This window comes from Pantherophis guttatus, chromosome 1, assembly GCF_059756535.1.
Source record: "Pantherophis guttatus breed Tessera chromosome 1, ASM5975653v1, whole genome shotgun sequence".
NCBI lineage: Eukaryota > Metazoa > Chordata > Lepidosauria > Squamata > Colubridae > Pantherophis > Pantherophis guttatus.
In genome coordinates, this window is record NC_142063.1 from 280,698,345 (window position 1) to 280,986,702 (window position 288,358).

The window sequence follows — 288,358 nt, forward strand, 5'->3', positions numbered from 1 at the left end:
TTCCTCCTGCTGAGTGATTCTGTGTGGGAAAAGTGCAGTTCATCTGGAATACAAGGGGACTCCTGGGATTATCCTTGCTAGCTTTCCTCTATTTCCTGGAACCTTTCCATAGAATCATTAATCCTTGATTGAAGATAGAAAGAAGTTGGACTGACATTCTTTTTTGTAGCTTTTTTTGACAGGGCAGTTGGAAGTGATCACATAAATGAAGTGAGCATCAATAGGCATTATTGTAGCCTTAAATATGGAGTAAAATTCCTTCTCTGTATTTGTACTGTATTCTTAAGCATGCAGGGAAGAAGACGAAAATCGAGAGAAAACAAATATAGTGCATAACAGAAAAATACATGCTGAGAAAACCCCCAAGGGAAAATATGTATTTCGCCATTGCTTGTATATGAGTGGGTAAAGCAGCTTTGTTGAAATTAATGGAGGTGGGATGCTTGCTCATCTAATAATGAGCCATGAGGATTTTGGTATTGGTCCTGCTCCTTATTACAACTGTTTTTGGCAATACAGATTTCTTTTCTTCCGGCATCTCCCAATATGAAAAATATTATGGTTATAATAAGTAAGAAACAGGATAGAACACATTAATTTGGCTGAAAAAAGGCAAGGAAGCATAGCACAGCAGGATCAAAAAAGCAGAATTAGAAGCTATTTTCACATCTCCTTTATGTGTGAACTGCTCAAAATAAATATAAAAAATCTAAAAACTGCATGCAAAAAACTAAATGATGCCATCAGTTTGAAATCTGGTCTAATATTGATTATTGAGAAATGAAATTTCTAAATTTTAAAAAATCTTTTTTGAACTTTGAAGATAGAAAATACTACTTACCTCTTATTTGCTGAGATGAGGAGACAAAAAGATTGGACCCCATGATACAGGTAGTCCTCGACTTATGTCCACAATTGACCCCTAAGTTTAGGTTGCTATGTGAGAAATTTGTTAAGTGAGTTTTGCCCCAATTTACAACTTTTCTTGTCACATTTGTTAACTGAATCACTGCAGTTATTAAATTAGGAACACAGTTGTTAAGTGAATCTGGTTTCCCCTTTGACTTTGCTTGTCAGGTCACAAACGGTGATCACATAACCCCAGGACATTGCAACCGTCATAAATGTAAGTCAGTTGTCAAGTATCTGAATGCAAATGCACTTAACCATGGAGATGCTGCAATGGTCATAAGTATGAAAAATGGTCATAAGTCACCTTTTTCAGTGCCACTGTAACTTTGAACTGTCACTAAATGAACTGTTGTAAGTCAAGGACTACCTGTACACACTTGGCATCTAGGTCTACCATTTTGTCTGAGAGCATAAAACTTCGTAGCAGCCCATCTGTAAGTTGCTGTCCGGTTTGTAGCTCCTCTCACATGGTGATTTATTGATTTTGTTCTTCATGAAGCAAACAAGTCAAAGCAGTACAGAGGATGGGGGCTAAAGTGCTGGCTAAATAAACAAATTTTGAATATTCAGTCACAGGGACTTGGCCTCACCTGTGATGAATGTTCAACGAAAAACAGGATTTATGACGTTTTCCCCACAGTATAAGGAAGTGGTTTTATGTGCATGTGCGCTATAGTTCTTGACTCCTGATAACTGACTGGATAAGTCCCTGCAGATTTTTTGACAAGATTTTGGAAGTGGTTTGTCCTTGCCTTTTTCCTAGGGCTGAGAGAGTGACTGGCCAAAGTCCCTCAGTGCCTAAGGTGGAACCAGGACTCACAGTCTCTCAGTTTCTAGCCTGGTACCTTAACCATTACACCAAACTTCCTCTCTAAGGGAGTGGTAGCCACCTGTTTAGGCTATGGCTCATTTGACATTTTAAGAGCATGTGGCAAGTCCACAAACAAAATCCTAAGGGCAAAGCAGGGCCCTAGGATCTTCTCTGCCATTCCAGGGAGTATCTGTGGGGTTCACTGGCATTATTAGAATTAAATATGATTATAGAAATCAAGGCTTTGCAACATGCCAGCTTCCAATGAATGTTTTTACTAAAATATTTTTTAAAAAATCAGGTAGGACGTACACAGACCCTGGCAAGAATTAAAGTTATTGCCTTATTTATCTACTGCCCTTATATCTCATTGTTCTTCCTCAAATCAAAGCTAGAGTATTAAGCTCTCCTCCAATTTTTATTCCCACTGGTCCAAGTTAGATTGTATTATAGCAGAATGAAACTTTAATTCTTTCCCTTAATAAGGGGATTTTTTAATATACTGACAATATCCTATGCAGGAAGACTCCTCAGCGTTCTTTTATTTGTACAGGTTGTTATGTAGATTTGGCTTTTCTTAGGCTCTGGGGAAAAATAGTAAGTCCAGAGTATCTACCTTTAGAGCTCTAACATAATCTTGGAGACTAGAGACAAGTTTAACTTCAGGTATATCTGTGGATGAAGAAGAAAACATTGCACCCTATAGACCCTGAGGACACAGATAAACATCCAAGTGCTTCAAGGACGCACTAAAAGGATGCAAATGACCAGCTGTCTGCAAGGAATATAAATCCTTCCATTCCCCACCATCCAGTCAGAGCTGAAGAAACTTCTTGGACGAGAAGAAAAATGTCTTCAAAGAAAAAACAAGAAAGTCCAGTTGCCTCCTGAAAAAGCACCTTTGGGACAACCATGACTTGGATGGCTGAGAGACTATACAGACTATTGGACCCTACAGTGCAAGAATTGGCATTTATGTGTACCATTTTGCCTGAAACCAGTAAGGCTTCTCGGCATCTCATCTGTAAGTTGTTGTCTAGTTTATAGCACATGGCTGTAATTGCTACTTTCTGAAAAACAGCCAGCCTGAGCACCACTGGGTGAGGGAATAACAGTATCCTATTTGAAGGCATTGTAGTTTGATCAAAAGCTGGATTCCTTAAAACTCTAAATCCAAATCAGCCCTAATACAGGGCCTTTTCTATTGGAGAACCCATACTGTACATAAAATCCTAACTGAAACCAGTGATCCAAGAAGATTCCTGCTCCTAAACCACCAATTATATGAAGGCTATGGCAGTAAAGCACCTGGTGACACCCTCCATTTTTGCTTTTCCAAAAGCAAAGTCTTGAACACAAATCATCTGGGCAGAGAGAAAAGAGGCAGAGATTGCAAAATAAAGCAGCTAATAGTGTTGATCTCAGTTTAGGGGAATAACAAAAGAAGGGATGCACAGTGACAATTGCTTTAGCCTGCAGGCAGGCAGAAAGCTAATATAATTCACCCATCTATGAATCCACATAATCCAGATGTATATGTAATTTAGTAAATATTTCATTTCCATTCGAGCATTTCTTTTTTTCTGAACATAAGGTGCTTTCTTGCCTAGGCTATTTTCTCATATCTCATTCCTGAGCATGAGCTAATGCATGGCTCATAGATAACATTACTATTTCAGGCCATTTTCCAATGAAGCTTGTAGTGGTTTATTATAATATTATAAATATATATTTCAACTTCTCTTTGAATGTTGAATGATTTAATTTCTTAAACATGTAGAACAGGAGTGTGGGAGATTTGCATTTAGTAGGAGCTCACATGAGAGGATATGGTTCCTAAGCATAAGGAGTGTGCTTAAAAGAAGAACAGAATTAAACAGAAATTGCATTAAAAAGAAAAATGCTCACAATATAACTCTTGAAGACTTGGCCAAATGAAGATATTCATCTCAATGCTAACAAATATTTCTTATATTTGAAGAAATTTATGGGACATCTTAAAAAGAGGCAGGCAAGCAAGAGTCAGAGAAAGAAAAGTTATCTTTTGTTAAGCACAGACTCCTTTAACCAAAATAGGCCAGATAAAAAATAGCCAAAGGGACAGTGTATGACAGGCCTGCCTTATCTCTTCCTCACCAGCTGCCCTGGGGGGGTGGGGGTGGGGGCAAAACAGCTCATAAATGCAAAGAGATTATGCCACAAGGAGGTGGCATGTTGTGTTTTTGTTTTTCCATTTCAACAAGATTTCATTACATCTCTGCTTTTGAATGTGGGATCATTCAAAAAAATATTTTGACATTAAAATATAAGGTTAAATCCATAGAAAGAAAAAGAATTATCAACTCTCTGTGTAATCTATTTCCTGAATAATTTGAATCCTTGTTTTTCTAGATAACAAGCTTAAATGCTCCCAAACAGGTTTATAAAATCATTCTATGGTATTGAGAAGGGAGTAAGCTATTAGCTTTTAAACTTAAACTAATCAGCCAATGTATCACTAGGATATATATGGAAAAAGTTTCCAGAACCATAAGCCATCAAGCCTTTAAAGAAAAATGGAGTCTAAAATAAATTGAGATAATGAGATTCATGCTTCCACAGAATGTGAGTTACCACAGATTAAGGGAAATATTTTAACCTTACATTTTTCTTTCAAAAATAATGGAGGCAATTATGAAACTATGAAATTTCAATTCTATGAAACTGAGAAAGGTTCTTGGCTCTAATAGTCGGGAATAAAATATATCTTTTATGATAGAGTTGGTTTTCCCTGAAAGTTTTATAATCTGTTTATATGTAGCTTATTTAGCCCTTGATATAGGGACTAGTCTAGGCAATCATCAGGTGTCACCAGGAGTCAACCCATGAAGGCACACACAAAATCACCAGTGATTATCAATGGCATGTCCTCTCCTTTTAAGTATTTATGACATATGGGGGCATTCTGTTCATTTTGTTAAAACTTCCTGCTCATTATTGCTTTTAGAAATTTTGAAAGTACTCAAAGTACTTCAGTAAGATAGCCTTACATGCTGTATGCATACTGTATGCAATTTATGCCTTACTTATCACAGGAATGCCTACCACCCATAATGATATTTCCTTGTTTAAAAGTTCTATAAATCATGAATGGTGAGGTGGAAAGATAAAGCGATAAACATTTTATTACAAGTAGTCTTCAACTTACTACAATTGAGCCCAAAATTTCCATTGCCAAGCAACACAATTAAGCAAGTTTTGCCCCATTTTATGACCTTTCTTGCCACAGTTGAGTAAATCACTGCAGTTGTTAAGTTGTCAAGCAAATCTTGTTTTCTCATTGACTTTACTTGTCAGAAGGTTGCAAAGGGTTATCACATGACCTGGGAACACTGCAATAGTCATGATGATTTCTTTTCAGGGTTGTTTTATTTTTGGAAGTTTTTTGTCATTTTTTAGCCAGATACTTCTCTTACCTCAGCATATGATGTCAGCATTTCATCTCTGATCCACAAATAAGCAGATACTAACCTCTGTTTTCTAACCAACCAACCACAACCATCCATAGAAGGAGGACTAGATTCTCTTCAGAACAGAGCCTCCAATCCCAGGCAGTCCAATGAAATACCATGGTAGATGATACTAAAGGCTGATGAAATGTGTAGCAGAATCAAAAGGAGTGTACTTCCCTTTGGGATGGCTATGTTCTATCTATCAGATTCCAGAGAGGGTCGAAAAGGTATTAGAGAAAGAGGTAGAGTGTAGTAAATGGAAGTGATTGAACTCTCTTGACAGTGAATGGCGTACCTCTATTGTTGCACCAAAATCAAACTCTGAAATGCAGTTCTGTGCAAACATACAACAAAATCAAAAATGTTATCGAAATGTGATGGATGTGAATGTGCCATACAATAAACAAATAAATACAACAAAATCAAGTTAACTGCTAAATGGGATAGCTATTCAATTCCTCCTATATTTATTTATTTATTCTTTGTATAGCCTATTTCCTATTTATTAAAATATTATAATTAATATATATTTTATATAATTAATATTATATTTCTAATTATTTTTGTAGTAACAAAAGAATGTTTGAAAAAGTGAATGCAGACTCTGGTCACACCTGCATCCACCATTCATTCCTGTGTGTATAAGTATTGGGTGCATTTTGTGCACTGTGATTAGGGTTAGTTGGGAGCCCATTTTAAAAAAAAAGTTAAGAGGTTTCTGTTGCTTGTGATCTGTTATTTGTTCTTCATTGTCTGAAGCTATTTGTCTTAGCTTTACCCATGCTCAAACCCTTGCTCCTTCAGATTCCACAACAGAGTTTCCCAACGTTTGCATCTTTAACAAAGGTGGTCTTCAACCCCCAGAATTCCCCAGACAGCCATGAATCCTCCTGCTTCCACTTCCAGGACTTTTGCAATACTTTTACATACTGTGCTTATACACTGTGCTATTTTCTTCTAAACTGTGTGGTGCTCCTGGTGCATATAGAACAGAACAGAACAGAACAGAACAGAACAGAACAGAACAGAACAGAACAACAGAGTTGGAAGGGACCTTGGAGGTCTTCTAGTCCAACCCCCTGCTTAGGCAAGAAACCCTACACCACTTCAGACAAATGGTTATCCAACATCTTCTTAAAAACTTCCAGTGTTGGAGCATTCAAAACTTTTGGAGGCAAGTTCTCCCACTGATTAATTGTTCTGTCAGGAAATTTCTCCTTAGTTCTAAATTGCTTCTCTCCTTGATTAGTTTCCACCCATTGCTTCTTGTCCTACCCTCAGGTGCTTTGGAGAATAGCTTGACTCCCTCTTTTTTGTAGCAGCCCCTGAGATATTGGAACACAGCTATCATGTCTCCCCTAGTCCTTCTTTTCATTAAACTAGACATACCCAGTTCCTGCAACCGTTCTTCATATGCTTTAGCCCAGTGGTGGGATTCAATTTTTTTAACAACCGGTTCTGTGGGCATGGCTTAGTTGGGGGTGTGGGTTGGTGGTCATGTGACCAAGTGGGCATGGCTAGCTGGTCATGTGACTGGGTGGGCGTGGCTATGTGCATAGGGACTACTCAGAGGGCTGAAAAAAGTAATTTCTGATTGGTCCTCGCACTTATGACCATCCTCACATTTATGCCCATTGCGGCATTCTTAACAACCCTGTCAGTCATTTCACCACTACTTCTCTTCACCACGGTGACAAGATAGGGCGTAAAACGTAAAATGTGAGGATAGTCGTAAGTTCGAGGACTGGTCAAAAGTGCGAGGACCAGTCAAAAATAACTTTTTCAGCCCTCTGAGTACTCTATACGCACAAAAGGACCACCCAGAGGGTTGAAAAAAGTGATTTCTGACAGGTCTTTGCACTTTTGACCAGTCCTCACCCTTATGACTGGTCATCATTTATGCCCATTGTAGCATTCTTAACAACCGTGTGATTCATTTCACAACTGCTTCTCTTCACCATGGTGACAAGATAGGGCGAAAAACATAAAATGTGAGGACAGTCGTAAGTTCGAGGAGTGGTCAAAAGTGCGAGGACCAGTCAAAAATAACTTTTTCAGCCCTCTGAGTAATCCATATGCACAAAAGGATACAGCAATAGGGACGGGTGAAGGAAGGGGAAGAGAGATGGAAGAAAGAAGGAGAGAGAGGGAAGAAAGAGAAGAGAGGAAGAAAGGGAAGGGAAATTAGAGTAGGAGTGAGGGTAAGAGAGGAAGGAAGAGAGGAGGAGAAGGAGAAAGGAAGAGGAAGTAGGGAAGAGAAGAAGCGGGGGGGGGAAGAAAGTAAGAAGGAAAGAAAAGAGAGAGGTGGTAGGTTTGAGGAGAAAGATTGCTGTACAGTAAAAAAGATGAAAGGGAAGAAAGGCAACCCCAAACAAATATAAAGATATTAAGATAAAGAATGAATTGTTAAACTTTAAAGAATAAAAGAGAACAAATATGAATAAATAGCAATAATTAGAAACACGCATACAAACATACAATTTATTTTCTTTGAACAGAGTATTTGGCCGGTTCACAAATTTATACAGTGTTTAGTCATTTCAATTAAATTTACAATTTCTATATTTCCTTTTTGCCATATTTATTCCTTATCTATTTTTTAAAAAAACCAATATTACCCTTCATCCTCATCTCTAATCTTAATCCAATTCAATTTTTCCCTTCTATTCTATATTATACCCCTTCCCATTGTCATCTATTTTTATATCCATCCTCACATTGGTTAATTATGTAATATTACAGTTGTTTAATATAAATTCAACAGTTTAATATAAATCAATTAGTTATACAACTATCTTTTTTGTATATTAATCAATATGAACATGAATATTCCAATTATTTCCATGCAATCCAATTTCTTACAAATCAATTAATTGTATTTACCAATAATAATAAACCAAATAATTTCCCCCATATATTCCTCCAAACCACAACTTAACCGTTTCTGCTTTCAACACAATATGCAATTAATAGTATCTCAATTATTACAATTCCCTAGTTAAATAAACTTTTTTTCTTTTTTGTTTTATTCTTGAACTCTCCTCTTTTTCCCTAAATTTCTCATTGTTTGCACCTACCTTTTTGGTGGTGAAAAAGAAAACAAATCTGCCTGCCTAATTTTCTAATGTTGCAGCAACAGCAAAGTCAACAGCCTGCTTTACTTTCAGTTTCATTTTTCAGCATAGCTAGGGGAAAAAAAATCAGCTCAGCACTCTTTGCAAGCAAGCAGCAGAGCTCTCCACAAAACAGCTGAGAGCAAATCAGCTGAGAGTCGGGAGGCCGATCTAATCAATGGGCTAATTAGCCTATGCTGAAGCTCCGCGGGCCAATAAAATTACAAAAAAACACCGAACCGTTTGTTAAATTGCTGGCTCGCCTGCCCCTCGCCCACCATTATTTATTGGCAATAAATAGTGGTGCGAAGGGGCGGGGCGAGCCAGCAATTTAACAAACGGTTCGGCCGAACCACCTAGAACCGGCAGAATCCCACCACTGCTTTAGCCTCCAGTCCCCTAATCATCTTTGGTCCCCTAATCATTTCAAAGGCTTATCCAGAATATAGTCTGGCAAAGCAAAATGGTATGAGGTCTACTTATTCTAAATTGTGATTGTAGCCCAAAATAGGAAGAACACACAAGACATTTAGGCAATATATGCAGCAAAACGTATAAACTCAGAATCATAAACCTATAATGCATAAAACTCAGAATCAACCTAACTAAAAGTCATCTGTAGTACTGAAAATTAAACTACCTAGAAACTGTAACAAGAAATTGAAGATTAAATCTGAATCAGAGAAGCTGAATGCCATCCAGCATTCCTCTCTCCCAAAGTAAGCTATTTTCTAGATGAATTGCATATTTCAGCCAGTTTGTACTGCATTATTCCACTTGGGCTCAGATCCTGATTTGAAAACAGAAGCCAAACAAACAGGAACAGATTTTTTTTCCCTCATGCCATCTCTCTGCTGAACACCTAATCCTCAAGTGCTGTCTAATGTCTATGTGTATTTACCATGTAGTATGGGTTTAGTATTTTATTTATCATCTTTTTTACCTCCCCCTTTATTGGTATTATTATGATAGCAATAGCAATTATACTTAGATTTATATACCACTTCACAGTGCTTTACAGCCCTCTGTAAGTGGTTTACAGAGTCAGGCAGTCCACATATTGCCCCCAGCAATGTGGGTCCTCATTTTACCAACCTCTGAAGGATGGAAGGCTGAGTCAACCTTGAGCCGGTGAGAATCAAACTGCCAAACTATAATTATGATAACTATCCTTACTCTGCTGTTTTGCATGTATACTGAGAACTTCAGCACCAGAGACAAATTCCTTGTGTGTCTAATCACTCTTGACCAAATAAAGAATTTGATTCAATAAAGGGCATTCCAAGACTGTAAAGACACCCTTGTTTCAGCAGCAATAGCTACCACTGCTGTAAGATGACAAGGGTTATCAGGATGTACGGAGCTTCCCCAAAGGACAAGCAAAAGCAGGCTTGCTTAAAAACTTGCACTGAGCTTAGCTTGGAGCTCAGCAAGAACTCTGCTTGAAGATAATCACTAACCAAGTAACCTGGCAACAGTTGGGCCTCACATTAATATTTAAAAAGCCAGCAATGATAACTGTAAGTAAACCAAAGGTCAAGGGTGTGGTTACCTGATCTAGCTGGCTAATTGTGATTGAGATGGTAACATTAGCCCTATCCAGAATAAACTGTACTAATACAGGATAATGGGAGGGAAAGGGCTTAAAGACCTGCATTGGGGAAATCCTGAAACCTATATATAATCTGAAAAACTTTTCACTTACAACATTTGTATGATTCCAGACGTTCTCAGACTGGCTTCATCCGCAGACACAAAGGAGACTGGGGTTTATGAATTTGTATTGCACTTCAGTGGGAGAATGCCTGATGGTTGCTACAAAGGCAAAATCTCAACCCCCTTGTTCCCGATCATCACACTTTTGACACCAAATGGTAGAGAAAAAAATAGTTCATTTAGATTGGAGACCAATGCATAATTCCATTGAAGCACAAATTGGTTTATTTCAGTTCAGTACAGAAGCGAAAGATAAACCCAGTGTGGAAGCAATCTTCCCATTATATACATATATGTGGGACTGGAGACAGGAGCAAGGCTATTGATTAGAATTTCAGTGTTTCTCAACCCTGTCAAATTTAAGATGGGTGGACTTCAACTCCCAGAATTTCCCAGCTAGCATGCATTCACACTTCTTAAAGAGCTTGAGAAACACTGAAATAAATGCAGCACACCTTGTGTTTAGTGAGGTCAGTGAAGTAGTTAGGGTAGAATTATGAAGTAAAAGGGACGTGTTACTAAGACAATGGAACTTCTGACAAAACAAAAGGGCAATGTTCTAGGAACGTAACTTTCTTTCTAAAGTGTTAATTTTATCTTATCCTATCCTTGTTTCCCAGAGCCTAGGTTCATCTCCCAGTATATGTTCTCAGCTTATCAGCGTTTCTGGACCTACTAAATGTTACATGCATGGTAGTTTAAAAGACCAAAGTGGCAGAACATCATGAAATTATGAGGAGGACACACTATGGAGAAAGTGAAGGAAGAATCACATGAATCACCCCTATTCCCTATTTGCACCTAACCATGGTATATACATGCTCTGGTAAAATCTGCCATATTTGCCTGCCATTGTCTTAATCTCATCTAAACCAGTGTTCCCCTTTTAAATGTTAACATGCAACAATTGTAGGACGTTCAAAATTTTTTGGGTTGCCAGGTTGAAACAGAAGCTTTTACTGATCTTTCCAGGCTGATGAAGACTTCTTTACCCCAGTCAGCCTCATTTCATGATGTTCTGCTGCTGTCCCATTAAGGAGATGGGGAGAGGGGCACGTGAAACATACTATACAAGGAAACTGCTTGCTAGGAGTTGAAATAGTGCAACAGATCGAACACTGCAGTTCAATCTGCAGTTTTAAAAGAAAGAGAGGAAAGAAGCAAGTTGCTCTCCTTACTCCAGTATATTTTTATTTTATTTAACTCTGACCATGACAAGAGTAGAAAGAGGAGCACAGGAAAACACCTGGAGATCTGCCACATTCCTTTTACACCACAGCAACTGGCAAATGTGTCCAGTGAGGGGCGGTAAAGCTAGAATAACTGCTTTCACCCATTTATTACAGCCCCCACCGCTGCAAAATCAGCGTAGCCCCATTTGGCAGGCGGGTTACAGAAAAAGTAAGAGGCAAAATAGGGATAATCTACGAGGACAGCATGCTTAATGCCAGGAGTGCTTCCCAGCGAGTGAGATGCTGCTCGCATTGGAATTCCTCAGTGGAGAAAGCCCCATAAATCAACCGGTTGCTGCTTAGAAGTACAGTAGAGGCGAGACCAGATTAATAAGTGTACCTACACAAAGCGTTCCAATTAGTATAGAAAATTATGGGCGGGAAAGTCCCCGCGCTTTAATTATTCCTCCTCCACCCACTTTCTGCACTTGCCGCAGAAAGAGTCAAGGTGACCCCATCCCGGCCGGTGAAGGCGCCTTCTTCCCCGCCCTTTTCACGCAGGGCTAACTCCATTGCCGCATCTCATCCCTGCTCTGCCCGCCGCCTATTGGTCATCCTTCGATAGCCCCGCGTGAGCCGATGTGAAGACTTGCCTCCTCATCTTGCATAGCCCGAACAACGTGCCGCTTCGAGCTCCTCCACAGAAGGGACTACACTTCCCGGGATTCAAATCGGCGAAGTACGCCGCGGTTTAAGGCCGCGGGGCATCCCGGGAAACGTAGTTGCTGTTAGTCTCTTCCGAACGCTACTGAATTGTGGCGTTCCCTGAGCCGCGAGGGGGAGAGCGCGCGGTGGCCGTTGTTGGTAGCGGTCTGGGATGTTTCTTGCGCAGCTCTGATGGCCGGCTTTTTGATCCTGTCCTTGCTGCTGAATTGCCTGTGGTGGAGCGGTTGCGGGGCAGTGTGGAGGTGGGGCATGGGGGAGATTCAGGGGGAAGGTGAGAAAAGGGTGTCATAAGGGAAAACAAGGCAAGCATCAACTTTCCATAACCGACGTTGCGTTCCAAGACATGCTCTACAACAGAAAAAATAGGGAACACAGGGCCGGATTTTCCTATAGGCTAGGACCTCAAGATCAAGAGGGGCCTACATTCAAATTGTTAGCAAAATTAAAATTACACTTTCACTATAGGTGAAAGGGCCTCATAAGTGGAATAGCCTAGGGCCTCTTTTCATCTAAATCCGGCCCTGACGGAACATGTTAAAAAGTATTTTTTTAGTCAAAATTCCAATGTGCAATGAAAGACTTGATACTCGGTTCGGATTAATTCCTCTTCTCCCATTTTTTTCTTTTTAAAATAAAGACTGCTTTCACTGCAACTAGAAAATTATTTCGTCCCAGTATGGCGAATAAAAAGTCTGGAGAATTTATATTTTTTTCTTATCACAGGACGAAAAGGCTCCCCTCATGGGTGACTCGTCACTTTTTCTGCCTTTAGGTCTATAGAATAGAATAGATTTTTTTATTGGCCAAGTGTGATTGGACACACAAGGAATTTGTCTTGGTGCATATGCTTTCAGTGTATATAAAAGAAAAGATACGTTCATCAAGAATCATAAGGTACAACACTTAATATAGTCATAGGGTACAAATCAGCAATCACTAAACTATCTATAAATCTTAAGGATACAAGCAACAAAATTAGTCATACAGTCATAAATGGAAGGAGATGGGTGATGGGAACGATGAGAAGATTAATAGTAGTGCAGACTTAGTAAATAGTTTGACAGTGTTGAGAGAATTATTTGTTTAGCAGAGTGATGGCATTCGGGGAAAAACTGTTCTTGTGTCTAGTTGTTCTGGTGTGCAGTACTCTATAGCGTGGTTTTGAGGGTAGGAGTTGAAACAGTTTATATCCAGGATGTGAGGAGTCTATATATTTTCACAGCCCTCTTTTTGACTCGTGCAGTATACAGGTCCTCAATGGGAGGCAGGTTGGTAGCCATTGTTTTTTCTGATTATCTTCTGAAGTCGGTGTCTGTCTTGTTGGGTTGCAGAGCCAAACCAGACAGTTATAGAGATGCAGATGACAGACTCAGTCATTTCTCTGTAGAACTGGATCAGCAGCTCCTTGGGCAGGTTGAGCTTTCCGAGTTGGCGCAGAAAGAACATTCTTTGTTGTGCTTTTTTGATGACGTTTTTGATGTTAGCTGTCCATTTTAGATCTTGGGATATGGTAGAACCTAGAAATTTGAAGGTCTCTACTGTTGATACTGGGCTGTCTAGTATAGTGATAGGTGGAAGTATGGAAGGGTTTCTCCTAAAGTCTACCATCATTTCTACGGTTTTGAGTGTGTTCAGTTCCAGATTGTTCTGATCACACCACGAGGCTAGTTGTTCAACCTTCCATCTGTATGTGGATTCATCATTGTCTTGAATGAGACCGATCACTGTTGTGTCATCTGCGAATTTCAGTAGTTTAACAGATGGATCGTTAGAGATGCAGTCATTGGTATACAGAGAGAAGTGGGGAGAGAACACAGCCTTGGGGGCACCTGTGCTAATTGTACAGGTATCTGATGCGATTCTGCTTAGTTTCACCTGCCGCTTCCTATTTGTTAGGAAGCTTATGATCCACTTGCAAGTGTGTTCAGATACTTGTAGCTGCTTTAGCTTAGTTAGAAGTGTGTCTGGAATGATGCTATTGAATGCTGAACTAAAGTCTACAAAGAGGACCCTTGCATAGGTCTTTAGAGATTCAAGATGTTGTAGGATGTAGTGCAGAGCCATATTAACAGCATCATCTGTCCATCTATTTGCTCGGTATCAATAGTGGGTTGCCTCCAGTTTGCACCGGTTCTGTAGAACCGGTAGTAAAACCGGCGGGAGGCTCCGCTCACTGACCCTGTCATCAAAATGCTTCTGCACATGCGCAGAAGCTTCTGCGCTTGTGCAGAAGAGTGTGTGTGCGCCCATTGCAAACCGGTAGTAAAGGTAAGTAGAGCCCACCCCTGCTCAGTATGCAAATTGCAAGAGGTCTAAGTGGATCTGTGATGGTTTTCAAGTGGGACAGCACTAGCTTTTCAAAGGTTTTCATGACTACAGATGTTAGAGCAATTGGTCTGTAGTTGTTCAGTTCCTTGATGGTGGGCTTCTTCGGCACTGGGATGATAGTAGAGCGTTTGAAGCAAGAAGGAACATAGCACATCTCTAGTGATTTATTGAAGATATGGGTGAAGATGGGAGCCAATTGGTCAGCACAGACTTTTAAACAAGGAGGAGTTATCTTGTCTGGGCCTGGAGCTTTTCCTGGCTTTTGTCTGCACTTCCTTTTCTATGATCACTAGGGGTTGTGAACCCAATGGGATGGGATCAGTTGTAGGAGGCTTGGCTGTTGTTGGTGTATCTGAGATGGGGATTGTGGAGATAGGAGGCGGTAGTTACCTTTCAAACCTACAGTAAAACATGTTTAGGTCATCTGCCAGTTGCTGATTTCCATCAGCCTGGGAAGGAGGTTTGCTATAGCTGGTGATATTTTTAAGAGTTTTGCACATGTTTGCTGGTTCATTTGTTGAGAACTGATTCCTTAGCTTTTCAGAATAGCTTCTTTTTGCTACTCTGATCTCCCTTGTTAATACATTTCTGGCCTGATTGTACAGCATTTCATCACCTTTTCTGTAGGCTTCCTCTTTGGAACGACGTAGCGGCTTAAGTTTAACTGTGAACCAAGGTTTGTTGTTACTGTATATTCGCAAGTTCCTGGTGGATACACATAGGTCTTCACAGAAGCTGACATGATGTTACAGTCTCTGTGTGTTCATCTAAGTCTGCAGAGGTACTTTCAAAAACATTCCAATTAGTGCAGTCAAGACAGGCCTGTAGCTTTAACTTTGCCTCCTCTGTCCAGGTCCTCACTGATTTAATTGTTGGTTTTGTGGTTTTAAGTCTTTGCCTGTAAGCAGGTACAAGGTGAATCATGCAATGATCAGAGTGTCCCACAGCTGCTCGTGGTAAGGACCAATAAGCATCTTTTAGTGTTGTGTAGCAATGGTCTAAAGTATTCTTGCCTCTAGTGGGACAATTGACATGCTGAAAGTATTTTGGTAGCTCTTTCCTTAAGTTTGCCTTGTTTAGATCTCCCAAAATAATGGCCAGTGAATCAGAGTATTTGGCTTCAACCTCCATAATTTGGTCAGCTAGAGTTTGTAATGCCTTGTTTACACAGGCTTGTGGTGGGCCATAAACAGCAATTAGAAGAAATGAGGAAAATTCATGAGGTGAATAGTATGGTTTGCAGATGATAATTAATGTCTCTAGGTTTTCGTCACAGAATTTATATATTATAGTTGTATCCTGAGACCAGCTGTTGATATATAAGCATAAGCCTCCTCCCTTCTTTTTACCAGATGTTTCTGCAATTCTGTCTGATCTGAAACCCTGGGATATGCAGGCTGCTATCTTCAATTGATTCATTTAACCAGGTTTCAGAGAAGCATAGGGCTTCTGAATTGTAAAAGTCAGAATTGTATCTGTTTAAAAGGACCATACATCCTTTATTCTGAAGGACAGTCCTTTATATTTCATTTTTATTTTTTACATATATATCCTTTTATATTTATGCAATTTAATTATGTTCTTTGGTTTTGCTCTTGAATTTTCCTTTGTACAACAAAGTTATAAATGTTGTTATCCTTTTGAATTTCTTTCAGGTTTGTCCTTTGTTTTTATTTTTCCAATAAAATATGCTCGCTGTGGCTTTTATGTAAAATTTTAGACTATTCTTAGCATTTTAATAAATGTGATAATAGTATTTAAACATGGCATCCATGCTTTCTTTTAAAGTTTGGGAAACCATGTTTTCCTTTGAACCAAAGCCACTTCTTTTGATGTGCAAAAAATAGCCTTTCAGGGACTTCAATCAAACAAAATCAAACCCCCAGTGGGAAACGAGGAGATGTAACATATTGTAAGAGTGTCTGGTTGTATCTTTTGTTGCTTTATGACATATGACATGTATAATTTGTTTCTGTGCCCTATTTAAAAACTTGGCAGCCCCTTAATAAAGGCTTTCTGTCTTGCCTAAAGTACTTCCCACCTACAATCAACACCCAGATATGTAGAGATTAACACAAAGATTAAGATTAGACCAACAATCAAGAAGTTAACCATACCCAAACAAGGTACTGCCAAACAAGCTAACAGTAAACAACCCAACCAAAAAAACCACCAAATCCATTCCCACCAATTGACAAGGCAGCCACTAGACTAGAATATAAAATGAGAGCAAACCTCATTCCATACTAGCACCAATGATGTTACCTAGTTTGGGTAATGAAATGTCTGCAAAAAAACAACCAAGCTCAGAGAGCATCAAGGACCCCTCATTTCAATCCTGAGCTACATATATTCTCCTATCAATATTTGTATCCCACTCCTTTTCCCTAGAGTGGCATTATTCTCCCTGATTGATTGATTGAAGACATGAGGTACTGTAGTTATTTTAGTTGTCATTGTGTGACTTTTTTGGCTCCCTGTTTTATTTCTGCATGAGATACATTTTTCTGAAGTGGAGTGATTGCTCCCTATTTTTAATAGCAGCAAAAATAAATGAATAATATTAGAGGGGAATGTGATGAATGCAGCCTTTTATCCTTGATATGCTATATCAAGGCCCAATTATTCATTTTATAAAAGCTCATGAGTTGAATATTTTGACTTCTTTAAAATTTAAATTTTTCTACTGGAGAAAGGCAAAATTGAATTGAAGATGTGACTCTGGGTGGGACCACTCAACTACTTTTTGAGGTGATTTTTCATGGCACTTGTAGATCTGGAGCAGAAAAAGACCACTACTACAAATTAGTGTTTTCCAAAGTGTAAAAAGCAGAATCCAAAATTAATTTGATCAAAGAACTGGCTTAGAAAGAATGGAATACCAGTTTCTTCAATATTATTAATCTAATAATTTGTCAGCCAAATATTAGACAGCCAAATATTGAATAATCAGAATAATTCATAACTAACCATTATATGAATGATGGTGGAATGCAAGTATTAGCAGTTATTGGAAAACTTTTATTATTTTACTTCCAGGTATAGAACAAGCACCGGAAGGTATTTTATATTTTCTACAAGAACTACTGTAAGTGCTTATTGTCAAAATCCATATAAAATATATATCATAAGCAATTTCTACCTGAGTTGCCTCATTGAAACATATATTTTTGAGTGATGGGTTCAAAATAAATTGTATTGCATTATGTATTGAGGTAGTATTTGAAATTTTCTAAACAATTTTGAGGGACGTAGTGGCTCAGTGACTAAGACACTGAGCTTGTGGATCAAAAGCTCAGCAGTTCAGCAATTCAAATCCCTAGTGCCACGTAATGGGGTGAGCTCCCATTACTTGTCTCAGCTTCTGCCAACCTAGCAGTTCGAAAACATGTAAAAAATACAAGTAGAAAAATAGGGACCACCTTTGGTGGGAAGGTAACAGCATTCCGTGCGACTTTGGTGTTGAGTCATGCTGGCCACATGACCACGGAGACGTCTTCGGACAGCATTGGCTCTTTGGCTTTGAAACAGAGATGAGCACTGCCCCCTAGAGTCGGGAGCGACTAGCACATATGCGCAAGGGGAACCTTTACCTTTAAACTATTTTGCCATCTTTAGTTAAAGTTTTGAAATTTCATTGAACTATATTTACAGTGTAATACAACATATACATAATTTGGATTAAGACTCCATTTTTACATTTGCACAAACTGGCTGTTTGGGGGATAATTGCTATAGTATCAATTACAGCATACCAAACTTATTCATTTGCAGCTTACTGTACTAGTATATGAGAGTATATTAATAATTTTATATACTTATAAATATTTTTTCTGGAATATATCCATCAAGTCAGTTTAATAGAATTTTTGGCTAAACCTTCATTTCACAATTTAGAGACCAGAGTATAAATAAAAATTGTGACTTGTTTTAATGTTACATCATTACAATACTGTGGATAGTGAATGCTTTCATGATGTCAGATATTATACTGTAGAATGAATTAGTTATTTTCCAATATGTGTGTTTAATCTTGTATACCATTTTATAATAATATTTAATATGTCAAATGCACCCACTGTTGGTATATTAGTGGACAGGATCTTAGAAAACTACACAAATCAGCCACTTTTTATTAATGTGCAATTAAGCAACTACCTTCCTTTGATTTCAGTGAAACTTCAAATATGCAGAAAATGTTTATAAACACAACCCATCATTCTTCTGCAATGATCTTTCAGATAATACTGGAAATCTTACATCTTTGCCACATTGGTAAAGAAGAAAAGAATGGGGTAGTGCACCCATTCTCACCTCCTTGACCTCTCAGCAGCTTTCAGTACCATCAACCATTGTTTCCTTTTGAACTGGCTGCAAGGTTTGGAACAGCAGCACAGCGTTTGGTTTTCTTTCTAGTTGGTTAATAGGGAGCGAGAAGTCCAGTTCACAGTCACTCCTTTGTGGGATGCCATGTGGCTTGGTACTCTTATCTACTTCTTTTTAACATCTACATGAAGCCGCTAAGTGAGATCATCTGACACTATTGGATAAGATATCATCACTATGCTGATGATACTCAGCTTTACAGCTCTATCTCTTGTGATCCAAGTGATGCTGCGACTGCCCAGTCACAGTGCCTAAAGGTTGTAGGGGCCCAGATGGGGGACAGAGGGCTTCAACTGAACCCTAGTAATATGGAGTGGGCTGTAGATTCACGAAGCCTCAGAATTTGGAGCTTTACCATTTTTAGTTCTGGATGGGGTGGCACTATCCCAGACAGACCTGGTGCACAACTTGAGGGTTCTCCTAGACTTGTGACTCCTGCTCAATAAGCAGGTGGCAATTGTGGCTAGGAGAACCTTTGGGTAACCTAGTGTTGTGTATGATTTGCACCTGTTCCTGAACCATGGGGCCCTGCACACAATGGCTCAAGCCCTGGTCATCTCTCAGTTGGAATACTGCAATACGCTCTACATGGGGCTACTCTTGAAAAATATTTGAAGCTAAAGTGGTACAGAGTGCAAAAGCATGGATAGTTCTGGCGGTCTCTTGAGTGGCATATGTGACACTGCTGCACTTGCTCCTGATTTACTTCTGGGCTCAATTCAAGGTGTTAGTCATTATCTTTAAAGCCTATATGCCATAGGTTCAGGATAACTGAGGAGTTGTCTTGGCCCAATGAAATTGACCTGCCCAATTGTGCCGGCAGAAAAGGCCAACTGGGACCCCATCAGCCAAGGAATTGCAGCAGGTGGGGTTCAGGGGAAGAGCCTTTTCTGCCATGGCTCCTATCCTTTGGAGCATCTTGCCACAGGAGGTAAGATCTGCCCCCACCCATCTGGTTTTCAGGAAATGCCTTAAAACTTGACTATACCAGTTAGATGGCTAATGTAGTAACAGAGATGCCGCCACCACCTCTCCACTCTAAAACCATCATTTTTAAAAGTTTTAATCTCCTATAATTTTCATCTATTTTAATATTTTATCATTGCTTTTGCTTCCATATGTTATTATGTTGTAAGCTGTAAGATGAGCAGTATATAGATTTTATAAACCTCATACTGCAAGATGAGAACCATATAGATTTGATAAACAACCAAATAAATAAATTTAAAACTGGAAGTTTTGCTATATGTTTGAACACCAACCAAAGTCTGGAGAATTGGAACTTGCAACTCTTTCTGTGCAGAATTCACATGTGGAAGAGTACAGAGTCCTTTTGGATTTAAAGGAGTGTGTAAATAGAAATGCATAAATCTGCATTATTGATCAGATCTTTATATTTTTTATTATTTATTTATTTAATTGGACTTATATGCCGCCCTATCTCCACAGGACTCAGGGCGGCTCACAACAATAAACAAAAACAAACAGACCGTTAAAAACAAAATCCATGATAAAATTGACAAAGAAATTCAATAAAACGCCATTAAATTCTGTTAAAAACCCCATCAGTAGGGCGGCTAGGTGAAATAGCCATGTTTTCAGCCCACGGCGGAAGGAGCAAGGTCGGGGGCCACCTGGAGCTCCAGAGGGAGTTGATTCCAAAGGGTGGGTGCGCCTACAGAGAAAGCTCTCTCCCAGCCGACATTGGGTCGCCAGCCGACATTGTCTGGCCGACGGAACTCTGAGTAGGCCCTCCCTGTCAGAGCGCACTGGGCGATGGGAAGCTGTTGCTGGCTGCAGATGGTCCACCAAATATCCCGGGCCTAAACCATGTAGGGCATTATAGGTGATCATCAGCACCTTGAATCTCACCCGGAGGGCAACCGGCAACCAATGCAGGTCTCGCAGGAGAGGTGTAACATGCGAGTCTCGGGATACTCCCATCACTACCCATGCAGCCGCATTCTGCACCAGCTGAAGCCTCCGAGTGGTCTTCAAGGGCAGCCCCATGTAGAGAGCATTGCAGTAGTCAATACGGGAGGTGACAAGCACATGAGTGACCGTGCATAGGGCATCTCGGTCCAAATAAGGGTACAACTGGTGTACCAGGCGAACCTGAGCAAATGCCCCCCTGGTCACGGTCATAACATCATCTTCCAAATTTAACCGTGAATCCAGGAGGACGTCCAGGTTACGCGCCCTATCTACAGGAGGTAACACTTCACCCCCTATAGCCAGAGATGGAATATCTTTCGAGCCGAGATGCTGGTACCCACAGCTACTCGGTCTTGGCAGGTTGAGCCGCAGCCTGTTTCTCCCCATCCAGGTCCGTACCGCTTCCAGGCACCGGGACATCACATCGAGGGCATCACTGGGCTGGTTCGGAGTGGATATAAAAAGTTGGGTATCATCAGCATACTGATGATACCTCACCCCGAAACCACGGATGACCTCCCCCAGCGGCTTCATATAGATGTTGAACAGAAGATGAGAAAGCACCGACCCCTGGGGCACCCCACAAGTGAGGGGCCTTGGGGCCGACCTCTGTCCCCCCGCCAACACCGCCCCGAGAGGTAGGAGGAGAACCACTGTAGAACAGTGCCCCCCATCCACAACCCCTTGAGGCGTCGCAGCAGGATACTATGGTCGATGGTATCGAAAGCCGCCGAGAGATCTAATAGGACCAAGACAGAGGAATATCCCTTGTCCCGGGTCCTCCAGAGATCATCCACCACCGCGACCAATGCTGTCTCCGTGCTGTATCCGGGCCTGAAACCCGACTGGTACGGATCAAGGTATTGTGTTTCCTCCAGAGCCAACAGGAACTGCCGTGCCACCACGCTCTCAACAACCTTTGCAATAAAGCAAAGGTTGGAGACAGGACGAAAGTTGTTCAAAATGGCTGAATCCAAGGCAGGTTTCTTGAGGAGGGCCTCACCACTGCCTCCTTCAAGGCGGCGGGGAAGCTACCCTCACCCAAGGATGTAGGAATCACTGGCCGGATCCAGTCACGCGTAACCTCCCGGGCTGCATAAACAAGCCAGGAGGGACACGGGTCCAGCAAACATGTAGCATTCAGCTTCCCCATGATCCTGTCCACTTCCTCAGGGGTCACAGGATCGAACTCCTCCCAAATGACAAGACCCGTCATCTCCCCCCCCCTTCCGACCCTGCCCAGTCAGAGACCAGACCGTCCCGAATCTGAGCGATCTTGTCCACCAGATGCTGACTATACTCCTCGGCCCGCCCCTGCAAAGGGTCATCCCCCTCTCCCCGATTCAGAAGGGAGCGTGACACCCTAAACAGGGCGGCCGGGTGATTATGTGCGGATGCGATGTGGGCAGAGAAGAGTGCTTTGCCGCCTCCATCTCCACTAGATAAGACCTTGTAAAGAATCTTAACTGTGCACCATCAGATTTGGAACGGCTGGACTTCCAACAACCCTCTAGGCCTCTCCTCCGCCGCTTCATCTCCCGGAGCTCCTCAGTAAACCAAGGGGCCAACCAGGATCTGCGTCGGGTCAGAGGCCGCAAAGGCACGACACGGTCAAGGGCCCCGGAGGCCACCCGTTCCCAGGCATCCACCAGAGCCTCGACGGGCGTGGGAAAGAGATAGGTATCGGCCCAAGCTCCATCTGGAACCGCTCGGTCCATCAGGCGCCTGGGGCGGAACCAGGTGGTCGGTCCCACATCCCAGCGGCGGGGGTTGGCATAGTGGAAGCCCAGCTGGAGGAGATAGTGATCAGTCCATGACAGGGGGTAAATGACTGGCATTCCCTCACTGAGCTCTGCACGCCATATCAACTGTATGTTTTATTGGGTATTTCTATGTTCTCTTTTCTTTATTAGATATATCTAGAATATGAAGGAACTGCATTTTCAAGATGGGATATTTCAACATTTTGTACAATTCATGACGCAACGTAAGTATTACAGAATATGTAAATACTTGTGTACAAAGAAATAGGCTGTAGAAAGAAGAATATCTACTGTTTTTTCTTTGAAAATGTAATTGTCGGAGTCTGAATCTGAGATGAAAGACGGACAGAGAGCGGGAGATTAGCTCCCTTTTTTTATAGTGTGGTGACCAAAACTGGATGCAGTACTTACTAGGGCTTTATAGAGTGGTCTGATCTTGATGGTGATGATCTTGATGGTATCCCTATGTTAATGCAATTTAGAATTGCATTGGCGTTTTTTGGCTGCCACTGCACACTGCTGGCTCATATTTAGCTGGTTGTCCACTAAGACTCCAAGATCCCTCTCACAGTCACTGCTATTAAGCCTAGTTTCATCCAGTTTATATGTGTGCTTTTGGTTTTTCTTACCTAAGTGTAGGACTTTACTTTTCTCTACATTGAATTTCATTTTGTTAGATAGGGCCCAGTGTTCAAGTCTGTCAAGATCCATCTGGATCTTGAGCCTATCTTCTAGAATGTTAGCTATTCCTGCCAGTTTAGTATCATCTGCAAATTTGGTGAGTTCCCCTTCTATTCCCTCATCTAAGTTGTTTATGAAGATATTGAAGAGTACTGGGCCTAAGATGGAACCTTGTGGCACCCCACTGCTTACTTCTCTCCATGTAGACTTAGACCCATTAAGGACTACTCGTTGAGTACAGTTTGTCAGCCAGTTGCGAATCCATCTGGTAGTGAAGCTATCCCACTTTTTTCCAGCTTACGAAGAAGTAGGTTGTAGTCTACTTTGTCGAATGCCTTGGTGAAGTCTATTATGTCCACAGTATTTCTCTGGTCTACTAATTTAGTCATTATGTTGAAGAATAAAATAAGATTGGTTTGGCATGATCTGTTTTTAATAAAGACATGATGGCTGCTAGTTATTACTTTACTCATTTCTAGGTGTTTGCAGATCTGTTTTTTTATTATCTTTTCCAGTATTAATGTTAGACTGATTAGTCTATAGTTTCCTGGGTCTGTTTTTTTTTCTTTTTTGAAGATGGGAATCCCATCAGCTCTTTTCCAGTCCTCTGATAGTTCCCCAGTGTTCCAGGATTTTTGAAAGATGTGGTGCAGTGGTTCTGAGATGACATCTGCCAGCTCCTTTAGGACTCTGAGATGTAATCCATCAGGTCCTAGTGATTTGTATTCATCAAGATCAGACAGGTGTTCTCTTACTATTTTTGTTGTTGTTGCTTATTTTAACTTTTATTTCCAGTCTGTTTTTTACAGTTATGTTTCTGGTAGGTTGAGCTATAGTTTCTTCTTGCCTGAAGACCGATGCAAAGAATGAATTAAGCAGCTCTGCTTTCTCTCTGTTGCCTGTTACTTCCTTGCCATCTTCTCCCTTTAGTGAACCAACTGTTTCCTTGATTTTTTTCTTGTTATTTATATGTTGGAAGAAACTTTTTTTGTTACCTTTGACTTGAAGTCTTTGTTCATTCTGAACCTTTGCTTTCCTGACTTCGTCTTTGCAGATTCTGGCTATCTGCTGATATCCTGCCTTAGTTATGTGTCCCTCTTTCCATTTATTGTACTTGTCCTTTTTGTCTTTCAATTTGTCAGGGAGATCTTTGTGCAGCCATGCTGATTTCTTCTTGGATTTCTTGTTTTTCTTTGTCAGCGGTATTGCGCTGAGCTTTTGAGCTGAGCTTTTATGTTCGTATTTTTCAGAGTTTCCCAAGATTCTTGAGTTAGTTTCCCCTTTAGGATTTTCATCCAAGGAATCTTTCCCAAGTTCTACCTGAGTTTATTAAAATCAGCTCTTTTAAAATCTAAGACTCTGGTATCATTATGTTGTATTGCTTGTGTTTGCGTTATGTTGAATGTTAGTATGACATGGTCACTCTCACCCAAGGTTCCTGCAGTTTCAATTCCCTCTATCACTTCTTCTCTGTTTGTAAGTATTAAGTATGGCTGTCCCTCTAGTTCCCTTCTCTACCTTTTGGACAACAAAGTTGTCAGCTAGGTTGGTTAGGAACCTATTTGATTTTTCACTTGGTGCAGAATTAGTTTTCCAATTGATATCAGGGTAACTGAAGTCCCTTGTTACTATTGTAGTGTGTTTCCTACATATGTTTATTAGTTGGTTGGCAAAAGGATATCTATTTTTTCTGCTTGATTGGATGGCCTATAGTATACACCTATGGCTATGTCATTCTTTTTTTTCTTTTATGTTGACCCATATGCATTCTAGGAGGTTTTCATCTTTGGTTTCATGCAATTCTGTAGCAATATAGTGGTCCTTTACATGCAGTGCAACTCCACCTCCTCTTTTATGGGGTCTGGGTTTTTTTGAAGAGTTTGTATCCTAACGGTATGTTCCAGTCGTGGGTTTCGTCCCACCAAGTTTCTGTTATTCCAACTATGTCATATCTACCTTAGCTGAACTTAATAGTTCAATTTCACCCTGTTTGTTCCCCAGACTTTGTACATTTGTATATAGGCACTTGAGATCTTTATCCCTGACTCTGGGTATGGGTCCCATGTGTCCTATTTGTATTTGAGTTTGTCTTCCTTCCTATCCCTCCTTACTTTGTTATTTGTCTTGCTTTTTAGGGGTTTTTGCTTGGAATTTGGTCCTGGAGATCCTAAAGACTGGTCACCCTCCCCACTCAATTTTAGTTTAAAGCCCTCCTGATGAGTTGAGCCAGTCATTTTCTGAAAACATTCTTCCCAGTCTTTGTGAGGTGCAACCCATCCCTTGCCAAAAGCCCATCTTGGAGGTAGTACAGACCATGGTCCAGGAATCCAAAGTTTTTTGGGCAACACCAATCATTTAGCCAGTGGTTCACTTCTAGAATTCTTTGTTCTCTTACCAGATGTTGTCCTTTCATTGGCAGTACAGATGAAAAAACTACTTGTGCACCTAAATCCTTGACTTTCTTGCCTAGCTTCTCATAATCATTCAATATTGTTTTCAAGTCCTTTTTTGTGTTATTCGTCCCTACATGTAGTAGTAGAAAGGGGTAGTAGTAGTCTGTTGGTTTTATTATTTTGGCTAGGTTTCAGCCACATCTTTGATTTTAGCTCCAGGGAGACACCATACTTCTCTAGATTGACTGTCTGGTCTACACATGGCAGTTCTGTTCACTTGAGAATTGAATCTCCTATCACCAACACTTGCCTTTTTTTTCCTAGGGAGGTTTGGGGTGTTTTTCTATCTATCACAGTAGCATTTGATGGTGCTACCTTTTTTAGGGACATTTGATGGAGCTTCTTTTCTATGTGTCTGCATGTTTTCTTCTAGTGAGAATCCATGATATCGATTGCTTAGCACACATGGGGCTGCATCAGAGTGGGTTGGTTTGGAAAGAGGTTTGTGTTTTTTTTCTATGAGTGACATGTTTCCATCTGTCTTTTTCCTCTAAGGGGTCAACTCTTTTAGAAGTTGTTTGGTCATTATTATGTTCAATTTGGGCATATTCTTTTTACAAGGTTTGGGGGTTCTCATTTTGTAGGTCGAGTTTCAGAGTGGTTAGAGTTTCCGCTAGACCCTTTACTTTTTCTTCTAGTAACTTGATTAATTTACATTTGGTACATATGTAGTTTGAGTATTCTATGGGCATAAATATATACATGGAACATGTTCTCCAGATCAATTTCTTCTTCCATGAGTGGATTTACAAAAAATTGAGAGTGAAAGTGTAGAGGGTTTTACCACAGATTTTTAAAAGGGGGAAATGTCCAATTTTGAATACAGATGTTCTAACGGATCATTTAAAATTTGGGGGACTCAAGTCTAGCTAAAGTTTAAGATTCTAACATTTAAAGAATGCCCAGTTTAAGGATTTAAAGTACTGTAGTTCAAATTGTCCAATTTAAAATTGTAAGGTTCTAGCAGATCATTTAGATTGTCCAATTTAAATTTTTTTAGTGTTGAGTTGGCTTAAGTGCGAGGTTCGTTCTTAGCCTGTACTGGAATGTTCTTTGATTGTCCCTTCCTTCTTGCGATCCTTTCCTTCCCTGCTTTCTTGTGGGCTTGATTTATCTCTTACTTCTCTGCCTTTCTATGTTCCGTAATTGCTATTGTCTACTTGCTTTTGATTTTCTTTTGCCTTGTGTCCTGTGACTTGTGTCCTTGTCCCTTCCTACTTGCTTTTCTCTTGCCTCTAATGGGTATTCAGCTCTCCCTGCTTTTCTCAGTTCATGGCTCCCACCCCTTGCCTGTTGGTCTGCCACACTGCTCTGTTGCTGTTCTCAGTCACCGGTTCGCTGATCCGCTGTGCTGAAATGCTCCACCAAGACTGACAGCGTCCAGTTGCATCAATGCTTCCCTGTTGCTTTCCACACTTCTCTCAGCTGCCTCTCACTGTCAGCTCTCCACTCTGCTACGCTGCCACTGCTCCTGGCTCCTCAACCACATGGCTCACGTTTGTGCTGCTTCTCCCAGCAACAGGACCCCCCCGGATGGCCCATGGCAAGCTCGCATCTTGTCTCCTCTCCACAGCCAGTTCTCCTCCTTCTCCTCCCTGCTCCTCTCTGTCTCTCACTGGCTCACCTTTTCCTTCTCTGCCAGTCATTGCTTTGCCCTCAGTTGGCTCACCTCTCTGCCCCACGGATGGTTTTCCTCCCTGCTCCACAGCTGGGCCCGACTCGCTCACCAGATCGCTTCATTGTTCTCCACCGGTGTGTTTTGCCTCTCCGCTCACCTCACTTCAATGGGCCTCCATGCTCTCGGGTGCAGCTGGGCTTCTCGCAAGTTCACTGTGGATCATTTTCCTCCTATTTCTCCAGTCTTTCCTCTCCTTTTCCTTTCCCCACTTATTTTTCTTTCTCTATGATTTATTCTATGATTTGTCTTTCCCTCTCCACCTCTCCCCCTATCACTTACCTTACTTTAATAGCAACTTTTCTATTCTTTTATCTCCCTGCGATGTAACTATGCTTCCTCCGTTGCCGCCATCTTAAAAACCTTTTGTGTGGTTTGAGTGTGGCCTGCCATTCCTGGCATTCCTCCTGACGGTTTGAATTAGTGTAGTGCTACTGTATGCTTATCTTGTCTTGCTGGAATTATTCTTCCCATCTGGGACTCATTATCCTGCCCTGTCGGAGTGATTGATTGCAGTCATTCTGTTTGCAGCGTTTGGAGTGAAGTATCTTCAGGTTTGTGAGAGAGCTTTTCTCCAGGCCGGAGAGTTAGTGCCAATAAAGGGACTCATGCCGGTTTTCTGGCTGTGTTGCCTTCGTGCCACGCCCCGGGTCATCACAGTAATAAAATGTTATAACTAATGTACCTGTTATTTGTTGAGGCAGAAAGAGGATGACATAGTGATCCTTTAACAGTAGTAAGAAATCTCAGAGCTAATAAGAATAATTTATTTATAGAATGGCGAGATATTTTGTAGTTCTTTTTACATTTTTATCAATCCCATTTTATAATTTACTAACTACAGTATAATAAAGATTATAAAAGTGGTATGACAGCTACCATTTCTTTTTTAAACATCTAATTCTAAACAAAGCAGCTCTAAGAAAAAGATATGAGATAGATATGAGTTACCCTACTTTTTGTAATAAACAAATTAGATGATTGTGTGCTTAAACTAATAATATGAATTTTAAGTGGGTGTATGTGTGTTTTAATTTGAGGGCCAAATTGTATATATTTGTTTTAATTGGTTTAAAATTTTATAAATTCATGTGTTTTAATGTGGCTGTACACTGCCCTGAGTCCCCTGGGAAAAGGGCGGTATAGAAATCCAATAAACTCTAAACTCTAAACTAATTGTGTAAATCAGCATGCAAATCAGGGCATTGGAGCCTTTCTTTCCTAAAGAAGCACATTTTTCTTTGTTTTTGAGATAAGTGAGCGCATTCCCCAATATTTTCAATTAATTTTCCCACTATTTGCAGACAATACAGCTAATAGTAAATATACTCAGAGATATTTAAAACAGTGGGTAATTATATTAGGAAAAAGTGCTCTAATCTAATATGTTTTTTGCAGTTATACCGGGCAGATGATTTTTTAAAATATGGTTTATTGAATAAACACAACATAATCCATTTAAATCTAGTGTAAAAGAAACAATAATTAGTTCGCACAACATATTAAACTGAAGAACCAGGTATTATATTAACATAATGAGTGAAGTTCTTTATGTGTGTTTTGTACTGTACTGCCACAAAATTGCAGAATGCTATAAAACAGTCTTACTTCCAGCATTCTGTAATTACATTAGTTACAATATTGTAATTTAGCAAACTATCAGGACAATCTTATAAGTAATTATGTATTATTCACTTAATTATGATTCTCTCTCCCCCCTTGTTTTAGGTCAAAAACAACAAAACTGTTTTGTCCAGTTCCTGGTTCTCATAGGATTCAACCAGTAGTTACAGTTCCAGTAAGTTTTCAATTATTTCAAAATATTATGAACACATATATGATTATATAACTGAGTTATGTTTTTATGATGAAACCAAAGGCTCTGAAATGAAAGAAATCAGAAGCACAGATAGAGTTATATTCATTTATTATTATGGCTGACAAAGTTCTGCTCTCCTCAAATATAAATGGCTATTGTTTGGTGACAGAGATTTTTTTGAATGTCTTTTTAAAAATCTCTGCTTTATTGAAAGAAAGCAGGTAGCAGTAGGTTATGAATGTCACCATTTCAGTGCTACAGAATTGGCAGATTCATGCTGCAAAAGAAGGGGAGGAAAACTTCACAGCTTTATTATTTGAGGTTGAAATTCTTTTTACTGATCCAGTAGAACTAGTGATGGAGGCTAGGCAACTTTTTTGGAAACAATGACAATAGTTCTACCTGAGGAGTGAACTACAGCATTTCCACTGTTGGCACAGGGAAACAGAAGTAGAAATATCCAAAATTCATTGCACAGAAACCATTGTCCTTAATAAAGAAAAAAACAGTAGCAAAGAAGATAGCATCCTGAACTAAGAAAACCTCAAACAAATTAAAATTGTTTTTGTTTAAAGTGGTTCAGTTTTTGTTTCATGATGTAATTATTGGATTGCCATTTTAACCTATCAGGCTATTTTGTCTATGATCTGTCTACTGACCATTCTGTGACTGGGTTAAAGTAGAACTATGTGTTGTGTAAACAGTTAAATTCAATCAGCACTGACAATAAAAGAGAGTCGCTTTTGATCAAAAAAAATCCTGGAATTTAGGGTTAGGTTAGCTGTACTACTAACCAGAGACAGTGCAACATTCTCTAGAAACTACCCACTCTCGTTTTATTTTTCACCAGTTATGACCATACATAAAATTTTCTCCACTCTCCCAAAATTCACAGCTGGAATCAGTAGTATTAGCTTTTGACTAAACTTTGTGGAAGGTTCCCAGATATGACCCAAGTAAAGTGGAATCTTTATTGTAGACAAAAATTAAGAATAATTCTGCTTCTTATCGTGTACTTTGCACTTCTGTACTCCAGAATTTTCTCCAATAACTAGCTGCCTGCCTGCCTGCCTGCCTGCCTGCCTGCCTGCCTGCCTGCCTGCCTGCCTGTCTATCTATCTATCTATCCATCCATCCATCCATCCATCCATCCATCCATCTATCCATCTATCCATCTATCTCAAATTTCTACACCGCCCAACTTACCTAAGTGATTCTGGATGGTTTACAAACAAGATAATAATATAAAAACATGTCTAAAAGCACTATTAACAGCAAAATTAAAAATAATGTTAAAATTTACAAGTTAAAAGTAAGAATCAAAATTTAAAATTAACAAGGCTAAAAGATTAGCAAGGTGGAGGGAGTTCCCTCAAGGTAACAGCCATCCCTCTGATTATGACCATATTAATAAAATAAGAAGCAGAATTATTCTTTCTCCAGTGTGACTAAATATTGTACTAGCAACTGCTGATTCCTAACCAACGTGTTATGCTTTAAGACATGTAGAATATTTTCAGATGTTTTTCTCCCAAGGCAACTCTTCCCCATATTTATTATAAACCTTATATTGTTTTCTGGTATGTTTTGATTTTATATTCTAGCTTGTCAAGTCTTTTTGAATTTTCCTTATGATTGGTCACGTCTTCAGGTTTTGCATCATATGCAAGTATTGTTTTGTAATTTATACCTTCATCCATCCATCCAAATATGTAAAACTATATCCATAGCTATGCATAAGAAACTTCTTGGATAACTCTGATACTATGAAAAAAAGAAATAATTTGTATTTTTCCTTTTATAGTCATCTGATGATGAGGAGCGCTACTTATCTATCAGAGCAGATATGAACTGTTTCTCATGGTATATTTATCAAGAAGAACACAGGTAAAATACCTACACATTTGCACTTCTTTCTATTTATATATCTTCAACTATGGCTGCTGCTTTGAATCTAGAGTTCTGCAACTGTATTTCTTTTCTTTTTTTCCGTTTTTAAATGTTTTATTGTTAAGAAATTGTAATAATTCAGTTTTTTGTCCATCCGGTTACATGGTATAGGAAAAGGAAATAATTAAAAATACAAATGTATGTACATATAGATAATCTTTGCTACTCAATTACATGGTATATAAATGTATACTTATATCATTCTTAATGTATATATATATATATAATGGGTCTTTAAAGGTAAATTAATAAATACATAAGTCATATCTTTTGCTTACCTATGTAACCTTTCCTTACCTCGTTATACTTTCTACCATCTACGGTACATCTTCTCTTTCTATTTCATTTAACTATTTCTTGTACTCACTCTAGTCTCTTTCATTTTTTTTATTTCATTTTCCTCTTCTCTAACCACCCGTACCACTTGTCCCACACGCTATAATAATCAGAATCTTCTCTGTCACTGATTTCTAGCTTTAATTTATTCATCTCGGCACATTCCATTATTTTACCGATTACTTGTTCCTTAGTTGGTATTTTTTTCTCTTTCCATTGTTGAGCAAAAGAGATTCTTGCTGCTGTTGTTATATGCACTGCTAGGTATTTCTTCTTTTTTGCCATTTCCGTCTTGAGAATTCCCAGGAGGAATATTTTAGGATCTAATTCAAAAGTTTCACCTATTATTTCTGAAAGCCAATTGCCAATCATCTTCCAATATTTTTTTGCTTGAGAACAGGTCCACCAGCAATGGTAAAAAGTGCCTTGCTGATGTCCGCACTTCCAACACTTTGGATTTAGGTTGGGATAAATCTTGGCAATCCTAGCTGGTGCTAGGTGCCACCTGTAGATCATCTTATACTGGTTCTCCTTGTAGGTGGTTGCCTTAGTGAGTCTTATATTGTTATTCCATATTTGATCCCATTCTTCCAAATTTATATTTTTCCCAATATTTTTGGCCCATGCTAACATTGGGTCTTTAACCACCACCTCCATCAGGTCATATTCTACCAAATAATTGTACAATTAGCTAGTAATTTATTGTCCGTACTCATCCAAATCTTATCAAAATCTTTGCTACCCATTTCTATACCATATTGTTCTTTATCTTTTTTGTATCTTGATTTTATCTGTGCGTATGTCCACCATTCTATATGAGTGCCTTGTTCTTTTAACTGTTCTATTGTTTTGAGGTTCCCTGCCTCGTCTAATATTTCTTTATATTTCACCGTTTTACCATGTTCCAGAACGTTTGGGTATATTATCGCCTCCATAGTTGAGAGCCAACTGGGAATTTTAGTATAGTGTTTTCGTCTTATTTCTTTCCAGGTTGACTTCAATATATCCCTCAATTTATGTTTATTAAAGTGTGTTTTTGTTTTTTTCCCTGTTTCCCATAGGTAGGCATGCCAGCCTTTCTGAAGATCATGCCCTTCTAACGTTAGAATTCTTTTGTTCGCCAAGGTCGCCCAATCTTTTAGCCAAACAAGAATTGCTGCTTTATGATAAGTTTCCCAAATAGGTAGTCCAAGCCCTCCTCTATTTTTTTTTATCTTGTAAACTCCTAATTGCTATTCTTGGCTTTTTTCCTCTCCAAATAAATTTCCTAATGGTGGCATTGAATTCTCTGAAAAAATTTTTATCTAATTTAATTGGCGCCGTTTGAAACAGATACAACAATTTGGGTATGACACTCATTTTAATTGTCGCTATCCTCCCTAAGAAGGAAATCTGGAGCTTCCCCCACTTCTCTAAGTCTTGTTTTATGCTTTTTACCAAAGGGACATAATTGTCCTCTTTGAGGGCCAAATATTTTGTTGAGATCCACACTCCCAGATATTTAACTTTCTTCACAATTTGTATTCCCATGGATTCCTCCAGGGCTTCTTTCTGATTTTTCGTCATATTTTTGGTGAACATTTTGGTTTTAGATTTGTTTAATTTGAGCCCCCCTACTTCTCCATACTTGTCAAGTACTTCCAATATTTGTATGCCTGTTTCCGCCAGTTCTTCCATAATTAAAACGACATCATCCGCGAACGCTTGGACTTTATATGTTTCCTTCCTGATTTTGAGCCCTTTAATTTGATCACTCTCTCTAATCTTCTTTAATAGCACTTCTAGTGCCAATATATACAGAAGTGGTGACATTGGGCATTCCTGTCTTACTCCTTTACTGATCTGAAATGTTTTAGTAAGTTCGCCGTTTACTAGGATGTTAGCCCTTTGCTTCTCATAAATCGTGTTTATTGTGTTTGCAAAATTTTGTCCAAATCCCATTATATTAATTTGTTGCTTTATAAACTCCCAATTCAGATTGTCGAAGGCCTTCTGGGCGTCTAAAAAAACTAATGCCACCTCTTTGTCCGGGTGTTCCTCATAATATTCTATCACATCCAAAATCATCCTTGTGTTATTCCTAATTTGCCTCCCTGGGAGGAATCCATTCTGGTCACTATGTATTATCTTATTGAGGATTCTTTTTAGTCTTTCCGCTAATATGCTCATGTATATTTTATAATCAATATTGAGAAGAGAAATTGGCCTATAATTCTGTATCAGTTTGGTGTCCGATCCTTCTTTTGGTAAGAGTGTAATATAGGCCTCTCTCCAAGATTCTGGTATTTTATTTTTCATTAAGGCCTCATTAAAAATTTCAAGCATTCTTGGAAGCAGAATGTCTTCTAATTCTAAATTTTTATATAATTCCCCTGGGAATCCGTCCGGGCCCGGAGATTTGTTCTTTTTCAATTTGGCAATTGCTGTCTTTAACTCTGTTAATGTAATCTCTTTATTCAACATCTCTTTTTCCTCCTCTCCGATCTGTGGCATTCCCTCCTCCAATAGATATTGTTTTACTTTCTCTTTGGGAATATCTTCTTCTTTATATAAAGACGCATAGTATTCGCGTGCTATTTCCAGTTTTTCTTCCTCCTTGGTTACAATGTGGCCTTCCGGGTCCTCTAATTGGAAAATAATTCCTTTCTCTCTCTCTTTTTTAATTCTGTAGGATAGCCACCTGCCTGGCTTATTGGCGTTCTCAAAATAATATTGTTTTGTTCTCTTAATTTCATATGCTAATTTTTCTTGATCCATTATATTTAATTTATGACGGATGGTCATCCAATTTTCTTTTATTGTTTCGTTGTCAGGGTTTTGTTGTGCCTCTTTCTCTGCCTTTGCCAGTTCTTCTAGCGATGTTCTTTGAGCTTCTCTCCTCTCTTTATTTCTGTATGCTACATATGCTATCATTAGGCCTCTTAAATAGGCCTTCATTGTATCCCAGATTATTCCCCGGTCCATTGGTTCTTTTTCATTTTCTTCGAAAAAAATTGTTAGCTCCCCCCTAACTTTGTCAATATTTTTTTTGTCTCGTAGGAATTGTGTATTCATTCTCCATCTCGTATTCTTTCTCTTGTATCTACTCTTCCATCTAATTTCCAGTGGATTATGGTCTGCCCAGGTGTTGGGTAAGATCTCTGCTGATACAATGTCCATTCCCATATTCCTGCTCACCCACATCATATCTATTCTAGACCATGATTTATTAGGATTAGAATAGAAAGTGTACTGTCTTTTATTGGGGTGTAATGTTCGCCAGATGTCTACGAGATTTAGTTCATCCACTAAGTCGAAGAAGGTTTTTGGTAGATTTTTCCTTTTTTTCTTTTGGCCTCTGGGTCTTTTATGATCTTTATTTGCGTCAACCACTCCATTAAAGTCCCCAATGATGCAAATATTATTATTATCCATTCTCCTTATTATTTCTCGCGTTTTATTATAAAACTCTTTCAAATTTTTATTTGGGGCATAGATCGCTGCTATTAATATTGAAGAGTTGCCTCTCTCGATTTCAACAATTAGTAGTCTACCTTTTGGGTCTGCATATTTCAATTCTGTCTTTATCTCTTTTTTGATATATAGTGCCACCCCTCTCTTTTTCTTCATGGCTAAGGAGGTATAAAGATTCTCCAATTTTTTATATTCCAAATATTTTTTGTCTTCTTGTTTAATGTGTACCTTCTGGAGACAGACTATGTCTACATTTTGTGTGACTAATTTGTTAAAGAAAGTTTTTCTTTTTTTATAATCGTTAAGTCCATTTACATTGATCGATAGGATTTTCCAATCGTCCATCCTTTTTGCCTTGTGTTGATTTACTTGAATTTAAGGTTGGTGTTTGCTCGAACTGCTCTTTGTGGTCTTTGTTTCTTCCCTGCTTCTCTGCTTTCTTTCTCTTCCTTCTCTTTCTCCTCTAAACTCTCTTTCCCCTCCGGGGTCCCTTCTTTGGATCTTCTTTGGGTGAGTTCCTCTTCTGTGGTAACAGCTTCCAATTCCTCTTTGCTACTCTGTTCATCTTCTGACCCTCTCAGTTGTTCAAGGAATTCTTGAGCCTCCACCAGACTGTTTATTTTAATTTTCCTCCCTTGCCATGTAATCAGCATACCCTCTGGCAAGGTCCATCTGAAGAGTATATTCCTTTTATTCAGCTGTATGGCGAGGAATCTATAGTCTCTTTGTTGTTCTCTCACCCTCCTCGGCACTTGCTTCAGGACGACCACCTCCCTTTCCTTATAGTTGATTGGTTCTTCCTTTACCATTTTATAAAAGATGTCTTTAACTTTCTTCCATGCGAACCTTATGTGTACCTCTCTGGGTAGTTTGTTCCATCTAGCGTAGTTCGTCTGTACCCTGTACACCTCATCCACTTCTTTTATTATGTCGTCTGTATCCTGTTGAAGAACCTCTGCTATTAATTCTGCCATTACTTGGCCCAGATTTTCGTCCTTATCTTCTGTAATGTTTTGGAAACGCAGATAGAAAGAAGCTCTATCCATTTCCAGCTGCGTAATCGAATCTTCCAGATCCCTATTCTGGGCCATTAATTTTTGATCTACTGTCTCTAGGTTCTTCTCTTGTTGTTCAATCTTAGATTCCATTTTTTGTATTCTCTGTTCGTTCTTTTGTATAGCTTGTTGTATGTCACTCATTTTCTAGTCAATGCCTTGAATGTCTGTTTTCAATTCTTGGTGATTGCTAGACATTTTCTCTTGCATTAAGAGCATTGTCTCTTGAATCGTTGCTAATGACGACTGCATCGCTTGCATTGTTGGAATCACTGATGATTTCTCGATTTTTGATAGCCCTTCTATCGACTTTTGGGTTGCAGGGGACGACATTGTAATTGTGGGGCTTGATAGGCTGGAGGTTACTTTCTTTCCTGTTTTTGCCACAGTGGATGCAAGACTTGTCATCTCCCTCAACACTTTCGCCTGTTCTCTGACTATCTTTTCTATGTTCCTCCAAATAATCATCCACTAATTGTCTTTCCCTTGCTTAAATTAACAGGACTAAGAATTATTTTAAAATATTCCCAATTTGCAGGACAAATATTAAATGGCACACTCAAACAGTTTCTCCACTGTGCTACCAACTAATTAGCTTTGGTAGCTAATCAATATTTAAAAACAATATTTCTTATTTAGCTTAAGTCCTAATTATCAATTAATTAAATTCTCAATTCATAAAAAAAAGCTCTCAGTACATATATATCTAGTCAGCAGGAGACCAGTAAATTAATGCTCAATAACCAATCGGTAAACAATTAATTAATTAATACTATAAGATAAATCACTGTTTAAAAAATTAATCTTAATTTTTATCTTAATCTTAAAAGAGCCTTGGTACTACAGTGGTTTAAAGCACCCTGTTATTAACACAGCTGCCTGCAATTTACTGCTGGTTCGAATCTCTCCAAGGCTCAAGGTTGACTCAGCCTTCCATCCTTTCTAAGGTAGGTTAAATGAGGACCCAGTTTGTGGGGGCAATAAGCTGACTTTGTATAAATATACAAAAGTATGAAGGCTATTGCTTAACGCACTGTAAGCCGCCCTGAGTCTTCGGAGAAGGGCGGCATATAAATCAAATTAAAAAAAAAAAAAATCTTTAATAATATTAAGCAATATAGTCAATCTATGCACATAACAAAAAAAAGATGGAAAACAAGAAAAGAGAATAGATCCTAATATGTCTATACAGGTATTTAACCTTATAATATACTAGTTATTTGATGCAATAAGGGTTGTATTCAACTTTATAAATATATTAATTAGCTATGTTATATTAATACTTTAATACTTTAAATATATAAATACTTTGAATGCTTATATAAATACTTTAAATACTTTAAATGTATGAAAAAGAGAAAATAGATATAAATATATTGTAAATTTAAACTAATTTTAAACTAATGGCAATCTATGTAGGTACAAATTTTTATTCAGTTCTTCTTAGTCCCTTCAGAAACCACACTTATTAGAGTCTGTGCAGGAAAGTATATTAATTTAATATCACCCATTTTATTTCTCGCTTCTTCAGAGTCTTGTGAAAATAAGTTTAATTATTCCGTTTGTCTCTTCCTGGTGCTCCTTCTTTCCTCTCTGGCTCTTCGTTATTCTTCTCGTTGGTATCAAGTATGGTTGCACTTCCGGTCCTAATTTCCGGTTGTTCTCCTTTCCAATCAGCACAATCGCTTTCCTACGTCTTCAGAGCTCGATCGTTACAGCAAGTTACATCCAAATCAGGTAGCGCCGCTGTTCCGCTTGCCAATCTCTCCTTCTTGTTTCTTGCTGGCCTGTCTGCGATCCTTTCAGCTGTCAAATCCTCCTCTTTCTTTCAGTCGCCGCTTTCTCCTCCTATGAGACCTTTCAATCCGACCCAGCCAGCGAAACTCTTGCCGATCTCAAGCGTGCTCTAAAGAAAGTGGTTGCGAGTGCACTCCGCCTCTCTTTCCCGGAATTCTTGCTTCCCGTCTTGTTAGCTATCGTGGCTTCGGGTCTGCCATTAACAGGCAGACGCGCCCCGTTGGTTTGACAGTGGATATTGGTCCCGCCGGGTGGGTTTGCGCTCCACCACTCGACTCACCGAAGCCCCACTATTGTCCGCGAAGTCCTCCAGGCTTCCACGCCTCGAAGGGTCCCCAAAACGTAGCGTTAAGTGGCAGTGGGAAGGAGCGATCGCTCTTACCATGCCATGTCGCCACGAGTCACCAACCGGAAGTCTGCAACTGTATTTCTTACCCAACAGCAATTATGCTAACTTCAACAGACTGCTTAAGAATTAGTCATTTCAAGATAACATACTTAATACTTTTTCTTTGCAGCCTAAATCAGATTTATGTTTATAGATATTATATAGTAGTACTTATGAGTAGGAATATAAATTTGGTATTTAGGACTAACTGAAAACACTGAAAGAAATATTTTCACAATGGTCCATGGCATTAGGCTAGAAACCAGGAATTGGGTTTCCGCCTTGGGCACAAGGCCAGCTGGGTGATTGGGCCAGTCTCTTTCTCCCATCCCCAGGAAGGAGACAATGGCAAACCATTTCTGAAAAATCTTGCCAAGAAAATTGCAGTGACCTCTACTAGCAGTCTCCAAGAATCAGACAAGACTGAACAGGAAAAAAAAACATAAGTGGATGAGTGAGAATATAAATTTGATATTTAGGACTAATTTCATGTATTTGTTTCAAATATATAGAAGTGTTTAACACAAAGTGTGATGAAGAAAAGATTTTGCCTTCTTTCACGCTCATTTTTTTTCTAGCTAGATCTCCAGTTTTCAGTTTTAGCCTCTGGACATCATTCAACACAGCACTTGGCATTGTTTAACCAGGTGGTTTGACCTTGGATGTCTCCCCAGAACCTTTCTGTGAGAAGCAGAAACTTCTCTAACTCTCCCTCCATCAGAGGCCATTTTTCTGTAGAGAGTTGACAAGAGGGTCAAAAGAGCCTGATAGTACAGTGGACTAAAGCACTGTTATTAACATCTGCTGCTTGCAATTACTGCAAGTTCAAATCTCACCAGGCTCAATGTTGACTCAGCCTTCCATCCTTTCTAAGGTAGGTTAAATGAGGACCCAGTTTGTGGGGGCAATAAGCTGACTTTGTATAAATATACAAAAGTATGAAGGCTATTGCTTAACACATTGTAAGCTGCCCTGAGTCTCCAGAGAAGGGCGGCATATAAATTAAAGCAAAAATAAATAAATAAATAAATAAATAACAAAAATAAAAATGAGAATTTCTGTCTTTTTTTTTCTTTACAGAAAGCTAAATGGGTTGCAGGTTTGCCCCTCTTCTGGGTCACCTTACTATTGGGATATACTAATTAGCTTTCCTCTTCCTTCCTTCCTTCCTTCCTTCCTTCCTTCCTTCCTTCCTTCCTTCCTTCCTTCCTTTCTTTCTTTCTCATCTCCTCTTGCAATGAACACTACTAACAGGCTGCTGGTGTATAGGGATACATGCAGAGACACCAATAGAAGGCTTCTCTCTATCTTCTCCTTATTGCCACTTAGTTACTCATAGCTCTGACTGGCTTAGTTACTATTGCAATGTCTCAACAGGTGGGCTCCCTTGTTTGGAGTTTACTGCCAAACAGGATCGCTATTTGGTTTCTCTCTGCTTGCTATAGTTTCTCTGCTGTTGGTAAGAGAGTTGGTTCCTATGTTGGTAGTTCCATTTCTCATTGGTTAAACAAGCCAGTCATTGTCACTTGATATCTTGTCCCCCTGTTGCTTGGCATGGCTGTTGCCTCAATCACTCTGACATGGTTGAAGCTATTGCTTCAATACTTAGCCACAGTTCCTCTTCATGGATCCTTCAGTTGCTTCACCTCCTGGAACCCACCAATTTTCTACAGGGTCTTTAGTTTCTTTCTTTCCAAAGTCTTGATGCTTCGGTAGTCCCCTTCAATTAATTCTGCAATCATCTTTTTGTTCTTTTCTATAATAAATTTTCAGCTACCAATTTCAAAGCTTTAACTGCTTCATGGATCCCCTTTCCAAATAAGCGTGCATGCGCTTATTATTGTAGAACACTTCTGAAAATACTACAAACAATTTTAATAGTAGCAAATTCAACAAACATTTAAATACATTTTCAAAATATGGGCTTTAAACACTTCTTAGATATTTGCATTAGATATTTATTAAATAAAATTCATATGGACACACATAAACACACAAACACACACACAGATGCACAATTAGAATCTTCGTACCACTTAGGAAACACTTTAATAATGTATAATTTCTTAAATATTTAATTATGTTTGCTTTTAGAAAGAAATTCAACAATGTCTTGTTTGTATGCTTTACATTATTCATAAAATTCTGTTGGATAGTAAAAAGCATTTGCAGATTAAAAAAACACACACTTTTATATACACTTCAATATATGGATTTCTCTTGCCTCCCTTGCAGGCTAAGTCAGTTGGCATTCATTTATTAGTCTATGCTGTCAAATTTTCAGCAGATGGCAAAAGCATCAAAATATTTACAATTGTTTTCAGTCCAATTTTTTATTTATTTTCCGAATATTGCAGTATGTTTATTTTCAATTCTTTTGAGTTTTTAAAATACAATTTATTAAGAATTTTAATTATAGTAATAAAATTTGATACATGCTAAACTTAGAAAAAGAGCAAAGAATAGAAAGAACTGCAGGAAAAGAGGAAAAAAGGAAAAGAAAGAACATAAAGAAAAAGAAAAGAAATACATAAAGAAATAACTTCCAACTTTCATTGCAACAAATACAAATACATTTAATAACTGTCCACCCTATAAGATTAAACAGGTATATCTTCATCCCATATCTGTAAGCAAATTTATAAAACATCACATTTTCAATCCTGGTATCAGCAAAAAGTCCAAAAAGTGTTGCCAGAACATTGCAAAAAAAGTTTTATTTTAACATTGATCAAATACATCAGTTTTATATTCCTTCCTTTTATGTCTAACAGAATTACTCTTTAGTTCATTAAAAAAAATTGTCAGCAAGACTTTGAAACTAAAACTGGATCCAGAGAAGACTATGGTTTATTATTACGTGACTTCATTCTTCACCTTCATTCCAACAACTAAAGCTGTCACAATAGTGAAAAAATAATTATGTTCCCTATTATGGCCGATCTCTACTTGAAGAGGTAGGAATCAAAGTCCTAAACAACTTCATAGGAATTCCACTCATTCACAAGAATGAGGTACAATAGGTATGTCAACAATACTTGGGTCAAGATTAAAATCCAGGAAGTGGAAGCCTTCATCCAACACGTCAATTCTGTGGACAGATACATTAAATTCACTCAGAAAGATGTTAAGGAAAATAGTATGGTCTTCCTGGACTGTGCAGTACACATTAAGAAAGACAGAAGCCTTAACATTGAAGTTTACAGAAAACTCCCCCACACAGATCAATATTTACATTTGATTGTCACTACCCACTAGAACATAAAATGGGAGTGATCAGAACCCTACAGCACCAGGCTGAAGGTTTGCCTACTAGCAAAGATGGAAAAGAAAAAGAATTAAAACAGATCAAGGAAGCCCTCAGAATTTGTATTATCTCAACTTTGGATTTCATCAAATCCAAAAAAAGATCCAGCAGGAGCATAACAGACAAGAAGAGAAAACAAATGAAACAACGTTGCCATTCCATACGCTGCAGGAATATATGAAAAGCTCTGGAAGATTTTCAACCAACACAACATATACACACACTTTAAGCCCCAAAATACACTAAGGCAGAAGCTTGTCCAACCCAAGGATAAACACCCAAACACAAATTGAGCAATGTGATATATGCAATACAACAAAGTGAGATATGTGCAGATCTGCATATTGGAGAAACAAAACAACCACTTCACAAATGCATGCACAGCATAGGAGAACAAACCCATCAGGATAAGAGACAGCAGTCCATCAGCATTTGAAAGACAAGGATAACTCTTTTGAACATAGCAAAGTACACATTCTGGACAGAGAAGACCTCTGGTTTGAAAGAGGGGTCAAAGAGGTAATCTACATTAAAATTGAACAACCTCCTCAACCGAGAGGGAGGGATACAATGCCACTTACCTCCTGTTTACAACACAGTCCTTTCAACAGTTCCAAGAAGGTTCCACATGCATTTGCACTGTTCAGGTGACCCTGAGGGTACAAATAAGCCTCCAAGTGGCCTCAATGCCTCCCAGAGAGAGTGCTAATGTCCAGGTGACTGCAAGGAATATAAATCCTTCAATTTTCCTCCATTCAATCAGAACTGAAGAAGCTTCTTGGATGAGAAGTGAAATGTCTTCAAGAAAAACCAAGGAAAGTCCAGTTCAGATGTGGGTTTCAGAGGTGGATTGGGGAGAGAATGGAGATTTTATAGTATCCTTCCCCTGGAGTTGGGTGGGACTGGAGATTTTGCAGTATCCTTCTCCTGCCACACCCACCATGCCATGCCCACCAAGCCATGCCATACCCACAGAACCGGTAATAAAAAAATTTGAAACCTACCACTGATCCAGTTGTCTTTTGAAAAAGTACTTTTGGGATGACCTCCAGGGTGGTATGGTGAATGGAATATGGCTCTGTGAAAACAGAGCCAACTACTACAGGAAAGACCAAGGAACTGGTGAGTAGACTGGTTACTTGGAATCTCTCTGGATAAGGTGAGAATGGAAGATCACCATAGTCACCATGTGCTCTTGATGACTGCTCCTTATCAGTCAATTGATAAAATCTTCCTTCTGTATTGTGGCATTATCATTATCGCTTGTCACATGACCAGCCAGATATTTAGACTGGATTTGCCATTTTTATCCATGTATCGATTACTTCCCAAGGACCTGAGATAGGCACATGTTGATTTCTATGAGTGAGTGCTGGGAATCAACAGGATCAGTTATCTTGCCCATATAACTGTGGTGGACCCTTTTAAAGCACAATAAATTTGCAAACCTCACTTTCTAATCCCCTTTGTTGGTTGACTAGTAAAATGTTTTCAAAGAAAAACAAGGAAGTCCAGTTGTCTTTTGAAAAAGTACCTTTGGGACAACCATGACCTGGATGACTGAGCATCTCCATAGAAATTCCCCTGGAAGTCCTGATTTTGAAGAGAAGTTTGCATAACTGCCATACATTCATTCATTCATTCATTCATTCATTCATTCATTCATTCATTCATTTATTTATTTATTTATTTATTTATTTATTTATTTATTTATTAGTTTGATTTATATGCCGCCGTTCTCCGGAGACTCAGGGTGGCTTACAATGCTTTTAAGCAATAGCCTTCATACTTTTGTATATACCTGCTTAGTAGGGCTTTTAGCCCCCCCTAAGCGATGTTCTATTTTATACAAAATCAGCTTATTGCCCCCACAAACCGGGTCCTCATTTTACCTACCTTGGAAGGATGGAAGGCTGAGTCAACCTTGAGCCTGGTGAGAATTGAACTCGCAGTAATTGCAGGCAGCTGGCAGCTAAATACTATTTTAACAGTAGTTTAGTCCATTGCACCACCAGGCTCCTCATGATAAATCTTCCTTCTTTATTGTGGCATTATCATTATGGTTTGTCACATAACCCCCCCAGATGTTTAGACTGGATTTGGAATTTCTGTCCATGTGTCAAGTACTTGCTAAGGACCTGGGATAGGCAGATGTTATTCTTTAATAATATTTAAGGTATCATTGTAGGATGTAAGCTATTCCAAGTAAAGCTGTCTTTTGCAATTGACTGAGATTTTGTCAGTACTGACGGTATTCAACTGGTACTCCAGAAGTTTTGAGATTGCACCTACCGTATGCATCTTAGCAGTACTGGTACTATCTTTGCTTTCTTTGCCACAGTTCTACTTTTATTTGTAGGTCTTTGAATTTGTATTTATTTTCTTTGCTCCTTTCTCTTTTGTTGTGCTGTTCCTCTATCCAGACTTTGTTGTCTTTCTTATCAACAATGGTTAAATCTGGGGTGCTATGTGGCAGGTTCTTGTCTGTTTGAATTCTAAAGTCCCAGAGCACTTTAATTTCTTTGTATTCTACTACTTTGTCTATTTTGTGGTCCCATTAGTTCTTAGTTACTGGCAAATAGTATTTCTTGCAGATCTTCCAGCACCATTTTTGCTATTTTATCATGCTGTTATTTGTAGTCAACAACAAGATCTGTGTGATATTCTTGCAACAGTTAATTAGATGATCCACTGTTTCTTTAGTTTCCTTGCAGAGGGAGTATTTACTATCTGTTGCTGTCTTTTTAATTCTGGCTTTGTCTGCTATTGTTCTTAAGGCTTGATTTGTACAGCCCTCTGTCTCTTTCTTAAATATTCCTGCTCTTAGCCATTGTCAGGTCTTGATATTATCTGCTTTACCTGTTTTTTTTAAATGTACTGGCCATGTAATACCTTATCTTCCCATCCCATGGCACTTTTCCGTTCTTCATTTGATTTTTCTTGTAAACCATACTGGTATTCAGTAAGCCTTCCTAGTATACCAGCTTCAGTGCATCTCCATATATTCTTCCAAAGCCCATTTTTCTTCTCCAATCATCTAATATATTTGCAACATTCCACACTACTTATTTTCCTTGGAAAGTACAGTCTGTCAACATTGCTGCATTGTTATTATTTACTGAATTATTGTTATATATTTTTTCTATCTTTTTAATATCCATTTGGTTCACTCAAGATGGTGAATATGCCTAATACTCCTGCCTCCTATTTTCACTACAACAATAACTCTATGAAGCAGGGAGAGCTGGAAGAGAGTACTTGGCCCAAATCCTCAGCCAGTTTTCAGGCTTTAAGAAGGTTCACCAGCTCTTGGTTTCTAGGCCAGCACCTAGAATGCCCAACATTTATTTTGATGTAATTTGCCCATCTTATAACTCCGTGATGGCGCAGAGTGCCCAAGGTGGCACGCAAAGCCATGTCACCCAGCATGCACAGCCTTGCCTGTTTGACTTCTGGGTTTCTGGTGCACATGCGCACGTGATGATCATCTGTCCTTTGCGCGCGGGGCAGTGCTGAAAACCAGCCTGCACGTGCGCACCGGCCAGCTGATTGTTGGGCACGCATGCGTGCTAGAACCCGGAAGTTCAGCTTTTTCAAACCATTTCCCCGATGAGCATGCGCACAGCATTTCTGCACAACCTTTTCGGCACTCGGTGCTGAAAAGGTTCACCATCACTGTTATAACTCATTGACAGAATTATTTATTATCTATAATAAAATGTATACCAATTTTCCTTTTGTGATTATAGCTTGAAGTGAACATTTCCAATGTTTAATATCAAATATTAAAAAGCAATATTGAAATATAGGTAATGCTCAACAAACAAACATAATGGAGCCTGCACATTACAGTTGTATATCGTGACTGTTGTAAAACAGGTCACTCATGTGACTGACAGGATTTTGCAACTTTTTTGCAGTGGTTGTAACTGCATATGGGTTTGTTAAGGAAACACAGCAATTGTAAGTGTGAAGCCTTTGTTTGCTTTGTGCGACATTTTACCGAAAATTGAAAGTGCTGCTTTTTGGCAAAACTCATAAAATAATCACATGAATTTAGGATGCCACAATGAGACATAAATGCAACTGTGTTGCCATGAGCCTGAAGTGCAGTCACATGATGGTGGGGGGGGGGCAACAATAAGAATTTATAATCTGGGTCATGTCACCTTTTTCAGCTAAGTCATAACTTTGAACAATCGCTAGGTGACTGATTGTAAGTCAAGGACTACCTGTAATGGTTAATAGAAAGAAATGTTTTTATTTATGTTCTATTTTTCATTCTGCCTTTTGTATCTTTCTCACTTTTTTGCACTCTTAAGTTTACTCAATAAAGATAATGGTAATATATATTACTTTGCCTGACATATACATGCTTCCAGAGCAGACTTTTTTGTATGCATTTTTCCAGTGCAGCTATCAGATGCTAGGATATTTTTTGAAGTAAATATTTATTCGTGATATGATTGTCTCTCTGGTAAGAGATTATATCATTTTCATTGTTTAGAAGTAGAGGCAGAATAGTGTGATATCCCATGCTAACAATATCTCTGTCCAGATTTCCAAATGATTTCTCCCAAGGATTTTAGATATTGTAGATATTGAATTGCATGGAGGCAAGTACCCCAAATACTATGGACAAGGAGTAGAAGAAAAATCTCAATTTCATTTCTGAAAATTCCTTTCATAAATGACTAAAATAATTGTAACACTCTTGAGAAACATACAGAGTGATATTATCACTGTTACGATTACTTACTGAGAATATCAGGAAAATATCAGGCTTGCATTCACCAGCCATTCTTTTGGGGAGGTTATCCAGCAGGATATCTTCAGACTATATAAATGTAAAAAGATACCCATAATAATCCAACAAATCATCCTTGTTGCATACAGCCAAGAATATCCTAATGAATACATCCACATCTGAGAAGATAGAAGCATCTTTATTTGTAAAACATAAAATAAATCAGTCACAGTAGATTCCTGAGTTGGAATACATCATTTTATTAATAGAATTAAGTTGGGAAACTTGAAGAAACTAGAAAGATGTATTTGCAAATAATTTGTTTTGAGCTTCAAATCTATGAATACATGCGGTCAGAACCAGGGCTTTGTTATCCACTGTCCTGAATTGAAAACGATACTGTCTATTTTCACAAGGATTTTTTCAATGTTTTTGTAAACTAAGTATTTTTTTTCAAGGTTATGGGAAACTGGTCCAACTCAGGTAAATATGGTCATTATAAATCTATATATATAAAAGTGAAAACTACTCATGCATTAATCACGAAATCTCCAGAACCGTAAAGCCTACAAACTTGAAATTTGCCACATATGTTCCTCTTGGCTTCTAGGTGCTCACTAAAAAAGGGTTTTTCAAAATGACCATCAGAGCATTAGTATTTCCTATATTATTATAACACGCTCTGATGCTAATTATTTAGATGTTCTACTCCCCCTCCCAACGTGAAAATAACGGGGGAGAATGGGATAGCATAGGACAGGCTTCTGTGGGGCAAGCCTCATGGAGAGAAGGAGCTAGAAAGCCTGAGGGAGAGAAGGGGATAGGATAGGAGACGTTTCTGTGGGGAGAGAAGGGGAGAGGCTTCTATGGACAAGCCTGAGGGAGAAAAAGGGGTAGAAGAGGATCTATAGGGCCAAGCCTGAGGGAGAGAAGGGGAGAGGAGAGGATCTATGGGGCCAGCCTAAGGGAGAGAAGGGGGTAGGATAAGAGAGGCTTCTGTGGAGCCAGCCTGAGGGAGAAGATAGGAGAGGCTTCTGAGGGGCAAGCCTGAGGGAGAGAAGGGGAGTCTTCTGTGGGGCTGACCTGAGGGAGAGAAGGGGAGAGGAGAGGCCGATCATAACTACTCATTAATTTTCAAACTGTCGATTTATCAAGCCCGATCACATAGTTTTGTAGCGGAGCACAGGTATTCAGCTAGTTAGTCAATAAATGTAAAGAGAATATTAACCATTCTCTGTTTCTGGACAATATTAGCACGTGTTTTAGCAAAAGCCATTACTTCCTTATTAATTCTCATCCCCTATCATCATTTATAGTCTCAGACTACATGCATATATCTGATAAATCTTTTACTAAAGTAAAAGACTTCTCCCATTCCAGTTTAAGGCCCTGTATAAATTATTTAAATGTGTGGTTGATAGTGTTAAGGTTGTGTAATCCTTGATGCTTTCTGAGCTTGGTTGTTTTCTTGAGACATTTTATTGCCTGGCTAGGTAACATCATCAGTGGTAGAAGGGTGTGAGATTTATTCTCTGTTTATATACTATGGTTTGCCTGTCAGTATTGGTGGGAGTGGTCTTGGTGGTTCCTTGTTTAGGCTGTTGTTTACTATTTGGTTGTTTGACTGAGTTGATAGTTCCTTGGTTGGGATATTGTTTTCTTCTTGATTATAGGTCTAGTATTAATCTTGATATTAATCTTTGTTTATCTGGGTGCTAATTGTTAGTGGTGAGGTGTTCGTGTTGTGAAATCCATGAAATCATGAACACCAGTATATAAGCAGAGCAATCCCATTTCCTTTCTCATTAACTCTGTTTGGGAAAATTAATCTATTTTCTAATAATAAAACTCTTTCAACTTGTTAACTAAACAAATACAATTACTTGTTTTAATAATTAAATAACATTTATAGAAATTTTAAAAAGCATTCATAAAAACAAAAAGCCTTCTTCTGTAATACTAATCTTTATTTTTGTCAGATTATAAAGGTATGGTCATTTGATCCAGAAAACGCAGACATGGAAGAAAAGCTAAACACTGCCAGTTCACCACCAATAGTAGGTATTTTATTTTGTTCCAAAAGAGTGTCCTTATAATTTACATGGTGTACATATAATGCTATTACATTTTCAGAAGCAAAGTGAAATTGATTCTTTTATATGTTTCATTAATCTGGCACTATCTGACAGTTAGACACATTTGAAAAAATCTTGTTTCGCTGCACAAGAATATTTTCAAGGAATGGCAGCTGAAGAGAAAACAGATAGCTTCAATCCCATTGAATGGTAATTCAACTGATTTTTTGAAAAATGTGTTCTGATTCAGATTTTATAAATTTAATGGCTGCATATGGGAGATTGTGGATCAAAAGAGAGAAACAACAACAAAGGGAGAATTCAAGTAGAAGAGAAGAGAAAAAGATAAGAGACGTTTTCAATGAAAGAGGGTTTTGTTGATGTATTCTTGTTTTTTCCATCATAGCACCAAGGTGTGTCAGGGTGGCAATTAATCCCATTCCGCTTCGGGTAATTGCACCTTGATTAGAAATGGGACCGTGGCTTTTCCTTGGAATATATTTTTTTAAAAAAAATAAAACCTGAGATACATTCTAATAAAACACATTTTATTATAAAGAAAGTAAAAACAGTATTACTAGGTAATGATTACATCTTGGCAGCGTTCCTGCCGTACCTCTTGGCAGGCGAACAAAAAAAGGTAGAAGAAAGTGAAAGAATGTGGACATGCGCAGTGGCTTCAGTGATAAGAGTCAGACAGTCTACTGTAAGTCTCAGAATGGGAGCCCAGCTGACAAAATACAAAAACGCAGTGACAATCCCCTTCTTTTGTCAGTTGAGCGGACATTAGGTATATCATCAATTAAGGCACATCTTCTTACGCAGATACTCCTGTTGAACTGCTGGAAGTGGTTTGTTGAGCATATCAGCAATTTGATCATGTGTAGATACATACTGCAATTAACAAAACCTTGTTTCACTAATTGTTTTATGTTTTGATAACGGATGTCAATGTGTCTGGACCTAGAACCTGTGAAATGTGATTCAGAAATATAAACCACCGATTTATTGTCTTCCATCACGGTGATCGGTCTGATCGGACGTGTCCAGATATCTGTGACCAAAGCATCAAACCATGTTAGAGAATTACATGCATCTGAAACACAAGCATATTCAGCTTCGGTAGATGAACAAGAAATAAGATTCTGTTTACGCACTTGCCAATAAACAGGACATCCATTTAAGAACATCATATAACCTGAAGTACTTTTACGTGATTTCTTATCACTCGCCCAATCAGAATCTGCATAACAACGTAATTCTGCATAATCAGTATGTGTTGGTTCTAACAATAACTTCATATATGTTTAGTGTGTTTTAGGTATTTCAATAATTTCTTAGCACATGTCCAATGAAACTGTTTTGCCTTACCTACGTGTCAAGATAAGAGATTAACATTAAATGCAATGTCGGGTCTGGTCCAACTACTAATGTACAACAGTGATCCAATAACTGAATGATAAAGTGTTTGATCCTCGAACTCAGGACTTGATTCATGTGTCAAGTTGTGAAAATCTGTTTGCATGGGTGTTGTGCTCCATCTAAAAGGACACCAGCACCACCTGGGGGTGCTGAAGATTGGGCCTGTGGAGACACTTGTGGCATTGCGATCTGAATATCTGAGTGGATTAGGGACATGTTTGATAAAGTCCGATGCAATACTTGAAATTGGTCTTGCAAACTGCGATGCATTTCAGCTTTCTCTAGTAAATTACTTTTGCCAGCAGATGGTGCTGCAACTTTAGTTTCGGGCAGCTCAGATAATTTTTCCGCCTTCGTGGCATGGTGTGTAATTTGATCAGAGAGAACGTCATGTGACAATTGTGACGTGTATACAGCTCTCTGTTCTGATTGGCCTGACACAAGACCCTCTTGGGGGTGTGGCTTTGGCTGCGAAGAAGAAGCCAAGATGGCATTTTCAGGAATTTTAAAAACACGAGACTCTCTCTTATCTTGCTCGAGCATAGATAAAGCTATTTTTGTCTGGGATAGCTCATGTTCAAAAAAATTTATATGATCATGATAGTTTTTTTATAGCTTGTTGATCCAGGGTGAGCTTGGAGCTTCGAGGAGAACAATAAATTATTTCTCTCTCTGTGTGGGAAGAAAAATGCTCATCGGTTTGTGAAAACTTTGGCCTTGCACCAAGCGTTTCAAATTCAAAAGGTTCTGGGAGGACTGTTTGAGAGCATGCATATTCAGAAGGAGACATCACTGACCTCAATTGCAACACGTTGCCTTCAAAAGCAGCTTTTCTGTCATCTTCTTCCTGAAGCCTCTGTAAGAGCATTTCATCCGTTTCTTCTACTCCTCCCATGGCTCCCTCTAGCCGGGTGGCTAGGCGAACGGCCAGAAATTTGAAAACCTCCTTTCTGCCTCTTCTTTATAGGAGAAGGTGGATGCCTGTTGATGGGCTCACCTAGTTGTGTATAGTGTACAGAGGTGTTTGGTTGTCCCAGTCAGATCAATGGGTGGCCAGCAATGATAGTGTCAATTCTTTGGGCTGGTGGGACGAACAGGAATAGCTGCAGTGCAGTTAACCAGTGAGGTGACAGTGGACCAAATGGCTGGAAAGGGCCAGTGGAACCTCCATCAACATCCCCCTGGCAGGAGCTAAGTAGAACTATGTTGGATGGTAGCCTTCCATTGTAGGGATTCCATAGAGCAGGCCAGATGCATTCCGGGCAGGCCTTTATTTCAACTGATGCGCGACATGGAATGGGCTCCAGAGGGTGCAGTGGAGCAAGTGGAAATGGACTAGTGGCTTAGACTCCTATCCTCCATCTTGACTCTGCTGCTGCAGAGAAAACAGACACTGGGCTGGCATAGAACAAGGAACTGGTGGGGGTTACAGGGTCTTAGCCATAGTCTTTAGTGATCAGGCTGTCTGCTGTACTGGGTGCAGGAAAGGCAGCATATCTGGGGAAGGGGAGAGGATGTGTTTTATGGCTGCTGCTCAAGCAGCCATAAGATATAGCAGCAGGGGTGAAATGCTACCGGTTTGGGCCAGTTCGCCTGAACCGGTAGTAAAAAATGTAAAAAAAAAATTCCGAGAGTGATGCGCAATCGTCGGAACTTTGGTTTTTTTTTTACATTTTAGGCATTTTTTTACTACCGGTTCAGGCAAATAGGTAGTAAAAAATCTTTAAAAAAGTAAAATAAAAAAAAAAGGTTCCAACAATCATAGCTTTCCGGTGATCGCGTGGCGCAGCTGTGATTGTCGGAACCTTTTTTTTACTTTTTTAAAGCATTTTTTTTACTACCGATTCACCCAAGCTGGTAGTAAAAAAATGCTTTAAAAAGGTAAAAAAAAGATTCCGATGATTGTGCAGCACAGCTTTGATTGTCGGAGCCTTTTATTTACCTTTTAAAAGCATCTTTTTACTACCAGTTCCAGCGAATAGGTAATAAAAAAATGCTTTAAAAAAGTAAAAAAAAAGGTTCCAACGATCACAACTGTGTAGCGCGATCACCGGAACCTTTTTTCTTTTACTTTTTAAAAGCATTCTTTACTACCTATTCACCTAAGCCGGTAGTAAAAAATGCTTTTAAAAAGTTTTTAAAAAGGTTCCCACGCACGCCACAGCTGATCACACACACCCCACGCACTGTTCTACTTACCTTCCCAAGCCTCCTTTTGGTATGCACTTAATGTGTGTGCGCACAGCTCGCGTTTGGTGCGCACTGCATATGCACATGTATAGCGCGCATTTGACACATGCGCAGCCAGCGAACCGGTAGTAAACCGGTTCAGATTTTACCACTGCATAGCAGCCATTTTGATGGGTTCTTGCATATAACAGAACAGAATAACACAAGAGTTAGAAGGGACCTTGGAGGTCCCCTACTCCAACCTCCTGCTCATGCAGGAAGTCCTATACCCATGATGGTGAACCTATGGCACGTGTGCCACACTTGGCATGCATAGCCATATCAGTGAGCACGCCAGCTCAGCTCTGGGGCGCATGTGCACACCGCCCAGCTGATTTCCGGGCCTTCTGGGCCCACCAGAAGTAGGGAAACAGGCTGTTTCCTGCCTCTGGAGGGCCTGGGGGCGGGGGAAGGCCCGTTTTTCTTTTTTATCTGGCTCCAGATCCTCTCTATTTATCTGGGGCGGGCGAAAACAGCCTTTCCCACTCCCTTGGAGGCTCTCCAAAGGCCTGAAACAGCCCATTTCCCAACTCCCGGTGGGACAGGAAGTGACGTTTTTTGTTGTCCTCAGCCTCCAGAGACTCCTAGAGAGGCTCCTAGAGATTCCTAGAGGGGCTCTGGAGACTGGGGACAACAAAAAACGTCACTTCCTATCCCACCGGGAGTTGGGAAATGGGCCGTTTCAGGCCTTTGGAGGGCCTCCAAGGGAGTGGGAAAGGCTGTTTTCATCCTTCCCAGATAAATAGAGAGGGTCTGGAACCAGGTAAGAAAGAAAAATGGGTCTACCAGGCCATCACATGCCAGGAGCAGGAGGGGGGGGTTGTGCGCGTATGCGCAGGGCAGGGCGCATAGAATTATCAGTGTGGGCACACACACACGCGACCCTCCCCCGCCCCACACTCTCCTGGCACACGATGGCAAAAAGGTTAGCCATCACTGTCCTATACCATTTCAGATAAATGGTTGTCTAATCTCTTGTTAAAAACTTTCAATGTTGGAGCATCCACAACTTCTCGAGGCAAATCGTTCCACTGATTAATTGTTCTGTCAGGAAATTTCTCCTTAGTTCTAGGTTGCTTCTCTCCTTGATTAATTTCCATCCATTGCTTCTTGTCCTGCCTTCAGGTGCTTTGGAGAATAGCTTGACTACCTCTTATTTATGACAACTCCTAAGATATTGGAACACTGTTATCATGTCACCCCTAGTCCTTCTTTCATTAAACTAGACATACCCAATTCCTATCATGGACAACTGTGGACTGAAACTTCCTGTGATCAATATGGTAGTGGAGATCCCAAGGCAGAGATGCAGGATGGTTATGTTGGTGGCTGGCAAACACCTGGATTAAGGACACTTGCACGATCTGGGCTCCTTTACATATTCTGGTAGTTGGAGTTAGGGCTGGGTGTAGCTGGTTTTTTTCTGCTTCCCTCATATGAGAGATAGGAGTGGACCTGGAGTGCTGCCACCCAGCCATTTGAAATATGTAGCTTCTCCTAGGGGAGAGCTGGGGCATGGGGAGAGCCTTTGTATGGATTTATCTTGCTCATCAATTGCAACTTTTTCTGGATAGGGAGCTTTGCTCACAGTCACTCATGCCTTGTCATTTCAGCTTTGGGTACTGCAATACACTTTACATTGGGCTGCTCTTGAAGATCATTCAGAAGCGGTCCAGAATACACTTCTATTGTACAATCGCAGTGTTTCCCAGTTTCTTACTTCGAGATTATCATCTTTAAATCCCTACACGGCACGGGACCAAGTTATTAGCTGATAACATCTGTGTTGATATACATCTAATCAGAGTTTTCCAGAAAATCTTCCATACATGTTTGCTTGCAGTTTATTGATATGTTAAATCTTATATCATTAAATGAGTTTCATATCTTTTGAGGCAATGCATAATCTCTTGCATTTTGGAGTTTTTGTGACATACCACTCTAGTTGGAATATTTGTTATATATTGCACAGAATCACTTTCTGTGAGATGGGGGGCCATATAAATTTCATTAATAAATAACATAAACTCACTTTTTTTCCTCTCCAAGTAATAGCCTTTTTATCTTTTTCACATCATTCAATTAAACTACTTTTGAAAGACCTCCAAAACCCTTTTTCTACTTATATTTGGCTTGTTCTTGAGCTTGTAATTTGTTCTTTTCCTATAGCCTTCAGTTTCATCAATTTAAATATTGTAGAAAAAATTACTTTATTAAGAAATAATCTTTAAAAAATTGTCTTCCATAAAAGATCACCCTCTAGTTATCCTGAACCATTATATTAGAATTCTTTGTCACTTTCGAGTCTGTGACACTGCATTGTTTTATGGTTTTATAATAAATCTTATGGTTGGTCAACTCACAGTAAAAATATATACATTTCATACTAATCATTATTATTTTTGTATTGTTAACTTATCTCTGCTAAGAAGTAGAACTTCATGCAAATGTAGTTATATTTATATTTAACAAAAAGATTTTTAAAAATTCTCTTAAAAATAATAACTGTTTTTATCTCACAGTATTCTAGGACCCTTAGTAAGCAGTTCTGGAATTTGGGACAGGCACCTAGCATTCAAACATTTACAGAAATTGAATATTCTAGCAAATCATTTAATAACGGGTACTGTTATTTTAATTACATTTTATAAAGTAATGCAATGCTTTTGAAATGACAAATGAAGGGGTAGCAAACTTGTAGCCCTCCAGATAATGCTAACTGACAATCGTTAGTAGCCCTAATAACAATATTAGAATTAAATAGTATCTGAAAATTTATGTTTCCTCCCCATATAGCAAGATTCATGATTAATGGTTAGATGAATTGTGATACAACAATGCTGTCTGCAAAAATAAGTTATATTTTCTTTGCCTTCTAATAAATATGCCTTTTTTTCCAATTAGCCAGCTATGTCTTTGTCAAACATATCATTATTTCCATCAGTAATATATCTTTTTTCCCCCCATGTGACCATTAGTTTTTCAGGGTGCTGGCCTTACTTAATCCTTGCTATGATGTATTTTTTAATTCATTCTATTTCTGCAAAAATTGAATAATTCTAGATATTTAAAAATGTTGTTTCTCAGTAGTATGTAATTCCATTTCTCTTGGAATATAATTCCATTTCTCTTGAAACTCACCATCTAACTTTTTAAAATCAATATTAGATGTATCAATAAATAAAGTGCCTTGTACTTAATAAGTTGGAAAGGGAAGAGAAATGCAAGGCATATGAAGAAAGAATTTGTATGAAATTTTTCTGAGGCAAAATAGCGAGATACAGATTGAAAGCATTAGGAGACAAGCATCACAATCCATTTGACAAAAATTTTCAAATACTGCAATACCACCACTGATAAATTAATTGTATGAAACTCCCTCACCAACTAAATGAAAAAATAATTGCCAAATTATTGGGATGAGCAGATGTAGATGCTATTGTTTTAAAATTTCCAAGGTACAAGTGGGCTTTTTAGCAATGTACCCCTCTGTTATGTAAATAGGTTTTGTTGATTGGCTGACCACCACAGCTGCAAGATATATAAAGGGAGCTGTTTCCCTAGGTCAGTTGCTGGGTTCTCACCCTATAATAAAGAGCTGTTGTCACTCACTGCCTGGCTTGCTGCGCCCTCATTCACCCAACTTAACACCCTCAAAGCAGCATTGTACTGGAATGGAACAACTCACCATGGTCAATTTGCCATGGCCAATTCACTGCATCAGCTTCCCACAGGACAACTCCTCACAACCAACACGCCACGGGACATCTTGCCACAGGACAATTCAACAAATACAAAAGATAAATTAATTTTGATGGAACCAGGGCCAATAATAATAAAATAAAGAAAGTCAATCCAGAAATACAAGATTACAATGATTTTGACAAAAACATGGTCATCAATAATAAAAGTGCCTGAATGAAATGATTAATGCAATGTTGAATTGTTCTGTGGTATTGTGGTCTGCCGGCAGCCTGCGGAGCTGGCAGCAGAGTCGGACAATGAGGAGGCTGGGGAGGAACATGGGCCAGTCCTGGAGTCAGGGGAAGGCTCGGATGAGGGCTCTGCATCAGAGGCAGAGATGGGGTCAGGACCATCTGGGACTTATGTGCTGACTCCAGAGCCTCCAGAGTCTGATGTCAGTGAGGCAGAGGAATAAGGGGAGCCTGTTCCTAGTGCACGCATGCGCAGACCTGCCAGAAGGCAAGAACCTTCTGGCAATAGCCACCAATAGCCTCCCACCAGCCGGTACGCTCTCATAGAGAGGGGCTCCTCCGGGTGCCATCGGCCAAACAATGTCGACTGGCGGCCCCCAGGGGGAGAGCCTTCTCTGTGAGGGCACCTACTATCTGGAACAAGCTCCCCCCGGAGATACGGAGGATCCCGGATCTGCGCACCTTCCGCCACGCTCTAAAGACCTTTTTATTTCACCAGGCGGGCCTGGCCTAACTTTCTCCCTCTTTTTAAACAATTTTTAATATTTTTTAATATTTTTAATATTCAAAGTTTAAATTTGTTTTAAATTGATTGGGGTTTTAATCTGTCTGGGCCAAACTATTTAATTCGATTTTATTTCTGCTTTTTAAATTTTGTATGTATGTATTTTATTGTTGGCTGTTCACCGCCCTGAGTCCTTCAGGAGTAGGGCGGTATATAAATTAAATAAAAGTAAAGTAAAGTAAAAGAACAGTTCAGACAAAGGGGGCAACTCGGGAATAAGACTTGGAGATGATTTTACCCCTCCCATAAGACATAAAGGAGGAGCAAAGGCACGTGAGCTTTTGCAGGAAGCAACTTTGTTAGTTCTGGTCAGTTTAAATTCTGAAGCTCCGTTTTGACTCTGTGCTCCGTGTAGCCTTGCAAAGCTAATTGCCAATTAGGTCTTTGGCACAGCACAAATACCTATAAGCCCGAGCGTCGAGGCAGAGGGTGGGAAGAAGACAGGTGATCCGGATGTGCTGCATGGCTGCTTGACTCATTGGAGGCTTACATGAGGCTTGCGTGGCAGCACTGGCAGCAAGTGGAGGAAGAAACGTGGGGGATTGGGGAGGCAGGCAATCCCAATGCCCTGCATGGGTGCCTGCTCGGCGCATCCACAGGCAAGCCAAGAGATGGTGGAACGGAATGGGTGGCGCATTTGGATCACGTCTGCCTCCGCCTGGCTCTGCTGTGTATTTTTTCACCCAGAGGGAGACAAAGCTTTGTCTGCTTGCAAAGGAAGCTATTCGCTCCATTTCAAACTGTCCCCTTTGCAAGGAAATGAAGCTTTGTCTCCCTCTGGGCGAAAAGTGTTTGGGCAGTTACCATTGGCCCTACCCTCTCCATCCCACTGTCTGCTTGCCCACGGCTTCAATGAGGGCCAAGTTTTCAGCATGCCCCTGCCTCCACCTGCCCTTCCAGGAAGGCAAAGAGCCCGAGTGAGGCCAGCAGCAGCATGGGCAGCCACTTGGTGGCCAGCATGGTGCCTGCTGTGGTTGAGAAGTGTCCCAGCAGCAGTTGGGCCAGCAGGCAGGGTGGGTGGAGGCCAGGGCATGCTGAAAGGTTGGCCCATTGCAGCCACGGGCAAGCAGACCAGCAAGACAGAGAGGGCGTGGTCAGTGGTAGCTGTGCTCCCACTCCCGTCAATCCCATGCTTGCCACCTCCCACACTTAAAAAAAATAAGATCTCCCTGAAAATAAGCCCAAAAGCTTATTTTCAAGCCCAAAAGAAAATAAGACCGGGTCTTATTTTGGGGGGGAAATGGTAATGAAACATTTGCAAGCAAACAACCAAACTAAGAAAGCAGCAAGAACTCCACAGTTCAGTCCTAAGATGCAGATTCTCTTAGTTCTAGCTTAACTACTGCACTGTTTAACAACAGTTTTAAGACACTGGAAAAACAATTTTACAATAAGTCCTAGCACTTATGCCCATCGCAAGCATCCCTGCAGTTATCAGAATTCAAAACCTTTGCAACCACTGGGCGTTTATGACTGTTGCAGCATCCTACAGTCATATGATTGCAATTTGCATGCTTCACAATAAGCTTCTGAAAAAATCAATAAAGAAGCTGTTAGTAAAATTGCAAGTCAGTCACATGATGTTTCACTTAATAAATGCAAATGATGCACTGCATTTATTTTCCTCAAATATATACATTTGTTGATAATTTGGACAAGAGCTCCTCTGAAATCTGTTTGTACATGTGAGGCATTAGATTGGTGATCATTCTAAAATGAATTAGTACTCAGTAGCCATCTGATAAGCACAAGAACTGTGCTACTGAGAATATAAATACAATATACTTCATAGCTACAGCTTTAACATTGATAGAATATGTTTGTATAGATCTGCTTGTGGATATTGAAATACTGTATAAATATACATTGAAATGTTAAATTGCAATGCTATTTAACCAATTTATTATTTTCATTGAATTCTTCAGCAAAATTTGCTTTTTAGGACAAGTTCAGCATTTAATTGGAAAGTAATTGAAGCTTATAGGTAAACATTATTAAAAAGAATTAGGGAATAAATCGTATTGATGAAAAACATATTCAAATATTTTGTTTATAAAAATATAATAGCTAATTGTATTACTTGTTTGTTTGTTTTCAGAATATGGATGTTTGAAGTACCTAGCCAAACAAATGACAACGTGGCAACCATCGTTGGCAAAGTAGTTACTTTTCAGGATTGTTTTGTTATAGATGTTCCTTTTATTATTGCCCAGCCTATATATATATTAGGCTCAAAAACAGGAATTTCTGTCACTCTTCCAGCTGGTAGTGAAGCCATAATAGAATGGTCTTCTTGTTATCCAAGAACAGCTATCGTAGTGACAGTTGATGGTATCTTCCACACTAGCAATAGATTTTTAAATGTAGAAGAAATAAAATTTCCTTCAGGCCTCGTACCATCTACCATGATTCACAAAGTCAAAGCAGTAGGAGCTGTTTTTCCAAATGTCTTCATTCTGATTGAAAACATGCTTTATCAAGCAAGACTAGGCCAAGTTATCAACATTGGAGACGATTATTTTCCACATGTAAAATTTACTGGAATACGAACCCAAACTTGGTGTTTTGGAGAATATCCTTTGTCTGTGAGTATTTATAAAATGTTATTTTATATTTTATTATAAAGGAAGCTGTACTCATCCTTAAAATAAATACACCAGTGCTTTACATAACATGCAACTAATCTATGACATCAGATCAGGTGAAATGTTTGACAGCTCTTATAGACTACATGAATTATATGAAGTGATAGATTGTGTCAGGATAAGTAAATCGGAGTTTAGTCTATATGACATAGTTATGGCAGGGCTGCTTTCTTTCTTAAAGAAATACTTTCCTTTAAGGATCACAATGGCAGTTTGGGGATTTTTCTCAATGTCTAAATACTAGTGGCCTAGTGTACTTTGTTATAATTTCACCTGCCTTATCTGATACTGCGGGGAAAAAACACATGGCTGCTGATGTTTATGCTACAATAATGCTTATGTTAGAATATTCCAGGTGCTCTCTATGATTCTGACATTGAAGACAATCCAGAAATTCTGGCATTTAAAATGGTCAGTCATGTGAAAGCCATTGTAATCATATATATTTTTGAAACATCTTTATTGCTGTCCTCGTTTCGCCATTGAAGGTGCTGGTTTGATCTTGAGAGCCCTAAATGTTTGGTGCTGGTATTAAAATTTGATTATCCTGAGGAGGTACTTTTCCCATTTGAACTCTGTCAGTAGCAACTAGAACTTCACAACGAAGCCCTACCTTAAGTTGTATCAACTGAGGGTGCTCCTTAGAACATAAAATAACAGTGTTGGAAGATACCATGGAGGTCATCTAGTCAGTGGTGGGCTTCAAATAATGTAACAACGGGTTCGCCTAAGGTCAGGTTGGCTGTCATGGAAGGTGTGGCCCATCCCCGTCCTCCAGCTCTGCTGCTCATGCGGGACGAACCTCCCATAATGGCCAACCTAAACCTAGGCGAACCAGTTGTTAAATTACCCCCTGCCGTCAAAGTGGATCCTGGGTGCTGCACTGCAATGGAGAAATAGGAAACAGAGCAGCTGGCAGGGAAACAAACGTTTGTGGGACTAAAAAGAAAAAGTTCAATCAATCAATTCCAACTCCTCATGAGATCTTTTTTTTCATGAGAAGTTGGAATTGATTGAACTTTTTTTTAGTCCCACAAAATTTTGATTTCTGCACCCGATGATGAGAAATGCGATAGAAAAATGCGATGGAGCTGGAAATCAGGTTAGCAAAGAAATGCTTGGGGGAAGCAAGGAAACAGGCCCGTCTTTCTCCAGCAGCCACCTAGGCCCACGGGAGGGAAGGCCAGCATCTACCAGCACTTAAACATGGCGGCATTCCAGCTCTGGCAGAAAGGGGCAGCTGGCATGGATGCTGCAAGACGCACCTTTTTACCCCCCAAAAGGGGGTGAAAATTTAGGTGCGTCTTATACACCAAATGTAGCCCTGCCCACCCACTGGCCCCCACCCTTTGGCCTCTGCATCCCAGCTGTTACCTCCTTGCAAGCAAACAGCAAGAAAAAACAGCCCCATTCAGCTTCAGCATAGGCTAATTAGCACAATTTGATTAGATCGGCCTCCCGACTCTCAGCTGATTTGCTCTCAGCTGTTTTGCGCAGGCTCTTTTGCAAGATCTTTGCTTGCTGCAAAGAGTGCTGGAGCAGATTTTTTTTTTCCCTAGCTAAAACGAAACTGAAAGTAAAGCAGGCTCTTCTTCAAGGTGACAAAATGAGGCAGGGAGAGAGATTTCTTTTTCTTTTTGCTCACCAAAAAAGATAGGTGCAAACAATGGGAAATTTAGGGCAAAAGAGGAAAGTTCAAGATCTTAAAACACAAAAGAAAAAAGGTCTATTTAACTAGGGAATTGTAATAATTGAGATGCTATTAATTGTATATTGTGTTGAAAGCAGAAATGGTTAAGTTATGGTTTGGAGGAATATATGGGGGAAATTATTTGGTTTATTATTATTGGTAAATATAATTAATTGATTTGTAAGAAATTGGATTGCATGGAAATAATTGGAATATTCATGTTCATATTGATTAATATACAAAAAAGATAGTTATAACTAATTGATTTATATAAAAATGTTGAATTTGTATTAAACAATTATAATATTAAATAATTAGCCAATGTGAGGATGGATATAAAAATAGATGACAATGGGACAGGGTATAATATAGATTAGAAGGGAAAAATTGAATTTGATTAAGATTAGAAATGAGAATGAAGGGTAATATTGGTTTTTTAAAAAAAATAGATGAGGAATAAATATGGCAAAAAGCAAATATAGAAATTGTAAATTTAATTGAAATGACTAAACACTGTTTAAATTTGTGAACCAGCCAAACACTCTGTTCAAAGAAAATACATTGTATGTTTGTATGTGTGCTTGTCTAAAAAATAAAAAAAAACTTAAAAAAAACAACAACCAAAAAAGGTAGGTGCATCTTATACTCCGGTGCGTCTTATACTCCAAAAAATACGGTATAAAGTACATCCACCAAATTGGTTGCTGAACAATTTTGATAGATATTCATGTCTACACACATGCACAAATGTGGCAAAAAGCAAATCAGTTTGAATTCTTCAGGCTTAATAGACCTTTAGCCCTGTAATCCCAAATAATTCAAAAAAAGTAGTCTGGTCTCCTATCCCTTCTCTGGCCGCCTCCCCTGCTGGCAGGCACTCACAGGTCCTGCTGCTGCTGCTTGCAAAGAGCCCCGAAGCCTTTGGTTGGAACCAAAGGTGAAGGAACCATGTGAGCCCATAGAGAGGAGAAAGGAGGGGAGGGGCATTCACTGACAGCTTCTCTCAGCCTGTCATTACTTCTGTGCTATAGTGATCCCTATTTTTTGTAGCTCTGTATTTATTGGTATCTTACTAATAGCAATTTTGAATCCCTAGGAAACATGTCAAAGAAAAGAAAAATTGACCCTTGAGGGCTTCCAATGTCTCTCAATGCCCATCTTGGGGGTTTTAGTTGCAGTCTTAATCGGTGCAGTTCTCAGTCTGGTTTATTGTGTGGTCATCTGAATCATATGATCAGGAGTTATTTTGAAGGAAATCCGGTTTGTTTTATTCTTTTTTTTAATGACCTATTTTAAGGAGCCTGAAGGTGCTGTTGTAATGAAGCTAGGCAAGTGGCAAGAAAGTTTGTGCTCTTTTTTCCTTTGGGGGAGGGGTCTTAAGTAAATAGATTTCTTGGGTTGAGCAAGTACAGCAAGAACAAAGGCAAAATGGACTGCTAAATTGGCCATGCCCACCCAGTCACGTGACCACATAGCCATGCCCACCCAGTCATATGACCACATAGCCATGCCCACCCAGCCGGTCCGGCCCCCAACAGTCTGAGGGACCATGAATCGGCCCCCTGTTCAAAAAGTTTTTTTTTTTATTAAAGAGTTTTACAAAAAATTTTTACAGATATTTCCCCATCCCCCCTCCCTTCCTTACCCTCCCCCCCACCCTTCACACTTTAACTCCCCTTTTACTTAACTAAATACTCTTAATTTTTCTATTTTCTATTAATTCATAAGCTATTTGATACTTTTTAGTCCGATATTTGTTTTGAATATAATCAATCCATCTTCTCCATTCCGATATATATCTTTCTTGTGAATAGTCTTTCAAATATGCTGAAATTTTTGCCATTTCTGCTAAATTCGCTACTTTTAATGTCCATTCTTCGATAGTAGGCAAATCTTCCTTCTTCCAATATTGCGCCACCAAAAGTCTAGCTGTAGTTATTAAATTCAAAATGAATTTAGTCTCTATAACCATACAATCTGTAATTTATACCCAACAAAAACAACTGTGGAGTAAACTTTATCTTCTTTTTAAGAATATTTTGGATAATCCACCATATTTTTATCCAAAATGCTTTAACTTTTTTACAAGTCCACCTTATATGATAATAGGTGGCATCATCACAATCACATCTCCAACACTTAGGTTGCAAATTCGGATACATACAGGCTAGCTTTTTAGAGTCTAAATGCCATCTGTAAAACATTTTATAAAAATTTTCTCTTAAATTTTGCGCTTGCGTAAATTTCACATTTCTAACCCATATTTTTTCCCAAGTTTCCAACATTATTGGTTCCTGAATATTTTGTGCCCATTTTATCATACAATCCTTAACTAATTCCATTTCTGAATCTATTTCTAACAATATATTATATAATCTTTTTATATGCATTTGGCTTTGATCTCTAATTTGTTTTACCAAATTTTCCTCGTTCCACATGATACCAATTCTCTGATCTTCTTTCCATCTAGCTTGTAGCTGTCCATACTGAAACCAAGTTTGAATTATCCTTTCTTTTTTTAATACATTTAAGGACTTTAACTACAATCTACCCCCTTTCATTTCAAGAAGCTCTTTATAGGTAATCATCTCTTGCTTTTGTTCTACACTTATATTCTCTATCGCATGTCTGAGTATTGCCCATATAGGTATCTTATAATTTAACTTATATTGATACTTTTTCCAAACTCGTAACAAGGCATTCCTTAGTATATGGCTTTTAAAGGTCTTATCCACCTTCTTATCATATAATAAATAAGCATGCCAACCATATAACAAATCATATCCTTCAATATTCAATATTCTTTCTTCTGTTGAATTAATCCAGTCACTGATTATTGATAGGACAGCTGCTTCATAGTATAATCTTAAATTAGGCATTTTAAGACCTCCTCTTTCATGTATATCTTGCATTATTTTTAACTTTATTCTCGGTCTTCTCCCTGCCCAAACAAAATTATTCATACCCTTCTGCCATTCCCTCAAATTTACATCTTTCTTGAGTATTGGTATCATTTGGAACAAAAATAAAAACCTGGGTAAAACATTCATTTTTATTGCTGCTATTCTTCCCAACAAAGATAATTGTAATTTTCCCCAATTTTCTTTCTGTATTTTTTGCCATAACAATTCATAATTATTTTTATATAATTTCACATTTGAAGCTGTAATATATACCCCTAAATATTTAACCTTTTTTACTATTTCAAATCCCGTTAATCTTTCTAGTTCTTCTTTTTGCTTTACCGTCATATTTTTAGTTATTATCTTTGTTTTTTGATTGTTTATTTTGAATCCAGACACTTGTCCATATTGGCTAATTATGTCCACTAAACCTATAACTGATTGTACTGGTTGAGTTAAAGTAACAACCAAGTCATCTGCGAATGCTCTTAATCTATAATCATGATGTCTAATTTTAATTCCTTTTATTTTATTTGACCCTCGTATTTTATTCAATAAAAGTTCCAGAGTTAAAATAAACAATAATGGTGACAAAGGACATCCCTGTCTTGTTCCTTTTTCAATTTTAAAAGTTTCTGTTAAACCACCATTAATTATTATTTGTGTCTCTGGTATATTGCCCTAATAGATTGTGTAAAATACTCTCCAAACTGCATCGTTTCTATTATTTTCAATAAAAATTGCCAATTCAATCGATCAAATGCCTTCTCCGCATCCAAAAAAATAAGCGCTGCAGGGACTTGGTTGTTTCTTTCCAAATATTCCAATAAGTTTACAATTTGTCTTACATTACATTTCATTTGTCTTCCACTTATAAATCCAGATTGATCATTATGAATCATTTGTTGCATAATTATCATTAGCCTATTTGCTAATATTTTAGCAAAAATCTTATAATCAGTATTTAAAAGCGATATTGGCCTATAATTTTTGGGTTGCCTATGATCTTGATCCTCCTTTGGGATCAATGAAATAAAAACTGTTCTCCAGGATGGCGGTACATCTCCTCCAGCTTGAATTTTGCTAAATAGTTCCGTAAGCAGTTCCACCATTTCTAACTGCAAATTTTTATAATAAACAGCTGTCAGTCCATCTGTGCCTGGAGCTTTACCCCCTTTTAATTGTTTAATTGCTAAAATAATTTCCTCCAAAGTTATTGGTTGGTTCAATCCTTCCCTTTGCTCTGGTGTAACTACAGGCATATTCTTCTCCTGTAAATATCTATCTATATCTTTACCTTGAATTGTGTCACTAGCATATAACTTTGTATAAAATTCTAAAGAAGCTTTTTTAATCATATTTTGTTGATATACCCCTTTACCTTTGTATTCTATTTTTTCTATAGTACGTAGCTTTTGTTTTTTCCTTAACAAATAAGCTAACCATCTACCTGGTTTATTCGCATTACAGAAAGTATTATGTTTAGCATATTGTAAATTAGTTGCCACTTGGTCTGTCATCAGCATATTAAACTGCCCTCGCAACAAATTTATTGTTTCCTTTATTTTCTTATCTGTTGGATTCAATATAAGTGCCTGCTCTTTCTTTTTTATTTCCTCTTCTAAATCCCTCCGTTTCTTTTCTTGTCTACGTCTATATTTATTATTCAAATGTATTAAAATTTCTCTCATATATGCTTTACTTGCATCCCAAACCATTTCCATAGGTGTACCCTTGTGCATATTCATAACAAAAAATTCTTTCATTTGTTTTTTACATTCTTTCACATTTTCCTCATATGTAAACAAATTTTCATTTATCCTCCAAGACCTTCTAGCTTCCTTTTCCTGCTCCAATTCCATCCACACCGGGCTATGATCAGTTAAAGTTCTTGAACATATCTTCCTCTTATACACCCTAGAAAAAAATTCATTAGTGATTGATATAAAATCAATCCTGAAAAAAGATTGATGTCTATCAGAAAAAAAAGTAAAGTCCTTTTCTTCAACATTTTGTTCTCGCCAGATATCTCTCAGCTCCATATCATCCATCATATCAAAAAAAGATTTAGGCAGTATTTTGGGTATTTAGCACGATTTTGGGTATTTTGAAATCATCTTTTTTTGTCCTTTTGAGTATCCAATACTCTATTCCAATCACCCATTAATATACACGATTTGTAATCCCATTGTATTATTTTGGTGTGCAAAAGTTTATAAAATTTTTCTTGCTGTTGATTGGGTACATATACTCCAATTAAGAGTGTTTTCTTTCCTTCTATTAAAAGTTGAATTGTGATGTATCTTCCTTGAACATCTGCTTCAATTAGTTTGGCTGTCAAATCTGTCTTTAGGTATATAACTATACCGTTTTTCTTCTCTGGAGCAGATGCAACAAAATGTGTTCCCAATCTTGAATTTATCAAATATTTTTGATCTGTCACTCTAATATGTGTTTCTTGTAGACAAATTACATCATTTTTAAACCGTTTCAAATAGTGAAATATTTTCTGCCTCTTTTGTGGTGAATTTAATTCCAGGTCAAAAATTTAATTGCCATTCTTGGCACCTTGAAGCTTCTGGAGCACCAGCTGGAAATCCTCCTGCACCTTTCTCTTCAGCCTTGCTCCTCCCACTGCTTCTATTTTTGTAGTTTCTTGAACTTTCATTTGGGTTTGCTGTATCTTTAGATCTTGTTCTCTTCGTTTGGCTGCAGCTCGGGTCTGTCTTTGATCTTTTGGTTCTTCTCTTTTTTCTACTAATTCCAAAGGTTGAAGAGTACCAAAAAGTTGCAATAAATCTTCTTCAATAAGCGAAATCTCTCCTTCAGCTTGTGGCTGTTTACCTTCCTTCTGTCCCTGTATTGCCAGCTCTTCTTTTCTTCTCCTCATTTCCGGAGATGATGGGCATCCAGTCTTTAATACATTAGTATAAAAATCTTTTGCCTTCCAAATTGTGTTAAGACGATACTTTTCTCCCAAGTAATTCACCACTAGTCCAGCTGGAACATCCCATCTAAACTGGATCTGTCGATTTCTAAGTTCATCCACCAAAAAAGCAAACTCTTTTCTGCTTCTCAACATTTTTGGAGGAATTTCTTTCAGTACTAAAACCTCTTGTCCTGCCAGTTGGAGTTTATTTTTATAGAAGGCTTGTAAAATTTCATTTCGGATCCTCCTTGTTGTAAAATAAATCACAATATCTCTTGGCAATTGTTTCTGTCTGGCAAACCAGGAATTAACGTGATATATTTTGTCAATTTGCAATGAAAGATCTGCTTCTTGCTCTCCAGTTATCTTTGCAAAAGCCTCTGCAAAGATCTCTCTCAAATTCTCTTGATTGTGCTCTCTCAAATCTCTTACTTTCAGGGCAAACTCCATCGCTCTATATTGTAACATCACCACTTCATCGTCTACCCTATCCATCTTGATCTGAACTTCATCCATTTTATTTTCCAAGTTCATATTAGACTGATTAATTTCTTCTACCCTTTCATCCAACAATTCAATGTGTTTTGCCAGACCCTGAAATGCCATTACCATATCTTCTCTTATTTTCTTATTCCAAGTTTGGATAACCTCCTTAATTTCAGCCATCTCATCAGACACTCCCTTAATTTTTCCCTCTAAAACAGAGGTTTGCTGCTTAAAGGCCTCCTGTAAAGACTCTTGTAGAGCTTCCAAAGTCAATATTTGTGGATTTGGAGTAGACAAAGATTGTAGTTTAGATGGTTGTGCTGGTGATCCTCCAGCACTTTTAAAAGAGCCGGGTTTTGTTTGCTTAGAAGCCATTTTTAACTTTCAATTTATACTTCTTGCAGCAACCAAATCAATAAGTCCAATTGTTTTTAAATCTTTTGTAAATATTGTAATTTATTTAAAGTCCATACTGCAATCTTTCCACTTTAAATCTTTCTTTCTTTAATATAGAATCCAATAATCTTGAACAGCCTTAAGAGTGCTAACGATGTTAACAATCACTTTCACTATAACTTTCACTTTTCCACGCCCTGTTACAGTTCAGGCGCCATTTTTCCTTTCCTTTTTTTAAAAATGATCTTAGAAGGAAGAAATATGGATACAGAGTTAAAGTTCAGTACTTGCAGTTACTAGGACTCCTGTTTTTGTTCTGCCTGCTTTGGGATTAATTTAAAACTGAATGTTGATTGCAGGGGTGGTCGCGGCGTCTTGTTCTGCTTGGAAGCAGAAAAGTCCCGGATCCGGAGCTCTGTCGGGCTACCAGAGAGCTCTCACCCTTCAAGCCCCAGAATTATTCCTAGGGCTTTTAGGGAGCTCTACCTTCGTCCAGCTGCTTGCCTTCCCCTCTTCTCCCTAGGGGAAGGTTTCCAAACTGCTAGACAGCTGATTTGCGCTATCTTGGCGGATTTTACGAGATCGCAGGGCTGACAATCCGAAAGGATTGTCTGCCAGCACCTGTGGTGCCACCAGAAGTCCCCCCTGTTCAAAAAGTTTGAGGACCCCTGCCCTATACCATTTGAGACAAATGACTTTCCAGTCTCTTTTTAAAAGCCTCCAGTAATCGGGCACTCACAACTTCTGAAGGCAAGCCATTCCACTGGTTGATTGTTCTTACTAATCTTTACTTCTAGGTTGCTTCTCTTCTTGATTAGTTTCCATCCATTTTTCTTGCCTTGCCTTTAGGTGCTTTGGAAAATAGTTTGATACCCTTATCTTTGTGACAGCCCTTCAAATATTGGAACGCTGCTATCATGTCTCCCCCTAGTCTTTTTTTTTTTTACTAGACTAGACATACCCAATTCCTGCAACCATCCTTTATATGTTTTAGCCTCCAGCCTCCTAATCATCCTTGTTGCTCTTCTCTGCACTCTTTATTGCTGTCCTCTGTCTAGATTTGCCTTTTTCAGATTTTAAACATGCTTTGAAATATATAAGGCTATCCCTAGGAACCATTGTTTGAAGTTGATTTCCTGCTTCAGGTGCCCTCCTTTCCCTGTCTCACCTACTGTCTCACTTAGCTGCCTGCTGTGGCAATAAAACCCACCCTTTTTTAGCTGTAAATAGTTTATTCTTGCAAAGTGAATTATTGGGCCAAGAAATGAATATAGAAGAAGTGATGCAGTGGTGGGTTGCTACCGGTTCTCCCCGGTTCTTGCGAACCAGTAGTGGAAATTTTGAATAGTCGGAGAACCGGTAAATATCACCTCTGCCTGGCCCCGGCCCCAATCTACTCGCTGCCTCCCGAGTCCCAGCTGATCGGCTAGAAGGAAAAAATCAGGGCTCACTTCACAAAGAAGAGGAAAAAAAACCAAGACACCTTAGCTTTAAATTGAGAAGCCAAGAAGCCTCCCAACTGATTGGCTAGAACTAATCCGCTCCTTGTAAATCGCTCAGTGGTGGTAGATTGGCAATTGAGGCCAAGCTGCCTGAAAGTGGTTTTCGATGTGCTCGGTGGTGGCAGAGCGGCAAAAAACTGTTTAAACTCTTGCCGCGGTGCTTCAGAGGGCCGTCCTACAGCTGATCAGTGGTAAAAGGCAGTGTGGTGGTAGACCAGTGCTCTCCAAAAACAAATGGGTAGACTGGTACTACTCTGCAAGCAGTTAAAAGTCTGGTAGACCAGTACCTCTACTAAATCCTAAAGAATTGTTTGTCACATGACCATCAAACCATGCCCACAAAATAAGCCATGCCCACAGAACTGGCAGTAAAAAAATTTAGAGCCCACCCCTGAAGTGATGCTTATGTGACAGCCGGCAAGCAAGCTAGGTAGAAAGACAGTCAGGTGTAAATTACCTAGCTCTATAAACTTTAAAATGTATTACTTTAAGTGTGAACTTTAAATACTGTAAAGATCTGGAGAAGACTTAGATATATTTAAGCAAAAGAGAAACTTCTGTGTTTTGAGACATTTCTCTCTGCAGGATACCAGAAATTAAGAGCATAATATTGATATTCTTATTATATCTTTCTTTTGAGCTTTATGTGATATCTAATTGACATTTTAAATTAAGAAGCATATTGAGCTACAGTAGAATTATGTGATTATACAGTAACTGTACTATATAATGCAGCGGTCGCCAAACTTTCTGGCATCGTGGAACAGTTTTGTGGAAGACAATTTTTCCATGGACCAGGGACAGAGGGGTTGCATGCAACCTAGATTGTGTGCATGTGCAGATGAAGCTTTACTCACCCATTGCATGTGCGGCCCGGACCCTAACAGGCCATGGTCAGGTATTGGTCATTGGCCTGGGGATTGGGGAACCCTGCTACAGTAGTGTGTTAGACCAGGACTGAGAGACTCAGGTTCAAATGTCTACCAGATCAAATAATTCATTGGTTGAGTTTGAGTCAGTTATTTTATTTCAGCCCATTTTACCTCATAGGCTTGTTGTTTGTATAAGATTAGATGATTCTATGTTTGCTATCTTTAGCAGAAAGGTGGGAAATAGATACAACTAAATACATATGACTGCTAAATACAGTAGTCTGGCTCAGTGGTGAAATTTAAATTTCTTTCCTACCGGTTCTGTGGGCGTGGCTTGGGGGTCATGTGACTGGGTGGGCGTGGCTATGTAACCATGTGACTGTGGGATCAAAAGACAGAAACTCACTAAGATTGTCCTGCTGAAGCAGGTTGGACTAGATGACTTCTAGGTCCCTTCCAAACCTGGATTACCCTCTGAAGCTGCGTCTAGTGCTTCAGGGAAGCCTGCTGGGAGAAAAAATGGACCCCCCATCCCACCCCCCATAAAAAAAAGATTCCAATGATCATGCGCCACAGCTGTGATCCTCGGAGTCTTTTTTTTACCTTTTAAAAGCATTTTTTTACTACCAGCTCAGGCGAATAGGTAGTAAAAAATGCTTTAAAAAAAGAAAAAAAAGGCTCTGATGATCATGCGGCACAGCTGTGTGATGTCGGAACATTTTTTTTTTTACTTTTTAAAGCATTTTTAACTACCGGTTCTGGCATGTACCCATGCATGTGAAGAGGGTACAAAACACATTACTTCCTGATTAAAACCAGGAAATAATGACAACTGGGCGGGTGGGCAGAGCCTTGCGCCACAATCGCTACCAGATCAGGTGATCCGGTGTGAACCAAGGGCATTTCACCCCTGGTCTGTCATTTTGGGAGCAACTATACGTAATTTCTTTTTGTTCATCTGATAGCAGCAACATCTAGAAACTGATGCTTTAGCAGAGGGGGGGGGGGAACCTGTAACTGTATGTGTGATGAATAGGTCTGTGTGAAGCAGCTTTGCTTTGTTTCAGTGAAATCTTACATGTTGTGAAGACATTATATGAGTTCATTCTCTATGGAAAGGAATTAGAAGCTGCAACAAGACATCGTCTCAACAGACCATAGATTGTTAAGGAGTTATCTCTGCTCTTGGATTAACATGCTATTCACGTTAAACATGTTTCTCATATGAATCTTAACATGCATAGGCAGTAAAATAAAATGTCTACGATTTATGTAATCTCTGTAGTAATGGTATATCCAGATAATTAGCATATGAGATCTACTTTAACCAGTTTATGTTAGGTTGGCATTATGCAGACAATTCTAAATAAGCAGGAAAATCCTAATTACAATATGCTGTATTTTATACTCCATAAGACGCTCCTGACCAGAAGACGCACCTAGGTTTTAGCATAGTCAATGAAGCAGAAGTAGATGTTTTTCTGGAACTCCCTAGCTTTCTCCATGATCCAGTGTATATTGGCAATTTGATCTCTAGTTCCTCTGCCTCTTTGAAATCCTGCCTGTACTTCTGGTAGTTCTCGATCCACATACTGCTGGAGCCTAGCTTGTAGGATTTTGAGCATAACTTTACTAGCATATAATATGAGTGCAATGGTGCAATAGTTTGAACATTCTTTGGCATTGCCTTTCTTTGGAATTGGAATGTAAACTGACCTTTTCCAGTCCTGTGGCCACTGTTGAGTTTTCTAAATTTGCTGGCAAATTGAGTGTAGCACTTTTACTGCATTGTCTGTTAAGATTTTGAATAGCTCAGCTGGAATACTGTCACCTCCACTAGCTTTGTTGTTGCTTAGATTTCCTAAGGCCCATTTGACTTCACATTCTAGGATGTCTGGCTCGAAGTCAGTGACCACCCCATCATGGTTATCAGGGACATTAAGCTCGTTCTTGTATAGTTTTTCTGTGTAATTTTGCCACCTCTTCTTAATCTCTTCTGCCTCTGTTAAGTCCCTGCCATTTTGGTCCTTTATCATGCCCATGTTTGCATGAAACGTTCCCTTCATATCTCCAAGTTTCTTGAAGAGATCTCTGGTCCTCCCTATTCTATTGTTTTCTTCTGTTTCTTTGCACTGTTCATTTAAGAAGGTATTTTTATCTCTTCTAGCTATTCTCTGGAATTCTACATTCAATTGGGTGTATCTTTCTCTTTCTCCCTTGCCTTTCACTTCCCTTCTTTCCTCATCTATTTGCAAAGCTTCCTCAGACAATAATTTTGCTTTCTTGCATTTCTATTTCTTTGGGTTGGTTTTTAGTTGCTACCTCTTGTACAATGTTACGAACCTCCGTCCATAGTTCTTCAGGCATTCTGTCTATCAGATCTAATTCCTTAAATCTATTTGTCACCTCTACTGTATATTAATCAGGGATATGATTTAGTTCATACCTGAGCAGCCTAGTGCTTTTCCCTACTTTCTTCAATTTAAGTCTAAATTTTGCTACGAGAAGCTCATGATCTGAGCCACAATCAGTTCCTGGTCTTGTTTTTACTGACTGTATATAGCTTCTCCATCTTTGGCTGCAGAGCACATAGTGAATCTGATTTCTGTGTTGACCATCTGATGATGTCCATGTATAGAGTCGTCTCTTGGGTTGTTGGAAAAGAGTGTTTGCTATGACTATTGTATTATCTTAACAGAATTCTATCAGCCTGTGCCCTGCTTCATTTAGTACTCCAAGGCCAAACTTGCCTGTTATCTTTTGTCTTCCTGCTTTAGCATTCCAATCCCCCATGCTGATAAGGATATCATTTTTTGGTGTTAATTCTATAAGGTGCTGTAGGGTTTCATAGAATTGGTTAATTTCATCCTCTTCAGCACCAGTGGTTGGTGCATAGACTTGGATTACTGTGATATTGAATGGTTTGCCTTGGATTTGAACTGAGATCATTCTGTCATTTTGGAGATTGTATCCCAGTATTGCTTTTCTTATTCTTTTATTGATTATGAAGGCTGCTCCATTTCTTCTGAGGGATTCTTGCCAGCAGTAGTATATCTGATGGTCATCTGAATTAAATTTACCCATTCCTGTCCATTTTAATTCACTGATTCCTAAGATGTCGATGCTCAGTCTTGTCATCTCTTGTTTGACCACATCCAGCTTGCCTTGATTTATGGATTTTACATTCCAGGTTCCAATGGAGAAAAAATCTTTACCGCATCGGACTTTCCTTTCACCACCAGATGCATCCACAGCTGAGTGTCCTTTTGGCTTTGGCCCACTCGCTTCACTCTTTCTAGCGCTACTAGTACTAGCCCTCTGCTCTTCCCCAGTAGCATATTGGACACTTTCTGACCTGAGGGGCTTATCTTCCGGCATCATATCTTTTTTTCCTTTTGGTACTGTCCATGGGGTTTTCATGGCAAAGATACTGGAGTGGGTTGCCATTTCCTTCTCCAGTGGATCACATTTTTTGTCAGAGCTCTCTGCTATGACCTGTCCGTGTTGGGTGGCCCTTCATGGCATAGCTCATAGCTTCATTGAGTTACACAAGCCTCTTCATCACGACAAGGCAGTAATCCATGAAGGGGGAGAGACATTTAGAGAAAAATATATAAGGAATATAGATATTTAAGTCCCAAGAATGTTATAAACAATGTTATATTAAGAGAGTTGGAAGATATGTTTGAAATGGAGGCCGTGGCCTGGATAGAAATTTTAGAACTAGGCAGTGGAAGAGGGTGGAAGTGGGGGGAACACCTAGATTGGACATCCAAAAAATAGACATAGATGGAGATTTAAGAGAGGAATTTGGGAGGCAAGTCAAAAAAAAAAAGCATAGCAGTTAAAGTATTAAAGCAGGCAAGAGATGATGGATGGATGATTCTTTTTTGTTGTTGTTGTGAGTTGCTTCTATACGCCCCTCATTCTTCCCCCCCCTTTTTTTTTTCTTTAGGCAGGTGACATGATTAGAAGTTAGACAGGAAAGAAAGAAAAATTTCATTTGTATTGGACAAGTGACAAATTCCCTGACAAGCTGTGATGCAATTGAGGAGATGAAGGTGCAAAGAAGTTTGGATTGTTCAAAAAGTGGATAGGTGTCTGGAGTACAGCAGTGAAGTAATATTGTCTGGCTTGATGCCCATAGTCCAAGTCTTTTATCTTTTCAAAGTCCAATCTCATTTGCTCCAAGCAGGCTTATACTCTCATACTCTTATACACTAGTCTGGCAATTCTCTGATTTCTGACATGGGATCTAGCATTGGCTTCTTTGAGCCTCTTGCATTCCCTCCAGCATCTTTTCACATAAGAACTTCAAGAATGTTACATCAACCCTTTATGATATAGGCCAACTGTCTTATGCCAGCCTTCAGCCTTATCTCTCATGAATATCTTAATTTTCAGGTCTTCAAGGGAAAGGTCTCCATATCAAGCATACTCCCGTATAGAACCTCAGAAAAGATTTAATGGAAGAGAAATGCAAGAGAGTTACTATGTATTCTAGTGAATAGAGTAAATGAGATTAGGCTGAATGTGCAGCACTCCTACATTTATTACACCATAATGTACTAAATTGGAACAAATGTACAGGATATTAAATAGATGGCAAGGGCAACCTGTAATGTTTTCATTATGCAAGTTATAATTTACTGATCAGGAATTGTAGATTTAGTTTTCTACTTGTTTAGACACTTAACCTAGCTTTGGTCAATGGCTAGAATACAGTAAGACATTTCAGTATTTAGTCCTTCTTGAGAATTATTGTTATTTAGTGTATGACTTAAGAATTACTTTTGGTCCCTAGTGAAAATGCTTACTGTAGGTATACTGCCCAGAGTGTAATGGCATAGATTTGGGTGGTCTGATAACTACTGTGAATAATAATAAAATAATATATTGAAATCTTGACAAATATTGAGATTGTGTGTGCCAAGGAATCTGTTTTAGTACCTGTATTCAATGCACAATATATATACAATTTACTATAAGATGGCCATGGTTCCTCCATGAGAAGCTGGAATTCAAATTTACTAATATTAAAAGTTATTAACTGAAGCTATTGAAAATTAGTTACAAAATAATTCATATTTGTAAAAATGACGTTCTACTAAAATCTCAGTTTGATTAACTTCTGAATATGCAGCTGGCCAGACTTGTGAATGTACATTTTTAAAAAAGCAGAATTACAATTATGCTAATATAAAATTGTTTTTCTTCTCTTGGTCTGTTTGGTTGACATTTGTGGTTCTCATTTTATGTAAGAGTTTATATGCTATTACACATGGATTTCTTTTTATTAATCTTTTCTTGTTGCTTGATGTACCTGTTCTAGTATGAAATAATTAATCTATATAGCAATACAGAGCTGCACATTGAAGATAAAAGAGAAGATACATAGAACCAAAATGCAGATATATAGAACCAAAAATACATAGAACAAAAATCTAAACAAACATCTGTTATAATTAAGATAATGTGACTACATTTTCTCAATTAGGGAAATACCTTTTCTTATTAGAATAGCAATTCATTGTCATGAATGTTTGAGTTAAGTGAGGTTGAACTCTAGTCTTATCAGTTCCAAATATCAATATACTATATCATGTTTGTCAAATTACAATTACGTTATGGCTGTTAGAAGTATAGCAATTATAAGTAAGCACAAACTATTTTTCTCTGGTTTTGACTGTCCTTTTATAAGTTGCAAATATACTAATCATGATACTAACTGTTAATTTTAATGAATATTTTATAAACATTGTAATCTTCATATTGTTATTTGTAGAATTTGGAACATTATTTTCATAATTTTGTTTTCCTTCAGGAGAGAAAATTAAGTGAAATAATTTTATGGTCACAAACAGAAATTTTCCTTGGATATCCTGAGAATGAATTTCATCCATTGATAGATGTACGACTATTAAGAGAAAAACTAAAATTACAAAGTACCGTTAGTCTATTAATAGTATCTGCTTGCTATGACTCACTTGTTGCTTCAATTGCAATACTGATAGAATGTACTGGCTGTATAAGCAAAAATATATTATACCTGGTTATCTATAAAGAAGATACAGCTGAATGGATCTTGAAAGACTTTATCCTAGATTTACCCACTGTTGGTACCATACATATGGAAGTCATACTTTCAGCACTAACATCCATGGTGTTGTGGGATGATGATACCATTTTCTATACTTACAAAGATCATAAACAGTTTGGTTATCTTCAGGAAGCTGATACAAAAAGCAAATTTTCAGCGGTATCTAAAGGATCTGTAATTCATCAAGTTATTATTGGTTAAGTATTCTATGTTTTAATAGAAATATAAAATGGAACTGATCACCCTTCAAACAGCAACATCTCAAACTTTGTAGAGATGTAATGATTAATAACAAAATTTTAAGTTGTGTAAAAAGTGAAGTCCAGTTGTCACAAAAGATTGTTTGAAGTACTTAGTCAATAAGAGAGTTGTATGGCCCTAATGAGAAGATGATTGTGAGTGAGTAGGGACTGCTGCAGCTGTATGGTGGTGGTCCAAGAAGGGAACCATTGGTTGTTCCTGACTTGTTCCTGAAAGAGTAAAGAGAACTGGATTGAAATCTGGCTGGGTGACAAAGAATGTAAGGCCCTATTTAACATTTGGCTTCCAGAATTCCAGATGTTTTGGCAACTGTGATAGAAGGGAAGGAGAATGGGCATGATCTTTTGTGAGACTTTAATCTCCTAGAATTCACTGGGGATGCTAAATCTGGTCTTTTAATTAGCAAAGTGATGTAGGCAGAATAATTAAATGAGACAGGATAAAGACAGAAATTTATTCCAGAATGGCATCAGACTTTGGTCAGAGTAGAGGGACACTATGAGTTTGGCTTCAGATAGCAATCTTTTTGTGGCTATCTGGCATTCAAGTGAGAACTATATTCTGATAGTATCACCTAATAAAATAATTATCTTTATATTAAAAATAAATATGTGAATGACCCTATCGTCAGCTGAGAAAATTATTGTGTATAAAGTGGCCAATGGGACTTTAGTCAACTTGGTATGCCTCCAAGATTTATCAAAAGAATTAAATATGTCACCATGAGTTTTTTTAAAAAAGAAAGTGGGAACTGAAATAAGTAAGAATAGTGAGATTTATTTGGAGTAAAAGCTGTAGATAGACTAAAAGACATTATATGTTTGCCAAAATCATGAATGTTTACTGAACAGTAAATTCCCATATATTCAGTAATGCTTATTCTATTTTGAATATATTTGAAATTACAATATTAAGACATTAATATTTTATATGAAATAATTTTATTTCTCTAGAAATGTACTTAATATGGTAATCAAATCAATTTGAATATGGTATTCTTTTTCTTTTCCAGATTACATTGGAAATGCCATAGTAAAGCTGGAAAATAATGCTATGTTTTTCTTCAAATTTGAAGTGACAGATATTGTAAAGCTTACTGCTTGGGAAAACAGTCTTAAAAAGTTTATATTTTATTGTAATCCTTCTGGAGATCTGTTTTTGCTGACAATCAATGGCACAAATATAACCCGCCAAGTATATCCATTGAAATTAGAAGTGCTTAGTGCTGCATCAAAATTGAACGACGTTTGCCCATATATATCATTTGAAAACAATTTGAGTCTCAATATTCATTATGTAGATATGGGAGACAAAGTGACATTTTGGGGTCAGATAGTATTTTTAGAAAATAAGGGTTTATCAGTAGATGTTGAAATTTACAGGCCAGAACTGTTGAAGACTAAAGACTTTATCAATTATGAAATAGCTCGTGGAATCTGCACTAAAAATAAGGTGAGTGCTTTCTATACACAGTGTCATTATTTTCTACTTTTTGTTCCTGTTCTTACTGTATATGAGCCAGACTGAATAATGGGGCCTATGTGTTTCCTATATCTTTTTCTGAAATTCCCATCTTCCATTCTTCTGTTTATCTTTATTAGAAAATTTTGTGCAGATCACAGTATGCAATCAGAAATACAGTAAACCAAAAAGAGAGCCAGACATTAGAATTTAGAAAAAAATATAAACAAATTAAGGAACGCTGTAAAGGTCATTTATTAAACAGCATATAATAATGTGGTATGTAACATCACAGAAAACCTAAATACCGTATACTTTTTCCATAAAATATTTTCCATCTATAACTAAACATACTTCAACACAAAAGTCTGTGGTCAATAGTCCACAGATTAAAACAATAAAATATTTTAAGAATATTTGTGGATCACTCTGTAAGGACAATAATGTACTTTTAAAAATTAAAAACTCAACTGCAGCCTTTGAAACCTGTACTTAGTGATGCATTCAGACAATACCTGTTACATGAGGCCACTTGCACACTTGCACACAGGGGTGGGTTCTACTTACCTTTACTATTGGTTCACAATGCTTCTGCGCATGCACAGATCACCAAATGTGATGACACGGCGGGTGGGCAGAGCCTCCCGCCATTTTTACTACTGGTTCTCAAGAACCGGACAGAATAGGGAGCAACCCACCACTGCTTGCACAAAAATCTTTCCTAACCTTTTCAAGATCAACCAAGATCAGAAAGGTCTGTTCTGCTATGACTTGCCTCAAATGCAATATTTAATTTTAAAATAATATTCAGATAAGATACAATTCTATATCTGTTGGAGAAGACATACTGAATTGAAGCACATATAAATTATATATTTGATCTAGCTCATTTAACTTGTTTTTTATATTTTATTTATTAATCAAATTATATATTTTGCTTAAACCAACAAAAATCCAAAGAATTACTTTGGAAAGTGAGATGGGTGGCATATAAATTAAATAAGTAAATAAATAAATAAATAAAATAAAGAGTTCATATATGCTTTATGCAATTTTCTCCTAATATATGTTTATTAGAAATTCAGAGGAAGGTATTATAATTCACTGATGCATTTATCCATTGTTCCTCACAGACTGTAACATTTTATCATGAAAGGGATTATTCCGAACTGCCTGATTATCGAACTCAGGTGTAAGTTAAAATTTATTAATCTAAAAACAATAATTCAGAATTAATGCATTATTTGCATTCAAGGATGTCAATGCAGGTTGTTTTTAACATATCCCAGTATTGTAGTGTTATATTCTAGGTTCATAGGATCCAGGCCAGGGTTTAGCTTACTCTTGTTGATTATAGAACAAATATCAGGTAGTCCTTGAGTTACGAATATAATGGAGTCTACCAATTACATTCGTAACCTGAGGATTTCTTAGGAGTAAATTGCGTAACTTGACTGTGATCACTCCCTTCTTTCGCCCATGCATTTGCTAATCGAATGCATGGGTTGTTAAGTGCACAGGAGGTATCTTAGGGTGAGGAAGGCCATGGAGGGCCTAGTGATGGAACAGACCATCTGCTTCAGATCACCCAGCAAGAGAAGAGGGAGAGCAGGATGAGTGCACCCTGCTCAGCTTCTCTGACTCACCAAGGCTGCCTGCCACTTCTGGAGCGCAGGGCAGCCTTGGTGGAGACACCTCCAAAGTCTTCCAGGCTTGGCACAGAAAAGTGTTTGCACGCTGAAGTGAGGGTTTGGGGCAGTGAACTCATATTGCTTCAAGCCTCTCATTGGCAAGCAAACACTTTCCCTCCATACTCCATTTCCAACCGCCCCAGGGATGCTCAAACACTTTTTGCCCAGATGAAGATTGGAAACGTCGGGGGTCCATGGTCTTGCGCGAATTCAGGCACCTATCTGTTTTTGCAGAGAATGGGTGCATGAAATCCTGTGAGATCAGGGCATCCAAAAGGTTCCAGTCTCTGGGGGAAAAGTGTTTTCACACCAAAGAGAGGCTTGAAGTGATGCAAGTACACTGCCCAAAAGCCTGACTTTGGCATGCAAACACTTTTCCTCTGCTCTCTCTCCGGGAGCAGGCAAAGAAACAGGCTGCAGAGGAGACAGCTCACTAGATCTTCAAAAGGTAAATGAGTCTCCACAGGCCTGCTTGTGGAGGTCCGGCAGGGGGAGGAGGGAAAGGAATAGGCAGGACGAATGTTGCAATGGCCTCTGTGGCCATTCTTAAGGGTCAACGACCACCTAAATGCTGCAACATTTGTAATTTCAGGACTGGGTCGTAAATACTTGGGGGAGGCTATGTTGTAATTTCAAATTGTCACTAAGTGAACTGTCATAACTCAGGGATTACCTGTATATTGACATTCCAAAAGGAGGAACAGAAAAAAGTGAGAAAGTTAAAAATTTTACAGGCAGCTTGTGGAGAATTCCATTAATGATTTAATAAACATGATGGACTTTTGATTATTGCTGATACTAAAATATTCTGTAGTTGATAAAAAGTGCAGATGGTCCCAGTTTCCTGCAAAAATTGCATACCTACATATTAAGTATTTTATTTTATATTACATTTTTCTCTTTTTTGTGCAAGAAACAGATCTATGTATCACAAAAAAGTTAGAGGAACTACTCGTGTACAGATTTCAATGAGCCAACTCATTCTGAATTCAGAGTTTTATGACTCATATTCAGCTACCAGAGCATGTGGTAGATACTGGATATAAAGGCTGTCAAATTTATAATGATGGGAGAAGATAATTTTATGAAGAAGCAAATTGGCTTGTCTTATTTTGAGGGAAAGAAGATTTTAAAAACTTTGCCAAACAATTTGCTAAGTAAATAAATTATACACTGTAAATTTGCTAAATAAATAAATGAATTCTAAGTACAACAAAGTGAAGTACAACAATCTAACAAATATTTCAAGCCACTTCAGCATACAGATTTTGAGTAACATGTTTCCCCAAGTCCACCAACAGGACATGTTCCCCCTCATCCTCATGGATATATTTTATTCCCAAGTGTAAACAGAGCCTTATCTTCAACCAGAGATATTCCCAGACAAAATAAGAATAAGAGGTTTGCCATGAGCTGTTCGATTTTAATCCCAAATTTTGTAGGTCTCATTTCACATTAGTTACTAATCATAAACTTTAAGAACCCATTTTAATTTTGGCTCCAGCTTGCATTGAGTTGCACACTGATGTACATAAAGTAGATATGCATTTGTAGTTCATTACATAGAGGTATTGTTTCTGACTTTGTAGTGATTATTGTTCAACACTGCTTTATACGTTAGAGAGAATATTTGGAAGGAAAATGGCAATCTTAATATTGCATATATATTTTCTATAGATTTTAGTTATGTTACTTTTTGTTTGTTAAGGCAGCAAGAAGAATGAAATAAATATCAAATTTAGGTGCTTAAGTTAACAACCACATATTGGATCCCAGCAGAAGACCCAGAATTTATAAACTGGACAATTTGGCATTATTGGAAGTAAGAGAAAAAGAAAATGCAAATGCACTAGGGTGGGGCTGAGCCTGTTGAAGGTCCTGGGTCTCTACTTCACTCCCAGCATTGCCGCCACTGAGGACTGCCATTGTGTAGGGTGCCGAGAAGGGCAGATATGGTGGGAGAGATAACCGGTGGGGAGGAAATTAAAGAGGAGGCAGAGGAGACAGTTCCTTACCTTACTGAAGCCCGGGACTGGGAGTAAAAAAAACTGGGATTGGCATAGGTAGGGTGTATCCTCACCTGATGACCAGTGAGATTCACTTAATTATAGCAACAGAGATTGCCAGAATTACCATCACAAAGTGATACAGTTGTGTGATGTCAAGCTTTATGACTACATCATTTAGTGACACAAATTTTGGTCCCAATTACTACCATATTGTTAATTTGAAAACTACCTGTAATGTAATATGCAAGTTTTATAACAATATAATAAGATAATAATAACAATAACAATAATAATAATAATTTTTAAAAAGAAAGAGAGAGAGAGAGGAAAAGTATGTAGAAATTAAAGAAAATATATTTAGAATCAATATCACTATTTCAAAATAGTGTCATCACATAGGAGCTAGGGCAATGGTCATGTTTAATCTTGCTGAAAAAAACAAATGTTTTATGATATATTAAGGACTAACAAGCACATTGTTACTTAAGCTTTTCTGAATAATTCTGAATAATAATTCTGATTGGCTGGAGGGAAAAGGAGGGAACAGTAACATGAAAAGTGAAAGTTAGCTAAAATTATAAATGTTCAACAAGTAGCTGTTAGGTATGGTACAGTCATTCTTATCTAAGTAACCAAAACACAGAGAGAAAGGCATTATAGTCTGTTTAATCCGTAAGAAATTAGGTTAAATTTCTAATGATTTCTAGTCCTCTATTTTACCATGACATTTATTTATATCATTTTTTATGATATAAAAAGCTCAGAGAAATAACTGAACTGTTTCTCTCCTGGTTGTTTTGCAATCATCAGTATTATGTATCAACAGAATATTTTCTCTCACATATTGGTTATCAAACACATACAGATAGAATAATTTTATAGACACATATGTTGAATACTCAGCATATGGAAGAAAAGGAACATTTTCAATTTTATTTAAATTTTCAATGAAAGTCAAATTCGTAATAAATTAGTAGATAGGTTAGTTTAATAATATGAAGGCAGAAAAATACATGTAGATTGTGTGTCTGTTTATACATACACGTACTAAATATATCTTCTAATACAGTGAATTATAATATCTGATTTTTTTTTCATATGTGTTGTTCTACATGTAGAGCATTATCTCAGGGTGTCATGACATTTGAATTTCAGCCTTCAGAATCTGGAAAAACATGCTTAACAAAAAGCAAGGTATGTTAACTAAATAATAAATTATAATAAATAATAAATTACAGTTGAAATTAAAATCCCAAGTAACGTAAGGAGGAAACAGCTGGAGGAATTCAATACTATTGATTACTGATTATAAAAAAGGAAAGATTCTGCATTTTATAAAGAAAAATATTTTTATTATTATCTTTCACTATAATTGGAGTGAGACCTGGGATTGGTCAGTACAATTTTCATAATGACATTTACTAAAGAAATCTGTTGCATTTAGAGCCTGTAAACTTTAATCAGTAATATGAAATGCATCGTCTACTTCTGAAATGATCTGAGTTTCTTTAAGTAGCTATTCCTCCTTTCTGAAGAAAACTTACAGTATTTTACTGACTTTCTGATTTATTATTTTTATTATTTTTGTGCAAAAATTTTGCATAAATAATTATCTTTATGTATAAAGTTGCAGTTAATAAACTTTTACAGTTGGGCTAAAGTTTTCAAAAAGAGAAAAAAAGCATCATGGGTTCAATAATTAGGACTTTCACATTCTTGCTTCCAATTAATAGATACCTACGTTTAAGCTAGAAGGAAAGCGAAATAAATGGCATATGACTTTGGTAAATAAATAAAAATAAAGTATGTGCACAACTCTCATAATTTTTCCCCATTCATTCTTTTCCCCCCTCTGTTTTTGAAAACTTTGTGTTAACAGTTTTTGTTTTCAAAAAAATGTTACTATTGTAGAAAATGATGCTTTGTGATGGCTGTCTTTTATCTTTTTCTCAGGGGTTATTATTTTCCAGAATATATGTGGTAGAAAATGTTTATAGTTTTCCATTGAGGATAATCTATTTATTTGACAAGGGTAACACTACAGCATTATTCAGATGCAGCTAATGAAACAGTGACTTTTATCTTAATTTTTTTCTTATGGAAGGTGACCTTCAGGTAGTGTAATGTTGTGGAAACTCCATGCAAAGTCATCTATCAACATGCTGTCTCCAGAGTGTCACTTTCTGTAGGACGAGCTAATTAAACTAGTTAGACTTGGCTGATCTTTTAAATTAAAGGGGAATGTGCAGGTGTTCTTTAGTAACTGACATGTTTTTAAGACTCTGCTATGCTAAGCAATAGTATTTAGACTTGTATACCACTCCATAGTCCTTTACAGCCCTCTTTAAGTGGTTTACAATGTTAGCATATTGCCCCCAACAATCTGGGTCCTCATTTTACTGACCTCGGAAGGATGGAAGGCTGAGTCAACTGTGAGCTGGTGAGGATCGAACTGCTAGTATGAGCAGTGAATTAGCCTGTAATACTGCATTCTAACCACTGCACAGCTCTAATGGCTTTGATAACAAATAATGCCTAATAGCGCCTCCAGTCCTAGATTTCAAAATGAATGGTTAAATCAGCATCAGAAAAACAAAAGGACTATATTACCACAATAAAATCAACAAATACTTGATCATTGTTAATTTACTGAGAGAACATATAGTATCAGAACATTTTTATCTTTTTATAAAAAAAGATAAAAGGTCCTAAAAAAATTAAAGTCTTATCTCTAATTTTATTGCTTGGATTTGACCAGTCTGTTGACAAATATGTCAGTACTAGAGTGGGAAAACATTGAACCTCCACTAGAAAACTCATATTCTCTTTTTTCATATCAAAATCTATTTTAGGCTGAATATTGTTGTCCACATAACTTTTGATGTTCTCCCAATTCATTTGTTTGTCTTCAATAAACTTGAGCTACTCTTAAAAGTCAGCATCCACCATCAATCACTCACTTGACAACAGTCCTTATCTAGATAAAAAGTGTTCTTCTCTCCATCTCAGTGTTCTAAGCATTATGTATCAGTACTATAATCAACTAAACAGACATTCTTTGTGGCTATTTCTAGATCATCGGAAGCCATCACATTATACCCTCAATGTTAAACAATAATCCAAGAGCTGATTATTTCTACCTTTAGATATCTCTTCAAAGATATTTATTTCAAGGAGATTTTTATACCCTCTTGTTGATGTTTATTTTCAGTTAGATTGTGGGTTTGTGTGTGGCCAGGCTATTTTGTACAAATACTGGCTCCTACTTCAGCAGGGTGGCACAATAAACTTGCATTTGTGATGATCATTGAGAATGATGAAGATAACATTTCATTCTTCTCAGTTTTACATATTTTATTTCCCTTAAAATAAGAATTATTAATATCTGCAATAAAAATTAGTAGTAGTTTCAGGTAGAAATTATGATGGCCACTTGTGCAGTCACACTCTCCATTTTCCTTCTCCTCTACAGGTATTGAAGTACTTGCATTTCTGCTTCATGTTTAGTTTTTATTATTATTTGAAAGATTGCACAAGAAGGTGGGCATCAGTACCTTTGGTGGTGTGTTTGAAGAATAGACTCTTACAAAAACTTTTCCTTAGCTATAAAAGTAGTCTGAATGAAACTTCGGGCACATGCACATCTCACACACAGATAGTGCCCTAAATGTTAATAGCTATATCCTCATTATTTCATAACAATAATGAAATGTGCAAGTGGCTTCATATCTCACAAAAACAGAGAAACAGTGAAATATGATAATTAAAATATTGATTATATTAGCATATGATCAAGAAACTCAATATTGGGCTGTCATTCTTTACCAACCCAACTTAATTCATAATATTGTGGGGATAAAATATGGAGAGATTCTCTCTGAACACCATCTTTTGCTCTCCAATTACTGCTTACACATACTAAACTCCATAGTTATAAAGAATAGATTGGACACTTTTCAAAATCAAAGCAAGACATGGCATGACTTAAAAAGGAAATAGACAACATTTGGGCATATGGCAACTTTGAGAAAGCTTTTGTAAATGTTTTAACTGTGGTTTTTGGTTTTTTTTTAGCTTTCTCACATACGTGTTGGCTGTCCTCCATGGAAAAAAATAATTGTAAACATGTAAGTTGTTTCTTTTTCTACTTTTGTGTTATCTACTTATATTTCCTTGTAACAAAGTTAAATATTAAAACAATAATTTTTTAGTATAAGTGTCTGTGCGTGTAACAAATACAAATAATTTTTTGTATTTTGATTGTGTATTATACTGTTACAAGAAGAAAATAGAATCCATAATTCTTTATTCCTGTGTTTTGATTTACGTGTATGGATTTGTGCCCAATAAATTCTTCATTTCATAATATTTCCAGATTTAAACTTTTCATATAAACATATTTCCTTTATAAAATTTATCTCTAAGGCATGATTTTTACAATTTCTGTAAGAACAATTTTCAGGCTCTGTAAAGAAAGCTCTTTATATAAAAGATGTTGAAACTCTGGAAAGAGTGCAAAGAGCAATAAGAATGATTAGGAGACTGGAAGCTAAAACATGCAAAGAATGATTACAGAAATTGGGTAGTCTAATGAAAAGAAGGACTAGGGAGAGACATAATAGCAGTGTTCCAATATTTGAGGAGCTCCTACAAATATGAGGGGGTCAAACTATTTTCCAAAGCACCAAAAGGCAAGACAAGAAGCAATGGATGGAAATTAACCAAGGAGAGAAGCAACCTAGAACTAAGGAGAAAAGTCCTAACGGTGACAACAATCAATCAATGGAATAGCTTGCTTCAGATTTATCGGGTGCTCCATCACTAGAGGCTTTCAAAAAGAGACCAGACAAATCACAACTTTGTCTGAAATAGTATAGTGTCTCCTTGAGCAGGGGGTTGGATTTCCAACTCTATTGTTCTATGTTCTATTTTACCTTTAGCTTTGTATCTAAATATCTTTTATTCTGGAGATAATTATTTTAAGAAAAATGTTGTTATGGGCATAAATATGTGCATCCCGACTCTAGAAATAGACTAAACACACAAATATAGCAAGGATTATTTGTATTTACATATTTCTAGAAAAATAAAAGGCAAGCTGAAGAAAAAATATTTTTTGAGATAAATGACAAAATTTGAAAAATGTACAGCATACAGAACCAAGACTATTAATTAGGACATAATACATGAATGTCTATTAAGATATGACACAGGCAAAACAAGTAAATGACTTATGATAAAGTAGATGCAAACTTTTATAAAAACAAATTATAACAATGGAAGGGTTTCTGAAAAAAGAACCACTAAAATTTATTCCAAGCGAAACTTTAAGAGAAAATTGGTACAGGATGATTTAGAGATGGTTCATAACTCTTGAGTTTTCCTTTTTGTGTGACATGTAATATACAAGGAAGCCATTCTTGCTTCAATTTAGTCAAAGATCATTAACAAGCACGACCAATGCCATTTCCTTCCCATAATAAGACCTGAATCCTTATTGAAAAGGGTCAGATAATCTGTTTCATCCAGGACCTCTGAAGGTGCCAGACCACTACCTTTTCCACAATCTTCTCCCAAAAGGGGAGGTTAGAAACTGGATGAAAGTTGTCTAGGCAAGTGGGATCCAATGATGTTTTTTTAAAAGAGGGGTCAAATTAGGACTTCCTTAAAAGTCTCCAGAAATGTCTCCTCTTCTAGTAACATATTAATCACTGCCTGGACCCACATGCTAGTTACCATCCTGGAGGCTTTCACCATCCAGAAGGGACAAAGATCTAACTGATAGGTGGTAGCACTGACAGCATCAAGGACCCTGTCCACTTCATCAAGGCCAACAGGGTTAAACCGTTCCCAGATAATAGAGCATGGCCTCTCTCCAGGCATTTTACATGGACTATCTCCACACATGGGATCCAATTGGGAATGAAACGGCGTTACTTTGTCCATCAGGTGCTAAACAAACAGCCCTGCAGATGATCACCCGAGCCTTCCTGAACCAGGACAACACTCTCAGGATCCAATAAGAATGATCCTGTCCAAAGCTGCCCTTAGATTCCAGGCCACCACCAAGGCTTCAGCAGGACCATGTAGCAACACCTATGATATCCCCCAGTTCCCTATGGAACCCATCAGGGTCCATCAGTCACCAAATGGTTCCACACTCCCTGTGGAGGGGGCAGCATATGAGAGTCTTAAGGACACCAGGGTGTGATTGGACCATGAAAAGGGGGATAACCTAAAATCCCCCACCAGGTCACGTTGCCATTGCTCAGACAAGAAAATCAAATCTGGTGTGTAATCACTGTCCTGAGTCGGACCTATAATAATCTGGGATAGGCCCATGGCTGTCAAGGTGGTCATGAATTCCTGGGCTGCTTCTGAGGCCACATCCAGGCCACATTCTGGGGACTGCAGATTGCAGTCCCCAGAACCATGAGTCTGGGAAACTTCACCGCCAACCCTGAGATTGTCTCAGCAGCTCAGGCAGGGAGGCCGGTATACTAGTGACAATCCCAACTGATTCTGTGAGTCCAGCTTCAGAAAAACGGTCTTGCAATCACAAACTTGCAGAGCAAGATCCATGAAAGCCAAAAGATACTTTCTGATAACCACTCCTATCCGGCCCTGGGGTCTTGGCTATGCCAAATCTAAAATCTGGCTGGACATATTTCCGAGAGAGACACACACCCTTCCAGACTCAGCCAGGTCTCGGTGTTGCATGAATAAAATAGAGCTGGAAGGGACTTTGGAGGTCTTCTAGTCCAGCCCCTGCTCAAGCAGGAGAACCTATACCATTTCAGATAAGTGACTGTCTAGTCTCTTCTTAAAAGTCTCCAGTGATGGAGCACCCACGATTTCTGAACGCTGTTCCACTAGTTAATTGTCCTCACTGTTAGGAAGTTTCTTCTTAATTCCAGGTTGCTTCTCTCTTTGATTAGTTTCCAAACATTGTTTCTTGTCCTTCCCTCTGATGCTTTGAAAAATAATTTGACTCCCTCTTCTTTGTGGCAGCCCCTCAAATACTGGAATATTGCTATCAGGTCAGCTCATTCCTCCTTAATGAGATCTTGAATAAGGGTAGCCTTGTTATTAACTAACCTGGCATTTAGCAGCCACAGCTGAACCTCAGGGCCTCCAAGGGTATGCTGTCCGGGAACTGAAGATGAGTTCATATTGGCCGAAATACACCACCAATATTATACATCGGGGGCATCTTCCCCTGTAATGGCCAGCCATCTGGCTCCTGTATCCCATGCCTGTCCCCACTGAGATACATTGTCCTGCCCTACATCCAGGGGTGAAATGCTCCCGGTTCGGACCGGCTCAGGCGAGTAGGTAGCGATGGCGGCGGGCAGTTTGGAGAACCAGTAGCAAAAATCCCTGCCCCCGCCCCCCATGCCCAGCTGAGCCGCGCGATCATCAGAGCCTTTTTTTCCTTTTAAATGGCTCTGACCAGCCAAGCTCTGACGATCCAAGGTCTGACGATCCCAGCTGAGTTGCCTGCTAATCAGGCAACTCAGCTTGGATTGCCAGAGCCATTTAAAAGAAAAAAAGTTCCTTTTTTCTCTCCCCCCGCCAGCCTCCAGCTTGCTTACCTTAGCTGCTGTTAATTCGCTTGCTGTAATACCTGCAATTCATTGCATTAGCAAGCAACTGAATCTCCCTGCCTACAATCAAGCTCATTGGTGAGCAGCTCTATCTGCAACTTTAAGACTTGTGGACTTCAACTCCCAGCAAAGCTGGCTGAGGAATTCTGGGAGTTGAAGTCCACAAGTCTTAAAGTTGCCAAGGTTGGAGACCCCTGTTCTATTAGGTAAGTTTTTTCCCCCTTTGGGAGCTTTTAAAAAAATAGTTAATTGGGGTTTTTTTAGTTCTTTTTTTAGATCTACCCATTTAAACTTTAGAAAGTTTTAAATTTAGCTGCTTTTATATAAAAATAAAAATAAATTAAAATAAAATAATATTTGTGCAGCTTTCTGAGATTGAGTGTGTTTCTGTAGTGTTTCACTCTTAACTACACAAACACACAAAATCTCACAAAGCTGTATGTGGAATTTTGTGTGTGTAAAGTGTGAAAGTTGGTTTTTTGGGCTTTTTGTGGCTGTGTGAGGTTCCTGCTAGTTGCAGGGGGCATTTTGGGTCTAGCACAGCTGCTTTTACATTGTGGGTGAGCCAGTTGTGTTGTGTTGTGTTTTGTAGGTTAAAAAAGGGTAAAGAAGTGACATTGATTTGGCCACGCCTACCCAGTCACCTTACCACCAAGCCCACCCACTAATTAAGCCACGCCCACAGAACCGGTAGCAAAAAAATTTAAGATTTCACCCCTGCCTACATCCCCTAAGATGATCATTTCCTCTTCTCACCAATCCCCTTCCTGAAAGAGCCAAGGGCTCTGCCATCCTCCCCCAGTCACCGACAGTCATACTCCCAAGCATTTGGACTGGAATGTCCTTGCAATAGCGATCCCTTCACCCTATGGCTAAACTGTTACAATATACTTTATTTGGTGTGCCCTTAAAAGTAGGGACGCTGAGAATGTCGATCAAAAGGTCAGCAGTTCAGCGGTTCGAATCCCTAGTGCCACGTAACAGGGTGAGCTCCCGTTATTTGTCCCAGCTTCTGCCAACCTAGCAGTTCGAAAGCACGTAAAAAAAATGCAAGTAGAAAAAGTAACAGCGGGAAGGTAACAGCGTTCCTTGCATCTTTGGCATTTAGTCATGCTGGCCCCATGACCATGGAGACGTCTTCAGACAGCGGTAGTTCTTCGGCTTTGAAACGGAGATGAGCACCGCCTCCTAGAGTCGGGAACGACTAGCACATATGTGCGAGGGGAATCTTTACCTTTACCTTTTACCTTAAAAGAAGACTCTGAAACCTCAACTGATTCAAAATGTAGTGGTTTGATTGCTGATAGGAGGTGCTTGAAGCATTGTGATGTCTATGCCTAGATTGCTACGTTGATTACCAATAGGTCTCTGGGCCCATTTCAAGATCTTGTTTTTTAACTTTTAAATCTCTACATTCCTTAGTGCCAGGTACTAGTAGGATCATTTCTTTTGACCAGAATTACGTTGTCTCAATGTTCATATATTCATCCTAAGGGAAGCAGGTCCAAATGAAGAGGGAAGAAGGCTGGAGTTGTGACTTCTTGATGGCAGTCTCTCACACTGTAGAAACTTTTGTTTGTTTATTATTTTTTATTTATTAAATTTCTATATTATCCATCTCACCTAAGCAACTATTTACAACAACATAATAAAACAATATAAACACTTGATTAAAGCCATAGTTTAAAAACAGAATTAAGAACAAAGTTCTTGTAAAAGTTACACGTTAAAAGTGAAAATCAGAGTTTAAAAATTCAGAATTCTTCCATCAGTAAGGGGAGCTCCTACTTGCTTGCCCTCTGTAAGTGTAAAACATCATATTCTTACATGATTTTAAAGTAAACAGTGCACCTAGGTTACCTGTGTAATTTATATTGTATTTTATTTCATTTTTGCATATAAACTGCCTTCTGTTTATTAGAAGTTGGGGTGCATTGTATTCTTTGTTCTTTTCTATTTATTTCTTGTTCACTTTTTATTACTTTTCTATATTCTTCTTACCTTCAATTCAAAATTTGTATAACTTTATTCTGTTGAAAACTTGTTTAATAAAAATTACATAGAAAAAGTGAGAATATTTTCAAGGAAAATCTACCCAGGTACCCTTCTCATAGCCTTTTAAAATACTGTAAACAGAGTTTTAGCAGAGTTTACATTTGTAGGGAATTGTGTAAAATGTTTTGTTAGGTACTTTAATTTTGTATCATCCCTCCCCCCCGTCTCTCTCTCCTTCCCTCCCTCCCTCCCTCCCTCCCTCCCTCCCTCCAGGGGTGAAATCCAGCAGGTTCTGGAGAACCGGTAGTGGAAAGTTTGAGCAGTTTGGCGAACCGGCAAATATCACCTCTGACTGGCTCCAGTGTGGGGTGGGAATGGAGATTTTGCAGTATTCTTCCCCTGGAGTGGGGTGGGAATGGAGATTTTGCAGTATCTTTCCCTTGCCACGTCCACCAAACCACACCCACCAAGCCACTCCACACCCACCAAGCCACGCCCACACAACCGGTAGTAAAAAAAAATTGGATTTCACCACTGTATTTGTCTGTCTGTCTGTCTATCTGTCTGTCATCTGTCTGTCTAGCTAAGTAGCTATCATTAGAAAGAATTTGATCTATAATCAAAAGTTTATCTATAATATACTTTTATAGTTTTTAACCAACTAGCCTCAAGATGTGATTTGGGAACAGAAGATTAAAAGTCATATTCAGGCAATGCTGTTTTTTGTTTTTAAATTATATAAACACCTTTTTTTATTTTGTCATAGGAAACCTTCAGAGTGTGAGAATTTTACCTTCACTATACCTTGGTAAGAAGTATAAGAATTACATATATGCTAAACATTTAAAATGGTTAAAATTGTGTCTAATTCTGAGTATTGACTATAGAAATGGTCCATAAAAGTTTCTTTATTTATTATACTCTTCCTGCAAACAAAGTAGCAACAATTTATTTAAAAAAAAAAGACAGACAATGCATCATCAAAATGGAAACTCAGATTGGAAAATAAGATCAGCAAGTTGCGATCAGATGCAAGCAACCTAGAGCAGATGAAAAATAAGAAGCTGAAGAACAAGATCAAAGAATGCCTGATCAAGAAATGCCATCTAGAAACAAGAAAGATTAAGGAAGTCCTAGAAATAATAAAGCAACAGCTTTATTAGCAACTATAAGCATGAAGATCAGCAGATATGAAGCTCAAAATGCACACTATAGGCAGCATCGGCTATTTCAATTGAATAAGAGATGTTTCTACAAATCCACCACAGGAGAGGCTGCAGTGAACTAGTCGACACCTAACAAAGAAGAAACAGCACAGTTCTGGTTGCATACAACAAGAATGCAACTTGAATAAAAGAGATGGATAAGAATAAAAAACCATCTGAAAAAATTGTAATAACAACAAAACTGGTGGATAAAAGGTTAAGGAAGATCAAGAATTGATCAGCATTGGATAAAGATGAATTGCATGGTTTTTGGTTGAAACATCTGACTAGTCTACACCACTCATTGCTAAGCAATTTAATAGCAAAAGGTAACTGCAAAAGATAAAATTGACAAGTGGTTAATAACTGGCAAAACCTACCTGATAATGAAAGATTGAAGAAAAGGGCCAGCACCAGGCAATTATCCACTTATCAACAGCTTTCAAATTGTAACTGGTAATAGTAGCAGTCCAGTGGCATCTAGCTGAAAACAAACTCTTTCCACCAGAGCAGAAAGAAAATTGCCCAAACATTAGAGGGTCACCTCCTAATCAACAAGATGATTTTGGAAAACTACAAAAGAAGGAAGATCAACTTGAATGTAGCATGGATTAATTACAAGAAAGCATTCAACTCTCTGCCATATGAGTCAGTACAAACATCAGAAGCTTTCTGCAAAGATCAAGGATACAATGAAAGACACAGTTGCTGGTGAATGGTAATAGACTAGAAAAGGTTAATATCAAGTTGACTTAGCTTCCATTCTTTTGAGGTCAGTAAAATGAGGATCCAAATTGTTGGAGGCAGTAGGCTGACATTGTAAACTGCCCAGAGAGTGCTGTAAACCTCTATGGGGTGGTTTATAAGTGTAAGTGCTATTGCTATTGCTATCAGGAGAGAATATTTTCAAGAAGACTCACTATCACCATTAGTGTTCATTTGTTGTTCCACAGATTCCTCTATCAAGTTAAACCATGGCTATCATACAACAAAAACACCTGCCAGACTACCCCACATCATTTACATGAGCATACATTTAAAACATGGAAAAACATTATTTAAAATTGCTGCTCAGTACCGCCTGTACATACAGCCAAAACATTGCAATGGAATGTGGACTGCACAAATGTGCCACCCTCACCATCAACAGGGAAAAAATAGTAAAAACTAAAGAAATCCAGATGTTCTATGGAGATAACATAAAGACTCTGGATGAAAACAATTATTACAAATACCTGAGCATCCTTCAAACTGACAACATCAAATACACTGAAATCAAGAAGAAGATTAGAAGCAAACACATAAGTATGAGGAAGATCTTAAAGTCCAAAACTTGATAATATACTATCAAGACAATTAATACCTGGGCAAATCTAGTCATTAGAAACACAGTTGGAATAGTGGACCAGACTCAAATGGAACTAAAAGCTTTAGATAGAATAACTGTTGCAAAAGAAAATAAAGATAGTAATAGGACAGTGAAATGCCAAACCAACTGGAATACCATTAGCATTGACAAAAATCACAATCAGTCCATTGCAAAAGGAAGCTTTATTAGGAACAATTTGCAATCTGTGACAATATCTTAAATACCATCAAACATCTGTCTATACCAGGTCCTTTGGAAAGACTCAATAGGTGGATAAAAATTCCAAATCCAGTCTAAACATGACTGACTATGCATGCAACTGACTACAATAATAATAGACATCCTGGCACACATCCTGGAAATATCTTTAATTATTGGTAATAGTAATTATGATTGGTTGTTTCATAACCATCCTCTATATTAATTCTCATACAGTATGTATCAGAAGTATATTGTGTTATGACTGGCCACCCATCAAAAACTTAGGGACCCTATAGTCCTTATGAAGTGGTGAAAGGCTGAATCATTTATCTAGTGCAGATGGCATAGATAATATTGAATGTGATGTTTAATACTGGAATATTACAATTACAGTTCAGAACCTCTTTCTCTCACATTAGGAAGTATCTCAGAGACAAAAGCCGTAAAAGAAACAAAGTAAGAATTCCTATTTTATTTTAGTGAACTAACTGATGCAATTTGTTTTGTTTTTTCTTTTGTTTTTTTAACCGTACTAAACTGTCTTTTCCATAGGTAGTAATATTTGATATAAAAAAATATGGATGCCCATTACAGAGCCATTATACTCAGGACTTTCTTCCTCATGTTGAGATGTAAGTAAAACTAAAACAGTGTGAAGAATGAGAAAAAGATGCATTAGGAAGTATGTATTATAGACCCTTTCCCAAACTCTTCATGACAAGAATTGAAGGTGTCAAAAGAAATCAAGATGGTGGCCACAACTGTGCTATTGTAGACCTACACCTTTTTATATGTGCACAAAGGAACAGCATTCCAATCACACAGTCACAACTGTTATCTTGACTTTTTTGACCCTCATCCTGCAAATGTCCCTGAAAATTATCTAGATCCGTTCCAGTCGGGATTCAGCCCCGGGTACAGCACAGAGACAGCATTGGTCGCATTGGTTGATGATCTCTGGAGGGCTCGGGACAGGGGTTGCTCCTCTGTCCTGATCCTACTAGACCTCTCAGCGGCTTTTGATACCATCGATCATGATATCATGCTGCACCGGTTGGAAGGGTTGGGGGTGGGGGGCACTGTTCTACAGTGGTTCTCCTCCTTTCTCTCTGACCGGTCGCAGTCTGTGTTGACAGGAGGGCAGAGGTCGACCCCGAGGCCCCTTATATGTGGGGTGCCACAAGGATCGGTCCTCTCGCCCCTTCTATTCAACATTTATGTGAAGCCGCTGGGTGAGATCATCCGTGGTTTTGGGGTGAAGTACCATCAGTACGCTGATGACACCCAGCTGTACATCTCCACCCCAGACCACCCCAATGATGCCCTCGAGGTGATGTCCCGGTGCCTGGAGGCCATACGGATCTGGATGGGGAGGAACAAACTCAGACTCAACCCATCCAAGACCGAGTGGCTGTGGTTTCCGTCGTCCCGATATAGTCAGTTGGCGCCATCTCTGACTATTGGGGGCGAGTCGTTGGCCCCCACAGATGGGGTTCGCAACTTGGGCATCCTCCTGGACTCACGGCTGTCTTTTGAAGAGCATATGACGGCCGTAGCCAGGAGGACTTTTTATCAGGTTCGCCTGATTCGCCAGTTGCATCCCTTTCTGGATCGGGACTCGTTACGCACGGTCACTCACGCCCTTGTCACCTCATGCCTGGATTATTGTAATGCTCTCTACATGGGGCTCCCCTTGAGAAGCACCCGAATGCGGCCGCGCGGGTGGTGATGGGAGCAATGTGGTGCTCTCATGTAATCCCCCTCCTGCACGAGCTGCACTGGCTCCCAGTGGTCTTCCGGGTGCGCTTCAAGGTTTTGGTTACTATCTTTAGAGCGCTCCATGGCTCAGGACCAGGGTACTTACGAGACCGCCTCCTGCCACCAATAGCCTCTCACCGACCAGTTCGCTCCCATAGAGAGGGACTCCTCAGGGTGCCGTCGGCCAAACAATGTCGACTGACGGCCCCCAGGGAGAGAGCCTTTTCTGTGGGGGCACCTACCATCTGGAACGGGCTTCCCCCGGAGTTACAAAACATCCAAGACTTACGCATATTCCGCCGTGCCCTGAAAACATTTCTATTCCAACAAGCTGGTCTGGCCTAACTCTCCCTTTTTAATTGGCTTTTAAACTGGCTTTTAAATTGGGTTTTAAACCTCTTTAGATAAATTTGGATGTTTTTAATCTTTGAGCCTAAATTACTTAATCTGTTTCTTAATAGTTTTTAACTTCTATATGTATTTGTATTTATTATGGCTGTTCACCGCCCTGAGTCCTTCGGGAGTAGGGCGGTATACAAATATGAAAAATAAATAAATAAATAAATAAATGGGTGGAGGGCTCTCTCTAGTCTGTGCAAAACTCTTCCAGTTTTATTTGACAAAGGACAAATGCTAGCAAAATTGGAAGATTTATTGAAAAGGAGGTAGAGAGAAGTTAGCAAATGATACAGTAAATACACTTGAATCCTTACTATGGCTTTACACTCTTAGAAAAGATACTGTACTGTGCTTCTGTTGTATACAGATATGACGACCAACTCATACCAGTTGAGGTAAATTATATATTGTGGGAGATGAATGGGAGGATTGACTTTGTCTACAGGGCAACTATGGAAAAGGTAAATTGATTTATGATTTTTGTACTTTATGTATTATTATTATTATTTTGAATCTGTTTGTATAATAGAGTTTGATAAATTGAAATAAGGTATTTGGATCAGGTTTCGTTCTTAGAAAGAAAAGCAGAGAAAATACTAACACTTGTTCCATATCTAAAGCTCCAGTCACCTGGCTGGTTTAGAAAACAATGAATGGAAAAGTAGAGACTGGGACTGGCTTTTGCCTTTTTCTGTGCTATGCAAAGGAATTTAGAGATACCTTTGGGGAAGATGGGAAAGAAAAGTCAGGGAGGATCTTGCAAAAAAACATTACTCAGTCCAGATATTGAAGCAAGTGTAAAAAAGAATTCAAAATAATCCCCTCTTGGTTCTTTATTATAAGATAAGATAAAGAGAAACTTGGATAGGCTTTCAAGGTTCTGTTATTCTACCCTACAATTATAAACTGGCATTTCTGTTATTCTTTATTGTCTGTTTCTTACCCTGGCCTCCTCGTAGACAGTTATCTTCCCTAGGGCTGAGAAGATGCTGAGGAAAGAAAGTTGAGTAGAGTTGTTTCTTCTACATATTGAAACCATTCATTTCTTAATTAACAATCATTTTTAGAGATAGAAACATAAACCAGTGGTTTTAGATTCTTTTGAGTTATTTAAATTTTTTATAATCAATTTTCCCAACTATTATTCTTTCTCAATTGTATGTTTATCACTAAGAGTTGATTGTTTTCTGATTAATTTTGTGTATTTCGATATGTAATAGATTTTTACATTGAAGTCTTCTGCCAGAATTAAAATCTGGATATTATAGGAGGTTTTCTTGTGGTGGTGGTCTTGATCTAAGTCACAATGCAGACCATTGAGATTCACTATTCAGCTTCAAGGCCAGTCTCTCTCCTTCCTAGACAGATGAAACATTTCCAATTTAAGAGAAAGCTTGAATTAAAGTTAATATATGGGGTGAATTCAGTGGTAAAATCTAAAATTTGTTACTACCGGTTCTGTGGGCGTGGCTTGGGGGGGTAATGTGACTGGGTGGGCGTAGCCATTTTTTTTTCTTTTAAAACCATTTTTTCTACAACCTCTTCAGCGAAGAGGTTGTAAAAAAATGCTTTCAAAAGGCTCTGATGATCCCAGCTGAGTTGCCTGATGGTAGACTTTTTTTCTTTTAAATGCCTCTGACGATCAGGCAGCTTGGATCGTCAGAGGCATTTAAAAGAAAAAAACCTTTTTTGATCTCCCATTTCTGATACTCCCATTTCTTTAAGAATTTGCCACAGTTTGTTGTGATCTACACAATCAAAGGCTGTATCAATCAAAGTCAATAAAGCAGAAGTAGATGTTTCTGTGGAATTCCTGTCATGGTCCCGTTGGAGCATGGGTCTGAGGAGGAGGAGATGGCGCTGGGCCTGGTGGAGGTGGATGGTACAGTCCCTATGGCCCAGGAGGAATGACCTGGGGAGGAGGATGAGGCAGTCCCAGGTCCCTCGGGCCTTGGAAGAGTAGGGAGGGAGGAAGAAAGGGCAAGGATGACTGAGCAAGAGAGGAGGAGAGGAAAAGGGCAGGTAGCAAAGCAGAGGAGCAACAGAGCTCTGAAGATGAGCAACTGCTTCCCTTGCCTGATCCCCAGGTGCAGAGAATGGAGAGGAGGAGCAATCAGCACAGGGCAGCCATACTCGGGAAGAGGGCGCCCCAGGGAATAGTATTTAGGGACATGCAATGAGAAGGGGCTTTTGCCAGAAACAAGTGTTTGTTTTCCGATTACACTCCCGTCTGTGACTCAGACCTTTTGCCTTGCTTTGAGGACTGTCCTTGTCCTAGCCTTGAAGACTTTGCTATCGAAACTTCCCTTGTCATATGCCTGAACTTTTTCCTAGTGGCCTGGCTGGGTGATCAATGAATTGTTGTTTAGGGGGCTGAGGGTGGAGCCTTACTGGTCAGTGGAGGGTCATTTGTTTAATCATTCCCAAGAGAAATAAAGACTCTCTGGAGGCTTGCTTAACTGTGACCCCCTGGGTCATAACAATTCCCTTGCTTTTTCCATATTCCAGTGAATGTTAGCAATTTGATCTTTAGTTTCTATGCCTCTTCAGAATCCAGCTAGTACTTCTGATAGTTCTCGGTTCACATATTGCTGAAGCCTGAGTTGTAGGTTTTGAGCATGACTTTGTTTGCATGTGAAATGAGAGCAGTTGTATGTAATTTGAACATTCTTTGGCATTGTTCTTTTTTGAGATTGGAATGTAAACTGTCCTTTTTCAATCCTGTACACATTGTTGAGTTTTCCAAATTTAGTGGCATATTGAGTGCATTTTGCAGCATCCTCTTTTAAGTTTTTAAATAATTCAACTGGAATATTGTCACCTCTGTTAACTCTGTTGTCGGTAATGCTTTCTACCTGTGTTTCCCTGAAAATAAGACCCAGTCTGATTTTTTTTTTTTTGGCCCCCAAATAAGCATCAGGTCTTATTTTCGGGGGATGTCTTATCCACTTATCTTAGGATCACCGCAGCCATGCCTCTCATGCCCCGACAACTGTTCTGCCACTGTCCGACTTCTTCTGCAGGTGCTTTTAGTCATTTGTGGCAGGACGCCACATGGCTTGTTGTGCCAGTGGCACCGCTTGTGGCAGGACACCACAAGGCTGGTTGCACCAGTGCCACCGCTCAAGGCAGGAGGCTGCGTGGTGTGTTGTGCCATTGCGTGCATGAGCGGCAGCACGGCGCAACAAGGCACATGGCATCCTGCTGCAAGTGGTGGCACCAGCGCACTGTGCCAGGTGGCATCCAACCATGAGAGGCCACAAGTGGCTGCAGAAAAAGTTGGGAAGCAGCGCGATAGGTGTCAGGGCGTGAAGTGCCTGGCTACAATGGTCCTTAGGTAAGTGATGCGAGGCATGTAGGACAGCTCCACCCCCCCACCCCTGCCCTAACTTGATTTTTATGCCTGCGCCTCATCTCACTTTGAACAACCAGATGGTGGGCGAGGCTTAACTAGGGCTTATTTTGGGAGTAGGGCTTATATTAGGCACAAGCGTGAAAATTGGGCTAGGGTCATATTTTGGGGAAAACATGGTAAGAGTCCCACTTGACTTTGCACTCCAAGAGGTCTGGCTCAAGGTCAGTGATCACACCATTGTGGTTATCACAGACATTAAGATTTTTCTTATATTTTATGTAAGAAAATATATTTCCTATAGTTTAATCTCTTTTTGAATTTCAAACTTGTCATTCTTTTATTCACAATTTTTATTATTTTTATATGTTTACTTTTTTCTGTTAACTATTATACAATAATAATATTGTATTATTAATATAGTTGTTGAACAAATGGTTAAGTGAGGACTACCTGAAACAAAAATTCAAATAATCCTTAGAGAATAGAGTAATATTCTAAACATATGTGGTTACCCAAAACTTCATAGAGTTTATCTATTCTTAGAATTCTTTTCTTGGCTGAGTTTTGGGTGCTTATGTTTTTAACAGGTCCGTTGCTTAAATACTGCACAGACTTGGAATGAGATGATTAAATTATATAATAAATCAATCAAAACAATTGAAGATGTAGATGAAATATGGGGACCTCATGTAAGCAGCAACATATAAAAATATAAGTAAAATCAGTCTTTAAATATATATATATAATACTATTTAGTTATTAATCTTTATTTAAAATAAAACAAGCATCCAACTGTTATAGGTTACTTCTAACTTTGTTATTGATTTCTGAATTGTTTTTGTTACTATAAGTGTTTTTCTAGATAACAGCCAAGTGATGTAACGTAGAGTGCAAACATATTGGAAGAGATTTTGTTGTTAATCTGTCTGTTTTATGCTTTTGGAGCAATCCGGAAAATTGCAGTGATTATACTCCTGAGTGAGAGGCAAAAGTGAAGGGGAACCCCCCCTGATATGAGAATATGGAAGTATGGGAGAGATGAGTAAATATATTGGCTCTGACAATATATCATAGAGTAGGAATGCAGAAGTGATTTTCTAGTTGGTTTACTATTCCTATTGTAGAGAAGGAATGTAGATTTGATATACCTAGTTGGTTTACAATGCTTGGACCATTGTTTTTCAGAAATTTTAATAGGTCAGTTAAAGTGGCTTGTCAGGTGTTGGCTTCCTTAGGCGAGGTGTGGGTCTTCTTGTAAATGTTGATTGTGGTTATGATAGGAGTGATGTTATAGGGAAGTCATGACTGCAGGAAACTCTTGTGATTGATAGTTAGATACCAGTTGTTGCCTCTTTAAGTTCAGTGGGTGGAGATGCAAATTATGACTATCATAGAAAGAAAAGATATGGTGGGAAAGGTTGGGCAAGGACATAGCATCAGCCTCAGTATTAAAGAAAAAGAAGGGGATGACAATAATTTTCTGAGACAGGTTACTTGTGTCCAGGAGTCTTATTTTGGAGCTGACCAGATGTTAATGTCTAAATGTTAAACTAGGTTGTACAGACAGGATGGGGATCCTGCTTAAGAATCATCTGCTCTTCTTCCTGGCAGGACTACTTCCTGTGCTGATAGACCTGGTTACTAGTCTTATTTAGGTAAAGATACATTGGAATTATCTTTGTTTTGGAGCCATTGGTGGGTGATCTGGATATGGAGAACATGACAGTGCATACTTTGCCATAGTCAAATCACTTCCTTATTCAGATTAGGGTTATTGCCCTCTAGCTCAATGATGTAGGATAGTCACCATAGAGACATCATGGATCTAGATGGGTTCCAGATTTTCCCTGTATTGTTGCATGTAGCCATTGCATTCAGGAAGATTATGGAGAAGAGTTGTGGAGTCTCTTAAGGCCTTTATAATTAAAATAAGTAATTCTGAAGATGTATTTATTTTCTGTATGTTTATTTGTATCATAAAGTAGAATGGACATAACCTAAATACTTATATTTCATAATCTAAAGTTATGTTATTAAATAAATGAACACATCCATTTTTCTTTTCAGAATTACAAGTCCTGTTTTAAAAAAAGATCAGAACAATTAAGGAAACTGGATAAAAAATATGAGATCTTAAATAGTTCTGGTTTGAACTTTTTAAATTGGCCTCAGTATGGCAGTACTTATATGTTCAAGCTGATAATACTGGATCCAAATTTCAGGTTAACTTTTCAAATTTGATTTGACTCTGATATTCATTATTTGTAACCTCAAATGAATGTTATTATGCATATTACACAGAATTCTTTCACAATGTTTAATGTGAAATTACTTAATTTTATTAATTCACTTTTTATAGAGTATCTACAAGTTGTCATCAAATGGTGATAAAATTTGCTTTCCTTATACTTTTTCCACCTTTTCTCAAACTGTACCTAAACTGTCTTCATCTAGTCCCTGGAATTTAAACTCATTCACGGTACAAAACTATTCTCTATTTATCTATCAAGCTTTATTCCTACTTTTCATCCTGCTCTTTATGACTTTTGGAATATAACCATTTTTTGTTTTAGAAAGCTTAAACATTTTTAATACCGGTTAGCATTTTATTTTTTTCACAGAGATACTTATTATACTTATACTTATTTTGTTCTTTTTTGTTCATTTTGAACATATTTACAGAAATCCACTGTAATTCTTAGAATCGGGACATTTGAGATGTCACTTTTCTGACACTAATTATGCAAGACCAGGCTGCCTATCCATATCTCTTCCTTTGCGACCTGGCACACTTCTATTTTTTTGCTATCAGATCTTCCGTTAAATGTTTTTGTGTCTCTTGACTTGGGATTCTATTTACTGTTACTCTGAATATATAAAAATTCAGTTTTTGAAGCCCAATGTGTGTTGCATGATGTTCAGTTTTAATTTCTCTAAAATCAAGAACTGCAGCATCCGAGTGTGCTAGAGAACAGCAATTAGTGGAATAACAATGAAAATAGCACAAAGCCACTGTGACACAAGCTCTATCCCTTTTGCAGGTGTGTCATGACATCATCAACAGGAACCAAAGGATGGAGCTTGTGGCACAACAATGCTTTTGTAATTTTTATGACAATCCTCAATCCTATGGGCATCTCTGCCACTTTCTCACTAGGTGTTCTTTGTTGATTAATATACATCAAAGATAGATTATCCTTTTTTGTTTTTCTCTGCTACTCTCTGAACAGAAAGAGTGTCAGCAAAAACAGGAAGTTTCAGAAAAGATCATGTTTGGCAGAGTTTGTCTCCCAATAGGTGCTGGGGTAATTCAATCTCCCATCACTGTAACTTAATGTTTTTTTTAAGCATTTACCAATTGTTTTTGAAACAATTCAAAATTGTTTCATTCAAATCTTCTCCATTCCAGGGAGAACAATAGCAGACAGCCACAACAACATTGCTTTCATTTGTTTTCCCATTAACTCCAATTCAGATGATCTAACATTGCCAAGCTCATTTATTTGAATGTCTGATCAGCAATGGATTTTTAATATACAGGGAACTCTCTATTGCTTCTATTAAAAAAAAAATAAGTGGCATCATTCAACTGATATATTCTAGTCATAAGAAGTTGGCCAACCAGGTCTCTATTATGTTTATGGAATCATATTTACCTTTCTGTCAAGATCATCTTTATTTCCAATAGTCTGAACATTAATGTACTGTACCATTAACACTTACATTAACCAGTTACATGTTTATTAACCAGCATGTGCCTCTTACTATCATTTTAACCTCATGCTTATTTTCTTCAGATCTGGGGATTTGTTTACTTTCCAACATTTAAAAATATTTACAGAAACTCTAGAAGTAATTATTCTGAAATAACATTCAGTAATTATAATGAAAAAATAATAATTTAAAGAAAAAGATTATCTATGAATTATAATTTCCACATGCATGTTAACCTCAGCACAGTACTGGAATGAACATAATATACTCCAGTATACTAACTAGTATACTCCAATAGTCTGGAGTATACCAATATTTTATGTATATCGCTATAGTACTGTATATCTAATCTATATATCTATAACTCCATATTTATTCAAATGGTGACCTGTTCCCCTCTTCCCAACAAACACTACAATTTCACTTAAATCTAACACTGAAAGACCAGAAGATGGGTAGTTATAATGAATGGAGGTTTAAATCTATAATTCAAACCTATATCACCAGTCTTTCCTCTATAGCCTAGTGCAGTAGTGGCGAACCTTTTACTCACCAAGTGCCAAACAGGTATTCGCTTCGCCCACGTGCATCCTTCCCATGCTAATGTGCGGCTCCTCCCCATGCGCTGTGTGCGCAACCACACCATTTGCACATGCATGCGGCTTTCGTGCAGCTCCCCCATGTGCTGCATGCACAATCGCACCATCTGTGAATGCCATCTATGCATGTGCAAGTTGTGCGCAAATACTCTTGCACGGATGTGCAAATGCACGCTTATGCGCAAGAGAGCTATGAAAACCAGCTGGGTCCCCTGAATTGTGCGCATGTGCACCGGAGGCCTGAACACCAGCTGGGGGCATGTACATGCACAGCTGCAGGTGAGTTGGGTGACATGGCATGCCCATGGCATGCCCAGAAAGATGGCTATGTGTGCCACCTCAGGCACGCATGCCATAGGTTTGCCATTACGGTCCTAGTGAGTAAGGGGATGGGAAGTCTGTCCCGTAAGGGACTAAGGAAAAATTCTTTGCAAGGCAACCTTTAAGCGATTTATTTTTTCCTTATTTTCACCTTTTTCCTGTGAAGAGGTGTGATTTTTTCCCCTGTAGTCACTAAAGTCAAAGAAAAATACCTTACAATAGATTAAGGGAGAAAAATCCTCTGTCATTTACAGAATTAAAGAAAAAAAATCTCTATTCCTCAATTTCTTCTCCTAGTCTTAATCCTGCAAAATCCACTTACATTCTCACAGAACACTGTTGGAAAAACTCCATTCTACATAACAGCTATTTGGGTATTTGGAGAAAGCAACAGTGTCTCTTTGTTATCTTGTCTTCTCCAACATACCCAACGTCTCCAATTTTTTCTTGTGGGTTATTCCTTCCTGTTCCTTCAGCATCTTGCTTGCTTTGCTCTGCCTGTATCTTTGCTAAAACATGTTGCTGAGATTTGAACACAGCTTGTTGAACAAAACACATTATTTTGTGTTATTCACATTTATATCAGATACTGCAAAGGTATTCACTGAATTTCTAGATGAGAATTTTCATACTGCGTGCAAGACACTCTTATATTTGTATGCACTGCTTCCCACTATGACCTTCCTTGTTCTATAGTCATACCTTTGATTTTCCCTACCCAGGCTATTTAGTTAATATTCAACTTGTTGGTTTCTACTCATTATTTAAGTTTGTTAAAATACTCCTGAATTTTGATATGTCTTTTAACTGAACCTGCAATTTAGTTCCTATTTTTCAATTGTACTTTTATCTTGCCTGAATTTGATTTCAGCTTGTTTTCCCATCTCCAGACCATTATCAAACTTGGGCAACATTCAACATTATTAATATATACTAGTGAATAGTATATTAATAATCATCCATATTTAGAGCTTTTTTGTCTGCCCTCTATTTTTTCTGCATTTTAAACATAAATCTTCCTGGTATATTATGATAACTGTTCTTATATTTTGCATACAATTTATTTTATTCTACAAGACTTAACAATGTTTTAACTATATTTTATGGTCCAACCATACTTGGTTGTGCATGGGAAGTGTCTAGATCAGTGTTTCTCAACCTTCTGAACTTTAGGATATATGGGCTTCAACTACCAGAATTACCCAGCCTATATGGGGAAATATTTAAATTCATTTTTAAGTCAGCATTTAATTATGGCCGCTCTATCCAATTTCTGCATTAATTTGCAGAGAAAACATTGCAAATTACTGCATGAACACTAGTTCTGAAATAGCTACATATTTGTGTACAGATAGTCCTTGACTTACAATCACAATTGAGCCCAAAATTTCTGTTGTTGAATGAGACGTTAAGTGAATTGTGCTTTATTTTACAACCTTTCTTACCACAGTTGTTAAGTAAGTCACTGAAGTTGTTAAGTTAGTAATAGTTGTTAAGTGAATCTGGCTTCCCCATTGACTTTGCTTGTCAGAAAGTCGCAAAAGGTGATCATACATGATCCCAGGACACTGCAATCATCGTAAATGTGAATCAGTTGCCAAGCGTCTGAATTTTGATCAGGTGTCCATGGGGATGCTGCAACAGACGTAAGTGTGAAAAATGGTCAGTGCTTTTTTCAGAACCTTTGTAACTTTAAACAGTCCCTAAACTGTTGTAAGTCGGAGACTATCTATTTAGATATATAATTTGAACTGAAAATTGGTCCATAATTTAGGAAGTGCAGGAGTTAGCAAATAAATAAGATACAAGGTGAATCTCTATGAGAACTGACAAGAATTAATTCCTTACTTATGTTAATTTTATAGAACCTTATTTTAACGCCGTCTATCATCTGGGTTATATATTGTTTAGAAATGTTACAGTTCCATTTATTTTAATTTTTACTATAACTTAACACAAGGACATTATCAAAATATTAATACATTTATTTTCTGTGTTTCAGTTTTTGTAATTTGTCTACATATTTTGCTGTCCAGACCTATGGTATCATTGAAAGGTAATTGCCAATGGGCTTTAGCTAATTTTATTACCAATGAAATGCATATCTTTGTGGGGGAGGGGGTAGAAAATGAAATAGCTTTGGTCTCTTGTCACTGAACCGGCACAGATAGAGGGAAACTGTGATCCTGCAATAAATTTTCTGTACATTCAAGAGCTGGAACTTTTGGGGTAGAACCTACCTCCACAATTTCAACATGCATGCTTATAGAGGCCTCAGTGGAAAACGTGAGAGGAAATAAGACTTCTTTGTATGTAAGCATAAAACAACTTAAATAACCTTTTTGATACATTGACTAATGAATACGTCTTCCTAGGTGTCTTGTAAAAGCTTACATAGTTCCTAAGAACGATACCTTCAGATTGTAACTATCACCATTTTACAAACATAAATCACTAGTATTATGTTAAGTTTTGTAAGTTTAATTCACTTCGATATGCTGTAGGTTGAAAAATTATATAATACACAGGATAGGACAGCTGAGTTAGTATCTAATGATTCAATACATAATAAACACATCTATGATACCAGTATATACTTTTTCTAACAGGTGTGGTGGAAAAATGTATTTCAGATAATGACTTTTAGCTTTCTCCTTTTATAGCAATAGCATTTAGACTTATATACTGCTTTACAGTGCTTTACAGTCCTTTCTAGGCGGTTTTACAGAGTCAGCATATTGCCCCCAACAATCTTGGTCCTCATTTTACCGACCTCGGAAGGATGGAAGGCTTGAGCCTGGTGAGATTTGAATTGCCAAACTGCAGGCAGCTGGCAGTCAGCGGAAGTAGCCTGCAGTACTGCACTCTAACCACTGCGCTACCATGGCTCATACCTTATTTATTTATTTATTTATTTATTTATTTATTTATTTATTTATTTATTTATTTATTGCGATTTATATGCCGCCTTTCTCCCTAGGGACTCAAGGCGGCTTACAAAATGACAACTTCAATACAAATCACAATACAATACCAAATTAAAATCAGTAACCCAATTAAAAAACGATTTAAAATTATACCAGTGTATCCCCAAACAGATCAGTGTAATTGGCGGAAGAGCCACGTCTTCAGCTCGCGACGGAAGAATTATACCATATTACAGGTCCTAGGAATAAATTTCATTCTTCAGTTTTCAGTTAAATGAGAGAAAAATTGGAAACAAGATCAGATAGAAATAAACTGCTAGAACATAGGCTATCACAACTATATTAAACTTAAGTGCAAGAAAAATGAGCAGTGGTGTTCTGACCATTCCCTGCCACTTTGATAACAGAAACAACTTGCTTTGGTCATTCAATATATGTAATATTTAAGCATAGTACATGTTTAAAGGTTTTTTTAAAATCCAAATTTAAGCTCCAAGAGATAAAATTGAACTTCCTGATATGCGGTCCTGTATGGCAAATATAAAAGGATACCATTCATGGAAAGACTCTGTCCCTGCGGCTCAGGAGAAGTGGAGACTGTGGGTCACATGCTCCTTAGATGTTCCTTTTATACGGAGATTAGGAAAAAGCATATTCTGCCAATAACTGCTAGGTATCCTGGCCGTTCCGACACTACCTACCTTCAGTGGCTGCTTAAGGATGAACAGTCAATTACTACAGTGCAGGTGGCTAGATTCTGCACAGCAGCAATGGGGATTCATTGCAAACACGTGTCTTCTCACCATAGCAATGTTATATGACAATTGTGACAAACCCTTTGCGCTGCTTAGTCATTTCCCTTTTAGTGTTGAACCTAAACGGGCCACACAGTTTTGGGATTGCAACTATCATATAGTCAGACCATGTATAATTGACACTGGGTTTTATTATACACTAGCTGGATACCCGTGCTTTGCTACGAAACTATGTGATGGGGCTTGATAAATCGACACTTATAGCTTCAAAATTAATGAGTAGTTACGATCGGCTTCTCCTCTCGCTCAGCCTTGCCTCACAGAAGCCTTCCCTATCCTATCCCCTTCTCTCCCTCAGCCTTGCCCCACAGAATCCTATCCTATTCTATCCCCCTTCTCTCCCTCAGGCTTGTCTCACAGAAGCATCCCGTATCCTATCCCCTGGTTGCTGCTGTGAAAGTAAAACTGAAACTCCTCTCCTCAGTTTTGCATTTGGAATTTTTAAGTATATATATATACTGAGTGCTTTTATTTGTTCTGGTCTCTGGTATAATAAAAAAATATATAAAACTTCCTTATAAATTATAATTCATTTTCCTTTTGAAGTCTTATTTTGAAGACAGGCACAAAATGGCTGAAAAGGCTGAACTGTTCTCATTGATTTCTTAACACTGGCCTTTCAGATGTCAGGTTAATGACCATTTATTATTTTATGCAGAGAACAGCTTTTTGCTTTTTGCAGAATTCAGGAGGCAGTGCAGGAAGATGGTTGCCTATTTAATACTGAAAGATCGATAAGTCAAGGAATGTTTAATGTTATACTTAATTCTGTTCAATCCTATAGTAGTATCTCCTGATCTGGTATAGTATGATGGCAGAGTTAACAGTAGGGAATATGCAGGGTTTATGCTGCGCCCTTTGGGGTGGTGAGAAGGTGTTTTAGATCTGAATATTTCTAGAAAGGATTGTAATCCAGAGCTTTTAAAAGGGACATGGAATTATGCTGGGATGGTATAAACTGGAAACGATAAGTGAAATTCTGCAATGTCTGTAAACCACAAATCTGGCCTTTGTTATCTTGACATTATAGCCTGGAAATACAGGTGAAACTCGAAAAATTAGAATATCATGCAAAAGTTCATTTATTTCAGTAATGCAACTTAAAAGGTGAAACTAATATATGAGATAGACTTATGGAGGGTGTCAATGATGGTTTTCTGCACAGCTGTCAGGTCAGCAGTCTTTCCCATGATTGTGAACCAGACTGAGAGACCATTTAAAAGCTCAGGAACCCTTTGCAGGTGTTATGGCTTAATTAGCTGATTAGTGTGGGACACTTTGAGCCTAGAATATTGAACCTTTTCACAATATTCTAATTTTCTGAGATTGTGAATTTGGAGTTTTCATGAGCTGTAAGCCATAATCATCAAAATTATGACAAATCAAGGCTTGAACTATCTTGCTTTGCATGTAATGAGTCTATCTCATATATTAGTTTCACCTTTTAAGTTGCATTACTGAAATAACTTTTAAGAATGTTCAGAAAAAATTACTATCTCCTTTAATATTTTAATTGCTCTGATTATATTAATAAATAAACTATGTGCTTTATATGCTAGTTTTGTTACACTTAATTAGTTTTTTAAAAGTACAAATTATATTGTTTTTCAGACCAAATTGGATTCATGTTGCCGGTTGGAACATCTTGCTAATGACATTATTTTGGGGAGTCCTCATCTTCAGCTACTTCAGATATGTGAAAATATTCCGGGCATTCCCTTTTGTTGATCCCCTGATGTCACTTAGGCCAGCTGTCACTGCAGAAAAAGCAAATGATCAGCAGAAGAAAAATTGATTTATCACATTGGATGAAGTAATATTTTCAGTGAATTTCTATGTTTAATTTATAAGAAAAATGTTATTCAACTTTTTACTTCTCCAGGAGTTAATACAATCTTAAAAATACCTTTTATTATTATTATTGTGGATTTTAAACTTTGAGATATTTTGCCTGCCATAGATCATCTTTTACCATGCACAGCACCTTTCAAAAATTTAAATTTAAACTTCCAGATTGTCAGCTATGCATTTGGAGAATACTTAGTTTGGACAAGGCAACCATAGTTTGTTTTTCTATCTTTTGTTAATATAACTTCCCATTCTTAAACAGAAGTACGACCATAGAAGATTACTAGTATAAATGGAAAGGTTACATTACTATATGCAGTAAATAATTGTCATTAGGTGGAAACATCGATGCACCTTGTTGCCAAAAGGAACTGCTCTAAGTCAATTTAAAAGAAGAGTAGTCCAATTTAATGTAATAAGGAATATTTAACCTCATTTTAATATATGTCAAATTGTCTGCCACTTACAATATGTAAGTATTAATAAAAAGGTCAAAATAAATTCAGTTGACTAAGTGATTGAATGTTTTCAGCGTTTTAAATAAAATATAAGTCCATAGCATTTATTGCTTTACTGAAATATTTTACTATCTGTGTAATATATCTAAGCCAAAATGTATGCTATTTGAATGGGAGGTCAGGAAAACCCAGAGATATATGGTAGATTGGGAAGTTCAAAAAGTTTCCCTACAAAGGCAATGAAAACTATTTCCCTGCTACCAAGGAAATGCCATGAACATGTCTGTATAGTTATCACTGTGCTAAGTTAAAAGAAGCATATGTATTTAGAATATTATACACACAGTGGTGGGCTGCTGCCAGTTGTAACAACTGTTTCTCCCAGCACCGAAAATGTGAGCGCACGCAAGCCCACCCGTTGGTTGCAACTACTGGTTCGCCTGAACCAGTCCAAACCGGCAGCAGCCCACCTCTGTATATACACCAGATCTGTTCTTCAAAAGATTCTAGAAGACCTGGCTCTTTGCCGAAACCCTGGCCTAGGATGGGGTTTATACCCCCTAGAGATGGTGAACATGGTATAAGTGCTAAATTCACCCTCCTGAAAAATGCATTATTTTTTAGTTGTTAATCTCTGTAAACCATAGAGAATTGACAATTGGGCAATCCTAGATATTTTAATTATAAATCAATGTGCCAATGGGCATTTACTTATTTGAGACATATATACCGTTTTTCAGGAGTTTAAGATAACACAGAATAGTATTGCCTCCTTCTAGTCCCCATAACAAGCTTGTGATGTAGGTTGACATAGGTTGAGCTAGGAGAGAATGGGCTGGGAGAGAATGACTGGCTTAGTGGCATTTTAGGAGTTTTCAAAATTGATGGTGGACATAGGTCCCTTTGTGCCTCTCTCAACATTTTAACTATTATACTATAGAGAGCATAGCTTATTATATGACCTGGTCTCAATCTACAAATACTAAAGGGAAATTCTACATTTTGTACCAAAGAGAACTGTACAACCTGCAGAGCACATTATTAGCCACGGTAGCGCAGTGGTTAGAATGCAGTACTGCAAGCTACTTCTGCTGACTGCCAGTTGCCTCAAACTGGGAAGTTAAAATCTCACCAGGCTCAAGGTTGACTCAGCCTTCCATCCTTCCGAGGTGGTAAAATGAGGACCCAAATTGTTGGGGGCAATATGCTGACTCTGTAAACCCACTTAGAGAGGGCCGTAAAGCAGTGGTGGTATTCAATTTTTTTTCTTACTGGTTTTGTGGGCGTGGCTTGGGGGGTCATGTGACTGAGTGGGTGTGTCCAACTTGCCATCATCCAGGCCTACTCAGTCACATGACACCCCCAAGCCATGCCCACAGAACCCAGTAGGGGGAAAAATTGAATTTCTACCTACCTACCTATTTTCTGCCCAGGCCTGGCCTAATCTGTCAAAGGCCTGGCCTAATCCTGCATGCCACCCACTCTCTCTTCACCAATCACACACATCACCCCGTTTCCCCTCCTTCAGAGGCCCTGGTCTTTAATCTCCCCGCTCCCTCCCCCACAACCGCTTCTTTTATCATCCTGTGGCCGTGACCTTACCTTCCTCCCCTAGCTGGCTACCAGGAAAGGCAAGACAGGATTGAGCCGTTGTTGCCGCTGGGCTCCCTGCCAGCCCGCATCTCGCCCCTTGTTGCGAGATGCTTGCAGCTGACGTGGCTGCAGGCTTCTTGCAGCGAAAATTACCGATCTCCGCCTCCACTCCGCTTCCCCAATGTGCTGCTGCCCTGTCCTATGTGCTGGCAGTGCAGGTGCGCGCGAGCAAAGTGAGTGCGCCCACATTTGCAAACCAGTAGGGAAGGTAAGTGAATTTCACCCCTGGCATGAGGAGTCTGTGAATGAATGACAGCTGTTTACTGGATAGGTATTAATAGATTTCAGAATGATTTGTAGATTGGCAAAGGCTTTTTACCTGAAATTAATAATAGTTACTGCATCAGTGGCTCCTCTCTCTTATATTGTACTGCTGAAAGAAAAAATAGCTTTCGGTATTTAGGACTTTTTGCACAAGTATTGTGAATTCACTTCAGGGTTTTGGACTCAGTGTCCTTTATAATTCTAAACCATTGTACCTAATTAGCTCCTTGGAAGACTCAGCTAATGAAACATATGAAATCTGCTCTGGCAAAATATTCTGCTTCTCAAGAGCTGGCAACTCTAGTTATCTAATCTCATGAGTAAACACCACTTCACCTTACCTAGTTATCGACATAACAAGTGGCGGTAAGGTTGAAATCTTGAGCTAGTCATCAATCGTGACCCTTACATATCTTTGCAATATGGGATTAAAGAACAGCATTATATTGTATTTCATTGAGAGCAGTTCAAGTTGCAGGCGAACCCTCAAAAGATTCCAAGCCTTTTCCTCTGACAAAGTGGAATGCGGATAATAGTAGAATTCGTATTTCACCGAGCGATGTGCGCGCCATACTGAGGCCTGGGGGGTTCCTGCTGTAGTGTATGCTGGGAATTGTAGTTTGGCGTCCATTCGCCCCCAAGTGGAAGGTGCGGCTGGCTTGAGAGCTTCTCTTTGCAAAGCTGGGACGGAGGTGGAAGGGGACCACGCAGCTAATCCTCGAGGAAGGGTTACTGCCGCGATCTCTCGCCTGAAGACAGGCCGGTCGGGTCGGACCAGCCAGGTCCCAGAAGCAAGAGGAGAGAGGCGGAGTCGTGCCGGTCAGGCCCAGCTCGGGGCTCGCTTCTCTCTCTCTCCCTCTCTCGCTGCCTAGCTTGGCGCGAGTGCGATTCCTGGGGGTGCTGCCCCGGCTTCCCCTTCCCCGCACTGAGGCGGCTCCATGCGGCTGGCGGCCTCTTCCACCTCCTCACACTCCTCCTCCGCAAGAGGCAGGGCGAAAAGGCGGCATCCGCCCGCGAGCGGCCTGAGGCCGCCGCCGCCGCCGTTGCCGCCGTCCTCGGCCTGAGTGAGACCCGCGTTTGAAAGGAGAAAGGATGGCGAACCAGCTGGTAGTCCTCAACGTCTACGATATGGTGAGTGACCGGGCAGGCGAGGGCTCCTCTGCCCGAGCAACGGGTAAGCAGACGCTTCCCCACCCTAAGCTCTTAACCCGGGCGCGTCTTCCGGGCGTTATTTTTTTCTCTTTTTACCCTCCTCCGAGGATACCTGGCTTTCTCTCAGCGGTCCGAAACAGCGAGTCATGTTTCCTTCCTTCCCACCCTTCATTCAAGCCGTGGCGAATTTCGCCGTAGTTTCATCGCTGTTCAAGTTAAGGACGGGCGGCTTGTTCCGCTTTCAGAAGTTCTTGCCACTGCAGTAACCGATATCCTCCCTGATTGTCTCCCCGCCCGCCGATCCACCTCAATTTTCCAATAGTTTAACCTGACTGAAAGATGCTATAATAGTTTGGAAACAAAGAATGGGCTCGGTGGGATTAGCAGGAGCTGGAAAGTCCTAGCAACAGGTGTGTCTGATTTCACTTTTCTCCTGCCCGGTGCTGGATTCACTCAGATGCTCAACTAATAGGTGTAGTTTACTAAATTAATTTCTGTTAAAAAAAACCCTCTCCCCATATACCTAAAGAATAATTGTTTTTATAATGAGTTAGCTGGGAAACAGTCCTTAAATTGTTAACAGTGGGAAAGCCTTAAAAGTTCACACCATTACAGGCTTGGTTTCCACCACTACCTTTTTTTTCTTTTTTTTTTTTTTGTCCTTGGAAAGAATCAAAAGATGGAGAGTAACAAAAAAGATCAAAATATATTTCGTGGTGGAAAATATCTTTTCGAGCAGGTCAGCTCTTGTCTTGTTTCTAAATTATAATGTTTCTAAATTGTAGCCCTAGCTTCGTGTATATGCAGGGAACATTTGTGAGATATTTTCCTTTTGTCTAATAAGAGTAAGACTTAAGGCTAAAGTTTTGCAATTTAGCCTTAACTTAAGGCTAAAGTTTTGCAATTTAGCCTTAACTTAAGGCTAAAGTTTTGCAATTTATTTGGTGGACCATAAGTAAGTCAGAGGTTTCTTATCTCAATCTCATTTATTTTTGTCTTAGTGTTGCACATTGTTTTCCAACAGGAAAAACCAATATAGTGCAATAAAGTGTGGAATGAACATAGATTTTGAGCTGTGATAAATCTAGCTGCAATTGTGTGTTAAAGGGCTTGGGAATTTGCTTCTATAACCATGTATCCTGTTCCCTTGCATAATATATCTTTATCATATCCTTAATGCATGTCTGCTCACCTGATTTGTTTAGTTGTATTTTGCTCTGGTTGGTGGTTCTAGGGTTTAGAAAAAACCCAAGGTTTTAGCAAATATTGAAACCAATCTTACAAGCATGAAGCCATTAGAAATAGGTCAGAATGTTGAGCTAGGAATAGAAAATCTGCCTTTGTTAAAATTGTCATGGGTATAATATAGGATGGGAATAAAACATCACTTGAATTATTTGGAAAATAGGGAGTAATATAACTGTACAAAATATAGGAACATTAAAGAAATAGTTCTAAATAAATCATGAAGAACAAAAACATAAACATCCATTTATTTTGGTACATAAAATTTTAAAATGTTTGGTACTTTGATGCTTCTAAGGTACTTATAATAAAAGTTAACGTCATCTTTTAAGTTACTAATGCGTACTAATACAGAATTTATAGGTTTTGAATGAATGTATATAGGTAGTCCTCAACTTACTACCACAATTGAGCCCAACATTTCCATTGCTAAGCAAGACGGTTGTTAAGTGAGTTTTGCCCCATTTTTCAACCATTCTTGCCATAGTTGTTAAGTGAATCACTGCAGTTATGTTGGTAACACGGTTGTTAAGTGAATCTGACTTCCTCATTGACTTTGCTTGTCAGAAGGTTGCAAAAGGTGATCATATGACCCCAGCACACTGCAACTCATAAATACATGCCACTTACCAAGTGTTTTAATTTTGATGACGTGATCATGGGGATTCTGCCACTGTTGTAAGTGTGAAAAACAGTAGTAAGTCAAGGGCATTATTTTTTTGCTGCAAGTGTTTATAAAAACACTTATAGTTTACAGAAGTGTTTCTCAACCTTGACAGTTTGAAGTAGGTGGGACTTCAATTCCCAGACTTCCTTAGGCAGCATGGCAGTTGAAGTCCACACATCTGCAAGTTGCCAAGGTTAATAAATAGTGGTCTACAATAGCATGAATTATTAAAAGAGGGTGGAAAATAATAGCTACATATTTTCTTGACAAGGATGTACATCTGGTCTTCTATTCTATGTTTTTGGCAATAGTCAAGCAGCGTTATCAAGAGGTTGCAACATTGTGAGCTTGGGAACAGTTCGTATCTTATCTTTTAACTGCTTCACATAGCAAGTTAGTAATGAACAGCTGTAAATCCTAGACTTGTAGTACAGCATTTCAGCAAAAACAAATCCTGTTTGTTTACTTGAGTTGGTTAACTTGCAAATTAATCCAATCTGATAAACCAGAAGGAAACCAGACTTAACTGGACAAAAATATCAATGTTTGTCTGTGATGGGTTGTAATAAAATTAGGCTATATTCCAGTTCCCTGTTGTCAAATCAAATTAGCATTTTTTTAAAAAAGCCTAAGTATCAGTATGGTGAAGAAGAGTGGTTTTTTTCCCCTTTCCAACCCCCTTCATGATTTGAACATTGCCTGGGGTCTCTGTGGACTGTTTCAAGATTTTCTTTGTTCTGTAAATTAAAGCAGCTATATTAGCTGATATGGACATGGCTTTCTAATATAAAGGGTGTTTTGTGTGTGAGAGAGAGAGTAAAGCCAAATGTAATGTTATAATTGCAGATCAGGTTCAACAGTCATCTTTCTGTATTTGATTGTCACAGTGGTGATTGTCAACCATCTGCAAGATACCTTTGATATAGAAAATAAAATATTGCAATTTAACCAGAAAGATCCAGGAATTAGATTCCCATTACTAAGATGCTAACTATGGATATGGATTCTCATCTTCCTCTTCTTAATTATAATTGTGGACATGGTTTCAATATTTTATGTCAGAAACTGTTGTGACATAAATTACATGATTTTAAGAGACGAGCAGAAAGGGTTCCTGTATACTAGTTAAAAGCATAAATGCATTAGGGTGAAGCATAATGATGACTACATATTTTCTTCCCATCATTTTCTGTTTTTCACAACAGAAAATTCACAACATTTGAATACCTGTTTGATGAAACAGCCTTGTTGCTACAACTATATAACCATGTACTTGTAAGGAATATCAATCTTATGATCTACATACATTTTTGGAGTGAATGTGACACAAATGTAGTGACAGCTTGAATCTTACAGAAGCTCTTTCCCATACCATATCTCTTGCAGAAGCACAACCATATGGTTTGTACTAGGAATGTGCATGGTGGTATGCAATGTTTATCTTTAGCTATGCATCTAAAAGGAATTTAATTCCTCAAGGGTCTGTTGGAAGGAAGGCAATAACTTTAATAGTTTACCAAAATGATTTAGCACCTAAGATTACATATTTGGTCATTCAAAACTCATGGGAATTTGCACATAGGCGTAAGAATGCTACTCTCCAAAATATAATCTAATAATTCCTGGAGGATTCTTTATATATAATTATAAAGTTATATTATTACTCATTTTTGTAATTACTATCCACAATAGTGTAGAATGATTTAGAGCTGAAACAGTACATTCTTTAAAGTCCATAATATAATATGTAGTATGTAGTATAGCGTAGCGTAGCGTAGCGTAGCATAGCATAGCATAGCATAGCATAGCATAGTATAGTTGCTTGTGCGATTATTCTGGCCTGATAATTCTATGATCTTGAATCTGAGATATGGATATAATTATTATACAATAACTGACAACCCAAGAACATGTTTGCATTGCTTATTATTTATTTATAACATCGTACTTTGAGAGTAATAAAAACAAGTCTCTTTCTGAGGAGAAGGTAGTCTCCCTTGAGTCAAGCTCAACTCCCAGTTATTATACAGGCACATCCATGTTGTTTTGTTAACAACAGTATAGAAGGGTTTGCCCTTATATTCTTCAAGAATGTTTTTTTACTTCTTACTCTAGCCAAAATCATTGGAAGTATCCGAGAGGCCGTCATCCAAATACTAACCATTTGTGTTCCTGCTTCAGTTTTTTGGCATCAGGCACAAAAAAGGTAGAATAGAGAATGGGGGAGAGCATGAGAAAGAAAAAAGATTTTTTTTCCTGCACTATAAGTATTTTTTATGGATAGTTCCATAAAATATATTTTACATGACATATAGTTTGCTATGTCAATCAGCATGAAGTATTTGAGGAACAAAGGCAATACAATACTATTTACAACAAAATGTATTATTTACAAATAATAACTTATAAATATATTAATTAAAAAATCATACATCATTTTCATAAAATTCATGTATTTAAAATGATATGTAAAAATATCCAAATCTTACGTATTTCATAGTTGTCAATATACATAAACATTATTCCCTGGTAAATGACCTTTGATTAGAAGTGAAGCATAGCTAGTATGTTAGTATGTCAGTATACACCATAAGGTTTTATACTTTAAACAAATTATTGAATAGATAGCGTTTCTCAACCTCAGCAACTTTAAGATGTCTGGACTTAAATTCCCAGTGGGAAATCCTGGGGATTGAAGTCTACATGTCTTAAAAGTTAAAGAGGTTGAGAAATAATGGAATAGATTGTGCCAGGATGAAGTAGTCATATCTGCCATCATTGGGAAGAGAGAAATTCCTCAAGGCAAGCAGCTGACTCAGTGGCTTGATTAATGAGGGGAAACAAGCTGAATTCACTCATAATGAGGAGCTATAAACTATAGGTTACACATGACAGCGTTGGGTTCCCATAAACTCACTGAACTAAAATTGAAAAAAATAATTTAGCATGATGTGGAAACTAGTAGTCAGATAGAACTAATTATAGGAACACAGATGTTTTTTGTTTGTTTATAGCTTCTTTCTCAGGTAGTTCCAGGTGGAAAAAGCCATTGTGCCTTGTACAATGAGATGGTAAACTATATTTACCAACAAGTGACAGCTCATTAGTTCGCTCTGGCACACAGGAAGATCCAAGGATCTGACTAAGCCATTAGTCTGGCTTGCTATCTGAATAGATGCAGTTATTGGGTAAGTTGTTTTGTGGCCAAAAGGCGTGAAACTCAAGACAAATATGACTTCCCCTTTGAGACATCTTGCTGGAAAAAGATCTGGAACTGATTGCTGGCTGAACTGGCAGCTTGTGATGATGAAGGTGAAGAATCAAAGAAAAATGTTCAGGAGCATATTTCTGAAAAAGGACCGTCCAGAGGGGAGGGCAAAGAATTAAATGGAAATTGAGTGTAAACAGAACCACTTCGCAATCAAAACAACCAAAAATACTGAAAGCAGAGGAAAACTGTTGGATAACATCTCTTCTAGTTATGTTGGATTTGGCTATGGTAATAAGGAAATACGATATGAGAGAAAAGCCAGTGAGAAGTTATTTTCTCACATAGAAGTAAGAGGATAATCAAAACTTCATGAATTGCCAGCCAGTACAAATGTATCTATCAAGGTTGAAGATTACAAAGATGTCACTGCAGTTTGTGCCTTAAAGGTTTCCAAATTGAAACAGCACAAATTATTCTAGAATGGGCTTGACAGTATTTCCCCTTCGAATAAAATTTTGAAAAAGGAAATTTAAAGAACTCTCTGGCTGTTTAGAGAAAGCCAATCAAATAACAGATCACTAGGAGGTATGATAACCTTATATTGTCCTACTAAAGGAAATAACTTTACATATTCTAAAACAATATGGATTTCAAATTCAAGGAACAAAAGGCCCAGTTCGTTTTAAGATTTAAGTCCTAGTACCTAAAACAAAACAGCTTCAACTGATCATATCATGAAGAATTCTGGGATCCCTTAAAAATTGACATTTTCATTCAAAATCATGATTAAATTGGAAGGTAGATTTTTCCCTGCCTATCATTCCAGCTATGCAAAAGAGATCCTGAAGAAACTTTGGCTAAAATTGCCTAGTTTCTGAAGAATCAGGAGCAAAAAGTATAAAAGGGAATCAAGCCAAGGCTTTAATTAAAGCTCAATATTATATTTGAGATTATTTATTTTTATTTGTGCTAGCTGTAGTCAAAACTCTCTTAGTGGAAATATCAAGAGCTCAAAAAGGAACTCCAAAGATGTAACAAATTTTATAGTTAAAATGGTATGAGTGGGGTTGTTTTTCTATAGTCTATTATCCTGGAGTGCTTTAGTTACTGTGATCCTTGTCATTTTTGATACTATAACATGATAATTACTGCAGTCTTCCTCCACACCTCCAAAAAACAAAAAACACAATTAGTCCTCGACCACAATTGAGCCCAGAATTTTAGTTGTAAGTCGTCATTGTAACTGGTTGCTTTGCTCAGTGGCCACAATCCCAACTCTCCCCACTGCAGTTGTTAAAGCTACCTCACGGGTCATTAAGTGATTGCAGAGGTACCTCAGGATAGAGAATGCCTTGGAAGGCTCAGCACCCACTGGAATGTGGAAAACTGCCATGGGCCAGATGGCCTCAACCAGATAAGCCCAGCAGCACACACGTCTCCTTCCTCCCCCCATCCCAAGAAACCTGACCTTTTCCCTCCTACACCACCACTGGCCGTGCCTGAGTTTACTTTGCTTTCCCTTTCTCTGCAGCTGCCGAAAGGCATGCCTTTCGGCAGCTGCAGTAAAGCTGTAGTAAAGTAAAGCTCCGCTAGAAACCTAGTGAAGACAATTTTCCTCAAACCCAGAGAGGCAATCTTTCTCAAAGCTGGACAGGAAAATGAAGTCCGCCAGCAAAGTGGTGGATGGAGAGAGAAAAGACATGTGCGCCACTGGACCTAACTGACTGAGACCTTGCGGCATATAGTAAATCTCTGGGTGTCAGTGGGTCTACCCAGTCAAGGCCTCCTGGCTCACAGTAGTGGCGGTGATGAGTCAGCCAACTCACAGTGATAGGGGTGGGCACACTGCAAAGCACCCAAATTTTGATTGCATGACTACCAGGGTACTGCAACGAACAAACTTCAACCAGGTATCATAAGTGCATCCATTCAGCACTGTCATAATTTTGAACTATACAGTAAAAGAAAGGTCATTTAAATGTTTCCAATGATGTTCTATATTTATTCCCCCATTCAAAATTTATAGGAATAAAAAATAGGTACAGTTTTCTAGCATACTTTGCATTAATTAATTAATTTTAATCGTGTGACAAACTATGTTTCCATTTATTGTTGAATATACTCTCCATCTTATATCTTTAATGTTCCCTTCTCCTTTTAAAATGGTTCCTGAACACTAAAACGGCAATGTGCTAAGAAGCAGTTTATTTCTCTTTCCCTGACAGGTGTAGAATTAAAGTTTGTAGACTGTGCATGAAGAGAGCTGGTAAGCTGAACATTTAATTAAATTGCTTTTGCAATTTCTTTTATATTTAGGAAGATAGAATGCCTCCAGTTTAAGAAGCAGGCTCTTCCTTCTACTACAGCACAGCCACCATCTCAGCTTTGGCTTCTGGGGAGATTGTAATTGCACTACGTTATGGAGTAAGGCTTCAAGCCAGAAACTATTTATTCTCTCCCACTTTGTGGCAACTCTTGCTGACACCCAATTCAGTTGGGAAATTCACAGGTAGCTTTGAAATTTCATCTGATATTATTCCTTAGAAAGTAATCTGTTTTAGGATTCTTATCACATTAAAGTATTTTTCTCAAAATTTGCTCATAAGGTTGATAAAATCAAGAGGAAATAAAGCAAGATCAAGTAGCAGTTAAAAGAACAAAAAACTTAAGTTTGAAGCAGACAAGAAATTAATTGCAACTTTAACTGCTTGAGATATAACAACGGACTTAGTATCATATTTCAGATACCCTAGGCAGAATCTATTCAAACAGCTTCTTGTTGATTCAAGATACGGGTTTCAAAATCTTCTGATATTGCTGTCATTCTTTGGAGATCTGAGATAAAGCAGTATAAGCAGCTAGAATGAAAACAAATATGGACTATGTGGAAAAGAAGCAAATGTTGCTACCAGATCTATCTTTTAGAAATACCAAGAATTTCATCAAGCTTGTCTCATTATCAGACAAGGAATAAGGACTTTATTTCTGTATCATGCAGTATTTGGCATATTCTTAGAAATTGGTATGAAGTAATTGTGTTATCCTGAAAGTAATGTTAATTGTCTCAAACAAGCCTTTAACCATCTAGAGGTAATAGTTCTACAACACTCTACTCAGAATTGATGTATTAATTTGGAGGGTCACTCATGGGTTACATAAATTTCTTTTTGACTTCTTCACAGCTTCAGAGGCAGAAAGAAAGAGAGGTATAGATCATTGACAGGTGCCCACTAGAAATCCTGATATGAGGGTTTTGATTTTATTTTTATTGTTATTTAGAAAATGTATATGGCTGCCCATCTTACGTATGAAGTCTGGGTGGCTAAAAGCAATTCAAAATAAAAATAAAAAAGCTCTGCCCTGCCCGTCCCATTTTTACGAAAAATAGGCCTGTTTTGGGAGGCCTGCAGAGTGCTCCTTTGGGCTGGGGAGGGCAAAAATGCCATTTTTGTGAAATATTGTGTTGTTCATGTGACTGGCTTACTTTACGACTGTCACAAGTTACAACCATAATAGGCAGGCTCTATTACTGTCCTAACTTGAGAACTACAGGTACCTGAAGAAAGACAGATGTTTTATAGATTGAAATGATGTCATTTCCTTGCTTATGCACTTCAGTCTTCCAAATGAGAAAAATTTTAGCAAGAAAATGGGATGAACAGATAAGTAGAGATTCAAAATCTGCCAGAATGAAAATTATATTGAAAACACTTTCTAGTTTTATTATTTATTATTGAACAAAAGATTTTAGAGGTCATTATATAATTTTACTTTATTAGGAAGCCAAATGTGGAATTTATATAATTTTAGTTTATTAGGGAGCCAAATTGGAAATTTTCAGATAGTATGGATAAATGTTAATGGTTAATTGGTTCAGACAAAAATAAAACTGATATACAGTATTATATAGTTGTTTTGCTAATCTCTTTACAGGTAAAGCAGATGATAGTTGCCACATAGACTTTTAAATTAGTTTTGCACCAGAATAAAATTTCACAAGAGAAAATGAGTCCCCCAAATCATGATGTTCTCCGTACATTCATCCAGAAATTTAATTTAATGGACATATGAATATCTAATTCCAACAGGCTACACTTGCCTGTTTTTTAATCACTCCTCCTAGATATGTTAAAGAGTAAATAATGTTTTAATATTTTTGATGGTTAATATAGTTGAAATATGCAACGTTGATTCAGTTTGAATTTCTAATCACATATCCCTAATAATGTTATGGACTTTGGATAAACTTATCCCAGTTAGTGGCATATGGTACTGGTAGTCCTTGCTTACTGACCAGTCATTCAGCATTCATTTGCAGTGTCCTTACAATCATATAATCACAATTCAAGTATTTGGTAACCAGCATGCATTTACAATGGTCCCAGCATCCCACAATCACATAATTGCCATTTGTAACCTTTACAGCTGGCCTGTGACAAGCAAACCAATGGGGAAGCCTGCTGGAATTTGCAAGTGTCAGTCATGTGACATAATGCTTAACAATCATGAGTGATTTGCTGCACGATTGAAAACAGAACTGATGTTGTAAGTTGGGCATGGTCACGTTTCACTTTATGACCACATCGCTTTGGGATAGAGTTACCAGTGCCAGTTGTGGTTGGTAAAGGAGGACTACTTGTATTTTAATACTAATACATCAAGATCACAGGAAATAGTAATATCATTCTATACTGCACTAGTGAAGCAACCTTTGGAACACAGTTCTGGTCACCACTATATAGAAAAGATGCTGGGGTAGAGCAGCACAGAAGAGCAGCAAAGATGATAAGAGGTCTAGAAGTTAAATCATACAATGAACGGTTAAGACAACTAGGTATGTTTAACCTAATGAAGAAAAGTCTCAGGGGAGACAAGGTAGCAATTTTTCAATACTAAAAGTGCTATCATAGGGAAGAAGGCATCAATCTAGTTTCCATAGCACCTGAAGGCAGTACAAGAAGCAATGGGTGCAAACTCATCAAAGGGACATTCAGCCTGAAAATAAGGAGGAATTTCCTGATAGTGAGAACGATTAATCAGTGAAACAGCTTGCGTCCTGCAGTTGAGGTGCTCTATCTTGGAGGTTTTCAAGAAAAGATTGGACAACCATTTTTCCGGTATTGTATAAACAACTCCTGCCTTGGGCAGGAGCTTGGACTAGAAGACCTCCAAGGTCTCTTCCAGCCCTATGATTCTATGAATTCTTTGTCAGAAGAATTGTAGTTTATAGAACAAGAGAATTTTTTTTTTTTCCAAATCAATTGCCATTCAAATAATATGGCGATAGTTTGAGATACCTTTACAGCATTTAATTGTAGTAAGATAATAACGTATGTTTCTGGATAAAAACTGTTTTGAATCACAAAATAGAAAACTTGAATTATATGATCTGGATACAGAATATGGTTTAAAACAAACAAATATTGGAGATAAGAAGGAAATCCAGAGAATGTTAGATTCTCATTTGAAATACAAGGTAAAATAACAGTTTAGTAAGGGATTTTTCAGGAACATATTACACCAGCTATAATTTATTTATTTATTTATTGGTTCGATTTATATGCCGCCCTTTTCTGGAGACTCAGGGCAGCTTACAATGCGTTAAGCAATAGCCTTCATACTTTTTTATATACCTGCTTAGTAGGGCTTTTTGGCCCACCCTAAGCGGTGTTCTATTTTATACAAAGTCAGTATATTGCCCCCACAATCCGGGTCCTCATTTTACCTACCTCGAAAGGATGGAAGGCTGAGTCAACCTTGAGCCTGATGAGATTTGAACTTGCAGTAATTGCAGGCAGTTGGTGCTACTTAATAATGAGACTAATGTTATAGAATTCTGCTTTGAATTCTATAAAACTATATATTCTATACATATCAGAGAGATAGTTATTTAGATATAATAAATCTTTCAGAAGTTTTAGATATAGGGCCAGAAGAGCTGGCTATATGCTCAACATTACAGCATGTCTATGATGCTGTTGATAAAATATAAAATAAAATCTGGAAAGGTCTCTGGATGAAAGGTATAAAAAATAGAACAAGAAAGTAGCTCTTATACTTCTGAAATTATTTCAGGCATTTTATGAAAGTATAGCTCTGCCAGCTTCCTATTATAAATATTTTTATCGCTATAATTTTGAGGGCTGATAAGGATCTCACCTAATGTCCAAGTTATTACCCCATATCTCTGTTAAACGTTGATGCTAAGATTTCAGTAGCTATATTGACAAGATATTGACTGCAATAATTCTGGGAATAAGATGAAATGTATGAATACCAAGCCAGAAAGTGTTTTGGGGGTGAAGGGGGGAAATGCAATACCAAAAAAACCAGGCTGTCAGCTCATTAAAATAAGATGTTCTTGCTAATGTCAGTGACTTCAAATCTTTGTACAATAATTGAACATTCTGAGTGTGTTCTATGAATTTATAAGAGATATAATAAAATTACTAGAATTTATTTTATGTTAGTACTCACTTTGTGTTGAAATTGCAAACAGCTTATTTAAACATGTCCATGTCTACAACCTGCAAGACATTGAATAGTAGATGTCTAATTTTATAGTCTCTCTACTGGTCTTAAATACGCCTAAGGCTTCTTACCTTCATTGCAAAGTCAAAATGTGAGTTGCTTATGCAGCTGCATTCTGATTTGTGCCAATTATATTCCACCTAAGAATTCAGAAGGGAGGTCTGTTTCTGATGGAAATGGCTTAGGAAAAGCCATTGGATTGCACTCTCGGCAGCCTATTGTGATTTCAATCACCATGAATTAGTAACACAGGGAAGGCCTTTGCTTTTCTCCAGTTTTTGACAAATGAATTTAGTTCCCCTGCCTTCTCCTCGTTTTCATTTGCAGCAGTAATTGAACAGCTCATCGCCTTCCTTGCTGAGGGATGCTAACACACAAGCAGAGCTTCACTGTGCTTTCTGTGGAAATGCAAACTGGGCAAAGAAAACAAGTATTAACAAGTATTTCCAATCTGTTTTTGAGAAATAAAAGATATTCGAGAAAACTAAATTTAAACTTTTCTGCAGTTTTTGGAAAGTTTGGAATAAATGTTTGGAACCAAATGAATTCTGGAGGAAGCTCTTTGCTGAAAACTTAAGAAATTTCCAGAGATAGATCATCATATTGTAATACAGCGAGTCCTTGATTTACATCACTTGCTCAATGAATGTTCAATAGTGCTTAACAAGAGGGACTTACAACCAGTCCTCAGAATTCCAGCTGGTGCAGTGTCTTCTCAGTCAAGCAAAGTCAATGGGGAAACCAGCAGGTATTCACAAATGGTGACAATATGATGGTCTTGCTTATTAACAACCTGTGGGGATTTTCTTAACAATGAAAATTTGGGATTGCCAGAATTGCCAGTCGTGATCTAGCGCCTTATGACTGTTGCTGAGCGAAGGAAATTCTGGTCTCAGTTGCTGTTGTAAACCAAGATTAAAATGTTTTCGTTTTGTTATCACTGTTGGAATAACCACTTTGTAACAACTGTTGGAATATACTTTATTTTGATAGACTTTTTTGGGTAGTCAAAGTTAGAAAGAATTGATATGTTTTCACATTCATTTTATATTTCTTTTATAAAGCACTTAATCTTAAATCTTGTTATACTTGATTTTCACATCAGATAGATTTTACATTTTTAATAGATTTCTGAGTGGCCATTACTGTTTTTTGTAAATTCATCGATAATGGTCCTAGAATTATTCCCAATTATTCTTACTGGATATCCCAAAATCTAGTTGTATGTATGTACTTCATCATATCTCGTATCATTATGTGACCTAGTTGCCTAAACAAAGTTTTAGGTGCTTAGAGCTCTCGAACACCTAGATGCTCCAAGCCTAAGCATAGGACTTAAGGATAGTTGGGAGGAGAAAGGAAAAATGTTTATCTGAATATGGTTAAATAATTAGTTATTTTGGTGACATTGAGTGGTTATTTGGATAGTATTTCTTTTGAAAATGTCTAATGAGGTAGTAGATTAATTTTTGATATCTAAATAAGGCATTGTTTAATAGTTTTTAAATTTCTTTTTTTGTAATGCCTAATTGTTAAGACATTTCAGGAATATGAGGGATTAAAAAAATGTAGGCTACTGGAAAAAGAGGTTATATGTGTATTAAGTATTTTTGTTAAAAGAGTATAGAAAATGGGGTGAGGTATGAATGAAAAAAATATTATTGTAATATAAGAGACAGCAATGAGTTGTTAATGAAGTTAACATTTGGTCTTTGCAACAAACTAAGAGAAATGTAATTCTGATTTTGGGATTTGATTTGATTATGTCTGTTAAGAGCTACCAGAAACAGCAACATATTTTAATCTTGATCAAATAAATTCACTTTATATTCTTTCTGTTTACTTTTTAAAAACTTGATCTTTAATCATTTCAAATTATTCCCACAAGTTGATTTCTTATCATTTTCTCTGTCTTCTCTCAGAAACTCCTTCACTAGTTTAACATGTCTATTTTGTACAGCCAAGATAAGAAAGCTAGTCCAAGTCATTCTTCTGATTTATTATTTGTATGTCACCTTTCATTATTAAAACTATAGCCTTCATTCATGAGTGTCATTTGTATTTCCAATATGGCATCTTTTTCCATATTACTTTTTTAGTCTGCATTTTTAAATCCACTTTCAGATCCATGTTCAAATCAGTTTCAGTCTGTTTTGTCCAGTAAAAGCTGTTCCTCTTCTGTAGCTGTAAAAGGTATTTTTAATGGGTGAGAAAAGTTGCTTGAATTTAGTTGTCTGATTGTTCTTTGATATAGCAAATAAACAAGCATTGGATTGTTAAGCTTCCTGGGGCCTAATTAAATTAGACTGTGCTCTATCTATGACTGTCTTAATGGTTAACAAACAATGTTTTGAACATTTCAGGAAAAAATAATTAAAACGGTCTTTCGTCTCAGAGTTAATTGCCTTGGCATGTGGGATGTAAATAAAAATTATTTACATTTAGCTACATCTCCCATGTTCTTTTCTAGTACTGGATGAATGAATACACTTCCTCCCTTGGAATTGGAGTATTTCACTCAGGAATTGAGATATATGGTAGAGGTATGTACCTAACTTTAGCCTTATATTTTTTTATTACAAGGAATAATTAAAATGGAACTTTTTGTGTGCATAGGAAGACATTGGAAGGAGCAGCACATCAGTTTTTAAATTTGAATTTATCACAATCCAGTTCTCCCATTTGGATTTGTTATGCGAAATGCCAGGAGAAGACTTAGGCCTCCTGGGCATGGTGGGGCAGGGAGAGAACCCAGGTTTCCCACCATAGCCAAGAGATCTGGGCCTTTTCCCCACCCCACCACATCTGGGAGACTTGGATTCATTCCATGCCCCACCATGCCCAGGTCAACTTATCTTTCTGTGTAAGAGGGGGGGAAAAAGCCATGGTGGCACAGTGGTTAGACTTCAGTATTACAGGCTAGCTCTGCCCACGGCAAGGCATTTGATTGTGACTGGTTCAAGGTTGACTCAGCCTTCCATCCTTCCAAGGTTGGTAAAATGAGGAGCCAGATTGTTGTAAACCATTTACAGCGTGGTGTAAAGCACAATGAAGTAGTATATAAGTCTAATTACTATTGCTATTGCTTTCCATTGTTCTGCAGCTGCTGCCTACTAAGGCTACTTCATTTCATCTGTAAACAGGCCCCATTCCCGTCATTTTTAGGACAATTTGGAGAAGGGGCCTTCTGAATGATCATGAAAACTGGTGTTCAGAGGGGAAATTCCTTGGCATATTAGAAGAGTGGATCTCAAATCTGGTGAAAACTGGAAGGCTCAGAATGCTGGTATTTGCTAGCATTCACCATTTCAGTGGGACAGAAATGATAGCAAAACAGACAAATCCAATGTCCTTATTTGCTTCCTTGTTGATTTTCTGGAGAGACTAGCAGAGAAGATTGTAAATGGCAATCAGATGATCACAGGGTACTTCAGCAACTGGTCATAAATGTGAACAGGTGGCCAAGCATCTGAAATATGTTCATCTGACCAGGGAAGTGTGGCACATTTTACCACAGCCAAAACTGCAATAATTCTGGGGTTGTTGTTTTTCATGGTTTATACATAAAGATACTTCGTTTGTTTGTTTATAGTTCATCTTTCTTAACCACCTATCTCCCTCAGAGGAGGGAGATTTACTTGGCATAAATAGCATTTGCCTTACTATCTTTCAACCTAATACTCCCAACTAAAATATAAATCTTGCATATTATAAGTACCAAATCTTAAGGTTTGTCTAGATTTTGTAGCAGTATTTTCTATATGATAGTATATCGGTTTTAAGCATGCCCTGAAAATTATACGGAAATCAAGCATTACTAACAACTGACTAAGGATAATATCGTGAATTTGTCTTTCAGAATTTGCTTATGGTGGTCATCCATATCCTTTTTCTGGAATATTTGAAATTTTACCAGGCAATGCATCTGAATTAGGGGAAACATTTAAATTCAAGTAAGCAATTTTCATTAGTGTGTTCTGAAATTATTTAAACAGTTTCCATACATCTATTAACTGCAACTTGTAAATTCTAAACTTTATGACCAAACACAAAAGTAGCTGCCCATCTTCTATTAATAAAAGGAGCCAATTTTAATCCTTGTTTAGATAGTAAGATATTATTTATTGTGCTGTCATATAAAAAGTTCTTCCCATAAAAGCTCTTCCCATAAAAAGTAAGCCTACACAAGTAAGTTGATGTTCCTATATATAAAACAGCGTAACTGTAAAAAAGCAATATTGTGAAATATTCATTGAACATGAAGTTCAAAAAGTTAGTATGTTTTAAATGAAGGCTGGTTTCCAGAAGTGCATCTGTGTTCTCAAAAGAGAATGGAAATCAAAAAACTCTTGTCTGAATTGCAAGAATCCTTTAATTTTCAGTCTTTTATTTCAGAGAAGCTGTTGTTCTTGGAAGTACTGACTTCATGGAGGAAGATGTAGAAAAGATTATAGAAGAACTTGGAAAAGAATTTAAAGGAAATGCTTATCACTTAATGCACAAAAACTGCAATCACTTTTCTTCAGCTTTATCAGAGGCAAGTTTAATTTGTATTATTTTTAAAAATAACCTTTTTATATCTTATAAATAGACTCCTTAAATTACCTCTGTGTTTCCAGTTTGTACTTGGCAATGAAAGAATATTCAATTTACATCTCTAGAGGAGAGGTCAGTTAAACTATCAAAGAATTATTTCATGAACACATAATCTGTGTGTTTTCTCAGATACAACTGAGAAGTGTGGGACTTGTTCTGTTTATTGAAAATAATACATAAGAAGAAAATAATAGTGGAAACAGCATTGGTGACCTCCTATATAATTTTTATTGTACTATTTTTTATTAGTATTACTGCAACTTTTATTAATGGACCTCCATTTCCCAGATTTTTGGATGCAGTAGACCAAATTTCCATATAGGCATCACTTTAAAATAACGGGCAAGTCTGGCACATCTAATGTAATCCAGATATGGCTAAAGTGGTGTCAATACATACTTGTCAATATTTGTGGTATTTGGGATATTATTATGACATGACCCACATTACCCTCAATACATACAAGTGAAGTTTCATTGTCCTTATGTTCTAATTAGTCTTTGTTGGAAAAAATGGATGCACAGTACATGCAACTTCAGAATTGTCAAAGTTACTTCTGTCTGAAAATTAGATTTATAACTTATATTATCAGTCTGGCAGGCATTAGTAGAAATTTACCTTGTACTATAACTGCATATTTGAATATTTCAATTGAGAGAGAGAAATTACTGATTTCAGATAGGAGCCCACATATACTTTAAAAACGATTAACTTGTTAATTCCATTTAGATTCTCTGTGGAAGAGAGATTCCTCGTTGGGTGAATCGTCTTGCCTATTTCAGTTCCTGTATTCCTTTTCTCCAGAGTTGTCTACCAAAAGAATGGCTTACACCTGCTGCCCTTCAGTCTAGCGTAAGCCAAGAGCTTCAGGAAGTCCTAGAAGAAGCAGAAGATGCTGCAACATCAGCTTCTCTACCAAGTTCAGCATCAGCGGCAAGAACTGGCCATCATACTAAAATATAGGTTTAGTCCAAAGTACTGTTATTTTGGCAGCTTTGTCAATAACTGACTTCCCTTATACAATAGTAAATAGACATTTTATGGTGTCTTTGGTTTGCAATTAGAGAACTAATTCAAACCCATGGTGTTCTGCTCAGGATTTTATATGTAGTGAAAAAAGTGTCTTGATGAAATGAAAAGAACTTGAGAAGAACTCAAATGCAATCTTCATTTTAATCTAATCAAATGACTTGGACTAATTGAGCAGAAGTTAAACTGTTTACAGTATTGTGTGCTGCTGTTTACAAATCCCCGAGGGATATCAGCCATTAAAAGAAAATGAATAAATTCAGTACAGCCTGCATAACTTCACCAACATCAGTGGAAGTAAAGTAATGGTCAGTGTTCCTTGCTACTGCCTTGGAATAGAATAGGTTAGACTAGAGTATGCCTCTTCCAACTCTTGTTGGTATACATGGAACTAGTAAATACTATGTGTAAACAGGGTACAGAATTATCAATACAAAGAATTTTGCCTAAGAAAGAAAGGAAGTAGTCTTACTATTTAGCAGAAATGTTCCTAAAATGTGACTTCTATGTCAATTTTTTTCAATTTACAATGAGCAAATTTATATTTTATTACAAATACAAGTGCATTCTTTTGTGTGATAAATTGCAGTCATTTTATTTCAATTGCCTCATTCTTTTATCTGATTTGTAGATATGAAAAATCATTCTGAGATTTTCAGATAATAGTGCCTGTTTCACATATTTAAAATCTGAACTTATAAGATCAATGCAGATAAAACAGATAAATTAGATTCATATAAACTTGTGGATGAGTTTAGAACATGGTAAATAATAGGTCATTTGGAAACTAAAAATGTGGATCATCCAACAGATGTAAAGTGTTGTTAAACATAATTCTAATTCAGAAACTCCAAAAGAAGTGACAGTTGTAATTGCCTTTCTCAGCAGCCAGATTCAAACAAAGAAACCAAATGCTTTACCCAGCTCACTGTGTTTTTTGCTGAATCAATGAGTGTTTTAGATGAATAAGTTATAGACATTTTTGTGCCATTAAATAGCAATATGTACTGTGTGAACTACAAAATATCAATTGCAAAAATATTAGAGGAATATCTTCTATTTAACGTGTACTATTGCTTACATGATTTCATTGGGGTAGAGATTAACAATAGTACTGGCATCTGATTGAAATTGAGTTGATTTTTATATATGCAGTTCTAAGACTCTTCCAAATATATGGAAAAGAATGACCTGGAAACTGTGTTTAAACCAAGGCTTTTCAAGGCTTGCATTAGTGAAGAATATAAATTCTTCATTTTATGCTCCTTTGTGGATATGTTTACTATTGCAAACAATACTCAGGTATGTAACATCATCCTGCTGAAAATTTAAAAAAAAATCTAAAATGGGTATTAAAAATATTGCATATTTTAGCCAGTACTGTTAATAAGCAAATAAATTGTCTTACTAGTCATAGTTATGATTTAACCAGAGTAACTTTTACTGGTTAATTACATCCCATGCTTTATGTTTTTTAACCAATCATCTAAATTGGGTTTCTGACAACACACTTTTAAAATCATAGTGTTCCTTTGTAAACTGACAATGGGATAATTTGGTTTTTCAACTGATATGGAAAAGAGATTTCCTACCTATAGTATGGATCTCCATCTATTAAGGAAGTTGACATGTTAACAAAGAAAACTCTGTTCCTAATTATTCATACATTGATGGATAGAAATTTCTCCATTCCTTTCAAGGAAGGACGATGCACATATTTTTTGACATTACTTACCAGTGCCATGAAATTTTACCCATCCAGAGCTGCTGGAATCTCCATCAAATTCTATAAAATAACTGGCTTTATTATTAATTACAGAATAATTTGACATTTTATGTCTTTATAGTCATCCAGAACGACAGCATGTAAGGAATGCAAGGAAATACATGGCAGTTCTTTAATAACATGATTGTTTATTCTGATTTTATTGGACTTTTCTATTATACATATTGTGGCATTTTATAGTTGACTCTATGTCCACAAAGAGCTGAACTCTGAAGCTACTACGATATCTTAGGGAATGATGGGAGTTCTATAACTTATCACGTGTGCTATATCAATTCTATACTTGATTCCTTGAACAAATCAACCTGCCAAAATCTGTTTTCCTAACTAGCAACAGTTGAAGGTGTTTCACCAGCATTACTACTCAGCAGGGAATGCACTTCTCCAGTAGCCATAGTGTGCATTAAAGCTAAAAACCCTTTCTACGTATAATACTGGATATCTCAACCTTAAAAGAAAAACGGGTAGAAGAAATACATTTTGGGTTCTCTGATCTGCCCAATTTCTATTTTGTTTCTTATCAAAGAGAATAGTGTAGTTATTTGGTGTTTTGTCTTATTAAAGCCATTTTTAAGATGTCATTCATACTTAAGAAGTCAAAAATTAATTGCTAACAAATGTCAGACTACACTAGTAAACTGGATGGTTCCATTATAAAAATATGGTGAGGTTCTTCTTGAATACATGCAATACAACTCTGTTAACAACTGATGTTCACTTTTCGGTGGTTTAAGATAGTTTTCACCAACACATTTTTGTAAACTAAAAATAGGTTTACTGTAATGCATAGTATTTGTATGAAATAGAAGAAGTTGACTTTTGTTACATTGTTACGTCTAACTATTATAAACTTGAATCCATTAATTTATTAAAAAGATGTTTTTATAAAAATATGTGGTTTGATCTTGTCAATTTTAATGTATCTTTTCAATCATTTTTCACTATTGTAGTATTAAATTTATTTTTACATTTTTAAGTCAAAATATTGGTATGCCAGAATAAATAAATATTTCTTTTAGCAGTAGTGGCAGAATTAAATCAGATAAATAATGAGAAAATAAAGAGTTAAGGCTACTTAGGCCGAAAGTCTGCTGTAAGACATCTCATGGACTCAACAGAAATGACAAAAACTGTATGCCATTATATCCTTTGGTGTTCAAAAAGGCACACAAACTCTCTAGGATTCTGCTGTGAGATTGCTTAGATGATAGATAGATAGATAGATAGATAGATAGATAGATAGATAGATAGATAGATAGATAGATAGATAATATAAATATACACATTTCTCAATTGCAAAGAACAGAAAAGCATGAGTGGAAACAAAGGTCACTGTAGCCTATTCCTTAAGAGTAGAACATTAGCTTTCCAGACTATGAAATGGGTTTCTCCCAGGCCTCCTATCTATTACTTAGGTTCCTTCAACTTCAGATGCTGGGAAATTCAACCTGGGAATCTCACACATATACACCAGTATGTGGTTTACTAAGAAACCAGTAAACCATCTGAAAATCAGTGAAACAAGTGAGCCAAGCCACACTAAACTTAAATACATTCCACTAGACTAAGCAGGAAAAAAAACATGAAATCCAGAAGTTGTTTTGCCTCAATAAGAAATGGAAAATAAGACAGCATAGATAATTATGATTAAATCTGTATGTGGAGACTTAAAGAACCTCTATGAAACTATATTCAAGTGGATAACATTTTCAACATCTGGAGACCAAAAATAAAGTTAGTAAATTAATATAGTCAATCATTGCAGGACCCAGCAGAGGTGGACTCTTATCCAGACGCCAGTCTTCCCTTTGGTATTTCAAGCCTCATTATAGTACTGAGGCAGCCATTGATTGCACTTGTCTATGGCCTTTGGCGGACTCAGGATGGGGATAGTGGAGCCATCCTGGCTCCCCTTGATCTTGCAGCATTCAGTGTCGATCATAGTATCGTTGGTTTAGTTTACGACTGGAACACACCATGTTACAGTGACTCTCCTTTCTTTGGAGCTGGTTCCATTTGGTGAGGGGTGGGGAAGAGGTTGAACCAGAGGCCATTGTTTTGTAAGGCTTCTGTGTTCAATTCAAGATGCTGATTACCATCTATAAAGTCCTACATGGTTTACAATCAGGATATTTGCAAGACCACCTGCCCCATTGTTTTTGTCCATGCCACCAAATCTAGCAAAGAGGCCATGCTTTGGGTCTCTTCCAATAATGCCCTTTTGTTAGAGTCCAAAGATGCACCTCCTCTATGGCTCTGCCTGTCCAGAAGAATAGCATCTTCACCCAAGATATACATGGCCCTGACTCTTGTTAGCCCGTTGTAAGGCTCTGAAGACCCATCTGTTCCCCAAGGGATTCAGGCTAGGCGGTTAGGAATGCTTTACCTTTGGAGGGGGACAGGTTTTAATCAGGGCATTATGAATTATACCTTGTTTTAATCATTATACACTATCCAGAGTCACTGCTGTGAGATGTATGGTTCTATAATCACATGGGAGGAAGGCTCTTAAAACCCATTGGCATTGATTATCAGCATTTATTTAGTTGTCTAGGTCAGGGGTCACCAACCTTTTGAACCTCAGGGACCACTAAATTCATAATTTTAAATCCCGTGGACCACTAATATGAATTTTTTAAAAAGATAAATAGTATTTAGTGCAATATAAAAAATGCAAATACTTTTTCTGTGGACCACCAAAATTTTCTCACAGACCACCAGTGGTCCATGGACCACCGGCTGGTGACCGCTGGTTTAGGTGATGCTATGTAGGTGCCAGCACTACTAGAATACCAGAACAGAAAATCATCTCCAAAGACTGGAACTATTCATAAAATTATTTTATTAAGAGGATATAACAACCTTACAAACCTGATTGAACTATAAGAAATAGAGAAGTATAGCACAGTGAATCAGAAAGGCATTTGCCTGAATTGCTTCTGAATATTATCTAGCTTCCCAGGGCTTAAAGAATATTTCAGCCCTCTTTGTCTGGATAATGGTTCTTGCATATTTCCATCACAATTACTTCTCTTATTTTGAACACACAGGTTTTTGCTCTTTGTGAGCCAGTATAGAAGCTATTTATTCAGGTTGTTTACCATACTAATTATTGGTAGACAAAACCAAACACAAATGTAAAAGAACAATGAAAACTTTTAAAGGGAGATAATAGCTAATACATACCCTCAATTTGGAAGAGATCAAAAAACCAAAGCACAAAATGATTCCATACCCACTTTACACTATCATTTCCATGAGATAAGTTTGGAACAACTCTAAGCAAACCTCAGATGATCTTAGTGATATGGACGCACCCACAGAAAGGCATTATTTCAATCTTTTTAAAGGTAATAGCCAGCACTTGGTATTTCATCAAGCAATGAATTGACACCCACTGGAATACACAATATAATTTTGTAAATATAAAAAGGATACATGTCACTGTATGCTTTACACTCCAGTATGCTACAATATCTACAGTTGAAAGTCAGTATTTCATTCACCGTGCTTTTGTATAGCAACTATTATAGTTATAAAGTGCATGACATCAGTGTAGAAAGAGGCGTTTCTGAAATCTATGTTATAAGAACAGATGTAGTATACAAATTATACTAATTAGTTTTCACAGATGGTGGCTAAGAATAGCTTAGGTGATGGATTTGATTTGATTTTACTTGGCACAGAAGTTTTCATAACTTTGCTGAAGTCATGAAAATTTTCATGATTTTATACATCTTAGGATGCTGTCCTATTCCGTTAAAGAGAAATACTAAACAGTTAAATGTCCAGAATGAAGACCTAAGATTACTGAAGTTACATTTACGTAAAGCCATCAGATAGGATCCCTACCAGCAAATATCCAATTTAATGTGGAATTATTCAGGTGTAGTCTTTGATGAATATTCTTATATGCACAATCTGTCTGTATTTCTGAGCTGATATATTTATTTATTTATTTATTACATATATTTATATGCCGCCATTCTCCCGAAGGACTCAGGGCGGCGAACACAAGTTAAGAAACAAGTACAATAAAATCATAATTTAATCCAAATAATTAATTAGTAGTAAATAATAAAGCCCGGAATCAGTCTCAGCCTATTTGTTTGAAAAGCCAAGTCTTCAAGTCCTGACGGAAGGAGCGGAGATCAGGAGCCGTCTGGAGCTCAGTAGGTAATTCATTCCAGAGGGTGGGAGCACCCACAGAGAACGCCCTACCCCTGGGCACAGCAAGGTGACATTGGCTCGCCATCAGAACAATGAGGAGAGCGGCCCTATGTGAGCGAACAGGACGGTGAGAGGCAGGCAGGAGAAGGTCATGCAAATATCCAGGACCTAAGTCATGAAGGGCCTTATAGGTGAGGACTAGCAACTTGAAGCGGACCCGGAGAACCATTGGTAACCAGTGCAGCTCACGCAGGAGGGGTGTTATATGGGAGTAACGAGGGGCTCCCATAACAACCCGTGCAGCTGCATTCTGGATCAGCTGGAGTCTCTGGGTGCATCTCAGGGGCAGGCCCATGTAGAGGGAATTGCAGTAATCCAAGCGGGAAGTAACCAGGGCATGAGTGACTGTGATGTATATGAGGTAACTCAACCAATAGTGATGTCATCTGCTTCCATAGAAACAGAATACTACTCATTCTTCGAAGAACTTCACTGACACTATATTTATGTATACAATGTCTTGATCCATGGATATCTGCCAAATTCATTAACAGAAACAAGGTTAGTAACTTTTAACAATGTCTAAATATTAAGGCTTTTACTGATTATTAATAAGTTAATAATATTTTCCTGTTCTTAGAACTTGAAAGCCGTAAACATCGAGAGGCTTTTTGAAGGATGACTGAATTTGTTAATCTACTAGAACTGTCAGAAAAACTACCTCAATTAACAGCAAACTTCAAGAAACTGAATGACAGATTCATGGCTTTCCTGAACATTGAAACAAAAATGCAAAAAACAAAAACAGAAACTACAAAATTAATCAATACTTGCAGTTACAGAAATTTAAAATCATTATTTAGAAGTAAAAAACAGCATGGGAAATACAAGACTGTGAAAAATAAACCTTGCAATAAAGCTAAGAAAGAGAGAAACAAAGGTAAAATTGCATATTTCTTAGAACTGTTTAGGAAACTGAGCTCCTGGAGTATCAGACATAAACAAACAATTGATGAAGATCAGGAACTGATTCCACTAGATTTATTTGATATTTCTCACGAGATAATTCAAGTTACCTGATATTCTGTTTTCCTTTCTAATTTAATGTTATAAACATTATGATTTTTTTTAAAAAAATAAAATAACACATTAATTTGAATGCATGCCTTTTAATTTATTCAGTATGTTCATATTATATTATTCAGTACATTTCCAGCTACTACTTGAAGTGTTATGTGTAAGCTATCATATTTAAGTACAGTATTCATTTGAGGTCATTCATCTTTGAATACCAAGTGTCTATAACAAACAACTAGATACATCTAGGCTCCTATCCTGGTTGTTTGTGTGTGTGTGTGTATGTGTGTGTGTGTGTGTGCGGCCAAAGATAATTGGGTGTCTATTGATAGGAAAAGAACCAGATAGTCTAACCTAGCAAAAGATTTTAATGTTGAGTCAGTCATTCACTGTATTTTGAAATACTGTCACTTGGTTAAATGTGTAATATGGGTTCTCCAGCTAAACTTCACGCCAGTAATTTCTACCTTGTTTTCCTTCTCCTTTTATATTCCATCTCTTTTCTCATTAATTAAGTCTATAAGCTCACAGTAAGGGTTTGTCTTCCTTACTTTATCATTACACAACGCCTATTTAAAGACATAAGCTTTTATATAAATAATTATCATGAATTTACTGTGATTACACTGATTCATCAGCACATAAAGATACATTTTGAACAAAAACAGTACTTACATCACACATACTGCACAATATGTAGTAATCTTATTAGCTCTTACAGCACAAATTACCTACATTCCATTCATGTAGTCAGTACTATTCCTGAATGTACAACTCATGTAGTACTCCCTAGCAAGTATTAAGCACTGTGTTTTGATTGCATTATGCAGAATATGGTTCAGCAAATACAAGAACTCTATCAACATTTTAATGATTATATTAATTGCCTCATTAAATCTGAGGAAATTTTATGAAATAATCTTATACATGCTTTTCAAATCTTTTCAGAATGCTACTGTGTGGCTAACTCCCTGCTAAAGATGCTTAGGATAACAGAGCTTTTACCTTAACGTTGTAAGCGGGGATATGTCTTTTAAAATGTTTTAACTTTGCTGCACTTTTTTATTTCTTTGAATTATTTTAGGAATATTTTCTTACTCATTCTTGCAAACCATGCCAATGGGTATTATTCTGCAAACGATTATCTGTACATTAATTTAAAATATAACTAGTACTAACTATAACTAAGAGATGAGTGAGACTACAGTGAATTAAATTTTCCTTAATTTGCTTTTCAAATAATATGAACTTGCTTTCACCTTCCCCATTCTAGCCATACAAAGAAAATCTATGTATTTTTAACAATTAAAAGAGCATATAATACTGCAATCTTGTTAACATAAATGAGCAAACGTTCTTAAAAGCAAAGACAATGTTATATATAACCACCAGATGGCAGATGGACCTATATCTTATAATGAATTCCTACAAATTCCTATTCTTCCTACAAATGTCAGGAATTCTTATCAGACAGCTATTTTCATTAATTTTCTGTAAGTCTGTACAAGTTATATATAAAATGTTATCATTAAGATATCTCCCTATAACCTCCTGAAGTAGCTTTCAGCATCTTATCCTGGTATCTGGAGGCTGAAGGCAGACTGAAGTTGAACCCAAGCAAGATGTAGTTGCTGTAGGTTCATTGTGTTTGTCTATCAAAACCAGTGTAATCTCTGGATGGGCTTGGCACTGCCTCTAAAGAACACAATTTAGGTGCGCTACCACTCAGAGACTGATTTCGGCTTTCTTACTCAGTCCAGTCCAGCCCTACCCTGCATCAAGGCCAGGCATGCCTCATCAGCAGAATGGTAAAGGTGAGGTGGGGCAGTGAAGTGCAGGGGTCAGGGGTCTCAGAGTGCGGTACAGAATATTGGGGCTGGGCCTGGATTGGGGCAACTGCAGTTTCCACAGAACCTGCTTGCCACCCTGCAAGGTAGGATGCATGGCAGCCAAAGGGCAAAGATGGAGTTGGGGGTGGGGGAGAGATAAGCAGGTGGAGAGTGTTGGAGTGGCCCTGCACATGGAAGTGCGGGTAGGCTGCCAAGACCCAATTTTTGATCATGTGCTCACAGGGATGCTGCAATGGCCATAAATCCATTTTTTCAGCATTGTTGTAGCTTTGAATGGTCATTGAACAAACGGTTTTAAGTCGAGGACTACCCTTATAAGATATTTTCTCTCCTCTACCTTCTCTCAACTTACTCGCAGTGCCTTGAACATACAAAAATGTACTTGCTATTTTGTGACATTTTTGCAAATTGTAATGAAAATGGTCTTACTAGGGATATCTAAAATGTAATACATTTATTGATAAAAGCATTGAACGTTTGGGAAGAGGAATTTTGAAAGGGTTCCCAAGATTTCAAATATCTTCACATAACTTTTATAAAAATATTGTAATACACCCAGGCAGCATGACTTTAAGGATTTTAAAGTGCCATACTGGGGTTCCTCCATTTTGCCTTCACAACTATCCTTTGAGGTAGGCCAAACTGTGAGGCAGGTATAGAATTATGAATAAATCATCCTAGTCTGATATTTTAACCCAGCCTTCCCTAAACTGATACTCTCTAGATACACTGAACTACAACTCCAATTTTCAAGCCAGAAAGTCTATCCCAGAGACTTCTATGCTACTGATAGTTTCTCTAGTCAATCTATTAGAGTACACAACGGGGGCCTTCTAGGTGTTTTTAATTTTAAAAGATGTATATATATATATAAAATATTTAACCAGTATGATGAAATTATGTAGCTAAACACAGGACAGGCATGCTTGACTCTAAAATTTACTCATTAAACGAAAGCAAAACACACAATAAATATTGTGTCAAATAATGTGTGCATCAGTGCAGCCTGGGATTAGGAGTATTAAAATGTTTAAAACTATCCCTCTGCAAGATAAAACCCAGTCCCCAAATGCTTGCACTATTAAAATTTCTTCTCAGTTTAGCTTTCGAAATATATATACATTCGCGCGCTGTCCTGCGAAACCCGTCCTCTTGAGAATGCATAGAAGGAAATGGGGAACACAACCTTCAGTATACAGCATGTCTCAATGAGTTCAAGAGCATTTACTGTACTGGGGATTATAGCTCCTCCCCCTCCCTCCAAGCGTGTATTATGCTTAACTTCCCCGTTCCTCTCCCATTTCTTATCATGCCTTTTTCCCGCCCTCTCCCAGCTCCACCTTGAGAGCTCAGAGACGGGAACGCTACACAGCGGCGCGCGGGAAGGAGCGCGTGCGCGTGCATGCAGACGACACGCGCGCGCTGCTCCGTGACCCATCTCACTGAACAAAGGATTCCTGTTCGCAATCTCTAGACCTAAAATGGCGGCAGTTCAATCTCCTAGCACCATAGAGATAAAGGAGAGGCCGAGTTAGGGGATGGTGGGGGGGAGGCGGACGGGAAAGGCGAGTGTGTAGAGCGGCTGTTTCGGTGCTTTTTTTTTTTTTTTTTTTTTTTTAGCATAAGGCCTCTCTGCCTATCGCGGCATTCTGACTCGCTGGTCGTAGTTCTGGGGGAAAAGCCCCGGCGCTTGTCTGATGATGGCGACGGAGGAAGAGACTAAGATTTCTAAGAAGGTAATGGAGGTGAAATCTTCTTTAAAGAAAATTGCTTCTTCGTCGAATTGCTTCAAACCACCCCGAAGGGCTGTGTTGGTCGAAACGTACCGCCTTTGCAATTGTGAACAGCCACTTTCTCAAGCAGTCCAGGCTAGGCGAATCTTCTTCTCCCCGTCCAGAGATACACAGTAGTTCTGAACACGAAGGTTTCGGTGGCCTCTCGTCTCCTCCTTTTGACAGCTAAATGTAGGAGACCTGGATTTAATTTTAATCTGCCAAATCTCCTTAAAACAAGAGGCTGCTTTTTTCCCTTCCACGTTGGGCTGGTGACAGTTGCTTCTGGAAATGCCCTTGCACCCAAGCGACCCTATGTCAAAATAACGGCCATAATCCCTGCTGCTCAGCATTATTTTAAAGGGGGTTTGGCTATCAGCAGGAAAGACCAAAAATGAAAGAATGATAGCCAACCTTAACTGAATTAATTGTATTTGTTGATACAAATCAACAAAATTGTATTTGATGGCTGTGAAAATATCTACAGACCCCTTCACGTCCTGCACATAAATTGTTTCAACTTCTACTCTCAGAAAGGCGCTATAGGGCATTGCACACCTAAACAACTAGACACAAGGATAGTTTTTTCCCCGAATGCCATCACTCTGCTTAACAACTAATTCCCACAACCCTGTCAAATTATTTACTAAGATTCTATTACTATTCTTCTTCTCTTCCTTACTAGTACCTATCTCTTCCCGTTTATTACTATAACCATGTTGCTTGTATCTTTCAATTTATATTGTTTTTATTTGTTTCCCAGTATGATTTGATAGCTTATTAGTAATCTTGACTATCACTAAGTGTTGTATCTTGTTATTTTTGATTAATATATTTTACTCTCCTTATGTACACTGAAAGCATATACACCTAAGACAAATTCCTTGTGTGTCCAATCACACTTGGCCAATAAAGAATTCTATTCTATTCTATTCTATTCTATTCTATTCTATTCTATTCTATTCTATTCTATTCTATTCTATTCTATTGAGATACAAAGTGTAGTAATAAAAATACCTTAGGGAGATATGATCCCAATTATTCTGATGTTTTAAAAAAATGTCCAAATGTACTTTATATTTTTCCAAAGAAGAATTGTTATGAAGAGAATTTTTATAAAATATAATATGTTCAGCATTCTGGTAATTTAAATTCTTAGCGGCTGTTATGTGATATCAGACTTTTAAAGGATCTTTACCCTCTTGGGAAAGGATCATCCTTAATATAGCATATGTATATTTTAAAATGTGTAAATGTGTTTATTTGTATGGTGACAATGTATTACAGGCATATCCATACAGCATTGCTAAATATAGACAACACATATCTATCACAACATTCTGTTCAGAGTAAGAAATCTTATGCAAAGTATAGAAAGGGAAGGACAAGAGAAGAAATTAAACTCAGGAGATATGAAAAAAATGTAGGTACATCTAATTTATTATAAAAACATAAGTAGTGCCAAGGTGGATTGGATCCTTGGCCAATCTAGTCCAGTAGTCTCTTCTCACAGTGGCCAAATGACAGCAAAAGGAACCCATTAGTTTCCCAGCAGATAGCTTTCAAAGACAGGTATAGTGTCCATCACGTGCTAATAGCCGTTGATTGTCTGACTTCCATGAATTGGTCAAACCGTTTTTGAAGGCAGACAAACTGGAAGTCACCATCATATCTCATAGTAGCAAATTCCAAAGTTTGATTATAGTTGTGATATCTGAACACCATTCACTAAATCCATATTTTCCGTCCTGGCAAATAATTGTTTTCTCCACATCCATATACCATTTTCTGTGTGGCCTTTGGTTATGAAAACTTTTTGCCTTTTATTTTTTTGCCGATCTTATTAATTCCATAGGACCATAACTTTCTCCATCTTCCCATTCTTCTCAACCCTTTGCTATATCTTTACATGCACAATTACACACCATACACTTAAAATTCAATTCTCATTCATTCTTTTGTACAATCAAACCTCCACAACGTATTTATTTTTATATTCAGCTCATATTCATAGCTGTTTTTTTGTTTTGTTTTACTATACACAGTTTTTAAATAAAGAATCACAGGGCTGAAAGGGACGTTAGTTATTCTAACTCAACCCCCATCCCACCCACCCACCCGGTTCTGTGGGTGTGGTGTGGCAGGTGTGGTGTGGCTTGGTGGGCGTGGCAGGGGAAGGATACTGCAAAAACTCCATTCCCACCCCACTCGGGGGCCAGCCAGAGGTGGTATTTTCCAGTTCTCCGAACTACTCAAAATTTGTTCCCGGTTCTCCAAACTGCTCAGAATTTCCACTACCGGTTTTCCAGAACCTGCTAGATTTCACCCCGATCCCACCCAAGGGAGGAGTCCTTATTCCAACCCAGACAAATGGCTGTCCAGTATTTTCTTGAAAATCACCAGCGATGGTGAGTTGCAGTCACAACTCCAGGAGGCAACTGTTCCATCGTCTAATTGTTCTCACTTCCAGGAAGTTTCTCCTTATTTCCAGGTTGGAAATCACACTTGGCCAATAAAGAATTCTATTCTATTCTCTGACTAGCTTCCAGTTATATACATGTTATAGATTCTACCCTATTTAATTGCTTTCATTTTTATTTTTTCACTGACATATTCAACTCAGTTCTATATAACAAAATGGGAAAAGCATTCTTATAGCCATTTTTGTTTCTATCAACAAATGTTTATTCCTTAATGCAGACGTCATACTACTCCTAATTTTTCTACAAGCATTAGCACATTTTAAAATTTTCTCCAACCATATTAAAGTAGAAAATTTATGAAAACTGAAATAAGCTCTAAATTTCCTTTCCCAAACCTTAACAAGAATACAGCTCAGTTATGAAGCACTTTTATGATCCATTTGTAAAACTGAGGTCCATGGTCAGAAACTAATTCAGAATGCAGATGGCTTTATTTAAGTTGTACTAGTAAATTTGATGTTATCAGTAATTTATGACACTGTATCGCAAAGCTCCAAATATAATCATTTGAATAATTTATACATTAGATATATAAATTTGATGTTGATATGCTGTTAATATGACCAATCATCACCTTCTGCAGCTTATCCACCAAGAAAGTAATATTAGAGCTATCCGGCTCATGATCTACTTAATACCATCAGAGACCACTTGTAAATCAATAGAATCAAAGGAAGTGTATTTCCTGTATCCAAACTTAAGTTTTAATCTCTGAGAAATGTATTACAAGTAACATATAATGAATGAGTTTTATTTGTTGCAATAGTTGTTTGACTTTACTGTTCATTTTTTTCTGTCTTTGTCGCTCAGTAAAAAAGCTGTTTTCACCATATTTCTCTGATATGCTTAACTGTAACAGAGGTTGATGCCTTTTTTGAAATTGGATCTTAAACTATTATGCAGAGAAATTGTTCTTGTTCATTTTAAAATTACATTCGGTGATCCCCAGCTATATCTTTACTATAATGTATTTAATTTATTTTCAGTCCTTTCTGCAGGAAATGCTGGAAATCTATAAAATTCCTTGTGCTCGAGAATCATTTCTTTATGGAATATTGGGTGGTCTAGGTGTAGGGCTTGGACACTTTTTGGCAACTAGTAAGTAAAAAAGATCTGTTAACATATAAATTATATGAGATTGTGTGAAGTTTTTTTTTCCCATCATACTTTCTCACAGATTACTATTTACCATCTATGCACCATTTTAATAAACACAGTTGACATCTTTCAAAGTAGTGCTTGCTTCTGTCACTCTGCATTCCTTCCTAGAAAAAGTGCATATTGTCAACAATCCCTAAGCTTTGAATATTGGCAGTAAATTTTAAACTTCTAAATGTTAATTAATTAAAATTAATAGTAAAAGAATAATTTAGTGATCAAATTAAGTGAAAGAATAATTCAGTGATCAACCAGTCTGTTGCAGTCATTAACTAGACAGTTATTTCAATAGAGTTTGCATGTTTCTCCTGTTCCTCCTTTATCAATTCAATATGCTCTTTGTGCTTTCCAAATAATTGTTCTGCGGCAATGATCTCAGGTTTAATGCAGTTTCACTAAATCCCATTCAACTAAAGTATTCCAACAATGATCTATTCTATTGTTACCTTAAACCTCAAAAATAACTTTATTTTGGATTATGTTTTACTGTGATTTGCTATATTCATGTTATTGCTGCCTTATCAATACATGTTCACTATGAGTAAAATAACTCTTTTCTCATCATCAGGCAAAGTGAGACGATCCTATAACTTGGGAGTAGGAGGTTTCTTTGTGACGACGTTAGGATGCTGGTGGGTATAATTCAAAAATGATAGCTTTAATTATGTTTTAAGATTGACCATGCAAATGTTTTTTCTACACTTTTATTAGTAATCACACTTGATACTTATTTACTAATTATCATTTGTAGTAAGATTTCCTTATTACATGGAAAAATTGTACTTTCCATGCATCATATCCAGTTGGTCTCATTGGCAACAACGACCAAATTTTCTTCCATAATTTCCATATAGAACTTGGTTGATTTCATAATTGGCATCAAATTGTGATTCCGAAATTGTTTATTGTGAGCCACCCAGAGTTGTGTTTTTTGATTGGCAACCATACAAATTTTTTAAACTAGGTAACCAAAAAGCTTTTAAAATTTCCAACTAGTTGCTGCTCTTTAAAAAAGGCAATGAAAAAAAGAGTAGGCATATGTGCTGTTTTTTTGTGTAGGCATGGGGAAGGCGTTTGAAACAGCTTCCATGGCAAGTAGTGGTGGAAGTCTGACACTTTTGGACGGGCACAGAAAACAGAAATATATAAATATGAATGGCAATAAAATATTTTTGCATAAAGGATAGAGAAAAATGTTATGTAGCATGTGTTCTTTAAGTTTAATGTGTGTCAGTCTGATAACAGCCGGACTTATATGCTGTAAAAAAGGGATCATGCTTTTTTTCTTCTAGTTTTTTTAATTGCTATAAAGCAAACAAAATATAAATAATAATTGTGTGCTTTTTTAAAGGTTCCATTGTAGATACAACAATGCAAAACTAAGGTTTCAGCAACGCATGGTTCAAGAAGCGATAAAAAACAAGATACTGTTTGAAGGCACTCAGTTTGATCCCACAAAGAGAGAAACAAATCATGAAAAAAGCCGTTAGTTTTGGCAATGCCCTTAAAAGTATTTTGTACTGATTATGTGTATTTACTGTACCTTTACTGTAATTTGATAAAATATGTCTTGTATTATAAAATTCAGTTTTTTATTCTTTTTACCATTGGTTTGTATGCAAATATGCTGCTTTGAGAGCAAGGCAGAAATCTTTCCAAAGTGGCGCATTCTAGCAATGAATTAAAAATATAGCAACAGCACATTGAAAGCTTTATCCATTGGACAAAATAGTCAAAACTAAAGGACAGTAGTGGTTACGGTATATTGATCTTAATGAAGTACAGCAGTCTTTAAGGTTCTCTCAGCTATTACCTCTGAGCACAATTCTGCAGCTGTTCTCAGTACCTATTTTAATAGGAAATGGAATAGCAGTTTGGTTGAACTCATGCTACAAAGTACAAATATATTTCGAATGCTAGAATCTTTGATGATCATGCAAAATATTTACCGGATTCTAATGTTAGCCATACCTTTGCTCTGTAAATTTCAATCTCTTTCTAAATTGCTATACTGTATTTTTTTTTCCTTTTCAGAATTTTTCATTTGTAAAGGTGCAGTGCCTGAGGCCTTGAGTTTCTAAGAATTGTCACTTGATTTATATATAGTAATACACATGGTTTATTTGAAACATTTCCACTGATGAGAATCAGATGATGTAGCTAATGAGCTTGCACCAGTCATAATTTCTGCAGGCTTTGCATCAAACTGGTGTATGCATGCATGTTATCTACCTATCACTTTTTAAAAATGGCAGTTATAAAGGATCCAATAGTTGAAAAAACATTTTACCAAAATGTACTAGAATATAGTTACTGATCTCTTAATGACCCACTGATCTTGTAAATAACTTATTGCTAAAAAAGCAAATGATTGTCTCCTTTCCTTAATTTTAATTGAAAAAATGTATACCTGGTAGAAAAACTTGTGTTCATTTAACTGCATATTGGTGTACTTGTATTTGTAAAGAACACAGTATATTAATGTATGCTTTTAATGCGGTACTTTTTTCCAATGAAGTCTGTCCAAGTGCAGAGAAATCATGTAGTAAATATCTAGCAGAAGCTGCTGAGTTTCTTTGCCCAAGTCATAAAGTTGCAACCACGGAACTGTTTTACATATCCCAAATTCTGTAATGATTAAATCTTACTAAATCTTAAATAAGGTCATTGGTGCTTTGAGCTTGTTTTCTTGCAGACCTTTAATTACCCAATTAGGTAACATCATCACTAATGAAACAAGCTCAGAGAATACTAAGGACCCCTCAAATATTTTCCTTTATTGGTAAATCTTAAAACCTACTTAGGCTCAACTGATTTTTTGTAAATTGTTAGCATCTATATTGTCATTTGGAAATATAGTAATAGATTTTTTTTCTATTCATGTCAATCAGTTCTACAGAGCTTATATCCAATTCCAAAATCTGTGCCTGGATTTCCCAATTACATAGCTATTCACAGAGACTAATACTTGTCCCCCCCATATGTAAAGAAACTGGTCATGAAAATTTTTATATTTTTGAAAATAGTAAAATACTGTTTGAAATACCTTGCTTCATTTTTGAATTTTTTTTTTGAAATCTTTACGATTTTGCTTTCTACAATGTCAGCAGCCATTTTTAATCTATCATCTTATTATGGTTCAGTAAGAAAAAAAGTGTTCCTAGATTTGTTTAACCAGCCAGCCAACCAACCCTATTTTATTTACTTAATTTTGTATGATCTCAACAACTTAAACATTGATTCTAGACAGCTTACAACTATCAGTGAAAATCAAACTCAATCCAAATTAAAAGGCAAATAATCACTAATAGGTGATCTTACACAGCTTACATTCCATTGTATTATTTTCCCAAACCTGGGAAGTACATTTAGCAGTTATTGGTCCAGTCACGCAGCAAACTTTTTGGCTAAGAATGGGACTTTAACCATGGACTCCCAACCCCAATTGACTTTAACTCTTATATAGCACTAGAACATGGCATGAAACACTCCAGGACATTTTGAGGAGCCTGGTCTATTTTGTTATAAAAGCACTGTTTTTGGGAACCTAGAGAAAAAGTAATTGGTCAATTCCATTTCCAGCCAAAGTTGTAAACTGATAGAACAGTACTTACGTTCTACATTTGGGGTTTTAGTCCGTGGCCAATTAGGAACCTGGCTGCACAACTGGAGGTGAGCAGGAGTTGAGCAAGCAAAACCATCCCTCCCAAGCTGTGGAAAAATTACCTTCCACGAAACCAATCCCTGGTGTCGAAAAAGGTTGGGGATAGCTGGCCTACAACACACTTGTTACTTATTTTGAAAATGTATATGGCAGTCTGTCTGAACTTAGCTAACAAAGCACAAAAGTTAATGTATAAAAAATAAATATGACTGGTAAAATATGTATCTGCACCAAAACTAAAACGTAGCAATACACAAAGGGACTTGCTAGCATCTTGGCCCTAAAGCCTGAAAAAAGCAGCATGGTTTTCAGGTCTTCTGGGAAGCCAAGAAAATTGGGGACCACCTGAAATTCAGCAGGAACCTTTTCCACAAGGAAGACTTCTAACAAAGGCTCTATGCCTTTTAGGTCCCACAAGGAATTACTGTTTCATAGAAGAGACCTGGAATATATGTACACTGGCAGAACTGGTAGAACAGGGAGAAACCACTGGTGATAATACAGTCCCTCACAGTTGTTTTGGCCTTGTGCTATGCAGGGTTTAAAGGAGACAACCAGCAATGCATTCAGAAACTTGTGGGAAGCAAATACAGCGGCAGAATGCCTGCACTGCTACTTTCTAGACTACCTGGTTTTTAAAAATGTTTTTCAAGTGCATGCCCAGAGAATGCATTGTAATAATCTAACTAGGAAGCAACTAAGGCATGAAATACATCTCTTGATCTGGAAATAGGACCAACACGTGCTGCACAAAGTGGATATGTGCAAAGATCAACATGCTCATGTTGCCACCTGCTCCTTGAGCCAAAGCCAAGAGAATTGTGAAATTAGGTAGTGTGTACGATGGCTTCCCCCAAACTTTCTTTTCAAAAACTAAAGTAGCTTCCCAAATGTTTTCTACTGTCCCAAAGGCTTTTTTTTTTAAGAACACACACATCCTTCACAAAAAAGTTGCTTTCTGTACAGAAAACCAATTTTGATATTATCATGTCCACAGATATCATATTGCGTAGCCTCACGAATGCAGGTTGCTTCATAGAGCAGTTTTCTAGTAAAGCATATCTAGGAATAACTTGTTCATGTTAGTAAATATTGTAGGAATAATACTAAGTCTGAACAGAATGCATGCACTAAGCTCCCAAAAATCCATCCAAAGCATCCCAAAACCTTTCTTAGCCCAAATACGAAGGGGAGAGGAATAGAAGGGAAAGGCACAAAATACAACAAATAAATTAGGGAGAAATGATTCTCAGGCGTGCCTAAAATTTATTAAGGCCAAGTGCATTTTGGGAAACATTTTTTTTCAATCAAAATAAATTCTATTACTTGTTTTCAAGGACATCAGTATTTTGCTGAAAGCTATTAAAATCTATGGATAACATGTTTCCCAAGAACTAGAAATGCTGAAGATAGTACATGCAAACCATGACTGCCAACTTAATGGAATTCACGATAAAATGCACAAAAATGTCCACTTTCATTTTACTCCTGTTAAATTCAATTATTCACTTGTACCCACCCTCCCAAAGCAATTCTTCTCTGCAACTAATTTCATCTACCGTATATTAAACTGTAGTCACAGTTCTGCAAAATTCTGGTAATGAAGTTAGGAGTTTAAGCACTATTAGTGGACATAAAAAAGCCATTATCAGCTTCAGTGTAGTAACTTGCAACACAGGAATTCAAAATGCAAAAATAATAAACAGGCATATTTCCATATTTTCTATTAAAATGACAATTTGTGTAGGGTTCTCTCCCCTATATCATAGGATGTGGAGAGCATACATGTTGAACCTTCTCAGAAATCAGATTACTTTAAACATTGAAGCTAACTGTTTCATTAAAGGGATTTTAGACCAATGTGGTGAGAATCCCAGAGTAAGAGTAAAATGATTTTATTTTATTGCAAACAAACGGCTAAAGTTAATTTCTCCACCCACTTTCTTTAAAGTAAATCAGCAGGCTAAGGAGACACACCCATCTGAAAACTAACATGATTAAAAATTAGATATAAAATGGGTGAATCACAATTTCATTTGTTTACAAAATGGTGGAGTATACTACTACAAGCACACTAAATACACAGTATTTGTGGGGAAAGGGTTACAGACACACAGCTAACTTCATATAGATCCCATTAGACAACTGGATTTACAACAAGTTTGTTTAATAAGAAATGGGCAGAGCCAGCTTTTTCAGAATCAAAATGCAGAACAATGGAAAAAGTTGATGGTGTGTACCTTCACAAGTTGAGTCTCTACAGATAAATGCAACCAGGTTAGATGTGCACTCCACCATCACTATTTAGCTTTAAGGTTTTGTCTCTTCAAAAACATTGCCAAATTAAAAAAGAAAAGAAAAAAGAATATCCCTTTATTGCCAAGACTGTTTTGATTTTTCTTCCCTCTTCCATACCTAAAAACTCTGTAGAGAGGATGGAGTGGAAGATGGAGTGTAATGAATGTTATTTACATTGTATTTTGGAGGGGGGGGGCACAAAAAAGCCTGGTTGCTAAATATTCTGTTTTGATGACTCACGACTGTTTCCTAGAAATTGAGGGGGAGGGGGAGAAAAAAATCTTTAATCAGAGGACACCAGATACAAAGCAACATTTTACTTTTGTTGTGGTAAAAAAAATCACATTTTACAGATAAAATGTAAGAACCCTGAAATACTGACACATTCGCTCATCGTGCACAATGCTGAGGTTCTTTTAAGATTCACTTTAAAACTGCAATTAAAAATGTACAAAAAAAAAAACCAAAAACCAAAACCCACAAAGCTTCTAAAAAAGGAACCTGCAGGCACTTCCTCTTGTGGAATGTTTAAAAAGTTAGCCTATTAAAGAAAACAGTCGATTTCTTGTGAAGGTTTTGAAGAAATATGGATCAGTTCATTTTTATTTGGGAATTCAATAATATCCTTGGTGGTAATGCTGACTCCATGGCTTCTGACCCCAGAATTGCTGAAAAAGAACAAAGAGAACACAGTTATGTCAAATTTAAATGTATGTCTTATTTAGGAGTCTTATAAAAAGGAAGAATGAAGTATATGCAAACAAAAATTATGTTTTATTTAAAATTGAGAAGCATACTTACACCCTGCTGCCACTGGTTGTAGCCCTGAGATTGATTTTTGTAGCCACGATTGTTTCCCCTTCCTCTGAAATTCTGCAGCAAAAGAAGAAATGGATTAATTTGGATTATCTGTTGAACACTAATCTGTCAATCCAATCAAGTTGTTTTAGTTGAGAAAAGGTTTTTGTACGCCAGCTAGATATAAATTCTGTCTATTAAGAAAATGCTAAACTTATTACTAAGAGCATGTTAAAAGCATGTTAAAATGTACTTTTAAAAAAAAAAAAAAAAAACCTGACTCAACTTACAAGTTAACAGTTTGTGACTAGATCCATTTAGCTTATTTGGAAAAAAAGTAGGGATTTGGAAAACAACTGATTGCACACTTGTATTAACATTAAATGTGGCTGGTGCTCAACTGTTCTTTGGATGCATTTATGTTATATGTCTATGTCTTTATCATCTTAATAATTTGGAGTCTTGATTAAAACTGCACACAAAATGGCATTACAAATAAATGAGTATGGATATCATTCCTTAATTAGATATCACTGGAATCAGGTAAAGCATGTAAGAAAAAAAATCCTGATTCAAAGTAAAAGTAACTGAAATGTTATAAATTTTAAAACTTTAGACATACTATCAGCAACAGGCTCCTTCAAGTTTAGTTGTAAGAGCAACATATTATTTATAATTAAATCTAGATTGATTACTGAAAGCAAATTATTCAAGAAAATAAGACCATCTTCTGGGTTCTAACAACACATTACCTGATTATAGTTCCCTCTGTTGGGCATTCCACCTCTGTTATAATTTCCTCTGTTTGAATAGCCTCCACCGCCACCTCCTCCTCTTACTGGGAAGACAGGACCACGAGGATATGGATAGCCTATGGCTCCACCACTGCCACCTCCACCTCCACCTCCACGCTGGGGCATATTGCCACCTCTCCTGTTATAGCCGCCACGATTTCCAGGGACTGTGGGGGGAAAATGCTACTGATTCGGTATCTGTGTATTTTTTTTAACTATTAACCCAGAAAGGCACACAATTACAAGCAACTGTTTCCCTTTATTGGTTAGCCTCTGCCCAACACCCAGGTTGCCATGAACTTTGCAACTAGAAGCCAAACCTCAATTGGCAAACATCTGCAGGACCCCAAATGGAGTTCCTTTAAGAATCACTATAGTGAAAGGAAATGACAAGTCCCAACTTTTTCAGCCACCACCTGTCACTTTTGTATTAACCATGAATCAAGACAAACACTCTTTACAAAAGGGATACTCAACAGCTGCATAGCAGTCTTTATCCTACTTTACAAATACTGATACTGCCTTGTGTCTGAGCCTGAGAACTTTCTGGAACTATATATAGGTAGCTGTAAATCCTTCACAACTCTTTTCTTTAGGATCAGACATTTAAGATGATTCCTACAATATACGGAACATAGAAGGACAAATTGCACTACTGTCTACCTCCTCCTCTGAAGTTGCCACGCATGTTAAATCCACCACGTCCTCTCTGTCCACCTCTGTTAAACTGGTTTTTACCACTCTTTTTATTACTTTTCTTTGAACCAGTATTCTGCTTTTTTTCTGGAGGAAGGGCCTTCTTGCTTTCTTCTTTGTACTGCTCCAGAAGTTTTTGGGCTTCATCTTTTTGCAACTCTACGTAGATTATTTCATCAAAACATTCTGACACCTCTGGCAGAGTAAAATTTCCTATAAGACAGAGAGCCCTCAATATTCAGTATTTATTTCTGAAACCATCAGAATAAGCCAAAGTTCCCCTCCTATATAAAAGGAATATAAGACAGGTGATCTTCAACTCAAGATGCTAAGAGCAAGATTCTCGAACACTTGACACATTCTCCCTATAAGGTTGAACTGGGAATACATGTCCACTAAACATGTTCAGCTTCGTTTTCTAGGGCACTTTAATGCCAAGACAGCTTTGTGCATCTGCATGAAGCATATCATGACTGAATAGTGTTAAGGACTGCAGCAGAGGGAACACAATATAGTGTTGTCTTAACAAAGTTACAGAAGTCTTCCAGTTTTTTTTTTTAAAGAGGCATTAATTGTTTAAGGCAAGAAATTTTGAAATCTTTATAGATTTTACATTATTCCTTTAAACAGATACTCAACATCCTAGAACACAGTATAGATTATGTTCCATGCCTTTCATTTTGAGCACTGCATGCTCTGGAAGATCTTTTCCCTCCACCTCTGCCTTCTTTTGTGTTCTTTGCTTGTAGTCTTCATCTTTTGGGCAAACAACAACTGCTTTGCGCTGGAAGCCTGCAAACAGGCACATTTTTCTCCTCTGCGCAGCTGCAGACACATTTGTCTGAAAAAAATGCAGTAACTTACTACACGTAGCTGTCATTGTTAGAGCTAAGTTAAATTAGTGTGCTTAGATTTCACCTCCATATGTATAATGCAATGAAGTTTACAAGTAGAAGGAAGTTATGTACGTTAGGCCGAGATTCTAGGGTAACCATTTTCCCCGATTTTAACTGTATTTTGAACACAATTGCTGTAATTTCAACTTTATGCATCAAATACTTATTTCCCACTGAAGTTTAGACTATATGCCCCTTACTTAAACTGCAGCTTAATTGCATTAGTAACAAAGAATTCTAGCCCCCATACCTGATCCAGAATAAAGTTCCGTTTCTTACGAGCAGCAATCTCAATAAATTTGCCAAGACACTGAGGCGCTCTTTGAAGCAGTGTGTTAAGTTTTCCAGTGTCAGCCATTTGCCGCTTAAAACCTGCAACCTATAAAAATCAAAGTAGCATATATATCATTTCTGATTTTAAGTTTACTGTTTTATCCATTTTAAGCTTATTAAAATGTCAAAAATAAAGCCACTTTATCCTTTCTCTAAAGACACCAAATCTTAAGAATTAAACATGCTATCCAATTTATTTTCAAAGTGTCGATTTGATTAGCCAATTGCAACATCTTTCAAATCAGAAACACTAATTACTGGAACGTCAAATAAACATCAAAAAGAACTGTTCATCTGAACAGCCAGGGTAGTTTTAATATTACCTTTCAATCGAGAATCTAAAACACATTAACAGCCACATTTCCAAATATAAGAATGAGCAATTTAGTGAATTCCCAACTCACGTGAACAACTGTCCCTCCCCTTTCCAGTAATGTCACATCCTCAATGAAAAGCACAACTGATAAGACTAGTCAACCAAATGACCTGTAACTCCACTGCCAGATTATTTACAACAATCTAAAGTTTCTATGTATAAAATTGTGCAATAAATTAGTAGAGCAATATCTCACCATCATTTTGTCCATAATAGTATTTGTTCCAAGGATGTTGTATTTTCCAGGATTATCTGTTGAATGTTTGGTGACCCATGTAGTCTTCCCAGCCCCAGGCAAACCAATCATCATGACCACCTAATGAAAATTTAGTCATGATTTTAATTATAAGGCCTCAAAATAAAATACTTCATTATCTACCCAAAAGTTTGACTTTGGTAGGTTTGACTTTGACTTTGGGTAGATAAGCTTGCACTAGACACCTTCGGCATTGCAGGACACAGTAGGTAGTATAAAAAACAATCCTTCCTCGTGAAAGGATTAAGTTTTATATTAGTTCAAAAACGGGCTATTACTTACTTCACAATCTTTCTTATGTTCTGGTCCTTTAGGTCCTCTAACTCTATCTTCCAGATTAACATTTTGGATGAATGTATACCCCTCTGGTATGGGAAAATAAGGCTCATCCTTCTGGCCAAAGTTGAATTCCACTGCACAATTATGGCAGAGGACATGTGGGAAAATGGGCCGTTCAGAAAGAACTTCTTTAGGGATCTTGAAAGCAATTCCAAGGTCCTGCCCATTCTTTGAATAAGAGAGTTCCACCTCATCACCATCAAAATTCTGCCATAACAAAAAATATTTTATTAACATAATGGCAAATCCTCAGTAGTTTAAGTTATCAGAAAGAAACCATAAATCTAAACAGATTATTAGTTAAGATTTAACAGTAAATTTTAGACTGAAGGTCAAATAAAGCTGTAATAAAACTAGACAAACATTCGAGTCTGAAAAATGTTCTGATCTATACAGGAGTGTTTTGGTTAACTTTAGACAATGCTCCTCCCTGACTATCGTTTCAAAGTGGTTCAGTGCTATTAGGTAAATTTGCCAAACAGAAAATTAAAACATGAGGTTCCAGATGAAATATATTGTTTTAATATTTATCTCCTGAACATCTCAAATAACTTCCAGTTCAGAAGATTTATTTGTGGAAACTGTCTTTGGAATGACATGGTACAAGAAAAAATTCAGCAGGCTTAAAAGGAAAGGGAACTTTCCTAAATTTTCCAGAAAATTTTTGTTACTGTAATAAAGTTATCCAGTTAGTTGTTCCAATTATTAAAAATTGCAAATACACAACAGCAAATATGGAACATGTACAATCCTAATAAGATAATGAAGACTTACAGCAAAACATCCGATCACATCATTTTCATCAAATTTCTCACCAAAATCTTCAATCTCACAATTGCATGTCTTTATCCCTTTTAATGAGTATCCATAAGAGAATTCCTCCTCACCTAATAAATGTGAACAATTGCAGATGAGGCTTTCAAACTGTAGAAAACACGAAAACTTACTACTAATGGCACAAGGCAAATTATATATTGGAGAAAAAAAGCTATAGGTTTTTGGCAGGGAGGGGTGTTAAAATGCCTATACAATGGAACAAACTCCATTGTTTTCTCTCCAATGAGATTCTCTCTAGCACTCTATGCCAATCTCTGAAAAATTGTTTTTCACAAGCACTCACCAGTAAACCCATTATCTTAAAGGGAGTCAAGAAGGTAAATGAGAGTAGAGCTAAACTTGACAAAAATCAGTGGTGTTCTAAGTGTTATTACTTGTAACACTTTTATGTACAAAAAATTCCTTCCAGTATTATCCTACATAGAAGCTACACTTTCTATATTCCAATGCAGAACTTCCAAAAGTAAAAATTTTTGTTTAAACTTTTTTTGTAACTTGATGTTGATTTTTATAACATTTTAATCACTATTGTGTGCCTTGGAAGCTTAACACAATCTAATTTGTGAATACAAAATCTAGTTTCAGGTGCAAATCATATCCATGAATATTTCAACTTTGTAAGAACACCAACGTAACTTAAAACGTCAAGACAAAAGATTTGTATACCTTAGCATGTATATAAAATATAGCAGATCACATAAAAGCTGCTTCATCTTCCCTTTACTAAGAGAACCGAAGAATAAATGTTTAGCCAAGAATAGGAGAGGGGGGAAGAGGACCAAAGATGCCTAACTGGCCAACTATCATAGGTACACTTAGGTAAATTTGTTATATAAATAAAATGTAATCAATGTCAAACAGGCTATAATTAACCAAAGTTTTTTTTTTTTTTTTTTTAAAAACTGAAGTTTGTCCTCTCATCTCAGAATGGCAGGAGCTTAACTCCACAGAAAAACCAGGAAAAAAAATCTTACCAAGGAGCATCCCACTTGTGTTTAGTGACCAGCCAACTCTCACTTCATGTATGTCAATGTCTTTTGTATACAGATGCTTAACAGGAATTTTTTCAGTTACCTATTTCACAGAAAATAATATTTAGTTTTGACAATAAAAACAGCTAAAAATATATTATACCACCTGTGATTTCTCTTCAGAATTTCAGCCAGACATGCACACCTTTCCTCCCCACTTTTCATGCTATATGTATATTGAACATAACTGCTTTTTGCATGGACTTTTTCTTGCTATTTTTGCAAACCTGAACTCAAAGACACATTTCCTCTTGTGTATGAATGATGCTATATTGGTTACACAGAAGTCCACATTTTAATTATTTTAATAAACTGTTGATATTGAATTTAAGATTAATCATATACATTCTTCCCAAGAGCCAACAATTCTTTTCTGGTAAGCTTTTTATTTAAAAGCAAAGGGGGTTATTACACTCTTTATTAATTTTTAATTAAGCCTGGTACATATTCATATCATCTTCGGATACCAACAAAGTATCTTCTTTGCCTTTACATGTTGTATTTCAGCAAAAACACTTTCAGCGTCAATGAGCACCTAACACTACTATTAATTTCACTTACTTTCATCTCAAAACAGACTTTTCCTTTCGAAACTCCATAGGACGCTCGTCCTCCAGCCCAGAGAAAGGCAAAACTTTCCATAGTTAATGAAGAAGCACTAAAACGATCTCTTGAGATTTTAAAGTGTAGGTCACAGTTATCTGTCCCAAAAAAAGGGGGGAGGTGGGGTACAGTTGAAATCTGTTGTAATACATTCTAAACATGAAAATGAACAATGTCTATGGAGATTCTCAGTCATCCAGGTCATGGTTGTCCCAAAGGTGCTTTTTTCAAGAGGCAACTGGACTTTCTGGTTTTTCTTTGAAGCAAAACATCTTCAAAGAAAAACCAAAGTCCAGTTCCCTCTTGAAAAAAAAAACACCTTTGGGACATGAAAAGGAACAGCATTCTTTAAAAAATGTGGTTCAAATTATTTTGATTTAAAAACAACTTGCATGTATTTCTGAATTACCATGGGTGTATTTGTAAATTAATTCAGCCCACCTCTCTATAAAAGCTCCAAAACAAAGCAGTAAAATCAATTTATAATATACTTAAATTGACTCCAGAATTAAAATTTTCTACATGCAGCTTAGGTATAGTGTGCTTGTCATGCATTTAAACAAATGTGGATATAAAATAGATGATCTGCCCATTAGTTGATGGTTGGATGACTTGTAAAATTTTCCAAACTCTTTTTAACAACAATTCACAGAAAGTCAACGTTCAAGTTGCCCTTGTATCAATTATTTCATATCCTTTATTTACAAAGCAGTTACCTTTGACCAAGAGCTTTTAAAGCTCCGTGAATCAGATTTTGAGTTCTGTTGAGCATCCTGGATCAATACTCAGATAACTATGTAAACAATTTCAATTAGGTTGCAGTAAGCAAATAATTTGCTGTAGTTCCTTATCTAACTTCTGTGTGTTCACTAACATTTATCCAGCACAGGATAGTGGACACAACACTAGTAGCAAAATAAATGCCAAAAATTTGCCCAAATTTCCTTTGGCGTTATGCTCCTTTGTATGTTTTGTTATGTCTAATATAGCAGAAAATTAAAACAGTACACAAGATGGCTTTCAAGACAACTTAGGTGTCATGTTAAGCAATTTTCAATTGGTGCTTTAAAAGCTTTAACAAAGAACATCATAATAATCACAAACTTCCCAAATTGATGTTAACCTAGAAACATATTATAGATATAAGTCATACACAACAGCTAAAACTAGGTTTCCGATAACTTAGAATGTTTGATAACTTGGTTTTTACATTTTTACACTAATCTATCCATATTGTATGAAATGACAGTATTTCCTTTCCGTGTTTCCAAAAACTTCTATATCATTTTCAACTTTTGGGGTACCTTGAGATTTATAGATGGGTTCAGAGAAAAATATCTTTCATCAATTTCAACTTCTTTTGACAGATACTATCGGATTTCACTCAAAGCAGCATAATTTGATATTAAGGTATTCAGAATATTTCTGCCTTTAACGCCAAGTTATAACGTTGGCCCCTTAACAGGACTTAAGGCCTGTAAATTATACTTCTTCAGAACTAAGCCTCCCTGGATCTAGTGGCTTTCTATCCCAAAATCAAGCTCACTGTTCATTCAAAACTACAGTGAACATGCAAGCAAATAGGCTCTTTTATAAAACAGAAGTAATAGTTTTTTTCTTCAATAGCCATGCTCCATATATTAGGTACACTTTTTTTTATACGAGCTTTTATCACATATCAATTAAACCATTCATGGACAAGATAGCATGACAAAACTGAAGGAACCTGCAGCAAAGAAAAATCTAACTTACCATAAACTTGATACACATATTTTTAAACTGGTTTCTATCAGTTTGCAATACTTTACCAATGCAGGCTTATGTGCTTTGTTCCAGCATTTAATAATACTTTATTATAGCTCTGAAAGTGGTACCCACAATATAAAATACCACTAGCTTTTTATGGAAAATGGTATTTTAAAAATTCACCAGTAATTAGTATTTTGCATCATATTGGCTTTGATGGGAATATATAAACTACAATTTCTCTATAACAATAACTTGAATATAAGCAGCTGATATTTTAGTTCAAATGGCCATATCATAAAAGTATTCGGAATGACTACAGTAAGATTTTCCAAGGAAAGCTCTAAAATATATCCGTTTTATGTGTATTACAACTACAATCCTACATCCATGTACCATTGAATAATTCCTACTAGCTCAAACTTCAGAATGTAGGAGTGATGAAATATATTTATTAGAACTGTGTAGCAACCCACTGTTGAAGGAGAAATGATAATTCAGAGACTAATATAGATGCTGGAAACATAATTAATTTTAAAAGATAAAGTTAGGCATAGGTACAAAATACATTCAATCTATACCTATGTATGCACCACTTTCTTATTTGGCTTTTCATCATTATCCCATTTCTAAACAATCTTGATAAATTACAATAGTAAGGGACATTGAACAATCAATTCAAATAAAAGCAGAAATTGTACCTCAGGTGTGGTAATAAGCATAAGTAGATCCTCAAAGTCTTACCAAAGAAGACTTTTAAGAGACCAGCACTTTTTTTTACTTACAAGTATCAAGACAAACCACTGTGTCATCAAAGTGTTCATCCTCTTCTTCAACAGGTGGCTGTGGTGATTTGGCCCTGATCAATTAAAAAAGGCACTTGAATTCAACTATCAGAAAACATTTAAGTATTTCATTAAAAAAAATTAAATACCACTTATTACCTGCTATATTTGTTTTCTTCAATATACTCAAAATAGCCTCGTCCATGATCTTCCCGTGGTCTTTTCACTCCCCTTTTTTTCTCACCAGGTTTTTGTTCAGACTTAGTTTCCCCTTGGAATTTTTGGAGGGAAAAAAAAGTACATTAGAAACAATATAGTGGAATGCAAAAGGACAAAAATCCTGCTCTGGAAAAGATACGCCCTGCCGCTGACTAAGCAACAACCCACCGCTTTCCGTTTCATTTCCAGAACTAGCCGGCCATTTCGTGGCTTCGGGCATCATTTCCGCTCACTAAATTTGAAGGCGGCTCCAAAGAGACCTGGTAACTCTCACCCAAAGAAACAAGCCGGTGCGCAAGGCCTACATCGGAAGAAAAGGATTCGCCCGCCTCCATTGTATATCGCGTTTGAACGCGAGCTCTCAGAGCCTCGCGAGCGGATGTGACGCAAAGCGCACAAACGCTTCCCCCCCCCCGCGCGCGCGCGTTCCACAGCGCGCCCCAGCGGCTCCTCTGGGCCGCCCTTCCCCCGCGCCCCTTCCTCGTTGCTCTCGCGAAATGGCGCAAGCGCCCCTCCCCCTCCGAAACACGCGGCGCGCGAGGCCTGGAAATCCCCGAAGGACGAGTTGCCGCGGCCGCCGAAAGAAAAGAAGATGGCGGCGCTCCCCGACCCCGTGAAGAAGCTACCAACCGCCTCCGCCCATCTGGGCTCCGCGAACTACTCACCCGCAGGGCGAGCGGGCCCTCCGGGCTTTTGCTGCTGCTGCGGCTGCTGGGTGGGCGAAAGCTGCTTGGCGCCGGGCTGACCCGAGGATGCAGGAGTCGAAGCCGAGGCCTCTGGAGCGGCAGCGCCCTTGCCAGACAATTCTTTCCCCACGGCGCCATGGCCGTTGGCGTTCCCGCTGCTGCTAGTGGTGGACGCGCCGGCGGCGGCGGCGGCGTCTTCCTCCTCATCTTCCCCCTCCTGAAAGCCTTGGTCGTCGCCGTTCTCGTCGTCTTCTAGATCGTCGGCCGCCTCTTCTTCACCAGCGGCTACCCCTTCACCATTTTCTTCGCCCAACTCCATGCCTTCTTCCTCCTCCTCCTCTCCCTGGCTGCCGCCGAACTCCGCCTCCTCATCGTCGTCGCAGGCCGCGGCCTGGTCGGGGCCTCCGCCTCCCGAAGCCATCAACTGCTCCTGGGCACCTCCGCCGCCCGGAGCGGCTTCTCCCAACTCCTCGATGTTGCCATTGCCGGGCTCGGTGCTGGCTAAGCCCCCTCCGCCGGCCTCCTCTTGGTCGAGCGCGGCTTGGAGCCGTTCCATGAGTTCGGCCTTGAGGCCCTTGTCGGAGAGGCGCCGCTTCTTCAGCTCCTCCTTGAGCTCGGACACCTTCAACTTTTTCACGTTCACCGGCGAGCAGCTCATGGCGGCAGCGGCGACGGCAGGAACTCGATGCGGTCTGGGCGTAGGCGGCTGGCTCGTATGGCTGCGGCAGCTGCAGAAAGAGATCCGCCTGGCGCCAAATCCTTTCACCGAGGCTCGCGAGGCAGGAACGAGGAGCGCGACTCACGGGCTCGAGCACGTAACGCTACGCTCAGCCCGCCCCCGCCGCGCGCCTCTTATATAGCCTCGCCCTCTTTACCACACTGCCTTAGCTCGCCTCTCTGGCGGAGACCTACGGTAAACATGGGGCGCAGCAAAATATATATATATATATATATATATATATATATCTAAATTCTTCCATGAATTACGGGATAATGCACTGGATGCTGGGCCCTGTACCTTCACTCAGAAAACATACCTTATTGAATTAGATATAAAATATTGCTTATGGTTTTTTTTCTTAGCAAATTGTAGGTTTTATCTTATTTTTGGCACAAGTTGCACATTTTACAGGAAAATTATTGTTTATCACTACATTAAAAAGCATCTAGACAGAAAATGGAAATATAATGGGGCCAAGGATTGCAATGGTTGCCATATATTGTAGTGACTCAGAAGCTATGCAAGTGCACATACACAGGAAAAGCAGTCTGAATTCCACCTTTGCCCAAGTCATTTTATTAAAAATAGTTCCATTTCCTCTATCAGTCCTTCAGTTCAGTGATGGTTGAATGTCCTCAATTATGAAAAGTAGCAGTTAAGATGGCTACACTGGTATCTGAAGATCTGCAGATTCCAAAGACTCCATCACTGCCAAGGATACCCAATTGTAATACCTTACATACTTCTCTGCATATTTTACTCTCAATCTATGCTTTTATTTTAAATAATGCACTTTGAATTCATATTTGATAGTCTGTTGTTTACCATTCTTATTCAGCGCAATCTTTCTTTTTATTCTGTAATCTTTAATTGCTCTCTGCATTTGTTGGGTTTTATTTATACAGAAGCAAGTTGTGCACATTCTTAAAAGTCAAAGAATAAAATTTTAAATTATATATTAGGCAAATCGAGCCAGCCAATCTCAAACATAAGGCCAGCATAGAGCTAAGAACAATTCAGTAGGACACTCTTCTTTAATGGAATATTAGTTATCAGCTTTCCCATGTGTTATATCAATATTTCAACATGCCATATTATAGATTCCTAGTGTGCTAACTGAATATGTGGATGAGATGTAACAATTATATGCTTTTTATTTGCCTTACAAATTAGACAATAGATTTAAGTGCGCTATTGCTGTTTAGAAACCAATGTATATGAAATAACAAACAGTTCATTTCTATCACTTATGGCAAACATTTCATTTTCAAATATTGCCTGATCTTATATCTTCTAGATAATATACAAGAACATGATTACAAATTAAGTTATCAAAACAATATCAAGAGTTGCTTAAAAAGGTATCTGATTATATTATCAAAGTAAATCAAAATTACATTAAAAAGTCTAAAAAGTCTTTTTCTGCTTTCCCATTCTTCATCTCTACATGCTTTCCAATTTATACAAGTTATCTTCAGAGATACATAACAATATAGTATCAATTTTAAAAAACCCAAATAAGTAAACTAGTTGATTAAACTGATTTCAGTAATCAATCAAGATTCACTTTGATTTTCTATGCATGTGCTCAAAGGAAGCCTTGCTATCAGCTGGTATTAGGCTGCTTTTGGTTTACTGCTATTCCAGAACAGCACATAGAACAAGCAGTTATGCTTTAGTCTGTTTCCTGATGCACACATCTTCACGGAGTCTTTCCTCACTCCATCTATTTCATTGTGTCTAAGTAAATCGCCCTGGAATTAAATGAATCTAATAAGAGATCAGAGTTAGGCTTGGCTACCACATGTCTAGGAATGGTATTTTTCATAGTCCTTTTTCTCAAATTGCAAGAAAGCTTTTTGCCTGAATATTCTTGGTTACCAATTTTTCCTGAAGAAATTCTTGTTTTCCACCCACAAAACAGGATTTGCATTATGTTATGGTATGTGTACAGTTTACAAAAACTGTTTAAAATATGCCATTTTGATCTGATCCTCAAGACACATATTGCATTAAAGATGAGCCATTAGAATCTCAATAATAACAGTAAGAAACTTATTTATATGGACAGTAGCCTTTTTCTACTCTCTCTGCTCTGTTTCAATGATAATCTTATTATTTGAACACAATAGAACTAATTTCTCTCCACTGATTATTGTTCCAACTTTTCTAAAAATTGGATTACTCTTAACCATGTTTATTTCACAAGATGATATACAAAGAGTATTTTGTACTGCAGAAATTATGCCTTGATTCTACCTATGCTGAGATAGTGCCAAGACTTTGAATACTTATATAGGTGGAAAGTAATCATGATGTCTACTGTTTTGAGAATTGCAAACTCTAGGCATTTTCATCCTGTACTTTTCTAGTTTGTTTTGTTCATGGAATTAACATGAAGTTACTAAATTATCTTCCTAAAAGTTTCTATGATGTAGTATCCCTTCCCTTTCAAATATATTTACTAAAGAATCAATGCAGTCATCCTTGAAGAATCCCCTATAAAGAATGCTATTTCTCTGCTAATATGTTCCTTGCTAGGCTTTATTTATTTAGGTCTGTCATTGGTCTATCTGAAGATCTCATTTTCTAAAATTAATTTTTCCTTGATCTTCTTGATACCTGGATATATTCTCAAAACTCATCCAGGCAAACATAAAATCACTGAATTGAAATGCGCCATGGAGATCTAGCCCAATATACCCTCTGTGGATACTTCTTACACATACTTATCCAGTATCATCATCTCCATTTATACATTTTATTATACCATAATTCTCAGGTGACGGGGCACACCCATTTTAAAAGCCTTTGACTCTACACTGAGACCATATCAAATCTCTGATACTCCATTTGCACTACACATTCACCAACATTTTCTTTCTGGGTCACTACCTCTGTTCATTGTATTACCATCTTTCCATTTCTCTGAAAGACTATGTAATCACTGCCCCTTGAATCTTTTCCTCCACTGTATTATCCTCCCCAGTTGCATTTCCCATCTGTTGTCCTATTTTTTTTCTCATTTCTTTCTATTTGCTGCCACATTCTCATTAATACCTCCATTCTTCCTCAATTTATGTTTTCCTTATTAATGCAACATTTTGCAGACATGGAACAGTTATAAAGAAAGAACTGACATCCATTCATATAACAATGGATAGATTTTCATTTTTTACAAGGACTGAGGTTCATCAGCCTGAAGTTCAGGTGCAAAATATCAGATCTAGAAGATAAAGAGATATAAAGAATTAAGGGACAATATTTTCTAAATTCTTGAATAAATGACCACTAAGAATTGCAATTTTGCCATTTAGTTTAGGAGGAAAAGAACCATTTTGTTATTTTTTTTACTGTTAGTTGGGTCTTAAGAATGTTTCTTGCAATATTTCCTATTAGTGAAAAAGCATACTTCTCTATCAGCTCTACAATATTATATATGTAATTGCTTTAGAATAAGTAAAACCGAATATAATGATGATATTATCCATTCAGCTGTGTCCGACTCTTGACAATTCTATGAGCCGGGTCTCTCTATGCCTTCCAATCTTACACTACTTCTTTGAGTTGTTCTATGCTCTGGCTGGTGTCCACTTTGATGGTGTCCAGTCATTGTGTTCTTTGGCAGGTTGGTTTCCTTTTACTACTAACTCTTCTGAGCATAATTGCTTTCTCCAGTAAATTCTCCCACAGGATATGGCAAAAATAATTGAGATGCAGTTTTGTGATTTTTGCCTTCAAATTACATGTCTGGTGTTGTGTGCTCCAGTACTTGCTTGCTAGTCACTTCTGCTGTCCAAGGAATATGCAGGGGCATTTTCCAGCACCACAGCTCAAACGAGTTGATTTTCTTCTAAAACTGAAAACTGAACATAGTGTCCAGATTAGAGATTAAACATGAATAGAATTATACAAAAATGCATCACTCACAATGAACCATGCAAACCAATTTTCACTGAAATTGAAGTATGCAAATATATTAAGCATTCAAATTTCACTAATCACAATGGAATTAGATAGCAATTAGAGTACTTGGTAACAAACAGAGTGTTATCTATCTTCATTTTCTAGTACCAGAGGTGCTTATAAGTAGCAAATATCTTCTAAGGTGGGGGCCCCAAATCATGGACTGCAGTACTGTTTTGTGGCATCTTCGGAACCAGGCTGTACAAGTGGCAGGCGAGCATGCAAAGCTTAATTTGCACATGTGCGGGAGGTAGGTTGCGTGCAGAAAACCACCACCCCCTCGCCACCACTGCTACTGCTGGAGCCAGAAAGGTTGGGGACCACTGTTCTAAGATATCTTGGATACTAATATCTCTACTGTCAATAATTTCAGTATACCCCTTCCATCTTTATTTGTATTGAAATCGAGTATCTCTTCATTTAGCACAGCTATTTGAGGTTCAAACTTCCAACAAGTTTGCAGATATTTTGAAGATTTGCCTTGCTTTTTCATGTGTTTCCATCTTTATTGTCTTTACAAATGTAATATTTGTTGTTGTCTCTTTTATCAGCTATCTGAAATTCTTTGTTAAATTCCTTCCTTAGATCTTTGTCTTTCTTGTTTTTGACATTTCTTTTCAACAATTTCCATCATTTTGTTCTGATATCCAGTTTTACTACTTCTGTTTCTTGTTCTCTGGGTGCCTCTTTTCACATTTATTCTTAATAACTTTTATGATTTCCTTCCACAGTTCCTCAGATTCCCTATCAATGAGGTTAAGGAATTCAAAACAATTCCTGATGTTCTGTTTGATAAATGTGGGTATATGCTCAAGATCGTATCATGAAAATTGGTTGGCTTTCTTCCTCTTTAGTTAAATTTGGGACTTGCCCATTAGCAGTCTGTGATATAGTTCCACAGTAAGCCCCTGGCCATATCTTTGCCATTATAACTGATGTTTACCACCTTCTTGTAACAGTATCTTGTAACTATCTTATTTCTGTGTACTCTATCTGGTAAAGTCCATGTGTATAGGCATTGTATAGGCATTTTATAGGCAGTTGTGACCCATTGTATAGGCATTGTATTTTTCCTTAATATTTCCAATTCAGCATTCCAGTCAGCCCCCAAGCAGTATATTCTACTTGCATGTTCTGTTGGATTTCAAACTGAACTTCACGATAAAATTAATCAACCATCTGTTCTTCTGCATGAGTGATAGGAACATAAACTTGAATGACTGTTATACTGAATGACTGACTGCGAAATCCGATTGATATTATTTGGGCATTGACTACATTCTGCCCAAGTACTTTATTTGCTATATCTTTCCTGACCCAGAAAGCAATGCCATTCCTTCTTTATTTTTCATGTTCTGAGTAATTAACAGTATGATCTTCTGACCGTAAGTCAGAAGTGTCCAATTCTACTCCATTTCACTTAGCTGATGCCTAAGATGTCAATATGTAATAATTTCATTTCATGCTTCACTATGTTGAGCTTTCCCAGTTCTATGTTCATGCTGAAATTCCATTTTGTAACTTTGGATTCTTTTTCTACATAGCAACATCAACAACAAGACACCCCAAAGACTTTAGCCTAGCTACTTCATAAACACCATTAGTATTCTGAGTGTCATTTAATCAGAGAGTTCCATCATCTGGCATTATTCACCAATATTCACATTGTATATCCAATCCATGTGGTTTTCTTGGTAAAACACAGGATTAATTTATTATTATCTTCTCTGGTGCAGCATGAAACATTTTTCTATTGTCACTACAATAAAATATGTATGTATATATTTATTTTATTTATTTATGTATTCAATTTATATGTCATGCATTTTGACTAGAGGCAAATCTAGCTGGTTTACAGCAAAAGAAAAAGAAAACATTAAACTATTAAGATAGTAAATATTAACATTAAAATTAACAAAGAAGGCAAAGAAGGCAGCAAGATACACATGGGGTAGAGATAGAATCTTCTCTCAGTCCACTAACCACCTCCAATATGACATGCTCCCATGGGAGTCCCAAGCCAATTGGCAGAGCCAAGGTTTTAAGCCCTCATGGAAGGCCAAGAGTGGGTGCAGATATTCTGCTTCTAGAATCTTCCTAAATTGCTGCTGTCCATTTGACGTGCCTGCTTGCTTTAGGTGGGACAGCAAAGCAATGACCTTTCTAGGATTAGATATACAGTAAGTGTTTTTTAACTTATCCTTTCCAAGAACATCCTTCCTTCTGCAATGAAGCAACACAGCTGGAGTTTTGGGGATGCAATTGCTTAAAGACAAAGTATACAAACTGACTTAAAATGCATATTTACTTGCCACTTTTTCCAAAAGTTTATGATTCAAAATAAAAATATTATAACATGCATGTAAATGCACATCATTTTTTTCTAATATTAATCATAATCATTAGTTTATTTGTCAGGCATATATAAGATAACAGGTAAAACTATAAACATAATTTGAATACATGAAAAGAGTAAGTAAAAAGGAATATTAGGACAGGGACGGTAGCACACTGGTGCACTTACGTATATTCCTAATATGAGCTGCAAGTACACAGCTGCAACAGTGTATCTAAAATAATTTTCACCCCTAAAACTCATAATCAGTTCACATAAAACACAAAGGATATGATTTATGAACAGCTGTTTTATAAAAGTGGTTCACGGCTTAATGTCTCAGCCAATTGTAGTATACTCAATAAACTATGATTAAAACAAGTAATCATTTGGCACCATACCAAAACTTACCCCAAACTCCAGATTAAACAATTTTGCATGTCAAAACAGAAGATAGATTTATCTTGGAAGCATTCATTCTTTTAAAAATTCATGATTTTAAAAAGAATTAAATCCGTCAAAAAATTATCCAGAGGAACGTATGCACGTTTAACATTTATAAGGCTTACCAAATCAAGGTTCAATCCTTTCCACCTGGTATCTTTTGCCCAGCAAGTTCCTGTTTTTAGTAAGTACTTCACACCCTATGCTCTTCGTAAGAAGATTCCTAATTTCCAAATTGTAATGCTGTGTGTGACTTTGAGGCAGATTTAGGTGATAGATGGCCTCTTCTTTCGGCAACCTGGTAATAATTATAAAAAGGAGGGAACCTGTGCCTTACGTTAAAAACCAAGCCACACATTTCTGAGAGGCACTTTTAAAAAGCACATTTAGCACATTGGGAACCAGTTCGCTGCTGGCAAAAAACCCAGCAGCGCTCGGGACACTTTACCTGCAATGAAATTGCGCCTCCACTTGAAGGTCCGGAGGGAGGCAGGAACGGCGACCGGGAAAGCCGAGAGAAACTCTAGCTGGGACCCAGCCCGTGTCGAACGTCTCCATGGCGACCGCTAGGAGACCGCCATGGCGACGGAGGAGCGTGAAGGAACCGCTGCGGGTAAGGACGGGGGATTAGAGAGCAGCTCCACCGTTTCCTCTCTAATTTGTACCTCCAGCCCGCTATCTCCTACACTTTTTTAAAAAAAAGGCTTTTTTTTTTTAATTGTAGGAGAGTTAGGTTACATCTTTTTCCTGGCCTATCCCCTCATCTTCAAGTTTATTTATGTTTAGTAGGACTTTCCTCAGTCTCCCAGTACAGTCCCGGTTTTCTTTCCCTTCTTTCCTCACACGACTCCTCGGGACAAAACGTAGCCATGTTCCTCCATCCCTTGCGGGGCTAGAGATAAAATTCTGCACTTCAAAACGCCTTTTTGTTATCAACGATAGAGAATTCTAGCAATGCGAGCCTTTTCCAACTTAATACAGGCTTCGTTCCTGTTTTAAAGCATTCATTGATGTTGGATTATTTGGTTTGCTGCATACTTTGAGAACTGGGAGTGCTGCCCTTAAGATAGTCCCTTAAGATAGTCCAGAGCAACTACTTTATTAATTCAGCCTAAAATGGATACATAAAATATGACATTTAACCCCTGCTCCCCCAAAAACATTGGTACCTCGACTGTTATTAAAAATCATGTGTGATTCACAATCATTCATCTTTAAAGAACCAAAAAGCTGGTCTTGTTACTGTGACTGTGTCCTGTAGTTTATGTTGAATCAAACAAGACTATATTTTAGTGTAAAATGTAGACTCTGGATATTTTATGCTTCAATGTGTCATGAAAACAGCAAAATGTGATATTTTAGTGAACCATGTTTATGTGAATAATGGGTAGGCTTATTTTGCAAACATAGGCAGTATTTTAACATTCTTAGGGCAACCAAGATAAATATAGCTCTCCCAAATCCAAACAAATTGGATAAAGAAAGTGATAAAATTTGAAATGTGTATTTACTTAAAATGTATCAGAAAAGAAAGATTTAACAGATTTATTCACAAATGCAACATTTAAGTATACAAATCCAGGCATGTCTTTATGTCTTTACAAATCAGGGCATGTTGACCATAGTATTTGTAAATTATAGGATAGGAATGTGTTTACAAGCTTTGTTGACATTTTTAGAAAATTTATAGATCTTAAAGACCTTTTTCAAATGTTTGCCCCTGGCCAGTGACTTCATACCCATCCTGAATATTCATTATAAAGAGTAGCAATATATAAAAGACATTTGTTTAAATGAACAGGATAACTCTTTATCTGTATACTTTATATGTATTAAAAAGAAAAAAATAGTCTGTGGAGAAATATTGTTACTGTACTGGACCAATGCAGAAAACTTCCACAACTTATCAATTTATGCATATCCTGTTTTCTTATTGAGCACTACTAATAGAAAGATAAATTATAATAAAAAATTAAATGCTGAGAGTCATTTAAAATTGTAATTATAGCTTTTTATCCCTCATAAAACAATACAGTATCTTGATTCTTCATCACTTTTGTCATTTTCTTGTGGATGACCTCCAGTTTAACAATGTCCTTACTAAAATGAAGCATAAACAAGACATGATTTTCAGAGACATGATTTTCTATGTTGAACACCATCGTCTAGTCCTTGACTTACAACAGTTTATTTAGGATCGTTTAAAGTTACAATGGCACTGAAAAAAGTGACTTACAGTATGACCATTTTTCACAGTTACAACCTTTGTAGCATTCCCCAAGATCGTGTCATCAAAATTCAGATGCTTGGCAACTGATTCATGCTTATGACCATTGCTGTATTCCAAGGTCATTTGATTATCTTTTGCAGCCTTTTACAGGCAAAGTCAATGGGGAAGCCCGATTCACTTAACTAAATTACTAACCTATCAGCTACAGTGATTCACTTAACAACTGTGGCAAGAAAGGTCTTAAATGGGGCAAAACTCACTTAACAAATGTCTCACTTAACAACAGAAATTTTGGGCTCCAAATTGTGGTCATAAGTCGAGGACTACCTGTATACACACTGGATACTATGCTCCTGTTACAATAGCCTAATATTATACCTTTATAAACAGCCACATCACACTTCTGATACAGATAATAAGACAGAAGGTGTTACTATTTATTAATAGTATTAATAGTATTATCTATATAATATATATAATCTATATAATACTATATAGTATAGTATATATAGTATTATATATACTATAATACTATATAGTATTATATATATATTATCTATGTAATACTATATAGTATTATAGTAATACTATATAGTAATACTATATAGTATATAATGTACTATATTATATACCTTATCTAGTAAAATATGATAGGCTACTATCATATTGTTTGCTAAAATCAAAATATGTTTTTAATATTCCGGTAATGTATAAACTATAGGTAGTCCACAATTTATGACCACAATTGAACTCAAAATTTCTGTTGCTAACCAAGATAGTTGTGCCCTATTTTATGACATTTTTGCCCCAGTTAAGCGAATCTGGCTTCCATTGATTTTGCTTCAGGGGCAGGTTCCAAATCCCGTCGCTACCAGTTCGCTCATGCATGCTCACGTGCAGCGCTTCTGCGCATGCACAGAAGCGTCCAGGTAAGTGGGCAGAACCTCCCGCTGCCGCCGCTACCAGTTCACCTGATCCGGAGTGAACTGGTAGCAACCCACCACTGCTTTGCTTGTCTGAAACTAGCTGAGAAGGTTATAAATGGTGATCACATAACCCCAGGACAGTGTGATTGTTATAAATAAACACCAGTTGCCAAGCACCCAAATTTTAATCATGGGACTATGGGGATGTTACAATGGTTGTAACTGTAAAAGCCAGCCTTAAGTCACTTTTTTCAGTGCTGTTGTAATTTCAAACTGTCACTAAACAAACAGTTGTGAGTTAAGGACTACCTGTAATATCCTTGTTCCAAAAAGATAATGCATGCCCTTGCATGTTTTATTCCAGATAACCTCATACTAGTGTAGTAATAATATGTTCCTTTCTTGAGATGTTGAACTCAGTGCCTTAATACATTGCACAATAACAGTCAACATATTCTAATAATTACTCTTTAGGGATTTTTAATCTATCTAAGACATTGCAAGGTTAAAGAGTCCTGTGGGATCTATTATGTTATCATATATCATTTATTTTCTTTCATATACATCTCTCTGTGTGTGTAGTTATACTAACACACATGCAAATATTCCACTAAGTCTGTCATAATAGTATACAATAAGAGGAAAAAAATTAATAAAGAACTTATTCAACTGTTCTGCAACCTCCTTATCCTCTTTGTTACTTTCTTTAATTTCCTTATTCAATTACTTCCTGGCAGATTTCCTCCTCCTTATGGTTTTATTGTCAGTTTAATTTTGTTCTGTTATGTTATTCAAAAATCTCTTTTTGCATCACATTTGTTTTTAGCAGGTTTTAGAAACTTAAAAAAAACCCTTCTTTTTAGTAATAGTAATGCTCTCACAATGTGAGTTGATTTGGTGCTTGATTCTTTTAAAGTATATGAAAGCTGTGTTTTCTCTTTGACTCACTGGGTTTGCAAACATTTAAAGCCATCTATTATCTATAACTCTTGCCTCTCCTGGTCTTCTAGATTTAGGACAGCTATTATTCTTTCCTAACCTTAAAACTAACTGCGTTGTTCCTAATGCTTTTTTTAAATTATTTTCTAATTATTAACAAAATAAATTATTAACAAAAGAAAAGATAAAAGAACAAAACACAATGATAATAGTGATGGAAATAGATATGTTGACAAAAAGAAGACAAAATGGAACACATAAAAATGCTTTAACAAAAAAGTGAAGAAATGCAACAAAGGAACAAAAACATAATATGATGTCATTATAATAAAGAGATACAATTCTATATATACTTGTCTAATGCAAATATTCAAATATGTATTTCCAACAATCTTTTTTTTTAAACCTACTGTATAAATGAGTCCCATATTTCATTATACCTCTATGTCGATTGGCAATCCACTCATAAGTGGCAAATGCAGTCAGGTCTGAACTAGATTACTGTTTATTTCTTTTTGGTGTAGATAAAAGGATTTTTGTTACTTTAGGTAGGATCAACAGTATAAAACAATGATAGAATAAGGTTCCTTGCATTCATCTATTAGTCAACTGGTGGCATCACTAATTGATTGATAGTATTCTCAATATTTCAAAGTCAGCAGAAAAAGATAATCATAAGTCAGGCTTCTATTTGCTTGTGAGGAATTAGGGAACAAAAATATTGTAAAACTGCTTGCTGTTGTATAGGAAATCTCACTATTCACAATGCTGGTGTACTTACCCCCTCCTGATTCACGCTACATTTGTTCATATTCAATATTCATACGTATTCAATAGTGGTTTTGAATAAACCCCAGATATTCTAGAGAGATTTGATTCCCATGTATATACATATTTATGTAGGTGTGTGGATATACACACATAAACACACTTTTAGGGTGTCCACTAATTATAGCAAATATGACTTTGTTGGATTTCCTTAGCAATTACATCATCCTCTGTAACTGTTCCTTTATCCATAAAAATCCTAAACAATCAAGGAGACATCATACATACTTTCATTTAATATTATAGTCATGGTTTCCAATTGGTTCTGTAAATTAAGCAGTAGTCTAGAAGTAGCTTATCATTTTAATCCTACACTTCTGCTCTAGGAAGTTCCTTGATAAATTGCTTTAAGATACAATGGGCTGTATCTAGAAATTTAACCTGTTTTTGGTGATCCTACAATAGTTTAATTGAGGAAAACAATCTACTACATTGGTTCTAGGCTCAGTGAAATAAAATAAATTTGGTCGCAATTTACTTGTCCACTTGATCTACCTGGGTTTAGTCTAAATGTGGATCAAATCTCTATCCATCCAGTGTATTTTAAATATCAGACAGGTTTCCCACTCCATCCTGAAATACACAATATGGAGTATAGTCATGGTGGGGCTCACAGCTGTGAATATATTTTAGGAATCTCTATGCCAGCAGTTTAATTTAAAACATGTATGCAAAAACACATTCACATAGTCATGTCAATCTTTTTGTTTTCATGGTAAACATCTTTTTGTAGAACATCACATGTAAGTTAGAAATAGTATGGCAAAAACCCCAAAAATAGTATAGCAAAAAAGAGACAACATAAATGCAAAGAAAATAAAAAGACCAGAACACATCCTCTCCAGCAGCTAACACCCTGATAAGCAGGGATCAACACCAGATAAATCAAGCAGAAAACAATGTCCTAATCAAGGAACTACCAAGGAGAAAGCTATGCACCCAGCAACGCTGGCAGAGCAAGCTACTGTATATAAACAGGTAACAAACCCCTATTTATACATACTGGTGATGTTACCTAGCTGAATAATGAAATGTCTGCAAACAAACAAACAAGCTCAGAGAGTACCTGGGCTCCATAGTTCAGCCCTGAGTAACTTATGTTTTCTTCTATTGGAATTTAGGTACTCGGCCAACAACAATGATTATCAGCCTTCAAGAGTATATGCATACTTACTTACATTCCCAATCTATACATCTCTAGCATTATCACAACTGTTCCTTTATCCATAAACATCCTAAACAATCAGGGAGACATGACACATTATCTTATTCCTTGCTTAATGCCAAATTATTCTCAGAGCATTCAGTTTATTCTGGTACATCCTCTATTTCCATCAAAGGGTGCTTCTACTGCATTCAGCATATGATTAATGCAATGTCGTATTTAACCCTAGCACACCAAGATTGAGGGATAACTGAATAACAGAGTTGGAAGGGACCTTGAAGGTCTTCTAGTCCAACCTCCTGCCTACCACTTCAGACAAATGGTTATCCAATATCTTCTTCAAAACTTCCAGTGTTGGAGCATTCACAACTTCTGGAGGCAAGTTGTTTCACTGAGTAATTGTTCTAACTGTCAGGAAATTTCTCCTTAGTTTTAAGTTGCTTCTCTCCTTGATTAGTTTCTACCCATTGCTTCTTGTCCTGCCCTCAGGTGCTTTGGAGAATAACTTGACTCCCTCTTCTTTGTGGCAGCCCCTGAGATATTGGAACACTGCTATCATGTCACCCCTAGTCCTTCTTTTCATTAAACTAGACATGCCCAGTTCTTGCAACCATTCTTCATAGGGTTTAGCCTCCAGTCCCCTAATCTTCTTTGTTGCTCTTCTCTGCACTCTTTCTAGAGTCTCCACATCTTTTTTACATCGTGGCGACCAAAACTGGATGCAGTATTCCAAGTGTGGCCTTACCAAGGCATTATAAAGTGGTTGACATTCACATCCAGAATTGATGAAAAAGAGAAAATTGGGACAGTGACAGTCAGACTGACAGTGAAAACAGAATGAAGGCAATTGATTACTTCCCACTTATTTATCCACCTGTGAGATATAAGACCCAAATATTTTAATCCTCACAATTCATAAACAAGTCTGGTTCACAAAATCAAATGTTTATTGGAGATAAAATGAAGAAATATAAAGCGCAAACGCGGCCTCTTAGACCCTTCCCAAATGGATTGAGTTCAAAGAGCGCAAAAAGCAGTTTTCAAGCTACACATTTTATACTCCTCTACACAATGCATACCACGCCTAAGAATCCCTCCCAACTCCCCTTTATTATCCTAAGTCATTCTTCAAGTTGTTTTACACTTTAAAGGGTCATCTTGACATTTCCTGCCTAACAACAACTATCTTATCATGTTTACTTTTAACTTCACCTTGGGCGGATGTTCCTTTTTACTAATAATGGTCTTGCCCAAAGTGTTCCTGTCTCCAAGGGAGCATTTAGCAAGTCATAACACATTGTCTCTACTAATTACGATTTGTGATCAGTTTGCAACAGTAAGAACATCATGGCTTTTTAATACATTAACCACTTTTATAAAAGAGTAACTTATTATTCATTTCCTTCACACCTATATTATGCCTAACAAGCAAGCTAGCTCTGGAAAGCTCAAAATGTTTGCTATGCTGGTTCTAATGAACATTTTACTGCTAATTTTGACAAAAAGTATACTATGATTGATTTTTAATTCCTTGCTTTATAGAATCTGCAGTAGCAGAAATCCAAAAGAAGATCACTGAAGCCTTTGAAGTGTTTGACCATGAATGTAATAAAACTGTGGATGTCAGGTTTGGAAAATTTATTCTGTTAAGAATTAATAGCCCTAATAATAAAGCAGTGTGGGTTAATAAAGACAACTATTTTAAAGAGAAATGTGAAACATTTTGATTGGTTTTAGATTAATTAAGTTAGCCCCAATGTGGTTGGTTGTCTGTGTTGCAGAATGGAAACTTCCCAGAAATCAGGAATCTCAGATCAGAATGGTTTGGCTGAATGCATAAGGGAAGAAGTTAATGTTATGCACAAATCAGAGATTTGGGAAACATCTGTGTTTACCATATAAAAAGCAAATGGAGAAGGGAGGGAAGTTCTGTTCTCTTTGTTATGGAGAAAAAGCCTGAAGTGTGAAATTTTGGGTTTGACAAAGATTAACAGAGAACAAGTTCTAGTTTGGTTTGTTTACTATAGTTACCAGATTTCTGGGTTGTTGTTTTTTTTTATTTGATTTGATTTATATGCCGCCCTTCTCCGGAGACTCAGGGCAGCTTACAATGCGTTAAGCAATAGCCTTCATACTTTTGTATATTTTTATACAAAGTCAGTTTATTGCCCCCACAATCTGGGTCCTCATTTTACCTACCTTAGAAAGGATGGAAGGCTGAGTCAACCTTGAGCCTGGTGAGATTTGAACTTGCAGTAATTGCAGGCAGCTGATGTTAATAACAGTGCTTTAGTCTGCTGCGCTACCAGGGCTCTGTTGAGCTTTTCTTCCTACAGTTGGTTTCTTACAACCCCTTTGCCTTTTTTGCTTTGTTCGTTTTATTGCCACAACCCTCTTCTTTCTTAACCACTACTCACTGTGGCATAGCTTATTGCTCAGCTGGAGATTTTGCTGGGGTTTATTAAGAAAATGAGTTAACCGTTTCAGTTCTGGACTGTTTGTATTTTTGAAAGCCAATTATTGAATGTACCTTTTTTCTTTTGTATTTTAAATACACACACAAACATTCATTCTTTTGTTTGTGACTTACCATGTATTTGGGCCACTATTTTTAGACTCACATCTCCTGTAAAATGAGTGACTTTCAGCAATCCCTTTTCATTCAACAGGAAAGATGATAGCAGCTTAATCCTGCCTTCCCCAACCTGGTGTCCCCTGGATGCATGGATTTTACTCAAAAATTCTCTGAGGTGATCATTACTGAGAATTCTGAGAGTTGAAATTTACATGTCTGGAGGTACCAAGGTAGGGGAAGGCTAACCTACCACAACCATGAATATCAAGATTGAATTAGTCTGTAATAATCTAAGTTTGGGGTAGGTGATTGTCAGGCCCAAGCCTAAATGACACAATGAAATCCAGCCAAGTCCAGTTCTTTATTTACTTACAAATAATGGACAGAATCTTACCAAACTAAAGTTGTAACCTTCTAACCTACTAGATATATCCTTAAAAAAATATAGGGTGTGGCTACTCTGATCCTCTTCTCCCCTCCCCCCTCTTACTCAGGACTGGGCAATCTCTTAATATGCAGTCTTTTAATCTGGGCCTATCTCTGACTGGATTTACTGCTTCCTCTTTGGGAAACCTCTATTTTGCTAAAAGTCCTCTCCACTGATTCTCCAGATATACATACTATCACAGTGATGAGACAAAACTAGAGTAGGCCAGTTAGTGTAAATGCATCTAGAAAATGAATAACTTTAGGACATTCTCATAATTTGTCAAGACAGGAATTGAAATTCAGTACTGCAGAACTATATTTCAATTAAGTGGACATTCAGTTCATGTTTGAAAATATGAATTAATGAAACTATTTAATTCATACTTTCACTATTATATATTCATAAATTCATGCTTTCACTATTATATATATATATATATATATATAATCACTATTATATATTGGAATGTTTGTTTGGTCACTAGGCCCTTAAAGATCCATCACATTCTTTTGCTCAGGTCCTGTGAATTAACTGTATTTGGGGGCAGAAAGAATAATTGACACTTCTTTGTTAGTACTGGTATATCTGAAAACCAATGCAATTGTTATACATTTTACTAAATCTATAAGCCCTCCTACTTCACTAAAGATCTGGAATTCACTAAAGACATGGCAACTATATTCCCTCTATCTATTGCTTTAGTGGTTATGATCTTACGAACTAGGCATACTTGATGGGGAGGCAATTGAATAAAATAAATCAGAATTAGAGATTTGCATTACTTATATATTTAATAACATATGTTCTCCTTTTTCAGAGAGATTGGCACTATCATTAGGTCATTAGGCTGTTGTCCCAATGAGGCGGATCTCCATGATATGCTTGCAGAGGTAGCGTTACATAATTTTAAAGTTCTGTTACTTAAAGATGTTGAGAGTAAATCTGATCTCTTTTCCTAAATCAATAAGGATTAAAAATGCAATATCAAGGAATTTCATTGAGCAAATAAATATTTTGCTTATCTTGTAATAATAGCTAGAGGTCCTATAATAATAGCTAGAGGCTAAAATTATGTTAAATTCATATAGAATAGAGGGACTGCTAGTGTAGTACTAAGCCTGAAGAGTGAAGGTATAGATAAACAGATGTAGGCCACCGTATTTTATTATAGTGCTGGAATTTTCAATATTGGTTAGTATCAAGTTAATATAGCTTCTTTTATACTCTCTTCCATCCTCTAAAACAGAAAATTGTCCGCAAGACAAGTCAGAAATATGATAGAAAAATCATTCATGGCAAAGTCTGTCTCCCAACAGATGGTATAAAAGTCTCCTATGATTTCATGTCTCTTTGAAACATTTGCAATTTGGTTTTGGAAAGCTTCTTCCATATCTTCTGTTTGGATTGCTTTTTGTTTCTAAAACTCAGACGCTTTAAAGCATTGCTGTGTTCATTCATTTTGATCTCTCTGCAGGAATTGATAGTTTTAATGTACAATGCAACTGTTTCTCCTCTACAATATTGCTTCTGTTTCTTTCAAGCAAGCTGTATCCTTCAATTGTTGTATTCCAGATCTGGTAAACTTTCCATCCAGGTCTCCATTATATCTATTAGATCGTACTGTATTTCTTCTCTGTACTAATAATTAAAATTCAGCTTGTTTACTTTTCTTACTCTGAGCATAAGAGTATAGTTACTGAAGACCATGTACTTTGTGAAAAGGGATTTCCGCCCCCCCGTGTTGTTTTTTTAAATAGACCTCTTTCAGCACACCCACTTTCTGAATTATGGAAGTTTTAAATCTGAGATCTATACTTCAGGAGATTTGTTCCTGTCCCTGAAGGATTTCACTTAAAGCCTTCCCAATCAAATTCTCCATGCTTTCACCAAACATATTTTACCATACCTTGTGAGACATAATCCAATCATGCATGGTTGGTTTATAATTCCAGTAGTCCATCATCTACATAACACATTTAATGATTTCAGAAAGTAGATATTTCCTGTTTGCATACTAAATATTGATTTTCAGTAAAACTGGCAAAAATGTTTAGTAATCTGTCTGTCAAATGCTGGAAATGCAATCAGATCCCAGGTACTTACTATCATACGTGGTGGTCTTACATGAAAGCAAGAAAATATTGGAAGAAAATACATACCTGGTTGGAAAAAAATGATTAAGCAAAGTATAGACCTGAAATCAGAAGTATTTTTGTTGGGTATAATGCCGGAGGGTTATGATAAAGGGACTACATATTGAGTTTTGCATGTACTGACAGCAGCAAGGATTGTATTTGCAAAATACTGGAAAAATGAGAATACTCCACCAGATGAGGATGTAATTTGGAAAATGTTAGATTGTGCTGAGATGGGCAGACTGACTTTAAAAATAAAAGACAAAGAAGACACAGAATATTACTTGATACGGAATAGATTTTATGAGTGATTAGCTGTACCCGGCCACGCATTGCTGTGGCCCAGTCTGGTGCTTCCGCTGGGCTAAAAGAGCAAGGCTGAAGTTCCAAACTCTCCACGAACATTTGGTGGGCGTGGCCAACTCGACGTCACTCACTTTCATCAGTTACATGACAGCCCCCGAGCCACGCCTGCCCAGCTGGTGATTAGGGCAGAGAACCGGTTGCTAAAAAACAATGGGAACCACAAAATCCTCCCTCTCTGTCTCCCCCTCTTTGTATCTCTCTATCTCTCTCTCTCTCTCCCCCCTCGGTATCTCTCTATGTCTCTCTCTCTCTCCCCCCTCTGTATCTCTCTATGTGTGTCTCTCTCCCCCTCTCTCTGTATCTCTGTGTCTCTCTCTCCCTGCTCTCTGTATCTCTCTCTGTCTCTCTCTCTCGTCCCCTCTGTATCTATCTCCCCCCTGTATCTCTCTATGTGTCTCTCTCTCCCCCTCTCTATCTCTCTATGTCTCTCTCCCCCCTCTGTATCCCTCTCTCTCTCTCTCTCTCTCTCTCTCTCTCTCTCCCCCTCTGTATCTCTCTATGTCTCTCTCTCTCCCCCCTCTCTCTGTATCTCTCTCTGTCTCTCTCTCTCTCCCACCCTCTCTCTCTGTATCTCTGTATGTGTCTCTCCCACCCCCGTCTCTCTGTATTTCTCTATGTCTCTCTTTCCCTCTCTCTCAGTTTATCTCTGTCTCTGGCCCAGCCTCTTCTGCATCCCCCGCCATCGCCCTTACCTTTTCAGGCCAGGCTTTCACAGCTGTCCGCACCACAGCAGAAACTCGGGGGCCCCCTCTATCCCCCCTACACAGATGTTCTCTGGGGGTTGACGGGGAGAGGCATAGGAGGGAAGGGAAGGGAAGGGAGGGAGGGAGGGGGTGCGGCGGGGGTTCAAGGCTGGTTTGAGGCTTCCCGCCTGAAGGAAGAAAGCGGCAAAGCCAGGAGCCACGCACACCCCATTGGACCCCTGCTGCGCAGTTCTCCTCCCCCGCCTGCCAAGGGCAGGGGAATGATTAAATGCCCTGCTCTTCCAGGCGAAATGAAGGAGGGCTGGCCATCTTCCCTCCTGCCCGTTTCCGCCCCCCAAAGCCTCCCTGGAGCCCCTTTTCTGCCAGAAGGTGAAATTTTTGTGTAGGCTCCGTGAACTGCCAGAGCGCCCACCTGGGAATCAAAGGCAGCGCTGGTCAAAGGCAACCCCGAGGCTCCAGTTGCCTCCATCTCCTGCTCACCGACCGGATTCGCATAGCGCCGGTTGGTGGCTGGTCTTTCTGACCTCAGGGCCCGTGGTAGTGCTGGGCCAGGTGCAATTCGAGCCAGGCGAGGGATGGAGGGTTCCCGCTCAGCGGGCCCAGGCAGCCTCGTTGCCAGGTGTTCTTTGGAGGGAGCCCCGAGAACGGCTGGCGAGGGGGATGGGCAGCAGTGGCGGGCAAGGCTAGTTTGCAGGGTGGGAGGGGGAGGTCAGAGCCAGGCTTGGGTAGGCCCCGCCCAGCCCTAGAAGCACCGGCTGTGAGCGCTTCCCTGCGAGGAGCCGGCTGCCTACCTGCCGAGCCTGGTGGAAGGATATGGCCCTTGGGCGTTTCTGCCTTCCAAATGCGCAGTTTCTTGGAAGCAATATGGAGAGTCTAAATATAAGGAGCAGAAATCTGTTGAGCGTAATCAAGGCTGGAAGGTTGCCATGTTGGTTTTATGTCCAGCAGATGGTGCTGTTTTTCAACGTTTGTCAATGTCTTTCAATGTTTTCCAATGTTTTTCATGTTTTTACCTGTCACAGGTGTGACATGTATATAATATAGATATATAAAAACACGCCCGTAGTCGAATGCAACGTTGTGTCAAAATTTGAAAGCAATCGGTGAAGAACTTTTGGAGATGTGCGGTTATGTACAAATGGACATTTACATTTTTATTTATATAGATTAGAGATAAGAGATAGACATTAGATGAAGAAAGATTATTGCTATGTATGAATTAAATATAAAGATAGTTTATAATTATAAATATGCCAATATATTTAACAGAATTATAAATAAACTAATATAAAAAGAAATTTAGCCAAAACTATTCTGTTACATTACCATTTTTTTTATTGAAAAAGTTTTCAAATACAAATTTTTCCCCCATTTTTCTCCCCCCCTCCTCCCTAACCCCCCTCACCACCCATCCCCCCTGTGACTTCTTCACAACAAAAACCTAATTCATAACAGATTATATAATATTTTACCATCCCCTTACTCCCTCCTCTAAATACTGACCCTTGCTTGCTAATAATATTATTAATATTGTTAATTCCCCCTTTTGCCATACATTTCAAAAAAAAAAACATTCTACTATAACATTGTATGATAACTTCTAATTTAGCATAATATTATTATAACTCCCAATTTAGCAATAATCTGCCCTTTTTCTCCTCCCCAAACTTATATCTGTATATTATTACAACATTTCAAAACAACCTTCCACTTTAAAACTATATAATAAATCCTACTTTGACATTTAATCTTTTGTGTATATTAATATAACATTTCAAAGCAGCCTTCCCCATAAATCCTAATTTAACATTTATTCAACTCTATCCATTCCTCCACTCCCCTAGATATATCACTTAAACATCCCTTTTCTTAAACTAATCAATCAGTAAACTAACCTATTTCCACCCACTTTCCTACAAAATTGCCATGCACAACAATTCTTAATATCTTTAATCCACTGCCCACTCTACTAATATATATATATGTGTGTGTGTGTGTGTGTGTGTGTGTGTGTTCCGTTATATATATATAAAAAAAGGACAATGACTTTAAATTTATAATCCATATAATATCTTCTTTGATGTCTTTCCACTGGATTGTTGAGTCCATCATCCATAATAGGGTAACATAGCTTCCTGATGCAACAGTTTGTTCAAAATCTTCAATCATCATCTGCCCCCATCAGTAGTAAATATCCTCATATATATATAAAAGTAAAAACAACCACCCGAGTGACATTATGATTATATTCCATATAGTTGTAACTGTGGCTTTCATCAGGATTATTAATTCCCATCATCCTAGTGGGTAACAACCAGATCTTCTGCATGCCCCAGCGTAACTCTCTTGCCTTGTAGCTCAGTATAGTTATAATATATTTATTGATACAAGAAAGAAATCCAAGGTAGATAATTCAAATCCAACAATTTAAGGCTCTTTTCACATCCCAAAATTACGGCATTGCAGAGGTCTGTCACAGTCCTCAGGATAATATTAACCAATACTTCGCCTCCACTATCTTTTCGCATATTCATTCTTTTTTTTTTTTTAAATCACTGGCTTCACTGTTGCTTGATTTAGAAATTTCTATTTTTATGAGACCTATTTCTTTTTTTCTTTTCTTTTTGTGGGTTTAATTTCCATTCTGGTTTCCTTTCTACAAGTTGTATATCAACTGATCGGTTTTCATTCTGCTTTATAAGTTGGTCTTGTTGATTTTGTTTTTGTATCTCATATTTCTTCTTTGCCAAATGTATATCAGCTAATTGGTTTCCATACTTGTCTTTGACTTGATGAATCATCACGTTAGAGTCAGATGCCACTTCTCTCATATTTGTAGATAATCCAGCTGGGGTATCTAAAGAATCCAAAGGCAATTTGTCTACCACAACCTCTGTAATTCGATGTTTTCCCTTTATTTCCAACTCCTTCTGCTTATCCTGTATTATGCCTAAAGATGTTAAGTTCATTTTCAAAATTTTTTGATAAAATTCTTCCGCTCTTTCAACAGTATTTAGTTGGTATCTTTCTCCTTGATATCTCAATATTATACCAATTGGGGCATCCCACCTAAATGGAATATTTCTTCTTTTTAACTCAGTCACCAAAAAACCAAATTTCTTCCTATCCGTTAACATCTTGGGCGGGAGCTCTTTGTAGATCCAAATCTTTCTTCCATACAATTGCAAAGTAGAATTAAAGGAATTTTGCACAATATTATTCCTAATTTCTTTATCTGTAAAATAGATCACATCTCTAGGCAATTGCCTTTGCTTTGCAATCCAGGAATTTATTCTATAAACTCTGTCAATCCTACAAAACACTTCCTCAGGTTGAACCTTTAAAATCCCAGCCAGAATTTCAGAAGATATTTTTCTTAAATCATCTCTATTATTTTCCTGCAAACCTCTCAGTCTAATCGCATATTCAGTGAAATTATATTGCATCATTAAAACTTCTCTTTCAATCCTCTGTTGCAAATTTTCTACATTACCAGTCTTTTGATCAGCCTCCATTTTAGGTTTTTCTTTTGAGCTATTATCTTGAGTATTTGTCAAATCATTTTCAATTTTTTGGATTCTATTGTCCAAATTATCCTGAGTTTCTTCCATTTTAGACTCTAATAACTTAGTATTTGCATCCAACTGGATCATAAATTCTGAAAAACCGTTAGCCATTTTTAAAATCTTTCGCTCCAAAAAATCAAACTTAGATTTCACCAATTCTTTAATTTCCTGCTTAAAATTTTCAAGATGCTGATTCACAATTTCATCCCTTCTTACAATCTCCTCTAAAAGAAATTCTATTATGTTAAAATCAGGTTTCTGAGACTGGAGACTTAAGACTTGTTCTTGTAATTTGTTAATGGGGGAATCCCCCCCCACTGCTTGTTTGTCTGACTTTATAAGTCTCAATGCCATGTTTCCGCCCAGACAAACTTTATTAAAAAAGAGAAGAAAACTTCTTTCCAACCAAGAGCAATATCAGCTCTCCAGGAAAAAAAAAACACGAAAGTGAAGTATTGTCTTCAATTGTAGCCAAAGGTATTTATTCCGCTACATTGTAATAATAGAAAACGGAAGGACTTTCCCTTTCAGCCTCTCCTCAAGCCGCGGCAGTCGCCATTTTAAAAATCTTTTTTTCTTTCCTTTTCCTTTTTTTTTTCTTTCTTAAATAGCTTTTGAAAAATAAGTAAAATACTTGCGATTCAGGATCACAGGTCCAGCTCACGTCTTCTTTAATTACTCTGTTAAATTTGCAGGCTTGCTCTTGTTACATTACCATTGTTACCAGTTTATGTGTTAATATTTTTACTGTCCTTTCTTTGTTTTGTAAATGATAAACCCTGACAATACACTGTATTCAAAATGTTTAAGAATAATAATAATAATAATAATAATAATAATAATAATAATAATAGAATCTCCATCTAAGATTTTCAGAGTCTGTGAGATAGGTAGTCCTCACTTAGCAACCATAATTGGGACCAGCTACTCCATTGCTAAGCACCACATTCGTTAAATGGAAAATCATGTGACTGTGATAGACTTACATCATTTCCTATTCAATCATTAAGCGAGTCACTATGGTCATTAAGTGTAACATCACACGATCATGACCTATGATTTTACTTCAGCATTCTCTATTAACTCTGTCACAAGCAGATTGGGAAGTGTGCAAATGGCTTTCATGTAACCAGGGGTTCCTGCAATGGTCATAAATGTGAAGAGTGATTGCAAAGCTCTTTTTTTTATACTATCATAAATCTAAATGGTTGCTAAATGTGGCAATCAGTAAGCAAAACTAAATATAAATGTGTCAGATACAATATTACAACATCATTTATCCCCGTATACAGTCCTTGACTTACAACAGTTCATTCAGTGACCATTGCAATTTAATAACGGCACTGAACAATGTAACTTATGTGACGTTTTTCACAGTTACGACCTTTGCAGAATCCCCAAAATCATGTGATCAGAATTCAAATGCTTGGTAACTGGTTCATATTTATGACCGTTGTTGTGTCTCAACGTCATATGATCACCTTTTGTGACCTTCTGACCAACCAAGTCAATGGGGAAGCCAGATTCACTTAACAACGGTGTTACTAATTTAACAATTGTGGTGATTCACTTAATCGTGGCAAGAAAAGTCATAAAATGGGGCAACACTCACTTAACAAATTTCTTACTTAGCAACCTAAATTTTGGGCTCAATTGTGGTTGTAAATTGAGGACTACCTATATAGCATTTAATTAATAAATGTTATTCTAAAAATCATAGTATTTTTGTTTATGTTTTGCTTTGCTTTAATGGAGAAATATTTTGTATAAAAATAATTTTGCCACTAGAGGACAATGTTGCATAAATGTACTCTTACAACGTTCTTTCTCTTATCCATGTATGGCTATAATAATAAAGTTGATAACTAGAAGATCCTAAAACCATAATTTAAAAAAAAACTGCTCATTTTTAATCAGGAGAAGCTAGCTTTGCTGTTTGGCTACTTTTCTATCTCTCAGCCCTTTCAGACCAAGAAACTAAATATACTAGATAAAAGAAAGAATGATATCTTACATTCTTTCAACCAATCTAGAAAACATTCTTTTCTTTCTTCCCCACCTTTAATTGGCCATCATTATTGCTGATTTGCAAGTTGCTTATCACACTCCCAAATCGTAAGTCTTTATGAGACCATATGAGACTTAACCTTTATCTGCTTCTATTATCTCATTGCATGGCAACAAACTAAATCGCTGTATTTAAATTTCCATTCACAACCTTTTAAAAACAAACACAGCTTTTATTTTTAAAGGGAGAGGCCAAGAATGAATGTAGAGCTGGGAGAAATGTAATGTGATGTGTGCCTTTTGTGCAGTGGTTCTGCAGTAGAACAACAGAAGTGATACAGTGAGATAATAAAGCCTAGGGGTAACTTTTTTGATGGAGGTTGCAAATATGTAATTATACAGATACATTTAGTTTAGATCTCTAATGACAGCCTCAGGCATTCTGCTACTTCTGACAGTGCAACAGCTGACTCAAGCTTTCATAAACCAATCTTCCTGCTGCACTGATAAGATAGATAACATAACTTTTTTAATTATAATTTTTTTACTGTGAGCACGCTGGCCCACATTAAAAATGAAATTCTGTTGCCTGCTCTCAAGAGAAAGAGTATATCTACCCAAACACATATGTGACACACATGTACACATGCTATGTGCATGCATATATACCTGCACCATACATATATACATATATACATACATACATACATACATACGTGTGTGTATGCGTTTGTATGTATGTATATGTATGGGATAGATAGATAGATAGATAGATAGATAGATAGATAGATAGATAGATAGATACCACTGTCCATTTAGAATAAATAGCGGAAAGAGAAAACGAGAGTTCAGAAGGTTGATGCTATATGGAACAAAACTCATCATATCACGATCATGTCTGTGTAGCTAGAAATATATGTTCTTTGCATACATGCAGATTTTGCATATTTAATGTGTGGATGAGAAGAACACAGTCAATGTTTAATTGATTGGTGAGGAAATAGAAGGATGAGGTCTGATTTGGCAAATCTTTTTTTTCTGTCAGGTTACATGGAAGGTATCACTCTCCTCAATATTAGCTAATGGATGATTCTTAGCATTGCTATAGAGAACAAGATTGTTTTTTCTATTTCATATATTACAGTCTAATTTCAGATGGTGTAATTTCAGATTAGTTTCTGGTTTATTTTCCAATAAATCATCGTCATTTATGATATGCTTCTTTTAAAAATTAGGTAGAAGAAGAAGAACCAACTGGGTTTATTCGTTTGGAAAAATTTCTTCCTATGATGACTAGAGTGTTAATGGAAAGAAGGTAACAAACAGAAAGAGGTATTTCAGTTTGTGAAACTTGGTTATGCATATATGAGAGATTTTTATTTTACACAAATCCAATTTAAAAACCAAACTTCTCAGTAATCAAATAAATTTAAAATATTTGTGGCAACCATGAAATGGGTTTGGATTTATTACAGTGTCAGTACTATGTTAAATTGGCTGTAGTTTTGTTCAAAATACATGGCAATCCCTTCAGTCAGGAGAGAAATCTGTGATCCTCCATATATATTGCTAAACCATTAATAGCAATACCACCCAATATTCTCAGTAATGCAGATACTGAGAGTTATACTTCAATAACGTCAGAAAGTCATATATCATCTATTGCAGAGCTATATTAGATATGGCAAATAGTTTCATTTTTCTAGAAATGTCAGATTACCACAAGATTCACAATATTTATTTTCTAAAGTAGGCATTTATTGAAATTGTTCTTGTGGATTATTTGGAGTTTTTAGTTTTATTTAGTTTTATTTTTTGTCTTATTCTTTTTTTATGGTGAATATTTTACTTTGCTCAGGTAAAACTCACATAAATTACCAATAGATAAACTGCCAAGAATTGATCTAGATTGCAGCAGGATAGAAATCAAATAAGTAAAACTGATTCCACAAACAAATTTGCTGGATTTTAAAAGTTTTAAGCTTTAAAATTTATGGTAAAAAGAGTTGGAAGGCTGTTTCAAAGTAGCAGTCAAATCTTAGATACACAGATTATCAATAACTATTTTATTAACTCTGTTATTTCAGATACCGTCCGATTCCAGAAGATGTTCTTTTACGTGCTTTTGAGGTTTGTATCAATCTATGCATGGGGAAATTTCTTAAACTTCAAGGCAATAAGAATAAAATTTACATTCAGTGTTCCATTTTATAGGTTTTGGATCAGAATAAATCTGGACATCTAGCTAAAGATGATTTGATAAAGTATATGACTGAAGAAGGTAAAACTTTAGCAAAATATTTACTAAAACTAATTTTATTTGCTTAGGAAAAAATTGTTCTACTCTGCATGTGAATTTGAGTGTATCTGTGTGATAAAGAATACAGGTAGACCTCAACATACAACTGTAATGGAGTCTGCCATCACAGTTATATGTCATAATGGCTTCAAAACCAATTGTATGACATTTTTTTCTGACAGTTGTTTTTGTGGAAAATTCGCTTAACAACTGCCACCATAGTTGTTAAGCAAATCTGCAGTCATTAAGCAAACCAAGGGTTTATGGGCACAATTTTGCTGAAAACAGGAAGTGCCATTTTTAGCAAAACTGTCATAAAACACAGTTGCTGCCAACAGCTGTAACTGTGGCTGTAGTGCTGAGTGCCTGAAGTTCGGTCATGTAAACCTGAAGAGGGCCTGTTGGAACCTTGAACCAGGTCATAAATTCCCTTTTTCAGGTGGTTTGGAACTTCAAACACTTGCTAAACCACCAGTCGTAAGATGAGGACTACCTGTATGAAGATATGCTTAGCAGCCATAGGCCTTAGAATGGAAGAAAGGCAACCTGGAGGTTGAATATGATACTACCCACAATCTTGTGGAAGTACCTAGAATTCTGCAAATGTATATTGCTCCTGGTCACAAAAAAGTATGCCCATCCCTATCTGAAGAATAAACTCCAACCTCATAAAATAGTGCTAATGCCTTCTAATTATCAATCCAGAAGTATATTCAGTAAGCTCCACATTATTTCAAATTTGTGTGCCTTACAATTTTTTTTATTAATATAAAAAAAAGAAAACCAAAAATGCCAATCCATTTCAAGTTGTATAAAATCACTGAGCTTAGGAGAATAATTGCAAGCACACAATAAGGAAAAAATATTATATACATAAAAATGTGAAATCACAGCTGCCAGTTCTTTAGTTGGTATTGGCCTTCATTTTCATCAAGTTCTTCCCAAGTATCTAGGACAGTGATGGCAAACCTTTTTGGCGTTGCGTGCCAAAAGTCAGAGCATGCTCGCACTACCGTGCTCACGCGTGCCAGCACCCATAATGCAATACGCACCCCATTTGTGCATGCGCACATGACCCTCACACCACGCATGCACCCTACACTGCGCATGCACCCTCCCGCACATGTGCCCCCACTTTTTCCAAGGGTGCCGGCGCGCCTCTTACCGGAGGACAACCAGATACCGTAGTGTTCCCTGGCAAGACAGCCATTCCCCGGCCGGCGGCAGTGCTCTGAGCCCCGTCATGTGCCAGCTGGGGAAGCTCCGAACATGCAGCCTTGCCTGGGCTCCTCTCCACTGGGTGCTGGGCTTCCTGGTAAGCCCCCTGTAGCAACGCGAGAACCGCCGCCCCCAGGGGCAATGGGGTGGTGGCTGCAAGGATGGACGAGCCGGGGCTTCCCTGTCTCTCCCCGCATGAGCAGGCTTCTGGCATGGATCCAGGCCTGGGGGGGATTGAAGCCCCAGCACACCCATCCTTTCCGCTGCCACCCCATCGCTGCTGGCGCTTCTCACGCTACCGCTTCTCACTCAGTGGCAGGAGCAGCTGGTGGCAGGCTTCAATCCCTCCCCCAGAGGCCTGAAATGCAATGCACCTTTTTGGCCTCCGTACGCCCCATTTTTGGATTTGGAGAGGAAAGGGTTTTCGGGCAGCAGCACTACGATCCTCTCCCCGAATCAAAAAAGTGCATTGCATTTCAGGTGGCGGATCTGGCCAAGAGGAAAGAGAAGGTGAGTCTGCGAAGAAAGAAGAGGAAGGCGCGTGGTTCTGCAATGTCCACCGGACAACCACGAAGGAAAGCCTTTTCAGGCAGCAGCACTGCGATCCCCTCCCTGAATCCACCCAAAAAGGCTTTTCTCCTTGGTTCTCCAGTGCACATTGGAGAGCCGTGCACCCTCCTTCTCTGCAGACTCACCTTCTCTTTCCTCCTGGGCCAGGAGCAGAAGCCAAACGCCCTCCACCTGGGTCGCCTGAAAAAGGGGCAGGCAGGGCGGCTAGCCGCCTTGCCTTATGCCCCGTGCGCAGTGCCTGAAACTGTGGTGCTCTTGTTTTGCCTGCGTATGCCTGGTTTTTGGATTTGGAGAAGAAAAGGTTTTCGGGCGGCAGCACTGAGATCCCCTCCCCGAATCAAAAAAGTGCACTGCATTTCAGGCGAAAGATCTGGCCAGGAAGAAAGAGAAAGTGAGCCTGCGGAGAAGGAAGAGAAGGGCAAGCAGCCAGCTGCGTGCTCCATTTTTGGATTTGCTGGAAAACACTTTCCTCTGTGGTTCTCCGGTACACATTGCAGAACCGCGCACCTTCCTCCTCCTTCTCCGCAGAAGGCCAGATCCACCACCTGAAACACAGTGCACTTTTTTGATTCGGGGAGGGGATCTCAGTGCTGCCGCCAGAAAACCTTTTTTTCTCCAAATCCAAAAACCAGCGACTGCTCCTCCTCCCCCTGCCAGCCTCACTGTAAAACTTGGAGTTTGCCTTACGGGGGGGAGGGGAGAAAAAGTCCTGATTGGGGGGGGAATCCTCTTTGCAGAGGCTCCTCCTCTTCCCTCTGCAAGCCTCACTGTAAATCTCGAGGTTTGCCTTATGGGGGGAGAAAGGTCCTGGGGGGAAATATCCGTGGTGCCAGTGACTGCAGCCGCACTCTGGAGAAGCCCCTTTGGAGCCGGTCAGGCAATTTCCAGCATGGTCTGCGCTGGCAGGGCGCAGGGCTTGCCTACATAACTTTGCTGGCAAAGAGGCAGCGGCAGAAGGCCGTTTGTGCCAGCAAAGAGGCAGTGGCGCCAGCAAACTTATGTGAGCAAGCCCCTCACCCTGGCTCTGTGGGTCTGCAGAGCTGAGCATCTGACATACTGCTTCTCTTGCGCTGGCCACCACCTTGCACACGGCTGATCGGCACTCCAACGGGGCTTTTCCAGAGCGTGGCTGCAGTCGTGGCACAACAGACGTCCCACCAGGACCTTTACCCCCCTCCCCCCCACCGGTAAGGCAAACACTGAGATTTACAGTGAGGCTGGTAGGGGGAGGAGTAGGAGGAGCTGTTGCTGCGTCTGCAAAGAGGATTTGCCCCCAACCAGGACCTTTCTCCCCCCCCTGCCCCAAGGCAAACCCCAAGATTTACATTGAAGCTGGCAGGGGGAGGAGGAGCCGCCCCCACCTCTGCAAAGAGCATTCCCCTCTTTCTTCCCCCCCCATAAGGCAAACCTCGAGCAGCAACAGCAGTGCAGGCATAGAGGCAGTGCTGGTTTGCTGGCACAAACGGCCTCCAACGTGGATCCCAGAAAGCAGCTGTCAATGGCATGGCTGGTGTGCATATGTGCTAAGAGAAGCTGCCCAGTGGACATGCATGTGCCAGAAATAAACTTCTGGTTCCGGTGCATGCATGTGCATCAGCCACCTAGTCTTCTGATTACTGGCGAGCATGCGTGTGGGTCGATCAGCTAGCCAGCTGATCTTCTGGTTTCTGGCACAGCCGCATGCGTGAAGTCCTGCTGATTGTCGCACGTGCATGCGCACCAGTAACCAGAAGACTAGCTGGCTGGTGCGCATGCGTGTGCCAGAAACCCGGAAGAGGAATGGGCACCACTGTGCGTGCCAGGCAACATGGCTCTATGTGCCACCTGTGGCACGCGTGCCATAGGTTCGCCATCACGGATCTAGGATGTCATAATGTATTGGTGTAATGTATGTCCACATCTAAGCAGTGTGGCTATTTATAATTGACAGATTAATTTTGCCATTACCACCTTTGTCAGATTAATCAAAACAAAGCAATTTTCATCCATTACTGAACTTTCAGCAAATCTGAAATGCCACTGAAACTTTAAAAATAAATTATGTTGGGGTGGAAAATAGCATTTTGGGTAAATAATGATTAATAAGTTGGCAAAAGAATGGCAAGAATACGTTACAACATATTATGATATAGCTAGTATTTTGTAGACAATTTTCAATGAAATAATTTGGGTAGAATACCTTTGCAGACATTCTAAAATATGAAATACTTGCTGGTATGTTACATGTTAAACATTTTAAATTTGAATTCAATTATGGTATATGAAACGGGTAGTGTCAGTATAGGATTCTCAGTAACTAAGTTTTTTCCCCCTAAATTTCCATTTATGTTTACTGCTTTTGAAATAGTTTGAAAACCCTAAAATACCAATAATTTAGAAGGTTTATATAGTCAGAAACACTACAGCAAATTGTTGATTTTTGGCTGCAGGTGAGCCTTTTACACAGGAAGAAATGGAAGAAATGCTTTCAGCAGCAGTAGATCCAGAAACAAATACTGTTCGCTACAAGGACTATATTTCAATGATGGTTGTGGATGAAAACTAAGAATGTTATTTAATTTGTGGCTCTCAGTTTAGTGTTTTTACATTAACTTCATTGTAGTTACTGTATTTGCTGTTGGGCACAAGCATAATAATAATTACACTGAAATTTATGAAAATACTATATTGTTTATTTTGTAAAATACAAACATTACTGAATATCTTAAAGTGTCAATCTGACTGTAAACTGAAAATAGTAGAATTCAAAATTTGCAAATAAAATACTAATTGAGTAATCTGCATGACAATTCACAAGACAGTTGCATTGAATTATTAGAAAAATGTGCAAGAAAAATGTGCAAGATTGAAATCTAAGGCTGAAATAATGGACTTACTGAAAAATAGGCTCTGTTGAATATGCTTACTGAAAAATAAGCACAACTTATTTTCAAGAAATAAAGCATAGGATTATAATGCACACTGCATAGGATAATGTAATTATAGTACTGAACAGGAAAACAATTTAAAATTAACTCAAGAAATAACGCAAACAGGACTTCCGGTTTGCTTTTTGTAGCCGCCAGACGGTCCCTCGGGACCGCCAGCCCCATCGCCTGTAAAGAGCCGCCTTTACAACGGAAAGGCGGCTTGAAAAACTCCATTTCCAGGAGGAAATGTGAGAGAGAGCAGGTGAGTGTAGGTAGAGCTCTCCGCGTAGCCCCCAGAGTTTTTTTTTTACTCTTGGGGGCGAGCGGATGAGGCTCCCTATATCACTCACCGTTTGCTCCGGGCGTTGGGAGACCTCTGCAAAATGCAGAGCAAGGCTACGAAAACAAGCTTTTCAAGATAACTAACAGATTAAGCAAAGAGGATGAGATCTGGATCTAGACCTGTGACCCTAAATTGCAAGTATTTATACTTATTTTGCAAAGGATATTGAATAAAGTAAAAAAGGACTTTTAAAATGGCGACTGCCGAAATTTGAGCAGGGAAGCTTAAAAGGGAAAGTCCTTCCGTTTCTTATTAAGCCACAAAGTAGCGGAATAAATGCTCCTGGCTATAACTGAAGAAAAAGCTCCACTTTTGTGTTTTCTCCTTCCTGGAGATTTGATCTCGTTTGGAAAGAAGCTTTGCTTTTTTTTTCTTTTCTAAAAAAGTTTGCCTGTGTGGAAATATGGCGTTTAGGCTTACAAAGCCGGACAAACAAGCGGGGGGGGGGGATTCCACCATCCACAAACTATATGAACAAGTTCTTAACTTACAGTCTCAGAAAGCTGATTTTAATATAATTGAATTTCTTCTGGAGGAGATTGTAAGAAGGGATGAGATTATGAATCAGAACTTTGAGAAATTTAAGCAGGAAACTAAAGAATTGGTGCAATTAAAGTTTGATATTTTGCAACAAAAGATCATAAAAATGGCTAATGGTTTCTCAGAATTTTTGATCAAGTTGGATACAAATATTAATCTATTAGAGTCTAAAATGGAGGAAACTGAGGATAATTTGGAAAATAAAATAGAGAAAATTGAAAATGATTTGATAAACACTCAAGACAATAGTTTAGAAGAAAAACCTAAAATGGAAGCTGATCGAAAGATTTGTAATGTAGAAAATATACAACAACGTATTGAAAAGGAAGTTTTAATGATGCAATATAATTTTACTGAATATGCGATCAGACTGAGAGGATTACAGGAAAATAACAGAGATGACTTAAGGAAAATATCTTCTGAAGTTCTGGCTGGGATTTTAAAGGTTCAACCTGAGGAGGTATCTTGTAGGATCGATAGAGTCTATAGAATAAACTCCTGGATTGCAAAGCAAAGGCAATTGCCTAGAGATGTGGTGATTTATTTTACAGATAAGGAAATAAGAAATAATATTGTGCAGAAATCTTTTAAGTCTACTTTGCAACTGTTTGGAAGAAAGATTTGGATATATAAAGAACTACCGCCTAAGATGTTATTAGAAAGAAAGAAATTTGGTTTTCTGGTGGCTGAGCTTAAAAAAAGAAGTATCTTATTCAGATGGAATGCTCCAGTTGGTATAATATTGAGATATCAAGGAGAAAGATATCAATTAAATACTGTTGAAAAAGCGGAAGAATTCTATCAAAAATTTTTAAAAATGAACTTAACATCTTTATGCACAACACAAGATAAGCAGAAGGAGTTAGAAATAAAGGAAAAATATTGAGTTACAGAGGCCTTTGTAGATGAATTGCCTTTGGATTCTCCAGACACCTCAGCTGGATTATTTATAAATAAGAGAGAAGTGGCATCGGATTCCAACATGATGACTCACCAAGTTACAGGCAACTATGGAAATCAACTAATTGATACACAACTTACAGAAAAGAAATATGACTCACAAAAGCAAAACCAACAAGTTCAAGTTATAAATCAGAATGAAAACCGATCAGTTGATACACAACTTGCAGAAAGGAAATTAGGATGGAGATCAAACCCACAAAAAGAAAGGAAAAAGAGAAACAGGTCTCACAAAAATAAAAATTTCTAAATTAAGCAACAGTGAAGCCAGTTATTTTTAAAAAATACATGAATGAATATATGAAAAGATGGTTGAGGCGAAGTAGTGGTTAATATCATCCTGAGGAGAGTGACAGACCTTTGGGATGTGAAAAGGGCCTTAAATTGTTGGATTGGAATTATCTATTTTTGGTTTTCTTTTCATTGATTAACGTATTATATCTATGCTGAGTTATAAGGCAAGAGAGTCATGCTGGGGCATGCAGAAGATCTGGCTGTTACCCCATTATGACGATGGGAATTATTAATCCTGAAGAAACCCACTATTACAGATATTATATGGATTACAATTATAAAGTCACTCGGGTGGTTGTTTATATATATATATATATATATATATATATATATATATATATATATATATATATATATACACGAAGATATTCATTATTGATGGGGGCAGATGATAATTGAGGATTTTGAATATTCTGTTGCAACTGGGATGTTATGTTACCCTAATCCAGATGATGGAGTCAGCAATCCAGTGGAAAGACATCAAAGAAGATATTATATGGATTATAAGTTTAAAGTCATTGATTTTGTTTATATAAGGGAATACTTTTTAGTAGGATGGGCAGAAGAACAAAGATATTAAGAATTGTTGTGTATGGTAATTTTGTAGGAAAGTGGGTGATGACAGGCTAGTGTATTGATTGTATAGATTAAGAAAAGGGATGCTTAAGAGATATATTTATGGGAGTGGAGGAAACGGATAGAGTAGAATAAATGTAAAACTACAATTCATGGGGAAGGCTGCTTTGAAATGTCATGTTAATATACACAAAAGATTAAATGTTAAAGTAGGATTTGTTATATAGTTCTAAAGTGGAAGGTTGTTTTTATATATTAATACACAGACATAAGTAAGGGGGAGGAGAAAAAAGGGCAGATTATCGATAAATTGGGAGTTATAATAATATTACTGTGTTAAATCAGAAGTTATTATATAGTGTTATAAAGGAATGTTATTTTGAAGTGTATGGTAAGAGGGGGAAGTAATAATATTAATAATATCATTAGAAGTAAAGGTCAATATTTGGAGGAGGGAGTTAGGGGAATGCTAAAATATTATATAATTGTTATGTATTAGGTTTTTATTTTGAAGAAGTCACAGGGGGGATGGGGTGGTGGGGGGGTTAGGGAGGAGGGGGGGAAAAGGGGGAAAATTTGTAATTGAAAACTTTTTCAATAAAAAAAAAAGAAATAACGCAAACAAAATAACGCAAACAAAACAAAAGGAAAAATAGAAGTTCCAAATGTAGTAAAAACAAAGAAATTCTACAGTTGTGCTGAATTTAAAACAAACCTCTCAAAACATTAAATGTTGACATTCAGGCTTCATTAAAAAATGGTTAATAAGTAAACTCAAACCTTGTTTTATGTTAAAACTTGATATCTGAGCTGGGGAGAGTAGAGGTGCTTCTGCTATTGAGTTTCTAGAAATAAAAGCAGATGTCCTCACCTGAGCAAATCTTTTCCCTTTGTTCCAATAAAAGGAATTTGTTGTCTTTCAGCTATGTTGAGATGTCTCTGTTTGTTCTGTGTGTGTTCATTTGGGGGAAGTGTTTTCCATTTAAATATATTCACCTGATTTAATTGTGTTTATCTTAAAGATACCTTCAAAGGTTTCAAACATCATGGTTTTTTGTTGATATCCTTTTAATATTTATCTAGGAATAGGCTTTAGGGGCCTTATTCCAGAGGTCGCTCTATTCTTTTTTAAAACTTTCACACAGATGCACACATACAAACTTGCAAATAAATATCTTCCCAAAAGTTAACAAGCTAAAGACATAGCTACAGTAGGTTATTTGATATAATGATTATATATGATCATGTACATAGATAATGTGTTGGACCTGGTCTTTGGGTGTTAAGTGAATTTCGTTATATGGGTAAACTTTGTATACACGTACAATGACAATAAAGTTATTATTTTGTTTTTATTATTAGAGATATTAAGCAATGTAATGCTGGAATTATTTAATTAACTTTTATTGAAAGCAAAAATGCCAGACTCGTGGATAGAGTCTGTATGTAACACTCATACCTAAAGAAGATTCAGATTTGAAATTAATAAAAAACTATACACCGATTTCATTGTTAAATGTGGATTATAAGGTTTTTACTTCAATAATGGCAAACAGGCTAAAGAAACTATTAAATGAATTTATTCATATGGATCAAAATGGGTTCTTACCTAAAAGGCAAATTAGAGATAATATGAGGATAATTTGGAATACTTTGGAGTATTATGAGACACACTGAGAAAAACAAATGGTAATGATATTTCTCAATGCACAGAAAGCTTTTGATAATATGAACTGGCAGTTTATGATAAAGCAACTACAAATAATGGCTTTTGGGGAGAGATTCATGAATACTGTAAAAACAATATATAACAAACAATCAGCCAAGATAATGATGAATGGAGAGATCACAGAAAAAGTTAATATAACAAAAGGAACAAGGCAAGGATGTCCGCTATCCCCACTGTTATTCGTATTGAGTTTAGAAGTGTTAAATAGAAATATAAGACAGAATGAAGAAATAAAAGGGATAAAAATTAAAAAAGAGGAATATAAATTACAAGCCTTTGCGGATGATTTAGTATTTATTCTGGAAGAACCACAAAAGACAGGACTTAAACTACTAAAACAAATAGAAGAATATGGAGAGGTTGCAGGTTTAAAAAATAAATAAAGAAAAAACAAAAATATTGGTGAAAAATACTACAGAAAAACAAAAAAGAGAATTTTAATGGAAAAATTAGACATACAAATTGTGAAAAAAGTAAGATATTTAGGAATACAACTAACTTCAAGATGTGCAACGATAAAAGAGGACAATTATTATAACTTAAAATTGAGAAAGATTTGAAAAAATGGAAAACCTTGCAGTTATCACTAATGGGGAAGATTGCAATAATCAAAATGAACATATTACCGAGATTATTATTTCTATTCTATTCCAATAAAAATTGAAAAGACCTATTTTCAGCACCTCAACAAAATAATGCTTATCTGGCAGGGGGAAAAGGTGAGAATTAATATAAAGATGTTACAAGATGCAAGAATAAGGGGAGGTTTTGGACTGCCGAACTGGGAATTATATTATCAGGCAGCAGCATTGACTTGGATGAAGGAATGGATTGAATTAAGAAATACAAGATTACTAACTTTGGAAGGACATGATTTACAATTGGGATGGCATGCATTCTTATGGTATGGCAGAAGTAAGATACATATGTATTTTCGTAGACATGTAAGAAATGCATTGTTGTTAGTGTGGGAGAAATGTGTAGAGATAAATACTATTTGAAAATATGGTTCCAATATGGTTATCAACAATAGAAGCATTGATACACTCAAACATGGTTAATTTTCGAAAGATTTTTAGATATAAAGATTTACTTACAGATAAGGGGGAACTGAAAGGGAAACAAGAACTGGAAGAACAAGGGATTGTGATAGACTGGTATATGTATATGCAAATACAAGCAAGATGTGAAAAAGATCTAAGATTATATGACTTTTATTTAGAAATGACAGATCTGGATAGGATACTCACGGGAACAGAGGATAAAATAATCAAAAAAATTATAATTTTCTACTTAGTATGGCATTAGAAGAACAAGTAAATGAAATAATGATTGCTTGGGAAAAAAACTGTGGATACTCAATTGAGCTTGATAGATGGCAACAGTTATGAGAAAGGAACTATAAACTAACAATGTTCACTGCATACAAAGAGAATCAATATAAAATGTTTTACAGATGGCATATGCCCCCTGAAAAATTGGCAAAAATGTTTAAAGACAAATCAGCTAAATGTTGGAAATGCCATCAAAAACCAGGATCTTATTATCATATGTGGTGGACATGTTCAGAAGCTAGAGTACATTGGAACAGAATTAAGATTTGGTTAGAGGAAATGACCCAACAGCATATTGATTTAAAACTGGAGCTGTTCCTACTGGGTATCCTGCCAGAGAAAATTAGTAAAGAAAATGTATATTTGATTATTCATATAATAACTGCAGCGAAAATAGTATTTGTGCAAAGATGGAAAATAGAAAAAATCCCGTTGGAAGGGGAAGTAATTAAAAAAAATGTAGACTGTGCAGAAATGAATAGATTAAGCTTAATGATTAAAGAGAGAGAAGATACGGAATATTTTAAAATATGGGGGAAATTTTATGATTGGATACAAAAGAGAAATAAAGATTTTGATAACAAAATAGGAGAATATTATATTAAATGTATTGTATTTGGGGGAAAATATTGTAATAGAGAAATGGAAATTATAAGGGAAGAAATGAAGATAGGAGGAGTAATTAAAAAGAAGACGTTACTAAGAAACACCGAGATGACACACAGAAAGAATGATGTATTATGTGTTTGTTTGTGTAAAAAAATTAAAAAAAATTATATATAAAAAAAGTTGTTATTTACTTGATTCATTAAACATGAAACTCAGTCAACTGAACATTCAAAAATGCATCACAAATTCCATTGACTGGTGCTAATGGTTGATACGGGTTGCTGCCAGTGTTCTAAGTATCAACCAAGTACCTTCTTAAAATGTACGATATTCTAAGTAGCGCAGTTTTTTTGCAGTTCCATTGGTGTTATTGCAGGAAGCTGCAATTTGTTGATGTATCCTATAAAATTCTTGGACATGGTACCAAGTGCCCGATGACAATGGGTATCACTGTTACATGTTTCATTCATAGCCATGTAGTTTTGATGGCCAGGTCGCGATATTTCATGATTTTTTCCAGTTTTTTCTTCAATTCTGGCATCTCCTGGTACCGCAATATCAATAAATTGTACGTTTCAGTTTTCAACAACTGTGATATCTGGTGTGTTGTGTTCCAAATGACGATCCGTCTGTATTCGAAAGTCCCACATGATCTTCACTTTCTCATTTTCTATAACTTTTTCCACTTTATGTTCCCATGACTTTTTGGATACAGGTAAGTCGTATTTTTTACATAATGACCAGTGGATTAATTTAGCAACTCGGTCGTGTTTAGCTTTGTAATCAGTTTGTGCGACTTAGCTGCATTCACATATTAAATGTGAAACAGTTTCAACTTTGTTGTTACAAAGTCAGCAGTTTGAATTGTCAGTGGATTTTTGTATCTTTGCTTTCATGGCATTAGTTTGTAGTGCTTGTTCTTGAGCTGCGAATATTAAACCTTCTGTTTCTTTTTTGATGGTTCCCATCTTAAGCCATGCCCATGTAAAGTTGTCATCACATTTTCCTTCAATGTTTTTCAAGTGCTGTCAAAGCTTTGGTTTTCCATCTATTTAATCTGTAATCCAGCTGTTTTTCTTTATATTCTGCCTTTGTTTCTGTTGTTTTTATAATGTTCTCCGTTTTCACAGCCTGCAGCAATTTTTCTGAATTTTGGTTCACATAATCATTCGAACTTCGTTTTTCTTCTACAGTTTAATGGATTTGCAATAGTCCTCTGGCCCCTATTTTCCTTGGCAGGTACAACCTATCGATATCACTTTGTGGATGTAAAGCGTGGTACATATTCAAAAGTTTGCGTGTTTTCAGGTCCAAGTTTTCCAGTTCAGCCAAAGTCCAGTTAATGATTCCAGCTGAGTAGTGTATCACTGGAACTGCCCATGTATTAATGGCTTTAATTATGTTTCCAGCATTTAGCTTTGATTTTAATATTTTGCTGACCCTCCTGATGTATTTCTTTTGCGTTGACTCTATTATTAGTATTAATATTAATTAAAGAGAAAAGGATAGAGCAAATGACACAGTGTATGATATTAAATCAGCTAATGTTAAAAATAATGGAAGAACTTTTGACATACTTAGAAAGTTTTTTTTTCCTCGCCAGTATCTCTTATCATTCAGCATATCAGCCAATAATCAGCTATCCTGCCTGGCACCCTGACTCCATTTTCTTTTTCCTATACTATCAGCAATAGTTGATAGTTTCTTTGGTCTCTTGGGCTTGAATGAGCTTTTATTCTTCCATGGAACTTAATACTATTTGTCAAATATCTGTTGGTGAAAACTCTTAAGAAAGTTTAAACATTCCATAATATTGATTGAATGCCCTCATGGGGGTATTAACTCTCAAACACATAGAGAAATATTATATAACATAGCATTCATCTATTGACAAAGAAGCATAGAGGAATGCATCCAGGGCACTGCGCTGCACACTCAAGCCATGCGGGTGGTCTCTGCAGTCAGCAGCTCAGCAAGGAAGCCATGAGCAGCTTCTCGGAGAGTTCCAGCCAAACCTGAGGTCCTTCCAGTTCCCGTCTCTTTTTGGAAGAGAAGCAGTGATGGTGGGGAGCATTTCTTCAGCAGCCACTAAGTTGGCAGAAGCAGATCTGTTTGATGCTAGGAGAACTGGTATGAAAAAGACTTGTTTTCCCTCTCTCTCTTGCCAAAGTGGGCAAGAGAAGGAACAGGGAGAGAAGAGGGGTAAATAGCTCCTATCACTTGAGAGTTGATAGAATATTCATTTCCACATCCCACCCTATGTCTACAGTAGTGGTGGGGAGAAGATGGGGTGAGTCTATCCACCTGCCTCTTTTGCCCTGGATGGCAGAAGAAGTGGAGAGGTAAGTGACAGAATGACACTCGTGTCAGGATTCTGATCCCACAAAGTGATCCCTCTGTACGCTTAGATAACTGATAGTGGAAGTTATCTGAGTCTTCTTCTGCCAGTTATTGACATCAAAGGAAATAGTTTCACCATTCATGTGTGTATCTGATGTGGACAGAACCTATTCTATGATGCCATTTGGTATTCCTTCTTTTTCACTTTTGATAAAAGCTAAAACATTTTAAATTACATTTCTCCATGCTGTAAAGTACAACCTTTAAGTCTCCATAGGGCTATTTAAAATAATTATCTGGCTGATTGAATGTGGGATTACTATATTTTATTTCTCATTTGGGATTAGCAGTGACACAATGACCATCATAAAATCAAATTCAATTTCTTCATGGGAACAAATACTTAGAAATAGGAAATGGATGAATGACAGGAAAAGGAACAAATGTTTTAAAAATCACTATCTAAAATCCTGGCTGTTGTAATTAGATTGATAATGTGTCAGGGATGTTTTTGTCAATAGAGTTGCACATATGTTGGTTGGGAATTTTGCAAGTTGCATCCCAGTATATTTGGAGGGTGGAAAAGATGTCATAGACACAGGGTGCACAATTTCTACTGGGCACCAGCTTTTGAATGGCATGCAGAGACCATACTACAATATGCCAGGGCCATATAAATAAGTAAAGTGGGTAAGGGAAGAAAATTCCATTAAATGAAATATTGATATAATTATTTACTTAAATCTTTTAACTCATATGTAGCAATTTCCCACATCTATTTACCATTTGGTAGATTGCCAGATTTTAATTAATCTAAGATATGTGAACACAAATAATAATCCATTCTTTCATACATATTCTTTCTCCATACCTACACGTGTATATATGAGGCACCAAGATGAGGGAGAGAAAGGCAGTGTGATTGTTTAGGATTGCTAGTGTTCAACAATGATGACTCAAATGGTGGTTCTCAGCAGGCCGTTACTTCTTGTCCTACACCCTCAGATACTTTGGAGAATAGGTTGACCCCCTCCCCTCTGTGACAGCCTCTCAGATATTGGAAGATGCCATCATGTCATTCCTAGTCCTTCTTGTTGTTAGATTAGACATATCTAGCTCATATGTTTTAGCCAGCATTGGGTTTCAAATCCCATTGCTACCGGTTTGCTTGTGAGCCCACGTGTGCATGCGCAGAGACATCCAGGTGGATCGGCGTAGCCTCCCACCGCCACCGCTACTTCACCAGGGTGAACCGGTAGCAATCTACCACTGGTTTTAGCCTCCAGTCCACTAATTATATTTGTTGCTCTTCTCTGCACTCTTTCTAGAATCTCAACATCTTTTTTGTATTGTACACAAGCGTGGCCTTACTAGTGCAGTATAAAGTGGTACTAACACTTCATGTGAGCTTGATATTTAATCCCTCTGTTGATGCAAACCAGGACTACATTGGTTTTTCGGGCAGCTGCAGCATATTGCTGGCTCATACTTAAATGATTGTCCACTAGGACTCCTAGATCCCTCTTATGCTTACTGCTGTTGAGCGTGGTACCACCTATTCTCTACTAGTGTATTTCGTTTCTCTTGCCTGAATATCTGCTATATTTACCCAGGCTAACCCATGACATAAACATAGTGTCAACTCATGAAGCATTCCTGACCTGCTCTTGAGTTGCCATAGGCAGGGGGATGGGGAATTGAACCTCGCAGCTGCAGCAAGGAACTGGCCCTTTAGTCAAAACAAAACACATTCCAGCCGGCAAACATCAAGGCCATCTCCATGGAGATCCACAGTGGCCAGAGGGAGTGGCTTCTACAACCCACAAAATTCCTTCATTGGGGAATGTGACTGATGACACACCTTGGGGGGGGAGGGGGAAACAGGGTCAGAGCCAAAGCACAAATTAAGTGAGGTCAGAGGTCGGTTCACTTGGTCCGTTCCGACATGACACTTCTAATAAATAACTGGATTTCTTTTGAAGCTTGGCTTGAGGCTCATGATTTAATTAGGGCATCGGTTGGAACCCTGACACATAGTGTGTTGCTTTGGTGCAAAGAACTGAACAATACTTAAAATATGTCTTTCTTTGATCAACCTTAACAAAACTCCAGCTGCTACAAAAGCCTTCTGCTATATCTGAATGTTGCTACCAAAAAAAAAAACAAATTCCAACGCCCAGTTGACCTTTCTGAGATATCAGAATAGAATGTATTTTGTATTTTTTTTAATTTTCCAGTTTATACTGGAAATATCTGAATATTCTCTTTCAAACAAAAGTATAATGACTACATCATAAGGTCTTTTTTACTAGACACCAGAAATAGTTAATTCATGTTTAAAACTGTTTAAAACTGTCTAATACAATTTTACGTACTGCACCTATGTCACTGTCATTCATGGGGAGTGGGGCTGTCAAGAGGCAAGGTAACAGTCACAGAAGTGCAACTGAAGCCCTACTCCTTTGTAGTTCCTGCAATATTGATACACATTGTCTCATCCCTCTGCAAAGGCTGTCTTGCAGTTTTTAATCCTCTTGTGGAAACCACTGTCTTACATTAAAATATTTTGATTACAGAGAGTTACTATTTTAATGGCATAGCAGTAGATTTTACAATGAAGTTATATTTCAGGAACAGTAATTAAATATTTGCACCTTTCACTAGAGCACAGGTAAACATATTATCTCAGTTGAACCTTAAATGGCTTTAAAATCTTCATGGACGGAAGAGATTGCGATGATATTTCAGGTCTTTGAAATCAGCATTAATGGTCCAAGAACCAACAACAGTGACACATATATCAGGGAATTCAGTATATGGCAATGGCATATGTTTCTTACTGGTAAGAACTGGTATAGGGCACCCAACATTCTTAATTTAAAAATGGTTTTAATATACATGATTCTTGAAAAGCTTTACTTACATGTCCCTGACCACATATTAACTCTACCAGACTTTTTACATGCTTGCTTTTATTAGAACCTCTAATTAAGGTATATTAAATAATTGAGATGGTATCCTTCTGTATCAGTAATTTCTTCTTCAATTAAATTTTATCTTAGGTTTTATAACTCCCTTCCCTACATACAATACTACTGAGTAATTAGCCTCAGTTCCATTTCATTTCAATGAAATAAACAAGCAATGTGATAGTTTATTAATTTTTTCCTAATAAAGAATAACAGTAGAGTACTCTTGAATCCTATGAGTAAACGCAAATTGAGTGTGAATAGCTTTAATAGTAATGAGAAAAATGTTCTGCTTCTGGAAAACAGTGTTGCATGCAATTATAAGGCCATATATGAATAAGGAAGTCTTTGATTAAAAACACAACTCCTTCATAAACCCAGGATTGAGAGCTATCTTTTAGCTTCTCCTCTGATTCAATTTCTAGAGAGGGTTGGCTGAGCTAATAATACAAGCCAACCTTAAAAGATTGTTTTTGGGATTGTTGGGGGCAGAATTGATACAGGTAATCCTTGACTTACAACCATTCATTTAGTGACCCTTCAAAGTTACACTGGCAGTGAAAAAAAGGGACTTATTATGTTTTTCCATTTACATTGCAACACCCCCCCATAGTCACATGATCAAAATTCAGGTGTTTGACAACTAGCATGTATTTATGACCTTTGCACTGTCCTGGGGTCATCTGATCACCATTTGTACACCTTCCCAGCTGGCTTCCGACAACAAAATAAATGGGATTCACATAACAATGGCATGATTCACTTAACAACTGCAGTGATTTGCTTAACAATTATGGTAAAAAAGGTCATAAAATGGGGTGCAAATCACTTAACAACTGTCTTGCTTAGCAACAGAAATTTTGGGCTTAATTTTGGTCATAGGTTGAGGACTACCAGTATACTGTAGCTTACAACTACATAGAATTTTAAATCCTATAACTATCACCACTGATCACTTCTAAGGAAGAGAAAGATTTAAAATACAAGCGTGGGCAGGGTGAAGCTGATCCATTTCTTCACTTATGCTCTTCTATTAAATAATATTGACGGGAAAAATTCTTTTTCCCTTCCCTCCTAAATTCAGACTGTTGACAAATTTCCTCCAGTTGAAGTTGCTATGGAATTGAGAAGAGCACTGTTGACAGATGATGGCATACATAGGTAAAAGTACAGTACCTCAAATCTTGTAGTTGAAGTTACTCTTGTGTGATGGTACTCTTGGTGCAAATGTAGGGAAATTGTAGCATGAGCCATTTCCTGTGTTAGCATCATTCCACGATTATTGCTTATTGTGAGAATCTGCTTCAGGTTGGGTGTTATTGATATGTAAGTAAGAGCCTGCCACCTAGTGCCCGAGAAGGTATAGTGTCATTGTCCATTGGGCTCTGCAAAACCACTCTGTTTCAGTGGCATGAACTGTGGATTAACAAGAGTGTCTGTTTTTATAGTTTGTCTTTCTTAACAAGTCTTTCCTGGAAGTTGATGTGGTTCAGCTGATATTTTTGTTGGTTTTATTGAATATTATTTAGTCTTCTGATTTCCAGGTTTAATCCCATTATTTCAGTATCTGTCAAGTAAGTCAAAACAGATGTGGTTATAGAGTTTAGCAATGAATGCTAGATTTAATCATGTCTTCTGGATGGAATTTGGAAATCTGTACATATGCCTGACAAACTATCGGTCTCTTCTTTTTATCTGCCTATTGTGTAGCTGTATCATGACATTAAGGAAATGGTTTGATTCTGTAGTCCAGTCTAAACTAAGGTTGATGGTGATAGCGAAAGTCACTAAGACTATGATCGAATTTGAAGAAATATTAATTTCCCTTTGACACTCAAGTGAATGTTTTGAGCATATTCAGATTGGAATTTGTATTTATAAACATTGTCAAGAGTAGATGCAGTTTAATGCATCCAAATTCATAAAAAGTATAGGCTTCACATTCCACACCGTTATAATAATTTGAAAACACACTTGCACAATTATTGTAGATACAGTATGCCTCTATATTTCTATTTTTTTCACAGTCAAGATGGCTTGAAACAACAAAGAAAATTCAATAATAAAGCATCATTAAAAATTAAAATGCTGATTAAAACAAACATTGAATTAAATAAAGTATCAAATAAAAGCTTAGTGGATATTAATAAGCATGCACTGATTTTTACCAGGAAGAGCATAAAATATACGAAACTCAATACAATGGCACGTTGGTCAATAAAATGTTAAAATGGTATTTTAAGATCCAGAGTAATTGTCCTCTCAATATTAAATAATATCTAGTCCTAGGAGGAAAAAGAAATGGTCTTGGAGACAGAGTGAATTCTGTGTTTAGCAGATTTTTGTTTCAGAGACGGACCTTTCTTTGCCTACAAACTATAATCACTGAGCATGTTTTTTATTCACGTATCTTTTCCATTTTTAGGACATGGAAACTCTCACTCGAAAGGGGGAGATTCAAGCAGTGGTAAAATAACAAAGAATAGGGGCAGGCAGCTACTTCCTCCTGCCTCTAATCTCCAATTAAAGTTGTCCCTTTTTGAAGCAGTTGATACCATTTTTCTTAACATTTGCTTATAGACAGGGTGTCTGCAGGAAAAAACCTGTCAAGGTGGCAGCTGGAACAGTGGGATCAAAACTCCTTCTGCGCTGCACATAAAAATTGGTATAGCAACCTATCTTAGAACTGATAATTAAAATATTGAGCTGGTGAGTAGTTCCTGCATTCTGGTTATCAACTATCAACAATAAATGAACCAGCGGTCAAGAAATATGTCACAGACTAACACTTAGCACAGAGGTAATAAAATCTTGGAAAAGATATTCACATGCTGTGACATGCTGAGACACAATCAGAAGCATGCAGGAAATGGTTTTCCCTGCCACACTGTGAAAGCTGGACATTGAAGAATAGGATAGACAGTGTATTGAAACTTTTGAACTATGGCATTGGAGAGGACTTCTGTGAAGAGCATGGATAGCCAAGAAAATAAGGCAATGGGTTATAAAATAAATTAATTGGGATTCCTTGCTCAAAGAACAATGATGAGGCTCAGATTTTTGTATTCTGGTGTTGTGGTCTGCCAGCAGCCTGTGGAGCTGGCAGTGGAGTCGGACAGTGATGAGTCTGAGGAAGAACATGGGCCAGTCCTGGAGGCTGGGGAAGGCCCGGATGAGGGCTCTGCGTCAGAGGCAGAGATGGGGCCAGGGCCATCGGGGAGTGATGTGCGGACTTTGGAGCCTCCAGAGGCTGATAGTAGAGAAGCAGAGGAACAGGAGGAGCCTGTTCCTAGTGCACGTATGAGAAGAACTGCCAGAAGGCAGGAGCAGCTAAAGCAGACAAGATGACTCGGGAGTAGGGCCAAGAGATGATTGGCCCCTCCCATAAGGTTTAAAAGACCAGCAACGGCTCTTAGCCTCTTTGCCTGAAAACAACCGTTGAGAGAATTGCTTCTTGTTTGACTGTAGTTATTTCTTCTGTTCCTGAACTGTTGCCAAGAAAAGCCTTTGGCAGTTTGCCTAATTATCCCAAGGTCAGAGATAAACTGAAGGCGTTTTGAGAACTTTGATTTCATTTAATTTGGAATAAGATGAGAATGAGTTAATTCTCAGCTGTTTAAATAAAATCTGTTTGTTTTTGGAACAGTTTTGCATTTAATATTAACTACGTGGGCCTGGGTTACAACATCTGGACATATTTTGGCAAGAATAATTCTCCTGAGAAACATATAATGCTGGAAAAGGTGGAAAGAAAAAAAAGGACAACAACCAACAGCAAAATGGATGCACTTGATCATCGAGGTGGTGGATACACTGTTGGGAGATGAAGGGCCAGACTGGGAACAGATCATCCTGGACAATGTCTTGTCTATGTGGCAGCTAAAAATTGACACTGACCTAAAGACATACAATCAAGAGAAATACTGTTTGCTTCCTGATAAAAACTTCCATTTTCAGATATGGTCCTCTAAAAAGTTTAAATCAAAGAGGCACAATTATAAATATAAGCATTATTTGACTTTGACTTTGGTTAGCACTCTGAGTGCTTCTGCAAAATGGTCCTGTACTATGCAGTTCTGTATGAGCATATTGGCAAAAAATGTAAAACAATCTGCATAGTTACGTATACCTGTGCTGATCACTGGAAAAATCTTTTTTATTTCTTTCTTTCCCTCCTTTATTATTTTTACAAATAACTCAATGTGGTGAAAACATCCAACGCAAGTTTCTCCTCCTGGGAGGAGGGGGGAGGAACAACAACCCTGTGAGGTGAGTTAGGCTCAGAGAGAGAGTGACTGGATCAAGGTCACCCAGCTGACATTCTGACTGAGGCAGGATAGTCTCTGGGTTTTTACCATAGTGCCTTAACCACTAGCCAAACTGGCTAGTATATGACGGACTATTTAAATCAGTGGTTATCTATGTGGTTGCTAGGAGTTGAAAGTTACTTGATGGCACATACAACACACCAATCAGCCAATAGGAAGGCACCACATATACACGACTAACAGAACAGCCCAAAGCCAGGGGTGAAATCCAGCAGGTTCTGGAGAACCGGTAGCAGAAATTTTGAGCAATTCGGAGAACCAGCAGTGGAAATTTTGAGTAATTAGGAGAACCAGCAAATACTACCTCTGGCTGGCCCCAGAGTGGGGTGGGAATGGAGATTTTGCAATATCCTTCCCCCAGGAGTGGGGAGGGAATGAAGATTTTGCAGTATCCTTCCATTGCCACACCCACCAAGCCATACCACGCCCACCAAAGCCACACCAACATAACAGGTAGTAAAAAAATTTGAATTTCACCACTGCCCAAAGGACGTATTCCAGTAGAGAGAAATTCCCTGAAGATAGGCTCCAGCATGAGTCCGAAAGTTTGGAAAAGTAAATCTCTCGTCCCCGTGACCGACCCAAATTCGATCTCACATCATTATCCTGGGACACATATATTTGCCTTTATTCTTGATGGCACATAATCATAATTTAAATGATCAAGTAAAAAATAATGAAATGGCAAAAAGTAATTTATTGTAACTCACAGAGCCAGTTTTTCCACCAAAAATAAGTTTGGAGCCAAAGGTTTATCAAGTATTTGAGCAGATTAAAACCAATCCCACTTTCAAATATAACAATGTGTGTCACAAACAGAAATCATGAGAATACTAGTATCTCTGACTTAGCAGAATAAATGTTTTTGTTACAGTAGTAAGAAAAAATGTTTTGTGTGGGCAGCTACCTAGAAATATTTGTTTGATAAAGTATGTTTCTTTAATGCAAAAATAAATTAAGATATTACATGTTTGTTGCTCATCTCCCTTAGATTAGCTTCCACCAAATTCCAAACAAACTAGGTTTCCATTCATTTCAAAAGTAGCTCTATTTTCTTTGTAGTATTTTAAAGAACCTAATATGCCTTCTATGAAATTCACTTGCTGGGTAAAGATAATGTAGATTAAATCTGTTCTGAGTGCAAAGTGATCATCTAACTGGAAGAGGACAAGAGAATCAACTTATTTTATTTTAAACAGGACAGGAAAAATTTCTGAAAAGTTTAAAATTATACAAGAATGTAAAAGTATTCTGCAATGTTATCAGACGAAGGACTGACAAAAAATGAGGCATGTGTTAATTGGACCACTATTGTTGATTGTTTTAATATTTTAAAAAATCTTCTTGCATTTTTGGACTTCTATTCCCAAGAGAAATCTATCATACCTGGAATTTTAGAAAGCTATTCTAAATTATCATTATAAAATAAGCCAGTACAGTGCAGGATCATTCTTTTTTTTTTTTATTGAAAAGGTTTTCAAATACAAATTTTTCCCCCTTTTTCCCCCCCCTCCCCCCCCTCCCTAACCCCCCCTCCCCACCCTTCCCCCCCTGTGACTTCTTCGTAACAAAAAAAAACCCTAATTCATAACAGATTACTTACTCCCTCCTCAAAATACTGACCTTAACTTACTAAAAGTATTATAAATCCCCCTTTATCCATACATTTCAGAAAAGAAGAAGAGAAAAAAAAACAAAACAAAAAAAAACAAACACATTATACTATAACTATTATAAAATAACTCTAATTTAGCATAATAGTGTTTTATATCTATGCATTATTGCAACAATTCAAAACCACCTTCCACTTTAAAACTATACAATAAGTCCTACTTTAATAACATTTCAAAGCGGGCTCCCCATAAAATCTAATTTAACATTTATTCCACTCTATCCATTTCCTCCACTCCCCTAAATGTATCACTTAAAAATCCCTTTTCTTAAACTAATCAGTCTGTAGCTAGCTTATTCACCCACTGTCTTACAAATTTACCATACACAACAATTCTTGATATCTTTAATTCACTGCCCACACTACTTAAAAATATATATATATATATATCCCATTATATCTAAATAAAAAAAAGAAAAGACAATAACTTTAAATTTATAGTCCATATAATATCTTCTTGAAGTCTTTCCACTGGATTGTTAAAACCAACATCCATAATAGGGTGACATAGTGCAGGATCATTCCATCATTACCTATTAATACGAACATTTACTTCTTTGTAAAACTGTTGGTCAGTTAACATTATTGTATTTGCCTGCCTTTCTTTTTTTATTTACCATAAGTATTTCTACATATGCAGTACATAGTCCTGGATCAATAGTGAATCAATTACACTGTATTATCTTCTCCCAGTTTTTGCCACCAGAGGCCACTCACATCCCATGGAATCTCTTACTAGGAATCTGACATTTAAAAACCTTTGTTTTGTTAATGGGACAAATATGCTGCCTTTTTAGTTTTACCATTTCCCCTCCCAAGCTCCGAATCTTGCAATTACAGCAGGCAAACCCAACTGTGTTGCTGAAAACAATTATACGGCATTAACAAGTATTAGTGCAAGAGTTCAGAAATGTGTGTGAAGATGAACTGAAACCAATGCCAAATGGAAGAGCTTTGGCTATGCATCAAATAGAGTTGGAATTTGGAGGGAATTTTGTTTGGATTGGGCCAGGACAGGATATAGGAGAAACTTGGCATTTAACCACTTTTAGAAGAGTGACAATTGTCACATTTTTAAAGGATACATACAGATTGCAGGTTACATTATAATATTTTCATTTATAATACCACACAGTTCTTTTTTTAAGAACAAGAATATTTGAATGCTGGTTTTAGTGAGTACAGTATAGTGTTGTGGTCCGCCAGCAGCCTGAGGAGCTGGCAGCAGAGTTGGACAGTGAGAAGGCTGGGGAGGACCATGGGCCAGTCCTGGAGTCTGGGGAAGGCTCGGACGAGGGCTCTGCATCAGAGGCAGAGATGGAGCCAGGGCCATCTGGGAGTTATGCATGAACTCAGAAGCCTCCAGAGTCGGACATCAGAAAGGCAGAGGAACAGGAGGAGCCTGTTCCTAGTGTGCGCATGCGCAGAGCTGCCAGAAGGCAAGAACAGTTAAAACAAAAGGGACAACTCGGGAGTAAGGCCTGAAGATGATTGGCCTCTCCCATAAGGCTTAAAAGAGGAGCAAAGGCATGTGGGCCTTTGCAGGAAAGCAACGTTGTTAATTCTGTTCCCAGTCGGCATCTCTGTTTGATTCTGGACTCCGTGTAGCTTTGCCAAGTAGGTCTTTGGCAGAGTGTCAAGGAAGATAAAGGTTGATGATTATCCCAAAGGACTTCTCCCGAAGGACTTTTTGCAACTAATTGGGACTCAGGTGTGAATGAACATAATTCACAGCTGTTGCAATAAAAGAGGTTTTTGGGACTACTCAGGAAGCCTAGGTCACACCATTTAGGAATGAAGCAACTATATAGCAATAACACTTATATATACCACTTCACAGTGCTTTACAGCCCTCCTTAAGCAGTTTACAGAGTCAACATATTGCCCGCAACAATCTGGGTCCTCATTTTACCGACCTTGGAAGGATGGAAGGCTGAGTCAACCTTGAGCCTGGTGAGATTCGATCTATATATGTAATCCTCAACTATTCTATTGTTTTGTTGCCCAACATTTCTGTTGTTAAGTGAAACATTGGTTAAGTGAATTTTGCCCCATTTTACAACTTCCCTTGCCACAGTTGTTAAATGAATCGCTGAAGTTGTTAAATTAGTAATACAGTTGTTATGTGAATCTGGTTTCCCCATTGTCAGAAGGTCACAGAAGGTGATTATGTGACCCCAGGATACTGCAACTGTCATAAATATGAACCAGTTGCCAAGCATCTGAATTCTGATCACATGACCATGGGGATGCTGCAACAGTCATAAGTGTGAAGAGCGGTCATAAGTCATTTTTTTCAGTCTCATTGTAACTTCAGACAGTTACTAAATGGACTGTTGTAAGTCAAGGATTACCTGTACATTCAGTTTCATGGCAAAAATAGAACATAGATAGTTCCTCCACACACTACGTCTATGTTACCACCCTTCTTAGCTAGATAGTGATTGAAGAAAAGCCACCTGGTTGCTTTGCTCACAGAGCCATAGTACAGGTAGTCCTTGATTTACGACAATTGAGCCTAAAGTTTCTGTTGCTAAGTGAGAATTTGTTAAGTGTGTTTTGCCCCATTTTACGACTTTTCTTGCCATAGTTTTCAAGTGAATCACTGCAGTTGATAAGTTAGTAACCTGGTTGTTAAGTGAATCTGGCTTCCCCATTGGTATTGCTTGTCAGAAGATCACAAAAAGTGATCACATGATCCTGGGATACTGCAACGGTCATATATATAAACCAGTTGCCCAGCATCTGAATGTTAATCACATGATCATGGGGACGCTGCAAAGATTGTAATTGAAAAATGGTCATAAGTCACCTTTTTCAGTGCTGTTGTAACTTTGAACAGTCACTAAACGAACCATTGTAAGTTGAGGACTACCTGTATATACCCTGTTGCCCCCAAAATAAGACTTCCCCTGATAATAAGCCTAATCGGGCTTTTGAGTGCATGGCAATAAGGCCAAAAGCTTATTTCAGGGTTCAAAAAAATGTAAGACAGGGTCTTATTTTCAAGGAAACACGGTAATTGCAGTATGGAGAAACAGTTCCTAAACTCATGTAGATGACTGGAAAGCAGCCCAGATTATTATGCAACAATAGATAGACCTCCCACACACACACACACATACACACACACACACACACACACACACAGAAACATACACACTCTCCTCTGTAGTCCTAGAGCAGTATTTCTCAACCTTGGCAACTTTAAGGTGTGCAGACTTCAACTCATTGATGTTCACACATCTTAAAATTGCTAAGGTTGAGAAACACTGCCCTAGAGGATTATATCACAGTTCTGTGAATATAATCTTGAGATTTGTATCCTGATGACTTTTTGATAAGTACAATTAAAATAACTGAAGCTGATTTATCTGATACCGTAATTGTCTTACAACCATAGAGCAAAGAAACTACAAAATTAAAACAACTGAGAAAACAAATAGATTTGGAACTACAAAAACAGAAAAAAAACATTGACTCCAACCGTGTATGGCAAATAGTGAAGGCTCTTTTAACTGAGTTTTGCTCATATAACTACATGGTTCATGTTGGACCCTGACTGAACAAAAGGCATAAACAAAATCCACCTCGCCTGTCTGGAATCCTAAGCATCTGCAAGGTAGTAAATACTTTATGGAATTTTAAAATAAAAAGTAAAGTTATGCAAAGGTTCATAGGCTACTAGTCATGCTTTAACCTACCCTGATCAATTTGAGGAAATGCTCTTTAGAAGCAGAATCTTCCTGACAGAGCAAATGACAGAGAGCAAAATATGAAAGAGAACCAAAATAAAACTCTTCCAATGACTAGAATCCATTAAATCGGAGAGATATTTTTCAGGCACATTACTTTTTCCCAGATTAATCAAATGATCATCATACTCAGTTAATGAAATGATAATCATATTCCAAACTCTTTGATAATTAGTATTCATTATATTTTTTCTCATTATTCCTTTAACCTTGCAGTACAGCATAACGATCACAAATTCAGGAGTGAGACTATATTCGCAGTTTCCTTTTTTTTTTTTTCTAAACGGATCGATAATTATTTTGAAGAACCAAGGGAGTTAAAAGCTTACAGAAAATTAATTTTAATCATAATTGAAAGTAAGGATCCGCTCCTGAGCCTCCATCAATCTCAGTCCCAACTCAGTGCATAGAAAGACATTCAAAACACCTTAGGGTATTCGAAGAACTCTTCCATAAAAATTCATTTGCACTCATTCTAGAGTCTTGAAGGACATACAACTATGCAGTACACAGAAGCTGTGTCACAGCTGTCATACATTACACTTTGGTGCCCATTACAATAAATTGTCTCTCTTGTGAATGGAAAAATATAAAATAACATTAGAGATCTCCTTTGCACCCCTCACTATATGTTGGTGAATTGGAAGCTGGGCCACATTATCATGCAAAGTAGGTTCTGGCAAAAGGGTACTAAATAAAAAAATTATAAATAAAATCTGCCAATTTCAAATTCATAAACTTTTCTTTTATTTCATTAATTCTACTAGTTCATTTTTTAAGGTGCTGGTATAGAAACCAGGAGACTGTGAGTTCTAGTCCCACCAGAGGTGGGTTTCAGCTGGTTCTGACCAGTTCTGGAGAACCGGTAGCGGAAATTTTGAGTAGTTCGGAGAACAGGTAGTAAAAATTCTGACTGGCCCCACCCCCATCTATTCTCTGCCTCCCAAGTCCCAGCTGATTGGAGGAAATGGGGATTTTGCAGTAACCTTTCCCTTGATTGGGGAGGGAATGGAGATTTTACAGTATCCTTCCCCTGCCACGTCCGCCAAGCCATGCCCACCAAGCCACACCACGCCCACCAAGCCACACCCACAGAACCGGTAGTAAAAAATTTTGAAACCCATCACTGAGTCCCATTTTAGGCATGGAAGCTGACTGGGTGACTTTAGGCTAGTCACTCTCTCACAGCCCAATCCACCTCACAGGCTTGTTGTTGTGGGGAAAATAAGAGGAGAAAGGAGTATTATACATGTTTGTGGCCTTGAGTTACTTATAAAGTAATAAAGCCAGCATATTTAATAAATAAAATAAATAAATAACCTGCCTTGGTTTTTTAAAAAAATACTATGATCAAAAGTGGCTGCAGAAATAAAAAACTTATTCAAGTATTTTTATTGGCTGAAAAACAATGCTACATTATCACCACTTCTGAACTCTTGTCCTGATGGACTCTAGTCTACACATTAAGGTTGTTATACATTGCCACTGGAAGCAGCTCCAAGGAGTATCAATAGAGTATTATCACAAATCATCAGACTCAGGCTCTCTAAACTAATATAGTACACTACCTGTTGTGGCTGCTGTTGGCATGGAAACAAATTGCTTACAGGCTACAAAAAGGATGTAAAGAAGGCTCCATCCAAGAGAAGCTTCAAACAATGGTTAAAATGGTGCATTTTAGGCATAACTGACAGCTAGAATACTACCAATTAAGTAATGTGACACTTGAAAGTATTCTGGTTAAAGTCACTATAGCTTCTCTTTTGGCTTTCCCTATTAAGCTAAACAGATGGTAAATGATCTTACAATTTTAAGTTAGATAAACTCTGGTTCACTACATCCCCCAGAATTTTGCAAAATTTACCCAATGGAGTCCTATAATTAACGTTTCTTATAATTAATGGTTTTTAGAATACCTCATCTTTGGGTGGTGTTTTCGTGAGTGTGTGGATAAACAGACAGATGCTTCATTCCCCTCAAGCATTTGTCTCTTCTGAACGATGGAATCTACCTGGTATTTAAATAGGTTTTACTTTATGCTTTCTGCTCTACTAGCCAACTGTAAAATATTGCCTGATTGACCATGTTTGAACTGGAGTCATGAATCCTTAGTGTTCCTTGTCGGCAAACTTTCAGGGGGAACGGACAGCAAGATGTTACTGTTCTTATGCTCCCTGGTGTGTAACAAGGCAATATTCTGCAAATTGGAATTTACAAGCAAGCTGGCCAATCTGTTGCCTACCCCCCTTTGATTCTCATATGTCTCTAATCTCCCATGACTAAGCATACCATTGCACACAATCTGACGATCCCTAACACAGCAGATGCAGTTTGGCAGGGGCATCTAACTGTGTGCTAATTAAAGGGCTGATGAAGAACAATGCAGGCCTGCCTGTTCTTCATAAGAAGTGCTGATCCAAGCCAATTAAGGCTATATACCATACTACACATGGCACATGCCCCCCTCACTTACCCTCAGTGATTGCACTAGAAGAGGGGCAGACCACAACACTAACTTAGCTTTTCTCCTTTTACATCATATTATCCCAATCTCCGCTATTAGCAAGGGGAAAAAAAGGATGGGATGAATCAGCAAAATCATTGGGGAAAGTCCCTCCATTTGGAGAAGGGGAGGGGAGATTTTGAAGAGTTGAGTTTTACTGCTACGGTAATTGCATGAGGTGTAAGGAATGATTGTAGAAATTGTCCTGATTGAACCAAAATCTGCTCTAGCGTTTGGAGATTTTCTTCAGACCATACAGAGGGTGCCATAGTGATGTAAAGGCATGGGTGAACTGATATACAGGTAGTCCTCAATTTACAACACAGTTCCTTTAGTGACCGTTTGAAATTACAATGGCACTGAAAAATGACCATTTTTCACACTTATGACCGTTGCAGCATCCCCATGGTCATGTGATTTACATTCAGATGCTTGACAACTGACTCGCATTTATGACGGTTGTAGCATCCCAGGGTCATGAGATCATCTTTTGCAACCTTTGGACAAGCAAAGTCAATGGGGAAACCAGATTCACTTCACAACGTTACGAATTTAAGAACTGCAGTGATTCACTTAACAAATGGGGTGAGCAAAGTCGTAAAATGGGACCAAACTCACTTAACAAATTTCTCACTTAGCAACATAAGTTTTGGGCTCAGTTGTGGCCGTTGAGGACTACCTGAATTGCCTTATAGCTCACTTTTTGCCTCTTGGAATGTTATGCTTCAGTCTCCACTGGGGGATGCTCTTGTATTCTGCATTCAGTCCAACTCATTTACTGAACTGGGCAATGTTTGGATGTTGAGGGGCATATTTAACATTTTTCTGGAGATGTGGATTAAAGGTCACAATGGGTCATATAACACTGCAAACAGTGCAATGCTATACTGTATCAGACTTATTGGTAGTTTGGCATTTCTTATTGTTTTGGAGAGACTTCATTTTTTTAAAACCACATCATGCCTATGTTAGGACACCCATTCTTTTACGTTTCAATTTTTGAAAAGATGCCTCAATATACATTGACACCATATACAAGGACACCAAAGTTGTAATCACGACAAGAGGCCCATATACACGATTTAGGGCAAAATGCTTCAATTTTAAGTATGAACGCAACCCCTTTTTTGGATCTATTTCAGTATTACTTTTCACAGGGTCCAGGAAGGGCAGATAAAGGGACAAGCAAAGGCTGGGAGATGTATACAATATGGGTTGTAAGAGAGACCCTTCCTAGATGGTGGCTAGATATTACCTGCTTTTCACAACCAAATGACAAACTGGTTTTTCACACTCACATTCAGGACTTAGTTACACACAGACTGGTGGTGCCTCTTCTTTGCCTATTAGAGATACTACTTTATGACTGTGTTTATCATTCTGTCTTTTTAATTAACTTGCTTTAGGGATTCATCTTGCTTTCGTGGTTTCTGATTTGCTACAAGTTCTGCAAAGTGGGCAGGAGATGAATATTTCAAATAAAAAGAACAATAACCCTATAAACACATACATTCAGAAGTCAACTTTTACATTCAATATAATCTCATTCCTGGTTTTCTATGGGTTAGGGTTACAACTTGGCATACCGTATACTCATGTGCAAGCAAAGTTTCTGGCTGTAATTTGCTGTTGGCTTCTAGAGCAATCTGCATAGCAAACTCCACGATGACTATGCTAAGGTACTTTGGCTCTAGGATTGACTACAGAAAATCCTTTCTTTTTGTTCAAGAATTACAATATATATGTGTTGCTGCACTTCATTTTATTACAGCTGAACAGCTCAAGGCCCACTTGAGTCTATTTTTTACTTAAAGCGTAAACCAGACTAAGACTTCCAAGGAGCTGAATCAAGAGTATAAATACCATAAATCCATAACATGGAGTATCTCTGAAAGATCCAGTGCTGTCTGGGAATTCTGAAATCCAGTCTACTGTCTATTGATAAAAACTGATTAAGCACAGCCACACTCACACAGTGGCACTGAATGAAGATGTTTATTGATACATAGCTCAGTCCTATTACTTGTCAACTTCATTTACAGTTCTAACTTAAAAGGAATAACAATTTCTATTTGCTCTATGTATTTCCCAGATTTAACTAAACTTTTGGGAAAGACTAGTTGAGTCATTTGTGTAGGGAACAGTTCGACCTTTATATGTCTCATCACAATATAATATATATTTATACATAATTGAAAACAATAATATTTTGCTAAGATTGCTCTATACACTATTAGGTCACCATTTAATAAGCCATGGATTTTGTTTGTCCGATACCCGTTCAAATATGCCAAAAGAAATTCTATTTTTTTCTACACGGAAAAATTAGCCTGATTCCCAGTGAACTGATTCTTCAGAACTGCCTACCCAATAACACGGGATATCTACTGTAATACTAAGCGCTCCAGTGCTGAAGCAGAAAATATATGGCTCAAATTGTATCTGCTATGATCTCACCAGCTTGCAAATCCTCTCTTAATCCACTTGTAGGAAATGTGAAGGTCTTTCAGATATTTTTGGATGTCAACTTTCATTCGTCTAACCTAGGGGTGTCAAACTGGGTTTGACCACAGGCCGGATGCGTCACGCACAGACCACGCCCACCCCAGCTCCACAAAGGGAAAAAACATTGCGATGTCATGTGATGGCAATGTGACGCTGCAAGTTTGACCTAATGATGATCATTAGCAAGAGATTGGGAGCTACATCAAAAACATAAGGAATGCACCAGGTTGCCCATAATATTCACTGAAACAATGAGCATGAAGTGCTTTGAAAACTAAAGTGATATAAATGCTAAACATTAATATTATAACAGGTGCCAGATGGAGCAATTTTAGATATTTTCGCTGTGGCCACTGGAATGCATAAGTGGGCCTAAAGGCTTTGATGACGTATGGAAAAAAAATAAATGCAGCACATATTTCACAACCTTAACAGGAGAGGTTAGGCTGGAAGCCAATTTATCATCCCCATTTACCCAAGGCTAATAGAATTCCATGCAGATTTGGTGGAGAAAATAAATTGAGAATATCAAGCTTTGTGTGGCTTCTGAATTTTCACACAATGTCTTTCTCTTTCTCATGATTGCATATAATGGAATGTGAATTTCACCCAAGGTCTACATAAGGGGAAAGTTTGCATAGGCAGAAATGCTGTGTCTTGCAGGGCGTCCCTCCCTCTGTCTCTAGGCATATTTTCTTATCCATGGCTCTCTAATGTTCACACAGCCAAAATTATACTTGATTATAACCTGGATCCAGAACAAAGAAAATGCATTGCAAAATATTTGAAGATATCTTGGTTAGATAGGTTGCCTCCATCTGGATCCATTTGCCATCAAAATGGCCATTGGTTAATAGAATGGTTTCCCCCCTCTCCAGTTAGAGATCAGGGGGTTATGAAAAGGTGGGGAGAGAGAAAGCTATGTAGGAACAATTTCAAAAATACTTTTTAACCAAATAAGGAATCTGCCTTAACTAAAGCAGCACATTCACCCAACTGTGCAGAAATGCAATTGTCTTTTTTAGTGTGTGGGGGGGAGGGAAGCCTGTGGAAATTCTTAGATCAGATGAGTAAAACAAAAGGGGACATAGCCCCATATTTAAGATTTTGCAAGTTTTCTTGGTAACTGTCTTTGTCTACTTCCAAAACAACACAACATCCACTACCATATAAAAGAGAACCTCGACCGGAGACCGTCACAGGTGTGTCAGTCGCTGCTGCCTACTTCTTCCACGCTTGCAGAACTCAAAAACAGACCTACAATCTTACTCAGGAGGTCTTCCGAATATTAACTACACACAGCTGTTTTGATGGAGACAAGGACATCTCTTCGTCTTAAAGAGGGAGGCGTGGTTTTTTTTTTTAAAGTGTTTTAAATCCCCAATGCCACTGAAGCGATGCTGCAAATCAATCCTCTCTCAGTCTAGGTCAAGCAACAGTAGCAAAGCCGCCTGCAGTTCCGCGCCGGCCCCGCTTGCCTTAGCCTTCAAAGCGAGCCGTTGAAGGCATTGCTTTGCAGCTCCTCCACGGCTTCAGGCGTGCTGCGTAGCTTAGCCAGCGCTTTCCCTTTTCCTTTACAAAAACTGTCAGGCAAAACCGGGCAGAAAGATATTGGCTGCAAGGAACTCGGAGGCTCCTCCCAGAGTCTGGATCCCGAGATTTTTTTTTTTAATTTTTTTTTTTTTTGGACGATTTCTTCTAACTCCGTTGCAAAGGCTGGCGAAGGAAACACAAGTTACCGCACTGCAAAATCGCGGAGCGGTCTCCGCTTGGAGGAACACCCAGCTCTCTCGCTCCTCTCGCCTTTCCTAAAAGGCTACCTTGGATGGCAAATGGTTATAGGGGGCCAACTGGCGGTTGGCGATCGGGAAGGGAAAACGCTGATGACCCTTTGGATTTCTGCGCAAAGAAAGCTAAACGAGATAGAAGACAATGAAGGCGAAAAAAGGCTCTGAAGCAAAGACATTCTCGCGGACCCTCGTTCTAGTGGTCTGAGGGTTTGGTCCGGCTTTTTGGGCTCAAGGATTTTGGGGGCGAGAGAGGGGAACAGGGGAAAGGGTTGGGAAAAAAAGAAAAGAAAGAAAGCACCTCCGCACAATTGATTTCAGCCGGTGTAAACCTTTTATTGGATTTGTAGATTCCCCATTGGATATAAATTTTCAAGGCATTCTCCCGCGTGCACAAAGATCATCATGAATTCGGTGGCTGGGAATAAAGAGAGAATTGCAGTCACCACCCGAAACAGGAAATATGGGGTAAGTTAGTCCTCAGGTCAGGGCGCACAAGGATGCTTGAGAGCCCCGTCTGTGGTTTTTGTGTGTGTGTGTGTGTGTGTGTGTGTTTTTTTTTTTTACACAAAAGGGTAGCCTCTCGTAGCTTTCCAAGCGGATCTAAGCCGCCTGTTAAGCGGAATGTTTCCAATCAAGGTGCAGTTGGTATATATCAATCAGGCAGGTCTGCTCCGTCATCAGAAAATTGCGTGAAATAAATCTGGGCAGGTTGCCTTTCCCTATAGCTGCAAGACTCCCAGTGCCTCTAGCGAACTTTTGCAGCCTCCCTCAGGTTCCATTTCATTGCTCGAGAGCCTCTTTTGGGTAGTGGGTTGTTTTTTATTTTTTTTCTTGCACAATACCTCGGATGTCCTTTTTCCTCCAAGGGTAGCTACAGTCAGTCCTGACTTGGGCGAAGGAAGTAAGGTGGTGGTGGTGGGGGGGGGTGGGATGTGAGAGAAAGAGAAGAGAGTTACTATCACTCATCTGGGCTCCTTAGGAACGTGTATGTATGAGACACCCCCCCTTCCCATTTTCTCGGGGTGGGGGAATCGCCCCCAGGTCTCCTTGAGTGGAAATCAGAGACGGGGAGAGGTGGGCGTTTTCTCCTGCTTGGGGCTATTGTGATTGCTAATCCCAATCCCGGGTCTGATTAATCGGTAGGTGCACTTGGCTGTCCGCTTTCCCCTCTTAATCTGCTCCCCCCTTTTCCTTCTCCGCTCAGGTGAACGACTCCTGCTCCCCCACCAAACCCGCGGCGCCCTTCTCGCCGGAAAGCTGGTACAGGAAAGCTTACGAGGAGTCCCGGTCCAGCAGCCGCCCCGCCCCAGAAGGAGCAGGCTCGGTGGTGGGCTCCTCCGGCACCCCTTCGCCTGGATCGGGAACCTCCTCGCCTGGCTCCTTCACCGGCTCTCCGGGTCCCGCTTCCCCGGGGATCGGCACCAGCTCTCCGGGCTCTTTAGGAGGCTCACCCGGCTTCGGCACCGGCTCGCCCGGTTCCGGCAGCGGAGGAGGCTCCTCCCCGGGCTCCGATCGCGGCGTGTGGTGTGAGAACTGCAACGCCCGCTTGGTGGAGCTGAAGAGACAGGCACTCAAGCTGCTGATCCCGGGGCCCTACAGTCCCAAGGTGAGTGGAGCGGGGACGGGGACGGGGACGGGGAGGGAGCCGGGGCCGCCGCCCTCTCTTGGCGCGTCCCGTCTTGGGCTACCTGAACGGGGAGGGAAGGGCCACCGCGAGAGGAGCCCTGGTCGCTCGTGTGCACGGCAAGGGGGTGGGAAAGTGGACCTCCTCGGTTTTACAAGAGCAGCCTTTGGGCAAACTGACACGCGTTCCAGCTGGGTGGGAGTGCAACTCAGAGCATTTCCCTCATCTTGAAGATTGAGAACCCGAGTTGATGACCCACACCAGGTCCGAACGACCATTAGTAGGATAGTCGACCCGCAGTCACTAAGAATGTGATCCTTGGACCACAGGGTGGTCCAAAGCTTGAAATGTTGGCCGTAAGTTTCGTTTCTCTTTATAAATATCCTTTTAGGTTTAGGCGCCTGTGGATTCACATTGCAGTGTGGATCCCAAAGATCAAGGGTAAGAAGGGTTGTGAACTACAGCTCCCAGGGGTGTGTAATTCTACAGCAACCACAAAACCATAGGTCTCCTAAGCCCTACCCAGAACTCTAGTAGGCTTTGGCGGCTATGAATAACTCATATCTATTGCATATGTAGGTGATTATTGTATGGCCCAAGAGAAAAAGAATTTGCCGGAAATGCTGTCAATATGAAGTGGTTGTGGTTAATCTTGGAATAACCCTGGACAAGTTATCATTTCTCACAGTTTTCTCTTGGAATGGAAACCACACTTTACAAGTTATGCTGATTTTTGGTCTCAATACTTAACAATGGAACCTTCCATTGGCAGGTCTTGCAGCTCCATATCTGCAAGAGCTTCAGCCTCAAACCTTCCCTTCTTAAATTTTGCCTCTTCCAACAGTTGTGTTTAGTTATTTCCATAATCCTGTTAGTATGAATGCTAATGGTAGCAGCTACAATTAGATTCCTTTAATCTATATCAGAGGTGTCAAACTTGCGGCCTGCGGGCCGGATGCATCACACGCTGACTGCGCGAAGGGAAAAATCCACGAAGGGGAAAAAAGTCATGATACTGTCACGTGATGACTGTGATACCACGAGTTTGACACCCCTGATCTATATAAATCAAATGATAAAAGATTTAAGTTTCATTGTGTCACTGTCGTTTTGGGTGAAAATTATCTACTGAATGCATTTTACAATATACAAATCTAGATGTCAGGAAGAAAAATTTTAGACTGATCTTTTCCTCAACAAACTATCTTCATGTACAGCATTTTCTTGAATGAATATTAATAAGAGTTCATTCCTGCAGTCTGGACTGATGCAACTGAAACATAGGTTAATGCAACTTATGAAATATGCAACTTAATAAAAAAGATTCATAGTTTACTGTCTGTTGAATTCATAGAGCATGTTACAGTAACATGGCATAACAGCACTTGTGGAACAAAAAAAGATTGAACATTTGTAAATGTTAATATACAAAATACATAGATATTTATTTGAAGCAGCATTTGATATTTTGAAATGTGTAAATCTGCATAAAAAAGCATATACTTTTTTCAGTATACGATTTAGTTCTGTAGGTAGTTTGTACTTACAAGCATTCATTTAGTGACTGTTCAAAGTTTATGATGACACTGAAAAAAGTGACTTACAGCCAGTTTTCACACTTAGAAGCATTGCAGCATCCTCATGATCACGTGATCAAAATTTGGGCGCTTGGCAACTGGCATATATTTATGACAGTTGCACTGTTCCGGGGTCCTGTAATCACCATTTGTAACCTTTCCAGCCAGCTTTTGACAAACAAAATCAATGGAGAAAGCCAGATTTGCTTAACAACTGCGTGATTTGCTTAACAACCGTGAAAAAAAGGTTGTAAAATGGGGCAGAGCTCACTTAACTGTCTTGCTTAGCAATGGAGATTTTGGGTTCAATTGTAGTCATATGTCAAGGACTACTTGTCATGACATAAATGCTTTGCAGTGTGATCCTGTTCATGCCCACTCAGAAGTGTGTTCATTTGAGTTCAGTGGTGGACATTGTTGTTCAGTTGCTTTTATGAGTTGGAGGACATTTTTAAAGGATTGTGCGTCAGTAACTGCTACGTTCTATTCTTGCAAGGCCATGCTTGTTTTGTCAGTGATAATACACAACCACTGTCTTCTGTTGACCTCTTTTCTATAGCCTTTAATTTTACCAGATATCAGGACCTTCTTTCTTGCTTCCCATTAGAAGCCTTAGCTTTGTTTTTAAAGCGTTGCATGAACAAACTGGTTTTATATCATCTATGTTCCATGATACTCATCCAAAGTCCTTGGTGTTCTCAGCAATTTTTTCCATAATTCAAAGACATACATTTTATCTTTAGCTGTTAAAAAAATGTCCAGCTTTCTGAACTGTGTTTTGCAAATGGGCTCGACAATGTGTACTTTTCTTGATATTATGATTGTGCATTTTAATACTTTGTGTATGTCAATCACAGTCTTGCTTACAAGTAGGAGACATCTCTTTATTTCATGGCTGCCATCACCATTCCTATAAAGAGCTGAGGTGGCGCAGTGGTTAGAGTGCAATACTGCAGCTACTTCAGCTGACTGCTCGTTCAGCAGATCAGCGGATCAAATCTCACTGGCTCAAGGTTGACTCAGCCTTCCATCCTGGGTAAAATGAGGACCCAGATTGTTGGGGGCAACATGCTATTTAGTATACTGTCTTTGGTGTAAGCCGCCCAGAGTCCTCAGAGAGTGGGCGGCATAGAAATATGACTAATAAATAAATAAATAAATAAATATTTCAATCTAGAAAAATAATAGGATTACAGACTTAAATTTTCTGTATGGTATATATCTGTTATGCAGGCTTCTTTTTAATTCATTTTACAGTTAATAATGATCATGATGGCCACTGAGAACATCACTTGCTCAGTTCAGCATTTTGCCAGTATAATTTCACACTTTAAAAAAAATAATAGTTTTATTCTGTGTTTTATTGTCCTATAATTTAGTTTAATAACATTTCTGCCACAATGTCTTTTCTATAGCAATTTCTCTGTTGACACTGACATCATATTTTATCATAATTTCTAATGCAATTAGATAGCCTGACTTGGATAGCATTTTGGGATTTGTTTTTAATTATGAAATGTAGGTTAAGAAGTTTGAAATTAAAAACAAAATTACCAGAGGTTAAGTTAAAGAGGATGGATTTTTGGATTAAAGTTAGAGTTGGAGTTAACCCAAGTTGCTCTCAATGCAGTGTTGATTGCATAAGATGGGGAATTTGTCATACCTAGTTTTCCAAAGCTAGTTCCAAATATTTTGACACTGCAATTCTTGGATTTTTGAGCCAGCATCTGGAACACCCTAAATTGGCATAAATGTCTCCAGTAAAGATCTTAGGGTTATGGGTAGTGAAAACAAACATTGTCGGAAAGTCATAGCTTGTGTATACCATATTGTAACTGAAATACCTAACATTTTAGTATACCTGGAAATTTAGAGCATTGGTGTATATGGCAAATATAATTTGCTTAGATGGGTAACAAGGTCCTACTTTGTTCCTATCTGGAGAATTAATGCATGTTCATCTCATGGAATGTAGAACACAGGAGTAAAAGCTCTCATGTCATATCTTTCAACATATAATAATCCTTATAGTATTATGAGAATTATAACTTGAGCGTCACACAGCAGGGTGAACGCTCGTCTTCTCCTAGCTCCTGCCCACCTAGTGGTTCGAAAGCATGCTAATACAAGTAGATGAATAGGTACCACTTTGGTGGGAAGGAAACAGCACTCCACAACATCATGCTGGCCCCATGATCGCGGAAATGTCTTCGGACAGCCTTGGATAATCCTTGAAACAGAGAGGGGCAACATCCCCTATAGTCAGCAACATCTAGCATAGTAAAATTTGCAAGGGCTCCTTTTCCTTTTCCTTACCTTTATAGTATACCATTACTATATACCAGTGTTGGCGAATCTTTTTGGCACCGAGTGCCAAAACGGGAGCAAGTACGCTCGGGAATGCCAGAAACAGGAAGAGCAGTTCCCTGGTGCGCATGTGTGCACTGGGAAACTCAGCTTCTGGTTGCTGGCGCACACGTGCACGCCAGTCACCTGGTCTTTTGGTTTCTGGTGTGCATGTGCACTCAAAATCCAGCTGGCCAGCGCGCATGCGTATACTGGAAACCAGAAGCTCATTTTCCCAGCATGCACATGCACGCCAGGGAGCTGCTCTTCCGGTTTCCGGCACTCCCGCTGCGTGAAGACCAGCTGGCCGGCACGCAGGTGCATGCCGGAAGCCGGAAGAGCAATGGGCGACGGCTGGTGTGCCTGGAGAGAGAGCTCTATGTGCCATAGGTTTGCCATTGCAGCTATATACTATATATGATTATACATATTGCAGTTCTAATTTTTTCCCTCCAGTTTGATCATATTACAAAGTCAGCAATTTCTTGCTTTTGAATGACTTTGCACAATCTTGATTTTTAGCAATTAGCTAAACTACACTGAATATAATAGAATACTATTTTGAAACTATTATTTCATACAAACAATCATCAAATCCTCAGTTAATGGCAAGTGCTACACAACACGAGAAAATATTATTATTATTTGTCATTCCTTTATTAACTGGGACTATAAAGATGGTCATTTAATAAGGACACAGAAACCCAGGGAATATATTGTTTCCTAGGATACATACACATGGCAAATTTCATATATATCATTCAGAAACATGCAATCAGTTATGCTACTGTACAGATTATAATGATTGTGCAAAACAAAGTCTTGGCACACCTGCTGTTGAATGCATTTCTAGGGGAACAAGGAGCCAGTTCAGATGAAGATATGTGATACCCAGCTAAGACCAATAGAAGAGAATATTTGGAGTTCAGGGTTGAACTGTGGGGTCCTTGGTGCTCTCTGAGCTTGATTGTAAGAAAACAACTAAGCTCAGAGAACACCAAAGACCCCACACAGCTAAGAAAATGGTATTGCTATGAAACAAGCTTGAGAAGATTGCGTGCAGAGTGCTTTGCTTTCCCCCAGTTTAATTAATTTCTGTTCCTTTATGCAAAGGGCAATATATTGCAGTTTGAATTAACAGCTAGTTTTGAAGCTTGTGCAAAACACTGAGGTCTTAGAGTTGATTTTCCCCTTTGGATTGCAGGTTGACTTACCATATTTTTAATGCTTCTCTGTAGCATTATTTATTATTTTGGTTTATACCCTGCCTTTCTGCCAGTAGGACATCAAGGCAGTTTATAATCTAGAATGAAATAATAAGGAAATAAAAACAATTTAAATTCCTGTGGCAAAAAAATGGACCAAACACTTAGATGAATAAGAGCATCTTAACCCTTTAAATAGAGGGGCGCGGTGGCTCAGTGGCTAAGATGCTGAGCTTGTCGATCGAAAGGTCGTCAGTTCAGCGGTTCAAATCCCTAGTGCCGCATAACGAGGGTGAGCTCCCGTTACTTGTCCCAGCTTCTGCTAACCTAGCAGTTTGAAAGCACATAAAAAATGCAAGTAGAAAAATAGGGACCACCTTTGGTGGGAAGGTACACAGTGTTCCATGTGCCTTTGGTGTTTAGCCATGCCGGCCACATAACCAGGGAGACATCTTTGGACACTGCTGGCTCTTCGGCTTTGAAATGGAGGTGAACACCACCCCTTAGAGTCAGGAACGACTAGCACATATGTGCGAGGGGAACCTTTACCTTTACCTTTTTAACCCTTTAAACTCAGACTCTGAATAATTGTATTGTGTAGATTGGGAGCAACACATAAGTGTTAAAACATTAGAGAACAGGATAGATTATAATGTCTCCCTGAAATTCAGTTTTCTCCCCTTCCCCGGGTGTTTTAGAGCTTTAACATCTTGGAGCTTTGAAAGGGTACCTGTCTTCTGGTTGGAAGTTTATAGTCAAGGAAATGGTGATTTTTTTTATTTTTGGCATATACATGTGAACTTTATGCGGAAGATTCTGGCTTGTAAAACCAAACATAAAATAAATTTTAAAAAGATACTGGCATTGGGTATATATTGAACGTAGCTCCCTCAAATCAATCAATAACCATTGCAAGCCTTCTTTGTCTCTAGTTACAGAAAGAGGTTCCAAAGTTGGACTCATGGTTTTTAGACAGGGATATGAACCACAGCATCTCTCATTTTAGAAATTAAACACTCTGGGAGAGGTTTTCTGTGGATTATGAGAAGAGTTCTGCATGTGTAATGTCGTTCTCTGAACAATTGGTTCTTTATTTGGATTGGATTTTGAGCAGTTTGGTGAAATGTACCTCCCACAGCAGTTTGCCTTTCAAAGCAGCAGGAGTGAAATACCACTGGCATTGCATTAAAGGTTTAACAAGTCCAAGAGCTTCATTGGGGACTCTTTTAAGCATTGTTCTCTTCCATAGTAACCTTGTAAATGTGGTTGAGCCAGTGGGTTGAATGATTGAGACAGAATGCCAGTTGGCTTTCAGAGTCAGGTCCAAATGTTATCAATTGATAATATTTACACACATACTTGAAGTGATTTTTTTTGGTGGTTTAAATCAACAAGCATAAAGTTAAAATACTGCTTTTGAAAATTCCCTAGTACTTGCTTGTTCGGTTTCACTTATCACTGTTTATTTATGGCACTCTTTGAAATAAAATACAGATGACCCCAAATTTCTGAATTGGATGCTTCTATGTTTGCACAGCAAATTTGATAATTTCTTCTAGCAACATCCAAGAGCTGGTATCTCCAAATATGCAAATGAAAACACAAAAAAGGTTGAATCTATAGAAATGTCCCTTTGAGTTGCAACCTGTGACTGCAACATTAAACCAAGTCATTTATCATAAGGTTTGCTGGGTCAGCAGTTAGAGTCTGCCTGAAGGCACTGAGCACCAAAAACAGTGCTGCTACTTCTGAATTAGCATCCTTCAGACGCATTGAGATGGGAATTTCCAGAAATTCCATTTAGTATAACCATCTGGAGGATCCCCATTTAAGAAAGGTTCATTTAATGCATAAACATAGATACCGAATGTACGCAGAAGAAAAAAGAATGACATGATGCAGTGAGAGAGATTAAATTTCATAACTATAAAATTTAAAAGTTTTTTTTTTTAAAAAAAAACTATTGTTAAAAATGTGTGACAGTCGCAAGTATCCTATTTGCATGAAATAGTAACGGTGCCAAAGTACTACCCGGGCCATGAATGTTAGCAAACACTATTCTTCTGCATCTTTCTGACAACCCACGGTTAAAACTAGGATTATAATTGCTTTCTTATGTTTGCCTTGTTTGGGAATGAAAAGTCGAGCCCTCAAATGGGCAACTCAAATGGGCAACTACAGATAGTCCTCGATTTATAACTACAGTTCAGCCCAGAATTTATGTTGTAAGTGAGAAATTTGTTAAATTAGTTTTGCTCTGTTTTACGACTTTTCTTGCCACCTTTTTAAAGTGAATCATTGCAGTTGTTAAATTAGTAACACAGTTGTTAAGCAAATCTGGCTTTCCCATTGATTGATCAAAATAGTTAAGACTCTTCCTTCCCCTCCCATATTAAGACCCAAGAACTGGGACTTTATAAGGTTTCAGATTTTACTTGAAAGGGGTAATATGGATGTGTTTCACTCCTGTTTTCTCCTGATCGATTTTGTTGCAGTTGTCCAAGATACCATGTTTTTACATGTTCTCCTTTTATGAGCCAAGGAAAACAATGGGTAGTGTTTAATTAACTAAAGTTCTGAAAAGTTGTGTTCATATAATAGTTTTGGCTATACTCTTTTAAAAATCTGGAAATTATAAGCCAACACATCTGGGAAGCACTGAAGGGGGAAAGACTACATAACAATATTTTCAATGACTTAAATTTATGACCTACTATATTTAGAATAACTAGAGACTTTTGACTACATTGTTGCCACTACACGGTTATGGGAATTGTATAGCATTATTGGAAGAATGATCAAGTCTGTGTTCTTGTCCATTCATCATTTGTGAATCCAGCTGATTTAGCCTTTTTGTTGACTCCTGTTGAGAGCAGTGTAGAAATGTCATTAGCTCTAATAACTTGTCAGCAAAAGTCTTTTATAAACCTAGACAGCAATATATGTTTTAGATCCTGCATTTATTCCTTATTTAAAATGCATTTCACTTGTATATTTGAAGGTACAGCAACAGTAAACATGAAAAAATCCATGAGAAATAATAAAAGCATAGCTTTTAGTATTTCTTAAATATGTAGTGCACATGTATCTTTCTGTGGACTTTGAAGTTTGCCTCTATGATGTGAACCAAATGCTTTCTTTTAATTGTTTTGTGCTCTGACTGATCCTTAGACATGAAATTATGCAGCCAAGCATATTTTGTACAGAAAATTGAATGCTTAACCTGGAACAAGAGTACATTTGACTAGCTCATAGTTATCACTGAAGTGTGGAACATTAACTTTAACACAAAACGTTTACTCACAATACGTCAACAGGAAGAGAATTTAGGAACTATGGTTACAGAGCACATAGCTAACCTCTAATGAGGAAAGTCCATATCTTAATTTAACTATTTCAACTCTATCCCCTGGCAAGTTTCTGGGAAAAGGAATATGCCTTCTTTTTCTTTTACTAATAAATGCACATGATAGAAAGTATTTTCAGTTAATAATATATCTAACAAACTGTAGGAAGTTAGCACCTACCCCTTTCCTAGAGAAATGAAATATTTTGGGAAATATTAAAAAGGCAGAATATTATGTTTCCCTGGATGAGAAATGGAGAAGCATGTTTTAAAGATGAAGCAACTCCCATCTTCCTGCCCCCACCCTTTGTCAATGGGCCAGAGGCAGAAACTCAATCTTTGTCAATGGACCATCATCTGCAACACAATAGGACCCATCTAGCAACAGAAACTCACCACATGGCACCTGGGAAGATTACATCAGCCAGCAAGACTAGCTAAGACCCCCACCCCCGGGAGTCTGACAACCAATCAGGATACTCTTTCTGGGCCCCAGGAAGTTCAAAGCCAGAGAGGGCATAAAACCAAGGCACACTCAGCATCTCAGCCCCTTTTCTGCTCAGGAACTCAAACCATGTGATCCTGTCCACCATTAAACCATCTTTCCAAGCAATCTCCATGTTTCCAGTGTCTTTTTTCCCCACTTGGAGCTGAACCCAGAAGGATATTTCTTCCTACAAAGCTAAGCTATAGTTATACTTCAGTTAACAAGTTTTCTGGAGGAACAAAAAAAGTGACTTCATTGTTACAAAAACATAAAAAGAGCCCTACAGAAAGTTGCTAAGGCTGTTCTTGGTCCAGTTTTTGTTTCTCACAATGACCAACCAAATAGTTCTCAGAAGATGAAGACACTTTCTCCCTGCAGTTATCCTCCTGTGAACTGGTATATGTAGGATTGCTATCTCCATCTGTAGATAACACTATCACTCATTTTGTGTGTCCTCTCAGCAAAGTCTGAAAGATAAAATGCTGCATGGAGAGATCTGATTGTATCCCCTGTAAGAAATGATATGTTATGGAAATCATCCACACTCATTTTTGATTTTTTCTATAATTTTGCCTACTTGGTCTTTATTTCCTCCAGAAATGCAAAAAACAAAACAAAAATAAAAATCCCCTCCCCCGCCCCCCCAATAGCATCCCTAGGTAGATCCAGCTTCCTTTTCATGTCCTATTTAAAAAGCTTGCAGGGCTGCAAATATTTTCCTCCACTTTTTGCTTTGTCAGTAGTGCGCAATATTGATAATATTGAAAAAATCCTGTTGCTAATATAATGGAAGACAGTTCCCTTCCCACTTATGGGTACTTAGAGACATTCCTAGCTGAGATGAGGCAATAGTTTAGCAAATGGCAAAATAATGGAACTTCATGTTCATCTAGACCTTTAATTTGTGAATAAACATAGCCAGATTTTATAGAGACTTAATTTTGTAGTGCAAAAATCTCTGTCAGTCCAAATAGAATTATTGCATTAGAAGTGTGAATTTAAATAGCTGGGAGCAATAATTTGTCTGCGTTTCAGAGGATTAAGTCTATAATACTTTAGGCAACAATAGCTAGTCTTTTGTATTTGCAGGGTAGGTCATAATACCAAAGCATAAAACTATGGACAGAATATTTTGCAGTTGCATGTATGCCAACTGAATTTTCAAACTATTATTTCTTTACCTTCATACTGCTTTTTAAAGCCTCTTCTTAAAATTACTTTACTTTATTCAAGTAAAATAAGCATTATGTACAGTATTAATGTTCTCTTTTATTGGAATAAGTATTATTTCAACAGAAAAATATTTTATGATTTAAAAAAATATTTATGTTAAGAATTGCCATCATAATGCTTGCAGATTGTACCTTTTTGGTTGGCTATGATTACTAAAATCAGTAAGATTTTTATAAAGTACATTTGCTTTGATTAGATTCTTGCTCAGCTTTCCCTGATCTGGATTTTTTTCCTATATGTTTTTGTTTATAACTCCAATGAGCCACAGCCTGTTTTACCAATTGTCCCATATCCTCTGAATTTTTGACTGGGGACTCCCCTTAAAATCCTGGTTTTATTTTTTTGGAAATGGGATGCTATAGGACCGTGATGGCGAACCTATGGCACGGGTGCCAAGGTGGCACGTGGAGCCATATCGGTGGGCACGCGAGCTCAGCTCTGGCATACATGTGTGCGCCGGCCAGTTGATTTTGGGGCCTTCTGGGCCCACCAGAAGTCAGGAAACATGCTGTTTCCAACCATCGGAGGGCCTCTAGAAAGGGTGGGGAAGGCTGTTCTTGCCCTCCCCAGGCTCCTAGAAAGGCTCTGGAGCCTGGGGAGAGCGAAAAATGGACTTACTGGGCCCACCGTGCCATCGCGTGCCAAAAGCAGGGGGAGCATGGGGGGGCGGGGCGCATAGAATTATGGATGTGGGCACACGTGCGGGTGTCCCCTCCGCTCCCCCCCCACTTTTGGCACGCGATGGCAAAAAGGTTAGCCATCCCTGCTATAGGATGTGGCAATATTGGAAGAAGTAAAGGTAAAGCAGAAATGTAATACAAGGATTTTGCCTTTTGACAATATTTTCTTCTTAATGTTCTTACCATGCTAAGGACTTACTTCCTTGAAATGCACTGGCACATTTGCATCTGCCTTAAAGAACCATGAAAACATAATGTTTAAAGTAAAGTATTATACTGGTATTTGCTGACAAATGTCTGCATAATACGTTTTCTTTCCATTCTGTTAGGCTTCCATTCAGTCTTCTTTGAGCTGTTGGTATCCTACTCTCTGACCTGCCCACTCCCCAGAAAAAAATGGTATATACAGGAAATAGTCTGGTGTCACTTGGGTTCAGAAACAGAAATAAGCATTGAAGCACAGAGTCAGTGAGGTCAGTTGGAGCTCAGAAGATCATCCAATTGCAGGGGCTTTTAGTGTTGGCATAAAATGATGAAAGCCTACTTGTGTGCTGGAAAACAGCTCATCCAACTTCAGAAGTGGCTGGCTACCCAGATGGAGTCTCAGTTGTGAAAATACTGAATGGCCTTCATGGTGAGTGAATCATGTCCTTTCTGAGGCAGACTGTGTGGATAAATCCTTATAGAGAAGATTTGTGTAGGACAGAAATCTAGAGTAATCTATGTGGTGCATGCATCATCTTTTGGATGAAATCCTCATGTATATTACAGTTACTTAAATCTCGTTCCTCCCCTTGACAGATTTTATGCTAATGAATTGGTTGTGGCACTACTTTGGATATCCATACATACATACCCATGAATGAAGGTTGTAAAGCTACTTTTGAGAATATTTGTAAATCTGAGTGCTGCTAAATTCTCCAAGAATCCAGTAGCTTCCTTTCCTAAAGGTTTACATTCCTTTTCATTAGAAAATTGTTAACATTTAGCTCTCAGAGTGAGAAGAGAATTTCATTGAAGACTTATTCCATAATGATTTTTTGTTCTTCATTGAATGCATAATCTTTCTCAAATCTGGGTCAGCAGCACTCTAAACTGGGCAACCTGCCTAATTCACTGGATTGTCAAAAGCAAGATAGTTTTTTTTTTATAAGGGGGTGGAGTGTAAAAGAATTCACACCGAGTCAGCTGCATCAGCAGTAATATCCTGGATTATTTTTGGAACGCTAGATGATTGGGATGGTTCCAAACAACCAAACAGATTGACAGCTTGCTGTGTCTGTCTTTGCAGAACCATTATGTCATGAATTTTTATTCAGGTCTGGTTTCTGCATGTGTTTGAAGCATTGAGAAAACAAAGGCTAAATATATATTGCAAATTGAGCTAGTTCAATTTGAAAACAGGCTGAACAAAATTTAAGTGTCTCAGGGAAGTAACTGGAAGCCTTCCGTCCATACTACAAGCTCATTAGTTTGAGTGAGTGTTGTGTAACACCTTAGTCTACTTACATGTCAGAGGCATAAAGAGGTTGATCATACCTAGGATTATGTCATTTAAAAATGCAGGCACAGAATGCTTGTTTTGAATGTTAATGTTGGTTAAGTCAGAAATTATTAAGGGCTAAGAATTTACTTCTCTATAGAGAATGAAATAAGCAAGAGAGGCCAGCTGGAATCTTCTTCATTATGCTAGTGTCTTGATGTGAAGGACTATTTAATCAGATGATCTCCCTATTTACATTTGGAAGTGGAACAATCTCAGGAAGATTCATTTTAAGTTGCCTATTCATTTTCATTTAATGGTTAGATTTATATCCTCAAAAGAGCACGGCGGAACAGTCTATATTTTGTCCCAACAAGAATCCTGCCCTAAAGTAAACCAGCGAGTTTCTATCCGCAACTTTTATCCCTGCAGGAATTTATCATTATTTTTTGATGAGCTGCTGCTTAATCTGTATTTACAATTTATTTTTGCTCTGCGATAAATATTCTCACATGGGTATCCTTAAATAGAATTTTATTTTGATTTTTAGAAGCTGGCTGCCAATTTCTCTTCTATTCACAACTCAAGGTTTTTTCATTCAAAAGTCCAGTAAGATTTCATTCAGAGAAATCTTTTTTAAGTTAGTGATGTCTACGTCAGTGTTTCTCAACCTCAGCATCTTTAAGATGTACGAACTTCAGCTCCCAGAATTCCCAGTCCTTAGCCAGTTCTAGTTCAGTGGAGAAGTCAATGCTTAATGCTCATAATTTCCAGCTAGTATATTTGATTAAGGCAAAGTGTGGGGAACTAGCCAAGCTTCTAGAGGCAATATTACACTTTACAGTCTTTTTGCTCTTTTGTTTATTGATGGCTAGTGAAGAAAAAAAGGCATTCTGGAGAAAATTGAAAGCTGTGACTCTTGTTTCTCCTTCTGTAATGGATCCTATTATCAGTTAACAAAGTCTCTTAAATTAGGTTAATATTGGTGATGCCATTCCCTGTTGTTCCCCTGGAAGGATTAGCACATTCTAAAGCTGCAGTATACAAGCATTTTCATCAAATTGTTTCCTGCAGTGATGTTGGGATTACCAAAATGTCAACATATTCAAGGCTGCAATAATGCTGTAAGTAATTTTGATAACAGTTTGTCTGTTCACTTACTGAATTTCCCCTTCAGGTTTTTCAAAAGGTTTTTATGCACGGTTTTTACATACAAATTCTTCAGAGGCTATCTTTGACAATGGTTCAGAAATTGTGTTTGTTTTATTGTTTATGAAGAGGAAACAACAGAAAAAACAAAAATACCAATAATGATACCTTATACATATAAAATTATTCCATTACTAAACAATAAAAACATTATATAAAATTGGTCTACCTTTCCATTATATTAATAAAGACGCATTTCACATGAAGGGTGTGAACATTTTTTTATTGTTTGAAACTCGGAATAGCGGTATGTTGGTCTCAAAAAAAAACCAGGCTTATTTTGCTATGCTATATGCATGATAAATCCTAACTTCTTCTTCAATAAAATTCTGTATTTTTGATCTGTAGTTAAACATCACTATTATATTTTTCCAAAACCATAGTAACAAACTGGAACAATTTTAGGGCGCATTCAAATTATGAGTGTCTTGGTTTTCTCTGGTTTTTTTGGACATGAATTCTATCTGTTATTGAATCACTAAAGATCCAGAATAGTTTACAGCGGTGCAGGCAAAACAAAAAGAAAATTCTATATAACCATTTAAAATATCCATGGCAAGCATCTTTCAAATCAAACTATCAAAGACAACAGTAGAAGACAACAATTACATTGAAATGAAAAATTGGCAACAATTAACTAGTCTTTTACTTCTCATCTATTTTAATCATTTTAAACACTTCTTGTAATAAATATATCAAGTTATTTGGCGCCTAAACCTCCATTTGTTTAGTTTCCATGCAGCTGCATATTTCATAGAAACATATTTTATTGCAAGCTTCCTAGAGAGTGGAACAAAATTCATCAAAGTGGGAATTCAGCAGCACCAATCTAGAATGGGGGTGGGGGACGACACATTTTTTTTATTTCAGCATTATGTTTGCTGCCTACAAATTAAGCATGTGGAGAGTTTTGCTAATCTGGTTTATTCCTGCCAATATTTGGCAGAATTAAAATGTGATGCACCAGTTTCAGTGTATAAACAAGAGTTTTTCTTTTTACATATTATTGCAGTTGAAAATTTGCAGAACTGAAAATGACATAAATTGATCTTAATATAATACAGTGATCCACTGTATCCAATTGTTATTTTTTCTAAGAAAGAAATATTTATTGGCAAAGTATTGATAAAATGTTTTCCCCTACCCTTTTAATAAAGGACGCGGTGGCTCAGTGGCTAAGATGTTAAGCTTGTTTATCAAAAGATCGGCAGTTCAGCGGTTCAAATCCCTAGTGTCGCTTAATGAGGTGAGCTTGTCCCAGCTTCTGTCAACCTAGCAATTCAAAAACACATAGAAAATGTAAGTAGAAAAATAGGGACCACCTTTGGTGGGAAGGTAACAGTGTTCCATGCACCTTTGGCATTTAGTTATGCCGGCCACATGACCACGGAGATGTCTTTGGACAGTGCTGGCTCTTCGGCTTTGAAACGGAGATGAGCACCGCTCCCTAGAGTCAGGAACGACTAGCACATATGTGCAAGGGGAACCTTTACTGTTACCCTTTTAATATATATCTAGTAACATCTAATTCTATCAAAATCTAAATCTTTTTTAACAGGAATCTGTGCATTAGAAAATATGCACAATTATTGATCTATAGGCCAAATACAGAATGTGATGCTTTGATTCCAGCATCATGGGCATTTAGATCAGGGGTGTCAAACTCAAGACACGGGAGCTGGATCCAGCCTGCAGGATGCTTAGATCTGGCCCGTGGGGCTGCACTGGAAATAGTGAAGGACCGCCTTGCGGTGCTTCTGCCAGGAAAAATGGGCTCCTGAGCGCTGTTTTCGCTGGCAGAGGGTTGCAAGAGGCCATCCCAGCTGAAAACGGAGCTTGAAAGCCCATTTTCACTGACAGAGTGCTTGGGCCGTCACAGGCGCCCCCCAACATGAGTGATGTCATGCTGGCCATGCCCATCCTGGCCACACCAAACATAACCCTGATGCGGCCCTCAATGAAATTGAGTTTGACACCCCTGATTTAGATTATTGAGCCTTGCCAAAAACAAGGCTTTTAAAGAAGTCACATCTTCTTGCATGGCTGGGTGATCACAGGACATTCTCAGGTTAGAAGCTAGAGAGTGACAGGAAAATGCTGGTTTCTGCACCAGGAGAATGTAGTGGTTGCTAGGCTTTATAATCTCCAAGAGAATCAAGGTCAGCTGAAGTATTAGTAACAGAGGGGCAGGGGATTTTTACTTCTCCTCCCTAGTAATCATGAATGCAGCCTGGCAAACTGCTCCTAAAATTCAGAACAGGTGGTTATTGACTGGAGTGTAATGCAGTTTAAGAAGTTATTGCTGCAAATAAATTGGAAAGTTCAGCAATGCATGCAGAAATACTTGGTAGGACACAATAAATTATTTCAACCAGTTTGACTTAAAGTTCAGAATTTAATGGACAGGAATAAATAGCTTTTTTACATTTCAAAAACACATCATTCTGTATTTTCCTTTTCAAAGAACTTTTAGATATCAATTCATAGCATGAAGTTATTAGATAGAGACGAAGCAATGCAATCAGGAAAGACTAGTATGGGAGTATGGCTAAAATGAAAATGCAGGTGTCACCATGGAAAATCCTTTAAAATTATTGCAATCTAATTCCAGTAATATAAATCCACTGGCAATGGTGGGTTTTCCTAACCCAAGTAAAGTCATGGTTTATGTACTGTGTCTTAATGAATGAACCAGAATGAGTTGCATTAAGCTGCAAATCAGTTTTCAGATCACAATAGCTGAATTCACATAATATTAAGTCACATAATATTAAGCAAAAAAATAAATAAAAAATAACAAGCATGAATTAAGCCAACAGGCTTAGAAGGTGATCTTATTTCTGTACTAGAAACTAAGTACAAGCTTTAAGTTTTTTTAAAATAGTTATCATTGCTTGGGAGTGACTATAGTGTATGTCTATAGAGGTAAGGGACATGGTGGCTCAGTGGCTAAGACACTGAGCTTGTCGATTGAAAGGGTGGCAATTCAGCGGTTCAAATCCCTAGTGACGCGTAACGGGGTGAGCTCCCGTTACTTGTCCCAGCTTCTGCCAACCTAGCAGTTTGAAAGCATGTAAAAAATGCAAATGCAACCTTTAATGGGAAGGTAACAGCACTCTGTGCACCTTTGGCATTTAGTCATGCCGGCCACATGACCACATAGACGTCTTTGGACACTGCTGGCTCTTTGGCTTTGAAACCGAGATGAGCACCACCCCCTAGAGTCAGAAACAACTACCACATATGTGCGAGGAGACTCTTTATCTTTTATAGAGGGAAGGGAGAATTTATGGGATAAATTTTAGGTGGGAGGGCGGGAGAGAAACAACAAAGATGAAGCATAAGAAGAAAATGTTCTGACCTAAGCTTCCTGAGACAGTAAAAAGCACACAGTTAGTCCCAAAAACCCTCTTTTTATTTCAGTGGCTGTGAATTCTGTTCATTCACAGCCCGTGATGAATCACAAATAGTTTGTAAAGAGTCTGACAGAAGTCTGCCACAGTCCTTCAGGATAAGGCTGATAAGCACCCACCTTTATCTCCCTTGACACGCTGCCAAAGACCTAATTGGCAATTAGCTTTGCAAGGCCACACGGAGTACAGAGTCAAAACGGAGCTTCAGAATTTAAACCGACCAGCGTGAACAAAGTTGCTTCCTGCAAAAGCTCACGTGCCTTTGCTCCTCCTTTATGTCTTATGGGAGGGGCCAATCATCTCCAAGTCTTACTTCCGAATCGCTCCTTTTGTCTTAACTGTTCTTGCCTTCTGGCAGTTCTGTGCATGCGCGCACTGGGAACAGGTTCCCCCTGTTCCTCTGCCTCACTGACGTCAGACTCTGGAGCAGGGGTGAAATGCTCCCAGTTCGGACCGGCTCAGGCGAGTAGGTAGCGATGGTGGCGGGCAGTTCGGAGAACCGGTAGCAAAAATCCCTGCCCCCGCCCCCCCATGCTCAGCTGAGCCGCACGATCATCAGAGCCTTTTTTTTCTTCTGATGATCCAGGTTCTGACGATCCCAGCTGAGTTGCCTGCTAATCAGGCAACTCAGCTGGGATCGCCAGAGGCATTTAAAAGAAAAAAAGTTTTTTCTTTTATATGGCTCTGATGATCCAAGCTCTGACGATCCCAGCTGAGTTGGCTGCTCGTCAGAGCCTTTTGAAAGCATTTTTTACATGGTTTTACATGTAAAAAATGGTTTTAAAAGTAAAAAATAAAAATAAAAATTGGCCACGCCCACCCAGTCACATTAAACCCCTCCCCCCATCAAGCCATGCCCACAGAACCGGTAGTAACAAATTTTAGATTTCACCCCTGCTCTGGAGGCTCCGGAGTCAGCACATAACTCCCAGATGGCCCTGGCCCCATCTCTGCCTCCGATAGAGAGCCCTCATCTGAGCCTTCCCCAGACTTCAGGACTGGCCCATGTTCTTCCCCAGCCTCCTCATTGTCTGACTCTGCTGCCAGCTCCGCAGGCTGCCGGCAGACCATAACAGAAGACCATAACAGAAGAACATTAGGCAGAGGTTTACACAACCAAAGATATATATCAGTTCACCATGTAAGATGGGATGGGATCCTTATATGTCCAGCTCCTCAATGAAGGAGCATTTCATATGTTCTTAGTTGCCTTGCCTCCTGCTGATTTAACAGTTAAATAATGGATAGAAGGTACTTATTTGATTATCTGCACCTTAGTGTCTCTCCGCATTAATATTCCATTTCAGTTTAACCAAAGATGAAACATCTAAATTTGTGTAATCATTTTGCTGAGGTGATTTCTTGTCATGATTCTTTATAAACACTGAACTGTAAATAAATATAGAAGGGGAAAGAGGAACTTTTTTGTTTTTATTTTTTAAAAATTAACACCAGAATGTTTCTTTTTTTTTTTTTCCCTTTCCACCCCAGTATGTATTGTGGCAATTTTTGTAATGCAGATGTAACTGGGAAGCCAAAGATAAGGGTTCTTTGTAGCTGTAAGATCAGAAGCAGAGAAGCTTTTGGGAGAAACAAGGGCAGGAGAAGCCTGAGCTGCTTCAAACTGGTGCATTGTAATGCACACGGTTGACATTGATAAATAGCTCCCTTTAACTAGCATTTGCAGCAGATTGTCAGGCTGAGAAGAGTTCCCAGCATACCATATTCCTCTGTGTGAATGAAATCTCTGTTGAGTCACTGTTTACTCATCTACCTGTGGAAAGGGTGGGGGGGGGGTTATTGCCTTGTTGCAGTTTTTTTAAATTTGATTTTACTTTTAATCTTCTATAAATATAACATGCTTATTTCTTCTGGTGCCTTCTGCAGGGATAGATACAGGTTATCCTGTTTTTGATTAGTCACATAGATTTTTCCCCTTTTTTTCCAGGCTTCGTGGTTTTTAAGGTAAGAATGGGCTTTCTAAAGTCTGGAAATCCACTAAACAAGTGAATTAAATAGTATTCACTGTGTCTTTTGTAGCTGAAAGAATTTACAGTTAAGCAAGATAAGAACTGAGTATAGTCTCAAAACTACTTTTCCTCATGAAAGAGAAGAGAGAATGGGTACTTTAAAAAAAGTTCATTAGTTGAGACCTCAGTGTATTTTATTTATTTATTTATTTTGTCGAATTTCTATGCCGCCCAACTCCCAAGGGACTCCGATGTATTAAAAAAGGGTAAAGCATATGTATTTTTCAGAAACCCACACTTTATTTGGTATTTCACCAGGGTTAAAACTTTGTAGGATATGTATCATGATTGACATACAATGATTTACTCACCCTCAATTAAAAATAAATTCTGTTGTTAACTAACTAGATTTTAAAAGGTCAGATACCTCCTAATATTTCAGGGTCACTTGAATAGACCCTCTACTCTTCAAATAAGAGTTTAAATGATTTTTTTAAAATAATGAAACATACATAGGGCACCCCATTCTCCTAAAAATATTGCTCTTTAAAAAGTTGTTAATGAATAACAATATTCTAGCTGACATCTTGTAAAACATCCAATATTTATGATGTCCATTTGCTTACTATTCAATCATTCAGTCATTGGTATGTATTAACAGTTAATGACAGGATTGAACAATTAGGTAGACCTATAACATGCAATTAAGAGGTGAATGAGAACTAAACTGTGTGGAGAGGGGAGGGGGGAAATAAGCAGAATGGAAGAATGGGATGAGGAAAAAGGAGGGAAGGGAAATTTAATAGAAGTCAATTCAGTAATAGGGGCAGGTCTCTTTATCAAGCTCTCTATTGACTTGCATTCTGAGTCAGCATGAACAAAGATAAATTCTTGCTGCTAATGCATCTTAATGTAAACCTCCTTTACAGAATGATTGCTGTACTAGGTTTTCTTCACTCATCCTTGTTTTCACTGAACAATTTACATTCGGAGTTGTGCTGAAAACAGCAAGGGATGCTTCATTCCAAACTCAGTTATATTTTTCAATACATTTCTAATGAATCAAAAAATACTGATCTACTGTTTAGTTTCTAGAAGATTGATAAATACTGTTGATAGATATATTGAGTTTAATGTCCTCAGCAACCGGTGATTAATTTATTTTGTTCAGAGAATCAATTCTGCATTCAGTCCTTTATGTTTCCTAATTTAACTGCTGAATTTTATTGATTTAAGGATTTGAGGCTAAGGCTGATGTCAAAGTATATTGTCATAATGCCTTGAGCCAAATATTGTGAATTCCACCTTGTAAAATATTGTTCAAAATACAGAACTCCTTAAAAATTACATGTATGTCCAGACCTTATTTATCCAATTATACTGATTAAAAAAAGAAAACAATCTTGAATGTGCAGTCAGATGTGAAAAACATCTATATATTGGCTGTCAAGAAACTAAGGTATGTTAGTGCAGCCCAAACAAAAGGAACACTAATTCATTACATGGCTTCAATTTTCTGTAGATAATGCAGTTTCTGCCATGCACTAAAACTTTAAATCTCTTTTCTTATTGTCACCTAATAGTTCACCTGGATGGAATTGCCCCTGGCTCTGCAAATATAGCAGTTAACTCTAACCTCTAAATTAGCAACCAATTGTGTTGCCTGGCAGCTTGCATATATAGGAGCTAATAAAACAACATATCAGAATTGCCTCACTTTTGAGCTTGTCATACATTGATGCAAAGAGCTGGTTTCTGAGCAGATTTTATTAAGCACTTGCAGTAACAAACCTATTTGAAGACTTGAAGCCAGTTTTGTAGATTTATTTTATTATTCATATTTCTATGCCGCCCAATCTCCGAGGACTCTGGGCGGCTTACACCTAAGACAGTATACTAAATAGCATATTGCCCCCAACAATCTGGGTGCTCATTTTACCCACGTCGGAAGGATGGAAGGCTGAGTCAACCTTGAACTGGTGAGATTTGATCCGCTGATCTGCTGAACTAGCAGTCAGCTGAAGTAGCTGCAGTACTGCACCTAACCACTGCGCCACTCAGCTCTTTTAGATTTGCTATGAATGCTAGCAACTCCTTTGAATATTAGACTTAAGGAGTTATGGATGCTTTGCGTGTCTTCTGTTGTTCGCTTGTTGTAAATGGATAATGACGATTGTTATAGTCTTATTTTGTATTAATATTGGATGGTGGTATTTTCCTTATGTAGTCTGTAGGTTGTGCAACACTCTATTCAGATAATCACATTTTCAAATAAATAAAAATATTATGTATACAGTCATCTTCTGGGACATGCACAAATCAAGTTAATATAATCACATAGTTAATATGAGACATACACTGAATTTAAAGTTCTTAGACCACTGCAATTTTTTCATACTGAGACAGCTCATCCCATGCCCAGTATTTGATGCTGGCTATGATCCAACACTGACTTAGGTGTGTTTACATGGCACTGGAGATTAATGTATGGATTTTCAACTCTCAAATATGCATTATCTAAATAAATCCTAGTATATGTCTAGGAGATGTATATAATCTGTGGCTTTAATTAATCCCATTTCAAAAGTATTTTACCTATTACTCATCATCATCTAAAAGCTTATGAGTAGTGAGGGGAAGATATTTGATTATAGTTTGAGAACCTTTCACAGATGTAGCATACAAATATCTTGTTTTTCATATCAGATTGCTTGGAATTTTGTGCTTATATTACATTTGAATGGCTCACCCATGAGGGATTGAGGTCTATGAGAGTCAATTTTGTGTAGTGGTTAAGGTGCTGGCTTAGAAATCAAGAGACTGAGCCCCATCTTATATATGAAAGCTAGCTGGGTGACGTGGGGCTAGTCACTCTCTCAGCCCAAGCCATTTTACAGGATTGTTGTTATGGGGGAAATAGGAGGAGGAAGGAGTATTGATATACCTTCCACTTTTGAGTATTTTCAAAGTAATAAAGGCGGGATAAAAAAATCTAATAAATCAATCAATCACACTCTTATTTTGTAAGAATCGCTTTGCATAGGCTAATGTTGAATTTCTAATGTTTATTCATTTCTAGAGAAAGAATGTAAAAACAGTGATCTAGATAGGGAATACCTATAGTTGTTTCTGGTTTTACAACGTACACTTTCACAACTAACTGCTCTGTTTCCACCGGAGGCAAGATAATATATAGTGAAAACTGTCCTGGTGATTGTTCTGGATGGCTTCATACTTGCATGTGGCATCATTACTTACAGATTTAGGAACAGATCTAGCTGTAGGAATCTTAAGTGATAGATTCCTAAATGACCAGAAATGCCATCTGATAAAGGTTGCAATAAAACACTGTCTAGTAATTGCATAACTGTATACTTGATTTTGTGTGAACTGCACATTGAAAGGTAAAAAAATGACTATAAATGCATAACATCTGTCACTAGATAGCCTAATGCAGTGCTCTACTGTTCTAAGGTGTTGGAAATGGAGGTCAATCACCGTGTATTCTCCTCTCCTCACCCTCCAATACCTCCAGAAGGTTGGGAGATCTTCCACAGTGGTGAGAAGTATGCCAGCTTTGGTGCATGGACAGTTTGTGTGTTGACATTTTTAAAGATCCAAACTTCTCTTCAAAAGACAATCATTGCAGAAGATTTGATAACAATTTCAGACGTTTTTTTTTTATTTTAATAAGAAAAGATTAAGACGAGTTTTCTAGTGGTTCATGGGATATAATATCCTTAATTCATATCCTTAGAAGCATGGCAGCATTGAAGTGGCTAGAACTTGACTAATTTCAGTGCATGGGAGTCATAGATCCTGGATTCTCCAGTGATGGCTATGGCATCATCCAAACATGGGTTGCTTCAGTCGGAATTGCCTAGAGACTCCGTCATAGTTTTTTGACCATGCTCCTCGCTCCTCCCTTTCAGGCTCAGTTTCGACTCAGTCAGCCTGAGAGAAACACCTCCAGAAGATCTGGTGCTCAGCCCATGTCTGTTCGATTCTTCAGAGTCACTGTGAGTTTTTTGACCAAAATAATTTGTTAGTTTTTGCAAGGGTACTGGTTTCCCAGGCTTCTTTAGCTATTTTCTGAGCCTACCGGTCTACCCGTTCATTTTGGAGCATCCTGGTCTACCAGATTGTTCCTTCGCTCCAGGCGGCTGCCATTTTGGGAGATTTTTTCACTGCAGCAATTCTCCTTTCTAGGGGGCTTCCTCGAGCTCCTATACCACCAACGGGGCAGCGGCATCCCCCAGAGGCTATACCACCAACTATTTTAGGCAGCGAAGCCTGTCAGAAGCTCCAGGCTTGCATTTTTGGGCAGCAGCTGCCTGCAGCTCTTTTTACCACCGATCAGCTGCAGGGCGGCTCTTTGAAGCGCCACGGCAATTTTAAAGTGACTTTTTGCCGCTCTGCCACCAACAAGAGCAGAGAAGAGGCCTGGAAACAGTTTGGCCTCATTTTCCTGCTACACCACCAACAGAGCATTTAAAAGCGGAGTGGTGCATGAATTTTTCTACACCCTCCACGTGGCATTGTGGAGGCCCATCGGTCTTGTATTCACTTGACTGTGACTGTTGGCGCTGGGAGCTGGCAAGATCTAAGGTTCCTACCTAGACAAGCTGCCCCTTGAGCAGCATCCGCCCTGCTCATGTGTGTGCTGGCTAGCCCGGTTTTTCACTGGCATAGCCACCGCCGTTTAACCCATCACGTAGCGAAAGTGAAACTCATCTTCCTCCAGTCACCATCTTGGTCGCAGTGAGTACAGATTCAAAATGGCGGAGTGCTCTTCCCACAGGGAGGGAGCTGGGACTTCCACTGGGAAAAAGGCTAACGTAAACATATTTCTAAGGCAGAAGCAAAAGATCTTGAATGAAGACACAAGTCTTTAGAAAAGCAAGTCTCCAAAGCTGCTTTAAATTTGGCTGCCAAGGAGGTCTGTTCCCATCCCAGCACTCCTTCTCATCAGACACTGCACCATCCCCAAATCAGGCTTGGTCCCCAGAAGGGGAAGGAGGAACCTACATAGGCCCAGCATTGCTGACTCATGGAGAGCAGGGTCCAACTCAGAATCCCTTTGCTTGTCAGTTAGCTACATCTGCAACTCCTGAAGCTGGCAGGGTCTTAGCAGGGGAAGCCTCTGTAAGAGAGTCTCCTTTACCAGACAGACCTTCAGATGACCCTTTTAAGGACTTACCAGAAGGTTTGCAACTTCATATTGACCAGGCCACTGCCTCTTGCATGACAACTGTCTTCTAGGGTCATCCTGGATCAGTAGTTTCAGAGCAGTCTGCTCAGGTTCAGGGCCCTCCCTCTGCCAGGTTGACTGGTTCCCATTCACCTGATGCTTCCAGAGGCAGTGAGATTTTTGCCTTTGAAGAGGAACATCATTCTGATTTTTCAGATGATGAGGGGGTTATCCCAGACACACCTGCCTTTACAGAGCTTTTCCCCCCAAACAGATTCAAGTCCTTACTTCATAAGGCATGAATCACTGCTGCTCTAAAGGAGGATGACACCCTCAGGAAAATTCAGGAAGCTCAACAAGGCCAACCACAAGGTCTTTTTTCTGAGCAGTGCTTTATTCCGGCTCCACAATTATTTATAGATGTGTGCAAAAACAATGGTCAAGTCCTGCAGCTGTCTCTTCAGTGAACGGGGCAGATAGGAAGTATTACTCTGCAGCACCCAAGTTCGCCCAATTGTTGCAGGTTCCCCCAGTAGACAGCCCTGTTGCAGCTCTCTTCTCCTCTTCCTCTTATGTTACCGGGGATACCACAAAGGGTCTCCGTCCAGAGGACAAAAAATTTGACCTTTTATTTAAGAAGAACCATCAAGCTGCAGCCTGGGCTATTCAAGCAGTGTCCTCTGTCTCCTTTTTCAACCGCACCACACTTCTGTGGCTTCAGCAATTGCAGGTCTGGGTAGCCCCAAGCGAGGCTCGCCTCCATCAAGATATTAACAAAATTATTGCAACTACCCAATTTTCTGCTGATGCTACCTACGCATCCAGAGCTCTGGTGTCTGCAGTATCAGCCCGCAGGTTACTATGGCTTCGCCAGTGGCCAGCAGACCTCAAGGCAAAATGGCACCTAGCTGCAGCTCCATACACTGGAGAAAATCTCTTTGGAGAGTCTCTTGAACCACTTCTTATTGAAACACGGGATAAGTGAAAAATTCTTCCTTCATCAACTCGACATGCTGACAGGAGGTCTTCTCCATTCTATAGGAAACAATGTTTCCGTGTCTATTCGCAGGGGGGTGCTTTCCAGCAGGTCTATCCTCAGGGATCAGATCGCCCATCTGAGTGTCAGTCTTTTCGGGACAGACCCAAGCAATTCCCTCAGTTGAAGCGGTCCTTTTGTGGCTCTGGCTACCACCAATAACCGCGGCCGCAAATGACTCACCGCCCACCCCTTGGCTCTCTTTGTGGCCTCGGCCCCAAGGTGCTTCACAAAGATCCTGGCTGCTGTAGTAGCACACCTGCAACTTTCGCCGGTCAGAATCCAGGCATATTTGGACAATATCTTGATCTAGGCTTCGTCCTAGAGCAAAGCCCTGTAGGATCTCGATCTCACGATTCAGACTTTGAGTGACCACGGCTTTCTGATTAATTACAAGAAAAGCCATTTGACTCCAGTCACCAGACTGTTCATCTGGGCGCCATCATCGATTCTGCGCAGGGAGCAGTCTACCTGTCACTGGAAAGAAGGACCGACATATGGGAGCTGATATCTCAGATTCACAAGGATCTGTCAGTTCTCCTGGCCACCTTGTCCAAGTTGCTGGCAAGATGGTCTCATGTGTGCAGATCGTTCCCTGGGCATGCCTTCATGCTCGGCATCTCCAGTGGTTCCTCCTACATTTTCAGTGCACCCGACAGTCTCACAGCATGACCAAGGTCAGGGCTCCTCTCTCAGTCAGACGATCTCTTCATTGGTGGACATTGCCTTCTCTAGACAAAGAATGTCTCTTTGCGGCCCACCAGAGCATTACTCTCACGACGGACACCAGCCTCTTCAGCTGGGGAGCCCACTTCGATTACCGAGTGGCACAAGGCCGCTGGTCCTCCAAGGAACTTGTCAATCCAATCAACTGGCTAGAGTTGAAGGCCATCCACCTGGGCCTTAGTCACTTTCAATGGTCATTACAGAATCAGCATGGCCTGATTTTAACAGACAACATAGCCACAAAGGCGCATGTCAATCGCCAAGGAGGGACCCACTTGAGGAGACTCATGGAGGAGTCCTTTCATCTCGGCCAGTGGGCCGAAAAGAACGTCCTCTCCATCCGAGCGGAACACATCGTACGGACTGCGAACATGCGGACTTTCTCAGCAGGTCTCAAGTGGACAATGCCAAATGGCAGCTCCATGCAGACATTTTCCTCGACATATGCAGCAGGTTCGGGACTCCGGACATCGACCTCTTTGCGATGAACCTGAACCACCAGCAACCTTGGTTCTTTTTGAGATTCTCAACATCTGGGGCAGCGGTGTTTCAATGCCCTCTGGCTCACATGCCCCCCCGGCCTACGCCTTTCCCCCACTGCCCCTGATACCGGCATTACTTCGGAAAGTCATCTCCGACAAGGCAGAGATCATCCTAGTGGCCCCTCATTGGCCATGTCGACCATGGTTCACGGACCTTGTCAACCTCTCCGTCTCATGACCATGAAGGATCCCCTCAACTGGATCATCCTGCGCCAGGGGGCCCTGATTCATCTGGAGCCTCAGTGGCTTCAACTGACCACCTGGCACTTGAAAGGGCCCTCCTGAGGCAGGACAATTACTCTGACAGGGTCATCCGTACCATACAAGCCTCTAGGGGTCAGTTCACGATCAGACTATACAACACCACCTGGTTGATGGTGGTGCACTTCTCACCAGATTAATCCTCTCTCAGCTTTCATTCCACAGGTACTTGAGTTTCTTCAGAATGGCCTGGATCGTGGCCTGGCCCACAGCACCATCCGGTGGCACGTGGTGGCCATTTCCATGGTATTGCCAGGTAAAGCAGGGGAGCCCCTTACAAGGCACCCAGTCATCAGACATTTTTTATGGGGTGCTAGTTACGTATGGCCCTTGACTGTGCATAGATAATCCACCTGAGATTTGACCAAGGTGCTTAATGCATTAACTGGGGCCCCCTTCGAGCCTCTCCAGACTGTCAACCTTTGTTTCCTTATTATGAAAGTGGCCTTTCTAGTAGCCATAACGTCAGCTCTGCGTATATCTGAGCTGGCAGCATTTTCTGTCGGGGAGGACCTCTGTATTTTCCATCCAGACACCATTGTCTTTTGTCTAGACCCTTCATTCATTCCAAAAATAAATTCCTTTTTTCACAGGGCCCAGGAGGTAATTTCTGTCTAAGACCATCTCACGGGTTAGAGCGAAAGTGGCACATTCTCTAGATGCGCAGAGGGCTCTGAAAATTTATATTAAACAAACAGCCCCTTCCAGAAAGTCTGAGGCCTTATTTGTCTCCTTTCTTCCAAATTCTTTAGGATCTAAAATCTCCTCCTTGACCATAAGTCGCTGGATCAGAGCTTGTATTACCTTGGCCTATCAAGACCAGGCGCTCCCTGTTCCCAGGCATATCACCGCCCACTCCACAAGGAGTGCGGCTACCTCAGTGGCCTGGTCAACGCACGCCTCCCTTGAGGAGGTCTGCAGGGTGACCACCTGGTCTTCTCCTTCCCCGTTCATTCGACATTATAAATTAGATATTTTTGCTTCTGGAGAAGCATCATTTGGAAGGATGCATCAAGTCGGGGTCGATCCAGGCCCTTCGGCACCCCGCCCTTAGGACTGTCAAAAGCTTTGGTATGTCCCATGTCTGGACGATGCCACAGCCATCACTGGAGAATGGGCATTGATCCTACCTTAATGCCAGTTCTCAGGGAAACTGTGGCATTGTCCAGCCCCTCCCTTATACTCAGGGCCTGTCCTTTCCTGTTTCTAACGTTGAAGGAGTTTTTTTTCTTCCAGATGGAGACTTGTTTTTTAGGTCCTATCTTCAACGGTGTTTGTTCCTGTTGGAATACTTCTTCTGGCCTTTCTTCGCCGAAACTGAGCCTGAAAGGGAGGAGTGAGGGGCATGGTCAAAAAACTATGACTCAGTCTCTAGGCAGATCCAACTGAAGCAACCCATGTTTGGACGATGCCACAGCTTCCCTGAGAATCGGCATTAAGGTAGGACCAATGCCCATTTTGGATGCATTCTTTAAATTAGCCCATTTGAACTATGTTGATTTAAAAACTGTTGCCCTATGGTATGCCATTTTGCCCAATTGAAGGTTACAAATAACACAAGAGTTTTAGTAGTATATAGAGTAAAAATAATGCCACAAAGATACTAATCTCTGCCCTATTCTGCTAACTTTCCCAGCCAGCAGTATTCAGAGACACATTTGGGTCTTACTTGATTATAATCCTTCATTCCCACCCTATATTAGCATGCACAATTAAAGGCAAATTGTAAGAGAGGGATACACTCACAGGTAATGTATGCTATGATCCAGAACTTGTTGCACTGGCAAAGATCTGGCAGATACTTTTCTTCTGGTCTTTAATCTGTAAAAAAGAATCTTTTCTTTATTGGATTGTGTTTTCTTACTAATTTATAATGGCAGTTGCTTTGTCTTTCATCGTAAAGGCATGGATAGAGTTTGTGTACTACCCTATTCAGGCCCCTTAATACTTTTATTTTGGATTGCATTGCAAACCTAGCAAATGTCAGCAAAGGATACTAGAATGTATTCTTATCTCAGCTTTGAATCCCCTGAGTAATAAAATGGCTTGTTATCTCAAAGTGGCAGAAATGTGTGTGAAGTTTCATGCATTCCTAGTTTATAATGTTGTACTTTTTAACTAACCACTTAAACATTGATTAACATTTATTCTTAATCACATGAGAAATTAGCAAGATCTCCATGTACAATAATCCTGAAAATATACATTCTCCTTGCAGAAATGGGAATCAGCATATAAGAAAGACAACAATTGATTTAGATTATGGTAGGAAAATGATATGATCCATCATTACAGATAATCACAGCACTCAAATTATGTATATATCTGTCATTCTTATATTAAAAAAAACACAAAATTATTTATCACTGGAAAAAATAGCACCAAAATGTATATTATGAAACATGGCCTATGAAAAGTATGTTAGGAATTGCTGTATTAAAATAGCTTGTTGGAAAGTAAATTAGAGGAAGAATCTGTAGAAAAACACATAATCTGGATTTTTTTTAAACACAGGAAATGGATTGAAGAATCCATGTGTACTTTAATAAGTAATGATGTCTCTTCTGTTGTTGGTGTGGTTTTTCTGAAAACGGATTGGCATTAAAAACTTGTGAAGAGAAGGAATGAGAATTGGGCTTCTTTTACATTTAATGATGTCCTGGGAGTATGAAAATAATGCATCCATCTTTGTCTTAATTTGTTAGTGAAACCAAAGGATGAATTTTTGTTGCATTTCTGCTTTCAGTCGAATCTATTACACTGTTTTGTTCCTTTGTTCTCAGTGGAACATACATACATACATACATACATACATACATACGTGTGTGTGTATTCCCCATAACTCTTAAATATCATGAAACCCATGTATCTGGTAATTTTAGAATATTATGCCACTAAAGTGAAAGATTCAGTTGCTTATCGTATAGTGTGCTTAATCTGAAATGCAGTTAAAATTGCACATTGCTTTTGTTAGAAACTTTCCTGGCTTTCATTATTAGATTTGCATGTTTCTAAATTATTATAGGAAATATTTATCAGTTAGATTAATCAGCTTTTCCCTGCAATAGTCAATCATTTACTATATTGTTAGAATGTTTAGGCAGAGACCTGTCAGTATATATAAAATCATCATTGTTCTATGAGTATACACCCCAATAGAGTCTAATAAGTTGCAAAAATTTCTAGCCTGGAAGTTAAAAGGAAAAGCACAAACCAGTATATATTGGCAAAGAAATTTGAGATTTAATTCAGTCATTGAGTAATTGATTATGCAGTATCAACTTGTCCATTCTTAGTGAGTACATAAATACATTTTCTCAGGACAAAAACCTCGTTCTTCAAGGCTTCCAACAACACACTTATAACTGTTGTAGTTTGAGGGGCTGTCACAAAGAAGAGGGGGTCAACTTGTTTTCCAAAGCACCAAAAGGCAAGACAAGAAACAACGGATGGAAACTAATCAAGGAGAGAAGCAACCTGGAATTAAGGAGAAAGTTCCTAACAGCGAGAACAATTAACCAAGGGAACAGCTTGCCTTCAGAAGTTGTAGGTGCTTCATCACTGAAGGTTTTTAAGAAGAAACTGGACAGTCACTTGTCTCAAGTTATATAGGATCTTCTACTTGATCAGGGGGTTGGATTAGGAGACCTCCAAGATCCCTTCCCGCTCTAATTTATCCAAACTATGATAGTTTAAGCCTGGCCATTTAGGCCTTAAAGGAGAGCTGAGTTGATTTTTCTGTAATCCATTTCCTTCATTACTGGAGCTGATTGTAACAGATTGTTGTTTTCATTTAGTGCAGTTTCCATTGCTATTGCTTCTTATTTCCTTTTCTACTTGGCTTCCCAACATGCTGCTCTCCCCTGCTGTCTATTTACATTAGTGCTACGAATAAAGTATCCAAATTAAATACATCGATGCCAGTATTCTCAATTTGCATAATATTGGATTGTGTTTTTTTTAAGTGCTGAGCCCTAGGCACCCACAATTTTATGTCCAAGAGACAAATTTGGCTAGAGTAATTTCACCACAATGCTATTTTAGATTTCAGGCCAGTTAAGCTCTTGTCTCACTTGGGTGGCAGATGAATACTTCTGCTGTGATTACATTTGTGACTTCTGAAGAAATTTGCCCAGTTCTGGGTTTTTTTGTCTTGCATGATTTGGTCCAAATGCTTCATTTTCTCATGACAGAACATTGTTTCTACTATTCGTAAGATGTGCCCTTTAATCAAAGGGGTACCATTTGACGGAAAAATACAGAAAATAAACCATTTTACTGCAATATGGAACAGTTATTTGAAGCAACAATTCAGTAGATGTATGTCCCAGAGAATAGTATTTACAATTTTGGCCGTTCAAACATGTGCAAAGTAAAATAAACAAAACAACCTTGGGGCTTTCCTGTTACATCACTCGTTCCCAGGCAGTTTGGCCATGCTGATAGAATGATGAACCATGTAATCCAACACATCTGGGGGACATCGGATTTTCAAAGGCTGTCTTTGAGACAAATGACTTCATGCAGATTGTAAGGTTTGTGATTCAGCTAAATTTGCTTGCTTGCTTGATTATGTGCCATCAAGTTCTTTTCAACTCCTAGTGACTACATAGATAGATTTTCCCCATCATGATCTCTCCCTAACTTGGCTTTCAGGTCTTCCAACATTGCACTCATTACTTACTCTAACTCAAGTCTATCTGACTTGATGAAGATCGTCTTCTTCTCTTTTCTTCAACCTTTCTCAGCATTTTTCCAAAGGGCTGGGTCTTTGCATATTATGCCTGTGTGTTCTAAAAACACTAATGTAGACATAGGTAATATATTCTGAAAAGACATGGCTTTCTGGGGCAACTATTGTACATTATAGAATGAGTTCAATTGAAAAAAAGTAGCCTTCCCCAGGAAACTTGCCCTGCAGTTTCTTTGTATTACAAACACAATAATTTCCAACTGCATGATTTTGGGAAAAGCTTGGTACCAAATACTTGCAGATTCAAACTTAATCCAGTGTTTCCTTTCATCAATTAGTATTTAAAATATAAACGTTGGACCCTTCTTCCAATCAATAAAATGTCATCTTGTTTTTGTTATGGAATAACAAATTCTCTCCTTAGGTATAATATCTGACCTTCAACAGATTTATGATTATTTTGATTCTATATAATTTATAAATTTTATTTTTGAAGCAAATCTAAATTAATTAGAGAATAACTCTTGTTGGGGTAAGGCAAGGAATTTTTCAATATCTTTTCTCTCTTCTGCTTATTTAGTTTCTTTTTTTCCCCTATTTATGCTTCTTTTAATAATTTTTTTTTTAGGACTGTAGTAAAATTTTAAAAAAAAGTTGTTAAACATTAGCCTTCAAGGTCTATTTGCTACCTGGATAATTATAAAGTATATGTGGTAGCTTCTTAGGGTACATTCCCCAAAGGCATAAAGAGATGTCTTAGGTTAATGACCTATAATTCTAGGTCATAGATCTTTCTTGCCACATGTCCCTTTAAAAAGCAGAAAGAGAGAAATGGCATTACTTTGAAAATCAAAGCAGCTTTTTTATAGGTAGTTACCCAGTCTTAGGATTTTTAGACTATCTTGGACTATCTTGGCTCAGTTGAAGTAGGAGCAATTTTCTATAAATTAGCCTGTCTTCTAAAAATCACTATGCACTCTTATATCTGATTCATTCAGAATATAAATGGACATGCCTTATATGTTAGAGACATATAGTGTATCTGTAAAATTACCGTGCCATCAATAACTGCAATGCTGTAATAAATATAGTAGGGACTATATGGTACATCAGTGGATTGATGGATTGGGGCTTCAGATGCCCTCATAATCATGAAGTTTACTGTTATCTTTTACTCTTAACTTCGTTTATTCATGTATTGAATTTATCTAGCTGCCCACTTGATATGTAACTTAGGACAGTATATATAATTCATAGTAAGAAGTAACACATAACAAAATCAAACATATAAAAACATATACAACCAAAATGTATTTACAAAACTTCCTGACCATGTGCCATGGGGAAGAGGTGGGTTCATGGAAAGCAGGCAGGCAGGGTGGGAGAAATTATATTCTCAGACATGTGTTTGTTTAGTGAACAATTCACTTAATGAACATTTTGCTTCTGATTTAAGAAGCACACTGTGGTCACTTAATAAGGAATGGATGTAAATAATGTCATAAAGGAATATCAAGATGCACCCATAAATAGTTTATTTTCATTCATCTGATCATCTGTAACTTCTGAGTGGTCCATGTAGAGCATGTTACAGTAATTGAGAAGAAAAGTGATCAACTCATGAGTGATCAGTGCAGTATCTCCTGATGCACAAATGGGTACAATTGGAGCATAAGATGGATTTGTACAAAAGTCATGACTTTGTCTGAGGGAGTGTGATCCTACCCAGAACAAAAGTTGAAAGTTTCCTGATCCAAATGAGTCCAAATCTGCAGCAACTTGGTCTTCCTAGGGTTGAACCTGAGCCTGAGGCACTCAAGACTGAGTGTACAAAGTTAGGGAATAAATTATCAATCTATTGATGATATGTATGATATGTCAAGTTTTCAATACATTTTGTTGTTTTGACAAAATCATAAGACTTTGCAGCAATCTGGTCAAATTTGGACATTGCTTTGTTTATCAGACAAATTTCAGGCCTTTATCCCTTTTTCTTTCCTTTTTCTTTGTAGGAATATAACTATAGTATTTTGCCAACTCTGTTTATATAATATATATATATATATATATATATGTTTTCTCAGGTTTTCGCGGGTGTTTGTATGTAGGTCTTTGGTTATTCGGGTCTTCTCCCACGTAAAATTGGAAGTGTCTTGGCGACGTTTCGACGAAGTCTCATTCGTCATCTTCAGGCTGGTGTTCTCGGCTTCGTGCTTCCAGGAGCAATGTGAGATCGCAGCTGTCTCACATTGCTCCTGGAAGCACGAAGCCGAGAACACCAGCCTGAAGATGACGAATGAGACTTCGTCGAAACGTCGCCAAGACACTTCCAATTTTACGTGGGAGAAGACCCGAATAACCAAAGACCTACGTGTGTGTGTGTGTGTGTGTGTGTGTGTGTGTGTGTGTGTGTGTGTGTAAAGTCAGGCTTTTAGGGGAGGTCATGTTGTATCTTGTCACTGTTTACAATTTGGTTTCTCTGTTGGTACACCTATTATGGGCTGTGGATGAAATGGCCTCTGTGGGAGATCCACCAGGCCTCACCCTAATGACATTTTACTTCAAGCTTGTTTGGACAAGTCATGACCTCCTTAGATGCTTGAGATGGGATTTGTACTTCTCTCCAACAGCCACTTTTTATGTAATCTGCAGTCCTGTTTTAGTCATCTACCTAGTGCTGAGAAGACAAATTCCCGAGTGTCCTTTCTCAGTTGGGACTATGGACTTCTTGAGATCTTTTCAGGGGTTTCCTCTCTACAGGTATGTCCCAAAGAATGGCTTAATTGGATGCCTAATTAATTATTTTGTCAGTGCCAAATATACTTTTATAATGTCTCTTATGACGTTACATTTTCTGAATTTTAATTTCTGATGGGTTTACTTCATGAAGCTTTTAGACTGATCTTTTATGTATTTGTATTGATTTAAAAAATTTTTTTTGCATTACATCTCAGGGTAGCTATAGGCCATATACAACTTTTTTTTAAATAAATAAGTGAAATAGTTTATTCCTTTTTTGATACAAGCTCAGTGTCAAATTGAAGATGAAAACTGATGCTGTGTGTGATCTTACAGCAGTGGTGGGTGCAACCGGATTAACAACTGGTTCAGTGTGTGTGCACTTCGCTTGTGCAGACGTGCTTTGCGCATGTGTGCATCTAATGTGCTTGCATGCAGTGTTCAAAATACAGCAATTTGAAGCTCAGCTGCTTACCTTCTAAGGCAGCCCCGATAAGTAGAACAGCGGAGGCACAGAAATCAGCTGTGCTGCATGAATCTGCTGAACCACAAAGAAGGAAATATAGGACAGGATAAGGCAGGGGTGGGTGGGCAGGGCCAGGTGATCGTCGGAACTACCGGTTCACCCGAACTGGTCTGAACCGGCTCAAACCAGCTGAATAGCACCCCTGGCTTACAGGTATCTAGAAAGAGAGAAGACTGTTTTTAAAGCACTCTGATATGAGTGTATCAGAGAAGAGTATGAAATAAGCATCCTCTACACAGAGAGAGAGAGAGAGAGAGAGGGAGAGGGGAGAGAGAGAAAGAGATGGGATGAGAAAAATTTTATAAATCCTTTCAGCAGCTTGGGTCAATGCAATCCACTGGGTAGCCCACTGGAAAAGAAAATTCATCCCATCAAACATTTTAATCTAGTAGAAAATATGTTGCCTAGAATTTTACTAAAAAAGATTAATACATCCAAGATGGAAAATAGAAGAATTTTATTGCATTACATTATACTCCAATGTTGTATCTCTAGTCTCTTTTAATATAATAAACGTTTGTGGTATATTTAATATATTTACCGTATATACTTGTGGATAAGCCAAGAATTTTAAGTGCCAAAGCGCACCTAAAAATCAGGTACAGCTCATCCATAAATGGGCTTATCCACGAGTACATACTGTATGTTAATGCTATTTTAAAGTACCCATATTTCCCACACATACTTGTGGATAAATAGAACCTTAAATATTTAATCAAAATATTATGAAAAATGTGGGTTGGTTAAAAAATGGAAAGTCAGCTTATCTATGAATGTGCTTATCCATGAGTATTAAAGGGTGTATGTTTGAGTGTAGGGTATGTCTATGTTCATGACTTAAAGTTTTCTTCTGCAACCTGCTTCTTTCGGAACCATTGATGAGAGGGTCTCTGTGGAAAATTCACATCTGCTCCTTGTGGACACTGTCTATATAACACCAATACAGATATTGACCTTTTGTGTTGTAAAATTGCTGAGCACATTGTAAGTCGCCCTGAGTCTTCGGAGAAGGGCGGCATATAAATCAAATTTAAAAAAAAAAAAAAATTACCTGCATCTGAGTAAGGTTTGTAAGTTAATGCAGATGCTTTAACAAACCAATACTTGGGTGTTTCAAAATCACTACAAATTGTGCACTATTATATTTTTATTTCTCATTACTTGAAACCATCAGCTATAGTGAGTATAGTGGTGAATCTGGAAATCTCTGAGCATCTGCCTTTAGAGGCATTCTACTGTATCTGTATATAGAAAGCTGGATTTTTCTCCTTCCCTTGTCCTTTGTTTCTGCTTCTTGCTCTTGCCATCAGTGGTATCTTGCCTCAACACACCTGACTTTTAATAGATAAATCCCATCAGTTTGAAACATCATGCATAGTTGGGATTGTTTGTCCATTCTTCATTTTTTAATTTTCATTTTACACACAACACACGCACACGCACACGCACACACACTACATCACAGCATTGGCAATATTTTTAATCAGCTTACTTGATTACCCCCATTTCAATGATGATTGTAGTACCTGATTTTTTTATTTAGATCGCTACCATTTTATTATCCAAGCTGTTCAGCTCCCATTGCTAAAATCCCATCCTTATAAGACTTAAACCTAGGCAGGTGGGATTAAAAAAATCTCTATAATTCTCTTGTCCTCAGAAGTTATATCATTGTGTGTCAAATTGGTCTGAAATAAATGACGCAGAGAGTTGAAATGTACTTGGTGCTCTTAGCTCAAATTCAAGTTCAGATCAGCACAGGTCCATAATGATAAAACTAATTACATTCTAATCGACATTTAATGACTTTTGTGAATGAGCTGATAGTTATCAGCAAGCTCACATGGACTGGGGTCAGACTTCCACCTGGCTGGTTTAAAAGTTGCCTCACACTGAATTTATGATAGCTTTGATCTTGGTTGGTTGTAATACTAGTTAGTAAGGATTACAGTTCTGTGTATATTTTAATAGACTATAAGCTATTCCATTCCCAGGAGTGGATTGTTAGAATGGTTATCTAGTTATAATGATATGTAGGAATGAGGGATGAAGGAAAGAATTGCTGCCTAGGGAACAATCAGACGAGAGGGAGGAGCCTATAATTGCTTAAGGTTTGGAGAAAAATAAAACTTAAGAAGGACCCATCCTAATCGATCGGTCTGTAAAAAGAGACAGCAGGAGATTTGTATTTTCAAACTTGTAAGAATCTGTTAATGTAGCCTTACAATAAAATAGAAATAGGTCATCTGTTTGTGTTTTCTGTTGCTGTACATTGGAGGACTGACACTAACTAGTTGTAGTAGGATAAATGCTACCTAATCAGACCTTCACTGACAATTTTTCAGTGAATAAAATCCAAATGTCTTTTTGTTTTTGTTTCATTTGATAATTCTCTTGATTTTTCCCCCCATCCACACTAAGTACACAGTAGGGTTTCATAACAATTTTGACTATGCTATTGTAATTCCTCTTGTGCCTTTTTCATGGATGACTGAATGTAATAAAACTCAAGGCTGAGAACCTCTAGACAATTTTGTATATAAATAAAAAATAACTTACTGAGTGCGAGTTGTGATGTAGACAGATGTCACCTTTCAAGAGTAAGGGAAGATATTGGGAGGCTTGGAGAAATTTAAGATTTGCAGAAATATCAAATATTTAGAGGGAAAGAAACTAAGAAGGCTGAACATTATAGCTGAACATTCTTAGTGGCTATTGAAATAATGAGTTATAAAAGGAGTGGCAAGGATGGAACGGGGACAGAAGTGGAGTGTCCTGAAATAAGACATGGTTGGGTGATCTCTATTTTGAAGAATAGCAGTCTACACTGGAACATATTGATGGGCTGTCTGTTAAAACAAATCAAATCAAAAATGCTGAGCAGTGTCTCCCTAATGAGGCTCCTCCAAGTGTGAATGATTGCCTTCTGCCATGCAGTTATACAATAGAAATAAAGGTGAGGAAAAGAAAAGCAAATTGCATTTTACTTTTTAAATAGTCTGTTTTGTTGAAGGCTCTTTTAGTTAAAGCACTGTCTTTAATCTATTTGTTTTCCTGTTTTCTTTTTGGCTGAAAAACCGAATCAATCAACCTGCTCTACCATATCCTAATCTCTCTTAACCTTGCATGCCCTATTTTTTTTTTACTTTTCAGTTTAAAAGTCAATTATTCTGTAGCAATGGCTTAAACACCCCTTTAATTGCTTTATTAGGGCTTTTCCCCCCTAGATATACAATCAAGAGTTTGCTTCGTGTTTCTTTACCTCCTCATTGATAGGGACTCCAAAAGCTGGAATAGGCCACTAGACTTTTCAGCCTTCTCTCAATGCGATTTAGATCTTAGCTTCCTTCTTTGTGTGTGCATTGATCTGTTTCTAAGATGTCTGATCCTCAGAGTCCTCCCTTCCTCTCCCCAATCTTTAGTTACAAAAACTTTCCAGGCATACATTGACAGTGCATACACCAGTATAGGTCAGTAATAGTGGCTATTTACAACCAGTAATATTGGTTGGTACTGGCTATCACTCTACTCCTCTTGAAATTTCTATTTTCTATTTTATTTAAGACAAAGGTTTTCTTTTCTTGGTTGTTAATATGTTAAATATTACATTACTTTTCCTTCTCAAGTTTTAATTTGGACTATTAAGGAATTTTTTTAAACAACAGCATGCATGCATGAATTCATAGATTGATAGATAATCCACCTCTTGTTTGTTTATAGTAACAACTCTACTCAGTAATAGAATAAAAGCACCATGGTTTTGTAATGGAATGAATTTTAGAAGGCAGTTAAGGGTTCAGATCCCGTCTAGGCCAACCAAAAGTTGTTCATGAAGTTTATGAAACAGTTTCTGAAATGTAGCTCAAGGCTTAGAGTTTGCAAGTAATAATAATTACCATCTTTCCTTTTGTCTAGCTTTACTTTATAGTCCAATAGATCTTGGAAACAACTCTGTAGCAAAGATGTGTAAGTTTGTCCCAGGAAAAAAAGTTTTGTGGATAAATAATTCATACAACTCTTTCAGTACTTAGATAAAAGGCTACTTTACAAAGTTGGAACTGCTGTTCCATGTTTGAAAAATGCACTGAAGCATGGTTTGAAAAATGAATTGCTATCATAGTGTTTGAGGATATAGTAAGAATAAAATAGAATTCTTATAAAGCATGATTAGCCTCTTAATTTATATATTTTTATCAGTAAATATGAGTGCAGCATAACATTTGTTTGGAGGGGCAGGTGAACTAATAAAGTACCGGCAGTTAACATTTCAAACAACCAAATTTCCCTCAGGATAGATGAAAGCATGAAACAATATGTTTTAATACCTGATAGAATAACCACTTTACAAGAGAGCTAATAATAGGGGTTTGACAAGTGAATGAATGATTATATTAACATTCCACATAGGAATCATGTAATGGAGCACAGAGTTTCAAAAGGCCAACATTGTAAAGCAACAACCGGAGAGACAACACCCTAATCTAACAAGTAGCAGCACATTCCTAGATGAAAACAAAGATTTAGTCAAAAGTTGTAGAGTTCCCAATTCATTATTTTTGGGGTGGTAGCTTAAAGTGAGCAAGCATCTCAATAAAGGTATTGAATACAATTTTAAATTCTGACAGATGAGGTTAATTCGCTAAATTCTTCTTAAAAAAGAGAAATAAAATAAAATTTATAATGTTGAAACAGTATATTTTAATAGTAAATTTCCTCTAAAGGGCTCTACTCCAGCCCAATTCCCTTAAACAATTGTAAATTATCTCAGGTCATGATGCATAAACTAATTAAGTAGAGTCTTTGGCAGCCTAATGCAAGACCCAGTTTGTTCAAAGTGTATGGATTTGGGCCAGTTTATGGCACTGAACCTCTGTTGCTTGCTGCTCCTTAAAATACTCACTTTTCTGTTGGAGCTATCTCTGCAGATCTTATCCAGATTCCAAATACCCATTTTCACCTGCTCTTTGTTGGAGTTGATATGCCCACCATTTGATTAATTGTAGTGTGAATTGCAAGGTACCTAATGCTCTTTGATTTTGTGGTGAAATAATTACTTTGTGTGCTTCAGACATAGATTTCTGTCATGTCTGATATTTCTCTACTCCAGAAATCATAATTATAGAAACTATGATATGCCATAGTTTATTGAGTTGGGAATATATTTCTTAATCCTCCTCTTCCTAGAGTTATGTATGGATGTATTTATTTACATATTATAAGGTACTACAGTTAGAAATAAGAGAAGTACTCTGTCAGTGGAGAAGCTGCCTTCATATGATGTTCAATCTATTATTTGCACACTTGATATGATGTTCAGTCTATTATACCTGCACATGAGAGAGAAAAGTGCTATGGTATCTTTATGATCATATGGTCATGGACCATAAAATACAATGCAATAATGGGAATAATTACTTTGATGGAAAAATAATGCTACACATTTGCTAGTACTTTCCATATTGAAAGTAGTAGTGCTGCTGAAAATTCTCCTGTGTGCTGCTTGGAGAGTCCAAGCATGGGTTCAATTCGTCTGATTGGCCAGAGACTGAGTTGCAAATTGTTTGGCCATGCCTCCTCCTCCAGGCCGAGCCTCAGTTTTTTCAACTCAATCAGCCTAGAGAGACATATATTGAGTTGATCCTACAAATTATTTGATTCTAATTAGGAAAATTGGTCAATTTTAAAAATAAATAAAAATAAACAGTAAAATTGACGTGGCTGGAGTGCTAAGAGAGTGACTGGCTTGCCTGCCGTGCCGGGAGTGGTGCTTCAACCGCCACCGGAGCTGCCATTGCCGCATGGCGGCTAATTAGCTCAGCAGGGTTGGCAGAGGCCACAGGAGGTTGGAACCGGCATTGGAGGACTGAGGCTTGGCTGGCTGCAGCGAGTTGCGGGCGTGGCTTCCTGTGTCGCGCACAGATCAGAACACTGATAGCTGCCATTTTGTGGGCAGCAGCCACCATCGTTAAAGCCGCTGCAAGCTTTGGAACAGGCCAGAAGGCATTGGAGACAGCATCAGCTTCAGTCAGCCAAGGAGGCAGCCACTACGTGCAAATAAACTGTGTTTCCGGTTTTCACGCGCTGATTGTGGGGTGGCGTTTGTAACTGTGTTGCCGGTTTTCACGCGCTGATTGTAGGGTGGCGTTTGTAACCGTGTTGCCATTTTCACGGCTTTTGTTGCTGTTGTTTTTGCAGCCTGTCCTGTGCTAACAAACCGTGTTGCTGGTTTGGCACTATTCCTGAGGCCTGGACTAGGATTGGGTCTAACACTTCCCCAAAGAGCTGGCATCCCCAAGAGTTCAGGGGGGAGGGGGGCAGAGGGCCATTTTAAATTTGAAGGAACTCAAAGTACATATAAAGTACAAAAGGTTCAAAATGCAATCCCTACATACTATCCTGGGTTGCATCAGACAGGGAGATCATTTAACATTGATAGATCTCAAGGAGGCATATCTCCATGTTTCCATCAGACTGTCACACAGAAGGTTCCTCAGATTTCATATGCAGGTCACCATTGGCAATACAGAGCGCACTCCTTCGGCTTCTCGTCAGCCCCGCAAACTTTCACCAAGCTGCTAGATGTCATAGCAGAGCATTTGTGGGCAAGACCCATACGCCTGCAATGTTACCTGGATGACATATTAATTCAGTCATCGTCCTTAAATCAGGCGGAACAGGACTTTCAGATCACGGTCCAAACTCTCCAGGATCACGGATTTTCTGTGAACTGGGAGAAAAGCCAATTGATGCCATCCACCAGCCTAACTCATCTAGGGGCAGTGATCAACACTTGAACATCATAGGTATTCCTGTCTCAGGAACACTGAACCAGCATAAGAGAGATGGTAAAAGAAACCAAATCTTTAGAGTTAATCCCTTTACTGATTCTTTCGCAACTATTAGGGAAAATGATATCCTGCCTAGCCATATTCCTTTGGGCTCGATTGCACACAAGGGCCTTTCAATGGCTACTTTTACCCAATCAGAGATCAGGGCGCAGCAATTCAATGTCCAAGATTAGGGTTCCCAAGCAGGTTCTCTGTTCCCTGGACTGGTGGATGTCAGCCGCCATGGAGAAAGGCTGTCTCTTCCGAGAACCTTCTTAACTGGTGCTGACCTCAGACACTAGTCTCTTTGGCTGGGGCACCCACCTGAACTCAAGGGTAACTCAAAGTCGGTGGTCTCAGCAGGACTTTCTCAACGACATCATTTGGCTGGAACAGAGAGCGGCTTATCTGGCGCTACGCCACTTTCAAACTGAATTGTCAGGTCAGTATGTGCTTCTACTGAAGGACAATGTAACAGCCAAAACACATGTCAACAGGCAGGGAGGCACCCGCTCCAAGGTCTTTTTTTTTTTTTTGAACAATTTTTTTTATTGTTTTTAAAATTCAAACAAATAAAACAAATCACTTATCTAATTAAACATTTGTGCAACCCCCCCTTTCCTCCCCCCTCCCCCGACTTCCCAGAAGAAAAACAGGGTATAGGTTTTACCAAACATACGCTAAAATATGCTAAATTAATGCAAGACATTAAAACTCCCTAGACCCCTTAACTCCCCTTCTACAGATTATTCATCAACCTCCCTTTAAACACAAAATAACATATAATCCTTTAGCCCTAAGAATTTTTTTTTTAAAAAGCCAATAACAAACACTAGTAGATAATACATACTTAATCATTTGGCTATTCCTCCTGCTTTTGTTCTCAATATTCAAATATTTTTAACAATAACTAAACCTTAATTAATCATTAATTGAACTCTCAATTCATTTAGTTAATCATTGTAGTTAATCATTAATACATCAATAATTAGACCAGAAAAAGTTAATCTTCCCTTCTTCCTTTCTTTCTGTATTTTTTCCAATCTTTCTTCCTCCCTCCTCCTTTTATTTTGAGGAGGTTTTGAATTTTAACTGGGGGTTGATGTATCTTTAAAACTTGTCCCTTTCTCAAAATCATTTCCTCTGGTTTAGAGCCCCCATATTGACTCCTCTTGCTTGTATAGACAGTCAGTTCATAGAACAAAGAATTAACTCGATCAGTTTGCAAAGAAAAATCCAGTTGCTGCATTTCAATTGATTGTGTGAAAGCCTCTGCCAAATCTTCCGAAACCTCATAGAGCTGATCAGTTGCTTCTTCTTTCTGCTCCAAATTATATTTTTGAAAAGTTCTATCAGTTAATTCCAAAAGGGCAGGAAGAAGGTTTGAAGATTCTTGAGGATCAGCCAGTTCCAGCTTCTCTGTCTTGATCAAAATGTCTCCTACATTGTCATTATGCTTTCCTTCAAAAACATCCTCAGTTGCTTTTTTATCCTCCACCAGTTTTGTAAATTTTTGTTCCATGATTGCTGTAAAGTTATTAATAATTTCAATTTGGTTATTCATGACTTCCTTTATAAATTCTGCAAGGTCTCTAAAAAAAGCCTCCTGGGTCTGTGTTTCAGTTCTCTGTGTCATTTCTAACGCCATTAAAGAGTCTCCACTTTCAGAAACTCCTTCCTTGGAAGCCATATTATTTTAAAAGAATTTTTCTTTTCACAGCCATAAAGTCTCTCAAACAGCTTTCTCAGATTTATTTGTAGTTTATCAAGCAAGATAGTCTTTTCTAGACCCAGCTCTCAAATCCAGCAGTTTAAATCCAGTCTCTGAGCACAAGTCTATTAACAAGCACTTCATTTCCTACTTTCACTTTCACACCCACAACAAAGACGCCATTTCCAGCTCCAGCTCAGCAAAATCAAATAGAAACAATGTATCCCAGGAGTTAAGCATATACTTGCAAAAGCTTGTTCTCCTACTTCCGTTCTGCTTTTTGAAATCAGTTAATCTTTTTCTTGGCAGCAGAGTCGGTTGCCGGCGTCTGGCTCCATTTAAACGGAGTCGCCACGGATCCGGAGCTTCAGTGGGCTGAACGGGGAGCTCTCACCCTCCAAGCCCCTGGAATTACTCCAGGGGCTCCCGGGGAGCTCTACCCTCGCCCACCGGCTCTCCTCTCCTTCTTCTCCCAAAGGAGAGGTTTTTAAGCCGTCTGACAGCTGATTAGCGCTGTCAGAATGGCTCGAATGGAATCACGGGACTGGCGGTCCAAGAAGACTGTCTGCGACGCCAGGTGGTGCCAACCGGAAGCCTGCTCCAAGGTCTTGATGCATGAGACAAAAGCCTTAGGTCTCTGGGCAGACAAACATCTGCAGTTCTTACGAGTGGAACACATTTCTGGGACGTCCAACACCCAAGCAGACTGAGCAGAACAACTATCGACCAGTCTGAATGGTAACTCTATCCAGACCTATTTCACCAAATAATAGACAGGTTCGGCCTTCTGGTCCTGGATTTATTTGCCAGCCCTCAGAACGCTCAACTTCTGAGATATTTTTCCAGGTTCTGAACACCAGTGGTTGAGGGAATCAATGCCCTCTATTGCCCATGGCCTGCCAAACTGTTATACGCCTTTCTTCCAACCCCATTAATACTGAGGGTCATCAGAAAGATCTTTGAGAAGGAGGCGGAAGTGCAAGTGGTGATATCTTACTGGCCATGGCGCTCATTGTTTGCGGACCTGGTGACACTTTCCATCTCCCGGCCATGGAAAATACCACCTCACAGGATCTCCCTCAGCCAAGGGGCCCTACAACACCCGGACCCCCAGTGGCTCCAGTTGGCCGTTTGGCACTTGAAAGGGAGATCCTCAGGAAGGGACATTTCTCAGGCATAGTAATTATGACTATTCTTGCTTCCCACAGAGCGTCAACAAACAGAATATACCAGGTCACATGGGCTTCCTTTTGTCGCTGGTGTACTAAGCAGAAACTAGTTCCTATTTCAGCAACAGTCCGAAGAGTTTTAGACTTTTTGCAAGTGGGTCTCAATAAAGGTTTAGCCACAAACACACTCTGCAGGCAGGTGGCAGCTCTGGCCACCATCCTCCCAGGTAAGAAAACAACCCTTCTTTCCCATCACCCTAGGGTGCATAGTTTTTTGAAGAGAATATCCAACCTGTTACCCCCAACGGTCCATATTTACCCAACGTAGGATCTGTCTGTGGTTTTGCAGGTGCTCATGTCTCCTCTGTTTGAGCCTTTAAGCTCAGCCAGCATCAGACTGCTTACCTTTAAGATTGCCTTTCTCATAGCAATCACATCGGCATGCAGGATTTTGAAACTGGTTGTCCTTTCTGTGTGACAAGACTTGTGCATTTTTCACCCAGATTGGGTGAAAAATCTGTCTAGATCCGATGTTCATACAGAAAATCAATACCTGGTTTCACAGGGTGCAGGAAGTTATTCTACCAGACTTTTGCCTGAAACCTAGACATCCGCGTGAAAGGCGCTGGCATACATTGGATGTCCACAGGGCCCTGTGCAAGTACATAAAGTGTACGGCTTCCTTCCGGTGGACAGAGGCTTTGTTCGTATCATTCCAGCTCAGATCTATGGGCAAGAAAGTTTCTCCTTCCAACTTCCACGGATGTTGGCTAAAGGCGTGTATTGTGTTGGCCTACAAACATCAGGCCAGACCCACACCACGCCGGGTCACAGCTCACTCAACCAGAAGTGTGGGCACCACAGCAGCCTGGGCTACGCAGGCATTGATCTTGGAGATTTGCAGAGCGGCCACCTGGGCTTCTTCATCGCCCTTTGTCAGGAATTACAAATTAGACATGTTTGCCTCGGGTGAGGCGGTGTTTGAAAGATGGGTATTACAACAGGTTCTGCCAGCCGAGGGGACCCTGGACCAACCTGTTTCCCACCCTGCGTCAATTTAGCTTGGATATATCCCATGCTTGGACTCTCCAAGCAGCGCACAGGAGAAGGAACGTTGGACTTACCTGAACATTCTTTCTATGTGCGCTGCAGGAGAGTCCAATCCCACCCTGGTTCTGGTACAGTCCGGGGTCCAGGAGTGGTCGATTTCATTGGTTGGACTACGTCTTCTCCAGATCCATGGCTTCGTTGGAAAAAATGAGGCTCGGCTGGGAGGAGGAGACGTGGCCGAAGAATTTGCAACTCAGTCTCTGGCCAATCAGACGAATTGAACCCATGCTTGGACTCTTCTGCAGTGCACATAGAAAGAGCATTCAGGTAAATTCAACATTCCTTCCCCTTCAGATTCCTTGATTTATAAGTTAAACCAGTTTTATCCTATCCAGGGCTTTTATAGAAAAGTATCAATAAATTACTGAAGGATTACATCATTTGATATGTTAAACCCTGTATTTTCTTTGCCTGGCCTAAGCAAATTTGTAATTCCAAATACTGACATTCACTAACAACCCTAACAATTAGAAATACAGCTGTTGTTTATTTTTTAAATAAAATAGATTAGTCATGAAATCTGAATAAAGATTATTTAATTGTTTTGTACAATTTGCACACAGTACAGAATTTGTGCAGAGACTTCATATAATCAACATTAAGGAACTTTGAAAGTTACAAAGATTGAAAAATGTATAGAATTAATTTGAAATAAATTAATTAATTTGAATAAATTATTAATTTGAAATAAATAAGTCATAGCATTGATATTACAGTTATTTTGTTTTCTGTAAGAACATTGTTAAGTTATCCCAAAGGGGAAAAATCTGAAGCAGAATAATAGAAATGGCCTTTCTTTTGTAGTCCAGAAGTAGCTAAATAGTGATGGGAAAGATACTTTGATCACAGCTTGGAGATTTGGGAGAGACAGTTAATTTTCTCAGCAGTGGACTTAGAGGGTGTATGTTGTTTCAGAAGTTGAGAGGTGGAGCAGTATATCTAACTCCAATTTTTTTAAAAACCCACAATTTGGGTATTTTTCTTCCCAGTGAGTTTCTTATGTAAGATCCTCACCCTCCCACCCCAGCAATATGTTTTTCAGTGTCAGTAGGATGTAGTTCTACATCTTCCCTGCAGACAGGATGATTTTCTTGGCAATCTGTGATTATAATTATGTGTTTGAAGCCTACAGAGAAGGACAATACTTGGCCAGTGATAAAATGACAGTGATTGCACATAATTGCTGAAAACAACTTCGAGCTTTATTAATGAGATGCTGCAAACAACATCTTATAGATTATTATCTCATTTAACTGCCAATTCAGAAAAGTTAAGTGTTTTATAATTTACGTGTATTTTTCCCTGTCCATAACTGCCAGTGTTTCGGATATAAACTCGTATCTATATTGACTTTGTAAAAGTGCACAGATAGGGAATAAATATAGATGTTACTGAACAGGCTCATTCAGAATATAAAAGTTTAAAAGAAGGTAATACCAGCAAAAGAAAAGTTTATCTTTGGTAAGTATTTTAAACAGTTAAATTACCAGGCCAAGAACATACTTTTAAAACTACAATTGAATGTTATCACATGGCCCTGGAAACAGCCTAGGTGGGTAAATGCCTAAGCTTTTTGCACAAAGAGATGGATTTTAAATGCTTAGCTTTTTTCCTGCATTTATTTGCTACCCATGAAATATTCAGAATCCAAATTCAACATGTTTAAAAACTAACCAAATACTTAAAACATGTTATTCTATACGTTGGACTAGAAATGAAAGGCTTAAGCATATCCCACTTAGATACAAATTTAATTGGGTAAGCCCAGTCACAAACCTTAAAAAAAACAAACTCACAAGTTTGATATGGGGGGGGAGGGAAATCCTTGTAGGAAATACGTGATGCAAACATTATAAATCCGTGATGGCGAACCTATGGCATGCGTGGCAGAGGTGGCACACAGCTCCCTCTCTGATGGCACGCGGGCTGTCGCCCCAGTTCAGCTCTGCCGTGCATGTGCGCGTGCCTCCCGCCAGCCAGTTCGCCATCACGGGTATAGGGTCTCCTGCTTGAGCAGGAGATGGACTAGAAGACCTCCAAAACTCCCTTCCAACTCTGTTATTCTGTTCTTTTCTAAACTCAGTTTGAACTTCTGCCATCTCCCTTTCTATGTAGGGTTTATCTGTATTTGACGATCCTAACCATTATTTTTCTAGGAGGTGAAATTAAGGATATTGTGAAATAGTTTACATACTCCATTAGCATTAGCTTGCTTTGAAATTTATATGGAGACTTACCTCTTTCTATTTGTTGGCCATTGTCTTGTTCTGATCAGGGAAATGTGTGCAGGTGTGTTGAAGAACTTGCATTCCAATATTTCAGGATTTGAACTTTTAGGTACTCAGTAGCACCCGGTGTAATTAAATATAAACAAACTATGCACTCACGGGCGTACAAGAGCATGCACGGGTGCAAAAACACACACATACATGTATTTCCTTTTAATTTTCTAACTGCAAGTCTGTATGCATTCTTCCTCAAGATTTATACGAATTTTATATTCTTGATTCTTACTCCTCCATAACTCTTACATCTTCGAAGCTGGAGATAAAAGACTTTGGCATTTGGGGCCTGTGCTGGAATATATGATTTGCTAATGAATAACTTTAATAACTTTAATAACTTTGTCTCCCCAAAGCAATGTAAAAGCAAATGTAAAAGACTAATCTGGGACAAATTTTGAAAGGGCAGGGCGTTATTTAAATGAGCGCTATGTCATAAAAGTGATTGGCTGTTAGAAAAACAAATTATTTCTGCCAAGAGGGTAGCAGTGCTCCCTGATACGAAAAAAATACAGCAACTATACCATATTACCATAAGTGTTCACACCTATATTACTTATATAACAAGCACATTAATTTCTAATTGAATAATCTATTGAAATTTTCACTGGTAGTTAAATCCGTGCAAATTTGGGTTAATGTTTCTTTAAAAAAACATTAATTTTCTCCTAGTTCCCCTTTAGATATATTTGTGTTCCTTATAGTGAAACAATTTTGTACCTCTTCATTTCTCATATTTGGTACCTGAAAAAAATATTTTTGTGGAAAGTCATTATTTGACTGATATCATTAATATGGATATTTTAGTGACATAAAAGAAGAGCTAACATCCATTTTCTTCCAGAGATGAAAATACCCACTTTTATTGTTGTCTCCCATTTAATTTCAAGAAAACCATATAGAATAGAATAGAATAGAATAGAATAGAATAGAATAGAATAGAATAGAATAGAATAGAATAGAATAGAATAGAATAGAATAGAATGACAGAGTTGGAAGGGACCTTGGAGGTCTTATAGTCCAACCCCTTGCTCAGACAGGAAACCCTATGCCAGTAATGGCTAACCTTTTTGCCATCGGGTGCCAAAAGCAGGGTGAGTATGGGGGGGGTTGCCCATGTGCGTGCCCACACTCATAATTCAATGCCCCCTGCCCCTGTGCACACGACCCCCCTGTGTCCCCCTGCTTTTAGCATGTGATGGCCCGGTGGGCCCGGTAGGCCCATTTTTCACCCTCCAGAGGCTTTCTAGGAGCCTGGGGAGGGCAAAACCAGCCTTCCCCACCCCCTGGAGGCTCTCCGGAGACCGGAAACCGCCCATTTCCCAATTTCCAGTAGGACTGAAAGGCCCAAAAATCAGCTGGCCGGAGCACGCATGTGCACTGGAGCTGAGCTACGGCAGCGCTCGCATGCCCACTGATATGGCTCCGTGTGCCACCTGTGGAACCCATGCCATAGGTTTGCCATCACGGGTATGGGGGGTTGGACTAGAAGACCTCCAAGGTCCCTTCCAGCTCTATTCTGATTAGAATTATATTTTTAAATTTTTATTTATTCATTTGTAACCTGCCTTTTATTATTTTTACAAATAATTCAAGGTAGCAAACTTATCCACCTTCCTCCCCCTGTGAAGTGAGTTGGGCTGAGAGAGAGTGACTGATCCAAGGTCATCCAGATGGTGTTCATGGTTAAGGTGGGGCTTGAACTCACAATCTCCTGGTTTCTAACCTGGTGCCTTAGCCACTAGACTAAACTGGTTCTCAGGGTCATGTGATTGCCATTTGTGACCCTCACTGCCAGCTTTAAAAAAGGAAAGTCAATGGGGGAGCTGATAGGAGATGACCACGTGACATTGAGCTTAATGACAGCAACTGGAATTGCTGTTACTGTGTGGCACGATCATATAATATCACACTTACTGAGCATATCACTTAGCAATAGAAATTCTGGTCCCAATTACTGTTAACCGAGGATTAGCTGTATTTAAATAGATTTTTTCCTCATTATTATGAGTTGCCTTGAGTGCCCTGTGGACAGTAAACTGGGGTGTAAATAAAAATATTTAAAAAGTAATATTAATTGATTTTCAGAAAAAAAGAATTCTTTCCTATAATAGCAGTACTTTCCCTTTTTAATCTTACGTTTTACTGTTTGCATAATATTCCTTTAATAATTTATTCTGTATTACACAGAAAGCAAAATGCAGAACTCATCCTGGTGCCACCAGCTGGGTTGCAGTAATGTTCCTCATTAAAGTAATCTATAATAATAATACTTCTTGGATGATGGGATTTGTATTACAGGCCTTTAGATCTGGAAAGGCAAAGTATAACTTTGGCAAAAGAAGTGTTTCCTATGTAATCCCTGTGTTATTCAAAACTGTTTTGTTTTTCAAATAGAGTTTTTGGGAACAATAAAATCTTAGACATTATTCCATGAAATTATTTTCAAGATATAGCAGAAGACAGAAAATTGGCATTAGCAAAATGTACAGTTTTTCATTGTAGCTATAAAAGTCTTCAATTAAATAATTCCCCAGGGCAAAGCATTTAGTATATTATTCTTTGGGTGAATTATTGTATGGGAAGGCTAACTGAGTGCTAATATACGACTGTACTTCAACTAAGGAAAGATAGTATATCCTTTTTTCCCCCAAAGTGCTACTCTATAGGATTTTTATGGCTATAAATGAACAAAACTGCCTTTCTTTTTAGAGGAGCATTCTCCATGCCTTTCATAATTCATGATTCTCTTTTGAAATCTAAGCTAAATTCACTCTTTCATCCATAAAACTGCAAAGTAAAGATTATGCTAGCTAGATATTGATTCACATGAAATATATAAATTTTATGCTAAAAAGGGGAAGAATTACATCAGAAGGATATTTTTGAAGAAAGGGATCATGATTAAGGGATTTTAATTTGTAATTTTTACTCCAGTTAGATCCCCCCCCCCCCGGACTTTCATACATGACTTTCAGCACAAAATACCAAATAATTAAAACAGGTGTTCCCAGAATGTGTTTTCTTAAACAGCATGCTGACAATCAAGGTCCATTTGACCATGCTCTCTCCTAAGAAGCTGTCTGTTCTTGCAATACTCAGACATCATTATCATAACATACAGGCATGGTGTTTTAAATGGTCCCAGATGACTAGGTCAGTTCTGGGTTGAACAGAAGATCAAGTGATTTTGATCTTATTTGTGTCTGGATGACTTGAAAGAAGCCAAAGTCATCTGGGAGGGGTTGGCCCTGTACTCTGAACACCATATTCTCAAAATCACTTCATTTGATTTGGATACAGACTGATTTTGTCTTGATCCTGGAACCTTGTCTTATTAGATGTGCCTTGGATAGAATCCAACCTTTTGGTCCAGGAAAATGTAAAAAAAGAAAGAGAGAGAAATATTTTTCACCACAATCAATTCTTCTGATTTACTGCTAAAATCAGAATGATACTTGGTCAACTCTGTAGAGTAATTTTTCCACGGTGTCAAGTATTTATAACAGAATAAATATAACAGATTGTGTCACAACATTAGTTGTGTACATAACTAACAATGTTCACCATAACAGCACCTTTCCTATATCTTTATAAAGCAACTATATTTCTAAATTAACTCCAATAATCTCCATTCAGTACATCTGTAGAGTGCCAAGTTGGGGAATCCTAAATTAACAAATGGTATAATAAATAAAATAAAGTCCTCTTGAGTTGAGTTGAAGTCCTTCACAAGTTGAGTTGGTGACTTCACAAATATGTACATGAAGTTTTTTTGGCTGTTCTAAATTATACTTCTGCATGTTTTTAGAGAACCCTTGAAAAAGTTCACTTGTAAGAAAACCTCATGCATGAAAGAGAGATTTGAGAAAGCCTGTTTTTAGTGACTTTTCACTAGTACATTAATGTGTTTTTTATGTATTACATTGTAAAGGAAGAGGTCAAGGGGGGGAGGGAGAAGCATAAAGTTTCAGTTTAAACAAGAACTAATTGACTCCCAAAATTGTCCATAAAAATCCTCCTAAATTTGCTTTTTAATTGTCATCTTTTGATCAAAGTACTTGTATGCTCTTTATCAGTGTAACGTCTAAACATTTGGCAGTTATTAGTTATATGCCTTCCTATATAATGCTGAAGCATTATTACAACATTTTACTGATTGTGACATAAAGCAGAGTTTAAGTGAATTTTTCAGTGCCGCCTGAAATATTTCATTGATCCTCTTTCTTCAGACTTGGATAGTTAACTATTTACTGACAAAATGTAGTTGTATTTATAAGTTACAGATAGATTCATATATCTTGGTAGTCTAAGATAATGGGCAATTTATGGAAATTTATTTATTTTATTTATTCAATTTATATACCGCCCTTCTCCTAGTGGACTCAGGGCGGTGCACAGCCAAAACTAAAATACATAACAATACAAAATTTAAAATTAATTAAAAGAATTATATACTTTGGCCCGAATTAAAACAGTGCGAATTAAAACCCATTAACAAATTAAAACTAAACAATTAATAACCATTAAAAACTAAAAAAGGGGGGTGGGGTTCACGCCAGCCCTGCTTGCTGGAAAAGAAGAGTTTTCAGGGCTCGGCGAAAGACCCAAAGATCCGATATCCTTCGTATCTCCGGGGGCAAATCGTTCCAGAGGGCGGGGGCTGCCACAGAGAAGGCCCTCCCCCTGGGGGTCGCCAGCCGACATTGCCTGGCCGACGGCACCCTGAGGAGTCCCTCTCTGTGGGAGCGTACTGGACGGTGGGAGGCTATCGGCGGCAGAAGGCGGTCCCGCAAGTACCCAGGTCCTATGCCATGGAGCGCTTTAAAGGTGGTAACCAACACCTTGAAGCGCACCCGGAAGACCACTGGAAGCCAATGCAGCTCACGCAGGAGAGGTGTCACATGGGAGCGACCCCTCACTCCCATAATCCCCCGCACAGCCGCATTCTGCACCAGTTGGAGCCTCCGGGTACTCCTCAAGGGGAGCCCCATGTAGAGAGCATTACAGTAGTCCAGGCGGGAGGTGACGAGTGCCTGAGTGACTGTGCGTCATGTTGTATGAATCTGGCCTCTACATTAAAACATAATACTTTTTATTTTTTCTGGCTTGTGAAAATAGGAATTTGTTTTGTTAATCCAGAGTTTGGATTTAGTATGCTGTATGAATTTAGCCTAGGAGAATGAGCTGAAATGACCCCAGTTAAACTCCCAACTCTGCAAGAAATGTATCAAATGGCATTTTTCAAACTGTTTGAAAGACTACCAAGAGAATGCTAGCACAGTAGGTGAAGTGGAAAAATTGAAAACAACCTGTATGAAGACAAGGCAAACTACTTCCATACTGTTGCCAGAAAAACTTCATGTACATGTTTGTGAAGACACCAGGAGTTAAACTCAACTCAAAGAGGACTTTTTAAAAATTTATTATACTGTTCATTAAATTAGGATTCTCCAACCTGGTACTCTTCAGATGTACTGAATGTAGATTGCTGGAGTTCCTGGTCAGAATGCGAATGCTAACCTCTAGCCAATGTTGGACAAAAAAGTGTACTCCAACAAGTTGTAGTTGCAAGGTTGGGAGGGGTATTGTGACAGTGTGTATCACAAATGATCAACAGCCTAGAGTTATCAGACTTTCTTGGATAGATCTTCATCTGAGAAGGAAGTAGCAAGCAATCTTGATTCTTGGGAGTTCCAAAGGTGCTTTTCCAAAAGGCAACTGTGCTTTGTTTTTCCTTGAAGACGTTTTCCTTCTCTTCCAAGAAGTTTCTTCAGAATTCAGGGAAAAACAAATGTCCAGTGCCTTTTTGAAAAAACACCTCTGAGACATCCATGACCTGGATGGCTGAGAATTTCCATAGATGCTTGATTCTCGGGAGTTAGACCTATTATCAGAATCAGAATCAAGTTCTACAGCATGTGCTTTTGTATTTGTGAAAGACTCAACTGCTAATCTAAAAGATTTTTTAAAAAAATTTCTGTCAGCCTTACTGCTCTACCTTTTGAGCCTTCAGCTCAGGCGCAGAGTTTACTGTACTTTCAACTTCCGACTGAACTGTGACTATGTCTTTGCCCTGTGGTTTTATCATTAGTGCTTTTAGTAATACTAGAGGTCTTGAATTGCTTGATTACTCCTCAAACCCTTTGTGACCTGGCACCAACTAACATTTCTAGAAATGGGTAGATAGTTTCCAAAAGAGTGGAATGTATAACCCAGGCATTTTTCAGTCCAAGTCGTGTTTGTTTAAAAATTCTGGATGCATTCCAATATTTATCTTATTTTTTAAAAAATTATGTTCATCCAGTATATATTTTTTTTGTATGCTCCACAGTGATTTCCAAAGAAGTTAGCAAATATTGGCAAATTCTGCAAAGCAAGATAGGTTTATTGCTCTGACAATCATCATTATCACAGTTAATGTTTATTTCTATTGCTATTCTATTGCCTGAACTCTTTCATTAAAAGGCAAAAACTGTGATTGATTTATCTTTGGAAGTTGCTATTTCCTGTGTATAAGGCTGTGGCATTTCAGTTCTCTCCATCTCTTCCTTTTTTATTCAATAATCAAATTGATATTAGACCTTATAATTTCTGTTTGATGGTCAAGATAGCTCACAGATTGATTACAGTTGTAATACAAATTAAGTAACATCTTATTTATTTATTTATTTATTTATTTATTTATTTATTTATTTATTTATTTATTTATTTATTTATTGGTTCGATTTATATGCTGCCCTTTTCTGGAGACTCAGGGCGGCTTACAATGTGTTAAGCAATAGTCTTCATACTTTTTGTATATACCTGCTTAGTAGGGCTTTTGGCCACCCCCTAAGCGGTGTTCTTTTTTATACAAAGTCAGCTTATTGCCCCCACAAACCGGGTCCTCATTTTACCTACCTTGAAAGGATGGAAGGCTGAGTCAACCTTGAGCCTGGTGAATTTCAACTTGCAGTAATTGCAGGCAGCTGGTATTATTTAACAGTGCTTTAGTCTGCTGCGCCACCAAGGCTAATAACATCACTGTAAAACATAAAGTAGAGCAGCTTTCCCTAACCAGGTATTTTTCAGATGATTGGACATAATTGAGAATTCCAGTCTAGTGTAAAAATTATGGGAGTTATATCCCAATATATCTGGGAGGTTAAATTAAATACTCACTGACTGGGACTAAGCCAGTGGTGGAATTCAATTTTTTTACTACCGGTTCTATGAGTGTGGCTTGGTGGGCATGGCAGGGGAAGGATACTGCAAAATTTCCATTCTAACCCCACTCCAGGGGAAAGATACTGCAAAATCCCCATTCCCTCCCCATTTCTGGGGGAAGGATATTGCAAAATCTCCATTCCCACCGCCAGCCAGAGGTGGTATTTGCTGGTTCTCTGAACTAATCAAAATTTCGGCTACTGGTTCTCCAGAACCTGTCAGAACCTGCTGAATAGCACCCCTGGACTGAGCTGTTACTCTTTAAGAATGACTGGCATGGTCAATCTTTCTTCTATGATAGTTTGATGGTAATCTCAATGTCAGGGTGGAAAATCCAAAGATATTGGCTATGGAATTGTGTTTGCTCCTGATCCTTAAGAAGCATGGTAAGATTTCTTTGCCTATAATGGAGAAGGGATATGACCTGAGTCTTACAGTATTGAAGATAGATTAGGAAGAATGGGGTGTTTCTGTCTCCATATGTCTGCAGGGCATCTGCCACCATACCTTAATGCCAGACTCCTATGTCACATCTCCTTAATATTTGTAGTTACCATTGAAGGATGGCTCTCCTTGCTTTCCTGTGCCATGAGGATGGGGACGGGTCATCTGTCAAGAACTTGTACAGATAGTTTTTGACTAATGACCGGTCGCTTAATGACTGTTCAGAGTTATGATCAACCTGAAAAAGAGAATTTATGAGCTGGATTCAAAGTTCCAACAGTCGGGCTTCCTCCGTGGTCACGTGGCTAAATTTCAGCTGGTCAGCATTCCAGCCACATGTACAACCATTTGCAACATTGTATGATCACTTGACTTCCATTTACGATGGTTTTGCCGAAAACCAACACCTCCATACCCATAGTGAATCATTGGTTCACTTAACAACAGTGGCATTCTCTTTATGACCACCGTGTTTGCTTAATGACTGCTTCAAAAAAGGTCAAAAAATTGAGTTGGTTACATGACTGACGTGCAATCCTGTTGGGTAGGCACCATTATGGTCATATGTCGAAGACTACCTGTAGTGCTTTGACACTGTCCTTACTGCCTTTATTGCAATATTTTAGCTGCAAGATTGAACTGGGTAAGAGACAGGTTTTCACTACTCCGCTAAAGATTTTCTTAGTATCTAGACATTAATTTGACAAAAGCCAAAAAGATGTATAATTCTCTCTCCTTTTCTTTTATTTCTTCCTCTCCCCTTTTTGAATTGCTGGTTCCCAATATAAAGGCTGCTGCAAATCTTGTCTCATAGTCCAGTTAACCTTTCTGCATTGTGATATCAGGATATAAGATCTTGCCTCCTCCTACAAGAAAATTGGAGCCTGTTGGTTTTTTTAAATAGTCCTTCACTATCTGGCCTACAGAAGAGCAATAGGAATTCACCATTCAATATAGAATTTTGTTTCCCCATTGTAGAATAATGTCGATATTGTTGACTATTTCAAGGGAAAGAAAACTTTGCTTTTGTAGGCAGTAGTTCTCAACTTACGACTACAATAGAGCCTAAAATTCATTTTGCTAGGTGAGAAATATGCCCCATTTTATGACTTTTCATGCCACATTTGTTAAATGAATCACTGCAGTTGTTAAATTAGTAACACGGTTGTTAAGTGAATCTGGTTTCTCCATTGACTTTGCTTGTCAGAAAATTGCAAAAGGGGTCACATGACCCCAGGACACTGCAACCATCATCCAGTGTGAGTCAGTTGTTAAGCCTCCAAATGTAATTCTCGTGACTGTGGGGATGTTGCAATGGTCATAAGTGTGAAAAATAGTCATAAGTCACTTTTTTCAGTGCTGTTGTAACTTTAAACAGTTACTAGACAAACTGTTGTACGTCGAAGGCCTACCTGTAGTTTGAGATTGACTGCAGAAATCTAAGATTGGAAACAGATAGGTTTGGCAAGTTCAAGTTGGCCAGTAGGTGGGGCTCTGACAGACCAAAAAGCCTATTGGCAGTAGTAAACCTCCTCAAAGATAGGAGGATCATTTCCTAAGGCAGAAATCAGAGTATCCTAGTGATTCTGTCTAAGGAATCAAAAAAAAAGAGAAGCAACAGTATCCGAGGATTCATCCAGATCATGCTGAGGCATTTGATTTCATTGAAGCATTGCAACATTTATAGTATAAAATCCCTACCTGAGGCCTTATGACGCATGGAACCATGTAATACAGATGTCAACCTTTCTTAAGCTCTTTTCATACCGAGTAACTCTCTTTCCCTTGAGACCTTTGTATTTCTGCCCAGCTAAGTGAACATTTTGTATAATTAAATGGGGGTATGAGGCAGATGCCGTTTCAATACAGCTCTACAAACAACAGGCAATGAGTCTGCTTTTCTTTTTATCAGCAACGTTGGAAATGCCTTTTGCCACAAGTCATGGTGCCAATCATTGCCTTGCACTTCTTAACCCCTAGAGAGGCTATTACTAAGACGTCTATTGAAAAGAATGGGAATGACTATTTACTTGGAAGAAAGAAAAAGGCACCTCACTTCTGAGCCAGAAGAGCCTCAGGTGGGAATTGCACAGCTTTGTTGAAGTATGCAGCAAGGGCCTGAAAAATTTGCAGAGCAAGGTGTAACAAATTATGGGCTGCTGTACTTATAGGTAAACAATTGTATTTGGATTGGAATGCGATCAAAGTGCCCACACTCTAAAATGGCTGAAAAATGAGAAGGTCAGTGCCTATAAAATAGAAAAATGAATAAATGAAAATTTCATCTTGGAATGTGAGTAGCAGCTGGCTTTTTCTCAAGTTCCACCTGCTCAGCATAGAGCTGAGGTTCTTACAGAAAGAATAGGCAAGAAATGGGACCTGAGCCAATAAGTAGCAGGCCCCTTTCAAAACTCTGCAATGCCAACGCTTATACAAAACATCTGATTTAAAATAAGAACCCCAAGGACAAAAGGTTTGCTGTTAATCTTTAATACTTGTTTTCTTAGCAATGTTATGTATCACACTTGAATATCTTTCTTAATAAACCTGTTTGTTGCCTGTATCTTTTGTCTGTAACACTGCTTCTGGGATTTTTTTTATTGTTCCTTTTAAGAAATTGTTTATATTTTAAAAGAAGCAAAAATTATATTCTTTGCTTGCTTCCAAAATGCCTCAAGGAATAACAATTTTTCCAATACAATTTGTGTTTTGAAGATACTTCAGTTGCTTCTTATAAATGCACTGCATGAGAGTCCTACAATGTTTCCTACCTTCTTGAGAACAATTGTTAATTGGCAGGTGCCTGTTGGAATTTATTTCTTTATTTAAAGGATGGTGCTTTAGTTCAAGTACTAAGCTCTCATGGGACTTTACAAAGATGAAACTCCATTTCTACATTCAAATGCCATGTGAAAAAGGGAAAAAAGCTAGAAGAGAAGAAGAAAAAAAAGCGATACTTAGATATCTTCAGTTACTATGTTTTTATAATGATCAGGTGCTGTATTATGGAAAACAAGGCAAAGAAAGGAGAAGTTAGAATTTGTCAGCCCTTCAAGGTAGTGCAGGTAAAGAAACCGAAACCAGAAGAAAATACTAGAATTCAGCAGTATTGATATAGATTATAATAACAAATTCTCAAAAGCCTTCCTTCCTTCTTACAGCAAAGAGAGTCAAAGTGGGACAGTTTTAATTTTTTTTCTTATACTTACTTGTTTTTCTGGACTGAGTTTATGGTTTGCTAATGGTTTCTTCCAGTGGTGAAATCCAAATTTTTGTGGGCGTGGCTTGGTGAGCGTGGCAAAATCTCCATTCCCACCCCACCCCCAGGGGAAGGATACTGCAAAATCTCTATTCCCACCTCACTCCAGGGGAAGGATACTGCAAAATCCCCATTCCCTCCCCACTCCTGGGCGAAGGATATTGCAAAATCTCCATTCCCACCCCACTCTGGGGCCAGCCAGAGGTGGTATTTGCCGGTTGTCCAAACTACTCAAAATTTCCGCTACTGGTTCTCCAGAACCTGTCAGAACCTGCTGGATTTCAACCCTGGTTTCCTCGTACCTTCCCCAAGGTCACCTCTACATTCATGGAATGGACTATTTTTCTTCCCTGTTTCAGGGACAAAATGAAACTCCATGGGACTTGCAGACAACCTTTTTGGGATGCCCATATAATCAGGTGTTAGAGATAACAACAATTTTTTGGTTGAAATATTAAATCTACCTTTTTCTGATTTACTGTATGTCCATATCGTCCCTTTGAGTTGTAAAAGAATGTCCTGTGATCGCTTAGAAATTGCCTAGGCTTGAATTTTAACCTTTTCATTGTATAGGAACTCCACAGATGTGTAAGAAACATAGAGAGGTTCATGAATTATAGTAAAATGTGGTGCTTTCAATACCATCAATGGGTCATTCTTTCTTTTTCTATAATGTTTATGCATGTCTGATATAGTAAGATAATTACTTGACTTAGAATTTCATTCAATTGTGGCTTTACTCCCTTCCTCACAAATTACTATTACTACTTCTTAAGAACATTAAATGCTTTTTAAAATAAGTAGTCAGACTTAATTTGTTTTCCAAGATTCTTCAGGATTGTTTCAAAAAAAATCTTAGCATGGATGTAATAGCTATTATCACCTATTTGTTAAAATGGAGGTTGAAGTTAATGTCTCCGTTCAATAATTGATCAGTTTAACAGATAATGGTAAAAAATGTGCTTTGCAAAAAAAATATATATTTTTTTCTGGAATGATTGCCAGTTTATGTTTCTAAAAACAAATAAAACAAGCCAGTTGCTTTGCTTAGATGCGAAAATAAGAAACTCCTCAGTACAGTCTTTATGTTCAGTAATATAAGGCATACTGTACAAATTGTAAATGATTGTTTGTTTATAGAGGAATTGTCATCCATCTTTGATACTTTCAAAGGTTGTAACTGTTTTTATGAGTTAAACCATGGTGATGCAGAGTTTGGCTTTACCACGGTATCTCTGAAAACCATACTCAATGGTAGTTTTAATGTAATTCTTACATTTGTCAGGGCAGAAAATTAACAGAAGAGGCTTGCCCAGTGGTGGGTTGCTACCGGTTCATCCCGGTAGCAGCGGTGGCGGGAGGCTCTGCCCACCCGCCTGGACGCTTCTGCACATGCACAGAAGTGTCACATGCATGTGCGCGCCCACAAGCAAACCAGTAACGACGGGTTTTGAAACCCGCCCCTGGGCTTGCCAATAACTTTGGTGAGATATCTGTATGTATGAATACACATTGAATGATGTGTCATTAATTTTAACCAAGTTTTAGCTAAATCAGGAAGTTATGTGTTTTTCAGACGATGCAATCTCGAATAATATTTGGGAAAGCTCAGTACTGTGCAAATGAAAGAGGCTCCTACAGCTTCTATCTTAACTCCATTGTCAAAAAGACAAAATTTCCTCATTCCAAAGCCTCTTTTATCATTTATCATTTCTAATACTGTCAACACATGTAACCTACAAGAGGTTTGATAAAGGAGGTGTTTGTTGAATTTCTATTGGGGATACTGTTGCCTATGCTTCTTTAAAATACCTTTTAAAAAATAAATATTGCATAAAGCCTTTTGAAAAGGAAAACTGCAGATTTCTTTGAGAGTTATGGAATGCATAGTATTTGTAGACACACTTTGGCATCCTTCAGTCTTGAAAGACTATGGTATTGTCCTCTGGAAAGAGGTCCTAAAATAGCATCTAGTGTGACTAAAAAATTTGTAGACAGTCTGTTGCATAAAAACATAAAATCGTATTACAGTTTGTTAAAGACTAATACATTGATCAAGGTATAAAGTGTCTGCTTTATTAGAAGCTTATGTTTCAGTTTACGTATATCCTTGATTAACAGGTGATAGAAAACCATGCACAGTAAAATGTTTTTAAAATAACAAAAATAGGTTTTAGAACCTCTTTTCCTAAAACTTGAAACCAACCAACAAGCAAACAAACAAACAGCATGTTCTGCCTTTACTAATAGGGAGGTGGAACAGAGGCAGAGTACTTTAATTTTAAAAAGACAATTAAAAATGGCCAAATCATCCCAGTTCATTCAAGATATCAAGTAGCCAAGTTATCTTCTATTCAGCTTTCCTACTACAACCAACAAACGTGTTTCTGTTGTTTCCATAAGTGTCTGATATGCAGTTGAGCTTTGGATCTGCCTGGTGTTTGGTTAGGAATAAATAATTATTAAGGGCAAATGAATCTCAGGATCAACAAAGTGATAAAATAGAGGAAGGAAAAGAGCAGAAAATCCTGACCCTGGAATCGGAATAGCTACCAGAATAGAAAAGAAGCAGTTTTAGGTAAGAAAGAAGAGAAACGATTTGGCATCCCTCCAAACCCCAAATTGATTTCTTGCCTAATTAGTGTGCAGGATCCTAATTAAAGAAGTAAGATGGAAAATTACAGGATTTAGGGCAAGTACCTCTTGAGTAAGGAAGAGAACCCCAGGAGAAATAGGGAAGTTGATATTTGGTATCTTTTAAATCAGTTTACTGAAAGGAAGTTTGCTAAGACAAAAATGGTATTTGAGCATTGTAATATTACTCTGTGCTAATTTGAACATTTTTTGGGCAATTTTAGGATTAATACATTTTTTTTCTTGCCAGGCTTCTAGAATTGCTGTTTCAAATGTTTCTCCTATGGGTTGTTCTGTATGTACTAATATCTTTGGGAAATTCCCTTGAATCCAATTAAAAATGGAAATATGTACACCTACTTCACTCAGACAGTAACCAAGGCTCATGAATAATAATACAGCCTTGGCTTCTAACAGAGTCACATGCTTAATTAGTTCGGTTTCTTTTCCAGAAAAAAATGGAAAGTTTATACCAAGATATCGGATAAATCTTAATACTTGTGAACTCAAGTACTACTATGTCTGGGTTTCTTTGTAGTTCTCCAGTTTAGCTATTCTAAGACTCGAGAAATTCAGTCCAAAAATATGTTTTTGATACCATAGTATCAAAATGGCTAATTCTAGAGCATGTTATTAGGAAAGCAGTAAAAATTTCAGGGTAGTCATCAATTATTAAAAAGATAGTATTTAATTAAACAAAATGAGACATATTTTACAAAAAAAAAACTAAAACTCATATGCACAACTCCAGTATCTAACAAGAATAAGTTAACAAAGGAATAATTAAAAATAAGACATTCTTAGATAGGATTCTTAAAGGAAGGATCTCCAATGATAGAGATTTTCAGAGTCTGTGCATCACTCAGGGAAGGTCTATCTTCTCCATTTACCAGGTGTACCTCAGATGGCAGCGAAACAAGGAGAAAATAAAAGTTTGTATCAGATTTATGTGGGCAATAGCATACCATTTAGAATTTTAACTGAAAAACCATCATTTTTCAGTGGGATCTAGAGACTAGTTGTTGAAAATGATAGCTGTCTATTAATCCTTTCAAATCAATTGCTTTATGTGCAGCGGTCTGGATTTGAAGGAGAAATGTGATTTAAAGTGAATGTGACAATGCCCCTTGAATTGTTGATACCTCCTTAAATCAACCATGAACCCAAGAAAAGATGTAGCATCTTTAAGCAGTTGCCAGAGGTATGATGTGTAAACCTAGTATGTTGTGCTTTTGAAGTTTTCAGAAACTACTGAAAGGCAATCTCCACAGTACTCTAATCTAGTGTGAATATGTGAAAAGGAATATCTTTGAATATGTGAAAGAGACCTTTTCCAGGTCTTTAAATCAACTCAAATAGAGTAAGTTGTCTCTGAATATAGGCTTAGCCTATCCTGTGTTCCTAAAATCCTTTTCCTCCATTAAAATTTTTTGCTGATTCCATCTCAAAATTGTAAAGGTAGTGTCAGATAAGCTAAAACTCAAAATGGGTTTTGAGTTGATGAAGAAAATAACAAAAAGGGCTTCTTCAGAAATATTCAACTTCAAGACAAAAGAATAACACACTAACTAACAAGTTAAAAGGAAAGGGCAGAATTATTTTTAGTTCTTATATTCCAAATGTTTTCTTGGTTTTCGGGGCTTAAAACATGACTCGGACCCCTTTGCCTAGGTAACAGTTCTTTCATAGTTCAATCACTTTTAACTTCTTTACTCTCTACATTGGATGAGTTTGTACTTATGTAGTTTCATATAGATGTTGAAGATAGCATTAAGCCTGTGGCTCCCCCAGAGTAGAGGCCTAGGGCAGTGATGGCTAACCTTTTCCGGACCGAGTGCCCAAAGGGTGCCGTGCATGTGCAAATGCGCCCTCCTGAACCCCCAAAATGCAATGCATGTGCGGCTCCTGTGCATGCACGCATGGCCCCTCCATGCGCTCCACCCCCTGTGAATGTGCATGCAGCCCTCCGCATGCGCCCTGCCCCTGCGCATGCGTTAGTGGCCTGCACACGCCCTGCTCATGAGCGGCAGAGACCCAAAGACCAGCTGGCCGGTGAGAGGCATGTATGCATGTGCAGCGGAGCTGAACTGGGGTGACAGCTCGTGTGCCATAAGAGAGGGCGCTGCGTGCCACCTCTGGCACATGTGCCATAGGTTTGCCATCACGGGCCTAGGGACTAACTACTGTGCTTCAATTAACACTGACTGGATCCAGCACCCAAAGGAAGGAAGCGAACTACCGTAAAATGGTAATCCCAACTCTCAACCAATGGAGCAGATCCAAAAAAATAATCATAGTCCATGCCTGCACAACATACAGCCCACCCACCCTATACAGCTCATTAGGCAGCGTTGTGCAATCCACAGGTATTTTTTTAAAAGTAGCACATTTAGTGCTTCTGTCATTGTTGCTGCCAGCTCAGCAGTTTTACTGCTCCACTAGCTTTGGAACAGCTGATCGACACACCAGATATTTCTTTATGGCCCACAAGAATTTTTAATTTACCAATGTAGGTCTTTTCCCTCAACGAGTTATGCAGGACAGCTGTAGTTGATAGTATTGAAAACTGCCAAGAGATCAAGAAGCACAAGAATGGATGCATTAGCTCTATCCTCACTCCACCATAGATCATCTACAAGCAGAATCATAGCTGTTACTGTATTAAATCCCACCCTCAAGCTTGACTGAGTCAAATCTAGATAATCTAGATAATCACAATAAGCCATCTTGAAATGGGTCTAGAGTCTAGACAATTTCCTTAAAAAGGAAGATTGGAAACATGATAGTTACCTAAATTTATTGGGTTGAAAGTTGGCTTCTTGAGAGGGCACAACACTATCACAATGAATGAATGAATGAATGAATGAATGAATGAATGAATGAATGAATGAATGAATGAATGAATGAATGAACAAACGAATGAATGAACGTACGAACAAATGAATGAACAAGCGTCAGTGTTGCAGTTCATTATAATAGCTTTCTTTTAAAAATCCTGATATTTTAATGAGGTGTAGAATTATACTCTCTTGTACCAAACCTAAATTTCCCCACATCACTTATTGAAAGAAAAAATTTAAAAAATATGTTCCCTTTGAAATACACAAATTGATATGAATTAAAGCAGCTTGCCTCATCTACCATGTCAAATTTTACCTATTCCTTGATAGTACACATTATGTTGTAAGTTATTTTTGTGCCTGCAGGAATAGCGCTCATGGTCTCTGCAGACGTCACCATCCGTGCAGATTTCACCAAGTCTAGACAAGCCCTCAGGTTGTTTCAGTGTACTGCTGTGTAAAATCTCCCTTAGCTCTCAGACAGTCATTGAACAGGAGACATTCAGTCTGCAAATTATCTTTTTCTCCTCTAAATCGTTTTGCCACAAAACAATGACAACAACCAGATAACCTGACAGAAATTTGCTTTTGCTTTGGTTAATTCATGGAGCTTGTGTTTAGCAGTACACTGTTTATTGTCACTGACTTGTGCTGGTTTTGTGAACAGAAGATTGTCAGGGGTTGAGTATTTCTTTGCTTTGATCTTCACATTAAACATGAAGTTTGTTGTTCCCTAATGAAGTGGTTTGTCAGTTGGCTTTATTCTTTTAAAAGCTTTTATAACTCTTACGTAGTTCTATCACAATGCTAACATAGCAAATGAAGAAATGAAAGGTTTTTTTCCTCCTTTGCATTCAAGTTTTAATGCAGGTTTAAGTTGGCATTAATTAATCGGAAATATTTTTAGTTTGTTTTTTAGGACAAAATGTATGAGCTGAAAAACAGCAAATAGCAAACGCCTAAGCAAGATTAAGATACCCTACTGGAGTTTTTTTTAAACTATGATTTGGATCCTTTCCTTTTCATTAGCCACTGAAGAACCCTATCCAAGAATGGGCCTCAGATGCTATATTAAAACAATTGAAGCAAATTTAGCACTAAATGTTTTTGGATAAAAGTTCACAGAGAATATTAGCTTTTAAGTGAGAAGACATTGAAAGTCCCACTTTTGGGAAACTGCTTTTCAGTACTTAACTACAAATGATATCAAATAATTGAAAGAGGCTTAATGACACAGCATTTTTTTTTT

At 38.1% G+C, this 288,358-nt stretch overlaps 7 protein-coding genes and 3 long non-coding RNA genes across 20 annotated transcripts in view; 6 read left to right on the forward strand and 4 right to left on the reverse strand.

Annotated features, from left to right (window-relative positions):
- The first annotated feature begins 12,010 nt into the window (after nucleotides 1-12,010).
- On the forward strand, nucleotides 12,011-109,859 carry CATSPERE (catsper channel auxiliary subunit epsilon). Of its 5 annotated transcripts, XM_034428222.3 has the most exons (22): nucleotides 12,011-12,183; nucleotides 17,309-17,357; nucleotides 22,504-22,577; nucleotides 28,891-28,960; nucleotides 30,786-30,868; nucleotides 46,473-46,497; nucleotides 47,994-48,071; nucleotides 54,263-54,363; nucleotides 58,339-58,825; nucleotides 75,488-75,959; nucleotides 77,037-77,476; nucleotides 78,619-78,677; nucleotides 82,304-82,379; nucleotides 85,260-85,312; nucleotides 91,554-91,595; nucleotides 93,982-94,018; nucleotides 94,115-94,194; nucleotides 96,087-96,180; nucleotides 99,662-99,763; nucleotides 101,142-101,296; nucleotides 105,711-105,764; nucleotides 109,062-109,859. In XM_034428222.3, exons 1-22 carry the CDS (start codon nucleotides 12,113-12,115, stop codon nucleotides 109,243-109,245), a joined length of 2,886 nt encoding a protein of 961 aa, XP_034284113.2. In that variant the 5' UTR covers nucleotides 12,011-12,112; the 3' UTR covers nucleotides 109,246-109,859. The 5 variants fall into 5 exon arrangements, with proteins under 5 accessions (XP_034284113.2, XP_087739125.1, XP_087739127.1 ...); XM_087882999.1 differs by lacking the exon at nucleotides 99,662-99,763; XM_087883000.1 differs by lacking the exon at nucleotides 46,473-46,497 and having other exon boundaries at nucleotides 12,026-12,183.
- LOC148116866 (uncharacterized) lies at nucleotides 65,538-69,668 on the reverse strand. The gene has a single exon (XM_087892377.1). The coding sequence runs from the start codon at nucleotides 67,266-67,268 to the stop codon at nucleotides 66,027-66,029; it is 1,242 nt and encodes a 413-aa protein (XP_087748503.1). The 5' UTR covers nucleotides 67,269-69,668; the 3' UTR covers nucleotides 65,538-66,026.
- On the reverse strand, nucleotides 102,654-113,074 carry LOC117671935 (uncharacterized). 2 transcript variants are annotated; one of them, XR_015731469.1, is made up of 4 exons: nucleotides 112,015-112,296; nucleotides 111,729-111,782; nucleotides 111,359-111,648; nucleotides 102,654-105,343 (listed from the first exon to the last, which is right to left on the reverse strand). It is a non-coding gene; the product is annotated as an uncharacterized LOC117671935 (long non-coding RNA). The 2 variants fall into 2 exon arrangements; XR_015731470.1 differs by lacking the exons at nucleotides 102,654-105,343; nucleotides 112,015-112,296 and adding an exon at nucleotides 112,938-113,074 and having other exon boundaries at nucleotides 111,514-111,648.
- Nucleotides 112,205-132,781, forward strand: DESI2 (desumoylating isopeptidase 2). Of its 4 annotated transcripts, XM_034428225.3 has the most exons (6): nucleotides 112,205-112,804; nucleotides 120,265-120,457; nucleotides 126,950-127,022; nucleotides 128,339-128,432; nucleotides 128,875-129,016; nucleotides 129,805-132,781. In XM_034428225.3, exons 3-6 carry the CDS (start codon nucleotides 126,956-126,958, stop codon nucleotides 130,036-130,038), a joined length of 537 nt encoding a protein of 178 aa, XP_034284116.1. In that variant the 5' UTR covers nucleotides 112,205-112,804; nucleotides 120,265-120,457; nucleotides 126,950-126,955; the 3' UTR covers nucleotides 130,039-132,781. The 4 variants fall into 4 exon arrangements, with proteins under 4 accessions (XP_034284116.1, XP_034284115.1, XP_034284118.1 ...); XM_034428224.3 differs by lacking the exon at nucleotides 120,265-120,457 and having other exon boundaries at nucleotides 112,211-112,804; XM_034428227.3 differs by lacking the exon at nucleotides 120,265-120,457 and having other exon boundaries at nucleotides 112,218-112,804; nucleotides 129,880-132,781.
- A 3,752-nt stretch (nucleotides 132,782-136,533) lies between these two features.
- On the forward strand, nucleotides 136,534-137,219 carry LOC117671450 (uncharacterized). The gene is made up of 2 exons (XR_004592881.2): nucleotides 136,534-136,621; nucleotides 136,701-137,219. It is a non-coding gene; the product is annotated as an uncharacterized LOC117671450 (long non-coding RNA).
- Nucleotides 137,220-140,296: 3,077 nt separating this feature from the next.
- COX20 (cytochrome c oxidase assembly factor COX20) lies at nucleotides 140,297-147,445 on the forward strand. Its single transcript, XM_034428221.3, has 4 exons — nucleotides 140,297-140,723; nucleotides 144,229-144,340; nucleotides 144,969-145,032; nucleotides 145,752-147,445. Exons 1-4 carry the CDS (start codon nucleotides 140,685-140,687, stop codon nucleotides 145,888-145,890), a joined length of 354 nt encoding a protein of 117 aa, XP_034284112.1. The 5' UTR covers nucleotides 140,297-140,684; the 3' UTR covers nucleotides 145,891-147,445.
- Nucleotides 147,446-149,310: 1,865 nt separating this feature from the next.
- HNRNPU (heterogeneous nuclear ribonucleoprotein U) lies at nucleotides 149,311-161,510 on the reverse strand. The gene is made up of 14 exons (XM_034428220.3): nucleotides 160,737-161,510; nucleotides 160,012-160,123; nucleotides 159,853-159,926; nucleotides 157,280-157,419; nucleotides 156,662-156,761; nucleotides 155,625-155,737; nucleotides 154,794-155,057; nucleotides 154,452-154,571; nucleotides 153,797-153,925; nucleotides 153,323-153,491; nucleotides 152,618-152,863; nucleotides 151,913-152,121; nucleotides 151,164-151,235; nucleotides 149,311-151,030 (listed from the first exon to the last, which is right to left on the reverse strand). Exons 1-14 carry the CDS (start codon nucleotides 161,413-161,415, stop codon nucleotides 150,977-150,979), a joined length of 2,481 nt encoding a protein of 826 aa, XP_034284111.2. The 5' UTR covers nucleotides 161,416-161,510; the 3' UTR covers nucleotides 149,311-150,976.
- Nucleotides 161,511-164,623: 3,113 nt separating this feature from the next.
- On the reverse strand, nucleotides 164,624-168,759 carry LOC117671929 (uncharacterized). Its single transcript, XR_004593054.3, has 2 exons — nucleotides 168,672-168,759; nucleotides 164,624-165,344 (listed from the first exon to the last, which is right to left on the reverse strand). It is a non-coding gene; the product is annotated as an uncharacterized LOC117671929 (long non-coding RNA).
- On the forward strand, nucleotides 168,742-192,977 carry DRC8 (dynein regulatory complex subunit 8). Of its 2 annotated transcripts, XM_087883003.1 has the most exons (8): nucleotides 168,742-168,836; nucleotides 175,854-175,938; nucleotides 176,981-177,061; nucleotides 178,134-178,206; nucleotides 187,330-187,409; nucleotides 188,182-188,224; nucleotides 188,309-188,375; nucleotides 192,611-192,977. In XM_087883003.1, exons 1-8 carry the CDS (start codon nucleotides 168,803-168,805, stop codon nucleotides 192,724-192,726), a joined length of 579 nt encoding a protein of 192 aa, XP_087739129.1. In that variant the 5' UTR covers nucleotides 168,742-168,802; the 3' UTR covers nucleotides 192,727-192,977. The 2 variants fall into 2 exon arrangements, with proteins under 2 accessions (XP_087739129.1, XP_034284109.1); XM_034428218.3 differs by lacking the exon at nucleotides 176,981-177,061 and having other exon boundaries at nucleotides 168,746-168,836.
- A 27,969-nt stretch (nucleotides 192,978-220,946) lies between these two features.
- Nucleotides 220,947-288,358, forward strand: part of KIF26B (kinesin family member 26B) — a 307,349-nt gene continuing 239,937 nt past the window's right edge. For both annotated transcript variants that reach the window (XM_034428212.3, XM_034428213.3), the window contains exons 1-2: nucleotides 220,947-221,802; nucleotides 222,542-222,943. In XM_034428212.3, the coding sequence (XP_034284103.2) occupies nucleotides 221,740-221,802; nucleotides 222,542-222,943 (465 nt within the window). In that variant the 5' untranslated portion in view covers nucleotides 220,947-221,739. The remainder of the gene's footprint in view (nucleotides 221,803-222,541; nucleotides 222,944-288,358) is intronic.

Excerpts from the sequence above, each read along its gene's own strand:
- COX20 (XM_034428221.3), top strand. The coding sequence starts at position 140,685 with ATGATGGCGACGGAGGAAGAGACTAAGATTTCTAAGAAG. Across the intron at positions 140,724-144,228 it reads AGACTAAGATTTCTAAGAAG|TCCTTTCTGCAGGAAATGCT; the intron begins GTAATGGAGGTG and ends ATTTATTTTCAG. Across the intron at positions 145,033-145,751 it reads GTGACGACGTTAGGATGCTG|GTTCCATTGTAGATACAACA; the intron begins GTGGGTATAATT and ends GCTTTTTTAAAG.
- CATSPERE (XM_034428222.3), top strand. The coding sequence starts at position 12,113 with ATGGCCGGCTTTTTGATCCTGTCCTTGCTGCTGAATTGCCTGTGGTGG. Across the intron at positions 99,764-101,141 it reads ATGAAATATGGGGACCTCAT|AATTACAAGTCCTGTTTTAA; the intron begins GTAAGCAGCAAC and ends TTTTCTTTTCAG. Across the intron at positions 101,297-105,710 it reads ATACTGGATCCAAATTTCAG|TTTTTGTAATTTGTCTACAT; the intron begins GTTAACTTTTCA and ends TCTGTGTTTCAG.
- LOC148116866 (XM_087892377.1), bottom strand. The coding sequence starts at position 67,268 with ATGGCTTCTAAGCAAACAAAACCCGGCTCTTTTAAAAGTGCTGGAGGA.
- DRC8 (XM_087883003.1), top strand. The coding sequence starts at position 168,803 with ATGGCGACGGAGGAGCGTGAAGGAACCGCTGCGG. Across the intron at positions 175,939-176,980 it reads AATAAAACTGTGGATGTCAG|GAAAGATGATAGCAGCTTAA; the intron begins GTTTGGAAAATT and ends TTCATTCAACAG. Across the intron at positions 178,207-187,329 it reads TCCATGATATGCTTGCAGAG|GTAGAAGAAGAAGAACCAAC; the intron begins GTAGCGTTACAT and ends TTTAAAAATTAG.
- HNRNPU (XM_034428220.3), bottom strand. The coding sequence starts at position 161,415 with ATGAGCTGCTCGCCGGTGAACGTGAAAAAGTTGAAGGTGTCCGAGCTC. Across the intron at positions 160,124-160,736 it reads AGGGCCCGCTCGCCCTGCGG|GGGAAACTAAGTCTGAACAA; the intron begins GTGAGTAGTTCG and ends AAAAATTCCAAG. Across the intron at positions 154,572-154,793 it reads AACATAAGAAAGATTGTGAA|GTGGTCATGATGATTGGTTT; the intron begins GTAAGTAATAGC and ends AATTTTCATTAG.
- DESI2 (XM_034428224.3), top strand. The coding sequence starts at position 112,766 with ATGGCGAACCAGCTGGTAGTCCTCAACGTCTACGATATG. Across the intron at positions 112,805-126,949 it reads TCCTCAACGTCTACGATATG|TACTGGATGAATGAATACAC; the intron begins GTGAGTGACCGG and ends GTTCTTTTCTAG. Across the intron at positions 129,017-129,804 it reads TTTCTTCAGCTTTATCAGAG|ATTCTCTGTGGAAGAGAGAT; the intron begins GCAAGTTTAATT and ends AATTCCATTTAG.